The sequence below is a fragment of the Loxodonta africana genome, chromosome 11 (assembly GCF_030014295.1).
Source record: "Loxodonta africana isolate mLoxAfr1 chromosome 11, mLoxAfr1.hap2, whole genome shotgun sequence".
Classification (NCBI taxonomy): Eukaryota; Metazoa; Chordata; class Mammalia; order Proboscidea; family Elephantidae; genus Loxodonta; species Loxodonta africana.
Window position 1 is genome coordinate 48638221 of NC_087352.1, and position 243793 is coordinate 48882013.

Sequence of the window (243793 nt, forward strand, 5' to 3'; positions counted from 1 at the left end):
ATTACACCACCAGGGTTTCCATTTACATGCACAGTGCCCTGTAAAACAGAAGTGAGGACTAAGTACAGAATAATACTAACTGTGTAGTTCTGTACTTACTTACTCTGGCTCCCCAGAGTCGAAAATTCCTCTTGTCTCTCCTGTCCTTTTCTCAGAACTTGAGCCAAACCATAAATGTACTTCTGAGGAGTGCTTTACAGAGTTCCCTGTGGTACTCTGGATGAGAGAGGCATGCTCAGAAACATCTTCCACACTGGACTCTAAGTCCCCAGTGTCTTAATACCCACCGCATTGTGTCCATCTGGGAGAGACGCAGTGGGCTTAAGGAGGCAGAAAACAGTGAAGAGAAGTCTGGATTTCAGGACTTGACTCCAATCATGGACATACTGTGCATTTTTTAGCTTGAAGAGCTGAGAACCCTGAATTTATCATCAATAATTGCTTCTCTGGTCCAAGGTTGGTATCTCCTGTAGTGGGTATCTCCTAATATGGGTTTCTCCCTGTAGATGCAGATATGTGTGTATTGCTTGGAGCCCTGATGGCACAGGGGTTAGGAGCTTGGTTGCTAACCAAAAAGGTCGGCAGCTTTGTTTTCTCCACTAAACCCAGACTGCTCAGGACACAGGTGATCTTTATCTCCCTAAAGCAACGAAGACAGGGCTCAGCCGAAAGAGATCACGTATATGATGAACTCAACTCAGGCCGGTACATAGTAAGACTTCAATAGTAGCAGCTCTTTATTTATGTAACTAATAACAATGACTAGAGAAAACATGCTTTTTTAAGTGCCTTGGGATTTTATAAGGATTCAATACAAGACATGAGAATTTCTTCCGTGCAATTTTTTTATTTGTGTGGGAGTTCAAAGAGTTCCCTCCTAATGCCAACTCGTGAATCCTCCCAAAGTCCGATGAAAGTGGCTGTCTAGAAAGGGAACATTGGCGAGCCATTAGTCCAAGTAATACGGCATTGGAGTTATGACAAGGTACAAGCAGTTCTCTGAAGCGTCCCCAAAAGCTGGGAGCAATAAAACCATGTTGTGAACAACGTGGTATCGCACTGTAAATTCTAGGTAAAGGGAGACTCCTGATTGGTCCCAAGGTGGGGGAGGAATAAAGCTCTGTGGCCTGAAAAAGAATTCTGGATTAGTCTGGGAGGAGGGCAACGGGGAGGAGTTGGAGGGCTTGAGTCTTGCTGGCTCCTCCTTCCCAACATTTGAATACAGGTGAAATCAGGGTAAGACGAGTATGGAGAGAGCCTCAGGGGGGAGGAAGTGTGAGGGTGGTGTTGAGTGCTGTCCAGTTGATTTTGAATTACAGTGACCCTAAAAAGAATTGTGTCGTTGTTGGGTGCCATTGGGTTGTGACAGAGTAGAACTGCCCCATAGGGTTTCCAAGGCTGTAATCTAGATTTTTATCCAATTGAGATGCAAATAATTTCCTTCTGGTAGAAAAGATAACCTCAAAAATTATGGTTTCTTGCCTTAGGGCATTAAAACCTATTGCTGTTGAGTCGATTTCAACTCAAAGTGACCCTATAGGAGAGCAGAACTGCCCCCATAGGATTTCCAAGGCTGTAATCTTTAGGTCACGGGAGAAAGATGTAGCAATCTGCTTCCATAAAGATTTACAGCCTTGGAAACCCTATGGGGCAGTTCTACTCTGTCCTATAGGGTCGCTATGAGTGTGAATCGACTCTGTGGCAGTGGATGGGTTAATCTTTATAGAAGGAGCTCTTGTGGCACAGTGGTTAAGTGCTTGGCTGTTAACTGAAAGGTCAGTGGTTCAAACCCACCAGCTGCTCCGTGGACGAAAGGTGTGGCAGTCTGCTTCCATAAAGATTACAGCCTTGGAAACCCTGTGAGGCAGTTCTACTCTGTCCTACAGGGTAGCTATAGTTTGGAATCAACTCAACGGCAAAAGATAATCTTTATGGAAGCAGACTGCCTTTTGGTTCGCAGCCAAGTGCTTAACCATTGCACCACTAGGAAGTCTGATAGAATGCTGAAATAGACCAGATGGGAGCTTCCAGGGTGAGGGCTGGTCCCTTGTGCCTGCTGTCAGTTGGGGAGAGGGTGAGGAGGGGGCATTAGGACTGAGCGCAGAGTTCTGGGCTTCAGGTCTTTCCAGTCATTACTGAGCTATTGTCCACCGCACTCCCCTTCCCCCCCAGCAGCCTGTGAAGCTGGGACTAACTAGGCTGGTTATCTCTTCTTCTCCTGAGTCAAAGTTCTAGACATTATTTGTTGTGGACATTTTTAAGTCTCCAGAAGAAAGGCTAAAATGAAGGTCAATTTTTTTTTTTTTTAAAGTAAGACTATCTACATGTATGACAATTAGGAGCAGAGCCTGAGGCAGGGATGGACTACCCAATAAACAAGGTGTGCACGGCTTATTTACTAATCTGTAGTGCTCAGTTTGATCTGTTTTTCACCTTGCTTACTGGTTAATCCACCCTTGCACGTAACCATGGTACAATGAGCACAACTAAGATGACTGTCGGTCCCCAGTGGGACATGTCACAGAAACCATGGAAAAGGGACGGAGCTTGGGTCAGCACTGAGGCCGTTACAGTGACATCACTCACTACCTCAGCTTCCTGCCGTCAGTCACCTGAGAGGCTCAGCGTTGCTCTGTGCCTCCACTTTGAAGCGGTTAGCTACATCTCTAGGAGGTTTTGGACAGGCAGAGGTTTAGGATAAGCCCGCTTTTCATCTTCAAAGCATTTTCTTTTTTATGGAGTTCTTTCAATCCCTCTGATTGTGTCATGGAGAAAAATCTGAATCAAGATTGTATCAGCTAGGAATTGGTTAGGCTGCAAACAACAACGACAACAAAAAACTTGACAAATGGTGGGTTCAACAGAGCAAATCCTCCACAATGTTGACATTTGGTGTCAGATAATTCTTTGTTGTAGGGGACTGTTTCATGATTATAGGATGCTTTGTGGCATTCTTGACCTCTATCCACTAGATTAATGGTTCTCAACTGGGAGTAATTTTGGCCCCCAGGGGACAGTTGGCAATATCTGGAGACATTTTTGGTTGCCACAATGGAAAGATTGGGTGAGGGAGTGGAGGGGCAGGAAGGTGAGGGTTACTGGCCCAGTTGCTGCTAAACGTCCCACAATACACAAGGCAGCCCCCACAACAAAGAATTATCAGGCCCATGGTGTTCAGAATGCCAATATGTCAATAGCATCAAGGTTGAGAACTCCTGGTCTAAAGAAATCCAATGGACTTGTAAGTTAGCTCAGCAGGATGAGACAAGACAATGACATCACCCAAACAGAGAACTCATATTCCTGTTCTCTCTGCAAGACCAAGCCCCATGCTGATGAGTACTGGGATGAGATATCTCATTGGGGGCACTTCCAGGCAAGGCACTGGAAGAGCTGCTGCCCAAGGAGGGGGTGTGATGCAGGCGAGCTGGCTCACACTTTCTGTTAAGGGTGGCTGAGGAGCATGGGAGAGAGTTAACAGATGCTTGCCCTACTAATTGAGAAAAGGGACTGGAGAAATTCTAAAAGGCACCGAATGCAGCTTTGTTTGGCTCTGTCAACATACTGAAAAACAAAACAGACACTGAAAGAGGCAGGTGCACGCACACCCATCCCAGTCAGCAGGCAGGGCTGTCCCCATGCTCAGCATTTTTATTATTTCAGATTTTTTTTTTAAAGTACCTGACATCTGTTGAAACACTTCTATCTCAAAGTACGTTCAAATATTATCTACTTGTAAATACAAATGAAACCTGGCCTCAATTACGAAAAATAACGAGCAGATAAAAAAGGGAAAAAGAAATGTGTGTGCGCATAAATGCCTCAGCTTGAATCAATCAACTCCTGGGCACTGAAGGCTGTGTTTTCGTTCCATCATAAGCACAGATCAGTGATGATAAATAAATAGATATGGGTTGTCACCAATCGGAGTGGCTGCTGGTTCCCTCCCCACACAGCTTCCCAAATGCCAATGCAGTAGGCACACTTTGAGGGGCTGGGGGAGGCAGACAATCAGGGAAGGTCAGATACAGAGCCAAAGGAATGAGAGGTTAATTAACATTGTGGGGGGCAGGGGAGGGGGCACAGCTGCCTGGTGCACCTGAAATAACATTATTTTCAAATCCTTTTCTTTCCTTCCTACCCACTAGCTTGAAATATAAGAAATATATATTTTTAAAGACCAAGTCCAGGAAAATAGAAAACCACTCCATATTTCATATTTTATTTTTTCAGAAGCAGATCACCAGGCCTTTCTTCCAAGGTGGTTCTGGGTGGGTTTGAACCTCGGACTTTTCCATTAGCGTCTGAGTGCTTACCCACTGTGCCACCAGGAAACCTTTGTGCCACCTAGGGACTCCAGTACATGTTACTGTTTAAATTTTTTTGTCATAATTACTGGTAACTTGCTATTTACATAACACACGGATGATATTCAAGTGGTTTTTGAATCATTTTTGGCCCTGGTTCTGGATGTAGGCAGGGGTCTTTATTTTATTTTCTTGTGTTTTAGGTGAAGGTTTACAGAGCAAATTTGTTTCTTGTTAAACAATTAATACACATTGTTTTATGACATTGGTTGCCAACCTCATGACATGTCAACGTGCTCCCCTTCTCCACCCTGGGTTCCCCATTTCCATTTGTCCAGCTTTCCCATCCCCTCCTGCCTTCTCGTTGTTGCCCCCTGGGCTGTTGTGCCCATTTAGTCTCGTATACATGGTTGCGCTACGTGTATTATTGTTTGTTTTATGGGCTTGTCTAACCTTTGGCTGAAGGGTGAACCTTGGGCATGGGACTTCATTACTGAGTTAAAAGGGTGTCCAGGGGCCATACTCCCCTGGTTTCTCCAGTCTCTGTAAGAGCAGTAACTTCGGTCTTTTTTCGTGAATTAGAATTTTGTTCTGCATTTTTCTCCATCTCTGGGACCCTCTGTGATCCCTGTGACAGCAGTTGGTGGTGGTAGCTGGGCACCATCTAGTTGTGCTGGGCTCAGTCTGGTGGAGGCTGCGGTAGTTGGGACTAATCTTTGCAGGGGTCCCTTTGGTGAGGTCACTGCCCACCCCCACATGGTCTGCTGGCGGCGTCTGTCTGGGGAAGGCGTGGGTGGAGTATGGCTGAGACTATAGGGTGCGAACCTCTGGGGCAGAGGTGTTCCGGAAAGTTCAGAAGCGCACAGTGCCTGAACAACCTCTCCTGCCCAGCTCGGTCAGCTCTTGACAATTGTCGCTGTCGCCAGCTCTTCCTTGAGCGTTTCTCACGACTCTGTCGTTCCGTGCACCTCTCCTCTTCCCCAGTCATTGCATTAAGCCCACGAGCGGGGCCAGGAGGAGCTGAGCGGGTGTAGAGCTCCTGGGCTGTAAAAACACCATCGCTTAAGTGCTTTCTTCTACCGCTGCCTCAGCGATTAGCAAATTGAAACCCTTACTCCGCAGGTCTAGAGCCGGGACAAACTCAAGCCTCCGCTGCCCCCTGCTGGCGGCACCGAGCCATAGCGCAGCCGGAGCTCGCCGTGGAGAAAGCCCGAGCCCTGGCAGGCCCAGAGCACGTAACTGCACTCCCCACCACCCCGCCGCAGACCCTCATGCAGGTTCCCAGCCGCCCCTTTCTGCCTTGGCCCCAGTGTGTCTCACGGGCCGATCCCGCCCTCTGCGGGGCCCGTCTGGCATATCTTGAGCCATTTCTAGGTCCAGGACTGTGCTCTCTCCCTTGGGGTAGGGGAGCTTCAGCTGCCCCGCTCTGGCTCCTGGGATGGGCTGTGGTTCCTGATATCCCTCCAGTAGGGACTGCTGGCTCCTCCTGGGTGCCATGTGTCTACCTGTCTTTTCTGCCATTGCTGCGGCCTCATTTCCTTTCCAGCAGAGTTCTGGCTACCTGCCCACCATCAGTCCCTCATCATTACAAGAGGCTGTGTAGAGCTCTCCTGCCATCCTTCCATTCCCACTGACCCTGCAAAGAGACCGATCTTTCCAGAACATTCGTCTGATTCTGTCACGCCGTTGCCGAACCTCCTTCAAAGCGATTACAAAACGCAGCGGGAAATACAAAGCCCTTAGCGATCTGGTTTCTGCTTTCCTTCCTGTGTTCAACACCATTTTCTTCTCTTACCATTTAAACAAGAGGCTGTGTAATCTCTGGAGCCAAACAGCTTGGATCCCTATAGGGGCTCTACTACTTGCTAGCTGTTTGACCTTGGGCAAGTTACTTTCTCTTGCCTCAATTTCCTCATCTGTAAAATGGGCATAATAGTAATAACACGCTTCATATGGTTGTTGTTAACATATATATAACACGTAGCTTTCTCTTGGGACCCACACTCTGGAGCCCAGCTGCCTTACTACAAGAAGCCGGCACCACAAAGAGAGACTGGGTACAGGCTTTCCAGCTGACAGACCCTGTGGGAGACTTGGCTGAAGCCAGAATCAACCAGACATGGGAGTGAGGAAGTCTTCATGAGGACTCCAGCCACAGTCACCAGAGAGCCAGGAGTGAGAACTGCCCACTCAGCCCCTAGAGCTCTGAGAGGCAGTAATAATGACTGTTGCTTTATGCCATGAAATGAAACTGGCTTGTTAGGAACTGAGAGGTAACTGGAACCACAGTGAACCAAGAAGACAAGTCCTGCTTCCATCAAGGTGAAGATGGTACAGAGTGATTTGGTGGAAGTGAAGGTGAGGAAAGGCTTCTCTGAGGAGGTGACACTGTTGCAGAGATCTGAACTGAACCAAAGCAAACAGCAAGCAACCAGTTGCTGTGGATACCATTCTGACTCACGGCGACCCCACGTGTGTCAGAGTAGAACTGTGCTCTGTAGGGTTTTCAGTGGCTGATCTTTCTAAAGTAGATTGCTAGGCCTTTCTTCCGAGGTGCCTCTGGGTGGACTCGAACCTCCAACCTTTCAGTTAGCAGCCCACCGCGTTAACCGAATGAAGCAAAAGGAGTAAAGGGGGCAGGGGGCGGGGGGCAGCGCACAGGCACAAGGAGTAGTAAATGCAAAACCCTGAGGTGGGAACAAGTTGGGCTTATTCACGGGACAGCAAACAAACCCATGAGTCCGGAGATCGTAGCCATCAAGAGGCAGTGGTTGGAAGTGAGAAGCTGTTAGTTGGTTTTAAGTAGGAAGCAGCTGATTTAAATCTGAAAAGGATCACCTGAATGTATTAGTAACAGTTAACTGAGTTTTTACTATATGTTGGCCCTGTGCTAAACTCCTTACTAGGTTACCTTAGTTAACACTCACGGTTATCCCTATAGCAGGTGGTACTGCTTACAGATGAGAAAACTGAGCTTTAAAGAGGTAAGTTGTAGAACTTCGGAAGACAGGCCTGGTGACTTGCTTCCAAAAGGTCTTGAAAACCCTATGGAACAGTTCTTCTCTGCACACATGGGGTCGCCATGAGTTGGAATCGATGGCAACTAGCAACAAGAGGCTGCAGAGCAGGTCTTTGAACCCAGGGAGAACGTGCCAGAGGCTGCCCTCCTCATCCCAAGCTGGTCCTATGCCACCTCTTGGTAGAAATGACTGTTCCTGTGGCTTCTGCTAGTCACAGTATATACTGATGGCCTTTACTTTTAAAAAGGCAGGGCTTGGAATCAGTCCTTTCATACCAAACCCAAACCAAACCCATTGCTGTTGAGTCGATTCCAACTCATAGAGACCCTACAGGACAGGGTAGAACCACCCCATAGAGTTTCCAAGTGAAGCCTGGTGGATTTCAACTGCTGACCTTTTGGTCAGCAGCCATAGCTCTTAACCACTACGCCACCAGGGTTTCCTCCTTTCATACATGTGGTAAAAAAGAAACATCAGCCATGAACTTACCTGTAGTCAATTTAAACCATGGCCCACGCTGACTTGGCTAAGCAATCAGCAATGTGGAATTGAGGCTCTGGTCCCTAGGTGGTGTTCTGGAACTGAGAAGAAACACAGGGGCCTGGGACAGCTGTTTTCTGACCTGGGCTTAAGGGACTGGGAAAGCTGGTCTGGGGACACTGAGGGAGAGCACCCTGGGTAACTTCTTGGCCCTTCCAGGGCTTGGCTGTAGCCTCTGCCCTTGGAATCCGAGACATTTTCTTGAGTCATCCTAATAAAAGCTCATTTTTGGTTAAGCTCACTGAGTAGGGCTGTGTTAGTGACATCTAAAGGATCTTACCTAGGGCTGTTCCTAGGCCCCTGAGTTTTTCACTATTAAGTCCTGACAACTCCCAACCCCAGAGGAACCTACAGAACCCCTCACTAGTCCTCATTTCTGGTGGCCTCTCCTCCGTCCCCCAGACACGCACACTGGCCAACTTTCAGCCCCCCGCTTCTTGAACCCTCATTTATGGAGGTGCCTTCTAGTTTCAGACTCCTTAACCTGTTGCCTTGAATTGAATGCAACTCATAGTGACCCCGTAAGAGTAGAACTGCCCAAGGCTGTAATCTTTCTGGAAGCAGACTACCACAGCTTTCTCCTGAGCAGCAGCTGGTGGGTTCAAACCAGCGACCTTTCAGTTAGCAGCCAAGCGCCTTACCCACTGTGTCACCAGGGCTCCTTTCAGACTCCTTAGTAAAGCCAAACTTTGTGTCTGATGCTGAAATATTTTTAATGCTGTAGAACTGGGAAAAAATGCATATTCATGCAAACATTCTCATGTTCTCGGTATATTTTTCTTTACTAATATTTCAATATATTAGAAATATTTTCAAGTAGGAAGCAAAAAAAAAATTTTTTTGGCCTGTATAAAATTCACAATGTCCAGATGGAGAAACAAGTTGAAATGCAGAAAAGTAAGGTGTAAATCCTGAGTATATGGCATCAGTTAACTGTGAAAAGCAATAGCGGTATATATAAGCAGCAGGAGAATTTTCAAGTAACAGGAAATGACTTAAAATTTAAGCTTTATGCTTAAAGAGAGATGAAGTTTTGATACATGCTACAACATGGGTGAACCCTGAAAATATTATGCTTAGTGAAGTCAGTCAGACACAAAAGTTCACATATTGTATGACCCCACTTACATGAAACATCTAGAAGAGGCAAATGCATAAAGACAAAAGTTTCTTAGTGGTTACCAAGGCTGGGGGAAGAAAGGAGTGGAGAGTGGTTGCTTCCAGGGCACTGAGCTCCTGTTTGGGGTGACGGTGGTCATGGCTGCACAACGTGGTGAATGTATTTAATGCCACTGAAATGTATACTTAAAAATGATAAAAAAAAAAACTTTTTTTGGGGGGGTTATATATACTTTACCATAATACAACTTAAAAATTCAAAAAAAGTTAATTACGATAAAAAATTCATTTCCTCACCCTCACTAGCTCCATTTCAAGTGCTCAACAGCCACGTGGGCTAGAGGCTATGGTGTTGGAGAGCTGCAATACAGGCCATTACCATAACCAAAGAAGTTTTACTGGATGGCACTGCTCTAGGTTAACCACAATTAAAAAAAACAAAACAAACCCATTGTAGCTGAGTTGATTCCAACTCATAGCAACCCTGCAGGACAGAGTAGAACTGCCCCATGGAGTTTCCAAGGAGCGCCTGGTGGATTTGAACTGCCGACCTTTTGGCTAGCAGCTGTAGCACTTAACCACTATGCCACCAGGGTTTCCAACCACAATTAAGCACATATATATTCTTCCCAAACTTTTCATGCCTATATAAGCACAGTAACAAACAAAAAGGATTATCAAACTGTGCTGCACTTGCCTTTTGTCATTTGCTACCACAGACAGCTTTCCATCACAGCAGCCCATATAGGCCATATACTTTCAAACACTTTTTATAGATCACACATACTTTGTTCTAACAGTAACACAGAACACAATTTTCCCTGAAGGTCCCTTACCGGTAAGCATCTAGATTATTTCCATCTTAACAATTTAAAATTATAAGAGGTAAGTGCTTTTTAAAATTTGTCCATTTGGTCTAAACAAAAGATTTCACTCATTTGTGCTCCCCATCAAAAATGTATCAGATGTGTTCTTCATAAAATATTTAAAATGCTAAACCAAAGATTGTTCCTGCCATGATTTATAGCTTCTATGAAACTTGGCATCAAGCAGACACACAAGAATGACATAGAAATGACTGGTGAACTTGTAATGAATGACTTTTTCTTTTAATACCAGTTCTTTAACACCTACTCAATCTCTATCGTCTGATTTTTTCCTTTTCAGGAGAATGTATAGCACTTAAGGAAAATAACAAAAAACTAACTTAGTTTAAGATTGTGGCCTACTTTTATGATATTCAGCTTCAAAAATGAGATCTAGAACTTTACCTTTAAATTCAGTTTGTTCTAAATTCCAGGTAAGAGCCCATTTTCTGGCCTCTTCTTACCTTTTTATTTGGGAGTGAAACTTTTCATACCTTCTCTAGTTTCCAAAAAGCATGTAAAAGAGCTAACTTCAAGACCAAAAATGCCTTGAGATCAGGCATGCAGCTGTGAACAGAGATCTCTGGAGAATGTATCCCAAGTTATTCTGTGGGAGTGGGAGACAGGTCTGCCAGTTGTCAGTTTCTCTTTTTTTTAATTAAAAAACAAACAAAAAACACATTTGAGATACAACTCACATACCATAAAAATTCACCCAAAGAATACAATTTGATGGCTTCTAGTACATTCTGTGTTGTGCAACTATTGCTACAATTTAATTTTAGAATATTTTCCTCATCCTAAAAAGATTATGAGTCTGTAGTTTTCTTTTCTTGTGCTGTCTTCTTTGGTTTTGGTATCAGGGTAATACTGACCTTACAGGATGAGCTGGGGAGTGTTCTGTTTTGGGGAAGACTTTGTGAAGGATTGGTTTAGTTCCTTCTTTAAATGCTTGGCAGACTTCAGAAGTAAAGGCATCCAGGCCTGGGGTTTTCTTTGTGGTACATTTTAAAATTACTAATTCAACTTCTTGTTATTGCCAGTTGCCTTTTTAATCTGCTTTTAAGGTAGAATCAAAGGCGATAGGAATATTGTCTCCTAAGGTCAGTAAAGTTCAAGAAGAAAAGAAATGCTACCAAGGAGGACACTTTTTCAGCGCTTGAAGATTCACGTAAGTAGCTACCAAAATCATCCAATTATACCTTGACTCTTAAGCTTTGCTGTCTCACTTTAACAGACAAGCATTTCACCTGTGGTTTCTACTTAGCAGGATGACCTTATGAACCAGAAATTTACATGTAAATCCCTTAAATGTCACTTGCAGCAAAGTCCTATAATTGCAAACTAAAATTTGTACATTCCTTGAGATAATATACAGATACACATATCAACCATACATATATATATATATTTTAAAATCTATCTACAAAAACAATGTTGTTGTCGGGTGCTGTTGAGTTGATTCCAACTCATAGTGAGAGCAGAACTGCCCCATGGGGTTTTCTTGGTGTAATCTTTACGGTAGCAGATCTCCAGGTTTTTCTCCCATGGAGCCACTGGATGGGTTCAGACAACCAACCTTTCAGTTAGCAGCCAAAGACTTCAACACTGTGCCACCAGGGCTCCTTACAATACCTGTCATCAAATCTGTCAGGGACGCAGTGTGTGTAGTGAACAAACACTGGAATGGAAATCTGGAGGCCTCAGTTCTGGTGCCAGCTCCAACTTAGACAAGGTACTTTAATTTGTTTCTTCCACTGATACAATTAGGTTAAGTCTGATACCCATCAAGGTTCACTCTGGTTCTAAAAATATGACGACTTATTCTACCAAACGTCATTCCCATTGCTCTTACTTCCAAGTGGTTATAATGAAAATATTTTTGGTATATAACATATAAACATACTCACACCCATAATTCATTCTTACAGAACAAATCAAACAATTCAAAAAAAATCTTAAAAGAGGAGGAAGTCTGTGGCTAAAAATACAATTCCAAGATCTCAAAGCGGGTGGTCCTGAGCTTGTTATGTGAAACCGTTGTTACTAATTTTCTTTCTCTTTGTATATTTGTTCCTCTTTCCTAATGCCCCAATTTATATGAGCTGTGTTGCATATGAGGCATCTGGTAACTATGCTAACTTTCAAAACAAGGAGGTCACTTTTCAGAAATTCTGAGCCTGTCAGAGAAACTGAATGGTATTTCATCAGTTGTCTCTACGGGGACGTTACTTCTACCAAAATGGGATGAATAATGGTGGGTATAACTTGAAACAAATGGGTCTGGAGTCCGGCTGCAATGACAACTATCTGATGGCAAAGCATGACTTGAACTGCCAGCATGTGAGTGGTAAACATCATGGAATGAATCTTGAGAAGAATGGTAGTGTCCGGCTGCCCCTGAGGTGGATGCAGGGTTCTGGTAAGGGCCATTCGACATCAGACAAGTTTGAAAGGATGTCTTCCTTCCTAAGCCTCGATGAATGTCTAATTTAGCAATGAGAGGCTTCCCAACATTCACTTCCTGCTTTTCCTCTACGGTCTCTTCCAATCCTGAATACTGGTATGATAAACATACTGTGAAGACCAGATGTTCCTGAAAAAACAAAGAAATGAGGTTTGTTATTTTTGCCAACAGTTAAAGTAATGTTGTTGTTGTTAGGTGCTGTCTAGTCAAGTTTGACTCGTATCGATGCCATGTGACAGAGCAGAACTGCCCCACAGGGTTTTCCATTTTCTAGGCTGCAGTCTTTAGGGAGGCAGATCGCCAAGTCTTCCTCCTGCAGAGCATTTAACTGTTGTTCCACCAGGGCTCCTTAGTGATAGTGTATCAACCTTAGAATATCACTCATCAAAAACAAAACAATATAACAACAACAAACCCACTCTCATCCCCTTTCCCAGTTTCCAAATCTTCAAGGCATCCTTTCTGCCTTCCCTAAGCTAAGAAAGGCCAGCTATAATTATCTTCCTTTTCCCTTATCCAATATTAATTTTTAGAGTTCAGCAGAATTCTAGTTTACTACTGAAAGTAGGCAAAATCATAGTGATGTTAAAATTCCTAATAAACAGCAAAAAGGTATTTTCCAAGCAGTGGGGCTTAGAAAACTTACGTTTCCCCATGTTTGGAGATGGGGAATTATCCTTTAAAGGAAAAAAAACAATGTGGGCTTTACCCTTAAGTAAAAAACTTAAGGGCCTTAAAAAATATGAAATAATCTGCAATCATAGGTAGAAAAATATAACTGAATCAGACAGTGGGCTAAATTTCTAAGCTCAGAAGAGAATTTAAGTAGATTAGCTATGAACAGGATGACTAGGTTTATGCTTGTTGTCCCCATGTAATTGTCAGTGGTGCCTCATTTCATTCCCTGAGTGTTCCTATTTGGCTGATAAATTATATCGTCACACAGCTATGAATAAATTAAAAATGCAAGCTTGGCATGGACATGTTTTATTAGAAAGCTCAACCACGTAGTTTCTCATTCGTAAGACAACTACAAATAAAAAAAGATTAAAATAATAAGTTCCAATTCTAATTTGATACATGTTTTATGGAAGTCACAGAACTAGGAAATGATTACTTGAAATGCTAAGACATTTAAAAACTGAATATGTTCTGTCCCTAACTTTTGAACAACATGGAGGATAACTACATCTACTCTCACACAAAGCCTCAGGCCACTATCAGGGATAGTATACAATATGAAGAGAGTCCCTCGTAAGACCTCATGTAGATTTCTCATCTCTCAAGTTAATCCCCAATAAAGCAGCACACTTACGACAAGGCTCACATGCCAAAGTGAGTTTTCGCTTTCAAAAAGTTTTCCATTAGTAATTGTAAGGAGGAAAGTAATCACCTTTAATTTCTGCAGTGAGCTGAGTCTGGTATAGAGGCAATGCTTGGGAAGATCCTTTGAGACTAAGTAGCTGCCAGTTTCTTCAGGAGTCCCCTTATTGGCATATTTTGGATCAATGTCTAGGTCCTATGAAAATCAGTGAAAGTTAATAAGGAAGCCAATCAAAGTCAACAATAGTCTATGGTACAAAACCTCTTAACAAGCATCACTCTCTAATGAATTTTGGCTTGAGTGGGTTAAATCCTTACCTAGGACTAAAGAAACAACGAAAATAACATCCTATAGTTATACTTTATTATGAATTTTCTTCTTATCTTGCAAGTATCCTGTTGATGTTTAATTACAAACAGATGTAATGGGAGCATACTATATCTTTTTTTTTTTAATTAACTTTTATTGAGCTTCAAGTGAACGTTTACAAATCAAGTCAGACTGTCACATATAAGTTTATATACACCTTACTCCGTACTCCCACCTGCTCTCCCCCTAATGAGTCAGCCCTTCCAGTCTCTCCTTTTGTGACAATTTTGCCAGCTTCTAACTCTCTATCCTCCCATCCCCCCTCCAGACAGGAGATGCTAACACAGTCTCAAGTGTCCACCTGATATAATTAGCTCACTCTTCATCAGCATCTCTCTCCTACCCACTGTCCAGTCCCTTTCATGTCTGATGAGTTGTCTTCGGGAATGGTTCCCATCCTGGGCCAACAGAAGGTTTGGGGACCATGACCGCCGGGATTCCTCTAGTCTCAGTCAGACCATTAAGTATGGTCTTTTTGTGAGAATTTGGGGTCTGCATCCCACTGATCTCCTGCTCCCTCAGGGGTTCTCTGTTGTGCTCCCTGTCAGGGCAGTCATCGATTGTGGCCGGGCACCAACTAGTTCTTCTGGTCTCAGGATGATGTAGGTCTCTGGTTCATGTGGCCCTTTCTGTCTCTTGGGCTCTTAGTTATCGTGTGACCTTGGTGTTCTTCATTCTCCTTTGCTCCAGGTGGGTTGAGACCAATTGATGCATCTTAGATGGCCGCTTGTTAGCATTTAAGACCCCAGATGCCACATTTCAAAGTGGGATGCAGAATGTTTTCATAATAGAATTATTTTGCCAATTGACCTAGAAGTCCCCTCAAACCATGGTCCCCAAACCCCTGCCCTTGCTCCGCTGACCTTTGAAGCATTTAGTCCATCCCGGAAACTTCTTTGGTTTTGGTCCAGTCCAGTTGAGCTGACCTTCCATGTATTGAGTATTGTCCTTCCCTTCACCTAAAGCAGTTCTTATCTACTAGTTAATCAGTAAAAAACCCTCTCCCACCCTCCCTCCCTCCCTCCCTACCTCGTAACCACAAAAGTATGTGTTCTTCTTAGTTTATACTATTTCTCAAGATCTTATAATAGTGGTCTTATACAATATTTGTCCTTTTGCCTCTGACTAATGTCACTCAGCATAATGCCTTCCAGGTTCCTCCATGTTATGAAATGTTTCACAGATTCGTCCCTGTTCTTTATCGATGTGTAGTATTCCATTGTGTGAATATACCACAATTTATTTACCCATTCATCCGTTGATGGACACCTTGGTTGCTTCCAGCTTTTTGCTATTGTAAACAGAGCTGCAATAAACATGGGTGTAGCATACTATATCTTTGAGGACTTCTAAATTTGGCACTAATGCACTTAAAAAGCAAAGTTACCTCTGAAAGGATAGTTTACTTTCAGAGTATTCCTGCTCAGGTTTCCTTTTAAGTAGAGAGTCCCATTAGTGTTTTACTCCTAAATTCTCTCCCTCTTTATTCATCACTTCCGGGAATGGGACAATGGATTTATAGATTAGAGCATTTAAGAAGAATAATGGACAAGGTAAAGTCAGACCTATCCTTTTTCTTCTTCCAGAGACAGCCCACTGGCAAAAGTTCTGCTCCTGCAGAGAGGCCCACAGGTTCCCCCTCTGCCCAACACACAGGGAGGCTGACCCACGCCCCGCTGCTGAGATTGGTGGACGAACCTACCTAATCCTGGGGTTCTGGGCCAGACTGTTTGCTCCAACACTAAGCAGTGTCTCCCATGAAGCTCTGACCAGTAATAAAAGTGATAATTGGGGTTTCAGTTTCTCTTATTCCTTCCTTATCTTTCAATTTGTTATACCTCTGCAGGGAAGAGGGCATTTTTGCCTTCTTGAGACCCATAGAAAATAAATATTATATTTAGATGCTTGGAAAGAATAGATCTAGATTTCTATTCTTCCAATATACTACTATAAGCCAATAAGATTAAAATTACTGTAATAACTTACATTGGAAAAATGGCTTTTAAAAGGGAATTAAAAAAAAATTTATTGTGCTTTAGGTGAAAGTTTACAAGCACAAATTCGTTTCTCATTCAAAAATTTATATACAAATTGTTTTGTGACATTGGCTGCAATCCCCGCAGTGCACCAGCACTCTCCATGGTCGATCCCAGACTCCCTGTGTTCATTTGTCCAGTATTCCTGTCCCTTCCTGCCTTCTCATCTTTGCTTTTGGGCAGGTGTTGTCCATTTGGTCTCGTATACTTGACTGAACTAAGAATAAGAAGCACGTTCCTCAGGCGTGTTACTGTTTTATAGCCCTGTCTCACTGCTGGCTGAAAGATGGACTTTGGGAGTGGCTTCAGTTCTGAGTTAGTAAGACTCACACTACTGTAATAACTTATACTGGAAACAATGGTTTTTTAAAGGAAATTATTCTTGACATCTGTAGAGTGTATTTCTTCACCTTTGATATCCTACTTAGGGTAAGAGAAATTAATGGCATCTTTCCTAAATTAACTTTACACATTTATAAATTTGACAAGCTTAAGGTATTTTTGGCAGTTCAATTTTAAATATCACAACTGTTGCGACTAAAATACAAATGTGTGTGTGTTTCTGCTATATTTACCATCAACTTTAATTTTTAAAAATTCAGTCACTAAAAAGTGAGACTATATTTTTGTATTTTAAACAAAAGAAAAAAGGAGAGACTTACAAGTGGGAAATCAGTAACGTAGGCATCACACATTATTATTTCAGGTGGTTTATGGACTATACTTGTATAGATTATCATGACATTGGAAAACTCAGCTGCAAATCCTAATTGAATCTGAACACCACATTGAAACTTAAGACACATACTTTCTGGAAGTTCTAAAAGAAAAGAATAAGAACAACTTAATTATTTAAAGAGCGCTTGGTAAGTTTTCTGATGATTGTTGTCGTTTGCCATTGAGTTGATCCCGACTCATAGCGACCCAACAGGACAGAGCAGAACTGCCCCATTGGGTTTCCTAGACTGTAATCTTTACAGACGCAGATCGCCAGGCCTTTTCTCCCATGGAGCCGCTGGTGGGTTTGAACCACCCACCTTTCAGTTAGCAGTCGAATGCTTAATCACTGCACCACCAGGGCTCATTTCTGATGACTAACAATAAACAAACATTCGTTACAGGACAGAATATGGTTAGAGCTTTTTTCCTTTGCTCAAAAACATAATACCCATGCACAATTGAAAAAAGAGGGGAATAAAAAGCCCAGTTAATTCAAGAAAAACATATCTTAGAGAACAAAGGCTATTATGAATAGAAAGGTATTTTATAGGAGTTAAATATAGTTAATTTTCATTTATCCAAAATAAGAAATTCACAGCATATACTTGGAACTCATAGAAAATCCAAAGTCTTTATTTTAGTAAAAAAATTTGAACTTACTTTTTTATAAATCACATGGAACTGTCGGAAGATAATAAGAGTTACAGATAAGGTCTTTACCTCATCTTCCTGGTCTGCTCACGCATCCCCCGCCTTGATAAGTGTCAGGGAGAGAATGCCCAGGAGTATTTCCTGGCCTATACTATTTGCTGAGCAGCACGCTTGTCTCCTGACAGGTGTCACGTCATTCAAACTCAAGAACCCTATGAAGTAGTGCTCTATTTTGTCCCCATTTTAGAGATAACGTTTATCAAGTAGTAGAGACAGGACCAGAACCCAGGCCTGTCTCATTTTCGATACAGCACACTCCAACAGGTCACAATCTAGGAGAGTCTAAGGGACTGCTTCCTGGACACACTGAAAATTAACCCATTTTAAAAACAGGAGAATTTAAAAATGATCATATTTTAATTTTACCAATGGTGAAAAAGATGGGTTCAGTAATTTAATACTCCCAATATAAAATAAACCACTGTAGTATCTTTAATTGAACCATTTGTTTAGTCTTGGGTTTATCTATTAGACCAACATATTTCCACTACAAAATTGGGAGGAAAGCTGTTTATACAGAAGAAAAAGTCTTTATGATTTAACATAAAGATATTATAGAAAAAAATTTCACAGAACACAGAATTTACCGTACCATGCGCCTTGGCCCACTGAAGATTCCTCACCAGCGACTCTGCGGAGTATGCTGTTCCCTGTACGGGATCAGTAAGTGCTCTCTTTTCAGATAAACTACTGCGAATCTCCAGAGCCTGCTTGCCTTTGGTGAGGTGACATTTACCCATATCTGAAAGAGAAGAAGTAGATATTTTTAAGGCTACCAACCCTTTAGTGGTTTAACTGTCTAGGCTAAGATCTCTCTACTAGTCGGGCTGTATCCTCCGTATCATTCATTCACTCAGTAAATATTTGCTGAGCACCTACTGTGTGCTGAGCACAGTTCTAGGTGCTGGGGATACAGCACTGGGCAAACAGAACTATGGGACCACCTCACTTCTAAAGGTCCTTTTCTAGCTTTTTACCTTCTAGGAGTCTATTAATGAATCTCTAATGTTTTAAACCTTAAAATTCACAAAGAACTAAAAGTATATTTCTCTACTGAAAGAGCCCACCACCATCACCCACTGCCGCTGAGTCTACTCTGACTCATAGTGACCCTATAAGGACAGGGCAGAACTGCCCCACAGGGTTTCCAAGGAGTGGCTGGTGGATTCAAACCGTTAACTTTTTGGTTAGCAGCCGTAGCTCACTGTAGCTCTTAACCGCTGCGCCACCAGGGCTCTACTGAAAAGAGTAGTCATGGTAATTTTAGGTCCACACTCTGTTTAGAAATACATTCAGTTACCACACAAATAACTACATATTTATGAAAAGAATTAAAATATTATATTGATTTTTTTACATTTCAAGTATCACGGAATTATAATTCAGAACTTGAATGTACTTTAGAGAATACCACTGAGTACTTTTCAAACTTATTTTGCAGTAGAATCTTTATCAAATGAAATGTAAGATCAATTTTTATATCACTATTAAAATGTTAAAATATATATTTAAGAGTAAATTTAAAAAATACACAAAAGTACAGAAAGCTATCATTGAAGCCTATGAAGCCAATTCTAAGATTAAAAAAAAAAAAGGAAATAAATGTGTTGATACCACCTGTACACACAGCTAATGTGCCATCACCATCACTACCGCCCCTAGCACTGGAGGTTGCTGTTATCCAATGTAGTGTATATATTCTCACATGTATTTTTACTTTTTACCCACGATTAAACCGGCTGTTGCTGAGTTGATTCCAACTCACAGTGACCCTATAGGACACAGGAGAACTGCCCCATGGGGTTTCCAAGGCTGTAAATCTTTACAAAAGCAGATTGCCACATGTTTCTCCTGAGGAGCAGCTGAGTGCCTAACCACTGCACCACCCATGTGGAGATATTCCTAAATAGTAGGTGCCAACGTTTTAGGTTTCAAACTTAACCATAACATTGTATGCATGGTTTTGTAATGCCCTACTTTCTTTGAACACCTTTTAGATCGACACACATCAACTTAAGTTTCTATGACTATATCAAATTCTTTTGTATGAATTACAATTTATAATCTTACTTCTCTATGACAAACACTATTGGCAGTGGATTTCCTTGTACATGTCATCTAATGAGAATTTTAGGTATTAGCTAATTTATTCTCCAAACTGGCTGTACCAATTTATACCAGTAGCAATGTTTGTATTTGTTCCTGTTTCCCTACTTTGAGGCTACCTTTTGCTGTTACCCAACTTTAGTAATTTTTGCTAGTCAGATGGGTGTGTTAATAATATCCTGTTATTAAAATTTATATAACCCTGATCAAGGCTGTCCTGATCAGTACAAAAATTCAAAATCTTGGGTTACAGATCACAGCCTTAGCCTTATAACAGCAACCAATTTATATTTTGTTTCATTTGCATACAGTTGAAATTGGTAAGGTAGCTTTTTCCAACCGCTTGGCTTATGATCTCAGAATACTGTTTAATGAACAGATGCAAAGAGAAAAAAGGAGGAGTAGGAAATTGTTTCAAAGCTGGATAAACTATAAACAATTTCTTACCAAATACTTTTGCTCTTAACTACAAAAAACAAAAAAAAGGTCAGATATAAAGCACCCCAATCTGAAAATAAGTGCTAAATTTAAATTGTATTATCATAATATTGTTCAAGTTTTAGTTATTTTGCACAATTAGGTGGCCATTACACATGATGGGAATGTGTCTGGCATTGAATTGAGTAAACTACAGGTATACTGTAGTATTCCTTGCCTGGGCAATTTCAATTAAGTGGACATGGAAGGTCTGAGAAAGACTAGTGAAGTGCAAAACCTTTCTAACAAGTTTATATACTGGGATGGTGTTCACGGCCATGACAACTTGATATATATCATACCTTGGTAAGCACGCTTTTTATTGAGTTTTAAAATAGTTGAAGTACATTTTAAAATATGAAATTAGAATAAAACATATTTAGAGCCTCTGAAGCACCTTCATAGGTCTCAGTTTGAAAATAACTGACAGAGTCTGAAGGTTTTAAATTTTTCTTAGGCAGCAGAACCTTTTCTTCAAATGTGAGCTTAAACAGAAGCCCAATATGCAAGACAGATAAAAGCACAGCTTCTCTGATGGAAGCAGGAGGGTGAGAGGAAGCCCAGAGCCATGGCTGTCTATGTCAAGTGGGAAAGTGGTTAAGGCAAGGGATCGAGCTCAGATAGCTACACTGAGAAAAACATGAAACTAAGCAAATGTCACGGATGGCTGTTGGTGAGATTCTCAGGCATCTTATACTCAAACTGCCATCTCTGCAACATCCATGAAACTCTATTTCCTAGTGGTGCTAGTTTGCAAAACTGTTGCCATCTTTGGATATGGCTCATAAAATGGCAATTCAAAAAACCCACTGCAACCTACTGATGTAATAAGTACTTACTCAGCACCTGACACGAGTACAGCATTATGCCAGGCAAGCAGTGAAGCAAATGGAAAGAAATGAAAGACATGGTTGTAGACCTCAAGGATCATGCCCTTAAATCATTTATTTAGAATTTTAAAACCACTGGCTGAGGCTTATCAAATGCGGGGGGTGGTAGAGGGGGGAGAGAACCCAGCTTTCTGTACCGGGGCCTCAAAATTTCTGTGGTTTTCTCTCTCTGATCCCAGGAAAGACTGCTCACTGGACACCTTTTTTAGCAAACAAGTATACTGGGCAGCATCAAGGCACTGGGCATAGAAAGGAAGACAAGAATGCTGAGGAGTACACTTTGTTTATTTCACAACTGTGCTGGGGTCAGCCCTGGAGTCTAAGCAATGCTGCACAGACGGCTTGCGGCCAAATCCACAGGGAAGGAAGGAAGCAATTAAGCAGCAGAAGTGTTGCTGACATGATATAAAAAATTGGTGTTATAAAATAAATACTAATTCCAAACCTGCAAAATAACAGTAGGGATAAAATAATTATAAAACAGGGCACCCAAAATAGTTTTCTTTCCTTCACTCTTTCTGAGAAGTTCTCTCTATTTTTTATTTTACCTTCTGCAACTTCATCCAGCAACACAGTAATTTTCTTGTCTTCTAATAACCTATCTTTTAAAAATTTCATGAATATTCCATTTGCCAATCCAGAATGCTGGATTTCAAAAGCTTCTGCTCCTTGACACCTAAAAAAAACAGCAAAAGAAATTGCTAAAAAAGCAAACAGTTGCCGCGTGACAAGAATGAGAGCTTCCATAAACACCGATGAGTCTCATTCACTCCTCTACCTCTGGCGCGACATCCCTAAAGAGAGAGCTAATCTTAAAGCAGGAACAAAACGCTCTGGTGCTTTACTGGTATGAAGGTATCAAGGCAGTAAAAGATAAGGTTGAGTACTTAAAATTTTTCTATCAAGAATGTCAAGGAGTTAAACTGATGTCTGTTGTTGTCAGTTGCCATCAAGTTGATTCTGACTCATGGCAACCCCATGTCTATGGTTATTTCTAGGCCTCGTAATCTACCATAAAAAGAAGTCCTCAAAGAATAAAGGAATCTTCAACAAAGCTTCTTACGTGGCATATCCAAACACAATATTGGCAGTGACTTTCAGTGCATCCAAGATCGGAATGGTATCATCATAGTCATTTCTGGTGGGGAAAAAAGGGGGGAGGAAAGGTACAAATATGAAAAATTAAATGAGAATTTTCAGAAGAGCAGAAATGATAGCATAATGAAAAACATAATTTAATATACTGTTCCAGTATATATAATTAAAACTTATAGTAAAAATTTTCTACTCAGTTAAACACTATTGAAACAGAAGACAGTCATATCTTTTCTCTATAGCTTTAAAACCAGAGTTGTATTTGAACGCTAGCATTGAATTATGATGGGTAAATGCTGAACAAGCAAGATATAGTAAACCTGAGAAGCCATTATGGAATAATTATTGGTTCTATTCCTCAGTAAAATGATGGCAGACAACTGGAATCCAAACCTTCCAATACCTGCTTTACCCCTAGCTTTCTATATCTGCAAGACCAGAACTGACTAGGGTGATCAAGGCCCCAACTCTGTGTTTGTTCTGTTAGCCCTACGAGGAATAACTGGAGTAATTATTACAGACATCTAAAGGCATTTTAAAGAGTTAAATCCTTTTCTAGTACGAGTAAATACCAATACCCTTTAGTTTTCTACTTTTGTCTACGGCAAAATGGAAAAAAGTTAAAATAATTACATATACAAAGAGAAAACATATTTTCCTTTAGTTTCCTTCCTAATCAGTTTTAATCTATAATCTAAAATTACAAACTCAAGTGGTTCTTAGTTATTTCACAGGTTTGCCTTAGGTTTAATTCTTAAAGGCTGACATTTAACTACCTGTAACACACTTTGTTCAATATGGATTAGAAATTTTACCTTTTCCTACACATATCTAACAAGAACACATTGAGTCCAGTTTCTTTTTCTTGCATCAATTTCAGTATATTTTGCACACAGAGGCAATTTTCAGATCTGTATGGATTTGGAGCATCAACAGGGACCATAAAGCTGTTCCCAAAGTTTTCATAACCATGTCCTGCATAATATAATAATCCTGAAAATAAAAAGGATATATATATATTAATTCTAAATTGTACTCTGAACATATATGTAAGCACACAATAAAAAATATGATTTTCAAGTTGATACAAGGACATTTAAGAAATATCCAATTGTAAATGCAGTCCATGTTAACTTAATTTGCATTTAAAATTATTTTGGCAACAGTCAATTTAAGTGCTGCATTTTAAACGAACATCAAGATGCTGTTCTGAAGTATATTTTAATTATAAAAGTTATACATTTGTAACCAACGGTATAATATGGAATGCAATTTTATCTCATGATATATAAGAAAGAAGGTGGCTAGGACTTCTTGGCAGACTCATTTGTTTCCTCCATGAAACTAGGAGTCCCTGTACTCCTGGAACAGAGAAGGAGCTCGGTTTTAATGGATGAACAAATAAACACAATTCAGATGAATAACAACTGCAATATCAAGTGTAACAAACTTCATATGCATTTCCACACAATATTAGTTGTTGTTGTTGTTAGGTGCTGTTAAGTTGATTCCGACTCATAGGGACCCTGTGTACAACAGAACGAAACACTGGCTGGTCCTGCGCCATCCTTACAGTTGTTGCTATGTTTGAGCCCATCGTTGCAGCTGCTGTGTCAGTCCATCTCATTGAGGGTCTTCCTCTTTTTTACTAACCTTCTACTTTACCAAGCATTATGTCCTTCTCCAGGGGCTGGTCACTCCTGATAACATTTCCAAAGTATGTGACACGAAGCCTCCCCATCCTCACTTCCAAGAAGCACTCTGGCTGTACTTCCTCCAAGACAGACTTGCATATTCAATATTCTTTGTCGTCAATGAAATTCAAAGGCATCAATTCTTCTTCAGTCTCCCTTACTCACTGTCCAGCTTTTGCATGCATATGAGGTGACTGAAAATACCACGGCTTGGGTCAGGCCCTCCTTAGTCCTCAAAGTGACATCCTTGCTTTTTAACATATTTAAGAGGTCTTCTGCGGAGATTTTGCCCAATGCAATATGTGTTTGATTTCTTGAATGCTGCTTCCGTGGGCACTGATTGTGAATCCACGTAAAGTGAAATCCTTGACAACTTCAATCTTTTCTCTGTATATCATGTAAACTCTTGAGCCTGGTAATTTTGGTCTCAATGTTCTGGATATAACGAGTTCTTCTATGGTACTCCAAGTTTAACAGTAAAAGGCATTTAGATAGAGAAAACAAAAGCTCATCTACTGCAGTTATATACTAAGCTCGTAGCAGAGAATGTGGCTTTGAGCACTAAAGAAAACTTACTTCACTTGGTCCCAGAAGGCAGGATGCATGCCTTCTGTTTCTCCTGAACTTTATTAAAGTGAGAAAAGTGGTTCTTTCATAACAGCATTTCAGGTGAAATGACAAAATGGACATGACCATTGTATTCAGTATGGGTTTATTCCAGACCTCAAATGTGCACTGAATATTATCATGCAGGCACTGAGGGAAATGAAAAAGAAATGGAAAATGAAGTTCCTGTCCTCTAGGTGCTTGTAAGTCAGTTGGAGATTGGGGCACGTTCCTTTTAAATAATGAAAGTTAGCACATAATTAAATGCCATACATTATGTTATCAGGGCAACCATGTAGGAACTGAGTGTAGAGCAGAGAGAAATGTCTGCCTTGGGGGAAGGGGCAGAATGTGTAAAGGCAGCGAGATCATGAGGTACATTATAGGTGGGAGAAGAGATGCAAACATAGGTTGGGCCTGAGAATGACACCAACAGCAAGGAGATGAGCCCGGAAAGGAATTACATTTTAGTTGTAAATGAAAGTAAGAGTGCACACAGCTAGGGTTATGTTTTGAAAATCATGACAAAAGGAGTGGATTTAATTCAGTAAACAGTGATGATCAAGAAAGTGAAAAGACAACCCACAGGTGGGATAAATATTTGCAGATCACATATTTGACAAGAACAACTTGTATCCAGGATATATTCCTAGGTATCTATTCCAGAGAACTGAAACACGTTCATACAAAAGCACGTACATGAATGTTCGTACGCAGCAGCATTATTCCCGATATCCCAAAAGTAGAAACCCTAAGTGGCCCTCTGCTGACGGATAAACAAAATGTGGTATATCCAAAGAATGGAATGATAATCAGCCATAAAAGGGAATGAAGGACTGAAGCTACATCATGCATGAACCTTGAAAACATTATGCTGAGTGAAAGACGCCAAACACAAAGGCCACATACTGTATGATTACATTTATATAAAATGTGCAGGACAGGCAAATCCAGAGACAGAAAGTAGACTGGTGGCTGCGAGGGGCTGAGGGATTTAGGGGGTGTGAGGAGGGACAGGGTTTCTTTTGGGGGTCAGAAAAATGTTTTGCAATTAGGTAGCAGGGACTGAGGCACCATTTTATAAATATACTAAAAAACCACTGAATTGTATACTTTAGAATTTATACTTGTCTATTAAGTATTTAAGGAGTCCTGGTGGTGCAGTGCTTAAGCTCTCGAACCCACCAGCCATTCAGAGGCAGAAAGATGTGGCTACATCTCTATGAGTTGGAACTGACTTGACGGCAACGGGTTTGGCTTTGGTTTGGTTTTATTGATAAGAAAATTGAATTTAAAAAGATTAAGTGATCTGCCTAAAATCACATAGCTGATAGGTGTTTTGACTCCCATAGATAGTGTTTTTTCCTATTATATTAGAAACTATAATTCTCTTGAGAGCATAGGTCATGTTCTTTACTCTCTGCACTGCCCTCAGCACCTAACCCATTGCCATCTAGTTGAATTCCGACTCATAGTGACGCATAGGACAGCAGAACTGCCCCACAGGGTTTCCAAGGCTGTAATTTTTATGGGAGCAGACTGCTACATCTTTCTCCTGTGGAGTAGCTGGTGGGTTGAAACTACTGACTTTTCTGTTAGCAGGGGAGCACTTAAGCACCATGCCACCAGGATCATTTGCTCTTAGCACCTAGCATACTCCTTTTTCTGGGCTGTGGAGGTAATAGGAACTCAGTAAGTATTTATTAAACTGCATTAAATTAAACAGTGCAAATCAATCAGGACACAGACCTCGAGCACCTTCTAGAAATGGACTGACTCTTAACAGAAACGGTGCCATTTCTATGACTGGTATTACTTAGAGACAACCAACTAGAAAGCCTGGGTGTTGCTCCCATCATATCCTTTGACACATCTGGCTCCAGCCAGACCTCACTTGGGAGAAGAATTCTGAAGGTAGGCGTAGTCTCCACTCATTCATAGAAAAGCTAAGTGTGGTTACATTGCTGCAATGCTGTAGGCCTAGCCCAGCAACTGTTGAAATTAAGGCACTTAAAACAAAACACCTTTACTCCCCAAAAAATGATTCATGAAAATTAAACATTTTGTATCAAAGTCTGCATCCAAATTCTACTGAGGGGTGTCTTCGTTACCTAGAGCTGCTAGAACAGAAATACCACAAATAAATGGCTTTAACAATCTATTCTCTCAGTTTAGGAGGCTAGAAGTCTGTCTTAGTCATTTAGTGCTGTTGTAATAGAAATATCACAAGTGGATGGCTTTAACAAAGAGAAATTTATTTCCTCAGTCTAGTAGGTTATAAGTCCAAATTCAGGGCACTGGCTCCAGGGGAAGGCTTTCTCTCTCTCTTGGCTCTGGAGGAAGGTCCTCGTCCTTAATCCTCCCCTGGTCAAGGAGCTTCTCGGGCATAGGGACCTCGTGTCCAAATTACGCACTCTGCTCCTGGTGCTGCTTTCTTGGTGGTATGAGGTCCCCAACTCTTTGTTTGCTTCCCTTTCATCTCTTGAGAGATAAAAGGTGATATAGACCACACCCCAGGGAAACTCCCTTTACCTTGGATCAGGGAGGTGACCTGAGTGAGGGTGGCGTTATATTCCCACCCTAGTCCTCTTAACATAAAATTACAATCACAAAGTGGAGGACAACCACACGATATTGGGAATCATGGCCTAACCAAGTTGATACGCACATTTTTTGAGGGACATAATCCAATCCATGACAAAGTCCAATTTCAGGAAGCCAGCTCCAGGGAAAGGCTTTTTCTCTCAGTTGGCTCTGGGAGAAAATCCTTCCCATCAATCTTCCCCTGGTCTAGGAGCTTCTCAATGCACGAATCCTGGGTCCAAAGGATGCGCTCCGCCCCTGGCTCTTCTTGCTTGGTGGTAACCAGGTCCCTCCCTCTCCTCTCTGCTTGATCTTCTTTTATATCTCAAAAGAGATTGACTCAAGATAAACCTAATCCTGTAGATAGTGTCCTGCCTCATTAACAAAACGGACAGCTCACTCTCAAACAGGATCCTAACCATAGGCATAGAGGCTAGAGTTTATAACACAAAGCATAATTACATCAGATCACAAAATGGAGGACAACCACACTATACCAGGAATCATGGCCTAGCCAAGTTGACACATATTTTGGGGGACACAATTCAATCCATGACAAGGCCGGTTAAGTATTTTTACATAAAATAAACCAAAAAAACCAAACCCAGTGCCATCGAGTCGATTCCAACTCACAGCGACCCTATTACATACAATAGACTATTCCAAATCACTGTATTTTAAAATTTTCGCTTCTAGTACTGCTTATGCATTCAATTAACTATCCCATTATTTAAGGATTGATGGACACATTAGATATCTTGATAAATGGTAAAGAATTTAATATACTTAGGAATATACCACCACTACCCCAAGACTTATATACCACTTGCTACGTGGTAGGCCCTATTCTAAGAAAACACTTTATGTATATTACCTCATTTAATCTTTATAAAAGAGCCCTGATGGCACAGTGGTTAAGTACTCGGCTGCTAACAGAAAGGTCGTTTCAAATCCACCAGCTGTTTCAAGGGAGAAAGATGTGGCAGTCTGCCTCTGTAAAGGTGACAGCCTTGGAAACCCTATGGGGCAGTTCTACTCTGTCCTATAGGGTCACTATGAGTCGGAATCGACTTAAGAGCAGTGGGTTAACCCTATGAAGTAGGTAATACTCCCATGCCCTTTTTATAGGTGTAAAAAGCGAGACACCTAGAGGTTTAATAGCTTACCCAAATTCACACCACTTATACATGACAGAACCAGAATTTAGACACAGGTTAGATTGACCACCATGCTGTATCATATTGTGTCTCTAATCTATGCTGGCTTTCAAGTTAACTTTACTCTCAGGAAATAAAAATGTCAATGTTTCACTGCACTATACTATAGCTTTAAAGAACCCTTTTTTTTTTTTTTCAAGTGAAACCTCAGGCAGAACTTCAGCACATAAAAACAGATGCAAGCTGGGTTTCTCTAACTGAAGCCTGAAGTGGAATGCTAAAAAAAAAAAAACACTGCCGTCGAGTCTAGTCCAAATCCTTCACCTAAAGGTATAGAAAAGCTTGAAATACTTTGGTAGACAGGAAACTACAATAACAACAGCTACAATATTTTAAGCACCTTTAATGTGCCAAATAGAGGACTAATGATTTTATCTCATTTATTCCTTAACGACCCCACTAAGTTATTTCTATCCATTTTACAGATACTTTTTGGCTTAGAAAAGTTTCACACAGCAGAGAAGCCAAGATTTGAACTGGAGCTAGCTTACTCTAAGGCCCACTGCTTGACCACTGGGTACACTGGACTGAAATACACCTCTAGAGTAAGGTTTTCACCATGTTCTGACCAGACTCCTTTAAGATTCTTCCCCACAAGAGCACAGCTAAGCTGCAGCCAGCGATGAATATAGAAAGGCATTTGGTGAGCAGGGTAAACAGCAGGCCAAATAACTCTCTCTTTTCTAGCTATCTATGTGAGATACCTAGAAATCCTTAGCCTTATTTATCTTCAAGGACGTGTAGTATAAGGCAGTTATTTCTGTTCTAGTTCTTGTTTTTTTATGTTTACATACATTTAAAGGCGAATTACATCATCTTCTGTTCTACTGTTAAGTTTTACTTCTTTTATAAACTCATGAATTGGAGTTGACGTGATGGCAATGGTTTTTATAAATTTGTGGACAATACAATACAAAAGGACATAAACGGAATCCCTATGTTTTCTCCATCCAAAGTTGTTCATGCTGAAAATTCCTATGACTCTGTTCCTCCTGTCCCCAAACCACCACCTCAGGTAAAGACATAGCCAGAATGTGCTTCTTTACAACATGCCCTAAAAGCTCAAGCCTCTACCACACTTAACGTAGATGTGTCTGATGTTTTGGATATTCACAGTACTTCAAAATATAATGCAGCCACCCTGTTAAGACATGAATCAGCAGGATTTTAAAAAAAGTTTCTAGCTTTCTTAAGCTGCCATTTACTGTACTATGCCTCTTCACTCTGTACTCTGAAATGATGTTTTATGTTGGGGTAGGGTTCTGCCCAAGCTGAACTCTTTTCTTGCCACAACTTTTTGATATTCCTAGTTCTCTACCTTGCAGGAGCGATTAACGTTTTGATTTAAATAGCCAAAACAAAGGACTTAAAGCCAAGGTGATAATGTCAATAAGAAATGAGATTAAGTAATCAAGCAATACAGAAATCTAAATTGGTCAGTATTTTTTCCTTCCACCTCATTACTTCTGGTGAAGTTTTGGAAGATTGTTCTTCTTTTATAAAATGTTCAAGCTATCTTATTAACATATAAAAAAACCAAATAACCGAACTCGTAGCAGCCGAGTGGATTTTGACTCATAGTGACCCTATTGGACAGGGTAAAACTGTCCCACAGAGTTTCCAAGGAGCGCCTGGTGGATTCGAACTGCCGACCTCTTGGTTAGCACCCATAGCTCGCCATAGCTCTTAACCACTGGGCTCCTCTTGCTAACACAGGCACTTTAAAATTTGAGGTAAATTATACAATATAAAAATAATCACCTGATTCTAGACCGAAAATATAAACCAATTATCAAGGCAGCACACTTGTAAAGAATATTTTTTCATATTTTCATAAGAAGAATGGATGGATTCACCCATAGTCCCTCTGTAATACTCATAAGCAAAATGATGTTATTACAACATCAGCATAATAGTTGAAACCCTAAATTTGAGGTGTTTATCTTGTTAATTTCATTTATGTTACAACTATAATCCGTATTATTTAGATAAGTCACTCATTTAAATAAAAGATTTAAAGAATTTTTCCTATCCCAAGTATAACAGTGTGTTAAAACTTCAAAAAAAAATTTTTTTTTCATTAAAAATTTCACTTTGAGAATCATTAGCTATTCTACCAAGCTGTGCTACCATATCTAATTGTAAATAAAAAGGCTAACTTTAGGGATGATTAAAATAATTGAAAAGATATAAAAGCCAAATTAACACTTTTTGTTTATCACTTGCATGCCTAACAATAGGCCTGGAAATGTCACTTTCCTGGCAAAAGAAAGAAACTGGCAGTCGAGTCTTATTGCAAAACTCATGGGCAGGACAACCCCTGTGAAATACGGCCTCAGTGGGCTCGACAGCTGGCCTTCCCACAGCTGAGGTAATGCCCGTGGAAACAAATAAATCACCAAATAAATTACTACTGACAGCATATCCTGTCTCTTAAAAGTCTTTACCATGTGTGTCATGTTCTTAACGTCTTCGAATCAAAGAATGGGAAAAGCCATTAAAAATTGAGTGTTACATCTTTTGTGGAGTTGGGTCTTTAACTACACCTGCATAGAATTTTAGTTTACAAAATGTTTTCATATGCCTCACGCACCAATACTTCTTTGTTAAATTTTAGTTCTCACTAAAGACCAGAAAATACCATGCAACAATGAAAAGAAACCAAACATGCACAATGTGCACAAAAACACACAGAATGTGCACTGAAAGGTCCCACACATGTCTGCATACGCCCACACGGCAGTGTTTTTCCATATGTGAGTGAACACACACTTCCTACTTGGTCAGGCTTCGCTGCATTCAGCACCCTGCAGCTCTTCTAGTCAATCAAAAAAAAACAAAATCGAACCAACAGCCCCAAAACAAGACAGGTAAGAATTCTAATAAGAATGACCTTGTTTTGATAAGACACGTGAAAGTAAAAACTTTATGCTCATTAGTTATTCATATGGAACTATGAAAGGAGATCAAATCTGTTTTCGATAAGAAAAATAAAACAATTCAATTCAATACAATGTTGCTTATGTCATCTTACCTTTATCTGATTTTCAACTCTTGTACAATTAAAAGAACCAAAAACCCACTGCTGTGAATCTATTCTGACGCAGGGACCCTACAGGACAGAGTAGAACTGCCCCACAGGGTTTCCAGGCTGTAATCTTCATAGAAGCAGACTGCCATATCTCTCTCCTGCAGAGCGGCTGGTGGGTTTGAACCACTGACCTTTAGGTTTGCAGATGAGCACTTTAACCACTGTGCCACAGGGCTCCTTAATTAAAAGAGCAGTGGTTAATTTTAAAAAATTTTAAAAAGGAGACTTGGACTATGCAACGGTTAGGTATTTAATAATACCGAGACGATTTGAGAGAGTATATATTAAAAAAGCAAAGATTCTCTCACCATATACTCCTCTGTCTAAAAGCAGCAGGAACTCATCCACGGCACTGCGCATCTCAGATTCAGTAAGATCCAGCAACGAGACGACTTTGAAATCTAGCTGTCTTAACAAGTTGGTCAATTCATACACATCCACCAAAGGAGCTTTAAGTTTGGGGTGCTCCCAGTAGTTCATATTTCCTATCAAAAGAGCAACCTTGTCCTTTGCTGTTTGAAAATAAATAAAAGAACATAAAGATTAAAATAAAGAAGTATCATTATAATACAAAGGTACAAAGTATGTTTTACCGATAATATTTTCTTACTACTCGGTTTCATTTTAGAACTATTTTTTAATGTAGCAGACCAATACACTGAGGAAACTCAAACAAATGAAATTAAACTTATTGATGCTTTTGAGAACCAGGCAAAGGATATCAGCTGTATATGAAGCAAAATGGCAGCTAATATTAAAGTAATACTTTTACTGAATTACAACGAAAAAATAGAATATTCAACTAGACTTTCAGAGCAAATTTAAACAAGAGATGTGTGAAGTTGGGTTCCCATCACATTAGGTTCTATTTCGCTGAGAATGGAAAAGGTTGAACACAAAGAAATGCCAAAAAGAGGGATGGGGACAGGAAGAACTCACATCAGAGCAAGTAAGGGAACATGCCAAAGATGAGAGAAGAGCAGGAACTTAACAAGTACTGCATTTTTTGTTCTTTGCAGTAGCCCAGTAGCTCTTTAAAAAAAAAAAAGTTTCCCATCTTGATGAGGTGCATCTACCTTAGGGATATGTGGAGACTTTCTGTATGGATGTCTTAGCAGTTCATTTTCTGACCTTAGTGCATTGAGACTTCAAACAAAGAACGTATGTTCTGAGACAGACAGGACAGACAGCATATCTATCTGTAAAGGGCAAAAACAGCCACACCTCCAGAGCTATGCCTTGAAAAGTACCAGCTCGTTTAATCAGGTGTATAGCCTGTTCAAAAAGAGTTATGGAAAGCTGGACGTAGCTTAATGTTTAAGAGGTCTTCAAAATTGCACCCTTGCTAGCCTGGGGTGGGGTCAAAGGTCAAAGACTTGAGACCACCCCACAATCATAACTATCTTTTTTTTCTTGAGTATCGGTGGTGGGCTCTGCGCAGAACAGGTCATGGTATAAACTGGTGATGAAGACACTGGGAAGTAGTGGAGATGGTGTAACCAGAGCACCTGGGAGCAGCAGCCCAGTGGCTGGAGAGCCACACTGGGTAGCAGTGCAGGCCACCTCCTCTGCCACAGGCCAGGGCATGGTGTCCCGCCCTGTCACAAAGTGCTGTTAAGTGGTTATGTATAAATTATTATGAATGCTACTCTTACCATGCTGAAATAGGCATAATCTCATTGTTGGCTTGGTGTCTACAATATGTAATATACGTAATTTGCGATGTTCTGAATTACTAAGATTATGAAATTTCACAAAAAAATCTCTGAATTTTTCAAATTGGCTTTGCACAGAATACTTAGGTCTAATGTTAAAAAAAACAAAAACAAAAAACTAGCATCAACTCAAAACTTGTGACTCTCAAAATGCCGGAAAACCCCTAAAGGTGAAAAGTCTTAATACTTTTGACATGGTATTCTATGTTCACAATTGCCTATTCTTATGGATATACACATTTTAGATAAAAATGAAATGACACGTAAGCCACATCCTTAGTCCAATAAAAGTCACTCCACGTCCTATATAAACGGTAATCTTTTCTTTTATCCAGAAGAAAAAGTCAATTATCAAGACCATTTAATATACTGGGAGCCCTGGGTTGGCTGCTAACCAAAAGGCTGGCAGTTCTAACCCACCCAGAGACTCTGTGGGAGAAAGGATTGGTGATCTGCTCCTGTAAATATTATAGCCTAGAAAACCCTATGGGGCAGTTTTGGTCTGTCACATGGGGTCTCTATGAGTCAGAATCAACTCCACGGCACCCAACAACAACATTTAATATGTAAGGAAATTTAGACATAAAGCTTCTACTATATTGCCTTTGGCTATTCTCAATGAAAAAAGTTGAGTATTCAGGACGAATTTCAACAGGTGGCAGTATATGTTTCTGCTCTTAAAGTAGTCCTCCAAAATAAATTACAAACTTAACGTCACTTGTATTTTGTTTTTCTTTCGTAAAGTTTCTTCTATAATAAATTAGATATGTACTTACACCAAAGAACCCACTATATCAAAGTTGGTAGCTGGCTAATCTACAGAAGGAAAATCTCAGTGCATGTTTTGGTTGAGTACATCAACTCTATCAGAGATCAGATCCAACCCTCACAGAGTGACCAATTCCGTTCAATCTGCTTGGTGCCAGAGGGGGGAGTAAGAACCTGCAGTGCCTCTGGCTCACACCACTGTAGCTCAAATGACAGCTCTGAAGCAAGAGCTCCCCAAAGGTACTCAAGTAGAAAAGTGCTTGCAAATCATAGTATACCCTCTCCCCCACCTTGGTGGAATACTATGATAATTTAATCCTAATATACAACCTATGCTAACCAAAAGGTTGGCAGTTCAAATTCACCAGGCACTCCTTGGAAACTCTATGGGGCAGTTCTACTCTGTCCTATAGGGTCGCTTTGAGTTGGAATCAACTTGACAGCAATGGGGGTGATACATCCTAGGCTAAATTTTATCAGCAGAAAACAATTATAAGTATGCAACAGAAAAAAATCACTGGGTGTGTTTGGGAAAAATAAGAGCAACATCAGCAACCCCCAAAATAACCTAGCTGTCGAACTAAGTGTCATGACAGGTTTCTGCTACTATCAATTCTTTTTCATTGGTTTTGATATCTATTTGGGAAAGAAAACTTGGTATATCCGTTTGCAGATTGCGTAGGTTTAACAATTTGAGAACCACATGACTTAAAATGTGGCAGTAGCTGCCTATAACTCTTTTAAAAAATTTTCCCCAATGATAATTTTTAATAGCTAGTTCCTAAGAAGTCTTAGAACATTTTCTTAAATTTAATGACAAAAAAAAACAAAAAAGGTGACGGATAATCTTACCTTGCTCAATCTACTTGTAACACAGTTCCTGGATAGGTAAACTGCGGAGGTTTTAGAATAGAGAAGCAGATGGCAGTGGTTGAAGGAAAAGATGACAAAGACCTATTCCAGGAAATCAGTTGAAGAAAGGGAAAGGAAAAGCCAGACTTTAGAGAAAGCAACAGTGAAAGTTGAATCTGGGGAGATAAGAGTGAGGAATCAAAGAAAACTTCAGAACTTGGCAACTATATAAGCAATTTATGATGGTTTTCAAGTGATAAATGGAATAAATTTTCTGTAGAAAAACATTTACTGTAAGAGCCACCCACAGCTTCTCCAACTCAAACCATTTATTGGAAAAAGGAAAAAAAATGCCACTTGATTAGGCAGTATAATAATGAAACCATTTCAGAAAGATAATTTAACTAAATGATCCCAGATATCCTCCAAGCTTAATGCAATGTATTGGTTACGTTGGTACAGTGTTAAATCATTAATTCCATGTCTAATTATTATAATAATGTTATTCATATTATCTGAAGTTATTATTCATAAGCACCTAGAAAAGGGGCCTCGCATTATAAGATGTACATATGTAATATGTATAATAGCACATATCATAGGGTTGGGCCCCTTTCTAGGTGCTATGTAAGTATTTGTTGGAATCCCTGGTGGTGTAAACAGTTGATGCACTTGGCTGCTAATTGAAACGTTGGAGGTTCAAGTCTACCTACAGGTGCCTCGGAAGAAAGGTGATCTACTTTCAAAAAACAAGCCACTGAAAACCCCATGGAGCACAGTTCTATTCTGACACACATGGCGTAGCCATGAGTCAGAATCAACTCCACTGCAAATGGAAAGAAAAAATCACTTATGGATTCCCTCAGCTCTGACTGAGAAAATGGAGCTATGGATCATGTAATTTAAAGTTTTACTCACCCAAGGGTTGGTCAGTGGTTTGGTCTCTATTATCTATAAAATGATAAAAATGTAAAAAAGATGTTATTATCCATGATACAAATATCTTCAGGGTTAAATATATATGGAAAATAACAAACAATAACATTGGTGGTGTAACTGAAACACAGAACATGGTTTCTAATAGCAAATTTGCAAACAATTTTAAGGTTTTCAGACACTTGACAAAAACATAAACATGGATGGAAGAGTTGGAATCAAGGCAGGGAAATTCCTTTGGAAACTGCTAACACAGCTTGGGGAAGTAACAGTCCTTGACATGCCAGGTAGAAATTACAGTCTGAAAATGGTGGTGGTGGTGGTAGAGGACCGCAGCAGCAGCATACCCAGTACCCCATAGCGGTTAATGTTTACTGAATGCCTGCCTGGAACTATTCTATGTGCTTTACATAGAACCGATGTAACTAATCCTCACTCTACCCTATGAGGTATGGGCTATTATTACCTCCATTTTACAGTGAGAGAGGTTAAGTCACTTGCCTAAAGGTATAAGTAGCAAATCTGGGTTCCAACTTAAAACCAAAAAAATCAAACCCATGCTTGTTGAGTCAATTCAGACTCACTGTGACCCTATTCCAGAGTCCATGTTTTTCACTACCTGCTATATATGAAATGAAATACCTTCTGCCCAGGAGCACCATCCAGGAAGAGATGCAGAGAAAGACCTCTGTCTCCTAGTATAGACAGGTGCCTTGTCTGCATTTTTAGTAATATAAATGCTACTGGAGCCTATTAAAAGCTTTCCTCACACATCATTTGTGTAAAACTCAAACTGTGGAGTATCTCTGGGGAGTAAGAAGATAATCAAAGAGGGAGCCATGAAAATTTTAGAAGCTTAATGGTGGCTGTAGGGAGCCCTGGTGGCACAATGGTTAATTAAGCACTAAGCTGCTAACTGAAAGGTCGGTGGTTCGAATCTACCAACAGCTCCACAAGAGACAAGACCTGGCGATCTGCTCCTGTAAGGATCACAGTCTAGGAGACCCTCTGGGGCAATTCTACTCCGTCCTACAGGGTACCTGTGAGTAGTTGTTTGCAAAAGTTTTTCTGAAATAGTGTTTCACAATGTTCACTGAAGAAAGACAAGAAATAACAGACACACTTTAGACAAGTTCTACATAAAGCACATAGAATAGTGCCAGGCAAGCATTCAGTAAACGTTAACCACTATGCTGCTGCTGCTGTCATCCACCACCCCCACCATTCTCAGGTTATAATTTTTACTTGGCATGTTAACCAGACCAAGAGGGACAATTAGTCACATTTCTAGGGTGGCTCCCACACTAGACAGTTTTGGGTGTTTGGGACAAGCCTCACTGAGGCATCACCTGAACCCTAGGTTGCTAGGAGAGGGTATACTGGTAATAGTGGCTTTCTGGTTTGTCTATTTTGCTTGTATGTAATTAGTACAGCCCAATCATCATTCACAATAATACATTTTTCTTAACAAAAATAATTGTGTGAAGCTAAGTGAACTAGCTGTGGTGCAAAAATAATGAGAAATGACATGCAGAGTAATAAAAGGCATCTCAGCAAACATTGCACAACACAACTACCTTAATCTACTCTGTAAAGTTTTATTTTTGGATACTGTTACAGGTTCCATCACTGTCTTTCAGAACGCCCGTGACTTAAACTGACATCCTCTCTTTATGTAGGCTGAGTACCCTCAAAATTGATAGGCCTTTTATCTCAGTTAAAGGCTCTTCCTTTAGCTTGTTTAGAAATTGCTGATTATAATCGGCTGAGAGACTTCTGAACACCCGCTCCAACTCCATCTGTCAGCCTCTTAGTGCTCACTGACCAACTAGCTGTCTGTATGGCACCAACTGTCCTCACTAACACACTTCACGTCTGATAAAGACACTCTGCCCGACAAGTTCAGATATGTTCGATGACTGAGCAACTGAGAACAAGGCTCCAAGGGTCGTGCCTGTTCAGAAATGTTATGTTGACACTCTTATCAAAGGCTGTCTTGTCTTTCAAATTAAAAAACTTGCAGTTTCCCCATTTTCTTTTTATGATATAGTCATACACGATGATAAAAAAATACATGATGTTTTATGTTGCCCAGTATCTCTTTCTACCCTTACAGCTTTATAATCTACAATATTTTTAGTCTTTTCACTTGCATAAAATTGCACATAATCTATGTAATAATTTTAACACTAAATTACGATAAAACAAAAAAAACTACTACTATTACTATAGCAAAAGAATATCTATAGTATTTTTTGCCATTCAATAACTTAAAAATCTCAAACTAATTTTTATGTTTGTATTACTCACCAGGATGCCCAGGATTATTTAATTCATCTAAAATGAAGTAAGAGAAAACAGATCAATCTAATAGCACAAAGAAGAATCATCATCCAAGAATTAGTTTGAACTATTAAGTCATGTTATCATGTTTTACCAGTTTAGGATTTTTCAAATGCTTTAAATGAGAGCCATGCAAATACTGAATAGGAAAGGATATGTTGTAGATGTTATTTAAGACTTCTAAGCTACTACTGTTTTCTTTAAATGACAAAAGGCTGAATAAACTCATCATTTGTTCAAAGTTTCAGATATTCTGGCCAATTATGGGACAAAAACAGTAAGTGAGCAGGCTTGTCTGCAGTCTACACTATAAAAAAAAATTATAAGCTTCTTCAAATTAGCTGTTGTTGTGTACCACTGATTCCAGCTCACAGCGACCCTACAGGACAGACTAGAACTGTCCCACAGGGTTTCCAAGGCTATAATCTTTATGGAATCAGACTGCCACATCTTTCTCCCATGGAGTCACTGGTGGGTTCGAATTGCCAACTGAGCACTTAACCACTGTTCCATCAGGGCTCCTTGAAACTAGTTAACTATCTCAAATAATCTTTATTTTAAATAAACTTTTAAGATTTACAGAATTACTAAAGACAGTACAGAGAGTTCCTACAAACCCCATACCTAGTCTCCCCTATTATTAACATCTAAAAAAAAGAAAAAAAAATTTTTTTTTTTTTAGTTAGTATGGTACACTGGTCACAATTAATGAACCAATACTGATACACTATTATTAAATAAAGTCCATACTTTATTCTGAATTCTTTAGTTTTTCCCTAATGTTGTTTTTCTGTCCCAGGACCCCACATTATATTTAGTCCTCCTGTTTTCTTAGGCTTTTCTTGGTTATCAAAGTTTCTCAGACTCTTCTTGTTTTGGCAATCTTGACAGTTTTGAGTAGTACGGGTCATGTACTCGATGGCAACGGGTAATGCGGTCATGTACTTGGTAGAATGTCTCTCAATTGAAATGTGTGTGATGTTTCTATCATGGCTTCAAATAATAATAATAATAATAATAATAATAAAAAAAACCCAATGCCATGGTGTTGATCCTGACTGACAGTGACCCTACAGGACAGAGCAGAACTACCCCATAGGGTTTCCATGGCTGTAAATCTTTACAGAAGCCAACTGCCACACCTTTTTCCCACCTGTCATGGTTAGATGGGGATAATGTGTTTTGGGGAGCCAGAATTGTGTACACCCCCCCATGGCATAGGTAGATTAATCTACAGCCCTGTAGCTTCAAAAAAACAATGGAGCTTACCAATTTTATATTAAGACAGAATATTTAATATTTGAAAAACACATGTTAAATCATAAAACTCCTCTCCTGAAACTTTTATAGAAACTACATTTGTGAGACATCTTATCGTAGCTAAAGCACAGATAAAATGATCTAAACAAATATCCATGACAGTATAGTCATTTTCTGCTTTTGCAAATTTTATGAAGTTAAAAATAAACATTAAGAGTAAATGGGAAATATACTACTATTTATAAAATGTTATGCAGGAACTTCAGTCTTACATGCAATATAAAATCAATTAAAGAATGGTATCAACCAGAGTACAGTGTTTATGTGCAATTTCTTAGCCCTTCAGTTTTACACAGTGCATTTATTGCCAGAGGTTGCTTCGTACATTTAGATTCTTGTCGCACTCTGCATTCCATTCTGGGGTATCCCCTCCTGGGGCCTCCTAAATGACTTTTAAGAATTTGCATATGGGTACTCACCATTACAGATATCATACAGCATATTTTCAGTACCCTAAAATTTCCCTGTGGTTCACCTATTCAACAACTTCCTCCCTTGATCAAATATCTTTAACAAAATATATAAAATGAAATAGAGAACATTATGTTCTATAGGTAAAAAAAGTTATCAACGTAGACCACTGTTCATACTATGTGACATACCACCAACTATAAACCATCTCTTAAATTTGTGGACTGTTTTAGAAAGTTGGATCTAATTTTTCCATCTAAAATTTTGGAGTAACTTCATAGTCTGCTTTTCACTTCAAGTGTTCTGAACAGATTTATTTGAAAATTACTGATCAGTAGTGTGTCTACCAAGTGAAGATTACACAGAGAGCCTTGCAGGCACAGAAGCACCTCAAGGTGGTTATTTACCCTGCCCTCATCCTGAAGCCAAACAGCAATGAAAGAGTTTATAGTTATTCTTAGAAGTCTTCAATGTTAGAGAGTTTTAAAAATCATGCAATTAAACAAAAGGAGTAAGAGAAGGAAGAGGAGTTTGGTTAGGGTTCCCTTATGTGTGGCTAAGATCACAGGCTTGAGAAACCCGGCCCCTCTTAATTGCTAGGGAATTCCTGTTCATAACAATGTATTAGGATCAAAACAGTAATCATAGCATTTCAAAGTGATACCATAGAGATATGAAGGGCAGGAAAACCAGGAAACACAAGACTTAACACTGTTTTCTTACTTTATCCAAATAGGTCCTAAGGTTATATAATAGTGTAAAGAGGCAGAGACTGAAAAAAATACTTTGCTATCCACAAACCTAATTTTGGAAAACAATGTGCTATGACACTAAGGAAAGGTAGTTTAGGTTTTAAAATCATTCATTATAGTTGAGGTACAATGCTTTGGTTGATTGAAACAAATGAGAAGTTTTATGTCGAAATGGAATTTCACTTCTCTTTACATATAAGGTAAAGGTGACAAGGTAGATTAATCTTGTTTGGAGTTTCAATAAAAATAATGGATCTTATTAATTTTATATTAAAACAGAATATTTAATATTTGATAAAAATACGTGCTGAATAATGAAACTCCTGCCCTGGCTTTTACGGAAACTATATTTGCATTTGAGGCATCATATCATGGCTAAAGGACAGATAAAATCATCTAAACAAATACACGTATGACAGTGTAGCCACGTATTTTTTATGCAAATTTTATGAAGATAAAAACTAACATGAAGGATAAATTGCAAATGGTCAGTATTCATGAGATATTACAGAGGAACTTTATTCTAACAAGCAATAGAAAATCAATTAGAAATGGTTATCTTAATAGTGTATCAGTTTAATAGTATCTGTGGCAATTTAAAAAACTTCAAAAATTATGTAGATACGATATCCTTCAATCGAGATCATTTCCCATAGCTAGTATTTTTTCCATCCCTGCAGTCAGTAAACTAGAGCGCTCCAGGGATCCCGAGATAACCAGCATGCAGGTATTTGGTTTTGAAACCAATGGATTACGCTACCTTCAGTGCACTCCACTGCCTCATCTGTTCGTCCTTGTTTCAGAGAAAACAAATTTGAATATATTGTAATTCAGTCTCAGGAAGGGGCAGCCGTTAAGCAAACAGAGAGACAAATACCACAGAAATATGGCAGCAAACTGACATATGCATCAACATCTCCTACCAGTATCAACATTACTATAAACTTATTACACTTAAATAGAACAAACGCCCACGTTATGCAGTTCATAACGGAGGCTGTTGATACATAATCAAATCTTCCTTTATATGTTGGTGATATTTGTTTTTAAAAAATGTTTTATTAAAAATCTTTTTCCACTAAATCAAGTATTTCTTTTAACAGCTAAAGCTTTAAAGAATAAATTTTTTGCCATAAATTTAAAAAATAAGTTATGAAACTGAAAAATAACTAAAATAATCTAATTAAAATAGCTATTCTTCCGGTTCTTTTTGTTCTTTGTATGTAAATCTAGATTAATTTACCATGCATTCTCTCAAATTTCTGTATAAACAATATAACCCCCGATACTTAACACATAAAAGCACAGCTAAATAGCGCTGCTTAAATGTTTCCCTTTACGTAGTTAATAATCTATTCCGTTTGTTGGAACACTGAGTACTGCTGCTTACCTACGATGATTTCTACCTTCCTGCTATCTTGTGTGTCTCGATCATTATACACACGACACCAGTAGGTTCCCTGATGTTCCAGGTCCACACACGGCACCTACATCAATATCAGAACATGTACACATTTCTTCTTCAACGTGAATTCAAATTGGCTTGGAAAAAAAGCTATTTTGTGTAAAACAAAGCATAAAATTTCATAAGGCTTTAGACAGTCTTAGATTATTTCCACTCATTAGGTTAAATATTAGTAAGCAAATGATATAATGACTCTTACTGCGGTGAGTATGGTGCGATACTATCCGACATTTTCAGTAGAAACCCTTAGATGGGAGCTGATATTGAGTTCTAGAACTTCAGCAAATGTAACAATCATTATTATATAACAAGGGCCTAGAAATAAAACTGAGAACATTAAAACCCCTCAAAGAATATTAGTTTCAATCCTCACCATAAATTTCAATTGTACCATTTATTTTACATATTAAAACAAGCAATACCCAGAAAATGAACTTCCTACCACGTAGAGCTTTTTCGTCTCCTGCATTAACAGGGAGTCGTTTCTGAACCACTGGTAGTGAGGAATAGGGCTTCCAACAGCAACGCACTGCAAGATCAGCGTCTTGCCTGGCCTCAGCCTTTGGGATGTTGGCTCAACACAGATTTGCAACTTGGATTCAGATACACCGTCCCCACTTCCTTAAGTGAAAAGAAAAATATGATTGCAAAAATAAAATCTCTAGGTAAAAAGTAAGAACAATTTCTCCCTTGAATTAGGAAAAAAAAGACCTGTTCTCAAGTACACCTTTCGTTTTTTACAATCTATTATATCATCTTCCAAACTGTGTTCCAGGAGACAGTAGTACTCCCAGAGATGTTCTGGATAAAAGGATTCTGTAGACAAACAGGTTTAGAAAATTCTGGGTTACACAAGGGTGAACAGACTTCTTTAGTGAGGAACTTCTCAGAGCTTTCCAAGTGTTAATGTATGGTGTGAATTTAAGAGAGGAAAACAGTCCAAGTGTTTCCCGAACAAATTTAGCCACAGAATCTTTTTTGTAGGGGCAAACAACATATTAACATCTTGAGTAATATTCACCTTCAACACAAAACAGCTCTATGCTCTCTTCTTTGATTTAACTTGGCTTACTGAAATAAACAGTTTCATTGTCAGCACTGAATAAATATGGATGGGTTCTCTCTCACATTTCTTCTCAAGGCAGATATCAGAATTCATTTATTAAATGCTCCTTTATTACTCTGATAGTTTCTTGAGGGAGCAGGGCATGATAATTTTATGCATTCCTGAGTTTCCAGCATGAAATTCGGTGTCTAACACATTCAAGTGGTCAGTAAATATTTGTGGGATGAATGATAGAAAAATATTACTAGAGCTAGTGCTTGGAGTTATTAAAATTAAAAACAACTAAGACGGAAATGTCCTAAATGTCCATCAAAAGAAGACCTATTAAATAAATGGTGGTATGACGATACAAGGGATTTCCACATAGCTGTTATGAAGAATTGTTTAGATTTAGATGCACTGTCATAGAAAGGTGCTCACAATTCAGGGTTACGCAGAAGCAGCTGAAAACGTGTACAATATGATTCCATTTATAAACACATTAAAGTTCATTACATGTATAGATGTAGTCTGAGAAGAGAGAAATCACTCTTGATTAATCATGGTTAATTTTGAAGACGGTGTCCCACCCTCCTCCTGGATGCCTGGTTGGGCTTCAGTATCACAGCTCCTCCCACCCCTACACAACAGCTGCCTTGCTTGGCCTCCCTAAAAACTTTAGAGCTGAATGAGAAAGAGAAAGCAGGCTGAACATTTCCCACACTTCTAAAGACAGAGTGTGAGCTGCCATTCCGGTGTCCAACCATTCCAGTTTATCTGGGACTGATAGGCTTCCAGGGACGCAGGACATCCACTGCTGCCACGGGGAATGTCTGAGGTAAACTGGATGGCTGGCAGGAGCCCCAGCCACAAAGAAATGTTGCATACACCAGCTCATCAATTCCCTCCTAAGGCCCTCACTCGGTGCTCGTGAAGAAGGTCAGGGTGAGGGGAGGAGAGCTGAAAAAGACCACCCTATGAGGTATAGGTGCACAGGGCCTGTTGAAAGCTAAGGGTAGGACGAAAGGACTGAGAGAAACCCCTCTGAGGCACACTGGGACCTCAGTGAAGACAATGCCATGGTCTTTCAAGGATGGCTGGGGGCAGGGCAGCTGGGCAGGAGATCCGCTGAGACAGAGAAAAACCAAGGGCGGGGGTGGAGAACAAAGACAAGTTCTCAGCAACCCAAAAAGGTGACAGCTGCGCCATAAGGTAGAGTGAGATCTGCTACATTTTCAAACGTGGCACTAGCACCATAAAACACAGAGATCTCTGCAGTCTCCCTGGCACTCAAGTCTCAGGTCTTCCAAGAGGAAGGGGTTCTCATCCTGCCTTCAAGTTAATCACTGGTAAACTGAACAAAACTAAAGCTCAGCTCTAGCTCAACTGCAAATCAGACTGACTCAAACCCCTACTCTAGTAACCTGACAGAAGAGGAGAACACGCTCATTCCTGGGCATAAATGTATTTACTTCAGTCTCTATTCTTCCTTTATACACGATGTTTGTCATCAATAAAAAATGACAAGACTTGTGAAGAAGCAAGAAAATGTGACCCATCATCAAGAGAGGAAATACTTAACAAGAATAAGAAATGGTCTACAGACTTACTGGCCTGACAGAGACTGGAGAAACCCTGCGAGTATGGTCTCTGGACTCCCTTATAGCTCAGTAATGAATTCACTCCTAAGGTTCACCCTTCAGCCAAAGATTAGACAGGCCTATAAAACAAAACAAGACTAAATGGGCACACTAGCCCAGGAGCAAGGATTAGAAGGCAGGAGAGGACAGGAAAGCTGGTAACGGGGAACCCAAGGTTGAGAAGGGAGGGTGTTGACATGGCATGGGGTTGGCAACCAACGTCACAAAACAATATGCGTATTGTTAACGAGAAACTAATTTGCTCTGTAAACCTTCATCTAAAGTGCAACTAAAAAGTACAAGAGATGGTCTAGATGAACTGATGCAAAGACACAGAACTGTGATAAGGCAAGACATTTGAGAAAAGGAAAATTAATAAGGAGAAACTAAGCTTGAGTGCAGATTGGGTGTGTGTGAGGGAAGGACAAGGGGCCATGGAAGAAGGTAAATTTGAAGCCACCTGCAGGGACCAGACTGAGAAGTGTTCTATGTCATCTTAAGGCATCTGCGTATGTACATACATGTTCAAGGAGAAAGAGAATAAAAACAAACGGGACAAATTTGGTGACAGTATATAAGGTACAGGATATATGTGAGCTCTTTGTACTATTTTTGAAAATTCTGACACAGTAAAAACTGTAAATAAAGCAATTTCCATCTCAACATTCAACTTAGTTTACCACTTACTTTGAGAGTTTTCTGTAATTTCTGTGACATCACAGACTTCCAGCTGTGACCACTGGCTGAATTCAAAGGTGCAATTATTATTAACTCGACAGACATAAAAGCCTGAATCTTTGACATGTACTGTATTAAAAACAAGTTCGGGAGCATTTCCGTATGGAATCTGTGAAAGAATAAGAGATTAAAAATGAATGATGCATCAAAATATTTTATAAAATGTGCTGTGCAAAAATCTATGGTTTCAGTCCGGAGTTTTGGAAAGTCTGCCTTTTCTTCCCCCCAAGCTCTAAAATATTTGTTAGTTAAAAAACAGCAACATTTTCAGTTATTTAGAACCAAAATCTTAAAAAAACATAGTCTTTTATAAACCTTTTAACCAGAGTTAAGCTGCCACCCAAACATCCCCTGAAGGCTCACTAAAAGTATCTGTTCTGTCACTGAAAACAGTTAAGTCATTCATATTTAAAGGATCTACAATGGAAGAGTTTTATCAGTTAAGTAACCACACAACAAGACAAACACCATGCTAAAGTGGAGAGAACAGAGAAAACTAGAGCTGGCTATTAATACCAACTCTGATCAAATCAGCTGTGAGTACACAGACGAGTTATTTCACTTGACACTCCATTTTCTCATCTGCCAAATTCTGTTAAGGATGGACTCCTTAACAAAACAACAAAGAACTTCTTTTAAGGCCTGGGTGTAGAGTTCGGAAAGCACATGCATGACGGGAGGGTATGGCCAGCTCAGGGCCTCACTGGCTTTTCTCCTGGGCTTCTGCCACCACATAAGGCTTCTTCCACCATTGCCCGCCCTTCACCTTAGCAGCTCCAGCCAACTCTGGCTTACTGCAAAAGGGCTTACTCATGTGCCTCTCCAAACCCCAAGCAATTGAACGCAACCCACTACCCTCTAGGAATCTGCACCACAGCAAGAACATTTTGCTGCAGATCTGACAACGGGGCTGATAGGCCGCACTCAGCACTACCTGGCAACCCTACTGTGTCATTCTACTTTGCTTTTCTCTTAGTTTATCAATGTATACGTTCTCTCACCTGAAACCTCCTGCAATCCTTCTTTTAGGCAAAGATTTCAGATAGAAACTCTCTCCTCTTCCTGCTACCAGATCACAAACTTGCCCATGTATGTACCTATTTATAACTGCCCTCTTCTCCCTCTGGTTAAAATGGAAGATATGTCTTCCTACCAAAGGCCACTTGGACTCTCGATCCCATCCCCTCTGACCTTGCTGCATCACTTAAATACACTCTAGTATCCCTTACCTTCAAAAAAAGCCTAGCAATCTACCTCCAAAAAATTAGCCATTGAAAACCCTATGGAGCACAGTTCTGTGATATACATGGGTTGCTATTAGTTGAAAATGGCTCGATGAGAAAAAAAAAATTTAACCTTCTACCTTAAACAAACAAAAACACCAAACCAACCTTTGACCCCACACTACCTCTCAGCAGCACTGAAAAAGCTGGCCACTCACTCCTTCCTTCTTAGGCTTTTGTACCATTCTCTCTTGGTTTTCTTCCAATCTCTCTGGCAGATTCTTCTCAGTCTCTTCACTGGCTCCTCCTCTACTACACAAACTCTCAGTGTTAAGTCTCTAAACCGGTTGGCTGGGATTTCACTTAGATGTCTAGTAGGCATTTCACAAGTATCATGTTTAAAACTAAACTCTTGATTTTTCTCCCTAAATCTATTCCTCTTCCATCTTCAACACTCCAGTACATAACATCACCACAGCCCTAGCTGCTCAAGTAAGAAACTCAGAGGTCACCTTTGATCCCTCTTCCTTTTTCCTCATGCTCAACATATAATCTCTCTCTAAAATAAATACTGAATTATCCAATGGGCTCCGTCACCACAGACACAGCCTAGTCCACATGACCATTATTTTCAGTTTGGTATGACATTAGATAACCTTTCTTTCCTCTTACTTTCCTTTAAGTAGCAAGTCTGTGCCTTAAAAACGTATATCATGTTACTCAACCTGCTCAAAACTTTTCGTGGCTTCTCACTTAGAAAAAAATTCAAACTCCTTTAAGTAGCTTACAAAGCCCTACCTCATCTGACTCCTGGTTTCTTCTCCAACCTCCACCTACAAATCTCTCCCTCGCTCAAAGATTCTACCCACGTCAGACCTCTGAGGCTCTATGCTTGCCTAGAATTCCCTTCTGGAGCTCTTGGCAAGGCAGATTCCTTTTCAATCTTAAGCTCTTAGTAAAATGTTGCCTCTTGAGGGAAGTATTCTCTGACTCTCCTATCTAAAACACTCCCCCTTCTCCTCACTTACTCTCATGTCACTCTGTTTATTTTCTTCAAAGCTCTTAACTCACAGAAATGATCTTATTTGCTTCCTGACTCCCATGAGAGTGTAAGCTCAGGCAGGGCAGGGGCCTCGTGAGTCACTGCTTCATCATCATGGCGCTAGAACATGGCCTGGCACAAAACAGGTGCTCAACAAATACTTGTTAAATGATTAGGTCCTAAAATAGACCTATGAGCAAAAAAGTGGTTTGACAAAACTCATTTTGTTAAGAGTTTTAAAATTCTTTACAGCTCTTCAAATCTAACATGTATTAACACACCACATCCCCTACATTTCTACCTTCTCAAATCAGGATGTATTTTACAAATGATGAACACAGATCTTCCCATTATTTCTCCATCATAAAACATTTATTTAAATGAATGTAATTTTGAAACTGGGTAAATATGGTAAACATAACTCTCCCTTCTAACTCTTGAGGGCTCAGGCATTTGATGCAGCACACAAAACATTCTGTATTTAATTCTCACAACAACCCACAAAGATAGGAATTCACATGGCTAATAACAACAGGGTTCCAAAAGGCCTCCCTAGCACCAAAACCCACAGGCAATCTTTCTACTACATTCCACTGCTGCTCGCTCTATCATACCTGTGTGTGAGAGAAGAAAACAAGTAGTTGAATAAAACCACAAATGTCTTTGAATGAAGGTCATCCTATTAAGGGAATAATCGTGATCTAAGAATGGCCCTTTTACTTAGTTTTAGATTTGTAAATATAGACTTAGGACCAAGTTTGGGAGAAAGTGAAATTGTTGTGAATAAGACTGAAAAGAATGTGCAATTTTAAGGCACAATCTAGGAGGGAAGGGGATGAGGAATAGAAGCCCAGAAAGTAGACACATGAAACGGGGCAATCTGACCAGCGAGAAATCCCCAGTGGCAGATGGCTCAAAGAACTTCTTTTTTCTTTTATTTTGTTGGTTGGAAATATACACAGCAGAACATACACCAATTCAACAATTTCAACATGTAAAATTCAGTGACACTGATTATATTCTTTGAGTTGTACAACTACTCTCATCCTCCTTTTCTGAGTTGTTGCTCCCCCATTAAAATAAACTCACTGCCCACTAAGGTTCCTATCTAATCTTTTGAGTTGCTGTTTTCAATTTGATCCCATATAGATAGATCTTAAAAGAGCACAATGCTCAAGGAGACATTCTTTACTTATTAAGCTCAACTACTGTTTGGTTTTAAGAAGACTTCGGGGAGTATTTCTGGCTTAAGGTTTAAAGATTATCTCAGGGCAATAGTTTCAGGGATTCATCCAGCCTCCATGGCTCCAGAAAGTCTGAATTTGAAATTCTGTTCTACACTTTCCCCCTTTTGATCAGGATTCTTCTATAGAATCTAAAGAACTTTAAAAAAAAGAGAATTCTAAGATGTCATCTAAAATGATTCATGGTAGGAATACAGTCCTTCCACAAGAGGAATAAATGCCCAGTTCTGTCAACCAGAATTATACTTCAGAATCTACAACAATGGCCTGTATCTTCTGATATGATAGTTATATGGAATACTTAAAATAATATTGTGTTAGCTCTCCACGTGGCCCTGAACATCTTTTGTTGGAACTTAATCTGTTGCAAAATTTTTTTATAGATATATTAGAATGTACAAGCGCTGTTTCATATTTACTAATAATATTGCTCCAAGTAATCCCTAATTTCCACAATTTTTAGAGTTGAGAATTGATCTCATTATTGTGTACAATGTTTGGTAAAACAATTTTGGGATTATCAACATACTCATTATTGAATATTTAACAGTAACAATTTAACAAAGTCTAACAGATCTTTTAACGATGTTCCTAAAAAAACATATCGATGACAACAATGCTCGTTAATTTTCTATCATTTGTTCTTCTTATTACAAAGGAATTAAAAGACATTAAAAAAATTTACCTCTTTATTCATTTTGAACCATTGATATTGTACAAAAGGATGGCCAGTTGCCCGGCAACACAATTTCACAAACTGTCCAGCCAAGACTGCCTTTGATTCTGGGTTTACAATGATCTTTATTCCTTAAAAGAAAAAAAAAGTTAGAAGTCAGAGAGGAGTTTTCTTTGTTTGTTATTTGTGAAACAAAACAAACAAAACTAAAAAACCACCAAAACCAAATATTTTGGAAATAATCTCCATGATCATCTTTGTTATGAGCCACGCATTCACATCCCCTTTCCCATCAGATTGTGAGCTCCTGGTTTTGCAAAACCAAGGGAAAAGAAATTCACCTTCAGAAGACACTGATCTACTGAATTTCCCCATGATTGGGGGAGAAATTTTTTTGCCATATTTCTTCAATTCTTAGAAACCTTTTTTCCATATTCTAAACCCATTACCACTGAGTTGATTCTGACTCATAGCGACCCTACAGGACACTGTAGAACTGTCTCATTGGGTTTCTAAGGCTGTAATCTTTACAGAAGCAGACTGTCACATCTTTCTGCCAGAGTTGCTGGTGGGTTCAAATTGTTGACCTTTTGGTTAGCAGCCAAGCATTTAACCACTTCACCACCAGGGCTCTTTTTCCACATTCTAACACCTCTGAAATTAGGATGCACTTTATTATAGGTGGCAACCAGGCAGCAGTCTTATTGTACGTAGTTCTCACTGCCATCTGTGTGAACACTGGCACTTCAACTGAGTTAGGTGTGCTGTTAATAATACAAGTGCTGAGTTTAAATGCCATTTAAAATGTCTTCAAAAAATTATATTATGATTTAGTACTAGAATGAAAATTATTCTGTAAGCAGAAAGGAACATAAATAGAACAGTAGGTTATACATTAGATACTTGGATGCAAAAATTTCTCACTTGAGAAACGATTACCAGCATCAAAACTCGGAGAACTTTTGACAGCAGCTTAGAAGAAAATCCTGGGGGTACTAATGGAGCACAGTCCCACCTCCCTCTTCTTTCTCAGATCACTTGCTCTGGGGAAGTCTCTGCCACGTCATGAGGGTACTCAGGTAACCCCAAAATGAGGCCCAAATGGGGAGGGAAGAAACTGAGGCCTCCTGCCAAGTCAGTGAGGAAATGAGGTCTCTTATAAACAGCCTATGAGTGAGCCATTTGAGAAGAGGATCTTCCACCCCCAGTCAAACCTTCAGATGACTACAGGCCCAGCTGACAGCTGATAGCCATATAATGAGACCCTGAGCCAAAACCACCCTACCCCAGGAATCCCATGAGATAATAAATGGTTGCTGTTTTAAGCTGCCAGTTTTGAGTAATTTGTTACGCAATAATAGATAACTGGGAAAAAAAAGAACCCAAAGTTAGGAAAATTTTATATTTGCCAAGGTTGTAATATATAAAATTGGGTTTGTTCCCTAAACTTTCAGAAAGTTAGTTGAGAAAAGATCATTAAAACTTAATTTCCTATACCCACTTTTGTCTTCTTTCCCTATCTATCCTGAATGTGATCACCTAACAGTCTCTTTTTTCCTCTACATCCAGGAATCCAAAGGATCAAAACAAGATTATTTAGGCTAACTAGCTGCAATCTTAATACATCAGAGGTACTCAACTTTCCAAGTAAGGTAGAAAGGTATCTAGAAAGATATCAAAGCCAAAATTCAAAATGAGTAAATATTTATTGCAAGCCTATCACATTCAGGGATCTGGAAAAACTCTGGAAAATATTTAGTAAATACAACAGAGTCCTTCAAAAAATAATTTAAAATTCCTGCCAAGGGAGAGCTTTCATACTCATTATTACTTAGTTTGATGCCAAGTTAGCACAGGATGGATGAAGTATAGAACTTTTCTGAATTCTGCTACAAGGTTGGTAGGAAAGTACATGTTGAAAGTCCAGAATGAGATGTACACTCTTGCTTAAGCCAGTCACCTCCCAAGACTGTATTTTACTGCCCTATATTTACTACTCATCTGCCAGGAGAGTCTAGCACTACAACTTCGAGACACAAAGATTCTGATTTTCAAAGTTCAGGCATAATAAGAGAAAAAAATAGCAGTAGCAACGACAGAAGGGAACAAGTATAAATCTAAGCAATATAGGCATTATGGCTAAATTGGCTGTAAAATTTGGATGTCTAATAAGCACCTCAAATTTAACATGTTCCAAACCCCTCTTGATACAAAGTCCACTCCTCTGCCAGTTCCCATGCTCCCCTTCATTTCAGAGAAGATAAGCCAGTCTTTCAGCCTATTACCCAAGCAGTTACTCAGGACAAAAACTTAGCAGTCATCCTGGGATCCTTCCTTCTTGCTCTCTCTCTCCATATGTAATTGACCTGCAAGTCCTGTCAAATAAGCTCCTCTACTTATCATTTTCAACACCATGATCTTAATCCAAGCCAACATCAACTCTGGACTGAACTACTGTTACAGCCTACCATATGGTTTCCCTGCTTCCAATCAGCAGTCCATATGGCTTTTCAAAAACATAAATGAATTCGTATCACTCCCTGGCTAGAAGTACCTAGTGGCCTCCCATTGTACCTACCAGGGTCTACAATGTCCTACAGGAACTGCCCTCCCCTCCCTCTGCAACCTCATCCTGACCATTCTCCTCCTGTTCACCAGGCTCCAGCCAGACCCCTTTCACAAACCAAGCTATTTTCTCCCTTTCCTTTTACTCTTCTGCTGGAATTCTTCTCCTAGATTATTTCATGACATGCTCTTTCTCATCATTTAGGTCTCTACTAAATGTCTGTACTGGAGCCCTGGTGGCGCAATGGTTGTAAGCTCAGCTGCTAACCAAAAGGTTGGCAGTTCGAATCTACCAGCCGCTCCTTGGGAACCCTGTGGGGGCAGTTCTACTCCGTTCTAAAGGGTCAGTATGAGTTGGAATTGACTTGACGGCAATGTGTTTCTTTTTTTTTAATGTCTCTACTACAACGTTACCACTTCCTTTGGCAAACATAGCTAAATTACATACTCTTCCACTGATTATACTAACGCCATTTTTTGTCTTTCATAGCACTCTTCATTATTTGAAATCCTTATTTTTTACTGTTTGTCTTACTTACTAAAATAGAAACTCCAAGAGAGCAAGGACCTTGTTTGTCTTAGTTACCAGTTTGTCCAATGCTGACAACAGTGCCTGGCATATGGTGACACAGTGGGTGTTCAACATGTATTTGTTGAATGAATGCATACAATAATAATAACCATTACTATAGTGGAAACCCTGGAAGCGTAGTGGTTAAGAGCTACATCTGCTAACCAAAAGGTCAGTAGTTCAAATCCAGCAGATGCTCCTTGGTAACTCTTTGGGGCAGTTCTACTCTGTCCTATAGGATCGCTATGAGTTGGAATCGACTTGACGGCAACGGATTTGGTTGTATTCCTATAGCTGCAATTTACTAATGGCTTTATATGCCAAGGAGATCTGATGGCACAGTGGTTAAATGCTCAGCTGCTAACCAAAAGGTTGGCAGTTGGAACCCTTCAGCTGCTCTGTGTAAGAAAGATGTGGCAGTCTGCTTCCATAAAGATTATAACCTTGGAAACCCTATGGGGCAGTTCTACTCTGTCCTGTAGGGTCGCTATGAGTTGGAATTGACTCAATGGCAAGAGGCTTGGGTCTACATGTACCAGGCATTTTTATCTATAATCTTCAAAACAGTCATATGAGGTAGGTGTTAATTAGATCATTTTACAATGCAAAAGATAAAGTTAAGTAATTTACCCAAATTACCTTGGTTAAACTACTTAGCCACTTTGAGATTCATTTCTTTTCTCTATGTAGAAATGGCAAAAGCAGGATGCAAACCTAGGTTTTCCTGACTTTAAAACTCTTGCTATGGTGATGATTCTTAATGTATCTCCCATGCTAAGCCCATCTTCTGTCCCGGTTAGCCTCTCTTACTGAAGGGAGTGTGTTAGGCACCATGACAATGCTCACAAATTTACTATGGCAAATATTCTCTGGTATTATACAAAGAAGGAGCCCTGGTGGCGCAGTGGTTAAGTGCTTGGCCGGTAACTGAAAGGTTGGCAATTCGAACTCACCAGTGGCTCCGCAGGAGAAAAGGCCTGACAATCTGCTCCCGTAAATATTATAGCCTAGGAAATCCTATGGGGCAGTTCCACTTTGTCATATAGGGTTGCTATGAGTCAGAGTTGACTTAACAGGACACAACAATAGCAACAACATTTATACAAAGAGATGAGAATGATGGAAATTAAAAGGCTTTCTCTCTAAAGAGTCTTTCAAATGAATGAATGGCTTTAGTGGATGGGGACTGCCTTAATCATCTAGTGCTGCTATAACAGCAACACCACAAGTAGATGGCTTTAACAAAGAGAAATTTATTCTCTCACAGTCTAGTAGGCTAGAAGTCCAAATTCAAGCCGTCAATTCCAGGGGAAGGTTTTTCCCCTCTCTGTCGGCCCTGGAGGAAGGTCCTTGTCATCTATCTTCCCCTGGTCGAGGAGCTTCTCAGCACAGGAGCCCCGAGCCCAAAGGATGCGCTATGCTCCTGGTCCTTCTTTCTTGGTGGTATGAAGTCCTTGTCTCTGCTTGCTTTTCTCTTTTATATTTCAAAAGAGGCTGATTTAAGACACAACCTAATCTTGTAGATTGAGCCCTGCCTCATTAATATAACTGCCGCTAATCCCACCTCATTAACATCATAGAGGTAGGATTTACAACATAGGAGAATCACATCAGATGACAAAATGGTGGACAATCACACAATAGTAGGAATCATGGACTAGCCAAGTTGACACATTTTTTGAGGGGACACAATTCAATTCATAACAGGGACCATACAGCCAGGACATTCTAAAAAGTATTCTTCCTTTATGTGGGAAACAAGACTAAACGCTTTTTAAGTCTCTCCTGTATGGATAACTTTAATACTCTTCAACAACCCATTGCCGTCGAGCCGATTCTGACTCATAGCGATCCTACAGGACAGAGCAGAGCTGCCCCACAGAGTTTCCAAGGATCGCCTGGTGGATTTGAACTGCTGACCTTTGGTTAGCAGGTTTAGCTCTTAACCACCACGCCACCAGGGTTTCCAGTCTTCAACAAACAAATATATGTTTATTACTTCTTGCTTCAAAGATTGAGAATTGAGAGGCAAAATGTGATTCGGAAACTGCTCTTGGTGAGTAGTAGAAAAAAGTCACACAGTCTCCCGTGTTTTAACCACATACATTTCCTTCCTCCCACATGGTGTTTTGTGACGGGGAACCATGGTCAACCCTTAACCACCCTCATCCAGTGCCCACTAGTCAGAAGGGTTGAACAAACGTAAAGAAAGAAGATGGCATCGTGCTGTGTAGACCATACCAATGCATAGAAAGGAAAGTTCTATTTTAAAGAGTGAATGCACAGCTTCCTGGCAAACAAGCTTATTTTCAGATAACATCTGCAGAGAAGTTAGAGAGGTTACTCGATTTCCTGTAAGCCTGGGAGAATCTGACTAGGTACAATGGAAATGAGGATTGCGCTTTCAACACACACATACGTAGATAAGCAGATATGTGATGTTAAATAATAAAGTTAAAAACCCTGCTGGAATTACAAAACAGATAAGGTTGATTCTTAACTTGACAAAAAGATTCATCCAGGTTTCCTTAAAGTGAGTCTGTCACAATGCACTTAGACATTGATGGTATTTATAAACAGCTTTTTAAGGAACTGCATACATTAAAATGCATCTACTTTCACAAGTCATGAATCAAAACATTTTTTTCATCAGCTTCCACCTAAAGCTCTTCCTCAAAGTTATTCTGGAATTTTCTAAGTATCACTCACAAGTACCTACGCACCCCACAGCATCACAGAATACAATTCCTCTTCCTCCATTACACAATCAAAGTGCGTCCATGTATGTTCCTCTTATGAGCCAATTTACACTTGCATCTACTATGGCTAAATCTAGCCTCCCACATCACATCCTTTATTCTTCTGCATTGCTCAACTCCCCTGAATACTGTAGGCCTGAAACACATTCTTTCAGACCTCGCTCACCACTCCCTTCTTCTTCCTTAAACTCATTTCCCATCCATACTCATCTTGGCTCTTTTCACTTGTTTATATTTTCTTTTTCTGGCATAATTGCCAAGTTCCTGATATTAACAAAACAAGAAAAGTGACTTATAAGTAAAATGCAGTATTTGAGTACTTTTTAATTTGTAAGAAGAATAAGGAAAAAATAGTTCATGGGTCAAAGAGGCAACTGAGGTAATATTCCATAACCAAGTTTATCAAGCAATCTAGAACTTTTCAAGCACTATGGAAATGTCATTGAATTCAGGGATGGGGCCATTACGTTCTAATCCTACCTTTGTCGATAACTGACTTTGGCCAAATGACAACTTTTGGAAATCTCATTTTCCACATAAATGTTTGCTGTTAAGATTTAAAGTGTTCATAATAATACCGTTCTGTCCCTTCACAGAACTGTGAGGATAAAACGTGAAGTAAAAAACAGCATTCACAGGAAGCTCAGGGGGTGGTGAGTTTATGTTAATGGGGGAGGAACAACTAGAAAAGCAGGGTGAGAATGGTTGCACAACTCGAGGAATGTAATCAATGTCACTAAATTGTACATGTAGAAACTGTTGAATTGGTGTATGTTCTACTGTGTACATTTTCAACAACAAAACAAAATTTAGGAAAAAAAAGAATAATATTCAACCAATTTTTGCTCTTGTCTTAGAGATAATAAAGAATAAAACTGGTACCAGATACATAACTAGTATGCTATGACAAGTAGAAAAAAAAGTGATGTGAAATGAAAGAGGAGGATGGGAAAAGGAAAAGTTGTCACTGAAGAGAAACAACCCACGACTATGCTACAGTCACCTGGTTATGTACCAGCAATGTAGTAGTTTTAAATGAAGGCTGAAATAAAACAGTAACACTGCAAAACCTGAGCTGGGAGAACCTTAGGATTCAAGCAATGAAACCCTCACAAAACCAAAAAACCAAACCCAGTACCGTCGAGTTGAGTCCGACTCATAGTGACCATATAGAACAGAGTAGAACTGCCCCACAGAGTTTCCAAGGAGCGCCTGGTGGATTTGAACTGCCAGTCCTTTGGTTAGGAGCCATAGCACTTAACCACTATGCAACCAGGGTTTCCGAAACCCTCACACAAAACGTTCTCTCTAAACACTCTCAATTGCCTAGTTGCTGCTTAAGCAATTCCAGGTAAAAGGCACTGCTCCCTCAGGCAACCGTTTCATGGTCTAAATAACTCTAACTGACAGGGGAAATCGATCCTATAACTGCACTCAAAACGTTTTCACTTAAAAGCAAAACAAATACATAAAAACATCTTGAACTGGATATCTAAGTTTACCTACACTGCTGAGGATACTGATGACAATACTGGCTGTTTTGGGATCAGGGTCTTTGAAGCTTCAATAAAAGAATAAAGGCCTAAAAATCATTATGGAGCTCAGGTTCAGAACAATTTCAGCACATTCATCTACCTGCTCTCCCCTTCGATTCCCGCAGAGTTGATCAAAAGAATAAAAATAGGGAAACAATTTATCAGTGCTGGAGAGAGAGTGGGAACGGACACATTCACACTTAAGGACTATGAGGTTTCTCTAAAATACAGTTCAGGAGAGACCAGACTGAGGGGCAAAATGACCAGCCTGTGGTCTGTGGTTAGAGAGAAAGCAGAAGAGGGTAAATATCAACCCTACGATGTTCCTTCAGAAAGCGAAGGTGCCACAGCCCATGGAAAACAAAAATTTGGGGGTTAGTTGACACGGCTTAGATATCACACTATATAAAGTGAGGGACCACTGAACTTGGCTCCCAAAGAAGGGGGCTGTTGCACTTAAGAGCCGGGGGAACACTACCCCAGCTACCTCTGGGTTCCAAAAACAAAAAAACAAAGTCATCAGTTTCTTAAAAAACAGAGAAACTCTCTACAGAGAAACTCCGTATTACACAGCTATCTTTGGCTGCCATTCCACAAACAACTGGAACAGAACACAGCAAAGTAAAACTCTAATACACCTAGCTTTCCCTTCTCCCTGCATTTAGGCCTGCTCGGCCTGCTCAGAGACTCACAGAATCTTTGGCAGAACTCATCTGAATCACCCACACTAGACTTCTCACTCCAAAAATAACCAGAGAAAGATCACCAGACTTCCTGTGGAATAAGAACTAATGTCTTCCTATGAAATTGTGTGACCACAAAAAAACTGAAAAAATATTCAAACGTTTATATTTTGTATTTTTACCAAGATTGAAGAATATGCTGGAAAAAAAAACTTATGAGGAAGGATAAAATTACTTATTTATGATTACACTGGAGATGATCACTTACATGTTTGTCTTCCCTACTAGACTATGAACTTCAAACAGGCAGGAACTATTGTTTTAAAAAAAAAAAAATAGTCATCTTTAAATTTGAATCACTGTACCTAGCACAATGCCTGCAATAAGAAACGTATTGGAATACAGAAAATGTTTCTTAATGAATGAACAACATCCCAAATTGATTCCCATACAGCTTACATTCATAACATGTCTTAATTATAATGGCTTTATTTTCAATATTGTAATACAGTGAAATCTGTGAGAGCTGGAACTTGACAGGACTGTCTTGTTTTTCTAGGTCTCGCAAGTTTTGCACCTTCAACAGGTGGAGTCTTACCACTTTTCTATTTCTATTACTGGAAAAAAGCCTGGTGGCACACCGGTTAAGCACTTGTCTGCAAACCAAAAGGTCGGCAGTTCGAACCCACAAGCCACTCCCTGGGAAAAAGATCTGGTAGTCTGCTTCTGTAAAGATTTACAGCCTTGGAAACCCTATGGGGCAGTTCTACCCTGTCGTACGGGGTCACTACAAGTTGGAATTGACTTGATGGCAACGGGTTTGGTTTTCTATTAGTGGAAAATATTTGACTTTTCCTTCTCCAACACATTTCTGCCTTACACAGGCTCCAGCTTTTGCAGGAACCCCACTCCTGGTACCAATTTCTGTCTTAGTCTAGTGCGGTTGTAACGGAAATAACACAAGGGGGTGGCCTTAACAAAGAGAAATTTATTTTCTCACAGTCTAGTAGGCTAGAAGTCCAAATTCAGGGCATCAGCTCCACAGGAAGATGGATGACAAGGACCTTCCTCCAGAGCCAACACAGAGAGAAAGCCTTCCCCCGACAGAATTTGGTACTAAGAAAGTGGGGTGCTGTTCTAACAGATACCTAAAATGTGGAAGCGGTTTTGAAACTGTGAACGGATAGAAGACTCAGAAGGAAGTGAGGAGAGCTATTAACACCAGAGAAGGCACAGGTGGTGAGAAACAGCAGCAGAGGACCAGTAGCAGTGAACTGGCAGCAGCAGAACCTGAAGACCAGTGCCACACCGCGCTGCAGCCAACCCACGAAATGAGAGAGCTGAGTGCCTGTGCACAGGAGGCATCTTGGTGGAGTGGGGTGCCTCCAGGCACTTATTGGTGGAGCTATGGCCTTTGGTGATTCTAAGGGTGGAGTTGCCATTCAGACTAGGAGAATGGTATGCCTAAGGCCAAAGGAGCAGAGTTGCCCCAGGGCCAAGGGGCCTCCACTCAGAATCCAGTGAGCATGGCCAATACCTAGAGTTTAGAAGGCAGAGCCATTGTGTAAATGGTCTCAGAGAACAGAGGATTATTTGCAAAGCCTTCAGGGCTAATGTCACCTGCTGACTTGCTTGGTGCCTGTTATTCCTTCTTTCCCTCCAATTTCTCCCATTTCTAATGGAAATATCTAGTTTGTGCCTGCCTGTCCTATCGTTGTACTTTTTTTTTTGTACTTTAGATGAAGGTTTACAGAACAAACTAGCTACTCACCAAACAGCTAGTACACACATTGTTCTCTGACATTGGTTAACAACCCCATGACATGTCAACACTCTCCCCTCAACGCAGGCATCCCTATCACCAGCCTTCCTGTAACCTCCTGCCTTCCAGTCATTCATTACTCAGCTGAAAGGGTGTCCAGGGACCATACTCTCAGGGCTTCTCCAGTCTCTGTCAGGCCAGCAAGTCTGGTTTTTCTGAGTTAGAATTTTGTTCTACATTTTTCTCCAGCTCTGTCCGGGACCCTCTATTGTGATCCCTGTCAGAGCAGTCAGTGGTGGTAGCCAGGCACCATTTAGTTTTACTGGACTCAGTCTGGTGGAGGCCATGGTAGATGTGGTCCATTAGTCCTTTGGACTAATCTTTTCCTTGAATCTTTAGATTCTTCATTCTTCCTTGCTCCCAAAGGGGTGAGATCAGTGGAGTATCCTACATGGCTGCTCAGGCTTTTAAGACCCCAGACACTACTCACCAAAGTAGAATGTAGAACGTATTCTTTATAAACTATATTATGCCAACTGAGCTAGATATTCTCTGACACCATGGACCCCACAGCCCTCAGCCCAGCAATTTGGTCCCTCAGGGAGTTTGGATGTGTCTATGGAGCTACTAGGACCTTGCCTTGTACAGGTTGTGCTGGCTTCCCCAGTATTGTGTACTGTCTTACCCTTCACCAAAGTTTCCACTTATCTGTTGTCTATTTTTTTATCCTTGCTTTTCTTATTTTTTAAAAATTTTTACTGTGCTTTAAAGTGAAAGTTTACAAATCAAGTCAGTCTCTCATACAAAAATTTATATACATCTTGCTATATATTCCTAGTTGCTCTCTCCTTAATGAGACAGCATACTCCTTCCCTCCACTCGCTATTTTTGCATCCATTCAGCCAGCTTCTGACTTCCTCTGCCCTCTCATCGCCCATCCAGACAGGAGCTGCCCACATAGTCTCATGCGTCTACTTGATCCAAGAAGTTCACTCTTCCCCACTATCATTTTCTATCCCATAGTCCAGTCCAATCCCTTTCTGAAGAGTCGGCTTTGGGAATGGTTCTTGTCTTGGGCTAACAGAAGGTCTAGGGACCATGACCTCTGGGGTCCTTCTAGTCTTAGTCAGGCCATCAAGTCTGGTCTTTCTATGAGAATTTGAGGTCTGCATCCTACTGCTGTCCTGCTCCCTCAGGGGTTCTCTGTTGTGTTCCCCATCAGGGCAGTCATCGGTTGTAGCCAGGCACCATCTAGTTCTTCTTGTCTCAGGCTGATGTAATCTCTGGTTATGTGGCCCTTTCTGTCTCTTGGGCTCATAGTTACCTTGTGTCTTTGGTGTTCTTTACTCTCCTTTGCTCCAGGTGGGTTGAGACCAATTGATGCATCTTAGATGGCCATTTGCCAGCGTTTAAGACCCCAGATGTCACTCTCCAAAGTGAGATGCTGAATGTTTTCTTAATAGATTTTATTATGCCAATTCACTTAGGTGTCCCCTAAAACCATGGTCTCCAAACCCCTGGCCCTGCTACACTGGCCTTTGAAGCGTTGTATATTCAGGAAACTGCTTTTGGTTTAGTCCAGTTATGCTGAACTCTCCTGTATTGTGTGTTGTTTTTCCCCTCACCTAAAATAGTTCTTATCTACTATCTAATTACTGTTATCTACTATCTAATTAGTGTTGTCTATTAAGTGTTTTTCCATCCTCACGCCTCCCCTCCCCTGTAACCATCAAAGATTGTTTCTTCTTATATGTAAACATTTTCATGAGTTTTTACATTAGTGGTCTCATACAATATTTGTCCTTTTGTGACTGACTTATTTCACTCAGCATAATGCCCTCCAGATTCATCCATGTTATGAGATGCTTCACAGATTTACTGTTGTTCTTTATCATTGCAGAATACCCCATTGTATGTACCACAGTTGGTTATCCATTCATCTGTTGATGGGTTCTAGGTTGTTTCCATCTTTTTGCTATTGTGAACAATGCTGCAATGAACATGGGTGTGCATATGTCTATTCATGTGACGACTCTTACTATCACCGTACTTTGGAAGCTGGTAACTTATATTCTAGATTTCACAGAAGAAGAGGAATTTTTAGATTTTGCACTTTGAGCTGATTTAAGACTTTTGCTATGATATGATGGGGTGACTTGTTTTACATGTGGCAAGGACATGAATTTTGGGGGGCCAAAGGGTGAAATGTCATGGACTGAACTGTGTCTCCCCAAAATATGTGTCAACTTGGTTAGGCCATGATTCCCAGTATTGTGTGGTTGTCCTCCATTTTGTGACTGTACTTTTATGTTAAAGAGGATTAGGATGGGATTGTAATACCCTTGCTAAAGTCACAGCCTTGATCCAATTTAAAGGAATTTCCCTGGAGTGTGGCCTGCACCACCTTTTATCTTACAAGAGATAAAAAAGAAAGGGAAACAAGCAGAGAGTGGGGACCTCATACCACCAAGAAAGCATTGCTAAGAGCAGAGTGCGTCCTTTGGCCCTGGGGTTCCTGCGTGGAGACACTCCTAATCCAAGGGAAGACTGATGACAAGGACCTTCCTCCAGAGCCAAAAGGGAAAAAGCCTTCCCCTGGAGCTGACACGTTGAATTTGGACTTCTAGCTTACTAGACTGTGAGAGAATAAATTTCTTTGTTAAAGCCATCCACATGTGGTATCTGTTATAGCAGCATTAGATGACTAAGACACACAGGTTCTAGCTTTCACAGGTTGTACTATATTAAAATTCTGTCATATAATTCTTATATTTCTTTATTCCAATATTCTCAAATATATTAAGTTTTAGATCATCCATATAAGATACAGGAGCCCTGGTGGCACAGTGGTGAAAGGGTTCAGCTGCTAACCGAAAGGTTGGCAGTTTGAACTCACCAGTCACTCCTTGGAAGAAAGACATGGCAGTCTGCTTCCGTAGAGATTTACAGCCTTGGAAACCCTACGGCATAGCTCTACTCTGCCATATAGGGTCATCATGAGTCAAAATCAACTTGATGGCACTGGGTTTGATTTTTTTTTTTAAATGTAAGATGTAGATAGAAAGCTAAGAGTGAATTATTTACTTTTTCCTAAAATTACTGAGCTTTTGTCAGATTTCAAAATATTTCCTCTTAAATCAATAATTAACTTTCAAGTAACAACCGATTCCGATTCCTATGAACACTATATGGCTAACAGAATACAGAAACTTCTTTCCTTTTCCTATTCTCTTTCAAATGTGAACAAGCCCCAGGAAATAACTTTGAAAAACCTGGAGGTCAAATTTCAGAACAATCCGCACAGGGGAGCATTGTGAATAAATACAAAGAGCAGAAATGGACTTTTTATGGGCTAGAATATGGAGAGAATATTTCTCACAACCGCTGCTCGTGGCTATGAAAATTTGCATAAAGCTTTTAAAAGGCAACTTGGCAACGTATATCAAGAACCGTAAAATCTTTCATGGGACATCCCAGTTAAATGGCCTAATGTCATGTTTACTGCTTCTGTTCTACTTTCTAGTTCATTGCATAGTGCCTGGGGTCTTAAAAGCTTGCGAGCAGCCATCCATGGCACAACATTTGGTCTCTATTCACCTGGAGCAACAGAGAAAGGAGGACAGTCAGGAACAGAAGGAAGAAATAGCATGTGTGGCCAATTGCCTCCATGAACAACTGCCTCCTTTGCCACGAGACCAGAAGAACTGGATGGTGCCTGGCTACCATTAGTGAACATTTTGATCAAAGATTTTATAGAAGAATCCTGATCAAATGGGGGAAAATACAGAACAGAACTTCAAAGTCTCATGGAATCCAGACATTCTGGAGCCACTGAGGCTGGATCAATGTTGCCCTGAGATAATTTTAAATCTTAAGCCTTAATCCAAAAATATTCCCTAAAAGTCTTAAAACCAAACAATAATTTAGCTTAATTAGTAGTAAAGAATGTCTCCCTTCAGTGTCATGCTCTTTTAAGAATTATTTATATAGAATCAAACTGACAACAGCAACTCAAAAGATCAGACAGGAAATTTAGGGAGAGTTTATGTTAATGGGGGAGGAACAATTCAAAAAAGGAGGATGAGAATGGTCGCACAACCTGAAGGATGTAACCAATGTTGCCGAATTGTATAGTAGAGATCGTTGAATTGGTGTATGATCTGCAGTGTATATTCAACAGCAAAAAAATAAATCTTAAAAAGGAAAAATGGACTCTTGAAAGGAAGAATTATTATTGTTGGGTGTTGTCAAGTCAATTTAGACTCATAGCGATGCCATGTAACAGTACAACTGACCCATAGGGTTTTCTTGGTTGTAATCTTTACAGGAGCAGATCACTAGGTCTTTCTCCTAGCTGCTAGGTGGGTTTGAACCGCCAACCTTTTGGTTAGGCGAGTGCTTAACCACTGTGCCACCACGGCACCCAAAGGCAGGTTACTGATGTTTATTAGTGTGGCACTTTATTAAACTGCTGGCTTGTCAAAAATCAAAAGATATTGTTTAAAAATTTCAGGAAGACTGTTAACTTTTTTGTTTTCACCCTGACATTTTCCAAAAATTTTCCTACAAGATAGCCCACATTCAAGATTTTTCTGATAATTTCCTTATGACTTCATTTGATTGATAACTCTATTCCCTGTACTTCCTATACACTGGCAGTCATGCTTAAAAGCTTGACTAGATATGTAAGTCAAATACCTGGGGAAAATGAGGCTCTACACACTTAAAAAATACTTAGCACAATTTGCCCAGCCAAATGAGCTATTTTCCTCTAATTCTGTCTCCACGAACTCCTAGAGAATATACTGAAGTGATGAACATACCTGGGGGGCTGAGAAGCTGGAGAACTTCAGTGTGCTCCATGGCCTGCAGGAAGTCACTCAGTTCTGTGACTGTACAACCCTTTTCACCCATTAGCTTCAGTAAACACAGGCTTGGGCTCCCTTCTGGCTCCAATACCTTAAGAGAACACTGCTCCAAGTCCAGGCAACTGCAAACAACAGATTGAATTTAAATCAACAATTTTATTCAATGCAATGTGCTGGCTGTACGTCTGGCACAAATATAAGTACTACAGGGATACACATAAAACTCTAATTGTTGAATGGTGTAAATCTAGTTACATCATGAATGCTACTGCCCTCTCCTCCTCCTCCTGTCATTATAGGGGACTCCTCTTTATAGACAGATAAATAGATAGGCTGATGGATACCTCTGATCACTCTACACTACATTCCTCCAAGCCCCATAGGTAACCTCTTGCATTAATATCTTGTGTATCTTTACAGTGCTTTTTTTTTTTAAGAGAACAATCCTATGTTTAGAAAAAATAATAGATAGGCGTATATAAAAATATGAAAAAATATGAAAATGGACATTAAGAATAGGCAGCATGGAAGCGACCTACATATATAAGAACATATTCACGGGGAAAGAAGAAGCCCCCAGCCAACTTCCCCTGCATTAAAAGTGAGCATAGTACACCCCAGAGAAGTGAAGAGACTTGCTTGCCATCCCTCAGCCCGAAGTTCTGCAAGTGGGACTCCAAACTCATTTTCTTAGAGGGGTTCTTTCAGCTGCCACTTACAGTGTTTCCTAATGAAAATATATGTTCTTTTCCCCCTTTACTTCACAGAAAAAGGACTATCTACATGCACTGTTTTTCACCTTGCTTTTTTCACTGAACAATGTATCTCAGAGATATTTCCCTAAGACAAAAGGCTTGCTCAGCCTCCTTTTCTTCCTATAGCTATATAATATTCGATAGCATGGCTATGCCAAACATTTATTCCCATCTCCTGCTGATGGGACACTCAGGTTGTTTTCATTTACTGCTCTTATAAATTGCTGCAATGGATAACCTTGAACATGTCATTTTGTATATGTGCAAGTTTATCTATAAAATTCTTTACGTGGGACTGCTAGTTCAGAGTGCATACAACTGTAATTCCGATAGGTCTCTCTGAAGGGCTGTACCATTCTGGACCCTCATCAGCTATGCATGACAGCCCGTGTTTTCCCATAGCCTTACAAACAGAATGTGTTGACACACTCTTGGATTTTTACCCATCAGATAAGGGGAATATGGTATCTCTAGGTAGTTTTAACTTGTATTTCTCTAAAAATGAATGAGGGTAATTATCTCTTCTTTTCATAAGTTTAAGAACCATTTGTTTTTCTATAAATCAAACCAAAAAAACCAAACCTGTTGCCATTGAGTCGACTCCAACTCATAGAGACTCTATAGGACAGAGCAGAACTGCCCCGTAAGGTTCCCAAGGAGTGCCTGGTGGATTCGAACTGCTGACCTTTTGGTTAGCAGCTGTAGCTCTTAACCACTACATCACCCAGCTTATTCATATTTTTTGCCCATTCCTCTATTAGATCTTTTGCTATATCTTATTGAGCTCCATGAGTTCTTTATATATTAGGTAAATTTAGACCCTTGTCTGACGTGAATTACAAACATATTTTCCCAGTTCACCCTCCTTTTCTTTCAACTTGCTGAGCTGGAATTTACTTGATGCCAATGGGTTATGGTGAGTGGCATGTGTGTACATTTTTTTTGTCCTGAAGATTTTAATTTTTATGCAATTTCTCAATCTTCTTTTATAGCTTAGAAAGGTCTTCTCAAGGCTTATAAAGGAAAATCTGTATTTTTTTCTAGAACAGTCTCTTCTTCTTTTTTAAACATGAAAACCTTTGATCTATACGGAGCTTATTCTGATAGACTGAGGCAGGCAGAGGCTGGCTAGATATTTACAATCCTGGTTCTTCCTCCTGGGCACATAGGAAGACTACATTTTCCACCCTCCGTTGGGGCTAGAAGTAACTCGTTCTGGGCACTAGAATGGGAGTGAATGGAAGTAACACACACTTTTTGCGAGGTCCTGGCTTGCAAGAACCATGGTCCAAGGTGAAGGAGCTTGAGATGGCAGAACCACATAATGAATGAAAGAAGCTAGGATTCCTGGGCTCCAGACTTCCTACATACAACTATAATGTGAGCCAAGAAATAATTTTTCATTGTGTTAAGGCATTCAGAGGAGAGGGGAGCCTTACTTGTTCCAGCAGCTAGCATCAACTACTCCAGTAAATATATAGTGTGACGTATGGATTACTTTATCTTTTGCCAGACGGCTACCCACTTATTTCAACAGTATTTATTAAAAGCTTCATTTTTATTCCAATTAGAGAAGCAAGTTTTCTCATATACTAAACTCTTACATGTATTTAGATTAGATTTCTTTCTAAACTTTGTATTCTGTTCCACTGGTTTGTCTATTCATGTGCCAGTACCACACTGTCTTAATTATTAAGGCTTTAAAATGGTTTAATACATCTAAGGACTAGTCTCCCCTTATTACCACTTGTTTTTGAGTTTTCCTGGCCATTCTTGCTCATTTATATTTATATATGCTCTTTAGAATAATCTTAGAGTTTGAAAGGAAGGGAGGGAGGAAGGAAGGAGTGAAGTGAGGGAGGAGGGGGAATAAAACCGCCCTGCTGGTATGTTTTGTGGGGACTGTGCTAATAATAAAAGTTAATTTGGGGTGAACCAACATCTTTTTAATACTGAAGTCTTCCTATGGCATGTCTATATTTGTTCAATTTACTTTTGCGCCTTTCAAGTGTGTTTAGAATATTCCTCATATACATTTATGGATTTCTTGTTAAATTCATTCCCGGTTACTTTATCTTCTTTGATGCTACTGAAAATGAGTTTTGCCCATTAAACTGGTTTTTGTTTGTGCATATAAAAGCTACTGGTTTCTAAATATTAATGTTCTAATTATAAAATTATAATCACACCTTGTTGGAGTCTCTTAGTATTTGGGGAGGTTTTACAGCTGATTTTCTTGAGTAGTCCAGGCATGCAATTATATCATCTAAAATAACGAAACCTTACCTCCTCCAAGTTTTTAAATGTGTTGGTTAATACAGTACGATGTTAACAGTGATAGTAATAGCGGGCATATTTGCCTTGCTCCTAACTTTAGTGAGAATAAGGCAGCAATTTCTATTTATTTTATTCTCTGCTGTATTGCCGGTGCCTGAGGGCATTCATAAACAGGAGGCACAGACAAAGATTATGCTGGAATAATGAATCAATATAATTATCATTGAGAACAAACCTTTACCAGACATAAGAAGAAAAACTAACTTCCATGAAACAATTATTCCAAGTTGGAAAACACTGCTGTATTCAATGTCATTCAACTTTGGTAATTCAAGTAACCAACAGAGCCTACTTTGTGCCAGGTACTGTCCCAAGCCCTGAGGATCCAGCAATGCACCAGAGATTCACGGGGGCTGTAATTCTTACAGATTTCAACGTACTCCCCTACAAGACATACCAAGCTCTCTACTGAAGACCCAGAACACAAAGCTGCTCTGATATTCTCTTTGCTTCTGCAGCTGCCGTTTCTTTCTCTTCCATCTATATCTCCCAATTTTTCAGATCACTCCCATTAGCTAGCAACCTTGCTCTACTACCTATTTAAAAAAAAAAAAAAATTCCTCCCTCCGTCCACATCTCCCTTCAGTCACAGGTAATCTTTTGAAAGAGATGTCTATCTTTGCTGTCTTCAGTGGTCAACCCCTTCATGTTGGAATGTCATAGGAGTCTATTCTGGCCCCCTTTTTCTATACTCTTTGCAGGTAACTTCACACCCAAACCCACAGCTTTAAAATACCACCTGTATCGTGTAAACAATTAACACACTTGGGTGTTAACTGAAAGGACGGAGGTTCGAGTCCATACAGAGGTGCCTCAGAAGAAAGGCCTGGTGATCTACTTACAAAAAAATCCGCCATTGAAAACTCCTTGGAGCACAGTTCTACTAACACACTGGGGTCAACATGAGTCGAGCTGACTGGATAGCAACTGATATACACTAACTAGATATACGAACATGGCCTCCAAAACTACATCTACATGCTTACCTGGCAACTTATTTGTCTAACAGATAACTCAAACTTAACAAACTAAAAAACTCTTTCAGTTTCTCCTGTCTAAACCTGCTTCTCCCCATCTTCCCTATCTCAATAAACCGTATCACCACCCACTCAGTTGCTCAAGCTAAACCCCCAAAATATCCTTGATTTATTGCTTTTCTTCATTATTCACTCCAAATCCATCAAGTCCTGCCAACTGTACATCAAAATGTATCCTGGATCTGACCATATTTCCCCATCTCCATGACTATCTATCCACCATGATTCCTCCCCAATCTATCTAGTATGAGGGCATTCTAACTAATCTTCCAGCCCCCACTTCTGTGTGCTGTCTACAAGCCATTCTCCAGATTCTTGCACACGTTTCCCAGGCCTAGAAGGAATCCTTTCGTTTGAAAAATATTTATTAAAGTTATAATGTGCCAAGGTACTGTTCTACGTACTGGGGATACAGCAATGCACAAAACAGCAAGTGTAAGACCCTACTGTGCTCAAGGAAAAGCAAGGAAGCAAGTGTGACACGAGAGGGAGGGGATGATAATAAGACTAAGGGATCTAAGAATTAAATGGAGGCTAAATGTGTTTTCACTCTGAGACAGAAATGCAATTCGAGGGTTTTAAACAGAGGAGGGACAAGATCCAACTCAATGTTTTAGAAGAATCATTCTGACTGCTATATTGAGAACAGACTCAGGGGTGGGAGGGGAGGCTAAAAGAGAAGGGAGATGAATAATCCAGGTGAGAGACAATGGTGGTTTGGACTAGTATGGTAGCAATGGAGGTATATAATAACATACCTATTTTATATATATTATAATGTATGAGTCTTTGAGTGGTACAGTTAACATGCTTGGCTGCTAAACGAAAGGCTGGAGGTTTGAGTTTCTCCAGAGGTGCCTTGGAAGAAAGGCCTGGTGATTTACTTCCAAAAAAACCAGCCATTGAAAACCCTATGGAGCACAGTTCTCTGACATACAAGGGGTTACCACGAGTGGGAGTCGACTCGACAGTGGCTGTTTTTTATAATAAATATTCTAGGTGTATATTGAAGGTACAGCAGATAAGATTCACCGACAAAATGCATGTGGCGTATAAAAGAGTTAGGGATAACTTTGAAGTTTTGCCCTAAGCACCTGGAAGGATGCAGTTGCTATTTGCCAAGATGCAGAAGACTGCAGGAGAGACAGAGAAGACACAGACAGACAGACAGATAAGTGTTTCTGGGGGAAGACATGTTCAGTTTAAGATGCCAATCAGTCATTCAAGAGGAGACAGCAAATGGGCATCTGCATACATGAATCTGGGAGTTCAGGCAGAGTTCTGGGCTAGAGGTATAAATGGTCGTAATCAGCCTAAATACATGGGAAGCCATGAAACTGAAGGATGACACGAAGAAGATTAGGTGAAAGACCTGTACAGAGAGACACAATGACTTTGCCCAAGGCATGCCAACATTCAGAGACTGAAGACACGGGGAGGAGACCTTTTCTTAAAGCTTTTTAAATGTTCTCATTCCTATAGCATGTTATAAGATGCTCAAGGGTGGGATTTCTGCAGCTAAGAGCACCTTCCAAACAGCAGGTATGCAGTGGCAGATTGTTTTTCTGTAGGGCTCAGATGTACCCTGCCACTATGGAATTTACACAGGCTGAGCAAGACACCGAAAACCAGTGCCTGCCTATCTCCACACTGATAGGAAAGGGTATTCAATAGTAGACCAGTCTGGTACAGAATTAGGTCTGGGCACATATTAAGGGCAGATGGTACACATCAATAACCATCTGAAAATATTTAAAATTATTCCTAATGCCTGATGAGTGGTTCTAAAAGGACTCTATTTTCTTATGGTTTTTTCCTTCTTTTTAAAATTAAATTCTTTTCTGGTTTGAGGAAAGATGTAAAGAGTCTGGAAAAAAGTGGAAGAGAGAGAAGAAAAAAGAAACCTTTGGAGATTTTTGGCCTGTGAATCTAGGACCACTGATGGAAACAATTTATATCCTCATGGGACTTTTTATCCATTTGGGCTGGATTTACACAGGACAATCCCTACGTCTGATACTAGAGAAAAGTACCATTAGCATCCTCTGCTATCATAGCTGCCCTTCTCCCAATGCTAACTTTTTATCTAAGTTTAATTCTTTCTGCTCACTCTAGGCCTCAGACTACGTGGATCTTCTCTGACCCCAAAAGGTATATGAACTAAATGATCCCAAACTCTCCAAACTTCAGACCCCCAAAGTTTACACATTTGGAAATTTACGAACCTAGAAAAATACCATTTTGGATTTTCTTTGCTCGCTGAAAAGCTCAATGATGTTTTCCCTAGAGCAGAAAAAATGCTGCCTGCTCAAATTTTGCAAGTTTACCACTTCTTGTTTCTCTCATCTTTACATGCAAATAATCCTAAATCATCATTTCTCTTTGCCTTAACCTCATTTTCTCGGAAAACTGTGTTGTTGTGAGGATTAACGTAAATGATGCATGGAAACAGTACATTGTCTGGTATAAGCTAAGTGCTCAATAAATGACAAAAAAAAATTACTGCTGTTATTATTACACATCTTTACTATATAACATTTAACATGTTATTTGTGAATGTCCTAGAATAATGTCCATTATCAGTTAAGCCCTTGTGACTAGGAGCTAAATAGATGTCATCTTTTTATCTTCTCAAACTTCTGGCAAATAATAGGCAAGTAAGTGTAACTTTGAATGAATGATTCCCCCTCTCAATTCAACAAATATTTATTAAGACAGGTTCTATGCAGGTCATGGAAGCTCCATAAACATATCCAAACTCCCCGAGGGACCAAATTACTGGGCTGAGGGCTGGGGGCCATGGTCTCAGGGAACACTTAGCTCAACTGGCATAACACAGTTTCGAAAGAAAATGTTCTATATCCTACTTTGGTGAGTAGCATCTGGGTCTTAAAAGCTTGTAATACTCCACTAGTCTCACCCCATCTGGAGCAAGAGAGAATGAAGAAAACTAAAGACACAAGGGAAAGATTAGTCCAAAGGACTAATGGACCACAAATACTACAGCCTCCACTAGACTGTGTCCAGCACAACTAGATGGTGCTCAGCTACCACCATTGACGGCTTGGACAGACATCACAATAGAGGGTCCGGGACAGAGCTGGAGAAAAATGTAGAACAAAATTCTAACTCATTAAAAAAAAAAAAAAAAAGACAAGACCAGACTTACTGGTCTGACAGAGACTGGAGAAACCCCAAGAGTATGGCCCTCCAGACTCCCTTTTAACTCTGTACTGAAGTCACTCCTGAGGTTCACCTTTCAGCCAAAGATGAGACAGGCCCAAAAAACAAATGAGACTAAATGGGCATATCAGCCCAGGGGGAAGGAGGAGAAGGCAGAAGGGGACAGGAAAACTGGTAATGGAGAACCCAACGCTGAGAAGGGGAGAGTGTTAACGTGTCGTGGGGTTGGCAACCGATGTCACAAAACAATATGTGTATTAATTGTTTAATGAGAAAGTAATTTGCTCTGTAAACCTTCATCTAAAGTACAATAAAAAAAAAAGGTTCTATGAATAACTAAAAGAATATTAAAAGATGGTGCCTGCTCTCAAGGAGTTTACAAAGATATGTACAAATTATAGTACAAGATAACATTTAGTCATATGAGAATTTTAAAAAACTGGTAAGGAGTTAAAAGATAGACCAAAATCAGAATAATGTATATAGTAGTAGTTCTCAAAGCATGGTCTGAGAATGCTTATTGGGGTTCTTGAGACCCTTCCAGGGGGTGTGCAAGGCCAAAATGACTTTTCATAGTAATACTAAGACATTATTTACCTTTTTCATTCATTCTTTCAGGAGAGACCTGTGATACTGCAACAAACTCAATGCAAAAGCGGACAGAAAGAATCCAGCTGTCTGCGATTAAGCCAAGACATTAGTGAGCATTTCAAAATGTAAAATAAATCCACTCCTCTAATTTTTTTGGTTCGTTTTACAAAAGTCTGTGTTGTCACAAAAAACGTTATTTCTGTTAAGATGTAGGGTTATTATGATTGTTAAACAAACATTTTTAAATGTCTTAGTTTTAATTTTTAATATGGTAAACGTCAATATACATTATATGTAATACATAACCCACATAAACAAAAACCCTTTGGCAAATCTCAATAATCCTTAAGAGAGTAAAGGCGTCCCGACGCCAAAAAGTTCAAGAATCCCTAGTACAGTGGTTCCAAACCGGGTAACAAGGAAAACAGCTTTACTTATAATGTTCACGGAGAAGACAAGAAGAGAACTCCGTTTCAGTCTTTCCCACCATTCTTCTCTACCTACATAAAACCCATGGATTCTTGTGCTTCAAATCCTCTGCTTTCATTACCTCTCTAGCTGCACGTCTCCGTCTCCCTCCCAACCTTCCTTAGGTCTTCTAGGTGCGCGTCAATATCCCCTTCTTTTGTATCTTAAGTCGTCTGGAATTGCCAACTGCCATATCATAACTAGCTTTCCTTCTCTGTATCCTCTTATTGGCCCTCCACGTCCCTCTTTCAGATCAAGGGAGGGCAGGAAAAGGGTGGGAAACATCTCCATTCCACAGCCTCCAAACTCTCGCATTCCCAGGACCTTCCTAGGTCCAGGAGGCTCTCTCTAAACGATGACTTAAGCCCTCCCCACATCCTTCCTCACCAGCGGTCCCCCAACTTGGTTGGTCCCCGACGGGTTTCCAGCCCCGGGCACAGCAGTGTCACTGCTTCCACTTTGCAGTCTCAAGTCGATCGCCCCAGGACCCCTCCGCGCCCACGTGACGCCGACCCCGCCCTGTTACCTCCCCTCCCCCACAGCGCCCCCAGCCCACGCCGCCTCACCTGAGCCGGAGGCGCCCCCGACTCCCCGCCACCTCAGCCAGCCTCCTCCAGCCCCGGCCTTCCGGCGCCCGGTCCAAGGTCTCGCTGAGTCTCCGCAGCAGCGGCTCCCGTAGGCGGTTGAGGGTCGCGCTGGCCGGAGGGGGTGGCGGCGGCCCTGCGGGCGCGGTCAGGGGCGGGTGCGAGGCCGAGGGTGGCGGGGCCTGCAGCGGCTCCCCCCAGAGCGACATGTCCCGCGCCGGCGACTCTGCGCCGGCCGGGCCGCGGGCCTCGGCTTCAGCGCACCTTCTGCTTTCCCCGTCGCTCGCCCCGCAGTCGCGGAGGCACGGGCGGAAGGACAAATGGGGCGGCAACACAGTGCTGGTAGGAGGAAGCTCAGCTCCCCTCTCTGCTAAGACAGGTTTGTCTGTCTGGGCGCCCGGCCGGCCGGCCGCGCTGAGCGCGCCGAGGGGCGGGACCTAGGGAGGGGGCGGGGCTAGGGAGGGCGGGCCCCAAGGGGGCGGGGCCCAGGGAGGGCGGGGCCTGGGCGGGGCCGGAGCCCTCGGACCGGGAAGCTCTGTTCTCCGCCCCATTGAGACCGGTTCGCAGGGTATCCCGCGGTCCGACCCCGCTGGGCGCGCCTAGGGGCGGGGCCTGGGCCGGGCCTTGGGGGCGGGGCCGGACCACCTCTGCGCGTGCGTGCGGCCGACACCTTCCACCGCCTACCGCGTAGTCTCGGGCTTCATGGTGGCGCGCGCTTCAAATCTGGGAGGTGGCGTCCTCGTTATACAGGAAGGGTCGGGTAATTGCAGCTGGAGGAGGAAGCGGTGGAGGATCTACGCCTCGGCGGCTCCACTGTGGCGAGGAAGCGTGCGGTGTCGGGGCTTCCCGAGACGGTGGGAGGAAGATTGCTTCACGCCGAGAAGTCATTCACCGAAGAGGGGAGCACGCGGTTCCCCATCGCCGGCCCCGCAGCTGCTCCAGGGTCGCTCGCAGTTGACCCCGTGACTTGCGTGTGCCCAGCGACTCCCCCATTGCTCGCATCGGGCAACCTCAGCGTAGGCTTCCTCGTAGAACTGGATGTGGTATCGCATTGCTAAGGGGAAGTAGTGGTAGAAATCCAAACGTTTACATCAGAGTTGGCCGAAATCAGTGCGTGGACTTTTTTTTTTTTTCGTAAAACAGGGTAGTGATGGATTTGAACCTGATCAGATCCTGAAAACGATTGTTATCAGCACGAGATCGTTTGGTTTTCCCGACGTCAGATTACCACCTGCAGCCTTCAGAATCAAAGCAGGCAACGAACGTATATGGTTCCTCTTCCTGGAGTGACCCAGAATAGAATACATGGAGTAATAAACAGGGACTACATTTGAACTCTCTTCTAGTCTTAACAATATTCATTATCCTACTGAAAACCAGGGAAGTTTGGGACAAAAGCATGCAAATGACTTAAGAAGTGTGACCAGCCAGGCACCTCCCAAACACAAAGCTTCCTGGCTCAGCTTCTGGTGCCACTAACCTTTTCATCACCCTAGGAATCAGGGTTTCTCTGTAGCAAAAACTTGGACCCAAATTTTCACTTCCTGTTGGCCAGGTATTTGTTCCATATGGCCTCCACTGCATTGTCGGACAACATGCAGTCTCTTGACAAGTTCAGAATACAGTATAATGGCTATGAGCCTGACCTTTGGATCCAAAAAGATGTGCTGGGTTCTAGTTTTATGACCTTCAGTAAGTTGCTTAAGTGCCTGCCTCATTTACTAAGTGCCTGGCACATAGTAAAACCAAAAAAAAAAAAAAAAATGCCTGTTGCCATCAAGTCAATTCCAACTCATAGTGACCCTATATCAAAACCAAACCCAGTGCCATGGAGTCAGTTCCAACTCATAGCGACGCTACAGGACAGAGTAGAACTGCCCTGTAGAGTTTCCACGGAGCGCCTGCCGACCTATTGGTTAGCAGCCGTAGCACTTAACCACTACACCACCAAGGTTTCCTAGTGACCCTATAGGACAGAGTAAAACTGCCCCATAGGGTTTCCAAGGAGCACCTGGTGCATTTGAACTGCCAATCTTTTGGTTAGCAGCCATAGCTCTTAACCACTACATCACCAACCAGGGTTTCTTGGCACGTAGTAGGTACTCAATTTTTTTTTAGCAATTATATTTACATTACAAATACAAAGGCTTGTTTCATACTCAGCTTGATTTGGCAAACCTTTCCCAATAACTTCTAGTACCCTCCTGTTTTGCCCTCAGTCATTCAACAAATATTTTCTGGTAGCCTGCACGTGCCACTTACGGAAGTCAAATCTTCTAGTCATTATTGGAATGCTACCTTTTAATATTTAGATTCAACAAACTTTTTTTTTTTTAAGTCTACTATGTGCAAGATGGAGCCCTGGGGGCACCAGTGGTTAAGCGTTCTGCCTCTAACAAAAAGGTCGGCAGTTTGAATCCACCAGCTACTCCTTAGAAACCCTATGGGGCAGTTCTACTCTGTCCTGTAGGGTCGCTATGAGTTGGAATCAACGCGTCAGCAGCAGGTTTGGTTTTGGTTTATATGCGAGATATGTGATCAGGAGGGACCAGTCCCTGGAGAAGGACATCATGCTCAGTAAAGTAGAGGGTCACCGAAAAAGATGAAGACCCTCAATGAGACGGATTGACATAGCAGCTGCAACAATGGGTTCAAGCATAACCACGATCATGAGGATGGTGCAGGACCCGGCAGTGTTGCGTTGTACATAAGGTCTCCATGAGCCGGAGCTAACTCAACGGTGCCTACCAACAAGAATGGCAACCCTTGTGAGATGTTGCTGATGCAGCGTCTCATGTGCGTATGGGTTGAAATGGGTACGTGTAAGGGGAAACCTGTAAGACCTGGAACTCAGTGGGACTGGCTTGTTTTTTCAGGTCTCAAAAACATCACACCTTTGACAGAGTGTAGTCATACCACTTTTCTATCGCTCCTTTTAGTGGAAAATATTTGAGTTTTCCTTCTCTGGCAGGTTTCTGCCTTACACAGGTTCTGGCTTTCACAGGTTTTAGTGTATTACTTTGAAAATATCCTTCCTAATTTGATAAGGTACTTCCTTGCTACTTCACCCTTTCTCTTGCTGCTCTTAGCTGCCCATCCATGCGACTCCATGTGTGTCAGAGTATGACTGTGCTGCAGAGGGTTGTCAAGGCTGTGGCCTTTCAGAAACATCGCCAGGCCTTTCTTCTGAGGCACCTCTGGGTGGACTTGATCCTCTAACCTTTTGCTCAGCAGCCAAGCACGTTAACTCTTTGCAAGTACTCTCAAAATTGCCACATGAATTCTGGGAACAAATCTCTCTTGGAACAACATAATAAGCAGTAATTCAGCTTCCTTTTCAATCTCGACCATTATATAAAGGTAGGAGGAGAATCGAGGGTGGAGATGTGGCTTTTAAGTGCTACTCAAAAGTTTATGCATGTCTATGGATAATATTCTCAGGAATTTTTCCTCATTCATGGAAAGTGACGTTAGACTTTGAGAATCCAGACAATTTGTAGGAACTTCATGCATTGTTCCATTCTTTGAAAATCCATTGATGTAATCTTCCAAACTCTTACAGATCTGGAAACTGACTCATAGATTATTTTTGTTTTTTACGCAATTCGACTATGGACGGTACGCAAATGGAAAATGCCAAAACATCATATTATTTCATTATCTGGTCAGGATTTAAAAGACTCAGCGCAGGAGAAATGCTGCAGGTCCTTAGATTTGTGCACAATGGATTGAAAGGAGTTATGTGACCTAAATGGCATCATTGTCTCCCGTCTCTTATGCCATGCCCAATGTGACCTCTCTGACTCAGCCAGATACAAGGCTCTCCACATCCACTGCAACCCACCTCGCTGCTATGTCCCAAAGGATTAGGGGGATTTTGATTTCAACCTTGGAACAACCGAGTGTAACATGAGTATTCCACACCCTTCCTTCATGATGATACAGGCCTAAGTACTTGATTACATTACAAAGACTACATTTACTTGTTTAAATTCATTCATTCATTTAACAATATTTATTGGGTGCCTACCTTGTGCCAGGCTCTGTGCCAAATACTCTTAAAGGATAAGTATTTTAAAAGGTAAAATTGTAATTATCAATGAATATATAATGGACACGCGTCAAAGATTTTATTTAGCCCTTTAATTAAAGAAGGTGTCAGACAAGTGTTACAACCAGTTCAAAGGAGAATCCAAAGACCAGATAAATATATAAGTCCATCAAGGATGCTGAAATGAATCTGCTTAATAGATGCAGGGAAACCCTAGTGGTGTAGTGGTTAAGAGCTACAGCTGCTAACCAAAAGGTCAGCAGTTTGAATCTACCACATGCTCCTTGGAAACACTATGGGGCAGTTCTACGCTGTCCTATATGGTTGCTATGAGTCGGAATGGACTCGACTGCAATGGGTCTTTTTTTTTTAAAAGATGCAAAACTGGCTTCTCCCACAGTGGAGGAGGGAAGTCAATCAGACTTTTACTAAACACAAGTTATTTATTTATAAACAAGACTTATTTACATTACTCTCAGTTTCCTACCAGTTAACTTCTGTCTCTTCACAGTTGTACATAGCCTAGTCAAAGACAATGAAAGGTGAAGATAACCCAGTTGTATGAGCCAGTTAGAATACCCACTGCATTTCAGGCTTCCTTAATTTTTTCTTACAGTGCTGAGGGTACCAAACCTGTTCCCGTCAGTTGGTTCCGACTCATAGTGGCCCTATAGGACAGAGTAGCATTGCCCTATAGAGTTTCCGAGGAGTGGCTGATGGATTCAAACTGCTGACCTTTTGGTTAGCAGCTGAGCCCTTAACCACTGTGCCACCAGGGCTCTGCTGAGGGTACAGTGTTGACTAAATTCAATCTCTTGGAAAGGAAAGGGAGTGGCGAGTACTCTGTTGGAGGCAAGAAAGGAGGGATGTGAAATACAGAGGAGAGCCTGTCCTTCCATGTGGGGAGGGGAGGAATGGCAGGGAAAAATGAGGAGATGGTTTAGAAAACAGGGTAGAAGGAATACCATGTGTAAAGATAAAGTCATATGTAAAGCCATAAAATATCACAGCAAGGCTGGAGAACTGCAGTTGGTTCAGCAGAGTTGGGGAAACATGTAAGAGAGGGACAGAGACCAAGACTGAAAAGGAAGTGAAGACTAGATTGTGTGATGCCCAAGGAGTGAGCTTTTGTGCTGTAGTTCTGTGCCTTTTGCAGGGTAGTATGTGCCCCACTGATGTTATACAAGATGATTTTAAGTGGCCCATATTTTAATTTAAGTAGTTATGTATTAATATATTTTAGAAAAATATCTGCCAATCAAAGTTGTCATTTCGCTAACAGGATTGATTGGGACAATGCTACATTTTTTATTTAAGTAAAAAATGTGATTTTGTTTAAAAAACTATATTACATATCCAATGTACAGGTAGGTATGTGGATATGTCAAAATCCCTAAACTGGTTAAGTGTTTGAAGTGTAAGAAACCCTGGTGTAGGTGATGGGAAGTAACTGAGATATTTTAAACAGATTTTCAAAAACTGACTTGGGCAGCAACGTAGGGAGGGGCAAAACTGGAGGTTCAGGAAGTGTTGCAGTAGTACAGGTTAGAAATGAAGACATTAGCGAAGAGCCATGATATAAGGCTTAGAGAGGAAGAACACATTCAGGAGATGTTTGGGATTACGTTTTACTACTCCATAATAGTGCCAGGTTGCATGAATCACTATGCTTTAAAGAGTCTTGTTCAAACATTCAATGTATCATTCATAAGTTGTACTCAGCAAGAAATGAAACAAGCCTTTCTAGTGCATGGAGTATTGTGCGAAGTACAGAAGACAGGGCAAAAAGTTTTAGAAGATTTAGCCCTGTTGTTGAATGAGTAAACCTGAAAGGTGGAGATGATAAATGATTCCTAAGAGAAGAATTGTAAAAATATATATCATTAGCAGGTTCTCTGTGATACACCATTAAATAAAATGGGATATAAATAACAGCATTCAGAATAAGTAGACCTCTTCCGAAAAGGCTTCCTATGGACGTGAGTTTAGAGCTGGATCTTAAAGGATAGGACAGATGTTACAAGTGGGAGAAATGAGAAGGGTTAACATCCAACAAGCTGAACTATACAAAGAAGAATGAGGTATTAGGATTGGAGGAAGACTCATTAACAACCTCTGATATGCAGATGACAATATCCTTGTTTGCTGAAAGTGAAGAGGACTTGAAGCACTTACTCATGAAGATCAAAGACGATAGCCTTCAATATGAATTATGTCTCAACATAAAGAAAACAAATCTTCACAACTGGACCAATAAGCAACATCATGATAAACGAAGAAAATATTGAAGTTGTCAAGGATTTCATTTTACTTGGATTCACAATCATTGCCCGTGAAAGCAGCAGTCAGGAGCTCAACAATGTATTGCACTGGGCAAATCTGCTGCAAAAGATCTCTTTCAAGTGTTAAAAAGCAGAGATGTCACTTTGAGGACTAAGGTGCACCTGACCCAACCCGTGATTTTCAATTGCCTCATATGCATGTGAAAGCTGGACAATGTATATGGAAAGCCAAAGAAGATGCCTTTGAATTATGGTGTTGGTGAAGAATACTGAATATACCATGGATTGCCAGAAGAACAAACAAATCTGTCTTGGAAGTACAGCCAGGATGCTCCTTAAAGGCAAGGATAGTGAGACTTTGTCTCGCTTACTTTGTACATGTTATGAGGAGGGACCAGTCCCTGGAGAAGGACGTCATGCTTGGTAAAGTAGAGGGTCAGTGAAAAAGAGGAAGACTCTCAGCGAGATGGATTGACACAGTGGATGCAACAGTAGGCTCAAACATAGTAACAATTGTGAGGATGGCACAGGACTGAGGATGGCACAGTACCAGGCAGTGTTTTGTTCTGTTGTGCATGGGGTAGTTATGAATAGGAACCAACTTTATGACACCTAACAACAACAAGACATTCTCAGAGTGTTTTAATACATTAAAGTATGCTGTTGACTTTGCCGGTATATAGCATTTCTCCAAACTTACTTGCACACCTAGCCTATTTCTGCTAAGTATGTCCAGCACTAGTGCTCTGCATGTTATCCTTTAGAATATAGTACCTGTGGTGGTTAACGTTGTGTGTAAACTTGGTTGAGCCATGATTCTCAGTAGTTTGGCAGTCATATGATGTTGTGATCACTTTCATGATGAGATTTGATATATGAGATCACCTCCATGATAGGGTCTGCTGTGAGTAGCCAATCAGTTCCAAGGGAGTTTCCTTGGGTGTGTGGCCTGCAATGAATATAAGTGGACATTCTGGCAAGGCTTGTGGGCTTTTGCTCATTCTGGATCCTGCAGCCGGCTCCTGTTTGTCTGACCTCCAGTTCTTGGGTCTTGAGCTAGCAGCTCACCTGTGGTCTTGCCTGCTTTGGGATTCATCTATCTTCGAAGCCTGTGAGCAAGAGCCCTGCTGTCTGACCAGCCAATCTTGGGTGTGCCAGCCCTTGCAGCTACATGATTCAGGAGAAGCGTATATCCTGACCCACGGACTTTGGACGTTCCAGCCTGTACAACCACGTGAGTCATTTCCTTGATATAAATCTATATATTCATTTTTTTTTTTATATATTCATATGCGTTTACTGGCTTTGCTTCTCTAGAGAACCCAGCTTAAGACTGAACCAAAACCAAACCCTTTGCAGTTGAATCAATTCCGACTCATAATGACCCTATAGGACAGAGTAGAACTGCCTCATAGAGTTTCCAAGGAGCACCTGGGGGATTCGAACTGTTGACCTATGCCACCAGGGTTTCCCAGCCTAAGACAGTGCCATAGAAATTTACCCAGTAGATTGCAAAACTAGCAGCTGCCTCCGTTTCTCCTCCCAGGCCAATCACTTGACCAGGCAACACTGATACTCCTCTGCACCCCTCATCCCTCCCGAGTGACCCCCACTGACACCCCAAACCACCCTCATTTCTCATCGCGTCCAGAAGTGATCGTTAAACTCAGGAGGAAATGAAACAAACGTTTCGAGAGTGTGGAGCATTATACATACAAAGTGCAGAAGTGAGGACAAAGGTGTTAGAAGATTTAGTCCTGTTGTTGAATGAGTAAACTTGAAAGATGAAACAGACAGATTATTCCTAAGAGAAGATCTAGGCAGTTTTTAAAATGGTAAAGTGACAAGAAAAAAGGAAGTTTGATACAGTATTTGAGACGACATTATAATGGCACACCCTGTGGTCTTCACTGTTCTGTAAACTAGTTCCCAATCTTTTCTTTTAAATGCTGTCAGATGGAAGACATTCAAGCATCCTATGGTTCTCTCCGAGGTCTCTTCTAATTTCCAACACTTGCCCATTTTATTCCTTCGATGAAGGATTTTAGAGTCCAATAACCATTTTCCTCCATCTGCTTTGTAAACCCTGCACTTAGGTAGTTTTGTATGTCTTTAGAATACGGTGTCTACTGAAATTTTCATTTTAACATCCTGTTATATTTATCTTGACATTTTCTCAAGCTCATTGATATCCATAACTTTGTAGATTTTAAATCTCACACACCTCTAACACCATTTATAACAATGACTCTTGGAAAGTAATCCTCCCCTGGCAGCCTTTTCCCTTTATTCCTACCCTTTATTTCCTGTCATTAAGCCAGCGCCTGAATCTTCTTTAATCTCATGATGACTGTTTAGAAATTTGTGTGTGTATACTTTTGCTAAAGGATTTTACCAGCATAAATAATTTACACCTACTTATTTGTACCATGGAAACCCTGGTGGTGTAGTGGTTAAGTGCTGCGGCTGCTAACTGAAGGGTCGGCAGTTCACATCCGCCAGGCACTCCTTGGAAACTCTGTGGGGCAGTTCTACTCTGTCTTATAGGGTCACTATGAGTCGGAATTGACTCGACGGCACTGGGTTTGGTTTTTTGGTGGGTTTACTTGTACCATGTTAATCAATTACAGTTTCCATTTTCTGGAATCTGTATTATTCTTCACTCTATGGGTTGTTTGTTCATGCAATTAGATGTTCCTACACTTTATGACAGATTCCACTAGATGCGGATATAACACTATTGTTCCAGGGTGTCCTCTAGAACAAATTTGTTTTGCATGGAAGTGGTATTGGCAGCTTGACAACTTTCAAGCTCACTGGTCATTGGTAACATTAGTCAGACTGAGGAGTTACTCTGTTTCACCGCCAGCTGCCTTCAGAGCTTTTCAACGGATACTGCCTGTTATGAATTGAATTGTGTCCTGCCAAAAGTTGAAGCCCTAACCCCTGTACCTGTAAATATGACCCTGTTTGGAAATAGAGGTTTTATTTTGGTATGTTAATACGACCATACCAGAGCGGGGTAGGTTCTAAATCTAATCCCCTTCCAAGTGATGTCTTATAAAACAACAACAACAACAAAAAAAAAACACGACGTGGAGAGACATACACACAGGAGGAAGAGACCATGTGAGGAACTGTATACAAACCAAGAAATGTTAAGGAACGCCCAGGGCTACCCAGAAGGAGAGACCCTTCCCTAAAGCAAATGTCCAGAGTTGGACTTCAAACCTACAGAAATGTAAAACAATAAATTTCTGGTCTCTAAAGCTATCCGTTCTCTGGTGTTTTTTTATAGTAGCACTAGTTTTTTTTTTTTTGTAGACTAAGAAACTGCCTGATTCTGGTAACTTAATATTCAGGTGTTTTGTCAATTGAGTTAAAAAAAAAAATAGCTTTATTGAGTTATAATTCACATAATGTACAGTTCACTCATTTAAAGTGTAATATTCAATGGTTTGGGAACCCTGGTAGCATAGTGGGTAAGAGCTACAGCTGCTAACCAATAGGTCGGCAGTTCAAATCCACCAGGCGCTCCTTGGAAACCATGTGGGGCAGTTCTACTCTACCCTATAGGGTCGCTAAGAGTCGAAATCGACTCGACGGCAGCGGGTTTGGTTTTTTTATTCAATGGTTTAATACAGTCACAGATATTTTGTGCCATCACCACAGTCCATTTTAGATTATTTTTATTACCTTAAAAAGAAATCCTAACTCCTTTAACTATCACCCCTTATTCCCTCATTCCCACTCTACCCCCGGCCCTAAGCAACTGCTGATCTACTTTCTGTCTCTGTAGATTTGCCTGTTCTGGATGCCTTCTATCAGTGGAATCATACATTATGAAATTTTTTGTGTCTGACTTATTTCACTTAGCGTGGTGTTTTCAAGGTTCATCCATGTTGTAGCACGCATCAGGATTTCATTCCTTTCTATGGCTGAGCAATATTCCATTGCATGCATATACCAGATTTTATCTGTTTATGAGCTGAAGGACATTTGGGTTGTGTCCACTTTTTAGCTGTCTTAAAGAGGGCTGCTATAAACATTTGTGTACATGTTTTTGTGTGGACATACGTTTTCATTTCTCTTGAGCATATTCCTAGGAGTGGAGTTGCTGGTAATTCTGTGTTTAGCCATCAACTGAGGTTTCAACAGCTTCTATTTAATGAAATGCATAAGACCTATTTGCTTCAAAAGACATTTGGGAGCAAGACTTTTCCTAGAATATGAAGTAAAGAGTAAGGCAAAGAAAGCTTAAATGCTCCAACCTGTCCATTCCTGGGTGCACATTTGCCCTGTGATTATCTGGTACAGAATGAGATAACATGGACTCTTAAGTTTTGACTGCAAACTTTTAGTTTCACCCTGTTATATTTCCTCCCTTTGTGGTTAGCTACTTGGGAGGGGATTTCCGGAGATGCAGGCTTTACAAATTGTTTCCCAAAATATTTTGTATTGTTTTCAGTGAGCGAGTGTATTGCCTACTCTCTAATACCTAGGTCTCAGAGAGCTAATATGACTTGTAAACATAATCACATGATTACAATTTGTCTCAGTGGTAAGGGGAGGTGCCTCTACCAAGACCCATTTTTTCACAAGAACGGGAAACTTTTGAAGTATCATATTTTTTCCTTTACTAACCACAGGTTGGCTTTCCAGGCCCAAAATGTGATGTGATAGAATGTCTTAGAATATACCGTTGCCATTTAGAACCATAAAATTGGGGCTCATGAGTACATCCCACAGCCTGTCAAATGATCTAGAAGTTGGTTTGGTATTCCTGACACAGGGCGTTGAGGGGGAGGCAATTCGTCTTGGGGCATCTTGTCTGAACTTATGGTATCTCTTTATAGAAGTGCTCCAGGCCTTTTTCCAAGTGGACCTTGATTTCCAGGATAACTCCATCTTAGTTTCTTAGTGCTGCTGTAACAGAAATACCACAAATGGATGGCTTTAAAGAACAAAAAGTTATTTTCTTACATTTTAGGAGGCTACATGTCTGAATTCAGGGCACTGGCTGTAGGGGAAGGTTTTCTCTCTGTCACCTCCGGGGAACGACCCTTTTCTCTGCTTCTGTAGCTTCGGCATTCCTTGGTTCCTTTGCTATTGGCAAGCTTCAGGTGGCATCTATCTTCCCCTGTTTGTGCTTGCTTCTCTCTGTGTCTCTGCTGCTTCTTATAACTTAGAAGTGATTAGGTTTAGGACACACCCTACACTGACACGGCCTCATTAACATAGCAAAGAAAACCCTATTTCCAAATAGGATTACATCTGCATCTATAGGAGTTAGGATTCTAACACATATTTGGGGGGATACACTTCAATTCATAACAAACTCCAGGGCTAACCCTGCCTCCTTGGACTGGTGCAGACTGGAGCCTTTATAGGACTGGTCCGAATTCTAGTGCTCCTCTGAGGAAGGCTAGAACACTATCTACCTCTTCCTAGTCTACCACGTCGTACATCACGTTCATCTCCAAGGCCTTTGAATGTTTACTCATACAGATTACTCGATCCTGTTTTCCCACCATCTCCACTGCTGCCATCCTGGGCTAAGTTACCCTTGCCCTCTTGTGAACTCTTACAATTGTATTTCTTGCCCATCTCCCTACATCCACTCTTATTCTTCGCACCGTAGCTAGAATTATCTGGGGGGAACCAGACAAGATGATTCATTTAGCATGGAAAAGTACACAGGTAACCACCAGGATGCTTTTAAAAAACAAGAGGAGTGAGAAGCACCGGGCATATCCAATATTAAAATAGATTACATTGTTGTTAGGTGCCATCGAGTTGGTTCTGACTCAGTGACCCTATGTACAACAGAACAAAACACTGCCTGGTCCTGCACTATCCTCACAATCCTTGCTATGTTTGAGCCCATTGTTACAGCCACTGTGTCAACCCATCTCATTGAGGGTCTTCCTCTTTTTCGCTGACCCTCTACCTTCCTAAGTATGATGTCCTTCTCCAGGGACTGGTCCCTCCTCATAAGATGTCCAAAGTATGTGAGATGAAATCTCGTCATCCTTGCTTCCAAGGAGCATTCTGGCTATATTTCCAAGACAGACTTGTTCATTCTTCTGGCAGTCCATGGTATATTCAGTATTCTTTGCCAACACCACAATTCAAAGGCATCAGTTCTTCTTCAGTCTTCCTTACTCATATGGAGCTTTCATATGCTTATGAGACAATTGAAAATAGTTTGTAAAAGCCCTAAATGCTAAAATGGTTTCACATCAGCACATGGATAGGTAGACCAATAGAATAAAACGCAAAAATCATAAGAGAGACCCAAAATAGATGGAATTAAATTACAACAAATGTGGCATTTTGAATCAACGGAGAAAATTTGATTTTGAATGATTGGGTGTTGAGACAACTGGAAAAAATGTTTCCTGAACTCATGTATCACACCAAAATAAGTTCCAAGTGTATCAAAGATTTAAATACTATAAAAAACGAAGATATAAGGAGAGAATTCAGAAGCATGTCCTTATATTCAGAGTAGAAAGGGCTTTCTGAAAATGAAAAATCTCAGAAGCCTTAAAATAAAAGATTAATAAATTTAACTATATAAAATTAAGATTTTACTAATGGAAAATACCACACATAAAGTAAAAATGCAAACAACCAACTGGTAAATATATTAAGAACAAAGGTCCTTAACATATACTTTTACATATAATAAAGAAAAGACCAGTCATTGACAGAAAGATGGGCAGAGAACATGAACACAATTCACAGAAAACAAGAATTCAAATGGCTTTTGAATATATGAAAAGATGCTTGACCTTTTTAAATAAGAAAAATGTAATAATACTATTTCTACCTATCAAATTGGCACAAAATTCTGATACTACGTTCTAATTGGCAAGGGTGTTTCAAATCTGGTATCTCATATATTGTTGGGAGGAATGTAAATTTGTATAACTCTTTGCAGGACAATTTAACAATATCTGTCAAAATGAAAAATGTACTAAATGTTTGATCTAGCAGTTTCATCTCCAGGAATTTATACGAAAAGTATGAAAGATTTGTATGGAGAGATACCACAAGAACATTATAAACCAAAAAACAAAACCAAAAACAACAAAACGCTTGTTGCTGTTGAGTCAACTCAGACTCATAGTGACCCTATTGGACAGAGAAGAACTGCCCTATAGGGTTTCCAAGGAGCACCTAGTGGATTTGAACTGCTGACCTTTTGGTTAGCAGCCATAGCACAAAAGGCTTCCAGAGAGGAATTGGTCATAGAAAAAATAAAAAATATGACAACTAAGATAAAATAAATTTCCCATCAGCAGTCGATGTTTGATATAGTACATATATTCTTGTATAGATGGTTAAAAGATCTAACTGGGGCAAAAGCTATTGTGTGCTGGGTTCTAAGGTTGAAGAGAGATATACTTAAGATTTCTTGTGGGACGGACGTTAATTTTTCCACAAGTTCCCCTCCTTTAGTTCATTCTCCATGAGAGACTTGCCCATAACCCCACGCTTACCTGTTTTCTGATGAAGCATATATCACACCTGCTCCTGGGACTAGCCCTATAATTGGCAGGACCCAGTGCAGAATAAAAATTCAAGGCCCCTTGTTCCAAAATTATTACAAATTTCAAGACAGCAACAACAGAGCATTAAACCAAGCATGGGGCCCTTCTAAGCTTTACCATGTGGGGAAAAGTTAAAATGGGGAAATCCATACTGCCTGCAGGTTTGAAGACACTGTTAGCTGTAAAAGGGGCTAGCCAAACAATGGTAGCAAAGTATTGGGGTGCAAGGGATGATTCCATCGGTAATATAAATGATTCTCTGATCATTGGGAATGAATCTCTTTTAATAGTGCCTTTTTCAGAATGTAGGTGAATTATTCTCCACTCCCGCCCCACCAGATCTTTGCCTTCCTCTGAATCTGTAATATGGGTAAAATGAGACAGCCGAATAAGGTAATTGTGAAGGGTCTTTGCAGTCCTAGTTCTTTTAGAAAAAGGGAGATCCTCTACTCTCTTTAGAGTTGAAATGGAATGAAAACAAAAAAATCCAAGATGAATCTAGGATGTGGCTAGGCAGATGTATCTAGATAAGGCATAATAACATAAACCCCTATTAACCAACCAATTCTGACTCATGGTGACCACATGTGTATCACAGTAAAACTGCTCTCTAGGGTTTTCAATGGCTGGTTTTTCTGAAGTAGATTGCCAGTCCATTGCTGGTGGTCACATCGCTGGTGGGTGGGGGGTGTTTGACAAAAAACAATGGACTCATAAATTAAGACTCATAAATGAGTCTGGAAAAATGCTTATGCAGACCACAGAAATGTTAGCTGGCGGTTATAGCATTACTCTCCAGTGCAGTCACATTTGCAGGTCTGGATGAGAGATTTTTGCTCTGGAATAGAATCTCTTTCTGTTTTCAGGAAGACAGGTTTGGACAGCTGCCAAGAAAGAGAGCTGTGGACTATAAAGAGTAGAAGGGCCATATTCTTCAGAGTATAATCATGAACCCTCCACGGGTGCAGCAAAGACGGGAGTTTTCTGGGCTGGCAAAACAGCCCAGAACTCAGCCATGTGAATCTTTTGCACCAAGAAAGGGGTCTATTACTTAACAATTTGACCAAAGATTCTTTGGAAGAGTCCTGATCAAAAGCAGAGAAAATACAGCAAAGAATATTATATTCTGATGGAATCCAGACTTTCTGGAGCCATTGAGGCTGGATGAACCCCTGAAATTGTTGCCCAGAGATTATCTTTAAACTTTAAACCTTAAACCAAAAATATCCCATGAAGTCTTCTTAAAACCAAAGTTTAGTTTAAGCAAAGAATGTCTGCCTTGAACATTGTGCTTTTTTAACGTCCGTCTTCTATATGGTCAATCCCTGAGTTATGAACATCAGACTAACAAACAACCTGTAGTTATAAACCAGCCCCTGTAAAGCCTATTACGTTAAAAATTTGAGGTACATACAATGGTTCATAATAAAAATGGGTGCTACTTTGCGATGCAGATCAAAACATTATTATTATTACTGCATTACTATGTTAAAGATGTTTTAGTATATCCGGAAGCATTTCTTTAATGTTTTTTATGTATAGAAAGGTACACTATATATTATACACTAAGACAAACATTTGACTGACGTTAGATATGAACCATACCTAAGTGTTCCAACTTACATACAAATTCAACTTAAAGACAGATTTAGGAAGAGAATTTGTTCGTAATCTGGGGACTGCCTGCGTGAGATCCACTGACAGCAGCAACTTTAAAGATTAGATAACAGATTTAGGGGGCAGTGAGTGTATGTTAATGGGGGAGGAACAAATCAGAAAAGGAGGGTGAGAATGGTTGCACAACTCGAAGAATGTAATCAATGTCACTGAATTGTACATGTAGAAACTGTTGAATTGGTGTATATTCTGCAGTGTATATTCTCAACAACAACAAAAATAAAATTATCTTTTAGAAAAGAAAGAAAGAAAAGGATCTAATTGCGTGAAGTTTGGACAGGACTTTGGAGTGTAAGAAAGGGAGACAGGGCAAGTGGGTGTAGACTGTGCTTCAGAGAGCTTTGAGCTGGAGCTGTGAGTTGTGAAATTTTGCTCTAGGCTAGGAACTGCGCTTTTACTCATTCATCAAACAGGTAGAATTGATGGATCTCTTCATTGGTCGTGTAACTATAAAAGTAAATGGTAGGAATAGCAAACATAATTTTTGCTAACGATTCCGGTTTAAAACATTAGAACGTAAAGAGAACTTGAAATACTTGCTGATGAAGATAGAATAGTATAGTCTTCGGTCAACGTAAAGAAGACAAAAATCCTCACAACTGGACCAATAAGCAATATCATGATAAATGAAGAAAAGATTGAAGGTGTCAAGGATTTCATTTCTCCTGGATCCACAATCAATGCCCATGAAAGCAGCAGTTAAGAAATCAAATGATGCAGTGAATTGGGCAAAGATGTCACTTTGAGGACTAAGGTGCACCTGGCCCAAGCCATGATATTTTCAGTAGCCTCATATGCATGTGAGAGCTGGACAATGACTAAAGAAGACCAAAGAAGGATTGATGCCTTTGAATTATGGTGTTGGTGAAGAATATTGAATATACTAGGGACTGCCAGAAGAACAAACGAGCCTGTCTTGGAAGAAGTACAGGCAGCATGCTCCTTAGAAGCGAAGATGGTGAGACTTTGTCTCATGTACTTTGGACATGTGATCAGGAGGGATCAGTCCCTAGAGAAGGACATCATGCCTGGTAGAGGTCAACGAAAAAGAGGAAGATCCTCAAGGAGATGGATTGACACGATGGCTGCAACAGTGGGTTCAAACATAGCAACAATTGTGATGATGGCACAGGACTGGCAGTGTTTCGTTCCGTCGTACATAGGGTTGCTATAAATTGGAACTGACCTGACAGCACCTAACAACAACAGCAAGCTTAATTATGCCCTGTTATTAATGCAGAATCACGGCACTAAATTTTTCATCGCTCCAAACAGTAGGTAACGCGTGGTGAAAAAGCTCAGGGCCTGTGTTGCCTGGTCTTTGCAGAGCTCCTTGGAGCACACTGGTTTCCCTGCCGCCTTTACATCTGCCGGAGGCCAGGCTCCTATGCTGTTTTGTTACATAAGGGAGCAGCATAAGAACACAGTCAAGTGAGCAACTGTTACACAACGTGGCTGGTGATAATTCTTCTCTTAGTCTTTTGGTGCTCTGGGTATCTGTCACAAGGGATATCATGTTCAGGAGGATTTATCTACTAGGTATCTGCTTCTCAGACTACTGGGAATTGAAATCAGAAGTAATCATTCAAAGTCATGGGGTTACCAAGTAGGTCCTATGCTTTTTAATGTGATTCAAGAATAAAGGTCAGAAAATTCCCTACTGTTGGGCAACATAGGAGTCCCTGAGAGCCCTGGTGGTGCAGTGGCTAAGCATTGGGCTGCTAACTGAAAGATTGGTGGTTTGAACCGGCCAACTGCTCCATGGAAGAAAGATATGGCAGTCTACTTCTATTAGGATTACAGCCTTGGAAACCTATATGGCAGTTTTTTTTTTTTTTTTTTTTGGAGTGGTACAAATAGTTAAACACTCAACTAGTAATTGAAAGGTTGGAGGTTTGAGTCCACCCAGAGGCACCTTGGAAGAAAAGTCTGGCGATGTGCTTCCAAAAAGGTCACAACCTTGAAAATCTGATGGTGCAGTTCTATTCTACTCTCACGCACCCGGAGCCCCCATAAATCAGAATCAACTCAGCAGCAACTGGTGTGGTTTTTTTGGTTTTTGGACAAGACAGGCAAGGGATCCATTAACTGTTTTATTGTATTTTTCTTTTTTTAAAAGACCTTTGTTGAGGTATAATGTACATAAAATAAATTATGCCCATTGTTAGTGTACAAGTCAGTGATTTTTAGTAAATTGATAGAGCTGTGCAACCATTTCCTCAATCCAGTTCTAGAACATTTCTATCATCCCCCAAAGTTCCTCACGCCCATTTGCCGTCAATCTCTGCTCCTGTGTCCAGCCTTAGGAAACCACTGATCTGCTTTCTGTCTCTGTAAATTCACCTGGACATTTTGTGTAATTGTTAATAATTAGTTAGATATGTTCTCTTTTGCATCTGGCTTCTTTTACTCATCATACTTTTTTTGAGGTTTATCCAAGTTTTAGCATGTGCCAGTTCTTTTTTATTGCTGAGTAGTATTCTGTCGTATGGATGTACCATCATTTTTTAATCTACTCACTGGTTGACAGACCATGAATTGTTTCCAGTTTTTGGCACACATGTTTTTGTTTAGACATGTGTTTTCATTTCTCGTAGGTAAAGCCACGACAGTGGACTCAGCCATGCCAGTCATCATGAAGATGGCACAGGACTGGGCAGCATCTCATTCTGCTACACGTAAGGCAGCCATGTGTTGGAGCTGACACGATGGCAACTGAGAACAAGGACCACAAAGAGTCCTCGGAGGGGAACTGCTGGGTCATATGGTTAAGTTTTTGCTTAACATTTTAAGAAGTTGCCTGGATGTTTTCCAAATGGCTGTATCATTTTATATTTCCACCAGCAGTGTTTGAAAGTTCCTGTTTCTTCACACCCCTGTGGACACTTGGTATTTTTGATCTTTTTTTATTATAGCCATTTTAGTGGGTGTGTAATGGTATCTTATTGAGGTTTTAATTTTCACTTCATTAATGATTAATGATGTTGAGCCATTTATGTATCTCCTCAAGTGAAATGTCTAATTCTAATCCTTTTCCTGTTTTTAAATTGAGCTATTGTTTTAAAAGTTCTTTATATATTCTGGATACAATCCCCGTATCAGAGATATAATCTGAAGATGTTTTCTTCCAGTCTGTGGTGTGGAATAATGTTTTCTGAAACATAAAAGGTCTTAATTATGATGGAATTTAACTTCCCAATTTTTACTTTTATGGACCATGCTTTTTGTGTCAGATGTAAGTACTAACCCAAGGCAGGAGATTTTCCCATGTGTTTTCTTCTGGAAATATTTTATAGCTGTGTTGTTGTTGTTCGATGCCGTCGAGTTGGTTCTGACTCATAGCAACCATATGTACAATAGAACGAAACACTGCCTGGTCCTGCGCCATCCTCACAATAATTGTTATGCCTGAGCCCACTGTTGCAGCCACTATGTCAATTCATCTCATTGAGGGTCATCTTTTTCACTGACCCTCTACTTTATCAAGCATGATGTCCTTTTCCAGGGACTAATACTGCCTGACAACATGTCCTAAGTATGTGAGACGTAGTCTTGCCATCCTTGCTTCTAAGGAGCATTCTGGTTGTACTTCTTCCAAGACAGATTTGTTCATTCTTTTGGCAGTCTCTGGTATACTTAATATTCTTCACCAGTACCACAATTCAAAGGTGTCAATTCTTTGGTCCTCCTTATTCATCAACCAGCTTTCACATACATATGAGGCGATTAGAAACACCAAGTCTTGGGTCACCTGCATCTTAGCCTTCAAGGTGACATCTTTGGTTTTTAACACTTTAAAGAGGTCTTTTGCAGCAGATTTGCCCAATGCAATGCATCATTTGATTTCTTGACTACTGCTTCCATGAGTGTTGATTGTGGATCCAAGGAAAATGAAATCCTTGATAACTTCAATCTTTTCTCCATTTATCATGATGTTGCTTATTGGTCCAGTTGTGAGGATTTTTGTATTATGTTGAGGTATAATCCATACTGAAGGCTGTGGTCTTTGATCTTCATCAGTAAGTGCTTCAAGTCCTCTTCACTTTCAGCAAGCCAGGTTGTGTCACCTGCATAACACAAATTGTCAATGAGTCTTCATCCAATCCTGATGCCCTGTTCTTCTTTATATAGTCCAGTTTCTCAGATTATTTGCTCAGCATACAGAGTAAATACAGATTAGATAGGTATGGTGAAAGGATATTACAAAAAAACCCAAATCCACTGCCCTCAAGTTGATTCTGACTCATAGTGACCCTGTAGGACAGAGTAGAACTGCCCCATAGAGTTTCCAAGGAGCGCCTGGCGGATTCAAACTGCTGACATTTTGGTTAGCAGCTGTAGCACTTAACCACTATGCCACCAGGGTTTCCATATATATATATATATAAAATTTACATTTAGGTCTATGATCCAAAGGGATACTGTGTGGTTTAGAATCAGGAACGATGTGCATCAGGGTTGTATCCTTTCGCCATACTTATTCAGTCTGTATAATAATGTAAGATAAGGGTCTAAGTTTAGTTTTTTTTTTTAAAACATACGGATATTCAATTAGCCCAGCATCATTTATTGAAAAGACAATCCTTTCCTTCACTGAATTTTCTTTTTACCTGAAAAGTCAATTGACATAAATGTAAGGGTTTATTTCTGGGCTCTCAATTCTGAATATCTCTATGATTATACATCTATAAGATAGTGTGCTAATACCACACTGTTTAGATTACTGTGGGTTTATACTAAATTTTAAAATCAGGTAGTGTAAGTCCTCTGACTTTGTTCTTCATTTTCAAAATTACTTTCAATATTCTAGTTTCACTGCATTTCTACATAAATTTTAGGGTCGGTTTACCAATTTCTACAAAAAACCTGCTGAGATTTAGATAGGGATTATGTTGAATTTATGCATCAGTTTGGGGAGAATTACTACCTTGACAATACTGAGTCTCCCAAACCATGAGCATGGAATATCTCTCCATTTATTTAGACCTTTGCAACATTTTGTAGTTTTCAGATTACAACTCTTCTTTCATTAACTTTATGTCTAAGTATTTTATTCTTATTAATGCTATTGTGAATGGAATTGTTTTCTAAATTTCATTTTTGGATTATTGTTGTTAATATACAGAAATGCAATTGATTTTTGTATATTGATCATATATTCTTTTACCTTGCTAACTTTATTAGTTCAGGTTTTTTTTTTTTTTTTTTTCTTTTCTGTCAATTATTTGGGATTTACTACATTCAGGATCATACCATCTATAAATAAAGACAACTTTACTTCTTTGTTTTCAATCTGGACGCCTTTAAGTTTTTTTCACTTAGAGCGCTGACCAGAACCTCCCGTACAGTGTTGAACAGACATGGCAAGAGCAGAATCCTTGCGTTGTTCTTGATCTAAGGGAGAGAATAATTGCATCTTTCATCATTAAATAGAATGTTAGCCATGGGTTTTTTTGGTAGATGTCCTTTATCGTGTTGGGGAAATTCCCTTCTATTCTTAGTTTGCTTGGAGTTTTTATTTTGAATAGATGTAGGATTTTGTCAATTTTTTTTTTTTTTTTGCATCTACTGAAATGATCATGTCTTTTATAGCATTAATAGTATATTATGTTAATTGGCTTTTGGATGTTAAACCATCCTTGCATGCTGGGGTAAATCCAAGTTGGTAATGGTGTATAATTCTTTTTATATGTTGATGGATTCAGTTTGCTAATATTTTATTAAGAATTTTTGCATTCATGCTCATGAAAGATCTTGGTATTTAGTTTTATTTCCTTGTGATGTCTCTGTTTGGCTTTGGTATCAGAATAACACTGGGGACCTCAGAGACTTCTATTTTCTATTAACTGCTTTTTTCCTACAAATAAGTAGACTTTCCTGTTTCTTTGCATGTTCCATAATTTTTTTGTTGAAAGTTTGATATTTTAGCTAATATATTATGGTAACTCTGGATTCTGATTTCTCCTGCTCCCCCCCCGCCCCGAAAGTTGTTGTTGCTTTTGGTTTGTCTGGGCTAAATCTGTGAAATCTCTTTCCCTAAAGTATATGCACATGGATATCTCTGTTCAGTTTTTTTATGTTGTTTTTTATTTTTAATGTTGGCTTCCTAGTGGTCACCGCTGTGTCTGTATAACTTAGTGGTCAGCTAATAACTGGGCAGAGGTTGTATGCAAACATCTTGAGCCAGTAAAGCTTCCATCCTCTGGCAATGAATCTGTGTGTCGGTAGGGGAATGCGTTCAAGTTCAGGCAGTTTTCAAGTCTGCCCTGATGTTTACTTTCTGCTGGGCCCTTTCATAAGAGTCCTTGGGTGGTGCAAATGGTTAATGTTCTTGGCTGCTAACTGAAGGACTGAAGGCTCGAGTACAACTAGAGGTGCCTTGGAAGAAAGGCCTGGCATTCTACTTCTGAAAAATCAGCCATCAAAAACCCTATGGGGTCACCATGAGTCAGAATTGTTCTTATAATTATTAAAAAAGTCTTAAAAAGGAAACTTTTATAACATGTATATTATATATAACATATTACAAATAATTAAAAAAAATAAATTGGTGTATGTTGTTTAACTAATTAATTTTAATTAGTATTTGTGAAATGGGGCCTATGGCTCAACATACAGATTTATGAATATTGGAATTTTGCTTCTGTTTTGAAAGCTGTAATACTTTTTGTAGTTGTTTTTAAACAGAAACTGAACCACCGAGATAACCGGTGACAGAATTTTATCTTGGAAGCTTGGATTTTTTTTTTTTCAGGTACTTCCAAAAATACCAAGCCAAACCCATTGCTGTCGAATTGATTCCGACTCACAGTGACCCTATGCAAGTAGAACAGCCCCATAGGGCTTCTAAGGCTGTAATCTTTATGGAAGCAGACTGCCATATCTTTCTCCCAACGAGCTGCTGGTGGGTTCGAACTGCCAACCTTTCAGTTGGCAGCCAAGCACCTGACCGCTGTACCACCAGGGATCCTTTTCAGATACTTAGGCTCTCATGTCTAGTTAGAAAGTGAGCAATTGAACTTTAATCTGGTTTTGATATTTGTGGTTTTAGGTAGCTGAAATACAGCACCTCAGGAACATAATGGATTAGATATTTCTATAAGGTGTCCTGTGAACCCAAGTGTCGTTTACAATTTTGATACTCTGGGAGAAAAAAAAAAATTTTTTTTTTCACTTGGGAGAAAATGAATTCCAAATTCCAAACAACGTTCATATGTTTGGAAAAATCCCTCTGGGATATATCAATTTGCATACAACTGTTTTTTTTATTGTATTTTGCAAGTATTTTTTTTACTTCGTATTCTTATAAAGAATTTTATAGAAATCAGTTACTAGAATGCAAAACACCGTGAGAGAACAGAGACTTATTTACATTCATATTTCATTCTCCTCTGTACTTGAGGGGGAAAATGCCCATTTACTCACCCTACCTGTGTGGCTGGTGTCCATTTTAAATATGGTGAACTGAATGAAGATTGCAAATGCATGACTTAGGTTATGTCCACTAAGCCAGGTACCACGCATAGTACAAAAAAATATAAGAGCCCCTTACTTTGGATACTGTTGTCTCTGACTCATGGGGGCCCTATGTGGTCAGAGTAGGACTGTGCATCATAAAGTTTTCAATGGCTGATATTTCAGAGGTAAATTGGCATGCCTTTCTTCTAGGGCAGCGCTGGGTGGACTTGAACTTCCAACCTTTCAGTGAGCAGCTGAGTGTGTTAACAGTTTGCACCACCAGGGACTCCTGACCTTGGACAGGGATGAATTGTTGTGAGAGGGAGAGGAAGTGTTCAGGGAACCTTCCCCAGACAGTGATAGCTCACTGCAGCTGGAGTGACCTGCCTACTTCTAGCTTGACCTGAGGACCCTGGCGGAACTTCTCATCTGACATGTGGTTGGTACTAAGCCTCGGCCAAGAATGTGCTCTGCTGTGATGGCATTACCACATTCATGCCATGCTTCATGAACATTCAAGGACCTTCTGTGTCAGGAGGTGTAAAATAAGTGGATAAACCCCTTACGTACCAGTGCAGGCCCTAGTGACGGGACTAAGTAGCAGCTTAAGAACATAGTGAATTTGCTTTAAGTGTTGCAGGTTAGTTAGGAACTGACTGGATCCCACTCCCTGGCGAGCCCATAGTGGCTGGTGAACCGAGCAGTACCCATTCATTTGTGAAGCCAAGAAAATTATAGTTGGAATTTTGGAAAAGCCAAAAGGCCTTTCAGAGAAGCAATTAAAAAATATCTGATACAAAAATGCATTTCAAACTCTCCTCCTTAGGATAAAGCTTATTTCTACCCAAAATGAAGTTTTTTTCCCATTCTTCTACAGCTTCAGAAAAATAGAGATTAATCAAATATATTTTCTTATATTTCCATAGTACTTTACTTGGAATGATGTTAAACATTTTTATGTTTTTACTTTTAATCACAAACATGCATTTGTTGATGCCATTGTTGTTGAGGTGGTGGTGGCTTACTGTTGAGTCAGTTCCAACTCATAGCGACCCTGTAGGACACAGTAGAACTGTCTTATAGGGTTTCCTAGGCTGTAAGTCTTTATGACAGCAGAGTGCTAGATCTTTTCTTTATGGAGCAGCTGGTGGGTTTGAACTACCAACCTTTTGGTTAGCGGCTGAATGCTTAGTCATTGTGCCACCAGGGCTCCGTAACCAAAAAAAAAAAAACCAAACCCACTGCCATCGAGTCGATTCCAACTCATAGCAGTTCCTTAGAGGGGCACAAATGTATACCCTCCTTTTTCTCTCCAACATCTTACTCCCTTCATCCTTCCCTTTGAATAATCATAAAAAATTCAAAACAGTGTCCTGGTCTAATTGAGTTTAATTCCAGGGTCTCTATTTCTGATTTTCTTCCATCCCTGCTCCCCCAAACCTAAGATTTAAACAGAAATTCTATGGCTGCATACTGATGAGATGAATAATAAAACAAATGCAGTAAATCCATCATTTAAAAAACCAAAAACTCTAGCAGCCCTAATTAAAAAAAAAAAAAATTTTTTTTTTTTTTTTTTTACAGGGCATAAATTCAATACAAACCGTAACTTACAATGCACAAACACCAAAAGATAAACTAGATAACTGGAGCTCCTAAAATTAAACACTTATGCTCATCAAAAGACTTCACCAAAAGAGAGTAAAAAGAGGACCTACACACTGGGAAAAATTTTTTGGCTGCGACATATCTGACAAAGGTCTGATCTCTAAAATCTATAGATACTTCAACACCTCAATAACAAAAAGATAAATAATATATTGAAAAAATGAGCAAAGGATATGAACAGACACTTCACCAAAGAAGAAGTTCAGGTGGCTAACAGACACATGAGGAAATGTTTGTGATCCCTAACCACTAGAGAAATCCAAATCAAAACTACAATGAGATACCATCTCACCCCAAAATTCCTGGCATGAATCAAAAAAAAAAAAAAACAGAAAATAATAAATGTTGGAGAGGTTGTGGGGGAGTTTGGAACTCTTTTGCACTGCTGATGAGAATGCAAACTGGTACAATCACTATGGAAAATGATATGGTGCTTCCTTAAAAAGCTAAAAATAGAAATACCATATGATCCAGTAGCCCCACTCCTAGGAATATATCTTAGAGAAATAAGAGCCATCACATGAGTGTTCATTGCAGCATTGTTCACAATAGCAAAAAGATGGAAACAACCTAGATGCCCATCAACAGATGAGTGGATAAACAAACTATGATACACACACACAATGGAATACCAAGCAACAATGAAGAACAACGATGAATCTGTGAAACATCTTACAACATGGATGAATCTGGAGGGCATTATGCTGAGTGAAATAAGTCAATCACAAAAGGATAAATACTGTATGAGACCACTGTTACAAAAACTCTAGAAAAGATTTACATGTTTAAAAAAAAATCTTTGATGGTTATGAGGGAGGGGAGAGATGGTAGACAAGTATTAACGTCGGTGAAAGGAAAGACAACAGACAATGTAGGGGAAGTCAGCACAACTTGACCAAGGCAAAGCATAGAAGTTTCCTAGACACATCCAAACACCTTGGGGGACCAAGTTAGTGGGGCTGAGGGCTGGGGACCACAGTTTTGGGGGACATCTAGGTCAATTGGCATAACATCATTCATAAAGAAAATGTTCTATATCCAACTCTGGTGAGTAGCATCTGGGGTCTTAAAAGCTTGCTAGCGGCCACCTAAAATACATCTATTGGTCCCATCACTTTCAGAGCAAAGGAGAGTGAAGAACACTAAAAATGCAAGGAAAATATCAGTCCAAAGGACTAATAGATCACATGAACCACAGCCTCCATCAGCCTGAGCCCAGAAGAACTATATGGTGCCGGGTACCACCACCAACTGCTTTGACAGGGATTACAATAGAGGGTTTTAGACAGAGGGAGAGAAAAAAGTAGAACAAAATTCAAATTCACAAAAAAAGACCAGACTTACTGGTCTGACAGAGACTGGAGGAACCCCCAAAACTATGGCTTCTGGACACCCTCCTAACTCAGAAGTGAAGCTACTCCCCAAGTCCACCTTTCAGCCAAGGATTAAAAAAAGACAGGCCTATAAAACAAACAATAATACACATGAGGAATGTGCTTTTTAGTTCTATCAAGTATATGAGGCCAAAGGGCAACACCTACTAAAGCAAAGACCTAGAAGGCAGGAAGGGACAGGAAACCTGGACAAACAGACACAGGGAACCCAGGGTGTAAAGGGAAAGGGGGAGAGTGCTGACACTTTGCAGGGATTGCAACGAATGTCGCAAAACAATCTGTGTATAAATTTTTGAATGAGAAACTAATTTGTGCTGTAAACTTTCACCTGAAACACAATTAAAATAAATAAAAACCAAAAACTCTCTGCTCCTTAGATTTTAAAATTTTACTAGGAGGAGAATGCTAGGAATTGGGGGAACTGGTCTTTCAGATTGTATGTGAGAAACAAAATTAAGTTCCACAATGAGTTTCAACTTTTCCCTTTAAGGACGCCCAGGCACACCTTTTGTAACACATCACATTTACATATTGTGTCGGACATTTGTTCACTTTTGGCTTTATCTGCTCCTGCTGTGTATGACAGTATTTGTTTATTCCTTCTCATCACACCTTTCTCCTCTCTTCACTCCCAACTAACTGAAAGTTGTTCTGTCCTCTGACCTGGATAAGGGCCTTATACTTTAAACAAAACCCGTTGATACCCACAGTAACAAAGACTTGGTAGTTTCTGCATTCTGTAGCATTTCGCAGATGCGTTCCCAAAGAGATAGTCATTGTTTTAGAGCCTCTTGCCTTTCAAAAATTTTCTTCTCATGTGAAGATAAAAGTGAAAGACGGAGCAAATCAACCCTATACTTTTGTTATATTTAATCATTATAGATAGTCATTTTTTTCTTGTGTAAAATTTCAGTCCACCAAGGTATCATGATGTAGACACTGTGCTGTGTCAAAACAACTTGCTTTTGAGGATTATAGTAGAAAGTGGATATTTACAGTTAGGTCCCTTTCAAAGTCACCCACTTTGAGGTGCTAATTTTAGCAGTCTCTGGGGAGTCTTAAGAGGTTTCTTTCTAAGCTGGGGGCTATCTATATTAAAATACTTCTGTAGCCAGGCACAGTAGTTACAGAATGATAGTTCTGGCTTCTCTGTGTTCTTTCTTGGATTTAGACAAAATTCAATGAACAAAATACCCACATTACAAAATCTACTTTGCCAACAAGAACGATCTTTGACCATTTGAAGCCACAGAGCCCATGGTATTTATTCTGTGGATTTCTTCAGGCCTCCCTCCCTTTTCTTCTTTCTTACTACTGTAGTGAAAATAGGACGTGTGCGTGTGAGTGTGTGTGTGTGGTGTATAAGAGAAACAAAGAGTGGAGAGAGAGAGTGTATGTGTGTGAGAGAGAGTGGACAGTGTATGTGTGCGTGTGAGTGAGAGAGTGGACAGTGTGTGTATGTGTGTGTGTTTGTGTAGTGTATAAAAGAAAGACAGCATGGAGAGAGAGAGGACTGTGTTGGGGGTGGGGAGGGAGGTTGACTGCCGCGAGGGGGGAGGAAGGGATCCTGCCTCGCTGTGGCTTCTGCTTTTCTCAGAGAACTTCCGAGGACAACTATCATACCAGTTCAAAATGAACAACATATGACTCTTATTTTCACCTCCCCTTCACACCCTCCATGGGTTTCCTACGTATATTTCAAATGTCTGATCCCCTAGCTATGAGAACTGGTTGTCTTACTCCTGCCTTAATCACTTCATTAAGCAGCCAGGTTTTACTTTTCTGAGAGGTGAGCAGCTGAACCTGAGGTCCTGCATGGGCTCTGCAGAGAGTTCCCGATCAGTGCTCGGTCAGTGACAGCCAGCCGTCTGGGTTTCATCAGCTCGCTGGGGCTGCATTTCACCAGGCCCCTGTGCCAGGGCCTCCCCAGCGTCAACAACAAGCGTCACACCTACTGCAGAAACAGCCCTCAAGTTTCATCACAGTGATGCTAAAAAATATTCTCCAGCTTCAGCAATGACCTAGTTCATTCAAGGGCAGGGGAAAAATGTTCTTCTTCCAGAACTTCCCCGGGCACAGAATTTTCCCTCTTAGGAAGGTCGGAGCTTTTCTGGAAACAGACCCAACTCTGCTTTGCCCTGTTCGTGGAAAAGACCCCGAGCCCTGTAACAACTCTGAATCTCTGTCCCAGGACTGAACCCCCAGTTAATGCCTCGCACACAGCCCTGGAAGCCCACACCGTGTCCGCCCTCCTATAACGGCTCTCAGACAAGGTACTGAAAAGTAAGTATGGAGACTTCGGTTTTTACATAAGGAATGGCTGTGCTTTAACTGTATAGCTGTTGACATTTTCTGCAATAGGGAACAGAGCAGATTGCTTCCTTATGACACGGAACAAGAGGAAACAATAGGGGCTATATGGGATATTCGGGTACCTAATATTTTTAAGTGGCCAAATTCTCATGGCCTTTTAGATGAAGTTCGTTCTGACCCTTTTTGAAAATTATTTATGTTTCCTTTTAATGTTTCTTTATTTTGTTGGACAATAATTAAAATAGTTTCTTTTCACAGCATGGCTGTCTCAACAATTAGAAAGAATATATCTGTAGGATGACTCCAAGAAGTGGTTTGCAAAGGCTGGTCTACCTTTGTTAAGTAACGTGGAAAACGGAGGTAACTCAGACCCCAGATACTTTTCCCTGAAATATTTGAGTATTTTAGTCAAAAGTGATTCCTTTTACTTGGCTTATCTGAGTGATGATTTAAAATCTCCACTTGCTGTGTAGACATCAGGATATCTTGTCTGACAATATAGGTGATGCAAGTTGCTGAAAAGCTATCAGACATTTCGTAATGGCTGATGCAAACATTGATCGAGTCGTTACACAGATTTTAAAAAAAAAATTGAAGGCAAAAAGAAAAAATAATCCATTGATAAAATGGCGCCACCGTCAAGTTCTGCTTTCATGAAATCTAAACTTTAAAACCACTGATTAAAGGTGTAAGTTACAGATATCTGGCAATCGTTTAAAAGTAGATGAAAGAGCAGCATTTAGAGCTGCTTCTGCTCTAATTATTTCCTTTCTATACCCTTTACCTCAAGTAAAGCTAGCTTTCATTTTTGGAGATGAATTAGCCAGGAATGACAATTCAGTCTTACTGCTCCAAACATGTGTGAGACATTTTATAACAGCAGACCAGCTAAGGTAAATTGAACAAACATTTAGGCTGTGATGTTTCTGAATTGAAACTCAGGATGTTGTGAGCAAACTTCCGAACTGACATATTGACACATCCTATATTAAAAGGCCCTGGAGGCTAATAAATATGTTCAGATACTTGAAATCAAGATTTAAAACAAACTAAATGTATTGGAGCTCCCAAATTCCATTGCTCTTTTGAGTTTTTATAAAACATTCGCTCACAATTTGGAGAAGATTTTTAGGTAGGATAGAATTCCTCTTTTTTATCACCTGAAGCATTTTTGTTTTTTTTTCTCCTCCCAACTTAATCAGTTTTTAATAGTGCTGTGCATGCTTACATGTTGATATCAGCCTATGTAAGGAGGATGCAGGAGCCCTGGGGATGCAGTGGTTAAAGCGCTCAGCTGCTAAACAAAAAGGTTAGCAGTTTGAACCCACCCGCCTCTCTGTGGGAGAAAGATAAACACAGTCTGCTTCCATAAAGATTTACAGCCTTGGAACCCTATGGGGCAGTTCTACTCTGTCTTATAGGATTGATATGAATCGGAATAGACTCCACCGAGGTGGGTTTGGTTTTGGTTTTTAAGGAGGGTGCGGAATCCCTGGGTGGTGCACACAGTTAACAAGCTTGGCTGCTAATGGAAGGGTTGGAGGTTTGAGTCCACCCAGCAGCACCGTAGAAGAAAGGCTTGGTGCTCTAATTCTGAGAAATCAGCCATCGAAAACTCTATGTAGCAGAGTTCTGCTCTGATACACATGAGGTTGCCATGAGTTGCAATCTGCTTGACATCAGCTGGTTAAGGAGGGTGCTGGTGAATTTCCTAATCTGGGCGGATGTGACAGGAAATAGGATGGTGTGCAGAAAAAGACACAGGCTTTTAATTCTGATCCGGAATCAACTCCTGACACGCTTTTCAACCTGTTTGAACCCTGGTTTTATCTGTAAAATGAAGATAAAAGTATCCACTTTGACAGGCTTGATGAAGGAATTAGAAGAGTAAATATACCAAAAGTATTCATCACATAGTAATTTCTCAGCAAAAGTTAGTTTGTCCCCTTGGCTAATTAAAAACCTGCTCTCTCCTTTTTTCGCTAACGCTTCAGAATGCTTTCATAATACAAACTGTACGAAGTAATAAAAACTATCCATTATTGACATCAGTGCAGTGATTAAACAAAAACAGCACAGAAAGTTAGTTTTTTTTTTTTTCTGTTGTGTCTTAGATAAAAGTTTACAGAGCAAATGAGTTTCTCATTAAACAATTAACACAGAAATTATTTTGTGACATTGGTTGCCAACTCCACGATGTGTCAACACTCTCTCACCTTCTTCACCCCGGGTTCCCAGTTTTCCTGCTTTCTCATCTTTGCTTTTGGACTGGTATGCCCATGTAGTCTTCTATACATAATTGAACTATGAAGCATGTTCCTCACATGCGTTGTTGTTTGCCTTATAGACCTGTCTCATCTTTGGCTAAAGGGTGAACCTCAGGAGGGACTTCGGTACTGAGTTAAAAGGGTGTCCAGAAGCCATACTCTTGGGGTTTTTCCAGCCTCTGCCAGACTAGCAAGTCTGACAGAAAGTTAGATTTTTTGAGGAAAATTCTGTACTTAGAAAACAGTGTGTTTGAGAATAAAACTTTAAAAAAAAGTATTATATAGTGAAACGTGCAAAAGCCAGAACCTGTGTAAGGCGGAAACGTGTCAGAGAAGGAAAGCTCAAATACTTTCCACAAAACAACTGGTAGAAAAGTGGAAAGACTGCACTCTGTCAAAAGTGGAAAACCTCCAAGACCCAGAAAAATAAGGCAATCCTGTTGAGTTCTGGCTTTCACAGGTTTCACTATATTTTAGAATGTATCCACGATAAATAAGGAAAATATTTTTGCCTAAAAATAGTTGATGGTGTGCTTGTTATATAAAAAGAGCCATAAGAGGTTTATCAAACTCATCTGAGAATGCTTTTTAAAAAAATTGTGGTAAATACATACGGAACAAAACATTTGACATTTCGACAGTCGTTACATATACATTGTACATGTACAGTGTACTTTGTGTTCATCATGTTGTCTAACCATCACACTTATCTGTTCCCAAATTATACCATTGCCCTTAACAGAAGTTCAGTATGCTCTAAGCATTGAGTCCTCCTTTCCTCCTCCCTACTGCCTGCCCCTGATAACCACTAATAGACCTTGGTCTGTAGTCACAAAAGGACAAATATTGTATGATCCCACTTACATGAAATATCTAGAATAGGCAAGGGTATAGAATATGTATTTGAATACATATCAATACCATATTTAAATGAATTTTCATGAATCCATAGGAATGGAAGGTAAGGGTATAGCTATACCTACAAGATAATGTCTGCGATTATTACGAAAACTAAGGCACAGGCCTAGGTTTTCTTCAAAGATTATAGTTGAGCTTTGCATTGATTCTCTTTTGGCTTAAATACAGACATTGTAGAGTGAAGGGGTAGGAATGGCAGCAAGAACTCTGAAATCAACTAGCTATTGGTGGCGCTGAGCAGACTTAGGAGCTGGGCATGCCATCTCAGGAGTGGTGTCATTCCTAATCCAGGAGTCACACTGTGGGCTGGAATGGGAGGCCAGTGATGGAGGGTCACAATTAACAGAGTGCTCCCTTGTTCTGAGTGAAGGCAAGTTAGGCACCGGAGGGGGCAAATGAGAATCACCAGCAGGGCTCATGGGACACCTCCAAAGAATCTTACCAGACACCTTTCTTATTGTCTCTCGTTGTCTGTACTGAGATATTCCACAGCTTTGCCCAGGCACATCAAAGTAGCTTGACAAATTCTTTGAGTTACTGGTAGTTTCACATTCTAGAAGCAACCTGGAGCCCTGTTATGTTGGCCTTAATTCTGCCAAAAGGAAAATGCAGAAATGTAAAGAAACCTGGGAGAAAGTGACTGAGCCATCTTCCGGTTGGCAAAAGTGAAGGAATAGACAACCACCCTACCTGAAAGAAAGAACATTTTAAAACGCTTAGTGCTGTCCTTGGGGTTTCTGCAGATTCACACCCACATGGCAGGGCCTGAATGGAGAAACTGCCTGGGAGGCTGTGGACACCAGGTTGACAAGACTTTCCGTTCTGGATTTACGACATTATACCACTTCAGGGCTGACCCTTCCATGCTGCTACCGCATATCTGCCACCTCACAGCTCACACGCACTACTAATCCCTTGATCTTCACCCTACTCTTAGGTGACCAGGCCATTTTCTCTTCCATCACTAGTTTAAGACCTTCCTCTCATCCAGAGTTTCAGATTCTGAAGGTCCCAAGAATGTGCATTTCTTGCAAGTTCTCAAGTGATGCTGATGGTGCTGGTTGGGGATCCCACTCTGAGAACCACTGCTCTAGCCATTTATTCTGCCTGCAGTTCCTGAAGGAAACTATTTGTTCTTTTCAATCACTAAACATGCCTACTCAGAGATCGAAGGCCCAGCCACAAGCTGAGAGTGGAGTGGTGAATACCAAAGATAAGCCAGACCATATCCTGCAGGCGAACAGCTTACAGTCTACATTTGTGTAGAAGATACACAGAGAGTGGGGAGGGTACACTGAGGTGAGCCGTCCATCACTTAGGAGGGGCTGTCTTTTTCCAGCTGAGGATATCAGAGGAGGTTTCAAGGATAAGCTAGCATTTGAGCTGGGATTTGAAATCGGAGGTGTTTGAACATACAGAAATGGAAGGTGGCCCTTCGGTGTAGAGGAAACAAATGAACAAAACAAAAACATGGAGAACAGAAAGAAATAGGGTATTTATGGAAATCAGAAATGAGTTTGGTTGCCAAACAAGAGTTTAGCCTAACTAGTAAAGATTGTTGAGCATTGTGCTCTTTTTTTAAAAGAGCTGTCTCTATGGAATAAAATTGACAGCAACAACTGGAGAGGTTAAAGAAGAAACTTAGGGGGCAGTGAGTTCATATTAATGGTGGAGGAATAACTTGGAAAAGGAAGGTGAGAATGATTGCACAACTGAAGAATGGAATCAATGTCACTGAGCTGTACATGTGGACATTGTTGAATTGGCGTATGTTTTGCTTTGTACATTTTCGACGACAGTATCAAACACAATAAAATAAATCATTAAGAAACAAAGAAATGGGTTTCATTGGGCTAGGCTTTCCACCGTTCTGCCTTGCTCTTTCTTGCGGAAGCATTCTTTGATTAAGCCGTCTGATCGTTAAGGCTTTTATATCTGTCTGTAACTGCGTAAAGGCATGAATGACATAGGAATCTGGAATGGAGAGTCAGTAGTGGGAATTTCAGGGGTCATTGGCTGGGGAAGAGAGGATGTGAGCGCTGTTGGGGTGCTTTCCAGAAGTATCAAAAAATGCAACCCCAACTACCTTAAATGATAACGGGGATTTACAAGCAGTCTAGTCTGGCCCCTGACTCTATTTCTCGCGTTTCTTGAACTCTGCTCTTCTCTGTTTTGGTTTCACCCTCAGACAAGCTTTCACACAGTTTCAAGATGGCTACCAGCCTCTCCTAGGGCCGCTTGCTTTCTTTTTCACGTTCAGGAGAGAGTAAAAGACCTATCTTTGCGCTGAACGCCTTTTGGGAATGCGATGTGCTGATTGGCTTAGATCTTGGTTAGTGAACCAGTCACTGAGCTCAGAGTACGGGTCAGTTTAGACCAATCAGAGCCCACGAAGGAGTACAGGTTGTGGTCAACCAAAGCCGAGTCTCAGGCTGCTGCTGCAAGATGAGTGAGGGGTCGGGTGGAGTTGCGGAGGAGGGCCAAGCGTAACGATCATTGTAGGAGATTTTAGATATTTTGGAGAAAGGCTTTTAAAGTCATACCGTCTCTTCCCTTAGTCATAAGGTTAGCCATAGGAAGCGTTCATACTTTAAATATTTAGTATGAGCCTGCTTTAAAGTTAAACCCATATCAGTTAGAATATTCTCTCAGAGAATAGTCCTGCTTCTGAATGGCATAAACCCTTGAACACAGTATAATCCCTCAAGGCTCTTTTCATTAAATGGGGTGTTCCTTGTCCCTAAAGTACACTTTATTTACGAAAAAAGATTTAAAAATTCTTCAGAAAATAAGGCAAATTGAGGCCATATACAAGAAATTTTCTGCTAGGCTGACTGGGTTGAAGGATGAAGGAAAAAGTGGAGCAGAGGTACGACTGACACTCTCTCCTGGACCTCTTCCCAGGTCCCCACAACTGACTTTCACAATAAATCCAGGCTCAATTAATGACACCCAGAGTCGGTTTTATTCTTGGTGATTATAGGGCAGGGAATGAGACAGAAGAGAACCTAAGATTTTCCAGGTCCTCCCCTACACTGGAAACCCTGGTGGTGTAGCGGTTAAGAGCTATGGCTGCTAACCAAAAGGCTGGCAGTTTTTGAATCCACCAGGTGTTCCTTGGAAACCACATGGGACAGTTTGACTCTGTCATACAAGGTCACTATGAGTCGGAATCAACTCGACAGGTTTGGGTTTTTTCGCCCCCGCCCCTCCATACTGGTTGATGGCTGAAACTCCACAGGGTTTCACCTCTTAGACTCATATTTTAAAAACATTCTCCAAAGGGGGATAATGGGGGCAGTAGTGGTTCAGTGGCAGAATTCTTGCCCTCCTTATGGGAGCCCCAGGTTTGATTCACCCCTCCAATGCGCAGTGGAGGTTTGTGTGTTGCTATGATGCTGAACAAGTTTCATTGGAGCTTCTAGACTAAGAGGACTAGGAAGAAAGGTCTGACGACCTATTCCAGAAAATCAGTCAATAAAAACCCTATTTCTGAAAATCAGTTAATAAAAACCCTATAGATAGCAACGGTCCAATCTGCAACCAATGATGCCAATGGAGCAGGATTGGGCAGCACGTCATTCTGTTGAAGGACAAGAGCAGGAGGAGCCAGAGGGAGATTTTCTTTGCCACACAAAGTTCTTAGCCAGACCCTGATGAAACATTTTTAGACTGGACACGACAGTCAGCCTATGAAATTCAAGTTCAAACCAAAGTGATTTTAATGAGCTCATGGAAGTTCGTTTCATTGCACTATCGTCAACTCTGTATACATTTACAGCATCATAAATGTTCTTCTCTTCTTTGTCCTTACCCTGAGAGAGGACAAGGATAAGATAGGCAGGGGAAAGCACCTTTCAACAGAAAAACTGGAAAATCAGAATCAAGAAACCTGGGCTTTGCCACTAACAAGATGTGCCACCTTGGAAAAGTTACTTAGCCTCTCTGTTTTTCAGGTGGTTTCTCGAATATAAAGTCAGGGAGGAAACTAAACTCTCTGTCAGGTTTCAAGAAGACTTGAGCTGTTTTTTTAGTCCTCCATTAAAGAATTGGAAACCGCCACATATTTTAAATGTCAGAGGAGAGGAGGATACCAATGGGAGGAAGACTGTATTACATCTGAAAAAAAAAAATCAAAACAAATCCAGAACAGCAGCAAGTAAGCTCAGCATTCCCCATATTATGTGCTGGGTGCGCGCTGTCTGGCACATAGAGCTGCTCGCTGCTAATATTTAAAAATAAAATTTTATTTGTTTATTAGGTTGTTGTTGTTATTAGTTGCCATCAAGTCGGCTTCGACTTATGGTGGCCTTTTGTGTAACAGAACAAAACGCTGCCCAGTCCTGCACCATCTTCATGATTGTTTATTAGGTATCATGTATAAATCCAAAATACTCAGAGGATATGCAGAGACAGTCACGGTCCTCGACTGGTATCCCATCCTTAGCCCAGACACTTAGGTCTCCTCTCTGGGGGCAACCAGGTTACCGGGTTCTTGTGTATTTTCAGAGCATTCTATGTATAAATAAGTGTACGGGAAGCATACTTCTTTTTGTGTGTGTTGTAAAAGTGATACCATACTCTGAACCCTCTTTTATGCCTTGCTTATTTCACTTAACGATATATCTTGGAGATTATTCCATATCAGTGCATACATAGCTGCCTGATTCTTTCCCATGACCAGTGCTGTTAAAAAAAAAAAAAAATCTATTGTATGGATATACTGTAACCATCTTCCTATTGTGGACATTTAGGTTGTTCCAACCTTTTGGAGCCCCGGTGGCACAGTAGATAAGAGCTCGGCTGCTAATCAAAAAGGTCAACAGTTCAATTTCACCAGCCACTCCTTGGAAACCCTATGAGTCAGAATCGACTCGATGGCAATGGGTTTCCAAACTTTTGCTATCATAATCAGTGCTTCAATGAATACAGTTGGTGCTTGTCTTAATTATCTAGTGCTGCTATAGCAAAAATACTGTAAATGGATGGCCTTAACAAACAGAAATTTATTCTCACAGTTTAGGAGGCTAGAAGTCCAAATTCAGAGTGCCAGATCTAGGGGAAGGCTTTCTGTCTCTGTTGGCTCTGGAGGAAGGTCCTTGTCTCTTCAGCTTCTGCTTCCTGCTTCCTTGGAGATCTCCAAAAGTTTTGTTTTCTGCCTTATCCCATCTCCCCTCTGCTAGCTTGTTTAATCTCTTTTATATCTCAAAAGAGATTGACTCAAGGTACCTCCCATTAACGTAACAAAGAAAATCCATTCCCAAATGGGATTATAACCTCAGGCATAGAGGTTAGGATTTACAGCACGTATTTTGGGGGGACATAATTCAATCCATGACAGTGATCATTAAGTATTTATCTCCTTCTTGCTCCTATTTTTTTTTTAAATTAAGTTGATTGAGGCATATTTTGCATATCATATATTTCACCTTTTCCAAGTGTTTAATTCAGTGATTTTTTTTGAAGTAAATTTTCTAAGTTGTGCAACCATCACCACAGATCAGTTTTAGAACATTTTCATCACGCTCATGCACATTTATGGTTATTACATGTCCCTCCCCCATGCTCCTTGGCCTGGCAACAACTAGTCTACTTTCAGTTTCTATAGCTTTGCCTCTTTTGCGTATTTCATACAAATAAAGTCATAAAATATGTGGTCTCTTGTGTTTAGCTTCTTTTACGGAAGATATTTTTGAGTTTCATCCATATCGTCCCATGTATCTGTAGTTTGTTTTTTTTTATTGCTCGGTAGTATTCCATTGAATGGCTATACCACATTTTGTTTGCCATTCAACAGTGGATGGATATTTAGGTTGTTTCCAATTTATGGCTATTATGAATAATGCTACTGGGAACGTTGGTGTATAATTCTTTGTGTTGATATATGTTTTCATTCTCTTGGGTAGAACCTAGGGGTGAACTGCTGGGTCACATAGTAGAATTTAAGTTTAACTTCTTAAGAAACTGCCAAACTCTTTTCTAGAATGTCTGTACCATTTTACACTCCCAGCAACAACGATTCTTGGCATCTTTCCACATTCTCACCAATATTTGGCTGTCTTTTTTACTGGAGCCATTCTAGTGGGTGTGAAATGCTATCTCACTGTGGTTTTAATTTGCATTTCCCTCATGACTAATGACACTGAGCATCTTTTCATGTGCTTATTTTCTTACCTCTGTGTTGCACATGCAACCCTAACCATACTCAAGGAAGAGCACATTGTTCGGTCTCGACAAACCGGAACTCATTTCCCAGCTCTGCCCTTTGCAGGCCATGGGGAATTAGTCTTGTTATATTAACCCTCTGAAGTTACTTAAGCTTCCAAGTCATTAAGAACAGCAACACGGTAGCTTTGCTGTGAGGACCAAATGTGAGAGGTATATGAAGTGCCCAGATAGTGCCCACATAGTAGGCACTCATTACCTGTTAGTTGACACCCAGCATGCCCTCCTTCCCCATTTCCAGAACCCATCTTGGGGGAGGGTTGCTTTCCCCTCACTAACATGGGGTTGGGGATTAAGTGATAGTGGGTGTGGTGTCCAAATCCACAGCAACTCAGATGATAAATTCCAGAACGCACTTGACGTTGAATTAGACTGGCTAATCAGAACTAATCCCTCCTATCCCCAGTGATGAAGCACTCTGCTGGCTTTCCTGGCAGCTCCAGAAGAGCGGACACCCATTATCTGCATGTGGGCCACCAGTGCTCCCTAGACCCTTCAAACTGATGGCAGGCTTCCTGCTGACAGCAGTCAGCCACAGGGTATCTGTGGGACAAAAAAAAACGGATTAGCCAAAATAAAACTTGGCATCATTAGAGGGCTTTCAGGGTTCAAAGAATTCTTCTATAGCCTCTTACTTGTTCTGCACTGACTTAAGAGAAAGATATTATTTTTGTAATTTTGCTGAAGTTAAACCCAAAGCCACTAATAGCAGCTAACACTTATGTAAGGCTTTCTATACTACTGAGAATTGCTTTATACATACTGACTCACTTAATTTCCTAACAACCAAGTGAAGTAGGAACTACTATTATCGTAGTTTTACAGATGAGGAAACTGAGGCAGAGAATGATAAGCTAGTAAGTGGCAGAGCTAAGATTCAAACCCGGGCAGCATGGTGCAGGAATTCATGCCCTTCTTCACCACACCATTCTGAGACTCTGTTAAAGGCCCTGCCCATTTTTTAGTATCTAGTAAAATGTAATTTGTGAATACTCTTCCATCCAGCAAATCCATTTTTTGGCATCTAGTCTAGAGAACCACTATGTACTCAAGAAGGCACATACCAAGAAGTCCTTTGAAACACATTTGTAAATCTAAAAAACTCCACCCAACCTATACATCATCAATATAAGAACAGATAAATTAACTGTGGTACTGCCATACTATGTCCCTGGGTGGCACAAATGATTAAGCACTTGGCTACTAACTGAAAGATTGGTGATTTGAATATACCCACAGGCACCTAGGAAGAAAGGCCTGGTGATCTACTTCCAAAAGATCACAGCTATTGAAAACCCTGTGGAGAACAGTTCTACTCTGACACACACGCGAGGTTGCCATGAGTCAGAATCAACTTGACAACAACTGGTTTGGCCACACTATGGAATACTAATATGTAACAGTTTTTAAAAAATGGATTGGATTGATTGTGTAAGATTGCTAAAACTGATTATTAAGTAGGAAACCCTGGTGGCGTAGTGGTTAAGTTCTATGGCTGCTAACCAAGAGGTCGGCAGTTCGAATCCACCAGGTGCTCCTTGGAAACCGTATGGGGCAGTTCTACTGTCCTATAGGGTTGCGATGAGTCGGAATCAACTCGACGGCAACAGGTTTATTAAGTAAAAGAAACCAATCTCATAACAAGTATATATAATTTATACCATACATACAACAAAATTACATGTATTTTAGAGGTCTATATATGTAAATGAATAGGAGAATGTCTGGAAAGATACCAAATCCTTCCTCTGGGGAAAGTACTGAGATTGAGGGATGGTACTTCCAAGAGACCTTGCCCCTTCTGTGGATTCTTAAGGATGTGCATGTATCCATTTAGAATGTGTATCATTAAAAGCAAATACAAAATTGAAAAACAAAGAAACTTGTCCTAGATCACACAGCTAAACAGAAGGCAAATCTGCATTCTTTCTAGTTAACACATTGTCTCTCCAAGGGTGTCTGAGAAGCCCTCCATTTGCATGGTGCCCTCACTAATACCAATAATTCAATATTGATTAGTCATCTCTAGTAAAGAAGAATAAACCTGTCGTCAAAGGTTCTCACCTTTAGAGGAAGCCATGAAACATGAACCACGTCCTGACCGAACTGTCCTTTCCCTTTCCTGAGTATAGTCAGTACCCCGTGGCTGTGAAATGTGGTAAACGAACTACATGAGTCAAATACTGCACCTTTCTCAGTATTTTAACATGTGAGACAGCACTGTCAGGAAGCAGTCACCTGGGGAGGAGTCACAGATGACACATAAGGCCCTTAACATTTAGCCCAATTCTTGGAAGCTTCATTTGTTTTTTCTTCCTCCTCCATCAACAGCAGCGGACGCCAAGAACGGGCATGGGAGGAGCCATGCCTTGTAAATTACTGTTACAGGTGAATATTATACCAGAATTAAAAAAAAATTTTTTTTAATTTTTTCGTTGTTGAGAATATACACAACAAAACATACACCAATTCAACAGTTTCTACATGTACAATTCAGTGACATTGATTACATTCTTCGAGTTGTGCAACCATTCTCACCCTCCTTTTTTGACTTGTTCCTCCACCATTAACATAACTCACAGCCCCTTAAGGTTCCTATCTAATCTTTGGAGTTCCTGTTGTCATTTTAATTCCGTATAGATTTTAAAACAGCATAATGCTCAAGGCAGACATTTTTTTTTACTTACTAAGTTATTGTTTGGTTTTAAGAAGATATCATGGGATATTTTTGGTTCAATGTTTAAAGATTATCTCAGGGCAATAGCTTCAGGGGTTCATCTACCCCCCATGGTTCCTGGATATATGGAGTCCATGAAAATTGCAAAGTCTATTCAGCATTTTTCCCCTTTTGATCAGGATTCTTCTATGGAGTCTTTGATCAAAATGTTCAGTAATGGTAGCTGGGCACCATCCAGTTCTTTTGGTCTCATAGCAAAGGAGGCAGTTGTTCATGGGGGCAATTAGCCACACATTTCATATCCTCTGCCTATTCCTGATTCTTCTTCTTTCTCTGTTGTTCCAGGCTAATAGAGACCAATTCTTGTGCCTTGAATGGCTGCTTCAAGCTTTTAAGACCTATACCAGGAGAACTTCTTAGACATAAACTGGAACATCACTTAAAAAAAATCATTGTGGTAACCCACAGCAGAAAAGGAAATTGTCTGCTAAACCAGGTGATGTCTTTCGTTAAAGTGTTACCAGTTATGTAAGAGATTCAACTAGGCAATTTAGACATGTTATTCTAATCCTTAGAACAAATAAGCTTTATTATCCCCTTTAACAGATGAGGAAACAGGTTCAATACCTTACCCAGGTAAATGCAGAGCTAACTGTAGATTCATCCTTGGCAGGTGACAAAACCTAGGTTTGTTCCACAACCTATGATGCCTTCTGTTCAGGAGAGGGTTTTCCAGCCACAGAAGCTTCTTTCCTGGTCTTCACCTACTTATTTGGGTAACTCTTCTAAGAATGTAGAGAGTCAGTGTAGTCATCCCTCTTTCCCCAAAATTTCTCTTAAGAAGTGTTGCAGATTGGCACTAAAAAGGAATGAATTACTGATATATGCCACAACACAGAAGAACCTTGAAAACAGTATGCTAAGTGGAAGCAGCCAGTCACAAAAGGACTACATATTGTTTGATTCCACTTATGTGAAATGTCCAGAATAGGCAAATCCATAGAGACCGAAAGTAGATTAGTGATTGCCTAGGGATTAGTGAAGGATTCTATGGGGAAAATATTAAATGACGCAGGAACATCAAAAGAAGATGGAAGGAATACACAGAGTCATTATACCAAAAAGAATTAGTTGATGTTCAACCATTTCAAGAGATGGCATATGATCAGGAACTGATAGTACTGAAGGAAGAAGTCCAAGCTGCTCTGAAGGCATTGGTGAAAAACAAGGCTCCAGGAATTGATGGAATATCAATTGAGATGTTTCAACAAACAGATGCAGCGCTGGAGGTGGTCACTCGTCTATGCCAAGAAATACGGAAGACAGCTTCCTGGCCAACTGACTGGAAGAGATCCATATTTATGCCTATTCCCAAGAAAGGTAATCCAACCGAATGTGGAAATTATAGAACAATATCATTAATATCACACACAAGCAAAATTTTGCTGAAGATCATTCAAAAACAGGTGCAGCAGTATATCGACAGGGAACTGCCAGAAATTCAGGCCGGTTTCAGAAGAGGACGTGGAACCAGGGATATCATTGCTGATGTCAGATGGATCCTGGCTGAAAGCAGAGAATACTAGAAGGATGTTTACCTGTGTTTTATTGACTATGCAAAGGCATTTGACTGTGTGGATCATAACAAATTATGGATAACATTGAGAAGAATGGGAATTCCAGAGCACTTAATTGTGCTCATGAGGAACCTTTACATAGATCAAGAGGCAGTTGTTCGGACAGAACAAGGGGATACTGATTGGTTTAAAGCCAGGAAAGGTGTGCATCAGGGTTGTTTTCTTTCACCATACCTATTCAATCTATATGCTGAGCAAATAATATGAGAAGCTGGACTATATGAAGAAGAATGGGGCATCAGGACTGGAGGAAGATTCATTAACAACCTGCATTATGCAGATGACACAACCTTGCTTGCTGAAAGTGAAGAGGACTTGAAATACTTACTGATGAAGATCAAAGACCACAACCTTCAGTGTGGATTGCACCTCAACATAAAGAAAACAAAAATCCTCACAACTGGACCAATGAGCAACATCATGATAAACGGAGAAAAGATTGAAGTTGTCAAGAATTTCATTTTATTTGGATCCACAATCAACAGCCATGGAAGCAGCAGTCAAGAAATCAAAAGACACATTGCATTGGGTAAATCTGCTGCAAAGGACCTCTTCAAAGTGTTGAAGAGCAAAGATGTCACCCTGAAGACTAAAGTGCGCCTGACCCAAGCCATGGTGTTTTCAATTGCATCATATCCATGTGAAAGCGGGACAATGAGTAAGGAAGACCGAAGAATTGATGCCTTTGTATTGTGGGTTGGCGAAGAATATTGAATATACCATGGACTGCCAAAAGAATGAACAAATTTGTCCTAGAAGAAGTACAACCAGAATGCTCCTTAGAAGCAAGGATGGTGAGACTGTGTCTTACATACTTCGGACATGTTGTCAGGAGGGATCAGTCCCTGGAGAAGGACATCATGCTTGGCAGAGTACAGGGTCGGCGGAAAAGAGGAGGACCTTCAACGAGGTGGATTGACACAGTGGCTGCAACAATGAGCTCAAGCATAACAATGATTGTAAGGATGGCTCAGAACCGGACAGTGTTTCGTTCTGTCGTGCACAGGGTCGCTATGAGTCGGAACCGACTCAACGGCACCTAGCAGCAACAACAGGATTAAGGAGGGTGGAGAGAGAGGGAGGGGTGGAAATTGGGGGTGAAAGCATTACCCCTTTGGGGTAGTGAGAATATTCTAAAGTTGATTGTGGTGATGGTTGCACAACTCTATGAATACACTAAAAGTCATTGAAATGTATACCTTAAATGGGTATCTTATATCAATAAAGCTGTTTAAAGAAAAAAAGGAAGTGTTGCAGAGACACTGGCATTACTACTGGTCAACAAGCCAGATGAGCTGATATTTCCAACTTGAAGCCACACTTTTTTTCTTTTTTTCAATATATTTTTTTAAATTGTACTTTTTTTTTTATTAAAAAAAAATTGTACTTTAGATGATGGTTTACAGAACAAACTAGTTTCTCATTAAAGTTAGTACACATATTGTTTTATGACATTGGTTAAACACCCCACGACATGTCAATACTTTCCATTCTTAATCCTGGGGTTCCCTATTACCAGCTTTCCTGTCCCCTCTTGCCTTCTAGTCCTTATCCTGGGCTGTTGTGGCCCTTTAGTCTTCGCTTTGTTTTATGGGCCTGTCTAATCTTTGGCTGAAGGGTGAACTTCAGGAGTGACTTCATTACTGAACTAAAAGAGTCTCTGGGGGCCATACTCTCAGGGTTTCTTCAATCTCTGTAAGGCCAGTAAATCTGGTCTTTTTTTTTGAGTTGAAGTTTTGTTCTGCATTTTTCTCCAGCTCTGTTCAGGACCATCTATTGTGATCCCTATCAGAGCAGTCAGTGGTGGTAGCTGGGCACCATCTAGCTATACTGGACTCAGTCTGGTGGAGGCTGTGGTAGATGTGGTCCATTAGTCCTTTGGACTAATCTTTCCTTTGTATGCTTAGTTTCCTTCATTATTCCTTGCTCTTGAAGGGGTGAGGTCAGTGGAGTATCCTGGATGGTCACTCACAGACTTTTAAGGCCCCAGATGCTACTCATCAAAGTAACATGTAGAACATTTTCTTCATGAACTATGTTATGCCAGTTGAGCCAGATGTTTCTCAAGACCATGGACCCCACAGCCCTCAGCCCAGCAATTCAGTCCCTCAGGGAGTTTGGATGAGTCTATGGAGCTTCCATGACCTTGTCTTGTACAAGTTGTGCTGGCTTCCCCACTACTGTGTACTGTCTTACCCTTCACCGAAGTTATCACTTATCTATAGTCTTTCAAGTGTTTTTCTATCTCCACCCCTCCCTTCCCTAGTAAAAAAAAAATTGCTTCTTTTTTTGTGTAAACCTTTTCATGAGTTTTTATAGTAGTGGTCTCATACAATATTTGTCCTTTGTGATTGGCTTGTTTCACTCAGCGTAATACCCTCCCAGATTCATCCATGTTATGAGATGCTTCACAGACCCATCATTGTTCTTTATCGTTGCATAATACTCCATTGTGTTTACATACCATAGTTGATTTATCCATTCATCTGTTGATGGGCATCTAGCTTGTTTCTATCTTTTTGCTATTGTGAACAGTGCTGCAGCATACATAGGTGTGCATATGTCTATTTGTGGAATCACAGCTTTATGTTTGCCGACCCTTGTTTCCTATTTTTCAGTCAATCAAGAGCAGTTGATCATCATCGGTGTGTAATTTGCACTGCTAGTTATGAAATACTACTAAAAATTGTACATGGTATATAGATTTTCCTCTTTCAACCTTCTGCTTGCATTTAGCCCTGAAAGTATTTGTTCAATAATTCTGAGAAATATCATCTTTTTAAAAAAATTTCAAATGAAATCCAAACTCTAGCTTTCATCACCAGCTTGAACCTCCAGAATGGTGTGAGTAATGCACTGGGGTTAACAGAAAAACTTCTTTCCATACATGTTTTTCAAGGGTAACCCCACGCTTCTTCAGCAATGAAAGGACAACATATCACCACTCATTTTTCTTGGTTCTCTGTGTACTGTTGGATCAACATTCATTCTTTTTTTTTTTTTTTTATTGTGCTTTAAGTGAAACTTTACAAATCAAGTCAGCCCCTCATACAAAAATTTATATACACCTTGCTATGTATTCCTAGTTGCTCTCTCCCTAATGAGACAGCACACTCATTCTCTCCACCCTCTATTTCCGTCTCCATTCAGCCAGTTTCTGTCCCCCTCTGCCTTCTCATCTCCCCTCCAGACAGGAGCTGCCCACATAGTCTCATGTGTCTACTTGATCTGAGAAGCTCACTCCTCACCAATAACATTTCCTATCTGATAGTCCAGTCCAATCCCTGTCTGAAGAGTTGGCTTTGGGAATGGCTCTTGTTTTGGGCTAACAGAAGGCCTGGGGACTATGACCTCAGGGGTTCTTCTAGTCTCAGTCAGACCTTTAAGTCTGGTCTTTTTATGAGAATTTGAGGTCTGCATCCCACTGCTGTCCTGCTCCCTCAGGGGTTTGCTGTTGTGTTCCCTGTCAGGGCAGTCATCGGTTGTAGCCCGGCACCATCTAGTTCTTCTGGTCTCAGGCTGATGTAGCTCTGGTTATGTGGTGCTTTCTGTCCCTTGGGCTCATAATTACCTTGTGTGTTTGGTGTTCTTCATTCTCCTTTGCTCCAGGTGAATCTAGACCAATTGATGCATCTTAAATGGCCACTTGTTAGAGTTTAAGACCCCGGACGCCACTCTCCAAGGTGGGATACAGAATGTTTTCTTATAGATTTTATTATGCCAATTGACCTAGATGTCCCCTGAAACCATGGTCTCCAAACCCTTATCCCTGCTACGCTGGCCTTTGAAGCATTCGGTTTATTCAGGAAACGTCTTTGCTTTTGGTTTAGTCCAGTTGTGCTGACCTCTCCTGTATTGTGTGTTGTCTTTCCCTTCACCTAAAATAGTTCTTGTCTACTACCTAATTAGTGAATACCCCTCTCCCTCCCTCCCTCCCCACTCTCGTACCCATCAAAAAACGTTTTCTTCTCTGTTTAAACTATTGCTTGAGTTCTTGTAATAGTGGTCTCGTACAATATTTCTCCTTTTGCAACTGACTCATTTCACCCAGCATAATGCCTTCCAGATTCCTCCATGTTATGAAATGTTTCACGGATTCATCTTTGTTCTTTATTGATGTGTAGTATTCTATCATGTGAATATACCATAATTTATTTATCCATTCATCCATTGATGGGTACCTTGGTTGCTTCCACCTTTTTGCTATTGTAACAGTGCTGCAGTCAACATGGGTGTGCATATATCTGTTCGTGCAAAGGCTCTTATTTCTCTAGGATATATTCCAAGGAGTGGGATTGCTGGATCGTATGGTAGTTCTATTTCTAGCTTTTTAAGGAAGCACCAAATTGATTTCCAAAGTGGTTGTACCATTTTACATTGCAACCAGCAATGTATAAGTGTTCCAGTCTCTCCACAACCTCTCCAACATTTATTATTTTGTGTTTTTTGAATTAATGCCAGCCTCATTGGAGTGAGATGGAATCTCATTTTAGTTTTGATTTGCATTTCTTTAATAGCTGATGATCGTGAGCATTTCCTCATGTATCTGTTAGCTACCTAAATGTCATCTTTAGTGAAGTGCTTGTTTATATCCTTTGCCCATTTTTTAATTGGGTTATTTGTCTTTTTGTTGAGCTTTTGCAGTATCACGTAGATTTTAGAGATCAGATGCTAATTTGAAATGTCATAGCTAAAACTTTTTCCCAGTCTGTAGGTAATCTTTTTACTCTTTTGGTGAAGCCTTTGGATGAGCATAGGTGTTTGATTTTTAGGAGCCCCCAGTTATGTATTTTCTCGTCTGGCGTTTGTGCATTGTTAGTAATGTTTCGTATACTGTTTATGCCATGTATTAGGGCTCCTAGCATTGTTCCTATTTTTTCTTTCATGATCTTTATCGTTTTAGATTTTATATTTAGGTCTTTGATACATTTTCAGTTAGTTTTTGCGACTGGAGTGAGGTATGGGTCTTCTTTCATTTTTTTGCAGACGGATATCCAGTTATGCCAGTACCATTTGTTAAAGAGACTGTCTTTTCCCCACTTAACTGACTTTAGGCCTTTGTGAAAAATCAGCTGCTGACATGTGGAAGGATTTATGTCTGAATTCTCAATTTTGTTCCATTGGTCTATGTATCTGTTATCGTACCAGTACCAGGCTGTTTTGACTACTGTGGTGGTATAATAGGTTCTAAAATCAGGTAGTATGAGGCTTCCCACTTTGTTCTTCTTTTTCAGTAATGCTTTACTTATCTGGGACCCCTTTCCCTTTCATATGACGTTGGTGATTTGTTTCTCCATCTCATTAAAAAAATGTTGTTGAAATTTGGATCATAATTGCATTGTGTCTATAGATCGCTTTTGGTAGAATAGACATTTTTACAATGTTAAGTCTTCCTATTCATGAGCAAGGCATGGTTTTCCACTTATGTATCAACATTCACTCTTGCCTTTTTGTTTATTCATATAATATTCAACAACACTCACCAAGTTTTCTTTAAAAATTTTTGTGCTTTTGCTAAATGGATATCATAGAATTTATCCTTTTTAATTTTTTTCAACCTAGTTGGGAGCAACTTTTCTAGTACACATTACTATAACTTCTAATAAATAATATTTGCCAAATCTGGCCTTTTTAGACCCATTGGAGCCCTCCAATTACTCAATTACCAAATGTACTTGTAACATAATTTGTAATATAATCTGCCATGTTGCATGTGAAATCTCTTCCTATTCTGTGCAAGAAACTTACCATCATCACTGAGAGGGTTTTCTGATAGTCTTAAATAAATATAATACGTATTAACCAGATATGCCATGTGGCCCAGTCTCTGTACAATCGCATTAAAAAAAAATAGCCCTATAACCAAAAGTAATTGGAAATGCAATTCAATTTTTTATTAAACAATGTAAAAAAGATCCAGTTCACAATCACAAAGCAAAATTTCTTAAAATCTTCTTTCCAATCTCTCTTGCGCAGTCTTCTACACATATCACAGGCCCCTTCGAGCTCTTCAAACTTCTTTCTTAAAGCTTCCCTCCCAGCCTGTGTGTTCTGCCTCATGTCCAAGTAGTTTTCTTCCTTTTTGATGCTAACATGTAACTTCTTCAATTTTACAGCTCTTTCCACCCATTTCGTGGCTTAGTTTCACCTCAAGCCTAAGCACGAAGTTGCTTCCTGCACATAGTCTTCCTCAGGAAGGGGAGGCAATGCATTCTCCTGAATTAATATTTTTTAAACTGATATTCAGAGAGGTTGGGTGTTTCATGCAGGGGCAGTTTGGGAATAATTTTTTGTTTGTTAGTTTCTTCAAGGACTCACCATAGTCTAAACAGAACATCTTGAGATTAAGGAAACTGAGTGAGAATAACAGAGGCCTGAGAAGAAAGGAGTAGGAGGCATTTGTGAGCAGAATGTTTCAAGGGTTGTGTCTACCAAGCAGACTAGCCTCATGGAAGTGGAACCCGTGGCCAAGACCCATGCTCAGAAGGGCCTCACACTTGGTTTAATGCTCTGTTGCCGCCATCTTGCAATTGTTAATAATACATGAACAAGGAGCCCCTCATTTCTGTTTTGAACTGGGCCCTGCAAAAGCAGCTGGTCTGCTACTGAGGCAAAGGCTTTCAAACATGGTCTGCCTCCCACCCTAGTTCTCTCTCCTTCTACTCACTCCTACTCACCAGAAGGTCTTTAGGGGTTGCTGAAACCTTGATCTGTTATTTGAGAAATTGATTCTGGCAACCTCTTTCTCAGGGTATTGGAAACAACGTGATAAAGTAGGAGAAAAGACAGGGGAGTTAAGTCAGTCGTTAAGAAGCTGCTACTGACTCCCTTAAGGTGCCTTGGGAGAAAGGCCCGATGATCTGCTTCTGAAAGGTCACAGCCTTCGGAACCCTATGAAGCACAGTCCTCCTCTGCACATGTGGGGTTACCATGAATCAGAATCTGTAGTACGAATGTGGCCTTTTAGATCCAGCTTCTCCCACCAAGAGCTTGGCTCAGGCTTCTGTTTTAGGACCCTCCATACCTGTTTCTGTCAAGTCCATTCTGACTCATAGTGACCATCTAGGACAAAGTAGTACTGCTCCATAGGGTTTCCAATGAGCAGCTGGTGGAATCAGACTGCTGACCTTTAGATTAGCAGCCATAGTTCTTAACCACTGTGCCACCAGGGCTCCTTAGGAACCTCAGCATCCCTGAATTCACTATTCGCAGTTTCTAACCCCCTCCCCAGGTCATGCCCACTGTATCCTGCTGAGATGTGCTTCTTTCCTTTTATTGAGCCCCATGGTGTGCAGAAGCAGTGAGATACCACTGTTTGCATAGAGCTAAATGCAAATTTCCGTTTCACGAGCACAATTAAGTGTTCTTGGAATTCCCATTCTTTGCTGCAGTGTTATCCATAATTTGTTATGATCCACATAGTCGAATGCCTTTGCATAGTCAATGAAACACAGGTAAACATCTTTCTGGCATTCTTTGCTTTCAGCCAAAATTCATCTGACATCAGCAATGATATCCCCTGTTCCACATCCTCCTCTGAATCCAGCTTGAATTTCTGGCAGTTCCTTTGGAATGGATACAAATATGGATCTCTCCCAGGCAGAGTTTCGTATTTGTGCCCATTCCAAAGGAATTGCTGAATGCTAAATGCAATTTCTAAGCTTGTGGCTCCACAAAGGAGTAGACTGGCCGAGTGGTGCTGGAAGCATGTATGCACGGAAGACTGAGGAGAGTCCCCTGCACCCAGACAGACCTGGTTCCTAGGGCTGCCGCACATCTGTGCATGTTGTGCACTGCACAGCTCCAGGAACCATAAAAGGCGGTCCCACGACAGCAGCCACCTGAGCTGTGATCCTGAGCAAGTTGCACCTTTCTGAGCTTCAGGTTCTTCATCTATAAGATACAGGAGGTATTGATAACCATCCTATAGGTAGTTTAAAAGAGAGTAAATGAAATAATATACCTAGTGACCAATGGGGTATTTAATGTGGACTCCTAGTAGCTCAGTGGTTAAGAGCTTGGCTGCTAACCAAGAGGCTGCAGTTCGAATCTACCAGCTGCTTCGTGGAAACCCTATGGGGCAACTGTACGTTGTCCTATAGGGTCTCTGTGAGTCGGAATTGACTCGACAGCAGTGGGTTTGGTTTGGTTTGTATCAATGACTAAGTGCTGGGCTCAAAAATGCTAGCCCAGTCTCTGCTCTCCCCTGGCCACCTGGCTGGTGCTCAGAAGGAGCAGTGCTTTCCCAATTTTAAAATCTCTCCCACCTAGAAATTCATGTGGATTTAATAAACTCCTCTCTTCAGAGGCAAAAATGCAAATGCACCTTTTTGAGAACAATATGAGATTTAGACTAAGGAGAGAAAAAGGTGGCAGAAGGTGGCATCAGCCTTACACTCACCCAAGTCCTCCTGCCCAACGTTGGCTCTGGCTGCACTGGGAACTGTCTAGGACTGGTAAGTCTCAACCAGGGCTGTCCCCAAAGGGACATTTGGCAATGTCTGGAGACATTCTTGATTGTCACGACTGGCAGGGTGCTGCTTGCGTCTAGTGGACAGAGGCCAAGTATGCTGTTAATCATCGTACAATGCACAGGGCAGCCTCCACAACGAAGTATCTAGCCCAAATGTCAGTAGTTGAGGTTGAGAAGCCATGGGCTAAGACTTTCCACCTGCCCTCTGCTCTGAGTGTCAATGCCTAAGCCTTTTGTAAACCAACAGAATAGCTCCATACTCCTTCTCTTCCTAAAAAGAAGCCAAACCAGTAGTCACCAAGTCAACTCTGACTCACGGAGACCCCATGTGTGCAGAGTAGAACCGTGCACCATAGGATTTTCAAGGCTGTGACCTTTCAGAAGCAGATCATTAGGTCTTCCTTTCAAGGCACCTCCAGGTGAGTCTGAACCACCAACGTTTTAGTTAGTATTCTAGTGCTTAACCATTTGCAACATCGAGGGACTCCTCCTTCTCTCCCTAAGGGTCACTAATGGAGGTGCATGGCTTCTTGAATTCCTAGGAAGGCCAGAGAAATCCCAGAACAAATGGTGATACTAGGAATTTCTATTTTTCAGATTCACGTGGGCATGAAAGGATGACAGACGTAGGAGTGCCCCCAAGGCGCACACTTTGTTTCTTATCTACATTGTTTTCTCAGAAGGTTCCAGAGAAGTCAGACATCAAGCTTCGCTGCATCATATCTGGTAACCATCCCTGACTCATCAGACTCTGAATCTCCCTGCAGACCATGCCTTTGGCTCACATGGGCCTCGTTTAAATGCCATTTGGGAAAATTACCTGGGATGTTTGCTCTGAGTAATTGATTGAGCAATTAAATTTTCTTTTTTTTCTGAAAGATTTCAAGTAACTTCCTGGATGTATTTTAGTGATCTTTCTCACTTCATGCTGTAGCTCTTGTTTAGGCAACTCTCACTCCGATTATTTTTTCAGATAATCCACTCTTATTTTCCTGTAAGACATGGAATGACACCAATAACTTCACTTCAGATAATCCCTTGAACTCTTCCTCCGCTGCTCTTTTGTTGAGATCCCCAAACTGGCTAAATTAGTCTCTCCACTGCTTGCCTTCTTCAGGCATGTCAATAAGCAGTGAAATGGTTAAAATTGAGGCAAAAGGGGCTTACCCAAAACCCAGTGCCTAGTGGAGGAAAAACAGGGGACTAGAATTCCCCTTGGACTGGAGAATGGGTGGCTAAATAAGTCAGAGTTGATCAAGTGTTGGTATCTCCAATGGTAAAAAAGGATTTACTATTAAAAGGAAATAAAAACAAAATAATTGGATTATGTCTCTACCATCAAAAAACAAGAAAGCACTGGTGGTCTTTCCTGAAAGCTGAGGGGAAGCTCTTCTCTCCTGGATCCGTTTTCCTAATACAGGGAGAAGAGCCATCTCCTGAAACGTCTGCACCTCCTTAGCAGAAAGTCATCACGAAATCTCGTCTTCAGTCTAGCTGCTCCAGGGCAGAACCGTACACCCAGCCACTCCAAGCCCAGAGGCAAGCCTCCTTTATTTCTTCTTTTTTTGGTCATCCTCACCACAAAGATTTTTTTTTTAACCATGAAGATTTTTTTTACAGCAAAAGGATACAAAGCTAAATAAGCAAAGGGAGAAGGTAACCAGTTGCCATCAAGTTGATTTCCACTCATGGGGAGTCCTTGGGTGGTGCAAATAGTTAACGTGCTCAGCTGCTATCTGAAAGGTTGAAAGTTCTTGTCCACACAGAGACACCTCAGAAGAAAGGTCTGGCAATCTACTGTCAAAAAGTCAGCCAAGAGACGTCTCTAAGTGGACTCACACAGGATGCATTTAATTGAGTCAGCCAAGAGTTGTAACAACACGTGGGAAATGCTGCCTACCAGAGACACTCATTATAGAGTCACTGCCCAGGGTTTTTATTGGGGGCTAGTCACCTGGGTACCCTCTCTCCAGCACATACCAAAATTTCAGACTCCCAGATGGAAAGCAGGTGTTCAGCATAAACCATATTGTTTGTACAGTGTAGGTGCAGTGAGACAGTCTTATAATTTAGGGCATGGTGGGAACTTCCCTGAAATCTAAGTTGTCAGAAGCCAGCCGAGGGCCCACGTTGCAAGCAGACCTGCTGTGTTAACTCTGTAGTTCACAGTATCAAGTTTACATGGACACTGTAGTCTTCCAGCCTCCTTTCTTTCTCCCTGCTTGTCTATAGTCTTTCCAAAAGAGGGAGAACGCAGTTAACCCTGAGCATTTAGAGTATGTGCCCATGTTTTTCCAGGAAGCCCCAGTGTTTGGATATACCCTAACTTTGGCTACTGGCTCCAGCCACATTAGCCGGATACTCCTGACGTGTTCAGAAGGTGCCTCTCGATACATGATCTGCAGGTAGATTCAGAAAGCAAGGGTGGGATGTTCGGGTGAGGTTTCCTGCAAGTGGAGGGAGAAAAGAGAAACGCCCACAAGGTACAAGATACCACTTCCCGACGCTAGTCTCTTTTCTGGTCAATTATTCAGATCTATACTGCACTGAGGGGAAAAAATAGTCAGCCTTTAAGAAACCGGGGAAATCAACCAGCCCCGTGAGTCTGAATGAAAAACTAGAGTCCAAGAGATGAGAATGTGTTCCCCAGGCTCAGCTCACGCATATTATGTGTACTTTTCCAAAAAACCACATACACAAAAAAGGAGCAATTAAATGCCTCCTAAGAAGGACTCTATGCGGCCCTGATGGTTCAGTGGTGGAATTCTCGCCTCCCGTGCAGGAGACCTAGATTCCACTCGCAGCCAATCCAGCTCATGCTCGACCACCACCTGTCTGTCAGTGGAGACTTGCATGTTGCTGTGATGCTGAACAGGTTGCAGCAGAACTTCTAGACTCACACAGACTAGGAAAAAAGGCCTGTTGATCTCCTTCTGACGATAAGCCAGTGAACACGCTATGGATCCCAGCGGTCTCATCTGCAGCAGATCTTGGGGATGGTGCAGGACTGAGCAGTTTTTTTCCACTGTGCGTGGAGTCACCATGAGTCAGGGACCAACCTGACGGTAGCCAACAACAAGAACGAGAAGGAATCTAACAAAAACTGACTGAAAAGAGACACCACGCTGATAAGAACGGGGAAAAATGTGTTATGACCAGCAATCTCCTTGAAGGTTTTCAGGGAAACCCATTTTTGATGGTTTAGTCATTTGTCTGAGAGAAGCTTAGCCACACAGCTGTGGAGAAGGACATGTTCTTGCCTGCAGGTGTGTCTGCTCCTGGCTCCGGCGACCAACTGCTGCGTGCCTACCTGAAGGAGGAAGTAGGAACACCCAGTGTTGCCAAAAAGCACATTCCTGGCATCGGCACAGAAGTAGCTTAGCCAGGAGGCCAAAGATTAAATGAGACATGGAGCAGGGGAGAGGGCCCCTGAGTGTTGGCAGACCCTGCCCCCAGTACGGGTCTCACTGATTTTACCTGATTACCTCTTGACCTCTTTTAGCTTTTCCCTTCTAGAGTTCTTATCTTAGTGGGCTCTGAGGTTGCTTGCCAGAAAATCATGCAACAAAGACAGAAGCCCACAAACATTCCCGGGATGGATTCAGCATGGTGTATTATCTCTAAGGACTGGGCTTTCCTTCTTGTATATGTGTTACGTTTCCGTAGATTCTCAGTGACATGGAGGCTAGTGAGAAGGCTCTTTGGAACTTGCCGTAAACCTTCCTGCCCTGTAACAAAGGGAAAAAAAGTCCCAAGGGGAGGATGGAATTCCTGGGGTTTTATCAGATCAGCTCATTAGCATTACATCCAGTTAATGATCACCAGGGAAGGAGGAACCCTTTGTGAGGGAGAGAGCGTAGGTCTGTGATGCCATCAGTCGCACATGCACAGTACCAGCCTGGACACCAGCATCCCAAACACTGTTGTGCTCAGGAAGAAAATATCATTCGCTAATCCACTTTGTTCTTTTCTCTTCTGTACCATAGCGTATGCTGTCTTTTGAGCACTGCTATATTATAATTTTAAAAGAGATAAAATGACACACATACATATGTGAAGTGAACATTTCAAAGATTTTATTCAACTCATTAGTTAAGAAGGGAACCAGAAAGTATTGAGGCCTGGTCAAAGAACATTACCCAACCAATTAGAGGAGCTAAAAATTTAGAGGCAACTTGATAAAGGAATGTTAGGATAAGATTGCTTGGTTAGGTGGAGCACTGGTCAATGTCCTATAAGGCAATAAACCATAACTTATGGGGTTACCTTTTTCTGCCAGAAGGAAATTGTTTGCATCTCAATTGGATAAAATCTACAAGTTAACATGTAACTTCACTAAGTCCAGGAATTTTAATCAATAGTAATAATTGAACGAAACAAAGTATATTCCTCTAGGTAATTCTTGGACGGGCTTCTACCCATATATGACATTGAAAGGATATACCATCCACATTTTTGTCTTATTTCCAAGTTTTGCATAATTTTTATTGACAGTTCTGTGAGACATTTTTCCTCCTTGTATCTTTCACTCCCAACCAGCATAGCACCATCTTAGGCACATAACTTGCTCAATAAATGCTTATTGAACAATGCATTTATATTAGTGAGAAGAAGCTTTTCAGTTTCAACTGGCATAAACTCCATCATGTTCATCCGTGTTGCTCATTACCCATTCTTGTTTTTAGATTTGTGGTTTTCTTTTTCTAAAAGACACTTAAAGTATTAAGAATATTCTTGTTTCTGTATTGTTAGGTCAGCCCAAGCCAGACGTAACTTGGTATAAGAATGGTCAAGCCATTGGTGAGTGCGGCATTGCTTCCAGTTATGAGTTCTTTGAGAATCAGTATGTTCATGTGTTACATCTCTACTGGTAAGTAGCCATGTCTCTGTGGACTGCTCATTAACATCCTTACATTCTGTCATGTGTTGGTCATAAGGAGCCCCGGTGGAGCAATGGTTAAACGCTCAGTTGCTAACCGAAAAGTTGTTGGTTCAAACCCAGCAGCAGCTCCACAGGAGAAAAGACCTGGTGATCTGCTCCCATAAAGATTACATCCTAGGAAACCCTATGTAGCAGTTCTACTCCATCATATAGGGTTGATATGAGTCAGAATTGACTCGACAGCACACAACAACAACAATATGAACTAAGGCCAAAGGATGACTCACGTTTGCTTTTAGAGTAATAATTTAAGATGCTATTGGCAGGCATCAGCCAACATATCCAGCAAGGATAATTTGCTCAGCTCTGCCCAGTAACCAATTACGCTTCCCTAATTCGCCACCACTGATGGTGTTACAACTTCATCTAGAATTTTATTCAAGGTGACCCACCCATTTTCATTCATTAAATGAGCTTGCTCTTTCTGGAAAGTTAAGAAAGCATGCTAGAGCTGCCATCCAAGGCACAACAATTGGTCTCTATTCTCCTGGAACAACAGGGGAAAAAGGAGAGTCAGAAGTAGGAGGAGGATATGGAACGTGTGGTGAATTGCCTCTGTGAACAACTGCCTCCTTTGGCATGAGATCAGAATTGAATGGTGCCGAACTACCACTACTAAACACTTTGATCAAAGATTCCGTAGAAGAATCCTGATCAAAAGGGGGAAGATGTAGAACAGAATTTCAAATTTTCATGGGCTCCATACTTCCTGGAGCCATGGGCAGTAGATGAACCCCTGAAACTATTGTCCTGAGATAATCCTTAAACATTAAACTGAAAATATCCCCTGTAGTCTTCTTAAAACCAAAATAGTTTAGCTTGGCTACTAAAAAATGTCTGATTTGAGCTTTATGCTCTTTTAAGAACTATCTATATGGGATCAAAATGACAACAGCAACTTGAAGGATTAGATAGGAACCTTAAGCGGCAGTGAATTTATGTTAATGGAGGAGGAACAACTCAGAAAATGAGGGTGAGAATGGTTATAGAACTGAAAGAATGTAATCAATGACACTAAAATGTACATGTAGAAACTGTTGAATTAGTGTATGTTTTGTGGTATATATTCTTAACAACAATAAAAATAAATAAAATTATATATAAAAAAATAAAGCATGCTGGGGTTATCCAATCTTTTATGTGTAAGATAGAGGAGGAAGGAGAAGTGACTATGATCCCATAGCAAACTGGTGATGGGGTTAAGGCTAGAAGCTGTATCTTCTGTCTTTATTTTAGGAAGTAGCATGGACCAGTACTAAAACCCAAATCCAAACCCATTGCTGTCAAGCCAATTCAGACTCATGGCAACCCATGCAGTGGTTTAGTTCTTTTTCGTTCTCTAAGAACTATTTGTTCAGAAGAAATCAGGAAGCTTTATACATAAAACAGAGAAGATGAGGACTGCCCTGGTTGAAATGGGGTGGGAAGTCTGGGCTGTTGGCCCCCAGTGCTATTGGGCTGGTGGTGGTGCTCTGTAGGGGCGCTCTGAAGAACCTTGGGTTTCTGCAAAGCATGAAATGAAAATGACCAGTAACAAGAGGATAAGCTGATAGCCTAGCTCTGAGAATAAAAAAGTAAGACTTGGGTTTGAATTCCAGCTCTTTCATCTTCTGCTGTGTGACCTTAGACAGTTGTTTAAACCTCTCTGAGACTCAATTTCTTCCCCTGTAAAATAAAAGGATGGCTGAGATTATTAAATGATTTATTGCTCATAAAAGGCTTGTTGTGTAGTAGTTGTTCGCCAAACACTAGCTTTCTTATCTCCCCATCCACCCTTTTGTTTCAAAATAAGATCAGAGATAATTCTACCATGGTTGAAACGCTTGATTCAACTGTCTTACAACACGTCTCGCCTGACATTTAAGACGTTCATTTATTCATCTATTCCATAATTCTTTAAATGATGTTCATAAATCAGATACTATATGCCAATCATTTTGCCTAATCTAGGGCTACGGGTGAACAACACAGGCCTTATTCACACCCTCATAAAACTTAGAATCCAGCATGGAAGATAGGCAGCAAACAAATGAAGCCATTCGTCTCCCCCTACTCCAGTATACCTGTGACACAGCCAAACTGGCATTTGCTGCCCCTCTACCATGGCTTGAACTTTCCTGCCTCTTCATTCCAATCTTGCTAAGGCCTCCTGCTCCTCCCTCTTCACCCCATTCAACTTAGAATCTATCCTTAAAGTCCGCAGGCAATTCTAGATACCCATGGGTCTATCTAGCCCCAAACATTATCTTCTCCTTTGAGAGGATAGCACTGGCCTCTGTTTGGGAGCTTATTTATTGTTTAGGATTGATGGATAGTTCAGTAGACTCAACAACAGGAACCTTCTCTGTTTCACACTAATGCCTCCCCTAGAGCCTGGCACAGTGTCTGCAACATAAATATTTGTTAAAGGGATGGATGGGTAGAGGGCTATATTTTTCATTTGTTTGTTTGGATCAGGGTTGATAAGCCTTTCCGATAAAGGGCCTGGGAATAAATATTTTAGGCTTCGTAGGCCAGATGGTCTCTGCCACAACTATTCAATTCTGCTGTTGTAGTGCAAAAGCACCCATAGACAATAAGCAAATAAATAAGTGTGAATTGTGGTCCAGTAAAACTTCATTTATAAAAACAAGTAGGGGACCAGATTTGGCCTGTGGCTGACCCTTGACCTAGGCTGTAAGATCCTTGAGGATCTACATACTGTATATCTTTGTATGTTCCCACCCTTGACTTTCTCCGTCTGAGCACTCAATACATATTTCTTGAGTAATTTTAGTCTCACGCTAAACCAAAATATTATACTCCCTTTTCAGCCAGAAGATAAGGTTAATGTGTTTTTTTTTTAACTGATGGAATGCTATTTAAGAATTGAGATTTGCTATTAATGCTCTTTGTTGTTTATACAGGACTAAGAAAGTAGGCAAAAACTGTTTATGTGGTGTCATGGAACAGGGGCATAAGGCCGTAATGAAGCCCAGGGGCAGGTGGCCAGGTTAGAATGAGAAGGACCCAACAAGAGAGGAGACTGGAAGGAAGCTGACCACTATGGGTGGGGCAGGGAGTCACCCATTCTCTGCCCTGAGGTCCAGCAGAGTAGTAATTTACCATAAAAATTAAGGATTTAATGTGACAGAATCCACTCTTAAAGCCAAGCCTGCCATTTTGAAAAGTAGTCCATCTGCCGAGGAGAAGTGATTTTGTCCTAATGCAAAGAATGATGGTAAGGCCGTATAATAATAGATGTGATGGCATTTTGCTGCTTAGGAGTAAAGATTCTGGATGCAGTGGCTGCAGCAATGGGCTCAAGCATAACAACGATTGTGAGGATGGCACAGGACCGGGCAGAGTTTTGTTCTGTTGTCCGTAGGGTCGCTATGAGTCGGAGCCAACTCGATGGCACCTAACAACAACAATGATCTTTGAAAATTCTGACTTTTTACTCCAGCCACTGTGATCTGTAGCCACACGTTAGCATCAGTAGGTGGGCTTTTGAGAACCACTAATGTTTGGGTTTCAGCCTTGACTGATGAAATCAGAATTCCAATACGATCCCAATATGTTGCCTTAAGATGAAAAATGCTTTACGTCCTAAACACCCATTTGTAACGTTGTTTAATTTATAAAACCAGAACAGTTGCTGTTGAATCAGTTCTGACTCATGGTGACCCCGTATATGTCACGGTAGAACTGCGCTCCGTGGCGTTTTCAGTGGCTGATTTTTTTGGAAGTAGATCACCGGGGCTTGCTTTTCAGGAGTCTCTGGGTGGACTTGAACCTGAATCCTTTCAGTTAGCAGTTGAGTGCATTAACTGTTTGCACCACACAATTTAACTTATACCAGTATGTTAAATACCAGTTAGGAAAATGAATGGTATGGTGTGCAAATGCCTTTCAAAGATTAAAAGTTATTTTTATAATACTGCTTGCATTTTTTCTTGCCAACCTGAAAACAGGTTGTCTAAATTTAAATCCCAGACCTGCCTTTTACAAGCTGTATCATTTTGGGCAAGCTACTTAACCTCTGTGCGCCTCAGTTTCCTAGGGCAGTAGAATAATAAAATGAGGATGAAAATAGCACCTGCTTAATAGGATTGGTGTGGGGATTAAATTGACACATGCAATGATTTTAGAATACTCAATAAATAATAGCTATTTTGTGTTTTAAACATGCTCCCCATGCTGAATTATAATTTTGGAACTGATTGAAATAGGGCAATTAGGAGAGAAGAAAGGCAGCTTAGTTTGGCACCATTCCTCCCCCTCTGCTATATGCCTCTTGGAGGGTGAAATATAATTAATGTGCTTGATTAAGGAATCATTGGGTAGAAATAAAGATGACTGAATCTTACTATGTCTTGGCTAAGACAGAAAATGCTATCATCCAAAGTGAGAAATGTGAACTTTGTGTTACTGAGAGCTTAAGTAGGTGCAATAAGTCTTAAGGATGACTGACAGAACTTTTTGGCACCTGAGAGGTCTCTGTTTCCAGCACTGGGCTGAGGCAGCTCCTGCAGCATTCTTCCTGAATTAATTCAGTGGGCGTGCACCATGGCCCTTCCTCACACCATGCTTGGAGTGCCACCTAAATGAGTTCCGAGGGTCTGACGAGAAACTTTCATTTTGTCCCAGGGGTAATAGGTCTGCTGCCAAAAATCCACTGTCCGTCACCACATTACAGTTGTGAATTTGTAGGTGAGTGTCTCAGGGGAGTGAATGATCACAGTATCCAGGCCATGGGCTACTCAGCTTTTCCCATGTGCTCACTCATCTTTTTTTGGGACATGGGTGGCTACTCCCACTATAGTGCTGACTTTTCAGGGCAAATCACCGCTAATATGGGACAGGTGACAGATTTATCCAAGAGCCCCTCCTAACACCTTGAGACAGCCAGGAAAACATACCCTGATCACTGCAAATTAGGCGAATGTCTCTAAAAATGTCACTGTTAACACTTTCTGAGAACTTAGAGCAGACCAGTGATAGGGAAGTTCTTGGGCCAACTGAAGTCCAGTTCTGCTTTATAATCACGGAATCATGGTCAGACACTTTGAAGGACTGAAAAGATGGGGAGTCTCAATGATGGGGAAATCACAGTATTTTCATTTGGAGATCACTTGACCAACACCCTTTTTAAGGTAAACATCATAAGGAAGTTACTTGACAAAGGCATTCAGTCAGCTAGTGAGGGGCCAGAGCTGGAACCTTCTGAGTCCAGCTCTGTAGATAGAGAGGCAGGCCTAAGAACAAGGTTTGGTTTAGGGACATGTCTTTGTCCTACCAGCCCAGACTTCATAGCCATATTCTGCCAACTTGGTGGCTCAGCTGAAGGCATCCCATGAAAGTTCCCTCCACCTTTGCCCCATCATGCCCAGACATCTCTCCTACCCCTGCCCCACCTCTTCTGCCTCCCCTTGCTCTGTCTTAGAGTTGTACATGAACTGCCATTTGCTTTGTACCCTGGCCTCTTCTCTGCCTGCCTCTGACTCCATCACCCTTGACCTCCTGGCTTGTCCTTTTCCAGAACATAGGCTTGTCCTTTTCCAGTTGCCTTCTTTCTGAACCCTACAATATTGGGCCAGTCCCAGTGCCTTTTGCCCCTCAGCTTGAGTCTTGCTCGCAGATCCTGAGTGTCACTCACAGATCTTGAGTCCTGCTCTGGATTCCCCCAGAAAAACACCCCTGCAGAGCACACATGAGCCCCAAAAGTTGACTTGGCCTGTCAGAGGACCTTGGATATGGGGTGTTTTGTCTGACCCTGCCCCAAATATGGGAGATCCTCAAATCAGGTATGAAGGGTGCCTTGGCCATGTGCAAGGACAGGCTAGGACCAGGCCAGGGAGGGTAGGCAGGAGCTCATTGGTTAACAGTTAGAGATTTGCAGCCCTTTATGATGTGGATGGTTTTGAAGACCATCTCCACGGTCAGACTGCTCAGGTTCAAATCTTGGCCCTACCTCTTATTTGGGCAGATTGCTTAACCCCGTCTGCCTCAGTTTCTGTTTCTGTAAAATAGTAATAATAATAGTATCTATCTTGCACGTTTGAGTGAAGATTAAACGAGATAATGGACCTAAGGTTTTTAGAACAGAGCCTAAAACCAAAGCCATTCTGACTCACGGTAACCCTATGGGACAGGGTAGAACTGCCCCATAGGGCTTCCAAGGAACACCTGGTGGATTTGAACTACTGATCTTTTGGCGATGAATTCTTGAATGAGAATATGAGAGCAGGTTTGAGAGTTGGTGTAGTGTGACTGCTGCTTACGTAGGAGCTAAGAAGCCAGGCTCAGGACAAGAGCTGGGCTCCACCTGGGCAGGCAGGACAGATACAGAGAAGGTATAAGGAGCTGGGGGCAACTGCTTAGTTCAAATCTTGAAGCATTAACTCAGTTCTGAGTCATTGCAGAACTCAAAAATGTGAATCAGGCCTAGTAAGTATGCTTCTACCCCAGGACATTTGCTCTTGCTGTCCACCCTACCTGAAATGCTCTCTTCTCAGATTGCCCATGGCTAGTTCTTTCACCTCCTTCAGGTCTCTGATAAAAACAACCTGATCATTGAGATCTCTGATCAGCCATCTAAAATCACGTTGTCCCTCCTGAAACTATTGCCCTGAGATGATCTTTAAACCTTAAACCAAAAATATCTCCTGAAGTCTTCTTTAAGCCAAACGACAGTTTAGCTTAATTAATGAAGAATGTCTTCCTTGAGCATGTGCTCTGTTAAAGAACTGTCTGTATGGGATAAAACTGACAACTTCAAAGGTTAGATAGGAAGCTGGGGGGTGGGGGGCAGTGAGTTTTAGGGGAGAACAATTCGGAAAAGGAGGGTGAGAATGGTTGCACAACTGGAAGAATGTAATCAATGTCACTGAATTGTACGTGTAGAAACTGTTGAATTAGTTTATGTTTTGCTATGTGTATTTTCTACAACCTCAACAACAAAATAGCACTGCCTTCCTAGCACTCCCTACTTCCCTTTATTTTTCTCATAACACGTGACATAATGTATGTATATGTATCTGTATGTGTATGGATAAATAGATATACTTTTTAAAAACATGTTTGTGGAGGTATACACACAAAGTATGACATACAGTAAACTGTACATATTTAAAGTGTTCTATTTGGTAAGTTTTGACATACGTATACACCCATGAAACCATCTCCACAATAAGACAGTGAACATATCTATCCCCCTCAAAAGCCTCCTCCTGCTCCTTTACAATCCCTCCTTCCTCCCCTCCCTGCCTGTCCATCCTCTAGCAACAACGGACCTGTTTTGTGTCACTATAGACTAGTTTGTACAAGGGCTTGTACCATTAGTTCGTATCATAATGAACCAGTTCAAACCCCTGCTGAGAATTTTCATTTCCACTCCAGATATACTGAATATGAATCTACAGGTTTAACAAGATCCCCAGGTGATTCTTATGTATAATAAATTTTGAGAACCACTGCTCTATTAGTGGTTCTCAGAATTGGCCCCTAACCAACAACACTAGCGTCACGTGGGAACTTGTTAGAAATGCAAACTCTCAGCAGAACTCAAAGGAACTGGTTTGTACTTTCTAGAATTTTATATAAATGAGATCATTGAGTATGTATTCTTTTATCTGGCTTCTTTCACTCAGCATAATTACCTTGAGTTTCATCCATGCTGTCATATGTATCAATAGTTACATTCCTTTTTGCTGTTGAGTAGTGTTCCAAGAAGTTTTCCATGAGACTAGTATTCCATAAGAAGGACATCATGCTTGGTAGAGAGTCAGCAATAAAGAGGAAGATCCACAACAAGATGGACTGACACAGTGGCTGCAACAATAGGCTCAAACATAGCAACAAATGTGAGGATGGTGCAGGACAAGGCAACATTTCGTTCTGTTGTACATAGGGTCATAATGAGTTGGAACTGACTTGAGAGCACCTAACAACAGCAACAACAGTGTTCCATTGTTTGGATCTACCACAATTTGTTCATTCATTTACCTGTTGATGGATGCTTGAGTGGTTTCTGGTCATAATGTATATTTATTTGTATCTTTGTTTATTGTGAGCCTCCCCCACCTAGAATGTAAGTTCCATGAGGGCAGACACTTGTCCCATCTGTTCCCTGCTGTGTTTCCAGCGCCTAGCACAGTGCTTGTCCCTTGTAGACATTCCTTGCCAGTCTTCTCCCCTCACAGGCTGCTCCTTGAAGTCATGGTGCTGGACTCCTTTCCGGCTCTTTGCCCGCCATTCTTTACTGCTTCTGCTCACCCTGTGGGCACCAGGAGATGGAAGAGAGAGGCAGAGATGTAATAAGGGATGCTGTCGAGATGATAAAGAGGGACACAGCTGACACCAGAGCTCTGAAGCTGAAGGTAGAACACCAGGCAAAGAGGAGCAATTACACTGTGATGGCCTTCTTCCCTGGCCATAGGGTTCCAAGCCTGCATTTAAGAGAGGACTTTTTGAGTCTGTTTTGGCTCATGCCCACTGCCTATGCCCCACAATTATATATACCAAAAAAACCCAGTGCCGTCGAGTCAGTTCTGACACATAGCGATTGTATAGGACAGGGTAGAACTGCCCCATAGAGTTTCCAAGGAGCACCTGGCAGATTCAAACTGCCGACCCTTTGGTTAGCAGCTGTAGCACTTAACCACTACAATTATATATGAGTACATACATATATATATTTTATAATTGTATATATTTTAAAAAGCAAAACTAGCTCCAACGCCCACAAAGTTGTATGCGAGGGCAGCTAGCCAGGCATTCCCTCAGGAACTCAGCTTCAGTTGAGCACCAAGGCAAGCGACAGCTGGTATTTTTATGAGAATTTAATAAAGGGACTTTCACTCTTCATAGAAACGTTGGAGACATAGAGGTGGAGGCAACCCCAAGACCTTGACACTCAGAATCCGATTTCAGACCAGTAGTATTAGAATCCCTTGGGAGCTCGTTAGAATGGCAGAATCCCAGCACCCATCCCAGATCCCTTGAATCTGATTCTGTATTTTAATGAGATCCCAGGTGATTTGCATGCACGTTAATGAGAAACGCTTCTCTAAGAACTAGCCTACTCCTGGCTATACTTTACACCTGGGGAACTCTTAAGAAATACTGAAGCTCAGGTCCCACCCCTAAGAAATTCTGATTTAATTGGTCAAATCCAATTGATCCAGTACAATTCTTTTACTTCATAGACAACCCAAAGCCCAGAGAGACAAGGCCACCTGTCGAAGGCAACAGGACCAGTTAGGAAAAAAGGTAGTGTGCTGTCAAGTCGATTTTAACTCATGGCGGCCCCATTTGTGTCAGAGTAGAATTGGGCTCCTAAGCTTTTCAATGGCTGATTTGTCATTGGCTGCCTCTGGATGGACCTGAACCTTCAACCTTTGGGTTAGCAGCCAAGAGTGTTAACCATTTACACCACCCAGGGACTCCTAAGGTAGGATTTTGTTGTAGTTATTGTGTGCTGTAGAGTCGATTCTGACTCATAGCCACCCTATATGACAGAGTAGAACTGCCCCATAGAGTTTCCAAGGCTATAATCTTTATGGGAGCAGATGGCCAGATTTTTTCTCCCATGGAGCCACTGGATGGTTAGAACTGTTCTCCTTTTGGTTAGCAGCTGAACATTTAACCATTGCACCACCAGGCCTCCTCAAGGTGGGATTCAAATCCAAGAATTCTGCTTCCCAGGGCCCCTAGGTGCTATTATATCATACACTGCCTCTCATTTGAACGGTGCTGGTTGTGAAAATGAAATGTGCTAAAATGTATGTCTGAATATAACTAAAAAAGAAGTGATCTTGAGGAGTTCCTTCAAAAGTAGTGATTAACTGAGAGTCTACTATGTGCCAGGGGCTTTTCAAGATCCTGGGAAACCAGGAGTAAACACGGTAAAGCCCCTGAGATGGCATGGCAGGGACCTGAAGCCCAAGAGTGGAAGAGTGATTGACTGTTACCTGAAGGAAGAATGTTCTCGTTAGAAGGAAAAGCAAGGGCAGAACCTGGAGATGGGAGTGTACAAGTTCACTGTGGCTGGAGAAGAGTGACCAAAGGGAGTTATAGGAGCTGAATCTGAGAGATGAGGGAGACTGCAAGATTATATAGGGTCTTGTAGGCCATGATACATAATTATGACTTTGGATTTTACTTTGAGTGATGGAGACACCCAAGAGAGTTTCTAAACAGAGAAATGATATTTTCTGACTTGGTTACTAAAGGAATGCTGAGTGTTGCAGTAAAATAGCAGTGTTGAGGGTGTACCATCTATAGGGGGTTCGGGTACCACTGGGGAGACATGCAAGCAGCAATTGCAGTCATTCTGGCAAGAGAGGATGGTGGCTTGATCCAGGATGGTCCTGGAGAAGGTGGCAAGAAGTGGCCAGATGCTGAATATACTTAGCTAGACTGCTGGATTAGATATGGGATGGGAGGAAAGAGTGGGCTCCAAGATGACCAACTGGAAGAATGGAGTTGCAATATTTTGATATGAGGAAGTCATAAGGACAAGCAGAGTCCCTGGGTGGTGCACATGATTAATGTGCTTGGCTACTAAGGGAAAGGCTAGAGGTTCGAGTATACCCAGAGATGCCTTGGGAGAAGAGCCTGGTGATCTACTTCTGAAAAATCAGCCATTGAAAACCCTGTGAAACTCAACAAAAATACAGAAGATCTAAATAACACAATCAGCCAACTTGACCTCATAGGCATATACAGAACACTCCACCCAACAGCAGCATAGTACACATTCTTTTCCAATGCACATGGATCATTCTCCAGAATAGACCATATATTTTAGGCCACAAAGCAAGTCTCAATAAATTCAAAAACATTGAAATAATACAAATAATACATTGTGATCTCTGATTACAATGCTGTAAAATTAGAAATCAATAACAAGAAGAACAAGGAAAAAATCAAACTGAGTAACACCTTGCTGAAAAACCACTGGGTAATAGAAGAAATCTAAAACAAATAAACAAACAAAAAAAACCATAGAATCAAACGAGAATGAAAACACAACATACGAAAACTTCTGAGACACAGCAAAAGTGATTCTGAGAGATCAATTTACAGCAATAAACACATACATCAGAAAAGAAAAAAGGACAAAAATCAATACCTTAGTCCAGCAACTCAAACAAATAGAAATAAAGCAGCAAAAGAAGTCCACAGCCACCAGAAGTAAGGAAATAAATAATAAAGATTAGAGCAGAAATAAATGAAATAGAAAACAGAAAAACAACAGAAAGAGTCAACAAAACTAGAAGCTGTTTCTTTTGAAAGGATCAGCAAAATTGACAAACCACTGGTCAAATTGACAAAGGAAAAGAAGGAGAAAATGCAAATAACCCCCATAAGAAATGAGATGGATGACATTACAAGAGAACCAACTGAGATAAAAAAGGATCATAACAGAATATTATGAAAAACTGTACTCCAACAAATTTGAAAACCTAGAAGAAATGGACAAATTTCTAGAAACATGCTACTTAAACTAACACAAACTGAGGCAGAAAATTTGAATAGACCCAAAACAAAAGAAGAAATTGAAGAGGTCATTAAAAAATACCACAAACAACAAAAAACCCTAGCCCAGTTGGCCTCATTGGAGAATTCTACCAAACATTTAGAGAAGAGGTGACATCAATTCTACTCAAACTATTTCAGGGCATAGAAAAGGAAGGAATACTCCTGAATCCATTCTATGAAGCCAGCATAACTCTGATACCAAAGCCAGGCAAAGATACCACTAACAAAGGAAATTACAGACCAATATCGTTGATGAATATAGATGCAAAAGTTCTAAAAAAAAAAAAAAAAAAATTCTAGCCAACAGAATTCAACAGCATATCCAAAAAAAAAAAAAATTATGACCAAGTGGGATTCATACCAAGTATGCAAGAATGGTTCAACATTAGAAAATCTATCAATGTAATTCACCACATAAATAAAGCAAAGAAAAAGAATCCATGATCATCTCAAGCAATACAGAAAAGCCATTTGATAAAATCCAACTCCCATCCCTGATAAAAACTCTCAGCAAAATAGGAAGAGAAGGAAAATTCCTCCACATAATGAAGGGCATATATACAAAACCAACAGCCAACATTATTCAATGGGGAGAGACTGAAAGCATTCCCCTTGAGAATGGGAACCAGACGAGGATGCTGTTTATCACCACTCTTATTCAATATTGTACTGAAAGTCCTAGCTAGAGCAATAGCCAAGAAAAGGAAATAAAGGGCATCCAAACTGGTAAGGAAGAAGTAAAACTCTATCTATTCACAAATGATATGATCCTATACATAGAAAATCCCAGGGTCCAAAGAAAGCTGCTGGAACTGATAAAAGGATTCGGCAAAGTGGTAGTATACAAGATCAACATACAAAAATCAGTTGGATTCCTCTACATTAACAAGGATAGCACTGAAAAGGAAATCAGGAAAACAATACCATTTATAATAGCCCCCCAAAAGATAAAATACTCAGGGATAAATCTAACTAGGGACATAAAAGACTTATACAAAGAAAACTACAAAACACTACTGCAAGAAACTAAAAGAGACCTAAAAACCTGTTGCTCTCAAGTTAATTCCAACTCATAGCAACCCTATAGGACAGAGTAAAACTGCCCATAGGATTTCCAAGGAGCAGCTGGTGGATTTGAACTGCCGACCTTTTGGTTAGCAGCCTTAGCTCTTAACTGTGCAACCGGGCTCTACATAAATGGAAAAACATACCATGCTCATGGAGAGGAAAACTTAACATTGTGAAAATGTCAATACTACCCAAAGCGATCAATAGATATAGTGCAATCCTAATCCAAATTCCAGCAACATTCTTAATGAGATGGAAAAACTAATCACCAATTTTATATAGAAAGGAAAGAGGCCCTGGGTAAGTAAAGCATCATTGAAGAAGAACAAAGTAGGAGGCCTCATACTCCTTGATCTCAGAAACTATTTTACAGCCACCATGGTCAAAATGGCCTGTTAGTGTATGTAAATCCATCCACCTATGGACAGCTAATCTCCAACAAAGGGTCGAAATCCATTAAATGGGGAAGAGATAGTCTCTTTAACAAATGGTGCCAGCAAAACTGGATATCCATTTGCAGAAAATAAAACAGGATCCATTCCTCACACTGTACACAAAAACTAACCCAAAATGGGATCAAAGACCTAAGGTTATAGATAATCAATACAGTTCATTGAAGAAAACATAGGGACAGGCCCAGGGGGTCCTAATTTTTGACATAAATAGACTATCAAACAACTAAAAATGCACAAACAGCAGAAGATAAACTAGACAACGGTTGTTAGGTGCTGTCGAGTCAGTTCTTACTCATAGTGACCCTATAAGACAGAGGAGAACTTCCGCATGGGGTTTCCAAGGAACAGCTGGTGGATTTGAACTGCTGACCTTTTGGTTATTAGCTGAGCTCCTAACCACTGTACCACTAGGGCTCCTAGCTAGATAACTAGGACCTCCTAAAAATTAAACACCTATGCTCATCAAAAGACTTCACCAAAAGAGTAAAAAGAGAATCTACAGTCTAGGAAAAAAAATTTGACAATGACATACCTGACAAGGGTCTAACCTCTAAAATACATAGAAAACTTCAACAACAAAAAGACAATCCAATTAAAAAATGGGCAAAGGACATGGACACTTTATCAAAGGAGACATTCAGGCAGCTAACAAACACATGAAAAGATGCTCTTGATTACTAGTCATTAGATGCAAATCAAAACTACAATGAAATACCATTTTACTCTGGCAAGAATGGCACTGATCAAAAAAACAGAGAACAATAAATGCTGGAGAGGGTGTGGGGAGATTGGAACTTTTATACACTGCTAGTAGGAATGTAAATTGGTACAACCATTAAGGAAAACGGTTTGAAACTCCCTTAAAAAGCTAGAAATGGAAATACCATAAGATCCGGCAATTCCATTCCTAGGTATATATCATAGAGGAGTAAGAGTTGTGACATGAATAGACATATGCACACCCTTATTCACTCCAGCATTATTCACAATAGCACAAAGATGGAAACAACCTAAGTATCCATCAATGGATGAACAGATAAACTGGCATATACATACAGTGGAATGCTATGCAACAATAAAGAACAATGATGAATCCATGAAACATCTCACAACTTGGATGAACCTGGAGGACATTATGCTGAGTGAAGTAAGTCATTCACAAAAGAACAAACATTGTATGAGACCACTGTTACAAAAAGGCAAGATTACACACAGAAAGATTCTTTGATGATTATGAAGGATGGAAGAGGGTGGGAAAGGGAAACACTAACTACAGAGTAAAAAAAAAAAAAATCAGAGTAGATACATGTTAAATCTGGTGAAGGGAAAGACAATACACAATATGGGGGAAGTCAGGACAATGTGACCAAGGCAAAGGAAGACTCTGAGAGGTATACACAAGAATAAAGGGCAACTACGTTAAATACTGTGAAAAATGTTCAATATACCACGGACTGGTAGAAGAATGAACAGATCTATCTTGGAAGAAGTACAGCCGGAATGCTCCTTAGAAGCGAAGATGGCGAGACTTTGTTTCACATATTTTGGACATGTTATCAGCAGGGTCCAGTGCCCAGAGAAGGACATCATGTTTGGTAAAGTAGAGGGTCAGCGAAAAAGAGGAAAACCCTCAATACGATGGATTGACAGAGTGGCTGCAATGATGGTCTCAGACATATCAACTATTGAGAGGATGGTGTGGGACTGGACAGTGTTTCTTTCTGTTGTATATGGGGTTGCTATTAGTTGTAACCAACTTGATGACACCTAACAACAACAGTAAATACTATAACATTTACAATTCTGCAACAACAGTAATAACAAATAATCTGTGAGTGGATACATAGGTAGATATGTATGCTAAATAGGTGTGGGAGGACATACAGGACTATACCTGCATGCATATACGAGTATGGTTGTAGGTATTTCTACATACATATCGGTAAAGTCTGCATGTGTATTCATATATATAATAGAGCACATGGGGGCATAGTCATGGAAACTTCTTAGGCATAACCAAATATCTCACAGACTTGAAGGCTAAGGACCATAGTCTCAGGGGACATCTGGGTCAATTGGTAGCTCATAAAGATAATGTTCAACATCCTAGTTTGATGAGTAGCATATGGGGTATTAAAAGCTTGCGAATGGCCATCTAAGATACAACTATCAGTCTTTTCTAGTCTGGAGCAAAGGGTAGGGAAAAAAAGGAAAGACTCAAGGGAGCAATTAGTCCAAAGGACTAATGGACCACATGAATCACAGCTTCTTCTGACCTGAGACCAGAAGAACTAGATAGTGCCCATCTACCACCGCCAATTGCTCTAACCAGGGACACAATAGAAGGTCTCAGCTAGAATGGGAGAAAAATGTAGAACAAAACTCAGATTCATAAAAAAGACCAGGCTTACTGGTCTGATAAGACCTCGGAGGGACTCCTGGGCCAGCTGCCCTAAGGCAACCTGTTAACATGGAACTGAAGCCACTGCCGGAGCCCACGTTTCAGCAACATGGTAGATTGGCTGATAAAATAAACAAAAACATCCGTGAAGAATATGCTGCTTAGAACTACCAGCTAGATGAGACTAAAAGGGCAGCATTTTCCCAAAAGCAAAGATGAGAAGACAGGGAGGGACAGGGAAACCGGAAGAATGGAACAGGGAGCCCAGAGTGGAAATGGGGAGAGTGCTGGCACTTTCAGGGGATTGCAACCAATGTCACAGAACAATTTGTGTATGAATTATTGAATGGAAAACTAATTTGCTATGTAAACATTCACCTAAAGGACAATAAATTTTTTTTTTAAAGAAAGCCATATGGAGTACCGTTCTACTCTGACATACATGGCGTCGCCTCCACGGCAACTGGTTTTTAACAGGGAAAAGCAGGAATGGATAAGAAAATCAAGAGTTTGGTTTTGGATGTTCTGGATGTTTGACGAGTTAGCAGTTTTAGGCCTTGCGTGTTCTTAGCTAACTTGCTTTTGTAAAAGAACTCCGGATCCTCTTGGTCAGTGACAGGGAGAGACATGACCCCCCTGCTGTGGTTTGTCTAGTGGCGCATTGTTCTCAGTCCTGCCCTGAAAAGGCCGTATCTTTCATAGAACTGATGTGCAATTTAAGATTTTTTTTATTGTCGCAATATCTTTTGAGATTTCTAGAGTCATTCTGGGGCATTCTGCTAGCTTGCTGGCCCATTGGGTGATGGGGGTGAGGTTGTTTCCAGCCACACTTGAATTTTCTTTCGATAAGAATCATTAGCAGTCTGTTGATTAAGCCTAATGGTAATCATGCACAGGATTTTTTTCCCCTTTCAGAAGTCAGTTTGCTCATTTCCTGTTCAAAGACTCTCTGGTCTGTCTGCTTTGCTCCCAGAGGCTCGGAAAGCTGTCAGAAGCTCAGTGCATTAACGCCAAACCGGAGCAATCATGCCAAACAGGAAATGGCTTCCCAGGAATCAGAGGGAACAGATCACTCCTCTACCACCAACTTTACCCACTCCCCACCCCACTAGCTATGGCACAAAAGCTCACGTTTATTTAGCTCAGCACTTCTGAGCTTGGTTATCCCTTAGAATCACCCAGGAATCTTAGAAAGTACCAAGGCTAAGGTCTTACCCCAGAGATTCTGATATAATGATTTTTTGGCAGGGCCTTGGGATTGTTATTTTTTAAAAGTACTCCAAAGGCTTCTAATGTTCAGCCAGGACTGAGAACAGTTGATTCAGTGCTTACTGTGGGCCAAACCCTGCTTTAAGCACTTTACCCAAGTTAACCCACTTAATCCTCATAGCTGAATCCCTGAGTGGAGCAAACAGTTAAGTACTTGGCTACTAACTGGAAAGTTGGCTGTTTGAACACATGCAGAGGCACCTCTGAAGAAAGACCTGGCAATCTGCTTCTGAATGGTGACAGCCATGAAAACCCCAGGAAGAACAGTCCTTCTTTAAAATACATGGGGTCACCATGAGTCGGAATCGATGGCAACTGTTTTTTTTTAACTGGTTTTAATCCTCATAGGGAGAAGCCCTGATGGTGCAGTGTTAAGTGCTCGGCTGCTAATGAAAAGGTCAGTGGTTTGAACCCACCAGCTGCGCCTCAGGAGAAAGATGTGGCAGTCTGCTTCCATAAAGATTGCAGTCTTGGAAACCCTAGGGGCAGTTCTATTCTGTCCTATAGGGTCACTATGAGTTGGAATTGACTTAATGGCAATGGGTTCGGTTTGTTGGTTTTAATCCTCATAGCAAAATGATGCTGTAGGTACAGTTATTTTTAGGAATGGTTTAGTAGCTTGTCCAACCTAACCACTGTGTTGCATTGACTTTGCAATTTGCCTCTCCAATCTGCCCAGAATTGCACATGGCTAAAGAAGAAAGAAGAAAAGTAAAATTTCCCCTAGACTGAGCTCCCACATGGTGCTTCTGAGCAGGACTCTGCCTTCCGCTCCTCAGAAGGTCCTTCCAACCCACCACTGGTCCTGTCACCAGGACCCTCTCCCACTCCAGGTCTACCTCTGCCACTCCCCATGCCAGCTGATTTCTTTACTGTCCCTTACACAAGACCTGTTCCGCCCAGTTCTGGTACATTTGCCCAGAATGCCCTCTCTATCCCCCACCCAGCCAAAGTTTAATCCTTCCAAGCTGAGCTCAAATTCGATGCTGCTGGCCCCGTGCCTTGAAGCTCTGGGAGCCCTGACCTCTCCCCTTCTAACCACCAGAAGCACTCACTGCCTCAGCGTGCCTGGTGGATTTGAACTGCTGATCTTTTGGTTAGCAGCCATAACACTTAACCACTACGCCACCAGGGTTTCCAAAAACCAAACCCTTTGCCGTTGAGTCGATGCCAATTCATAGCAACCCAATAGGACAGAGTGAAACTGCCCCATAGGGAGGGATCCCTCCCTGCTTTTATCTGCTTCCTGGCAAATTGGAGCTTGAGGGCCGAACTCCTCAGTCTGGGATGGAAGACCTTCCCTAACCTGGGCCCAGCCCACCGCTTGGGAGTATGCCCCTACGCCTGATTTGCCTGGGTCAGTTTTAGTTTCCCTGGCATGGCCCCAGCATCTGCCTGTTATCCTGGTGTATGCTTCCATAGCGTCCCTTTTCACTCTCTCAAGTGTCCATTTAATCAGTAAATAATGTAGGCACCCTACCTTCCAGCCTACCACTCCTCTAGGTTCCAATTAAAAAAGAGACGGTTTATTGTTTCCTGTGGGTGCCTGGAGTTTCCTGCCCCCACTCACCTTTGTGCTACCCTTTCTGCCTGGAATGTTCTGCCCCACCCCTTCCCCAACCTGGCTACTTACTACTTTTTCTGCCAAAATCCTACTATGTATTTCCTTGGCCTGATTCAACTTCTAAGTTCCCCATGAGCTTATTATCTTGCACCCCCGTCTGAATCCCTATAATTGGTGTGATTGTAAGGATACTTAGCATGTACTGTCCTGTAGCTATTTGTATAGACACCTCTTCTCCCTTACTGGATGGGAAAGGGTCTAGGAATTTAGTATCTTTATCTCATACACAATGGCTTTATCTCATACACAAGTGCCTTATATACCATGAACAATTCTTATAATTTTTTTATTATTGTAGTACATATATACGTAACAAAACATTTTACAGTGTTCACATATACAGATCAGTGACATTAATTATGTTCATCATGTTGTTCAACCATCACCCTTATCTGTTCCCAAATTATATCGTCACCCTTAACAGAAGCTCAGTGTCCCCTACTTCTGTAATTTTTTTTAGCTGTGTAACTTCTTCTCTGGGCTTCAGTTCCAACATCAGTAAGATAAATTATCTCTGTATCAGTCAGCATTTAACCAGGAACTGGAAACCCATTTCCAAGTGTTTAGTGCATGGTGACACAGGTGATTGGGGACTTGAGGAGCCAAACATTGGAGAGTGAAATAACCCAGAGACTGAAATCAGCAGGAAGCCACTAGCACTCAGACTGCAGGACTACCAGTTCAGGGTCACCATGGGGCAGAAGCTGGCACCTTGGTGGTCTGCTCTATGGGACCTGGAGCTACAGGGTTGTAGCCACTACTGGAAATGCCACCTGAGCTGGCTTCTCCTTTCTGCCCACCCTCCGATCTCCTACCTCCTGTGGCCAAATACAACAGGAAGCTAGTGGTCATGGGAGCCAGGGAGATACAGCCTTAATGGGTCAGGCCTAGTGATCTAGAGCAGAACAAGGTGCATGCAGAGTGAGTCCGAGGCAGACAGAGCCAGGAATAGCACAGCTCTGAGTTACTTTCAGCTCTTCTGATGTGTATTTCAATAAATCCTTCTTGGATAAATAACAGAATAAATAAGGAATCTCCTCATTAGTTCTGAAATGTGTGATGGTTAATTTTACATGTCAATTTGTCTAGGTGTGGGTTCCCAGTTGTTTGGCCAAATATTAGTCTAGTTGCTGTCATGGATTAGTTACATGTGATTAGATCAGATGACCTTGGGTAGAGCAGATTGCCTTCTATAATGTAACTTACATGTAATATAATATAATGTAATGTGATGTGACTAATATAATGTAATCACTTTCCATAATAATCTAATGTCATGTAATCAGTCAGTTGAGGCCATAGCAATGCAGGTTGGATCATAAACCTAATCACTTCTGAGTTATAAAAACAGCAGAATGGCCACAGAGACACACACATAGGGGAAGACAAAGGACACGTGAAGGTTGTCTACAAGCAGAGCAACACCAGGGGTTCCCAGCAGTCATCAGAACTAGGAGAGAGACCCCTGGAAGAAATTCACATGGCTGAGACCCTGGTTTGGACTTTTAGCCTCCAGAACTGTGAGAAAATAAACCTGTTCTTTAAAGCCACCCACTTGTGGTATTTCTATTAGTCAGCACCAAGTAACTAAGATAAAATATATCCAGCTGCTTGTAGAAAATATGCTCCAGAAATTCAGTGTGTTTCTAACGCTGTAATTCTTCCATCTCTATGACAAACATGCCTTTGGGGCTTGGAAAAACCCAGAACCTTCTCTTAGTTATTCTGAATAATTCTGTTAATAAAATTATTGATAGCTGCGGTTAGGCAGGTAATAAAATATAGACACTTAGCTTAAGGCAACATTATGACCTTAACTTGGTACGTGGGAAGGACGCACTGTCATCGAGTAAGTATTTATTGAGCTGAGCGCTCTTCCTCCTCCCTATTGCTCAGGTAGGCAGTGCTCAGAAAATTCCTACCCATGCAAGGGGAAATTTCAGCGTTCCCCCTCCCCCGACGCATTCCTGGCGACCAAGGTAAAGAAGACACTGCTGACGTTTTGTTCCCAGGTTGTGTTTTCTTCTACTGGAAGGTAGAATACATCAAAGGGTCTGTGCAGGACAGGGCTTGTACAATACCTACAATCCAGAGAGGATTCTAACTCTGGCCAGTAGTTTCAGCTCTTCTTCAACTAGCCCTGTCTTCAGGCCACCCGGTCCATGATCAGACTGCACAATTGGAGTGTCAGCAATTTCAGAGAGAAAAGCAGCAGCAAGGGCTGGGATAATCCACTTTTCAGTCCACGTTGGAATAACTGATTTTATTTGTGATAGAGGAATCACCCACCTTAATAGTCATTATGTTGATGTGTGAAATAATGAAGTGGAAACACATTTCTAATTTTTTATCGTGCTTTAGGTGAAAATTTATAGCTCAAGTTAATTTCTCATACAAAAATTTATACACATATTGTTTTGTGACATTAGTTGTAGTTCCCATAACACGACAACGCAATTCCCCTTTTCACCCCAGGTTCCCTGTGTCCATTCAGCCAGTTCCTGTCCCTTGCTGCCTTCTCATCCTGCCTCCAGACAGGAGGCCCCTGTTTGGTCTCGTGAGTCTGATTGAACTAAGAAGCACACTTCTCACGTGTATTATTCTTTGTTTTATAATACTATCTAATCTTTGTCTAAAGACTGGGCTTTGGGAATGGTTTCAGCTCTGGGTTAACAGAGTGGCTGGGGGCCATAGTTTTGGGGGTTCCTCCAGTCTCTGTCAGAGCATTAAGTCTTGTCTTTTTACGAAAACACAACACTTTTAAGATATTGTAATGATGATTACTTGGTAACATAGCGATAAAGAGGGAGACCCTCAATGAGACAGATTGACACAGTGACTGCAACAATGGGCTCAAACATAGCAACGATTGTGAGGATGGTGCATGACCGGGCGACATGTCGTTCTGTTATACATAAGGTTGCTGACTCGACGACACCTAACAACAACAGCAACGATGGTCTAAATGTTGGGATTTAAAAGTATATCTGTTTTGATAGGCATATTGTGTTGGCAGCTAGAAAAAGAAAACTATTCCTGCATACGTCTTCTTTTTGCAATTGTTGAGCATTGCATTCCTTAACTCTTTGTCTTCATTTTCTTATTTGACAGGGATTCTAGTTCTGTGGGGAAACCCTGGTAGCGTAGTGGTTAAGTGCTACAGCTAGTAACCAAAAAGTCAGCAGTTCGAATCCACCAGGTGCTTCTTGGAAACTCTACAGGGCAGTTCTACTCTGTCTTATAGGGTTGCTGTGAGTTGGAATTGACTCAATGGCAGCGGATTTGGTTTTTTTGGGCCAGTTCTGTGGACACTTGCCCCACCCTGCACAGGCCACTGGTGCCCCGCGCTCAGACTCCCCCACTGTGCTCTTAGGTCTCACTCACATTCTCAACCCTTGTTCCCAAAGCAAAAACCACCTAAGTTAGCTGGATCCTGAAGAACTCCTGTCCCTGGGTGGTGCAAATGGTTAAAACACTCGGCTGCTAACCGAAAGGCTGGAGCTTCCAGTCCAACCATAAAAAAAAAAAAAAAAAACCAAGCCCAGTGCCATTGAGTCAATTCCAACTCATAACGACCCTATAGGACAGAGGAGAACTGCCTCATAGAGTTTCCAAGGAGCGCCTGGCAGATTTGAACTGCCAACCCTTTGGTTAGCAGCCGTAGCACTTAACCATTACGCCACCAGGGTTTCCAGTCCAGCCATAATACGTACCTTAAAAGAAAGGCCTGGAGGCCTACTTCCAAAAAACCAGCCATTGAAGACCTTATGCAGCGCAGCTCTACTCTGCGGTAGCCATGAGTCAGCCTCAGCTCAACAGGCAACTGGTGGCTGGTTTGGAGGAACTCCCAGGATTAGCTGCTCTAGAATTGGTGAAACCAGACTCTCCCCCACCCAGAATTAAATCATGTAGGCCCATGTATTGAGAATCAAGTCAGAATCCCTGGGGTGTGACCAGAAATAGGCCTTCTTTCCCATTACAGATTAGAAAACTGAGGCCTGAAGAGATGAAGTCATCCACCTAAGAGGACACCTAAGTGATCAAACTGAACAAAATGGTTAGCCCTCCATGTGGATTTCACCTCCCAGAGTCCAACAGAACTTTTCTGCCATGTTTTTTTTTCTGCTGTGAGAGAATGCTAAGAGCATTTTAAAGCTTCCTTTGGTAAGGAGCTTAAATCATTGATTCTCAAAACGTGGTCCATGTAACCCTGACGGTCCCCAAAACCGTTTCAGACAACTAGTACAGTTGGGAACCCCTGCCCTGATTTACGCTAAGGCACCAAGAGTTTCCTTTGCTTTTTTACCATCAGTGTTCGTGTCAACACAATGAAAAAAGGCAAACAATGGTTGAGGATTTTTATTATAACAATTTTGACCAAAACAATGTATCATATCACTTTAAATGCAGAAGCAGATACAAAAATCCAGCTGACTTCTAAGCCAGATATTCAGGAGATATGAAAAAATGTAAAATAATGCCACTTTTTTCATGAAAAAAATTTTTGGAAAAATATAGCTGTTTCATAAAAATATTATCTATGCTAACATGTAATAAGTCAATTTTTTGTTTACAAAAGAATTAATGTTTTCAATTTTTGTTTTAATTTTTAATATGGTTAATTCTGATATAACCCATATAAGCAAAAATTCTTTGGCATCCTCAATTATTTTTCAGATTATAAAGGAATCCCTAAGATACAACTATTGGTCTCTATTCATCTGGTGCAAAAGAGAAAGGAAACCCAAGAATCGGAGAAGATACCAGACTATAGTTCTCCGTGAATCACTGCCTCCTCTACCTTGAGACCAGAACTAGATGGTGCCTGGCAACTACTACCGAATGTTATGGTCAGGGAAAAAATAGATTCTGATAGAAAGGGAGAAGAATGTGGAACAGAAGTTCAAATTCCTAAAGAATCCAGACTTATTGGGCTCAGTGAGACTGGAGGAATCCCCAAGACTACTGTCCTGAAATACTCTTTAAACCTTGAAATGAAACTATCCCCTGAAGTCACCTTTAACTAAATAGCATGCTAGCTCACAAAGTAAAGAATGTCACCCCGAGTACTGTACTCTTTTAAAAAAAATTATCTAACAACAGTTACTCCAAAGCACAGAAGAAAAGTTTGGGGCAGTAAGACTAAGTTAACGGAAGTGAAACAACTAGAACAGAAACTATGAGAATGTTGACACAACGTGAAGAACGTAACCAACGTCACTGAACATTATGTGTAGAAACTGTTGAATGGGAGCGTGTTTTGCTGTGTGTATTTTCACCAAAAATACAATATTTTAAACAAAAAAGAGTATAAAGGGGTCCTGAGACCCAAATGTTCAAGACCCTCCAGTTTAGACCAATCTTGGGAATTTAAACTCAGGAGAAGCCCCATCCACTTAAGGTTGCATGTACCTCTTTTCCTTTAAGATGGAAATTATTATTGTAGAAAGAACCAAGAGAATTTGAGCAAGACTTTCACAGCAGGGTGGAGGGATACGACTGCTTCCCTCAGCCAAAAGAAAAGATATTCAAGGAGGGAACACAATTAATTGTTCCCGGAGTTTCTTCCTGGATGGTTCTGCATTCCTGTCAGATCTCTGTGGGGCACACAGTTCCCTCTGCCAGGAGCTCTCAGAGATTCTAAACCTTAGCCCCACTTACACCATTTGAATCACTGTCATTGCAGTTTCTCCTCTGAAACCCCTTGTCCTTCCAGCTTGTACAACTTAGCCCAGAATTGATGTACATGGTTCTCTGAAAAATTCCTAATATTTCCCTCAGTAGATTTTTAGTCATTTTAGAGCTGAACACAATGTCTCCTTCATCCCGTTGACCCCTCCTCAGCTCCTGAGTTCATATCTGGCACCAGTATGTATTCAGTACAAATTTGGCAATTGACCAGTCAAGATGAAGGCATGGGATGGAAACGCTTTATCTGTAATTATCAACACTGTGATTAGCAACTTTGCAATTATAATGAGGTTACCAACCAACCAACCAACCAACAAACAAGCAAACAAACACCAATCTCATTGTTGAGTCCCTTCCAACTCATAGGACCCTACAGGATAGAGTAAAACTGCCCTTCAAGGTTTCCCAGGCTGTAAATCTTTAAGGAAGCCGACTGCCACATCTTCCTCCAGGAGTGTATCTAGTGAGTGCTAACGTTTAGGTTAGCAGCTGAGTGCTTTAACCACTGAGCCACCAGGGACCTTCATGAGGTTACGTAAGATGTTGTCGTTGTTAGGTGCCATCAAACTGGTTCCGACTCACAGTGACTGTGTACAAAAGAATGAAACACTGCCCAGTCCTGCACAATCCTCACAATGTTGCTATGTTTGAGCCCATTGTTGCAGCCACCGTGCCAATCCATCTTGTTGAGAGTCTTCTTCTTTTTCACTGACCCTCTACTAAGCGTAATGTCCTTCTCCAGGGAATGGACATGATAACACTTCCAAGGAGCATGAGATGAAGTCTCGCCATCCTTGCTTCTAAGGACAATCCTGGCTATATTTCTTCCAAAACAGATTTGTTCATTCTTCTGGCAGTCCGTGGTATATTCTATATTCTTTACCAACACCGTAATTCAAATGGATCAGTTCTTCTTCGGTCTTCCTTATTCATTGTCCAGCTTTCGCATGCATATGAGGCAACTAAAAATACCATGGCTTGGGGGGTCAGGCCCACCTTAGTCCTCAAAGTGACATCTTTGCTTTTTAACACTTGAAAGAGGTCTTTTGCAACAGATTTGCCGAGTGAAATGTGTCATTTGATTTCTTGACTGCTGCTTCCGTGGGCATTGATTGTGGATCCAAGTAAAATGAAATCCTTGACAACTTCAATCTTTTATCTGTTTATAACGATGTTGCTTATTGGTCCAGTTGGGAGGATTTTTGTTTATATTGAGATGTAATCCACACTGAAGCCTAAAGTCTTTGATCTTCACCAGTAAGTGCTTCTAGGCCTCTTCACTTTCAGCAAGCAAAGTTTTGTCATCTGCATATTGCAGGTCGTTTGTTAATGAGTCTTCCTCCAATCCTAATGCCCCATTCTTCTCCATACAGTCAAGCTTCTCTGATTATTTGCTCAGCATACAGATTGAATAAGTATTATTCACCTTTCCTGAATTTAAACCATGCAGTATCCCTTTGTTCTATTCCAATGACTGCCTCTTGATCTACATTCAAGTTCTGCCTGAGCACAATTAAGTGTTCTGGAATTCTCATTCTTCATAATGTTATCCATAATTTGTTATGATCCACATAGTCAATAAAACACAGGTAAACATCTTTCTGGCATTCTCTGCTTTCAGCCAAGATCTATCTGACATCAGCAATGATAGCCCTCGTTCCACGTCCTCTTCTGAATTCGGCTTGAATTTCTGTCAGTTCCCTGTCAATATACTGCTACAACCTTTTTTGAATTATCTTCAGCAAAATTTTGTGTGTGATATTAATGATGTTGTTCCGTAATTTTGCATTCTGTTGGATTACCTTTGGAATGGGCACAAATATGGATCTCTTCCAGTCAGTTGGCCAGGTAGCTGTCTTCCAAATTTCTTGGCATAGAGGCGTGAGCGTTTCCAGTGTTGCATTCATTTGTTGAAATATCTCAACTGGTATTCTGTTAATTCCTGGAGACTTGTTTTTTGCCAATGCCTTCAGTGTAGCTTGGACTTTTTCCTTCAGTACCATAGGTTCTTGATCATATGCTATCTCCTGAAATGGTTGAACATCAACCAATTCTTTTTGGTACAGTGACTCTGTGTACTCCTTCCATCTTCTTTTGATGCTTCCTGTGTCATTCAATATTTTGCTCATTATGTTAGTGATCTCTTGCTGCTATAATAGAAATACCACAGTGGATGGCTTTAACAAAGATAAATTTACTCTCTCACAGTCTAGGAGGCCAGAAGTTCAAATTCAGGGCGTCAGCTCCAGGGAATGGCTTTCTTTCTCTGTCAGCTCTGGAGGGAAGTTCTTATCATCAATCTTCTCCTGGTCCAGGAGCTTCTTAACTTTGGGACCCTGGGTGCAAAGGACGCACTGTGCTCAGGGTGCTTTTTTCTTGGTGGCATAAGTTCCCATTTCTCTGCTTGCTTCTCTCTTTTATATCTCAAAAGAGATCGACTCAAGACAGAACCTCATCTTGTAGACTGAGGCCTGCCCTATTAACATAACTGCCTCTAATCCTGCCTCATTGACATCATAGAGGTAGGATTTACAACCAAAACCAAAAACCAAACCCAGTGCCGTCGAGTTGATTCTGACTCGTAGTGATTTACAACACATAGAAAAATCGCATTAGACGACAAAATGGTGGACAATCACACAATACTGGGAATCATGGCCTAGCCAAGTTAACATACATTTTGGAGGGACACAATTCAATCCATAATACTCATAGAATCCTTCAATATTGCAGTGAAAGGCTTGAATTTTTTCTTCAGTTCTTTCACCTTGAGAAACACTGAGTGTGTTCTTCCCTTTTGGTTTCCTAACTCCGGGTCTTTGCACATTTCATTATAATACTCTGTCTTCTCAAGCCACCCTTTGAAATCATCTGTTCAGCTCTTCTACTTAATTTCTTCCTGTCACTTCAGCTAATCTATGTTCAAGAGCAAGTTTCAGAGTCTCTTCTGACATCCATTTTGGTCTTATATTCTTTTCTGTCTTTTTAATGACCTTTTGGTTTCTCCCTATATGATGTCCTTGATGTCATCCCACAACTCATCTAGTTTTCAATCGTTAGTGTTCAAGGCATCAAATCTCGAGATGCACTCAAAATTCGGGTGGGATATACTCAAGACTGTACTTTGGCTCTTGTGGGCTTGTTTTAATTTTCTTCAGCTTCACCTTGAACTTGTATATGAACAATTGATGGTCTGTGCTGCAGTTGGCCCATGGCCTTGTTCTGACTGATGACATTGAGCTTCTCCATCGTGTCTTTCCATAGATGTAGTCAATGTGATTCATGTGTATCCTTCTGGCAAGGTCCAAGTGTATGGTAGCCATTTATGTTGTTGAAAAAAAGTATTTCCAATGAATAGTCACTGGTGGTCTTGCAAAATTGTATTGTTTGATCTCTGGAGTTGTTTCTATCACCAAAGCCATATTTTCCAACTACTGATCCTTCTTCTTTGCTTCCAACTTTCTCATTCCAATCACCAGTAATTACTAATGTATCTTGATTGCACGATTGATCAATTTCAGACTGTAGAAGCTGGTAAAAAAAAAAAAAAACCTTCAGTTTCTTTGTCTTTGGCATCAGTTGTTGGCATATAAATCTGAATAATAGTTTTATTAACTGGTCTTCCTTCTAGGCGTGTGGATATTATACCATCACTGACAGTGTTGTACTTCAGGATAGATCCTGAAGTGTCCTTTTTAACAATGAATATGGTGCTGTTCCTCTTCAGTTGTCATTCCTGGCATAGTAGACCATATGAATGTCTGATTCAAAACGGCCAATACCAGTCCATTTCAGCTCATTAATGCCTAGGATATCTATCTTTAAGTGTTCCATTTCATTTTTAATAACTTGAATTTTCCTTGATTCATATTTTATACATTTGATGTTCCAGTTTGTAATGGATGTTTGCAGCTGTTTCTTCTCATTTTGAGTTATGCCACATCAGCAAATGAAGGTATTGAAAGCTTGACTCCATCCACGTCATTAAGGTTGATTCTACTTTGAGGAGGCAGCTCTTCCCCAGTTGCATTTTGAGCACCTTCCAACCTGAGGGGTTCATCTTTCGGCACTGTATCAGATAATGTGCCGCTGCTATTCGGAAAGTTTTCACTGGCCAATTTTTTCAGAAGTAGATCATTAGGTTCTCCTTCCAGTCTGTCTTAGTCTGGAAGCTTGGCTGAAACCTGCCCACCCAGGGTGACCCTGCTGGTATTTGAAATACCAGTGGCATAGCTTCCAACATCACAGCAACACACAAGCTACCACAGTACGACAAACTGACAGATGAGTGAGATAAATGAGTACAAATTATGAAGCAGATGTAACAAGTTATTATTGGGATGCAGAGCCTGGAAAGGGGTGCTAGTGGAGAAAAGCACTTCGGGCTTCACATTCCATGTGTCTCCGTTTTTTCTACCTGCTGTCAATTCCTTTCTCTGAAAAGTCTGTTTTCTAATAGCTGACGCAGAGCCAGGCTTTAGCTCTGGTTTCTATCCCAGCCACTTATTAGCTTTGTCATTTTGAGGAAATCACTTAATTCCTGTGAGCCTCGGTTTTACATACTGCACATTGTTTAACATAGGCGGCATTCGATAAACATTGGGTATCTTATCTGATTTCCTCCCCCTCTTTAGGATGCTTAGAGATGATTACCAAGGATGTGTTAACCACAGATCATAACTCTCTCAAAGGTGTTTATTAGTGAGAAGTTCATTATACTTAATCCAGTTCCTTTTCCTCTTTAAGGAGCCCTGGTGGTGCAGCGGTTAAGTGCGTGGCTGCTACTGAAAGGCCAGAGGTTTGAACCCACAAGCCGCTCTGCAGAAGAAGGATGTGGCGGTCTGCTTCCTAAAGATTTACAGCTGTGGAAACCCTATGGGGCAGTTCTACCCTGTCCTATAGGGTCACTGAGTGGGAATTAACTTGATGGTAGTGGGTTTGGGTTGGTTTTGGGTTTTTGTGGGTTTGGGTTGGTTTTTTTCCCCTTTAGTGTACTTAGGATAAATTGTAAATCTGTGTCAACTAAAACACATGTTCCTTAAAATCACACATTACTAAATCAGGACAATCTCTCAGCTGTTTATTGAGTCCTTAAGAAGTATGCTTAACCTAATTATTTTCTCTATATTTTTCTAAAATTCTCTCTGCTTTCCTTGCTTAATTCTTCAAATTCGGCTCTGTTTCCCTCCTTTACTGCTTTCTTACCTGGTTCTTTATGCCTCTTAGCCTTATTTTCTTCTCTTCCTTTTTTTTCTTTCCACACAAGCCATGGGACCATCAGGGTAGATGGTTTCTTGGAAGAGGGCTTGTGGCTTAGGTAGGTCAGGAAATCAGAATCGACTCAATGGCAACGGGTTTTGAGATTTTCTGATAGCCCTTGGTGCTGTTTACATTCCCTGGAGTCCCTGGTTGGTGCAAACGTTTAACTCTCTGGTCTGGACTGGAGGTCTGTGTTCACCCAGAGGCATCTGCGAAGCAAGACCTAGAATAGCCTGAAAAATCAGCCATTAAAAACCCTATGGAGCACAGTTCTACCCTGACACACATAGGATTGCCATAAATCAGAATTGACTTGACAGCAACTGGTTAAGCTCTTGAAGGAGGCCAAATCTCCAAGAATTAATTTAAAAAGGAGCGTGAAGAGAATAACTTGGTGTCTTAGTTATCTAGTGCTGCTTTAACAGAAATACCACAAGTGGGTGGCTTTAACAAACATAAATTAATTTTCTCATAGTTTAGGAAGCTGGAAGTCCAAATTCAGGGGCTGGCTCTAGGGGAGGTTGGCTGTAGAGGAACACCCTTGTTCCTTGGTGATCTTCATGACTTGGCATCTGCCTTCCTCCATCTCTGTTTTTACATTTCAAAAGAGATTGACTTAAGACACACCCTACACTGATATTGCCTCATTAACATAACAAAGAAAAGCCATTACCAAATGGGATTATAACCACAGGTATAAAAACTCGGAAACAACCCCAAGGGTTTCCAAGGTGGGTTCAAACTGCCAGGTTTTTTGGTTAGCATCTGTAGCACTTAACCACTGTGTCACCGGGGCTTCAACCACAGGTATAGGGACATGATTCACTCCATAACACTTGGGCAATGGGAAACTCAAACAAGCCACTTTTCTCTTCATTCTTTCTCCAGCTGAAAAGACTCAGTTTTAACTGAGCCTAATTAATGATTCCTCGTTAGTATAGTAGTGAGCATCCTTGCCTGTCAAGGATAAGGGGGTTCAGTTCCTGACAGGGAGGCCAGGGCATGTTTAGAAACCCTGGTGGCATAGTGGTTAAGAGCTGCGGCTGCTAACCAAAAGGTCAGCAGTTAGAATCCACCAGGTGCTCCTTGGAAACTCTATGAGGCAGTTCTACTCTGTCCTTTAAGGTCACTATGAGTCGGAATCAACCCTACGGCAACAGATTTGTTTGTTTTTAAATTAATGATGTCGCCAGGGGTGAGCCAAGGACAATTTTTATCAGACTCTTTTTGGGGTCTTTTAAAGCAGTTCCCGGGCCCTTCACCTAGGAATTCTGATTCAGGAATTTTACATAGATTTCTCAGATGATTCTTGTGGGTACATCTTGAGAACCACTAGGGCAGAGGTAACTTGGGTCTTAGTACTTCCACATTCTTGTAGAACACATTATGGCATAAAGTCTCTGTTTTGCAAAGCGCCGTCACATTGAGTTTTGTTTTTCTTTTGAACTTCAGAAGAACCTTGTGAAAAAGACAGGAGCAGGTACTGTTTCCCCAGAAAGTTACCCTAAGCTTCAGTTTTCCTGTGCTGTTGGCCAAGGCAAAGCCAAACAAAGACCAGCTGTGGGTCCAACCCAAACCAAACCCGCTGCTGTCAAGTCGATTCCTACTCATAGTGACCCTATAGGACAAGGTAGAACTGCCCCATAGAGTTTCCAAGGAGCGCCTGATGGATTTGAACTAGCTGACCTTCTGGTTAGCAGCTGCCACACTTAACTACTATGCCACCAGGGTTTCCAGCTGTGGGTCAGGCTTAGCCAAACTCACTATCCTGGAGTGGCTTCTACTTGGGAATTAGGTTACCAACTGACAAGAAACTAGAAATAAACTGACTTATTGAAAATGAGGCCCAATTATTGAGGGTTTATGAGCACCTATTGATCGGACCCCTGATTGCACAGTGGTTAAGAGCTCAGCTGCAAACCCAAAGGTCAGCAATTTGAATCCACCAGCTGCTCCTTGGAAACCCTACGGGGCAGTCCTGCTTTGTCCTGGAGGGTCACTATGAGTCAGAATCAACAAGGGTTTGGTGTTTGGTTTGAGTTATGAGTGGCTATTGGCTTGAGGGGGCAGAGGGACCCTCCAATGAGGAGGAGAAAGGATAAAGGAGACTGTGTGGCATAGCTGTGCATCTAACTCTGCTACTTTCTGGGTTAGATATTTGTGCAGAGTTTACACAGATCAGTCAAGAAAGATCTAATCATCACCTCTAAGTCCAAGATAGACTCAGTTTCTGCCTTATGAAAATGGCTGCTGATTTCTGAGCTGGATAATGCGTAGACTGCGATTAGCAATATTGTAGTTATAATGAGGTTACAGGAGATAAATGTATGCAAATTACAAAGCAAATCGTAACAAGTTATTATTGGGATACAGAGCCTGGAGAAGGGTCCGAGTGGGGAAAAACACATAGGACTTCACATTCCATGTGGCTCTGAGCCATAAAATGAGGTGCTACAAGGAGCACTGTCTCTCCTGGAGCAGAGAGAGCAGGGCTTGGCCCAGTCCAGGACTCTGTTGCCTCTTCCACTGGACAGAAGCCACGTTAGTCAGAATAACATGTGAACACGGGTTCCCAGCCTGTGGGGCTCATGGGGCTACATTTAAACCCTATGTTGTTGTTGTTGTTAGGTGCCGCCGCATCAGTTCCAACTCACAGCAATCCTATGTACAACAGAACGAAACACTGCCCTATCCTGCGCCATCCTCACAATTGTTGTCATGCTTGAGTCCATTGTTGCAGCCACTGTGTCAATCCATCTTGTTGAGGGTCTTCCTCTTTTTCGCTGACCCTCTACTCTACCAAGCATGATGTCCTTCTCCAGAAACTTGTCTATAAAATCATGATAAATTAAAGAGGAAGCAGTCCTTTCTTCATATACATAATCGTGGTATGGTATTATCTTTACAGCCTCCAGGCAAGAACCGTGCCTTCTTAGCATGGCCTTAGAGGTATTGCTTATGCTCTTTCCTCCCACCTCATGTGGGAGAATCCTTCAGTTTTTTGTATACCATGTCTCACTCCAGAAAATAATGCTTTTTCAAATCCCATGACATAAAAATGACTAAAAAGGAGAAAAGAAGAAACTAGAATATATATTTTTTTTTTTTTCCATTCATCTAAGTGATTTTCAGTATTTTCAATTTGGGGTAAGATTGTGAAATGCTTTTAGGGAAAAGATGGATGGTTCCAGAATGCTGCACCAGGGGCAGCTGCAGCCTAGGGCCGGTTGCCTCTGACTGCAAGCCCTTTTCCAGGTGACCACAACTCTCCTTGAGCATGCAGAAAAAAAAATATGCTCATTTTCTCTGTGTATCATGATGTGGAAAATGTTGGCATGCACTACCAAAATGTGACAAACTTACCTGTATTTTGTCTTCATCCTAGCTGTACCAAAAATGATGCTGCCATTTACCAAATCTCTGCTAAAAACTGCTTTGAAATGATCTGCTGTTCTGCTTACATTGAAGTTGAGGGCTCACCAGGGAACCCACACCTCCCTCCTAACCAGAAAGATGACGTGAACACAGATTGGAAACATGAAACAGAGACATATGAGGCAGAAAGCACAAAAAACATCAATGAGAAGGAACCTCCTTCCAAGGAAGATGAAAGGATCTCCCTGGGCACTCCCATGTCAGCTGATTCCTCCCCCACCAAATTCAGCTGTTCAGGCTCACTCCAATTATTGGCCAATGATGACGTTCATATTTTCAGTTCTGAAAAACCTTTGGATGTTAAAGAAACAAGGCAAACTCAAGAGGCTTATGATCCAAATAACACAGAGGAAATTGCAGAAGGGTTTCTTCTTCCTAATTCAAGTAATACTCCCGAAAAACAAGATGTATATCGCCACAGAACAACGTCTTCCAAAGTATCCCGGCCCATGGATGGTGCCCTAAACAATGATGACCCTAATGGTGAAGTCTTAAACTCTAGTCGTCAACATCCCAAAGTTCAGAAATACATTAGCTTCAGCCAACCGGTCTCTGAGGCAACCGCGTCCATTCACCCAGGTAGCAGTGCCCCAGTCAACAGGCGACTCTGCTCACAGGTTTCCAGTGAAGACTCTGAAAGTGACTATGAACTTTGTCCAGAGGTAACCCTAACCTACACCGAGGAGCTTTCAGATGATGACCTGGAGTATCTGGAATGTTCCGATGTTATGACGGATTACTCTAATGCAGTTTGGCAAAGGTACCTGCAGGGGACTGACTATGTTTTTTTATTAGAAAGCGATGACGAAGAGATGGAATTCAGTGAGTGTTGCCTGGGTGGGTGTGGACATTTCTTCAGTAAAATGGGCTGTTCATCTCAGGTGTCAGATAACACTGGGCCTATGGATGCCACCCCTGGCTTCTGTGGTTATCCCTCACAACCCCAAGAAGTGGAGGTAAGGAGCAATGGAGACTCCACGCACAGCCCCTCATCCCTGCAACCAGGGATGACTCTTACTTTGGGGCCTCACCAGGATGGGACATTGATGGTGACAGAGCAGGGGAGATATAAACTACCCCCTGCTTCTGGGGCTGCTGAAAATGTTTATACAGGAGTTCAAGGAGAAACCAGAGACAGCCACCAAGCAAGAGAGGAAGTCACCGGTGACAATCTGCTAAACATGGATAAAGCACCAAGGGAGATGAAGCCTGGTGAGTTAGAAAAGTCAGGGATACACCAGTGTTTGGGGACTGCAGCTGAGAAAAGAGTTGAGGAAAAGGACTTATTGAGCACGAGGGGCTCACAGAAACCTGCCAGGGTGAGGCAACCAGGAATTAAGGGAAAACCCAAGAAGCTGAACACCCACCTGAAAGAAAGTGCAACGGAAGGCACCCTTAGTCTCCTGTATCCTAGAAAACCTGCTAAGCACCCACTGGCCCAGAGTGATAAAAGGGAGAGTTCTCACACCAGAGCAGAAGCTACTGCTTTTAATCTCCGGTTCCATGCAGAATGTGCCATTTCAACCCAAGCAGAGCAAGAAGCAAAAAACCTTCAAACACCAACAGACTCGCTCCCCAGGGAAGGCGGAGATACAAACTTCAAGAGAGAAGAGAGGCAGTTTAATCATCTAGCTGAAGCAAGCCAGGTTCCAGACCAGAGTGAACCTCCTCAGGTAAGACGCCCCTTTTTACCCTCCACTTCGTGTTCACAGTTGCCGTACCATAATGTAAATCAAGAATACATCTCCCAATACCATTAAGGGCCCTTGTGAATGACAGCTGCTTCTGCGAGGACGGAAATCTGGTTTTGAAAAAAGGCCCAGATAAACCCTAAGCCATCCTAATTATAGCAAAAGACTGATAGAAATAAGAGGCACTAATGGGCATCTGGACAGCTGGAAAAAGAAATCTGATATTTTGTCTACTGCATGTGTTTTCCTGGGCAATGTCACTATTCAGAAAGTTTCACAAGCAAATGTTTGGGAGATAGTCTTTAAAGAAGGGGAAAAAGAAAGTATCCTTTTTAGTCATTTTTCTGGGGCATGTTAAAAATGCAAATCTCTGCTTTTAATCAGAATTCAGAGCACAAATGGAAGATTTCCCCATGTCTGAAAGGTTTGTAGAATTCACTTAGCGATGCCAGAAACAGTAGATAAAGATTTTGTTGTGCTAGTGGGATGTTTCTGATTGGATGTTCGATTTCGTTTTTTCTTAGACCAAAAAATATATGAGGTTAAACAAATAACAGCAAATAGCTTTGTTTTCCCCTATTACTGATTTGGAGGTCTACTCTAAAGTGATGGAATTAAATTCATGGGAATAATGAATGTAGAAAGGATGCAGTGCTTGATGCATGACTTTATTAGGTTTTAAAGGGTTTTTTTCCAAATGGGGTTTGGATTGGTGCTATTCTATGGCCGAGATTTGATCTTTGTAAAAAATACTTTACAATTTATTTACTAATTATTTTTACAATATCTTATTGCACCCTCCCCCCAATTTTATAGTAGAAACTTAATATAGTTTCTTTCGGAATTGACTTGATGGCATTGGGTTTATTGGTTTGGATAGAGAAGAGTAGACATACTCAGAAGGAGCCCTGGTGGCACAATGGTTAAGCACTCGGCTGCTAACTGAAAGGTTAGCGGTTTGAACTCACCAGCCACTCCACAGGAGAAAAGACCTGGTGAGCTGCTCCCATAAAGATTTCCACCTAGAAAACCTTATGTGGCAGCTCTGTTCTCTCCTACAGGGTTGTTGTGAGTTGGAATCGACTTGACGGCATGCGATAACAACAATAGATTTACTCAAAAGAAAATACAATATTCATAAATGCATTCAAAGTTATTGAACTCTCTCAGTGAAAAAATAAAAATGGAATACATTGATTCTAAATGTAATAAAAACTCCAGTCATAAAACAGCCAATCCAAAAAATTCCAGACCTGAGGTAGCTTTTTATTAAGCAAACTATTCTGTTCCGTTGACCAAATTAGCCACATAAAAGCCACACTTAAACTTTACTTTTTGCAGGGTAGGCAGCTTTATTCTATTTAGTTCTATAACACGTGCCACTTAGAAGCTCATGCAGATATTACCACAGATTCATGCCCAAGATAAGTTTAAGGAGGTAGTTTGGCCAAATCCTAAGAACAAAATTAATTTACAGTGTTAATTTTCACGTCAATAAATATAGCATTTTCTTTTCAAAAAACGCTTTCCCTTGCCCAGCTAAGTTCTGTTTGTGGTTATTTGTCCACTCTGAGTATGTTTCATTGGGCGAAGTCTTGTATTATTACAGCGGGGGGATAAAGTGGCCAAAAAGGAGTATGTGGAGGGGAAGGGGGATATCGACAGGGTCTTTTTTTTTTTAATTGTACTTAAGATGAAGGTTTACAGAACAAACTAGTTTCTCATTAAAGAGTTAGTTCACATATTGTTTTATGACATTGGTTAACAACCCACAACATGTCGACACTCTCCCTTCTCAACCTTGGGTTCCCTACTGCCAGCTTTCCTGTTCCCTCCTGCCTTCTAGTCCTTGCCCCTGGGTTGGTGTGCCCATTTAGTCTCGTTTTGTTTTATGGGCCTGCCCAATCTTTGGCTGAAGGGTAAACCTCAGGAGTGACTTCAGTACTGAGCTGAAAGGGTGTCCAGGGACCATACTCTCAAGGTTTCTGTAGTGTCCAACAGGATCACTTCTAGGGCCTCCATGGTAGGAGGCAATTCATAGCTCCCACACTGCTAAAAATTGAGAGGCGCTGAAGGAAAGACTCCCTACCTTTGTCATTCTCAGTTTGTGCTTTTAACTGAATTCTGAGATTGAGACCCTGGGGACCAGCAGGCTCACTTGTTTACTGGGAATGCAGCTAAATGAATGGGCCACTTCTGGAGACCAAGGTTATTTGTCTTGTGCACCTTCTCGTATATGCTGATGTCCTTACAGAATTCTTTTGCTTGCACCCTCCCACACACACATTCGTGAATACATACCCACTCTACCAGCTATCCGTTCAGAGTCCGACTTGTGCTTTGTGGTGTGATTAAGGAATTTATTTCAGAAACCATGAACTTGACTGTTTAGGAATCAAATCAAAGAGCTTGCATTCTGCAGAGAGTAGGACCAGCTCTCACTGTGCAGTGCTTGGTAGCAGAGCTGACCTTCCGGGAACTCAAGGAGCAACCAGAAACTTGATAGGAAGCTGTACATCCAAGAGCAGTTCTATGCAGCATGAAGTCAGAAATAAGATCTTCTTTATCTGGGGCATTTATTTTCCTTTGACAAATGCAGGGAAATTTTGTTACAGGGACTAGCGTATTTGGGAGTACAACTTTTTACCCTTGCAAAAAGTCACTCTCTAACTGGAGGTGATGTCTGTATTTCTCCTGCACATACAAAATTGGGCCAGATTTACAGCGAATGGCCAAACGTCATTGTAAATGTGACAGAGAAGCACTGGGGGTCATTGGAAACCAAATGAAACTCTTTATGATCGTGTTAAAAAAAAAAAAAAAACAAGATTGGTGGATCTGTCTATAATTAAGTCAAAAGGCATTTTAAGTATTTATTCTCATTTGGGGCTTGTGGGAACCTAAAACTTGAAATAGTTAAAAATCCTGGGTTTAGGGTAATATGAATAAATATGCCTGATTCACTTACCTTTAGGTGTCTTTTTATAGAAGCATTGACCAGCAGCTTATCTTTTAGTGTTTTATCCTCATCCACACACTGCTTTTAGCATCTAAGTCTGTGTTACGAGAACCAGGCTATGTTGTAGAATATCTCCTGCCTAAATGTATGTCTCCAGTTGCGTTTACTTTCTGTCTCCCATTTCTCTTTTACCATGCAAGTCCATCTTGTGATGATTTGTCTTGAAATAGTACTTACTCAGGCTAGGAATTAGAAACCCCCCCAATTTCTTGACATTTATGGAAAATTGCAAAATTAATCCCAGTTTGGGAGTGGGAAACAGGGTAATCCAGGCTAACTTGAATCATCTTCAAGAGTCACATTGCTAACCCTTCACATTGGTATTGGTCTTGCTCTCCCAATCCAACTCAGAGGCAAAGGCCTGACAATCTGTCCATCTTAAGTTTCTCTGCAGCCACACGGGAGTAAGCTCATCCCCAGTCTGAAATCAGAGTGCTGTGTCTGTCCTGGTGGAGAGCTGCCCAGTTTCATCCCAGAGAGATTTGCATTTCTGTTTGGGGTCGTGGGATCTCAAGTGTGCTACAGTATGGAAATGTATTCTTAGGTTCTGATAGTTAATCTTCCTGATCAGGAATCAGCACTAAGCATGGAAGGTGAACTCTGTGACAGCAGGAAATTTGGTCATGTAGTGCCTGGCACATAGTAAGTGCTCAATCATACAATAAGTAGCCATAGAGTCCTAGATTAAATTCCAGTACAGGTAGTTAGATATGATTCTCATGATCACTGGTCTCAACCACTTTATGATTTGTATTTTTTTGTTGTTGTGGTGGAATACATTTAACATGTGCAATTTCAGTCCTTTTTACATGTATAACTCAGTGACATTACATAATTGCGTTCACCCGCGTTGTGCAACCATCGCCACTATCTGTTTCCAAATTTTTCACCACTGTAAACGGAAACTCAGTGCCCCTTAAGCAATAACCCCTCATTTCCCCTCCCACTCACCTCTGGTAACCACTAATAAATTTTACCTCTATACATTTGCCTATTCTAGATATTTCATGTGAGTGGGATCATGTAAGATTTGTTTTTTGTGTCTGACTTTTTTCACTCAAGGTTCATCCATGTCATATGATGTATCAGCGTTTCATTTCTCTTTAGGGATGAATAATATTCCACTGTGTGGATATACCCCATTTTGTTAATTGACAATATCCTTTCCTCTGTTGATGGACACTTGGGTTGTTTCCACCTTTTTGGATATTTATGGTCTTTATATTCCTGAACATATTCTTTAATTTCCTTCTCAAAAAAATGATGCTACCAACTCTCTACTAATAGGACATAGCTTCCCAAAAGATTGGCTGTTCGAGTCTACCTGAGGCACCTTGGAAGAAAACCCTGGTGATCTACTTACAAAGATCACAGCCACTGAAAACCCCATGGAGTGCAGTTCTACTCTGACACACGTGGGATCATCATGAGTTGGAATAGACTTGACGGCAACTGGTTTTCCCTTTGCTCTGTTGCTCCTGAGGACGGATTGGATTGTATTAAACACCAGAAAACCCTGGTGATCTTCTTCCAAAGATCACACCCACTGAAAACCCTATGGGATACAGTTCTACTCTGACACGTATGGGGTCATCATGAGTTGGGAAAGACTCAACAGCAACTGGTTTTCCCTTTGCTCTGTTGGCCCTGAGGACGGATTGGATTGTGCTAAACAATCATACCTTATACTTGGGTTCTCTTATGAATGTTGGAAGTTCACATACAACCTTGGCTTTATCAGCCCTCGTGGATTGCTAATTAGATCCAGGAAGATCTTACTGCATTAGTCCAGCACTAAGACCTTCTACAATACTGCTTCTGTCTACCTCTGAAACGCAAAGCAGGAGTACACCCCAGCTTCCTTATCCAGGAAAAGGAAGCAGGTGTGCGCATTGTTTCCCAGACATGGTGGATTTTCCATCTTCTTGTCTGGAGTGCTCTCCCTGCCTTGTTTCCCCCTCAGCCCTCCTGGTCCTTCAGGGCCCAGGTCCTGCAGGTTCCTTCAAATTGACTTTCTCTGGAGCACTTTCCTCATTCCTAACTATGATTTCTCCTTTCAGAGAACCCCGTTGCATTCTTGGCCACATTCTTTGTAGAGTGTAGTGGGCTCCAGATCAGAGTTTGCGTCCTTGCCTACCACTTTCTAACTCTGTTACCCTGGGAAAAATTACTTAAAGTCTCCCAGCCTCAGTTTTCTCATCCGTAAAACAGGAACCATCATCATCATTATTCTGACCTCACAGAGTATTGTGAGGATTAAATAAAATCTTGCATGTAAAATGCTCAGCACTTTGTCCATTATGCAGTTAACATTTAATAATTGATATTTAACAGTTGACTCCATGGCAACTAGTCTTACTGTCAATGTATGAGTGATCCAGTTTCTCTGCATCCTCTCCAGCATTAGGTGGTAGTAGTATTTTTTGTTGTATTCATTCTGCTAGGTATGTAGTGATAGCTTATTGTGGCTAAGCACAAGGTATACAGGTGCTTGACATCTGCATGGTCATCTAGCAATGGGCAGGGCACATAGTAGGTCTCTAATATTTCTTTTTTTGGTGTGGAAAAATATAAGCAGACAATCCAAACCTTCTTGCAGTACAATTTCTTATCTGTGACAGAGCAATCTGAGATCTTGAATTCCTTTGCATGATAAAATTGCTAGCTGCTGTCAAGTTGATGCTGACTCATGGCAACCTTATGTACAACAGAACAAAATGTTCGCTGGTCCTGTGTAATTGCCAGCATGTTCGAGTCCATCATTATGGCCACCGTGCCAATCCATCTCACCAAAGGTCTTCCCCACCCTTCTTGGGCCTCTACTTCATCAAATACGATGTCCTCCTCCATCGATTGGTCCCTCCTGATGACATGTTCAAAGCAGGTGAGTTGGACAATGTTCTGTTGTGATCCATAAGCTTTTCACTGGCTAATTTTTGGGAGTAGATCACCAAATTCTTCTTCCTAGTGTGTCTTAATTTAGATACTCCACCAAAACCTGTTTACCTGGGTGACCCTACTGGTGTTTGAAATACTGGTGGCATAGTTTCTAGCATCATAACAACACCCAAACCGCCACAGTATGATAGATGGGTGGTAGCATGATAAAATATGTCCCCCCAAATGATAACTATTAAACAATGACTCCAGAAGCCTGATAAGCCAGACTTCTGTGGATGATGATGATGATGGGAAGGCCAGAGGTTTATAGTTGCTCATCTCTCAGCATGTGGCAGTCAAACCTCTTGTCAGCAGCACTCCACGGCTGACCCAGGGAGCAACACAAACATTTGTTTTTAATTGCAAAGCCTTCTGTGCCATTTCTGCCAAATACCAGTACCATCCTGGACCTGTAAGATCATCTAACATCTGGCTCACTGCAGTAATTGTCTGCAGGCCTCGTTAAATAATCAATGGAAACTCTTTAGTACCCATAGCCTTGCTTTTTACTCTGTGGTCAGCTGGCCAGCTCTTTAGAAATGCAGAATACCAAACCCTGTCCCAGCACTACTGAATCAGAATCTGCATTTTTACCAGATTCCTAGGAGATTCCTACACACATTATATTCAAGAGGTCCTGCTCTACAGAATACAAGACCTGGCTCGGTTTAGAAAAAAAACCAGAAGTCGTGGACCTCCACCCTGGCAATACCTGGAATTACTTGAGGAGCTTTTAAAAAATTCTGATGCCTGAGCCCCACCCTCAGAGATTCTTTTGTCATCTGTCTGGTGTGGCTTGGGGATTGGGAGTTTTAAAAGCTCCCCAGGTGATCACCAAACCTCCAACACTGAGAACCCTAGCTGTGCTTCAGAGCTGCAGTTGATGTTTTCTAAAAATCCAGGTACCCAAGTCTGCCTGCAGAGGTCCTGATTGCAGGAGTTTTAGGCCCTGATCTTTTCCATTGCCTCACAGGCATGTGAAAGCTGGATAATGAAAAAGGAAGACAGAAGAACCAGCACATTCAAATTGTAGTGTTGACGAAGAATATACTGACTATTCTTAGAAGCAAGGATGGTGAGACTTCACCTTGCTTACTTTGAATACGTCATCAGGAGAGACCAATGGCTAGAAGACCAAGGGCAGCATGTTTGGTAAAATAGAGTCAGTGAAAACGAGGGAAACCCTCAATGAGCTGGATTGACACAATAGCCACAATAGTCTCTAACATACCAACAATCACGAAGATGGCACAGGACCAGGCAACGTTTCGTCCTATTATACGTAAGGTTGCCACGAGTCTGAGCTGACTTGACTAACAACAAAAGGCAGGGCTCAGGCATGTGCGACCTTACAAAAGCTCCACAGGACCACAGGTAACTCTGAGGCACAGCCTTGGCTGAGAACCACTGGCCAAGAGCTCACAGCAAGTGGGAGTGCTGGGTCATCCTAGACGTTTCAAGTTGCACTCCCACTGAGCAGAGCTGCAGAGAGCTAATTATTCACCTCCTGGAAGTGGTTTCTTGGGGATTCTGGAGCCCCATGTCCCTGATCTCCCACAATTTTAACTGAGAACCGACACCGGGTTATTCCATACTGCCTTTCAAACAATGTTAATGGGTACGCTCCACACACGATTCTGCTATAATGCAATGTATACATTGCTGAAACACCTCACATTCTGCAAAATCACACATTAACATATTGGGGCTCATAGAGAAAATACCATTTCTGGCAGAGCACTTATTAAACAGGCAACTTTATTTTATTTTATTATTTTTTAAGTGTGCATTCAGTGGCGTTCACTGTATTCACAGTTGTGCATTCATTACCAAAATTGATTTTAGAACATTTTCATTACCCCCAAAAGAAATCTTGTACCCCTTAGCTGTTACCCTACCTCAATCCTTTACCCCTCTCCCCCAAGTCCTAACCACCCCATTGACTAAAACCCGTTGCCGTCTAGTCAATTCCGACCTGTAGCAACCATATAGGACAGAGTAGAACTGTGCCATAGGCTTTCCAAGGAGCACCTGGTGGATTCGGACCACTGCGCCACCAGGGCTTCTAGTCCTAACTAGTTGCTGTCAAGTCTATTCTGTCTCATGGTAACCCGCTGTGTTTCAGAGTAGGAGTACACTCCACAGGGTTTTAAACCGGCGATTTTAAAACCAGAGACTAACAAAAATACACCCAGGGACTCACCTGGATTGCCCAAGGAGGTGGCTCAGGTTGGCTGGTGGCTGTCATGGGTGATATGAAAAATGGACAAAAGAATAGCGTGGGAATGCCAGCAACCCTTTACTTAGAGCAGCACTGGAGGGTGCTGTGAAGACAGAGGTGGGTTTCTGAGCTGGTGGGACTCTCTTCACGTGGGCCTGGGAGGCCATGTAACCTGCCCTGAGCCACACAAGCCTGGGAGCTTCTGGTCCTCTGGAGGCAGGCATTCATATTAAATTTTCTTAAAATATGGCTTGAAAGGGTCTTGCTCCCTACCAATGCAAACACTGAGGTAAAAGCTTTTCTCTCTCCTGCTGAATTTATTGCAGCCCTTCAGGTTCCCTTTGCCTAGGAAAAATCTCGTATGAACCAACGCAGCAGCATAGGGATTCCACTGGTCATCCTTCCCTATTGATTAATCCTTACAGAACCATGTCTTCTGGCAGAAGAGATGGCACTGGGGCCCTGAATGTTTCCTTCTACTTAGGGGGTCCCTGTCTGTTCTAAATCCTCAGCGAGGTGTTGCTGTTTCTCAAAGCCAGGCCTGGAATTACCTGCATTGGAATCACCTGGTGAGGTGCTTGTTAAAAATGCAGATCTGGGGTGGGAGGGAGGGGGAAAGAGGGACTGACTGCTTAGAGGGCACTGAGTTTCTGGGAAGGGTGAGGGAAAAGTTTGAAAAAGGCATATAATAAAATTTACTACGATTAAAAAAAAGTGCAGATCTCTTAAGTTTTACCCAGACTTGCTGAATCTGCACTTTTAATAAGCTCTCTGGGTGATTCTCATGGGCGCTAAAGTCTGGAAGGAAAAAAAAAAACAGTTGCCGTGGAGTCCATTCATGTGTGTCAGGGAAGAACTGGGTTCCACGGGGTATTCAATGGGTGATTTTTGGGAAGTAGATTGCCAGGTCTTTCTTCCAAGGTGACTCTGGTTGGACTGAAATTGCTAACTTTTTGGTTAGCCTCCAAGCACGTTAACCATTTGTACCACCCAGGGACTAAAGTCTGGAAACCATGGGCCTAATTAGATACCTAGAGTGAATCCTACAGCCTGAAGTATTTCCGTAAGGAATCACAGAATTTTGGAAACAAGAGGAATTTTTTTTTCTTTTTAATTTTCATTGTGCTTTAGGTGAAAGTTAACAAATCAAGTCAGTCTCTCATACAAAAATTTATATACACCTTGCTATATTTTTTTTATATACTCCTAGCTGCTCTCCCCCTAATGAGACAGCACACTCTTTCCTTCCACTCTCTATTTTCGTGAACATTCAGCCAGCTTCTGACTCCCTCTGCCCTCTCATCTCTCCCCTCCAAACAGGAGCTGCCCACATAGTCTCATGTGTCTACGGAAACAAGAGGAATTTTAGGGATTGCCAAGGGTAATCCCTTTATCCTAAGAAGGAAAAAAACAAAACAAAGCAAAACCCTCATGATTTGGAATTTTCTTTGTTTTCTGGTTGGCTGGCTATAAATGTAGCTCGTTCTTCACCTGTCCAGGCAGCTGAAATAAACACAGCTCCTGATTTATTGTAACTAATCCAAAACAGGTGTGCCATTTGCAGCTGAGTTTTATTTTGAGGAGTAATCCAGTGATAGGAATTTGGGTGGCAGCAGCGAGGCTGGTGAGAGGAGGGTCACTTGTCTGCTAGAGTGGGTTTTAGTCCCTGAAACAAATCTTTTGTCATTGACTTGGTTTGGAGCTTTATGCCAGAAACCTGCCTTATTTGTCTTTTTTGCAATGACTGAAAATGAACTTGCATCTCAGAAACAGGATGGACTAAAAAAAAAAAAATTGGACTAACCAGCCATCTATCAAGACAAATTATAAAAGTGTGGTAATTAAGACAGTGTGGTTGTAGCCCCATTTGTACCCAATTTATACCAGGGCTTACTTAGCCTATTCACTGGGAGAATCTAACTTCTTTTGGGTGATGATGTTATTGTGTTTTTTGTGTGACATTTATATGACTCTTTAGTAAGGCGTTTTTCTGAAAAGGATTTTTTAAAAAACAAAACAAAACTAAGCAATAAGTCACAAATAGTATCCTTTGGTTCTATAGTTAGCAGGCCTGAAGGTGCAATTGTCTAGAGACACACTTTTAGATCATCATCTCAGTTTCCATAGCTCCTATATTAGTTTCCTAAGGCTGCCGCAACAAATTTGGTGGCGCAGTGGTTAAGAGCTTGGCTGCTAACCGAAAGTTAGACAGTTTGAATCCACCAGCTGCTCCTTGGAAACTCTATGAGGCAGTTCTACTCTAGCCTATAGGGTCGCTATGAGTCGGAATCCACTCGACAGCAATGGGTTTGGTATGTAGTTTAAAAGATCTGACATTTATTCTCCCACAATTCTAGAGGCTAGGCGTCTGAATTCAGGGAATCAGTAGGTCATGCTCCCTCTGAAGGCTCTAGGGGAAGATCCTTCCTTGTCTCTCCCAGCTTCTGATAGCCCCAGGTGTTCCTTGGCTCATGGCAGTGTGTCTCCCATCCCTGCATGTCTCTTCACACGATCGTCTTCTCTCTGTGCCCACCCCACTCCAGCATGACTTCATGTGAACTAATCACATCTGCATAGGCCCTATATCCAAATAAGTTCATATTCACAGATATAGGGGTTAGACATCAACATATCTTTTGAGGGGGGACACAATTCAACCCATAATGCCTGGTCAGAAGTTTGCACCGATTTTAGGGAGAAACAGGAGTTGTCATCATTGCAGAAATAATAATAATCACTATTTATTGTTTGTATGTTCCAAGTACTATTTTAATGCCTTACATTTAGCGTGTCCTTTAATCCAATTTTGGAAGCCCTGCTGGTGAAGTGGTTGAGAGCTTAGCTGCTGGCCAAAAGGTCAGGTGTTCAAATCCACCAGCGGCTCCTTGGACACCCTATGGGGCAGTTCTGCCCTGTTCTGTAGGGTGGCTATGTGTCAGAAACGACTCTATGGCAACGGGATTGGCCTACAACATACAGATTATTTATGAAATGATCTCATTGTCCTAGAGGCAGACACTGAAGATGCCCTGCCCCACAGCTCCTTAGTCCACCTGAGTTTACTTGCAGCTGCAGGTGAAGGCAGGTTCCAGCACCTGACAGCTCCCTACCCCTTGAGCTCCTGTCTTGCTTCAGCTCTGCCAGAAGCCATGAGAAATCACAACCTGGGATGTTGCTTGGCCACACACTGCAGTGTACCAGGAAACTGGGAAAATCCTCACCCAGTGGGGGCAGGAGTTGGAGCTCATTAACCGTTTGAACCACCCAGGGACTCTGTTTTAGTCTGGAAGCTCTGCTGAAACCTGTTCAGGATCGTAGCAACATGTAAGCCTCTGCTGACAGGCAGGCATGGCTGCTCATGAGGTACATTGACTGGGAATTGAACCTGGGTCTCCCGCATGGAAGTCAAAAATTCTACCACTAAATCACCATTGCTCTCAAATTTACGTGTAAATTAATTAAAATAAAATAAAAACTCAGTTCCCCAGTCACACTAGCCACATGGGCTAATGGCTACATTATTAGACTGTCCTTCTAAGTTATTTCTGTTCTATGATTTTTAAACAGCACATGGCCCCAGTCCTCGCCATGGTTTTCTCTTCTCTTCCCTGGCTGACCCAGCAACAAACTGTCATTCCTATCTTTAACCCTCTGGTGACCCAATTACTTTCTGCTCTGAATTTTTTGTTGATACTGTATATTTTCATTAATAGAACCATGCTGAATCATCGAGTGTGTCTGAATTTTTAGTAGATATCATAGATTTTTTTTTCTTTGCCCCCTCCCACAAGCCTACCCTCAGTGTTTAGTGGCACATATGAAGTATCATTAATTATATCCCAGAGTCCAAACCAGGGTCTATTCATACATATGAGTAACGAATAAAAATTTTCAGAATTTTTATTTTTCCTGCTAAAAATTCAGACGCCTCATACAATACCCTGTAAAAACAGTAATTTTTGACACACACCGGATTCCTCAGTTTCAAACAGTCATAATGAACCCTGCCTTGCGGCAGCATGCACTGTCAGGGGTACAGCAGCTTCCCAGTGAACCCCAGAGGCTGAAAAATTTCATGGTCACTGTATGTCCCGTCGGGCACGAAAGGGTTAAGAGAAAGGGGTGTTTCCTCTCTGCCATATATCTGTAGCCCTGGATGCCTGGTCTGCAACTAGTGGCCAAGGGCAGCATATGTCACCACGTTGCCTCTCAGCTTCTCAGGTCCACGCAGGCCTTATTTCCAGTGACAGGCTCTTGGGCACTCCAGCACCAGGTTCTAGTTGGCATCTGGCAGCCCTGCTGGCCTGTGAGGCAGGCTCCATGGTGTCTCTTGTGACACTTTAAAAACAACATGCCACCCCTGCCCCCAAGCCCTTGATCAGGTTACTGACAAACTACAGGACAAAAGAGGACATGGTCCAGTTGTCTTTGAGGCATAGGTTATTGGCCTTGGGAAATCAGATATGGCATAGGAAGCTGGGATAACAATGGCTTTTCACCTAAAAGTGTATTTGTCATGAGTCTTCATCATGAGAAGTATCTTAGGAGGGTTCTCTAGAGAAGCAAAACCAGTGAAGTATGTGTGTATATAGATAGATAGGTATAGACAGAGAGAGAGAGATTTATCTCAAGGAAATGGCTCATACGGTTATAAAAAAAAAAAAAAAGGTTATAGAGGCTGGCAAATCCTAAGTCCATGGGTTAGGTGTCAGGCTGGAGACTTCTCCTGACTCACAATGAACCCAAGATAGCAGAACAGACTGCAGGCTGCTGGCTCTAGTCCGAAGAACTGGAGGTCAGATGATGACAAGCCAAATGCAGGATCCAGAGCAGAGCAAAAGCCAGCAAGCTTTGCCAGAAAGTCTGTATATGTTGGATACAGGCCTCACCCCCAAGGAAACTCCTTTTCAACTGATTGGCAGCTCATAACAGATCGCATTATAGAGGTGATTACATCATATTAGATCTCATCATGGAGATGATTAAATCATTACGTAACTGCCAAACTACATCGTAACTGCCAAACCACTGAGATTCATGGCCCAGCCAACCTGACACATAAACTTAACCATCATAAGACATCTACGGGCTCATGTCTGAAAGTAACTACTTCCCAGCTCCCCTGAGGCAGTGATTCCAGGGCCATCCCTCAAGGTTTCCTGGGATCATATAGACTGTGGTTGTTAGCTGCCATTGAGTTGGCCATGGATCACCAAGTCTTTCTTCCTAGTCCTGGAAGCGCCACTGAAACCTGTTCAGCATCATAGCAATACACAAGCCTCCACTGACAGACAGTGGTGGCTATACATGAGATGCATTGGCCAAGAATTGACCCTGGGTCTCCTCCCGGAAGGCAAGAATTCTACCAGTGAACCACCCCTGCCCCCTGGAGTAGGAGTCCTTGGGTTAATGAGCTTGGCTGCTGACCAAAAGGTGGCAAATTGACATCCACCCAGAGACACCTCAGAGGAATCAAAGGCCTGGAGATCTACTTGTGAAAAATCAGCCATTGATAACCCCTTGGCACACAGTTCTACTCTGACACACAGGGGGGTCCCATGAGTGGGAGTTGATTTAATGGCAACTGGTTTTTAATACAGGATTAAAAACCAAAAAACATTGCCATCGAGTGGATTCCGACTCATAGCGACCCTATAGAACAGAGCAGAACTGCCCATAGGGTTTCCAAGGAGCGGCTGGTGGATTCAAACTGCTGACCTTTTGGTTAGCAGCTCAGCGCTTAACCACTGCGCCACCAGGGCTCCCAGAACTTCTCAAACTTTAACGTGTGTGCAGCTCACCTGGGATCTTGTGAAAATGCAGATTCTGATCTTGCAGGTTTGAGGTGCGGCCTGGCATCCTGCATTTCTAACAAGCTCCCAGGGGATGCTGCGACCACACTTTGAGTAACAGGGGTGTAGGGCTTTTCCCAGAAGGTATTCAATATGCCCCACTCTCCCCTTCCATCCTCCTCTACCCTACGCCTTACCCAATAGCTAATAATAGCTACCATGAATTGAGTGTAAATATGCACCAGGATCTGTGCTAAGCACTTTACTTGGATCAGCTCACTTAATTATCACAACAGCCCAATGAGATTAGTCCTGTTATTATCCAGGCCCCGGCTCAGTAGGTGGTGAAACCTCACTTTGAACTGAGTCTGCCTGACTCCAGCCCCTTGGCCCTAACTACTACATGAAGTAGCTCCTTTAATTCCATTTTAGGTCTGAGTTCCTGAACTCTCTTTAGAACTAAAATAAACTCATTGATAACTGCGGTTCCCTCTGGTGAAAGGAACTGAGTGGCTAGTAGCAGAGTAGGAGGGAGACTTATTTGTCACAGTGTGTCCTTTTATTACTATGTACCCTGTGAATTTTATACCATGTGTGTATTACTTATTCAAATACATAATAAAAAAAAAGAAAATGGATAGCTAAGGAAAAAAAAAAAAGCCAATAGTCCTTCATACTAAAAAAAAAACTGTTGCTGTCAAGTCGATTCTGACTCATAGTGACCCTATAGGACAGGGTAGAACTGCCCCATAGGGTTTTCAAGGAACAGCTGGTAGATTCAAATTCTGGACCTTTTGGTTAGCAACTGAGCTCTTAACCACTGAGCCACCAGGGCTCCATAGTTAGAACCATATACCAATAGCTGGGCCAGTGTCAGACCAGTTTTCAGGGCAAGGTGATCAGATGGTCTCCTCCAGATTGTGCGTTGGGCATCACTGCTGAGTAAGTTCTTTAGGCTCCAGCCCTGCCCTCCCATCCTTTGGAAATGTACAGGACAAGACTGGCCTGCAACTTCCTATCAGATGATCAGCATTTACCAACTGGTTGGTGGGGACTTTTCCAGTAACAATTCAATGAGTAGATAATATTGATACCAATGGTGCTGTTTAAAGTCCTATGGGAGAATTCCTTCCCTTCCGACAACTTGGCATGGGTCTGAATTCCACAGTGCTTATCTTTGCTCTTTTGTGACATTACATGTTAACCAAGACGAGGAAATACTGATATTAAGGTTACAAAAAAATGATTGGACTTAGTCACTGTGAGTGTCCAGGTGTGATTCAAACCTCAGTGCTACCTCACTCACCTGAGCTAATTGCTGAGCTAATGACAATGTGAATTTTAACATATGTTCTAAAGGAATGCAGATAGATTACTTCCAAGTCTACATAGTGAGTTAATAGAGTTGCTAAGGAGAGCGTACAAGTAAAGGCTCTGACCTAACCAGTTTTACTGAGAAAATAAGCCTCCCAGTAAAAAAAAAAAAAAATTTTTTTTTACTATGTAATTAGCCATAATTAGGTGCCCATATTAGAATATCAGGTGGCTCAGTGGGACATATTAGGGGAAGGAAAGGTCCAGTTTAGCAGGAACATGGTGTGTGTAGGAGATAAGATTAGGAAGGTTGGGACCAGAGCATGGGAGGGCCTATCACTGGCCTGAGGAGTGGCAAGAAACTGAGCCAAATTCCAGGCAAATAACAAATGTTCCTGCTATGTTTAAAATATTCCTGGATACCTCCACCCAGCCCCCAAAGAAATCACTAGTCCAAATTTCTTAATTTGCTTCACACAGGTATAATAACTGCATGGTCCTTACCCTATCCCTCTGACCACTCTTCATAGCATTAAACAGAGGGAATACGGTCACGGGTGCATAAAAGAAGGATAGCTGGAATATATCTCATCTAACACTCAGGTGGGTAACAAATGTGGTTGTCGTTAGGTGCCATTGAATCGGTTCCGACTCATAGCGACCCTGTGTACAACAGAAGGAAACACTGCCCGGTCCTGCGCCATCCTCACAATCATTGCGATGTTTGAGTGTATTATTGCAGCCACTGTGTCAATCCATCTTGTTGAGGGTCTCTTCTTTTTCACTGACCCTCCAGTTTACCAAGCATGATGTCCTTCTCCAGGGACTGATCCCTCCTGATAACATGTCCAAAGTATGTATGTAAGACAAAGTCTTGCCATCCTCACTTCTAAGGAGCATTCTGGCTGTGCTTCTTCTGAGACAGATTTGTTCTTTGTTCTGGCAGTCTATGGTATATTCACTATTCTTCACCAGTACCATAATTCGAAGGCATCAATTCTTCTTCGGTCTTCTTATTCATTGTCCAGCTTTCGCATGCATATTAGGCAATTTAAAATACCACGGCTTGGGATAGGCGCACCTTAGTCCTCAAAGTGTCGTCTTTGCTTTTTAACACTTTAAAGAAGTCTTTTGCAGCAGATTTGCCCAATGCAATATGTCATTTGATTTTTTAGCTGTTGCTGGCATGGACATGGATTGTGGATCCAGGTAAACTGATACCTTTGACAACTAGTCTGTAACTCTGCTATTCTGAGCTATAAACCAAAAAAAAAAGACAAAAAACAAAAACCCCAAGCCCATTGCTGCCGAGTCAATTCTGACTCATAGCAACCCTGTAGGACAGAGTAGAACTGCCCCAGAGTGTTTCCAAGGAGCACCTGTTGGATTCGAACTACTGACCTTTTAGTTAGCAGAGGTAGCTCTTAACCACTACACCACCAGGGTTTCCATTCTGAGCCATATATTTTGCAAATTGCAGAGATCCTTCCTTGAGTCTTTGGTGGTCCTCATCATCTGCTCCCCCGCATTGTGGCTAGATGACCGCACTCTGTCCTTGTGCTGTTGGTCCACTGAGCTCGTTGCTGAGGACACCATGGCCCATGTGGCCTCAGGTCTGATGGCTCTCTGCCTTTTCTCTGCCACCAGGGCCTGGTGTTTCATCTTGCAGGGGCTCATGATCCTGTCTACCTAGACATGCCTTACAGCCTTGTCCTCCCTGGGCTCTTGCTGCCTCCCCGCCTGGCAGTGTTCTGGAAGCTGGGAACGGAGACACCTTCTGCTTTGTCTTTCCTCTCCTTCATTCCCAGGCTGTGGATCTCTCACTCTTCAGGGGAAGTCAGCCTCACTTCAGATCTCTGGTCAAAATATTCCTGTTTTTTCCCAGTTGGAATTGACTGAATGGCAACAGGTTTGGTTTTGGTTTTGAACTATGTATCAGGCCCCTTTCTATGTGCCAGGGATGCAATAGGGAGCAAAGCATAGTCTTAGCTCTCAGGGAGCTTACGTTCTAGTGGGGACAATGACAATAAACAAAAAACTGTACTGGAACATCAGCTAGTGATGAGTGCTATACAGATGGAAAAATCAGGATAGTGATGGCGATGCTGCTTTTGGAAAGGTATCAGGCCTCTCTGAATCTTCTAACAGTTCTGAAAATCCTCTAAATTCCTTGAAGATCTCAGGTATTTTGTTGCCCAAGAGCCTGAGAGACTGGAATGCGACTGGTTCTCTTTTCTATTCATCCACATCCCTCCCTGAGGCAGTGCAACCTCACCAACTGCTTGAATGGGGAGAGAGCAACAAGGGAATGTAAGGAGAAAAGTCTCCTTATATGTGGTGTAGTCTCCAACACAAGGTAATGGAAAGGGGAGTGAGATACAGTCACAGCTATTTTAGGGTCTCATTGTACCTCCTCTAAAGCCCCTGATTCCCTCAGCTCAGATATCTGTGTGGATTTGGCATCACTGCTAAGGTGGTGTAGGTTCTTTGGACTTCAGCATGTAATAGCTCTTATTCTCAATAGGACTCACCGCGATTTCAGTGAGCTGGCACAAAGACTGAAGGAGTGCACAAGAGTTAAGCTGCTGAATATGCTAATTATATGTGTGAACCTGGCCTTCATACTCATTACTGTGCTGTGCCTTTCAGAAGATCAGGAAACTCAGAACATTGTCAGATACTAAGGGATTTGAATTTAGAGGAAGCCCAAGGAAAAAAGCAGCAGGAATGTCACTGTTACGGGTTGGATTGTGTCCCCTGAAAGATATGTTAGAGTCCTAATTCCCAGTACCTGTGAATGTGACCTTATTTCAAAATAGGGCTGTTGCAGATTTAATTAGTTAAAGTAACATTAGGTCATACCAGAGTAGACCCTAATCCAGTATGACTGGTGTGCTTATAAAAGACAAGAGACACAGATACCGAGATGCAGAGAGTAGTTGCCATGTGAAGACGGAGACAAAGATTGGAGTGGTGCTGCTACTAGCCAAGGAATGCGTGGCGCTACCAGAAGCTGAGAGAGGCAAGAGAGGATCTTCCCTTAGAATCTTCAGCCACAGCATGGCCCTGCCAACACCCAAAGTTTGGATTTCTAGTCTCCAGAACTGTGAGACAATAAACTTCTGTTCTTATAAGCCACATAATTTATAGCACTTTGTTACAGCAGTCACAGGAAGCTAATATAGACCCCAAGCCCAAGGGAATTGTATTTATCCCTCAGACTGCTCCCTGCATCCCGGTTTCTCAGTTATCTTTATCAAGAGGGCAAGGCAGGAAAGACTGGGCCAGGGATGAAATACAGGTCAGCTTGGAGTCAGCTTCTTCTGGGGCTCCTCAGGTGCCATCTTCCCCCCTATATTTTTAATATCTTCTCTACAAAAAGGCTCAGATCACCTCGAACCTCAGCTTTTCTGTGGTGCTTCAAAGTGCCCATCCTCTTGATGTGCTATAAGCAAGGCTCACACCCAACACTGACCTGAAAAACATGAATGTTGAGCTGGTTTTGTAACCATGAGGGATGTACTTGTTTAGTTAACCTCTGGTCAGATCCCTCGAGTCTCTGCACCTCATGTGGGTGTAGAGACAACAGGGAAAGGGCGGGCAGAGAAGACTCTTGGTCCATGGCTGATCTGAAGACCCTACCGAGGCAGCAGAGACATTGATCATGGATTTCATAGGGGACCCCAGGCAGGGTCCTCAAAGAGAAGTGGAGGCTGGGGACACTTGTCAGGCTGCCGCAGGGAAAGTCCCATGGTAGATGAATGCAGAAGCAGCCCCAGGTTGGTGTCCACTGAGGGACTTTGCAGTCTGCCTCATGGTTAGGGATGGAGGAACAGAGTTTAGGACGCAGCCTGTGGTGACAGGAGAGAGTAGAATGTACCTCAAGGCTTACCACGCTACACACCAGCCGTGGTACCCAGTGATGTGCCACAGGCCCCTGCCTTCGGAGAGACAGGAGCTGCTGACTTTCTACTGTTAGGATTTTTGAGCTGACTCTCTACCTCCTGGCAGCCCTAGGCAGACCAGCTTTGCCTTTCCCACCGTATCTACGTGGTAGAATTAGTACATAAAGAACTAAGTTCTTCCATGGCTCAGTTTATAGCCTCCAAGAAGATGACATCTGAGCCAACCTGTGCTTATCAAACATCTATTTCAAGTATCAAGTACTATTGCAAGCAGGTGTCTCAATCCCTCAAAAAGTTTATAGTTAAATTCTCAGAGCTGGAAACCAAGAGTAGACCTTGATGCACTCCTACACCTCAAACCCTAGCCCTACTCAGCCCCCAAATCCTGTCAATTCTCTATCTAAAAGTTGCCTGAATTGGAATCTTCCTTTCCATCTTTCCAGCCACCGCTGAAGCCCAGGCTTCTTCATCTTACCTGGACCATTGCAATGGGTTTCTTTCTAGACCCTTTAGGCCAGTGTCTCTCTCTTCTAAGACACTGTCCACATGCTACTGAAATGCTCTTCTTAAAACATAAATCTGGGACTGTTTTTCCCTTGTTTGAAATAGCAGCTAGAATGCCATCCCCTATCAACCTTTATACCTGGAGCCCTGGTGGTGCAGTGGTTAAGTGCTTGGCTGTTAACCGAAAAGTCGGTGGTTTGAACCCCTGCTTCCATAAAGATTACAGCCTTGGAAATCCTGTGGGGCAGCTTTACTCTGTCCTATAGGGTTGCTATGAGTTGGAATTGACTTGATGGCAAGGGTTTTTTTTTTTGACGGGGGGGGGGGTTTAGGTCAACATTTGTTAGGCCCTCTTGCCTGTGGGAGTGAATTCAAATGCTCCACGCAACATTCAGAGTTTGTCAAGGCAGATGGTAGCCTTCTTTCCATTTTGTCTACATGCTCCCACACTTTCCCCTCCATGCACCCCACATTCCAGCCTGCCTCGGTGTCTTCATTCATGAGGTTTTCTTGACCACTGGCACTTTTCTGTCCTTGTAGACTAAGGACTTGCCCATCTCCTTACACCAGAATTAAACTCCAAGAAGACACTTTGACGAGTGATCTTCTTTCCCCAGGAGCTAGGATAGAGCTTGGCACATAAAGATGTTTCAACCAATACTTACTGAATAAAGGAATGAAGGAATTAATGAATTCACATGTTAGGCAGCAAATAAGCCAATTTGGTATCTTCCTCTGGTATACTTGCCCCTTCTTCTCTGCCTGAAAGAAAACTAATTTCACACATACGTTTGTTTCTCTCTATCCTAGCATTTACTGTATATGTATGTACTCGGGTTCGATTCCCAGTCAATGCACCTCACGTGCAGCCACCACCCATCTGTCAGCGGAGGCTGGCATATTGCTATGATGCTGCACAGGACTAAGACGGACTAGAAAGAAAGGCCTGGCGATCTACTTCCAAAAATCGGCCAATGAAAACCCTATGGATTTCAGTGTTTTGATCTACAACCTATCATGGGGATGGCAGAGGACTGACAGTGTTTCATTCCACTGTGCTTGGGGTCACCAGGAGTCAGGGGCCAGTGTGATGGTAGCTAACAATAGCAACGTAGTATGTACTTATCTGGCCAGAATGCTACTCTACGAGCTATGTGAGAACAGACACTGGGTCTGATTCCTCTTTGAATGCCCAGAACAAGCACAGGGCCTGACAGTATGATTTGTCGAGCCAAATTAAATCTAGCTGAAGAGGCGAGACAGAAACATGAAACATCAAGTTCCCCCACCCCCTCTACTTTACTGCCTGTACCGCCTTTACAGAGCTGAGGGGGGAAGATAAAATTGCAAATTCGGTAACTTCCCTTTTCTGCTGATACTTAAAAAATTATCTTTCTGAGTCAGCACAGGTATTTTGATACTGCCTTGAGATTTTGGGCATTTTCTCTAAATGATGGTTTAAAAACAAGTGCTTGCACATTTACCATCAAACTGATGGGGTTGAGTAGGAAAATAACCATCATGAGAACTGCTTACCCTTCATCTTTTACATTTCTAGCTCAGGATCTAAATCCAGCCACAAACCTAGGAACCCCGCAGGCACCACCTCTCCATAAGCAGTTGGGAGGACATCCAGCTCAGGCATGGACTAGCCCTGATGAGAACATTCTGAAGGGGCTGATACCAGTTACAGGGGTCTGGAGGGCTGGGGGAGTCCCTGGGTGGTATAAACGGTTAACACACTCGGCTGCTAACGGAAAGGTTGGCAGTTCAAGTCCACCCAGAGGCACCTTGTAAGAAAGGCCTGGTGATCTACTTCTGAAAAATCAGTCATTAAAAACCCTATGGCACACAGTTCTACTCTGACGCACGTGGGGTCGCCATGAGTTGAAATTGATATGACAGCAACTGGTCGGTTGGTAGAAGAAAGGCTGGGCTCCAGGAAGCTGGGCAGTGACCAAGGTAGAGATTCTTGGTTGCAGTGAATTCCACTCTTAGGACAGACTTTGCTTACCGCGGAAGCAGACATAACCTCCTGAACCCAGCCAGCCTCTCGATAATTGCCCGGCTACCAGAATATCATTTTAAATCATTCTCTTCTCAACTCCACACCAGTCAGTGACAAAGCTTCAGTGCTAAGTGTCAGTGGACATCTGGGGACTGTGGGGAGGAAGGGCCAGTAGGACAAGCTGGGGAAAGTATAGGCTGCTCTAGTGGGTTGACTGGTGTCCCTCTCCCAAATTCATTTCGACCCAGGACCCCAGCATGTGACCTTGTTTGGAAATAGGGTCTTTGCAGATGTAGTTAAGATAAAGACAGAATGGATTAGAGTGGGCCCTAAGCCCTATGACCGGTATATTTATAAGAAGAGAAGAGGACACACAGACACACACAGAGAGAAGGATGCCACGTGAAGATGAAGGCAGAAATTGGAGTGATGCATCTACAAGCCCAGGATTGCCAGGTTGCAGGAGAAACTGGAAGAGGCAGGGAAAGATTTTTCCTGAAAGCCTTTGGAGGAAGCATGGCCCCGTGGGCAACTTGATTTCAAACTTCTAGTCTCCAAAACTGTATGAGAATATATGTGTTGTTATAAGCCACTTAATTTGTGACAATTTATTACAGCAGCCCTCAGAAACTAATACAGTTACCAATGGTGTGGATAGGGAATTGCTAGGAAAAAAAAAAAAAAAAGTGGTTTTTCATTTCTGCATACAGGACCTCCTTTTCCAAAGCAGATCAGGACCCCAGGGTAGCCTCGAGGGGGAGGTAGGTGGTGATTAGGATTTTACTGTGGGGAAACAAAGAGATAAAAAGAAATAGGTTTTTTTTTTTTTAAGCAGGACAATAATCTTAAAGCCAGGCTTTGCTTAGAGAGGGGTTTTATAAGTTGCTTTCTTTTTATTTGATCAGATAGTTTTATCTCTACCCATTCAGAAAGAGGAGTGTTCGAGAGGGTGGGCAATGCAACCCAACCTTCTTGCCCTTCAGTTGCACATTGTAATTTTACAACTATGTGCTTATGTTGAATTGGACATCCCCAATCCCATAACCACCTTCTGTTCATGGTGCCCAATATATACATACGTACTCATTGCCACTGAGTCAATTCTAACTCATGGCAACCCCACATGTTATAGAGTAGAACTTCTCCGTAGGGTTTTTTTTGGCTGTAATCTTTATGGAAGCTGTTCACCAGGCCTTTCTTCCATGGTATCGCTGGGTGGATTTGAACTGCCGACCTTTAGGTTAGTAGACAGTGCCCAGCTATAATTGGTACAATTATGCTGCTGTCTTCTGGGTAGTTTTATATTTCACACCTCAATTGTTCATCGCTAAAACAAAAGATGCTTCTTTCTCCCTCTCCCTGCAAAAGAGAACAAATGGCTTTAGTTCAGATCCAAAGAAGACCAGGGCAAACCAAGTTAATGATGGAGAAGTGTTTTAGTCAACTGCTGTCATAAGCTGCCATAGAGTCAGCCCCCAACTCATGTTAATCCCATGAACAATGGGATTTGACCATTGTATAGTCATAGGATTTTCACTGGCCAATTTTTGGGGAGTAGATCTCTAGGCCTTTTTTCTTAGTTGGTCTTAGTCTGGAAGCTCTGTGGGAACCTGTTCAGCATCATAGCAACATACAAGCCTCCACCGACAGACGGGTGGTGGCTGTGCTTGAGGCACATTGCCTGGGAATCGAACTGGCGTCTCCTGCATAGACCGTGAGAATTCTACCACTGAACCACCACTGCCCCCATGTTTTAGCCAGTAGAACCTACAAGTTAGCCAGAGAGCAAGTCTCTGCAGCAGTTTTTCAGGTAGGAGAGCACTGTCTCAAAGAGAACTTGACAGAGAAAGAGAAGAGAACCAGACACTGAAGAGGCAAAGACTTCCTACGTATATTGGCAAGGGGGCATTGGACCAAGCACAGACTGGATGGAGGCTGACTCATTTGACAAACTATTTTTGAACATGTACTGTGTGTCTTACACCATGATAGACACCAAGTCGAAAAAGACTAACTCTGTTCTCCCTCTCGTGGATCTTTCTTTCCCAGGAAGTTTTGTTTCTCCTGCTGAAGGAAGCTGTCTCTAAATCTAATCAGGTAACTATTATTACCTGCTGGGTAATTGTACCCTCATACAATTCTGGCTGAGGGGATATTTTTCGCTGGCCCAGAAGACAAACCTGAGAATGTATAGCTCTCCTGATTACTTACTAGAGGAGAGAGGTGAGATCTCAGGGGATCTTTAAGCTCCAAGCCTCTCGGGCTGACATATTTTTTCCTTAGTCTTTGGTAATGACCCTCTGAGGCAGGATACCTTCCTAATATTTATGTTTATATTGAGATTTTCCAGGTACCAAATACCATCATTGCTGTATGCTTTGAAGCCCACGCCGAACAGGCAAAGGACTGGTATAGTAACCGTGACAAGTATTTCCTGTTTCTAAAGTTTACAAGAACTTGCTTTGTACAATTTATTATTGTTGGTGCAGTACAGTAATTGCTACAAACTTGGTTTTGATTTTGCTCACAGCATGAAGAGGAACTGCGAAGAGAGAGACTGATTTGAAAATGCTCTCCTAGAACCTAAGGTTTAATTTTTTCCCCTTGTTATCCGGTTTGAGACCTGCATCTACGTTTCAGTTTGTGGGGAGTAAACAATACCAGGTTACCTACCCCCAGACTCATGAGTTACATCATAGATTCATCTTGAGGGTCTGTGAGCCCTTAGGAGGGGATTCATGGGCTCAAGGGGTCTGTAACCAAACCAAAACCGAACCCACTGCCGTTGAGTTGATTTCAACTCATAGCAACCCTATAGGACAGAGTAGAACTATCTCATAGGGTTTCCAAGGAGCAGCTGGTGGATTTGAACTGCCCCCCTTTTGGTTAGCAGTCGAGCTCTAAACCACCATGCCACCAGGGCTCCAAGGGGGTCTGTATCCCCTGAAATTATACCCAAATTGCGTGACTGAAATGAGATTTTCCAGAAAGAAGAATCCATAATTTTCCTTAGATCTTCAAAGCAGGTTGTATACCCCAAAAGTTAGTAAACTTGAGGGGAACATGGCCACTGGTCTTCTGTAGCTGTGATGATTTTCATTGGCTTGGACCAGGTCTGTGAACCTATAGAACTCTACAGGATCCGCTTCATGGCCCCTGTGCTGACAACAGTACAGTCTATCAAAAAGATGAAGAAAGACTTACTAGGGTAGGGTAGGGAGAACTCAAGAGCTTAGGGACTGTCTTGGATTGAACTATGTGCCCCCAAAATATGTGTCTACTTGGTTAGGCCATGATTCCCAGTACTGCGTAGTTGTCCTCCATTTTATGATTTTCCTGTGTTGTATAAATCATAACCTTTGCCTGTGGTTAAAGGGGATTAGGGTGGGACATAACACCCTTGCTCAGGTCACATCCCTGCTCCAAAGTAAAGGGAGTTCCCCTGGGGTATGGCCTATACCACCTTTTATCTTACAAGACATAAAAGGAAAGGGAAGCAAGCAGAGAATTGGGGACCTCATACCACCAAGAAAGCAGTGCCAGGAGCAGAGCGCATCCTTTGGACCCAGGGTTCCTGTGCAGGGAAGCTCCTAGTCCAGGGTAAGATTGATGACAAGGAGCTTCTTCCAGAGCCGACAGAGAGAGAAAGCCTTCCCCTGGAGCTGATGCCCTGAGTTTGAACTTGTAGCCTACTAGATTGTGAGAAAATAAATTTCTCTTTGTTAAATCCATCCACATGTGGCATTCCTGTTATAGGAGCACTAGATGACTAAGACAAGGAGGCAGGAGAAGAGGCGGAATCCAGAGAGCTTGTGCTTCAGGATGGTTTGCTGTGCAGCCCATGGTTTCTCCCCTGCCTCTGGGCTCATTCTTGGTTTAGTCTATGTATGATGACGTGTTTGTGTTTTCTTCCCTAAGGGTTTGATCTGGAAGCCTTAGAAGTCAAAGAAAACCTGGTTCCAGCTAGAAGATGAGATGTGAGCCCCATTTCCATGTCTGTGTTGTTTCCATGATAGCAGGTCATAGAATACCAAAACTGTCCACAAACTGGGTGGCTTCACACAACAGGAATGTATTCTTTCACGGTTTTGGATGCTACAAGTCCAAAAATCAAGGTGCTGGCAGAGCCATTCTCCCTCTGAAGGTTCTAGGGAAGAATCCTTTCTTGGTTCTTCCTAGCTTGGTGGTTGCCAGTGATCCTTGGCTTGTAGCTGCATCACTCCAACCTCTCCCTCAGTCCTCACATGGCATTCCTTCTGAGCCCGTGTGCCCAGGTCTCCTTTCTTTTATAAAGGCATCAGTCACTAGATTTAGGCCTCACTCTAATTCTGTATGACTGCATCCTAACTAATCACATTTGCAAAGAACCTATTTCCAAATGAGGTCACATTCCAAGGTGCTGGATGAACATGAAGTTTTGGGGGGTACTATTCAACCAGTGGAGTCCTGGTGGCACAGTTGTTAAAAGCTAGGCTGCTAACCAAAATGTCGGCAGTTTGAATCTACAGGCGCTCCTTGGAAACCCTATGGGGCAGTTCTTCTCTGTCCTATAGGGTCACCATGAATTGGAATTGACTCGACAACAATAGGCTTGGCTTGGCTTATTCAACCAATACAGAGACCTAGAGATCCTCTCTAACCCTCTCATTTTACTGGGGATAAAACAGATTCAGAGTGGTTCAATGACTTCTCCAAAGACACCCTCCTGGAAGGTAGAAAACTAGGAGGAAAGACCTGCAATCTATTTCCAAAAAATTAGCCAACATAAACCCTGTGGATCATAACAATCTGGTCTGCAGCTGATCAGGAAAGGAGATGAGCCATGGGAATCTAGTTCTCTCCCAATTTGCAATCAAATTGATATTTTACAAACTGTGACGTCCCCAAGAAATCAGGACAGGATTGGAACACCAGCTGGCTGAAGATTTCTTTTCTCCCAGCAGGTAATGGAATGAAGAAGTGCAAGACAAATGACAGGGGTGTTCAGGATCAGGTTTTCAGGTTGGGCATTTCAAATGAGTATCAAGCAAGGCACAGACCTCTACTTTATTATGTGTTCTTTTCACATCCCAAGACTTAAGTGAAGCTTCTTGCTGGACAGCCGGGCAGCTCCTAAAAATAAACTCAAGTTCTTGAAATATTCTAGTTTGCCTTTAAGCTTTCTTTGGCTGGGGTCAAGGCTATCTATTTTCGGTTTTACCCCCCTAGGTGGTATGGATTTGATCTATCAAATGACGAATGGTGAGGTTCCTGTGGTGAGAGCTCAGCAGATATTTAGGAAAGGTTAGCCATGGATGAGGCAACAGCAGCCCTGTATGACTGGGAAATGGGGAAGGTCCTATTTGAAGATGGCTGGAACCACAGGAGAAAATTGATGATGTGTAGACAACTATTGAAGGTCACAGCACTATCTGTACCAAGTCCAAATAAGGATGAAAGAACATTAAAAAAAGAGACAGGAGTTAGAGAAAGAAAATTATCTCATGGTAGGACATTTGTGGTACAGGTAGGACAGTTCCAGCTGAAGCAAGGGAACTAAATGGCTTGACTTTCCTGGCCTGTGTACTTGTATTTGGCCTTTGGAAACTCTCCTTTGATTTTATGTCTTCTCACATTTCTCCATACCCTCCCCCACTCCAAGTTCACCTTGCCTCGGGCCCTTTTGATCCTTTGGCATTTTGACCATCCCCTCAAATTCCCTTCCCAGGAGTCACACCCCTTGCCCTCTGTGACATTGTGCTTCAAGTTAATTTCTATCCAGACACTGCCCAGAGCCTCCACAAGGCTCCAGGGTAGGCCTTACCTGCCTTTTCGTTCATCCCTCAGCAATATATTTTTCTCTTGTTATCAGTTAGGAATGCTTTTAGCTGCCGTTAACAGAATAACCAGCTAATAGCGACCTAGAACATTAGGACACTTTCTCACTTACCCAGAAGTCTGGGGGTGGAAGGTCTCAGTGTTGTTCTAGTGGTTCAGTGATGCCGGCAAGCTTCCAAGTTCTTTCTGTGTTTCTGCTTTACCAGCCAGTGTGTTGACTTCTCATTCTCATGCTTGGAGCCTCATGACTAGAAATGATGTTGTAGCACCAAGGATCACATTACATTAAAAGAAGAAGAAAGAGGATATAGAAGGTATCTGCCATAATAAAAGCTCCTTAGTGGAATCCCTCTTATATCTCATTAGGTAGGACTGACCCCTTGGCCCCATCTAGCTGCACAGGAGGCTGGGAGAGTATCTGATTTCCCAGTCTCCTTAGTTGGATGCTACAAGAGAAGAGGGGATTGAGAATGCTGTTGAGTTAGTCAACTAACATTGTCAACCACATTTGTTCACTTTTTTTTTTTTTTTAATGAGTAGAGGAGGTCTATGAGACAGTCTCTGAAATGCTAAGAATGATCTAAGAATTGACACAGATGAAGTAAGAATGCAGCTTCTGGCTCTTGCACTTCAGGAAACTTCGGTGGTGACCTTCCTTTCTCTGTCCTGCAGCAGCACTGCTAGGTTCCATCCATTTGGGCCATCAGCATAACTTGTCAAGAATTGTCATTTATCTTTCCCACGTACACTTTGTCTCTTCAACTGGATTATAAGCCATTTGAGAAGAGGGATCTCATACCACCTTCTATTGTTAGTGACACAAATTCATCTCACACACTTTGCTGGCATCCAGGAGACTCCCATTAATGATGAGGGGTATAACCCTGAACACCATGGAGTGGCCAAAGAGACAACAAATCTTTCCACCAGATTCATGGCAGACACACTTAGGAGGGAGAAGTTTGGAGAGGCCAACAAATGAAAGCAATGTGTTTGCTGGATCAGAGGCATGCTGGAAAGGGGGTGGGGTGGGAAAACACTGAGCAAACGGAGTATAAAATTTCAAGCCTAATGCTGCTTTCTAAAAGGGATTGGGAAGTGTTACTACGTTTGATTTACCCTTTCTCTTCTTTGTATTCATTCACGTGTTTATTATTCATTCAGGAAAATTAATTGAGCCCTTACTCCGGGCTAGGATCTGGAAATTCAGAAATGAGTAACACGGAGCCATCCTTTGACTTTGGAGGGAAGCAGACAAATAAGCAAATGGTCATGTTACGGTGTAATAAGGACCACTGTAGTGTTATTGGAGTTCCTGGGTGGCATAACCAGTTAAATACTCAACGGCTAACTGAAGGTTGGCGGATCAAACCCACCCAGAAGCACCTTGGAAGGAAGTCCTGGCAATCTCTTCTGAAAGGTCACAGCCATGAAAGCCCTGTGGAGCGTGGTTCTACTCCATGCACATGAGGGATCAACGGCAACTGGTATAGTGTCATACCCAAAGGGTCTCAGGAGTGCAGAAGTCCTGGGTTTAAATTAACGGGAGTTTCCAGCCTTTGGTGGGGTTTGTAATAACTTCTCTTACTAGAAAAGCTGGATTGGAAAGGGCTTTTTAGCCAGACAGACAGCTTTAAATCCTCGTTCTGCCGCTACCGTGGGAGACCCCAGCGAGCTCTCCATGAGACAACATCATTTGTCTCATGCATCAGTTCTCAATTTTTCACCTCTCAGCTCTGAATGCACCCTTCAATGGCTGCTGTGTGATAGTGGGATTCCTTTTAGCATTTCTCCTTTAAAGTAAGCAGGATGCTAAACTTTCTCAGTAGAGGGTGCTGGAGGACATTGTAGGAGGAAGAGGATTCCTGCAATTTCCAGTGTCATTGGGGGCTGGTGTTACAGGTGTGTAGAGCCTGCCCAGCTACAGAGACCTGAGCGCAGACCCTCTGTGACCTTACAGCCTTTGTCTACCAGTTCCAGTTGCCATCAGGTTGATTCTGACTCATGGTGACCCCACATGTATCAAAGTAGAACTGTTCTCCACAGGGTTTTCAATGGTTGATTTTTCAGAAGTAGGTTGTCAGGCTTTTCTTCCAAGGTGCCTCTGGATGGGCTTGAACCTCTGACCTTTTGATTAGCAGCTAAGCATGTAACTGTTTGCACCACTTGGGGGCTCCAGCCTTGGCCAAGTGGTAACCTTTCTAAAGTCTTCTGTCTTTGAAAACCAGACCCCTGCATGACCCACTTGCTCTGAAGGCCTCCTGCCTATACTGAGGCCCAGACTCCCTTAGGAAGCCCTCCTATGGCCTGTCCACAGCTTGGTGCACACAGGGCAGTCATTCCTTCTGCAAGCCCTGCACTCCCACCCTATGTCACCCACATGCTCGGAAGTTCTCTGCTTCTGCCAGGGCCTGCACATCCATGCCACTGGCTGCTGATCGCCTGCACTCTGGAAGGTGGCCTATTGCTTGCTAGCAACTCCAGACCAGCCCTGGCCTGGCTAAACCAGGCTACCTGGTGGCCTAGCCATCCACCTTCTCCAATGAGCTCTGAACCTCTTCCCTGTTTGTCCCTTCCTTGGCACTCATTCTCAGCCACGGCTTATGAGAGTCTCCTTAGATCTGTCAAAAATAAGCAACTCAGAACACCACTAACAGATTGCTATGCATTTTTCACAGACAACTTTAAAGTTGGGTAGCTCATCATTACTGAGTAAATCAGTACTCCGATTGATTAAGATTTTATTTTCATCGGGAACTTTGAACAAAAATTTTTTGATTGGTTGATGATTATGTCAGAATACTAAGGTCTTATAAGAGAACAGTATTTGCTCAAACACTGTTGCGTTGCTATTAGGTGCTGTCAAGTCAGTTCTGTTTCATAGCGACCCTGTGTACAACAGAACAAAACACTATCTGGTCCTGCACCATCCTCACAATTATTGCTATGTTTGAGCCCATTGTTGTAGCCACTGTGTCAATCCATCTCCTTGAAGGTCTTCCTTTTTTTTGCTGACCCCCTACTTTACCATGCAAGATGTCCTTCTCCAGGTACTGGTCCCTCCTGATAACAAAGTACATGAGATGAAGCCTCACCATCCTTGCTTCTAAGGAGCATTCTGGCTGTACTTTTTCCAAAAGAGATTTGTTCATTCTTTTGGCAGTCCATGGTATATTCAATATTCAATACTCAAACATTATCAAAGCTTAAATAAGTTACTAAGAATTACAAGATCAGTGAGCCATGCTTGTAAGACCTTTGGAGTCTTAGAAAAAAGACGTGTTTATTAATCATTGACTGTTTTCCAAAAGAATAAGTTTCAAGTGTTTCAGTGAGCCTGACCACCTGAGTACGATTATGTGCAACAAAAACCCAAACCTGTTGCCGTCAAGTCGATTCTGACTCATAGCAACCCTATAGGACAGAGTAGAACTGCCCCATAGAGTAGAGCGGCTCATGGATTTGAACTGCTGACCTTTTGGTTAGCAGCCATAGCTCTCAACCACTGTGCCAGCAGGGCTCCGCAACAAGACAGGCTTCTAAATTGTAGTTCAAGATACAGCTATAGGCACTAGAAATTGTATATACACACACACACGGGGAAACCGTGGTGGCATAGTGGTTAAGAGCTATGGCTGCTAACAAAAAGGTTGACAGTTCAAATCCACCAGGTGCTCCCTGGAAACCCTGTGCAGCAGTTCTACTCTGTCCTATAGGATCACTATGAGTTGGAATCGACTTGACAGCAATGGGTTTGGTTTTATATATATATATATGTGTGTGTGTGTATATATATATACACACGATGGAAACTCTGGTGGCATAGTGGTTAAGTGGTACGGCTGCTAACCAAGAGGTGGGCAGTTCGAATCCACCAGGTGCTCCTTGGAAACTCTACCGGGCAGTTCTAATCTGTCCTATAGGGTCGCTATGAGTCGGAACTGACTTGATGGCAGTGGGCAGTGGGTATATATATGATTATACAGCACACGGGTTTCTAACATTTATTAAGATGACCTTTAGTGTCATGGGCAAGAGAACTGTGTCTTCACGAAGAAAACTTGTAATTTTGTTTCACAGATCTCATAGTGAATCTTCTATCACAGTTAATAATCCTTTATGTTAAACCTCCCTGGTTTAACTTACCGTGGGGTTGCTATCTCCTGACTGGACCCAGACCATTCTACCTCATCAGTAAAGATGAGGCAAAAACATCACTATTTCAGATTTATTTTATGGATCAAATGAGAAAGCCCATAGCTCTTCAGGACTGCTCACTTTTCTCTTTGCCTGAGCTACTAGTGTCTTTACAGTGAACCAGGGGACTAATATGTCATAGAGTGTCTCCTGGGTGCTGGGCAGTCTGCCAGGCACTTGACATGATGATCCTGACTTGCATGTGGTTAGCCCTGGAGGAGGAGACAGAGGTTCAGAGAGGCCAAAGAGGTTACCTGGGGTCAGGTATGCAATATCAGATTAAGCTATGAACTTAGGTCTTTAGTTCTCCAAGTCCACACACCAAGGTGACCTTCTGCCTAGAGCCCCATGCCCTCCTCCTTTCTACCAGAAAAAGAGCAATTTCCCTACGCAACAAAACTCCTGAGTCTCACCACTCACCTGTTGTGACAGTAGAGAAGCAGTGTAAGAATCATTTGTTGGAGTTTTTTCACAAGAAATCTACTCTTAGAAGGTCTGACTCATGTAAAAGATGTGAGTCTGTGGTTTCTCTGTGTGAGCTGACCTCTAAATAAGGCTCGTGTGCAGCCTGTCCTTGAAAGGGATGTTTTAGGCCTTGAATTGTATGTACTGGGTTGTTAAACAATCCTTTTAGAAAATTCCATTGGCTAAAGTCAAACTTACGGAATTTCACATCAGCAGTGGACCAGTCATGGTTTGTTGCTTGAACATAACTTCCCAAAAGGCAGCAATCTGTTACGTTCACTGATGGGGTTTCATAAATGCTTAAAACAGTACCTGGTATGTAGTAGATTTTCAATAAATGTTTGCCGAGTGGGTGAATTTACACAGCCAAGGATTCACCATATTTGTTTTCATATGAGGCATCACTGAGTTTTTTTAAAGTAGGATAAAAAACAAAAACAAACCAAGAGCAGAAAGGAGTGAATATAACTTAATGAGAATATGACTATTTTGTAAGTGAAGGTATGATACCACAGCTATGATGATATAGCCCAGTTGCCAAACTCACCCTAATCAAAACTTACTTGTCCTGTGGTCCATCTTCTCCACAAATTATTCCTTTTCAGGTCCGGCCTATTTATTACTCTGTTGATGTGGTAGTGATCAGTAATGGAATGTGTTATGGATTAAACTGTACCCCCCACCACCAAAAAAAAAAAAAAATGTTGGAATCCTAACCCCTGTACCTGTGGATGTAATCTAGTTCTGAAACAGGGGTTTTTGTTATGTTAATTAGATCATACCCAAGTAGGGTGGGCTCTAAATCTAGTCACTTCGGAGTTATAAAAAGAACAGATTACAGACAGAGGTAAACCCACGGGGGAAGTCAGAGGCCATGTGAGAATCATCTACAAGCCAAGGAATCAAGAACACCTAGGAAGGTATCAACACAGCCAAAACCCTGACTTGGACCTTCAGTCTCCAGAACTGTGAGAAAATTAATTTCTGTTCTGCAAAGTCACCTACTTGTGGTATCTCTGTTACAGCAGCACTAAGAAACTAAGACAGGCGGGTAAGAATAAACATACTCTCCCAGTCAGTAACATGGTGACTTTTTAACTGGAGCCCTTTGGAAAAAATTGCCTAGTGCCAGGCAGAGAATTCCACACATGCAGGCTATCCCATAAATGTCTGTTGGCACTGTGAGAATGTGCTGATGGCAGAACCTTAAAATAAAGGGCTGACTGACGCAGGTAGTGGAGATTCAGGCAGTGTAGGAAAGCCTGAGAGGGAGGGAGCAGTGTTTTTGATTGGGCAGCCTCTATACACACCCCAAATCAGGACCAAGAAGCTACCCATGCTTTCTGTGCTTAATAGTTTGGTATATTTTTCACATGTCGTTGTCAGGTCCCATCAAGTCGATTTCGACTCCTAGAGACCCCACGTGACAGAGTAGAACTGCTTCAACGGGGTTGCTAGTCTGTAGTCTTTACGGAAGCAGATCACTAGGTCTTTCTCCCGCAGAGCTTCTGGATGGGTTCGAACCTCCAACCTTTCAGTTAGCAGCCAAGTGTTCAACTGTTGTGCCACCAGGGCTCTAGTTCCTTATAAAAAACCTGACCCACAATGGCAAGTGAAGAGAACAATTTGTACATGTGTTATAAATGTTCAGGCATAGAGATGAAGCCGTACATACACACCAAACGCCTCAGCACTGTTATAACAAAAACAAAAAAAAACTTGTTTGTTTCCCAGAAATTATCTTTCTCGTTTCCCCCTTTCCATTTTAATGTGATGAGAAAGAGAAGGCGTATAGAAAGAGAGCAAATAAATTTTTTCCTTTTTAGAAACACTAGATGTGTAACAGCAGCACCCCTGCTTGTGGTTAAACGTCTGATTTAAAATGGGGTTGCCCCTTACCCAGGTGTAAATCTATCCACCTACAGTCACCTGATCTTCGACAAAGGCCCAAAGTCCACCAAATGGGAAAGAGACAGTCTTTTTAACAAACGGTGCTGGCAAAACTGGATGTCCATCTGCAAAAATGAAACGGTCCCTATACCTCACACCATACATAAAATGGGGTTGGCCCAAAGTGGGGAGCAGATGAAAGGCCAACCATTTCAGGTATAGAGGCTTAATGAGTGAAGCTGGGAACAGCTGTCTCAGCTGGCACATAGTTCATTCAGTTATTCATTCTTTCAACAGCTATTTGTAGAGCACCTGTTGTTGTTGGTTGCCCTCAAGTCGACCTTATGCATAACAGAAGGAAATGTTGCCTGGTCCTGTGCCATCTTCAGGATGGTTGGTATGTGTGGGCCCATTGTTGTGGCTATCGTGTAGTACCTTCCAACATAGAAGGCTCATCTTTCAGCTCTCTCTTGGACAGTGTTGTGTTGTGATCCATAAGTCTTTCACTGGCTAATTTTGGGAAGTAAATTGCCAGGGCTTTCTTCTTAGTCTGTCTTAGTTTGGAAGCTCTGCTGAAACCTGTTCACCATGGATGACCTTGCTTGGTCTTTGAAACATCAGTGGGTTAGCGTCCAGCATCACAGCAACGTGCGAGCCACCACAGTATGACACACTGACAAGACAGGTGGTAGACAGAGCACCTACTGTGTGCTAATTGCTCTAAAAGGCATTGAATACAACATAGAATGAGAGCTCCATGTAGCCAGCATTTCATCCATTTCGTATTCCTATTACCTGCAATACTCTAGTACCTTGGAGGCATTCAAAAGATGTCGGTTGAATTGATGAATGGTCCCAGGCCTCATGGAGTTTATCACAGGAAATTATACTCTTTCCGTTTGTCCAGTTAGCTTTTTTCTTTTTTGTTGATATGTTTTAATCATTAATTCTTTTCATGCTCAAACTTTGGGCAGTGAGAGACCTTTCAGCTAGTTCCTGTGATTTTTTTTTCCCTCTAGCTTTGTTGTGGTAAAATATATACAACGAAAGCTTGCCATTTTAACCATTTTAAGTGTACAATTCAATGACATTAATGACATTCACTGTGTGCTGCAACCATCATCACTGTTCATCTCCAAAAAGTCTCCCATGGCCCCCAGTGGAAACTCAGCAGCCCTCAAGCAACAACTCCCCATTTCTCCCTTCCCCCAGCCCCTGGCAACCACCAATACTCATCTCTGTGCATTTGCCTGTTCTAGATATGTCATATATGTGAGCTCACACAATATTTGTCCTTTTGCGTCTGACTTATTCCACCCAGCAGAATGTTCTCAAGGTTCGTCCATGCTGTGTTGGGTGTCAGAACTGCATCTCTCTTTAGGGCTCAATAACAGTCCATTGTGTGTACAGACTGCATGTTGTTTATGAATTCATCTGTTGATGGACACTTGGGTTGTTTCCCCTTTTGGCTGTTGTGAATAGTGCTGCAATGGGCATTGGTGTTTGAGTCCCTGCTTTCCAGTCTTTGGGGGTGTATACTTAGGTCAGTTAGCACTTTTGTGCCAGTAAAAACTGAGTTAAGGGAACATCAGAGGTAGCTTTCAAAAGAAAATGAGGGGGTCACATGCAGTCTTGGGGGAGTGTGGAAAGGGATGTCGTTAAGCTCTTGTCTTGTTTCCCACTGGCTGTGTGTACAGGGATTGATCGCAAGGTAGTAAGATGATCCTCACATGTGCTTTGTGGAAGTCAGTGACAGGACTAGGGTTGCTCTGTGTACATGAGTGTTTCAGTTCTGTCTTGTACACTAGGAGGGCAGGCTCCATCTCCTCCTCACTCTGAGCCCAGCCACCTGTTCCCTGCACGTCTGAACGGGGATGCTCCAAAGTAGGAGTCCTGGGGGCAAAGGTTCTGCTGCTTTCAAAAATTACAACAAGTCCCTTCTCCTTGGCTGGACGTAATCTTATTTTGTTTTAAAATAATCAATGAGCTAAAAGCTTCCAGAGATAAGAGCCAGTTAAAGAGTTTACTGCTTCCTTGAACAATAACCAACATCACACAGCACTCAAATAATACCAGGATGGGCTCCATTCTCAGAATGTGGCATTTCTTTTCCAGCTTCCCTCACTCTTTTCCTCCTTCCCGCCCTTCTTTTCTGTCACTCTTCTCCCCCTCTTTCCCTCTCTGTCCTTCCCTCTCTCCTCTCTTTTCTTACTGTTTGTCGCAACTGCTAGGCAGTGCCGATGGCCAATCCTAACGCTGTTGCTTCATTAGAGGTGAGTTCAAAGGCCAGGCTTCTCTGGTCTTTAGTAACATCCTGAAACAGCAAGGTGTCATACTTTTGGGACAAAGTAAGACACTGCTACTTTGCAAACACTGCATATTTCATTTGTTATAATCATGTGGCAGTGATCTTTCTAAATAGGTGCACACAACTTTTATGGCTTACTTGATCATAATAGCTAACATTTCATTTGTAATTTCTACCTTTTTTTCTGAGAGAGAGGAAAAAAAAAAAATAATGAAATAAACTATGATCGCCAGGAGGCTTTTTGCTTATAAGGGGGAATTTGACCAAGGGCCCCGGAACACACAGTTGACTAAATTTGCAGTTCTCCAGGAAGTCTTTAAGACCTAAAATGCATTTGGGGATTAAAGTTTGGATTCTGATCATTCCTGTTCCTCTTTTCCATTATTACTGTCACTGAGGGTTAACACTCCTCCAGCGATTGCAGTTATGGCCCACTATGGGCTCTCCTAGGAACAGTTCTCTCAATATCACTTTCCATCTTCCTAGGTGCAAATTCAGGAGAGAGCTGAGGAGAAAGTCTCTCACAGCCAGATGCCTGCAGGGGAGGAGTCCCCACCCACTGGGACCACAACGAGCTCCCTCCCCAACTTTAGAGGGATCCACAAGGAAAATGCGTCATTGGCCCAGTACCTAGAGGTAGAAAGCTGTACTCGAAGACCACAGCATGAAGAACAAGGCAAGGACAGAGCAGACAACACACCTGGCGGCCCCTGGGGAGACCTGGAACATGTGCTGAGCATCTCAGAAGCCAGTAGTGAATACACGTCCCTGCGTAAGGACACCATGCATGTCCCCTGGCATGGCCACACTGACCTCAGTGAGCCCAAGGCTCCCTCTGTCGCTTCCCCTGAGCCTATAAACACCATCCTTGCCCTGGAAAATGTGTATGTTGGGCCAAGCAGCCGAGAAGCCACGTGTGGCATGGAGAGTTTTAAAGCAGGTGGCCAAGGACCATGTCGTGATACCATGGATTCTTCCGTTGGCACACCAGTTGATAAACATGTGCCTGAAGAAATTTGCTCCATGAACTTAGAGCTGGTGGATGGTCAAATCAAAGCATGTGACTTCTGTTCTACTGATGACAAGATGCTGGAAGTCCTTTTTAATACACAAAGTTCTGAGCCCCCACAATCCACATTCGAAAATGGCAAGGATAGAAATTCAGCCGTGCCACCTCTTTTTATCAGCACATTCACCTGGAACATTTCACAAGAGGCCCGTGAAGGGGCCACAGGAGGCAAGGTAGCAGAGGTGGAGAATTCCACCTCCACATTGGCCTGCATGAGAAGGACTGACCAGGAGAGGCCAAGCCCCAGCCACTCAGGAGGGCTTCTTTCTTCTAAGAACAACTCTTTTTTGCAATTCAAAGGAGGTGGGGAGAGCCCCAGTACCTGTGCCAAAGACACCATAGACACAACAATCAGTCATAGTTCGGTTGTGACTTTTCCTCAGGAGAAGCCAACAACATTAACTGCTAAAACTGAGAATCTTCAGGCTACCAGGGAGAGTGAAGATACATCAGCTATTACCATTGCCATCAAAGTCCACCCAGCCAAATACCTTCCTGCTTCAAATGCTGAAGACAACCACACAGATGTCACTGAGGAGAGCTCTCCTCAGGCACCAGATGAAAATGTGTTACAATTTCCTTCCAGTGTACCTTCCAGTCATATTTTAAATAGTTCCACAGCTGAACTTATAAAGGAGCTGCCTTGCATGGCACCCAGTGCACCAGGAACCCATGTCCACCAACTCTCAGAGGGAAAGGGATTCTGTAGTGATTCCCCTCTTCAGCTTGGTAACCAAGACAAGAGCCAGACAGTGGACAGAGCAGCCCACAAAAGCCTTGTAGAGAATTTCCAAGAAAAAGGTAGTGAAACAAAGCAGAGGCTCTACCCAGAGAGCCTGCCCTACCAGGATTCTCTTTCTGAAAATGATTTACAAGAAAATTTGCCCAACACATCTGCTACACAAGAGGAAATAAGCTCGGCGCCCTTGGACCACTCACCAGGAAACTCCAGGGAGGAAAGAGCGCAGAACTCAGGCCTGGGGATGATTATCTCTGTGGTGGCTGAAGCTACTATGGAAGAAGACAGTCAGGAACAGAGCAAAGTTCTGCCTATCTCTAAAGATCTGGAGAAGTCTAAAGAGATTGGACCAGGATCTGGGGCACCAGGCAACAAGCTGAAGATTATAACTCTAGAATCTTCTGTTTCAGAAATCTGGCCACAAAGACAACTGACAGAATCTGAGTGCAAGGAATCAGAAGCCATTCCCATGGTCTGGGCTATGTCTGAAGTTCTAAAGGCAGATGCTTTGGTGTGTGAATTGGACTCCCCTGAAATAGTAGCACCAGCTAGCAGTCCTCGGTGTGAAGCTGACTCAGCCTCTGCTAATAACAGAGAAATCCATGGATGTCAAGAATCAGCCAGCAGTGATGATGGAAGGAGCCTTTCTTCCCAGTATTTGAGCCAACTCAGACTCCTGGAGTCATCTGTGGACCCTGTAGATGAAAAAGAGTCATGTACCATGAATATACTCTCAGAGGCTTCCAAACCTGGAGGGAAGGAAACTATTAACAATATGAGTCAAAACCAGAAGGTAAACCAACTCAGGGTGGATCACCCTGCCTTCTTTAAACAGTTGCTGACCTGCCCTCAAATCCTAGAGTCCTCTGTAGATCCCACTGATGAAACAGATGTGCTGGAGTGGGCCAGGGCTGACCAACCAAAGCTGCCTGAATCCACACCAGGGCTCATCAAAGAGGAGAATCAATTAAATGATGAAAACTTGGGCCAGAAAGTAGAAGCCCAACCTGCCATTTGGCAAGTTCCATATCCCGAGGCAAGTGGGGAAACCATTCCAGGTAAAAGGAGCATAAACCAAAACCAAGAAGATAGTGAGAGAGTGGAGGCTGAACAAAGTAAATACCACAAAGCAAAAGTGGAAGTCCAACCTGCCACTTTGCAAGTCCCATATCCTGACAAAGGTGGGGAAATAATTCCAAGTGAAGGCAGCATTCACCAAGTACAAGAAGGCAGCGAGAGAAGCTTTGGGGAGGCTGCACAGAGCAAACCCGGCAGAGCAGAAGTAACTTCCCCCACTTTACCTCTTTCTAACTGTCTTGTAATGACTCATGTGTCTGTTGGAGTTGACGCTAACTCCACAGGCCAAATTCATGACGTCACCGAAAATTGCGTAGCTGAGCCCAGAAACCATCAAAATGTATCTTCTGATTCAAAGGAAACGGGAAGACATATTGAGGATGAGTGTGCTAAACATTTATCTTCTCCTAGTGGTCTTACTCCGTTACCTTTTACTTCATCTCCTGAAGGGAGCTGCACAAACTTCTCAATAAGCAACAGATCCAAGGAACCTAAAATAGAGAAGCCTCAAATTGGGGAAACCAAACCCCCAAACTCACCTGGCTCGCCAGCCATGACTTGGGCCTTACTTTCAGAGGACACTCCTCAGTTCCTGCAGGACCCCTGTCAAAAGGGCTGCACCCTGGGCAGCGTGAAAAAACCCAGGGAGGAGGAGACGCCCAGCCACATGGCGACCAAACCTGGCAAATTTCCAGGGACCTGGCCAGTGGTAACTGGATGCGAGGAGGCCAAGAAGAAGCAAGAAACCTCTGGAAGTGGACAGATAGCTGAGGGAGTAAAGAAGAAAATTCTGTCCAGGGTAGCAGCCCTGAGACTGAAATTGGAAGAGAAAGAAAATGTCAGAAAGACCTCGTGCTTTCATAAAAAGATTCCTAAACCCGAAGTATCAGTATCATGCACAGATGAAAAGAAAGACCAAAAAAAGCTACCTTGCAAAAGAGAAGGAAAAGGTGAGGCTCTGTTGCTTTCTATACTGGTTCGTTTGGGTTTGGTACGGCTGGATGGCCAAGTTTCTCTTTCCTCCTGATTTCTTTGCAGTTCTGTGGGGCGTCCACCAGGTGGGCATTGATACTGTGGTTACAGCCAAGTGGCTTGAACACATAGGTCAGAGGTTCTCAAACTTGAGTGGACATCAGAATCACCTGGAGGGCTTGTTAAACTACAGATTGCTGGGTCCCACCAATATAGGTTCTGGTAGTACAGTGGTTAAGAGCTTAGCTGCTAACCAAAAGGTCAGCAGTTTGAACCCCCCAGCTGCTTCTTAGAAACCCTTTGGGGCAGTTCTGCTTTGTCCTGTACTGTGGCTATGAGTCAGAATCGACTCAATGGCAACGGGTTTGATTTATTTTTGCGTGAGTCAAAATCGACCAGACAGCAATGGGTATGGGTTGAAAACCCAGAGGTCTGATTCAGTGGGTCTCAGGGTAGGGCTCAAGAAATTGCATCTCTAACAAGTTTCTAGGTGAGGTTGATGTTTCTGATCTGGGGATCACACTTTGAGAACCACTGTTAGAGGCCGTAGGTATGTTTAGGTCCCTGGGTGGCATAAACGATTTGAGCTTGACTACTAACATAAAGGTTAGCAATTCGAACCCATCCAGCAGTGCAATGGAAGAAAGGCCTGGCATCTGCTTCCATAAAGATTATGGCCAAGATAACCCTACAGGGCAGTTCTACTCTATAACACACAGCGTCATCATGAGTTGGAATTGACTCAGCAGTTTGGGTTTGGTTTGATAAACAGCAAAAAGAAGACCCAAACCCATTGCCATTTAGTCAGTAGTCAATCCCAACTCATTGACCCCGTATGTGGTAGGTATTTTAATTGAGGGAGCATAATTAAGATGCCTTTCTGTTTGGTTATCCTTTTTTGTTTCTTAATTTTAAAACAAGATAAACAGAAGCACTAATCAGTGTAGCTAATTCGTATAATTAAATAGACCACACTAAGAGAGATTTAAAGAAACAAACATTTAGGTACAATTGGGATTCTTTAATCTTTAAATTTTATTTAAAATGGCTCAATTTTAACCTTGATTTTTTTCTTCCAAATTTGAATATAAAAATTTTTTTCCAACTTACCCTCTTCATTTTCTGAGTCTAACATCCTCTGGGATCTCCTTGTTTCTGGTTTCAGACCTCTTGTTGTGTGCTGTCGAGTCAGTTCCAACTCCTAGCAGTCCCATGTACAACAGAACGAAACACTGCCCAGTCCTGTCCCAACCTCACAGTCATTGCTATGTTTGAGCCCATTTTTGCAGCCACCGTGCCAGTCCATCTCATCGAGGGTCTTCCTCTCTTTGGGTGACCCTCTACTTTACCAAGCATGATACCCTTCTCTAGGAACTGGTCCCTCCTGATAACATATCCAAAGTATGCAAGACGCAGTCTCGCCATCCTTGCTTCTGAGGAGCATTCTGGTTGTACTTCTCCCAGGACAGATTTGTTCATTCTTTCGGCAGTCCATGATATATTCAATATTCTTCACCATAATTTAAAGGCATCAGTTCTTTAGTCTTCCTTATTCATTGTCCAGCTTTTGCATGCATGTGAGATGATTGAAAATACCATGGCTTGGGTCAGGTGCACCTTAGTCCTCAAAGTCCTTACTTTTTTGTTTTTCAGACCACTAGAGCCTCCAAAACCCTTATAATTGTTTCTGCTTTGCCCATGGAATCATTTCAGCCTTCAATTCCTTTCCATAACCCGATGCTGAAGAAATCCATGAAAAATTTTAGCCTCTTATTATATCAGAGCTCATCTTTGCCTTCCCGTGAAACTTGGTAGAAGTTGGAAGAGAAAATATTACAGTGAGGTGACGTAGTCTGTGTGCGCTGGAGTGGGCTGAATGCCGCGGTCCTCTTTAGTTCAACGGGAAAAGGTTCTCCCTTAGCCAGGGTCCTCAGCCTTAGAGGTGGGTGGTTGTTATTCCCAACCCACACCAAATGGGCCCTTCACCCTTGTTGCACCCAGGGTTAAAAACAAACCTGCCTTCTGAAGAGTTTGGAGGTATCCAATGGCGTTGTTAGTTCATATGCTTTTAAACATATTTAAAGAGAATGAAGCGATATTTTAAAAGACCCTCAGCAGTGGTTTCAGCCCAGGGGGAAACAATCTACTTGGAATTTCTGCACACGATCATTCAGGTTACCTGTGGGCAAAGTGACAATCCAGGCAGCTAGGTGCTGTTGGAGAGTTTGATTTTTGTTACAGCACAGCCTCCCCAAGCACCTAAGGACTGCACAGACAGAAAATACGGCATTCTGGGAGGATGTGGGGCTAACGAAGCAGGTACAAGTCAGGGTGGTGGGCCCCATCTGGGAGGGCCCTGCCAGAGGCAAAGGGGGAAGAGCGTCAAAGACTCTTCCAGCCCAATATGGTAGTAAAGGACTGTTAATGATAATGTTAACCCATGACACGGAGTCCATTAATAGGCAAAGATGATGAGCTGGGGATATAGGCAGGTGTGTTGGCCTGTGTGGAAGAAGCCGTAGCTGAGCACAACATGCATTCAGAACCAGATTCCAAAACCAAAACCAGACCCAGTGCCGTCGAGTCAGTTCCAACACATAGCGACCCTATAGGATACAGTAGAACTGCCCCACAGAGTTTCCAAGGAGCGCCTGGCGGATTCGAAGTGGCGACTCTTAGGGTTAGCAGCTGAAGCACTTAACCACTACTCCACCAGGGTTTCCAGAACCAGATTACTTGGGTTCAAATCTAGTCTCTCCCAGTAACTGGGTAGCCTTGGATAGCCTTACTGGGTAGCCTTGGGTAGCCTTACTTAGCCTCTGGGTGCCTCTTTTCCTCACCTGTAAAATGGGAGTACAGTTCTGCTACCTCCAAGGTATAAAAATGCAAAGCAATTTGAATGATGCCTGGCCCAGGGGCAAACCCTCAGAGTTGTTACCTACTGTTTTATTATTATCATTCAATGAAAAACAAGGAAATTTCTAGGCTAATATTATGCACATGAAATAAATTAAGAATTTAGGTCAGACGCAAGATCATTGTATCTGGGTTGATACTTACCTAGTATTAGAAGAACGAGCGGTTCCTATATCCCAGCCTCTCCTCTCTGAAGAACCCAGAGCCTCAACTGGAAGGCAGAAGCCCTCGGAGAGGAAGCAGGCAGAGGACGTCCACCTGAGTGACTCTCCCCAGTCGGCCCCTAAATGGGCATCCAAGGCTAGGTTTGCTGCCACGTGGGCTGTCCTTACCCTATCGTCTTTTCCTTTCGCAGCCCCTGGGTGCCGCCCCTCCCCTTTCTTGTGTGGGGATTTTCTTTGCAAGGAAAGATAGGAAGACAGGTGCCTGGAACGTCGGCACCCACTTTTTAAAGATTACAGCTCCCCGTCCTAACTACAAGCCAGCTCCAGGGATTTCTACCTGACTTGGCAAATAATGGCTTGACCAGTGTTTTCATTACTTTATGAAGGTCATCCCTTTTTATATGGTGCCTCCAATTAGTTGTGGTAATTAATGCAGTCAGTGAGTATTTAATAAGGATCTGCTGTGCGCACTAATCTTTATACATCAACACAGACGATCACAAGAAACAGGAAACATGATTCTCTTCCGGCATTTAACGTTTGGGCTGCGGCATTCAAAGGCCCTGCCCTTCCTTTTCACTCCTGGCCTTCCCACTATTCATCATAGGTTTCTATCTATGGACCGTTTCCTTTCAGAATCTACTCCACCAGCAAGCAATCAAAAGTTTGTGTGTGTGTGTGTGTGTTTTTTTTTTCCATTGTAAGTCACAGCAATTTCATTGTTAAAAAAAAAAAACAGTGTTGCCAGCAGGGAGACAACCAGGCTGAGAAGTTTCTGGTTCCTTCTGGTGCTTTTGGTTTTTGTAAGATCCAGGGCACCTTGAGTCCTCATCACTGCTTCTGGCCAGTAATAAGCTTCAGAGCCTTTGGGTGACGCCTTGACTGTGTGTACCTGCAGCCTGGTCCCCACCCTGCCACCTCCAAAGGAACACAGATTTTACACCCTCCCACTAGCGACCTGGTGGGGTAGGGGTGTGTGTGTGAGTCTTGAGTAATTCTGAGAAGAATAAAACAAGCATTGAGCAACTTTTTTTTTGTCTTTGACACTCCAAGCTTAGCAAAACTGAAGCTTTTTCTTCACAGGGGACTTCTCTATCCTTTTCCTTCACCCCTTGGGCAGAATACACATAAAAGATAAGCCTAGCTGCACTCCCAAGCCTGGTTCTAGCTCATTCCACTACTTTTCTGTCTCTGTCTCACACAAACAGGGATCCTTTGCAAAGCTTTGGGGCCTTCAGCTTGGGCCTCTTGTACGAACCAGGTTTATATCTCCCAAAGACCATCATGCACTTCTGCTGCCCTTTTTATGCCCTTTCCTTCATCTATTTTCAGTTCTTACAGTGGGTTATGGATGGGGTGGCAGCCTTAGGAACATTTGGAAAAAAAATAAACCCACTGCCACCGAGTCAATTCCAACTCATAGCGACCATATAGGATAGAGTAGAACCACCCCACAGGGTTTCCAAGGAGTGGCTGGTAGATTCTAACTGTTGACCTTTTGGTTAGCAGCTGAACGCTTACTCACTAGGCCACCAGGGCTCCATAGGACATTTAGGTATCCCCCAAATCACCCAGGAGGATGACCACAGTGTAGTGTTGGAAGGGCCTTTGAGGAAATGTGGCCCAGATGAGGAGGCAGGCTTGGGTAAGACTCTGGACCAAGGGTTTGAGACTGCACCTGAACACCTAGTTCAGCTCGGGCAGGAGCTAGTAGGTCCAACTGCGCACTTCAACCAAAACCAAAACCCAGTGCTGTCAAGTTGATTCAGACTCATAGCGACCCTAGAGGACAGAGTAGAACTGCCCCCATAGAGTTTCCAAGGAGCACCTGGCGGATTCGAACTGCTGACCCTTTGGTTAGCAGTTGTAGCACATAACCACTATGCCACCAGGGTTTCCTAGTATATTTTATCTCTCAGTTATGCACTTGGCTCCCATAATATTGTTAAAATTTAAAATGTAGGTATGGGCCTCAGCTACTCTCTGGTTGAAGGATTTGTTACCCAAATAGCTCATTTATCACTTCCTGAGCAGAGAATAAGCTTTTAAATATGCATTTTGTTATCCAAGTATCTGTTGACTCCCAGCAGGGATGGGAAGCACATTTAATGCATCAGATATCTCATCATAGCGGAATTTGAGGCAACAGAGCAAAAAAGCATCCATACTGATGCCTTTTGGCTTGGCCGTGGATTATATGTGATGTTTCTTGATGTGTTACAAAAGCTGCGGAGTTACGGATTTTGGTTTCTGATAGACTGACACCGTCTCCAGTAACCTCTAACTAACCAGTTACGATGGACTCGACTCCAACTCAAGGCAGGTCTGTGTATCAGAGTAGAACTGTGCTCCGTAGTGTTTTCAATGGCTCATTTTTTGGAAGTAGACGACCTTCTTGAGGCTCTCTGGGTGGACTCAAACCTCCAACCGTTTTGTGAGCAGCTGAGCACTTTAACTGCTTGCACCACCCGGGGATGTTACGGCCTACCAAATTATTCTGATCACCTGGCTAGGTCTTCTATCCCAGAGGGAAAGCTTACGGTACACCTTCTGGGTGGCAATTCTTGTCTTTTCTAATGTCTATGCTGCCACCCAGTGGCTGCCCTCACTAATTACACATTTGCCCGTCTTACCAAGCTCTCGTTGCTGGTAAAAGAGGTGATGTTCAAGGGTCCCAGCCCAGCCCCTGCGGAATCGTTTCCTTTTTGCTCTATTTCATTCTCTCTTTTGCTAGTGAGATTGATATCAGACACCATTCCAGTCCACTAGAATATCTTCAGCAAAGACAACTGTAATCAGGGGGAAAGAGACACTCTTCAGCGAATAACCTATTGTTGAGTTGCTTTTACATCTTGGGGGGCTTAGCCATAATTATCTTGATAATGCAGATTTGATTCTATTCCTTAGCCCTCCCCTCTGAGTTTTACCTGAATCATCTTTATTTGGCCCAGGTCATCTGGACTAGGCATCTACACTCTCTACTTAATAATAATAAAAAATCTCGCAAATGTTATTTCACTTTGTGCATTACAGACATCATCCAAAGAATTTTAAGTAAGAAAAAGCGAGTTTTCAATTAGATTGACCTGTTCATTTTCCTGCTTTTTAGATCAGCCACATCTCCCATCAGACAGTTTCCTCACCCATAAGTTGGGGGTAATAATTATGATCCCCTTCTCTTGGGATTAGAAACCCTGGTGACGTAGTGGTTAAGTGCTACAGCTGTTAACCAAGAGGTTGGCAGTTCAAATCTGCCAGGCGCTCCTTGGGAACTCTATGGGGCAGTTCTACTCTGTCCTCTAGGGTCTCTATGAGTCGGAATCGACTCAATGGCAGTGGGTTTGGTCGGTTTTGGTTCTCTTGGGATTGTTGGAGAATAAGGGTTCTGGGGAAGGTGAGATAAAATAGGAAAGCCTTTTGCCCACTGTAACACTCTTTGCAGCTGTAATAATAATACTGATCTGGAAATCTCTTGTTTCTAGGTCCAGTATTACTGAAAAAGATCCAAGCCGAGATGTTCCCCGACCATTCTGGAAATGTAAAATTAAGCTGCCAGTTTGGAGAAATTCACGAAGATTCTACTGTCTGGTGGTCAAAAGATTCAAAGCCAATAGTCCAAGTGCAGAGAAGGTGTGATACTGCCACCGGTTACTTTTCACAGTTGTTACTTGTTTATGTCACAACATAGTTCTCAATCATAAGAAGTGAAAAGGAAAATTGAAGTGGAGATTCCTCACTTGAAGTATCCAAGGACAATAAGTAATGGAAGAAAGCTGTCTAGACAGGGAAAAATGGTGGTGGATCCTTGCCCTAGCTCTGCTACCAATGAGCTTTGTGGCCTTAGGAAATCACAGAACCTTTAGTTATGTTTTTAAAATAAGGGGAACACGTCAAATGACCTTCTAGTCTGAAGTTCTGTGGTCCCAAGGTCAAAGAGCTTTCTTCTGTACATCTGTGGATTTTTCTAGTGTGTGTGTTTTCTGTTTCATAAATTCCCCTTAACCAAAGATCAAAGCTAAGAAGTTGAATCCAAAGGAAAAAGCAAGCCATAAAATTACAGAAAAGTTACAGCTATTGAGGGTGGTGAGCAGCCATCTCTAAGATAGGAAAACAGTTTATTTCTGAGACCCTAGGATATTAGAAAGGAACCCTGGTGGCGCAATGGTTAAGCGCTCTGCTGCTAATTGAAAGGTTGGCGGTTTGAACTCACCAGCAGCTCTGTGAGAGAAAAGACCTGGCCATCTGTTCCCGTAGTATCACAGCCTAGGAAGCCCTATGGGGCAGTTTTACTCTGTCCTATAGGGGCACTGTGAGTCGGAACCTATTTGATGGTGCACAACAACAACAGGATATTAGAGGTGAGGAGAAGAGGGGAGAGAAGAGAGTGAGACTCATCTCCAAGAACACCCTGTGTTGAACCAACCTGGTTAATGGCTTCCTGAAGCACCTTCCCGCCTGGCAATAAATGCTTGTTCAAGTGAACTGATGAAATCAAGCTTCATCAGACACACCTGCAGAAGTATGTCTCCTGCTAGAAACAGATCACCTTGGTTCACTGGAAGCCAGCATAACTCAGGCAGCCCTTAGAAGTCTCTTTCTGCTGAAGGAAGTCCCAGTTCAGTTCCTGACTCATGGGAGGTGTTCCAACTCCTTACTCTTGTCACAAAGTAGGCTGAAAATGTGAGAAAATTTGCAAATTTTCTGTTTAATTAAATGTCTATTTAGAACAGATGTCCAAAAATTATTTCCCAAATGCAATTATGAATGACTTGAACTATTATTTCATTGGTATAATGTCAGTCCAGAAAATCTAACTAGATTTTGAGTGATATAGTAAAATGTTAAAAATGTTGTCATTACCCTCCTTGTCTTCCATATGGCTTAGGAAGAATTACAAAAAAAAAAAAACCCAAACCCACTGCCATCAAGTCAATTCTGACTCCTAGCGACTCTATAGGACAGAGTAGAACTGTCCAGAGAGGTTCCCTAGAGCTTTATTAAAAAGAAAATGCTAGTTATTCATTTTAAGTACTTTCTGAAGCCGTCAGCCAGGAACAATTAAACACGATGCAGCCTTGCTCCAAGCTCAGAACTGGCACTTGAATCTTTCAGGTTCCTTTTCCAGTTGTGCATTTATAAAGCCTGGCCTCCCTTTGGAAACCCTGGTGGCGTAGTGCTTAAGTGCCACCACTGCTAACCAAAAGGTCCGGAGTTCAAATCCACCAGTCGCTCCTTGGAAACTCTATGGGGCAGTTCTACTCTGTCCTATAGGGTCACTATGAGTCAGAATGGACTCGACAGTTAACAGGTTTGGTTTTTGTTTTTTTTAACCTCCCTCTAGGGAACATATGTTATTAGTAAGCATGCTATTTACTAATGAGTGGCCGAGGCCTTTAAATTCTTCGTGATATTTGCTTCGTTTCTCCTTGGGACACCGTTTGTCTTATATGTGTCCATTTGCCTCCTCTCTGCTAACACTTGAGAATATTTGGGAGTCATAACTCCTTTGTATGTTGAATCATTTGTATTATTTCGGGTGGGGTTTAGCTAATTTCTCTCGACCCTTCTTCCAGTTCAATGTTTCCTTTCACCTGTCCCTCCACAAAACCCCTCACTGTCTTGCCAAGGCATTCTTTTCAAAAAGTTAAAATCTCTCAAACAAATAAATACGAGCATGCTGCAAAGATCTTCATCTCAATTAATGAGGGAACCAGTAAGATGGCAACACTGTTCACAGGAACATTTGAGGAATGGGGATTTCTACGGTCAATCAGACAAAGGAATCCTAAATAAATTTGCGAATAGGTTCAAAACTGGCTAACAGGTTTAATAGGTATTAAACCTTAGGGCTACCTTTTTTACTGGACAGACAGAAGCTTGTAAGTTCACATGTAACTTCACAATGAGTGGGTTCCATTTAGGTAGTAAATAGCAAAATTGAACACCAGAGTGTTCTTTTATAACTAAATAATTTGGGGGGAAGCCTGTTAAACAGTGACATACAAAGGACATGTGTTCTTCATCTTGCCTTTGTCCCCAAGTTTGGGATACTTTTCTTCAACAGGCTAAAGTTTGGAAATCACATGTCAGAATGCTTTCTAGTGGCAGGGGCAAGGCTACTATCCTCTGAGAAAGCCAAGAAGAAGAGAGGTCGCTTGCTCTGAGTGTTTGTGTGAAGTGGTAGGTCTTGGCTCCATGAGGATCTCAAGCTGGCACCCTCTATCTAGTCTTACCTTGGCCATCATTGGCTTCTTGGAACCCACTCTCCACTCTGGGCAGGGAGGTGTTTACAGTGGCCTGGGCTTTTGAAAGGGCAGTTGTCTACGTGGAGTAGATTGGCGGAAAACTGAGCAAAGTCTTGGAGCACAGGTCACATCATTCCTGCTGGACAACCAGTGAGTGATGAGCTGGCTGCTGTTGAAGCAGCTTCTCACTGGATGGCCACGGGAAGGACAACTCAGGGACTTCTCAACCCAGAGTGGATGGTGTGTTGCAGGGCTACCCACACCACCGGGCTCCCTGGGGCTGGTGAAGGATGAGGGGATCTTCCAGAGTACCTTCTCCCTGGAGCCATTTTGGTTCTGGGCAGTGTTACTCTGCCCATACTCCTGGCAGAGCCTCCCTCTGCATTTGTCTCCAGAGCTGAGCTCCACTCCTGTCCAACCCTTTGTGCGTTTGGCCATTGCTTTCATAAAACAAAAGCAGTTCACCCTTGGGAGGGTAACAGGAGGAGAAACTAAGCTTCTCCCTGTTGATTCACAAAGTTGCAAGACCACTTCTTTTCACTTTCACAGTTTATGTTGGTGTTTTCTTTTGTCCACCTCTTCCCAGATTGGGGACCCTCACGGCCAATGACTTTGTGTCTTAAAGCAAGTTAATCATTGAATCCCCCAGTACTGGACACATAGCAGATGCTCAACCAATATTGAACTGAACTGTTTGTGGTTTAGAGAGGTAGTATTCTTTCATGGAGAAGGCTCACTATTATATACCATATGGTGATATAAAATAAAATAATGCATGTATTATAATTATTATGACCATCTTGTTCTTTAGCCAGCTCATTGGCTGAAAGCATTAGGGCAGAGAAACATCATTTTTTTCTTTTAAGTATATTAGAAAAACACAGCTTTAAAATGCTAAAGCTTATCAGTGCTAATGTCCCCATTACAGCGCAGGCGACCACTCCACTGTTTCCTTGGCCATTGTTCAAGCCAGTCAGAAGGACCAGGGCTTCTATTACTGCTGCATCAAGAACAGTTATGGAAAAGTGACTGCTGAATTTAACCTCACAGCTGAAGGTAAACCCTAGCTTTTCCGTTTCAAATGAATGCCAGCTGGCCTCTCCCAGTTCAGAGTGTACATTTGTCCTGAAGCCACTCTCTTCTTTGTCTTCTTCTAGTTCTCAAACAGCTGTCAAGTCACCAGGACATTAAAGGTAAGCCGCACTGGCCTGTCACAGAAAACGGGCTCACCCTAAGGCATGAACTAGCACCTGGAGTAGAGGACAGAGGCAGTGTTCCTATGGACTCTAATAACTAAGGGAAACCCTGGTGGCACAGTGGTTAAGAGCTACAGCTGCTAACCAAAAAGTCGGCAGTTTGAATCCAACGGGCTCTCCTTGGAAACCCTATGGGTTAGCTCCACTGTGTCCTATAGAGTTGCTATGAGTCGTAGGAGACCAAAACTCATTGCTGTTGAGTCCATTCCGATTCTTAGTGACCCTATAGCACAGGGCAGAACTGCCCCCATAGGGTTTCCAAGGAGTAGCTGGTGGATTCGAACTGCTGACCTTTTGGTTAGCAGCCAAGCTCTTAACCACTGTGCCACCAGGGCTTCTAAGTAGGAGAGAACTCAGCAGTAACTAGAAAAAGGAATGACCATTCACGAGCCATTTCAGTCTGCTTGTCAGGTCCACACTTCATATTATAATTTCATTATACTCTGAATATGCAGAGGTGTATTCTTTGTGGAAGAGATTAGACTGCAGCAGTGTAGGTGTTGTGAACAGGTGGAGGGGAGTTTGGGGGAAGACTTCTTCCTTTAAGAGTGAGCATTGAGGATATATTATAGTGGTTGTCGTTTGGCCCTTCTCCTTGGGTGTTTTTAGCCATTAGCCTTTCCACAGCGTGTTTTCTTTCTTCAGCTGACTTTTTAGTTTGACTAACTGATCAGATGCCCAAAGAGAGCCAGGTGTCTGGGAGAATCGCTCCATTCATTTGCATCTTAAGGGAAAAGAAAAATGGGTGCTTGTGCTTTCCTTTGGCACATGTGCCCACCTGGCATGGTGACAGCCCAGCAGCAGCCCCTGATCCCTCAGGCTGCCACTGCACTGGGCCCCCCAGTGAATATAGCTTGGTGGAGTTTGTGTATTCTCTCGTAGGAGAAATTACCTGCTGCGCGCGTGCACGCGCACACACACACATCTCCACACATGCCTACCTCCATTCACACAACCACCTCCACTCAGAGGTATGCTGGAAAAGATTTAACAACCTGCTAGTGGGTAGGGAGGGTCTGATTTGTAGAGTTTTCCGATTCCCATAGTGTAAATACTCTCACACGGCCGATTTTAAACATGACATCACGGAACATGGAGTTGGGAAGAGATGCCCATAATCAGTCCTCAGGAGCTGAAGCAGCTGACGTCAGCCCACCACTGCAGCCCCACCTGTTACCACCACTTTTAGCTCGGGGTAGGACCCCTGGTCAGCATCCTTGGGTGGTGCTAGTGGTTAATGTCGTGGGCCACTAACCAAAAGGCTGGAGGCTTGAGTCCACCCAAAGTCACCCTGAAAAAAAGGCCTGGAATCTACTTCTGAAAAGTCAGCCATTGAACACTCTCTGGAGCACAGATCTACTCTGACACACATGGGGTTGTCATGAGTTGGAAATGACTCAAAGGCAACTGGTTTGGTTAAGGACCCTTGGTGAGTTTTAGAAGTTGTTGTTGTTGTTAGGTGCCGTCGAGTCGGTTCCGACTCATGGCGACCCCATGCACAACAGAATGAAACACTGCCCGGTCCTGCACCATCCTTAGTCCACCTCATTGAGGGTCTTCCTCTTCTCCGCTGACCCTGTATTCTGCCAAGCATGATGTCCTTCTCCAGGGACTCATCCCTCCTGACAACGTGTCCAGAGTATGTAAGACGCAGTCTTGCCATCCTTGCTTACAAGGAGCATTCAGTTTTAGAAGAGAGATACATAAAACTCTGATAATTGAATTGGCTTAGCATATTAAATATTTACCTCATGTGCTGATTTTTAAAGCAAACGAAACACCTGAAAAGGTGGGGAAAGCTTGTGAAAACACGACAAGAAAGGTATTCCAGATGGAGTAACGTCCAGTACATGAAAGACAAGGAACTTGGATCTCGGCTCAGAAACGGTCTAGCAAATATTGTGATATTTATTTAAAATAATAATTATAAACCCATTCAGATGCTAAATACCTGTCCTTAGTGTGCAGTATATTTGTGGCATAATTTTAAATCCTCCCCCGTTTCTGCCTTCATTGCCCCAAAAGTCAGAGTATACAATAGAATCCCCTTCGCGCACTTCGGGAAACAGGACGACTTTTGGAAGGAGAAGGGTTCTCTGTTTCCTTGGCTTCTTACCACTGACTGGCCTCCACATCCAGGCATTTGCTATTGCTTTAGGTTTGCATAAGCTCATTTCCCAGGGTTTCACCATCAGGAATGAGACCTAATGGCGATAAGCCCCCAGTGGAGATGGTGCTGCTGGTGTAGCCCTGTGACTTTAACCTTAGGGTTTGATCTGAATCCTCATGATGTCGCCTCCCAGCTGCTGACCCCGCTGTGCCTGGGGCTTTCCAGTTTCAATGACTCACCAGGCTGGGAACGCCATACCTGGCCTCTCCCTCCCTTTGCACCTTCAGAAGAAACTTAAAATTACTTCTTTATTACCTCTTTTATTTGGAGGAGTCTCTCTCTCGCCTTCCCTCTCTGTCTCCCTTTCTCTCCCTTTCTCCTTCCTTTTCCCTCTCTCTCACTAAGCATTTTATGAATTTAATTCTCTATAGGAGGAACTGGGTTTTTTTTTTTTTATAGGAGGAACAAATAACATTTTACAAGTCGGTCTCTAATTTAAAAACTAATAAAACTAAGCTCATGGGAAAGCCCCAAATGAATGATAGGCCAAATAAAACACAAGCTAGCCCAACTTAACAACATTATTACACATTATGAATATATTTGGGGTGGTGCTCTTCTTCACCTCTAAGCGGTCTTTGCCATAAGTGGCTGCAGGTACTCACACAATCCCTCTGTGTACCTCTTTTCAGGCTGTGGGTTTCACAACTCTGGGTGTAGTGAAGAACCTTAGTGAAGTGTCATAAGACACCAAAGCTCATATGCATATCTCTGTTGGATCCTTTCCAGTGAATCTGCCCGTTCTTTCTCATGGAGCTGCTTGTCAAGGGTATGTTAGGCAGCTTGGAGTTCAAGTCATAGCAATGACTGGATCCTGTCAAGTTTCAAAGCAAAGTTCACCTCCTTCACAATTCTAGACTCCAGCAGCCACATTCCTCTCTTTCCTGGACTCAGCCATTGAAAACCCTCTGGGGCACAGTTCTACTCTGACACACATGGGTCTCCATGAGTCAGAATGGACTCCACAACAACTGGTTTTAGGATCTACATGTCAACCTTGTCATTGTTCCTTTGTAGGGATATTAATCAGCCAAGGAGAAGGATTAGAGGATATTCTATCTCACTAAAGCTGTGCTATGTTTTAGGATGTGAAGAGATTGAATTCAGCCAGCTCATCTTCAAAGAAGACTTCCTCAGTGACAGCTACTTTGGGGGCAGCCTGCGGGGTCAGATTGCCACGGAGGAGCTGCACTTTGGGGAAGGGGTTCACCGCAAGGCCTTCCGCAGCACGGTGATGCAGGGCCTCACGCCTGTGTTCAAGCCCGGCCATGCCTGCGTACTCAAGGTCCACAACGCCATCGCCTACGGGACCAGAAACAACGATGAGCTAATCCAGCGGAACTACAGACTCGCTGCCCAGGTAGGTCCACCTGCCCAAAATGTGTCACTTCAGGTTTTGAGAGTGACCTATGGTAACATGAGGTGAAAATCAGACTCAGAGTTGCTGGGAGTATGGTTATAAGAGGTTCATGGAGTGAGGATCCACTGGGGTAATTCCACCCACTGGAGTAAGGTGGGAATCACCTCTCGGTCTTCAGGAGTAATTTCTTGGCCTCATGCCAGCCAGTAGTCTGGAGATACGTCGCCTCTGACCAGGTCCTTGGGTCATTTCTATTCCTCAGAAGCCCCATGAGCTCCTCAGGAGTTGGAGCCTACTTTTACACAGGATGGTATAGAAAGTGGAGGTTCTAAGCTAAGTTGGACACCAGGACTCACACTCTAAGGTGTTTCTGGAGTGTTTTTTTGGTTTGTTTTGTTTTGGGGGGAACGTGTGTTCAGAAGGGTTAGCATTTGACCAGTTTAATGCCAGCCTATAAGGTAGTCAGGGATATTGATCCAAGTCTCTAGCTAAATTCCCATGCTTCTACCTATGTTACTGAGTCACAGAACTCATGAGAAATGGGAGGAGAGCAAGAACTATACTCTTCTTCTACCTCGATCCATGTATTTTCCTCTTGACACCAGCACTGGCCAAGCTGTGACTATGTGCCTCTCCTTTTTAGCCCATAAAATAAATAGGTTAGACTTAGATGAATCTCTTGGGTACCGTCAACCATAAACCATCCACAATTCTCTCAGACGTGATAATTTCATGTGAGACTTTGTGTGCATGACAGCAGCCCCTCTTCTCCTATATAGGATTTTCCCAGTTGTATTCCTTTCTCCTCCAAATGCACCTCTCTTTTTTCTTTCCTTTCACTTACATACCACATGGCTCAGTCATCAAAAATCCCCCAGCATCTAGACAGCTACTCTGAAAGTCCCCACAGACTAGGAAGCAGAATCCAGCTTGCTTTTCCTGTGCCAAAAAACCCTTGTCAAAGGTTTTATTGTTTACTACTCAAATTACACCTTTGAAGAGGAATCTTAGTTGAGGAAACCCAGTGGGCCACCATCTCTGAGCTTTCCCCGACGTCTTGTCAAGGGGTCAGTCACCTTAGCTCATAAGTGAACTTCAACTATGCTGCTTCTAGAATTTTATGGTTCACAGACACCTGACCATGGAGACCACTTGACCTTTGCCTGGGACAGTTTCTTCGGGCTTCAGAGCTTCTCTGCAAGTGGCCAACTCTATATTGCAATAATTTTTGCTTCTATGATCCCAACCAGGGAGTGGGTTTGGGAATCCATAGGCATGACCTATATTGGGAAATCTCCCAATTAGCCTTACCAGGCAACTGTATGTCTGAATTTCTTCTAATAACTTAGATTTCCCATGTATTTGGTGGTACAGGAATGCTACGTTCAAAATACTGCCAGATACTATGCCAAGATCTATGCTGCTGAAGCACAACCTTTGGAAGGCTTTGGAGAAGTACCTGAGTAAGTGTGCTTACCTGTCTGATATTGCTAACCCTAACTTGTTGGAGATTTGGAGGGATGAAAACGTGAAAAGGACCAGTAGGACAAGCGTTTCATTTGGTCTCTCTGTAAGCAGCAAAAGGGCACACATGGCTGCTATCCTCTTCATGTTGGGTCTTCAGAGGCTTGCAGAGAGGTACTCGATAAATATTCTTTGAATAAATGTATATATGTATGTCTGTATAGATGAATATGGATGGCTTAATTCATTCAATAACTGTACCTACCATATTCATGCAAAAGCTGGACAATGAAAAAGGAAGACTGAAGAAGAATGGGCACATTTGAATTACGGTATTGGCAAAGAATATTGAATATACCCTGGACTGTTGAAAGAATGAAGAAATCTGTCTTGAAGGAAGTATAGCCAGCATGCTTCTTAGATGCGAGGATGGCAAGACTTTGTCTCACTTACTTTGATCATGTCATCAGGAGGGACCAATCCCTAGAGAAGGATATCCTGCTTGGTAAAGTAGAGGGTCAGCAAAAAAGAGGAAGACCCTCAATGAGATGGATTGACACAGTGACTGCAACAATGGGCTGAAATATACCTACTATTATGATGATGCACAGGACCAGGCAGTGTTTTGTTCTGTTATTTGTGGGTTCACTATGACTTGGAGCCAACTCGACGACACCTAGCAACAACAACCATGTTAAACAGAAAGGAATTTCTGGTATCGTGGATATTATATTGCCTACATAATCAGCAAATATAAAAGAACAAGAGGTTTCAGGAAATGATTAGTAATATCCTCTGATAAAAAAAAAGATGTGATGATACGTCAGGGTCTTCCCTGACACATTGAGTGATCAGGAAAGGCCTTCCTGAGGAGATAAGATTTAATGAAAGATTAAAATGACGAGAAGGAGCCAGCTCTGTAAAGATCTGAGGAGAGAGTGTTCCGGGCCAAGAGCTTTGCTAGTTCAAAGGCCCAGGGTGGTACAGAGCTTGGCATATTCAAGATGCCAAAGGAAGAAAGTGTGCCTGGATCCCAGTAAGGGGGAGAGGGGTAGGAGGTGAAGTCAGAGAGGTAATTAATAACTATTAATGATGCAGGGAGTACAGAAGGAAGAGAAAGTTGAAGATGAATCCAAGGTTTCTAACTTAGGAGCCTGGGTAGACGATGCTGCCACTTCAAGATACTGAACTCAGGGAGAAGATTCATATAGGTGGGTGGCAAAGTGAATCATGAGTTTTGCATATGCCACGCTTGAGGTTTATGGCGTCTGTGGTCCACCAAACTATAGTAGAACTATTGGTCGTATAAGCCTGGTCGTTAAAGAAGAGAATGAAACCGAAGAGCTGGATTTGTTGGTCTGCAGCAGATAGATAGCGGCTACAGCTGTGAAATGGTAGAATCATCGAAGTAGAGAGTATGTAGAACAAGAAGAGAAGAGGACCAGGGGTGGAACTTCAATAAACAGGAGCATTCAGGAGTCAGAGTAAGTTTTCAGAGGAGTAAACAAAAAACAACCCATTGTCGTCAAGTTGATTCTGATTCATAGCAACCCTATACGACAGAGCAGAACTACCCCGTAGTGTTTCTAAGGAGCAGCTGCTGGATTTGAACTGATGACATTTTGGTTAGCAGCCTGAATTCTTAACCACTGCACCACCAGGGCTCCATTTCAGAGTAAGTATTGCTAGCAGTGGTACAACAGCCAGTAGAGGGCACTATCCCCAAAGCCAACGGAAGAGAGTGGTTCAAAAGGGAAGCCGGGTCAACCACGTCAGCTGCTGCAGAAGGATCCCTGGAGTAATTAGAGGCCATCAGAATGGGTGCCCTTCACAAGTGGGGTTTTGTCAGATGAGGGTAATGGGTCAAGGAGGGAATTGGAATTGAGGACAAGGACACAAATGGAGGCTACCTTTTCAATGAGTAAAAAAAAAACAAGAGAAATAGGAACAAAATCTGGAGGGGGCCAGAGAAGCTCCACCCAAGGAAGCTGGGGGTGGTGATTTTTGAGGATGGGGAGATGTGAGCATGTTTGTAGCCTTGGGGAACAAGAGGGGAAATAGAGTTCAAAAGTTATTGATGAAGAGAAGACAAGTCTTGAGACCATTATGGCCTATGAAGCAAGGGTTGGCAAAATTTTTCTGTAAAGGGTCAGAAGGTAAATATTTTAGGCTTTGGGGGCAAAGAGGCAAAATCGAGGCTATTAAATAGATACTTCCATAACAAGAGTGAAAACCAACTTCCACAATTTTTTATTGACAAAATTTGAAACATAATAGTAATTGAGCACAATTTTTGTAATACAGGTATATTAATCAGAAGAAGGGACTTTTTCTAAAATTATTTGGGGTTCGGAGTTAGTATCCTCTATGATCAGATTCATTGCAAATGCTCACCTGTAAAAATTATTCTTGGCTGTGGGCTGTATGAAAACAGGCATGGGGCTGGATTTGACCTGTAAGCAATGTTTTGCCGACCCCTACTGTAAAACTTCACATAGTTCTCCCACCTGTAGTAGTGGGTGGGACAGATTTATGCGGATCTTTGCCCACGGTTCATTTTATCACTTAGCAAGGCCTCCTCTGACCTCCCTGTATAAAATAGTAGTCCCTTCCCCATCCCTGCACTGCCCATCGCCTTTCCACTGCTGTGGTTTCACATAGCATTTAACAGTGTCTGCTATTCTCAACACTTACTGGTTTATTTTCTGTTGACTTCATTTAAATGTCAGATTCATGAGGTCAGAACTGCTGTTTTGTGTATATATATATATATATATATATATATATATATATATATATTTTGGAGTTTTCTGTAACAGTGTCTAGAATTGTCTGAAACATAGAAGACAATAAATATTTGTTGACTGAACGGAAAGAAGGAATGAAAAGGTGGATGGGTGGATGAATAAATGCATGGATGGTTGGATGCATGGATGGATGAATGGATGAGTGGATAGGTGGGTGGATGCATGGATGGATGCATATTAGGTGGACAGATGGATGGGTGGATGATTGGACTATAGTCATCTGACCAGTGGGTCATTGGGATATGACTATAATGCAGATGTTCATGAATGATTAAACCACATTCCAAGGAGAAGTTCCTAGCCAACTCTAGAAAAAAGAAAAGAAAGACATCCTCTTATTCACTGAATAATCATTGGGGAGAATTTTAGGCTAAATCTAATGGAACCCAGGGATTGATTCTGCAGCTCCCTGCTGCTCCAGGTGAGAGTAGAATGCACCAGGAGTCTTTTTTCCCAGCTGAGGACTTGATGTGTCCATGTTCTCTCCCCGACCAGGATCATTCCTATTTTTCTTATCCATCGGCCTGAGAACAACATCCCTTATGCAACAGTGGAGGAAGAGCTGATTGGGGAGTTTGTGAAGTATTCCATCCGGGATGGGAAGGAAATAAACTTCTTGAGAAGAGAGTCGGAGGCTGGTCAGAAATGCTGCACCTTCCAGCACTGGGTATACCAGAAAACAAGTGGCTGCCTCCTGGTCACGGACATGCAGGGTGAGGAGGGTAGCTTGACCTGGGCCTAGGTGGTTCTTGGGGATGGGGAGACGAGGCGGGAGAGACCTGCTGGGGCAACTCCATGATGCCTGTAAGCATTGTCACCAGCAGAAGGTGTTATTAACATCTTGTCAGGAACAAGATTTGACAAAGGGTCCTGAAATGACCAACCCAGTGGAGTCATAAAGTACATTCTAGTAATGCCTTCCCATTACAATGGGTAATCAAAGGTTGGCTTTATTGTTATCTCCTGAGTAGGTGCAAACTCAAAAGTATATATGAAAGTCCATTGAAGGGGCTTCATTGCCACACGTATATTTACAAACAAATGTGGTCTGAGCAGACAGCTACCTGTTCTAATTAGACTCTGGCTCTGCCATTGCTGATATGCCCTCCATCTTTTCCTCTTCACAGTTCATTTTGCATTAAATATCTTTTTTTTCACTGAAAACCAATACCTTGAAGTATATGCAAATCTAGTTTCACTTCCAGGTGCAAGTCAACAACTGCAGTGGGACAGTCCATCTCTCTGTAATGTGTGCGTTCAGTGTAAGGTGGTGGCTCACTGTCTCGTGGGAGTGCTTCTTTACTCTTCGTGCTGTGAAAACACTTTTTATTGTCGTTGTGGCACAAGACAGCACATCCATTCTATAAGCAATCTCCACCTTTTATAATTGTACAGAGGAACTGAGATTAGGGTTGAAAAACAAAGACCTCAAACTCAACCATCAACCTCTCAGACTGTTCTTAAAAGTTGTCACCTTCCTGGTGGCATTTGGTTCTTTCCAGAATGATGCCAGTCCTGCAGGCTTGTGGGATAAAAGCAGAGCCTGCGAATAGTCCCTGGGGACTGCACACTAGTGAGTCCACCAGGGGTTTTTTAAGAAGCTGTCACCCAAAAGAGCCAAGAACTCAAATTCTAGAGAATGAACTCCTAAAGCTGCTGACCTTCCTTCCATCAGAAACAACCTGTAGATCACTGTTCTCCTGAGCTCAGTTTAATGGCTGCCCACTAGAATTCAAATTATTATCCTATAGAGGCCTTTAATAATGTCGGTTGAATTGCTGGCAAAATTACTGAACTGAAAGAGACGTTTCATTTTTAAAATTATAGTCTATTTTTTTAAACTACTGGTGACATCTGGTAATTGTGAGAAGCAAGGAAAAGCAATCCCCCAACTTCGAGGACTTCTTGCCAAGTGACTTTTTAAACTCAGACTTACATGAAGCTTAGAAAATAGAGCTGTGATTTTTAAATACAGCTTGCCGTGAAACAAGATGTCCAAAGAGGAATTTTGCAATTTGGTGTCTTTTTTTTTTTTTTTTAAAGCACAGATCCTGTAATAAAAGCTATGTGAAGCATTTCTACATATGTTCTCATTGTTAAAAGCTTTGAAAGAATGAGATGAATTAGTTACCAACTGTGAAAGAGGCTTTTAAAATGCTCACTGGCGCACCCAAAGTGCCGTGTCTAATTTAGCTGGCAGGTGCACGGCCAGAAAGCAGAGCTCCCTGCATCTGTCTGACTAACCAGACTGAATAGCAACAGGTCCATAGTCTCGCCAGGCTGCAGGCAGATGCCGCTGAAGCCGAGCATTAACCCTTCAGCTTGCCTGTCCTGGGCCTCAGAAAACAGCTCTCATGGAACCATAGAGAACCATGGGACTAGGGTACCATCAAGGAGCCCTGGTGGTGCAATGATTAAGCAATCGGCTGCCAACCAAAAGATCGGTGGTTTGAACCCACCAGCCACTCTGTGGGAGAAAAGGCCTGATGATCTGCTCCCATAAAGGTTACAGCTTAGGAAACTGAAGGGGGCAGTTCTACTCTGTCATATAGGGTTGCTATGAGTCGCAATAGACATGATGCCACACAGCAACAAAAACAGGGTACCATCAGATCTGACCCATGGGGATTGGTGTGGGGGGCGGGTAGGGGTGCTTGTTCCTTCTTTACAGCTCAGACGGGCTCCTATGTTGCCAGGCTCCTTGGTGGGCAGGGTCACCTGCTGAAGGCGGGGAATACCAGCGATCACAGCCTGCCCCATGGAAAGCAAGAGTCAGGGACAAGAGAGGAGGCTACAACCAGGGCTGGTGTCCTGCAGATCCAGACAGACTCGTGGGGTAGCCCTGTGAACTGGTGTCCTGTGATAAAAGGTCCAGCACTGGACTGCATGGCAAGGCTGAAGCAGAGGTCCACCGAGTTGGTGCAAGTGCCCATAGCCGCTATCCTAGAGAAACAGGAACAGAATTCGTACCTGGGAAGGGCAAAGAGATTCTGGAAAGGCCTAGAGGCCATGGACACTCTGGGCATCAGGGAGGTGCTATTACCTTTGCCAGTCCTGCTTAAGGGTGTGGGGCAGGGACTGGGTAGGGTGATGCTGCAGGAGGTGATGGCAACTCTTGCCCCTCCTTACCCTGGAAGACAGTAGCATTTTCCATTCTCTTTGCGCCTCAGTTCCTGAGCCACTATCTGAACTGCTCCTGATGGGAAGGCAGAAGCATACAGGCGCCTGTCTGCTTGGGATTCTTCCAGGGCTGCCCAGGGATCTTTGCTGAACCCAAGTGGGAGGCTGAGTTAGCTGTTTGTTCATTTTGGTTTTTGTAGCCACTGCCAGTATGGCTTAATGGATAGGGGTTAGGATGTGTCAAACAGTCAGACCATGGGTTCCAAATGTTAACATCCCTATGCCACTGGTTAAAAGTCTGTGTGTGACTCAGGAGTATTTCCCTGGGCCCAGCCCAACCCGCAACACCTTCAGTCCTGGATCTGAAAACTGTATGGCAACGGGAAATAATATAACTGAGGTTTGGCTTTGAATTGAAAAAAGGTCTTCTGGGACATTCTCACTGTTGACACTGGCCACCATAGCCCACAACTATTCCTCCTTCCACTGTGTAAGGGTTTCTTTGTTCAAGGAGGAATGTGGACCAGCCATAAGCCCAAATCAGAGCATTTATGGGGAGAAAGCTGACAGGGAAGTGACAGGCCTCCAGTTGAGTCACGAAGGGGTGGGCATCTCTCCTCAGTCAGAGGGCTCTGGACCACACAGGCCCACAGCTCATTCCTCAGAGCTGAGAGAGCTAGGGAGGCGGGTGTGGGCAGGCCCCACTGCTCACAGGAGGCATGGCTCCCTGAGCTGCTACCTCCGAGGGCCTGCCTTCCCCATTACCATCCCATAAAGCTGGGTGCTCAGCCAAAAGGCTACCGTCCTCCACAGAAGGAGTCCTCTTGTGGTGGGAGGGGTAGAATTGCATGTTTCCACAGGAAGGGAGGTGAAGATGGATCAGTCACCACCCACCCCCGTTACTAAACTGCCAATCCTTTCTGAGGCGCCCTGGGTAACACACACCGTGCCTTTGCTCTCTTCCTATAGGTGTGGGAATGAAGTTAACAGACGTCGGCATAGCAACATTGGCTAAAGGGTAAGTAGGAACAAAATTGAGCATGTATCATTTAACACTGGGCTTCAGACACCTTCTGGGCAAGTGCTGTCGAGGCAGATGTGGACAAAGCAGGTCCCTTGTCCTTGTCCTGTGGGTGACACATGTTCTTAGGATGAACTCAGTTCACTTCTCTCACTTACATCACATATTTATGGGCTTCGTCCTCTCAGGGGAACACATTTGTTTCCTAACTTTGGAACCAACAAGAACTCTGCAAACAAATTTTAAGATTAATTAATAATAGGACTGCCATGGGGCAGGGGGGAGGAGGGGAAATGCCAGCATTATTGGGATTTCTGTCAACTGTGAATATTCCATTTTTCTACCTTTACTAACATTTAAAAGCTTCCTGATGAAAAGCATCTTAAGAATATTTTCTTTTGCAATTGAGTGCAATGAAATCAATTTACACATTTTTAATATATTTTTCCCCAAAAGTACCTTAGGTGGCTTATAGACTCCCATGATGTTGATTACAGTAGCAAGTGGCTATTGAGCTGTTGTTTGTTACCTTGGTTGTTGATGATGGTTATGCTTTCCCAGTTTAGAGCAGGATGTTTTGTGCAGAGTGGTACATGGCCCGATGGTGCTATGCTAGAATTTTGGGGGGGTATCTTTTTCTGTTGTTGTTGTCGTCCTGTATATATTTGTGTTAAATATAAAAACTGCCATTGGGTCGATTCGAACTCATAGCAACCCTATAGGACAGAGTAGAACTGCCCCATAGGGCTTCCAAGGCTGTAATCTTTATAGAAGCAGACCGCCACATCTTTCTCCCTTGGAGCAGCTGGTAGGTTTGAAACACCAACCTTTGGTTTAGCAGCCGAGCTTAACTATACGTGTGACAAAACATTTGCCATTACAACATCTTTTATATTTACAACTTAGTGACATTAATTACATTCATCATGTTGTTCAGCCATCACCATTAATCGTTTCCAAATTTTTCCATCACTCTTCATGGAAGCTCGTGCCCTACTGGACTATCTTTCTAACAACCTATGCCCTTTCATGCGTGACTAACACTGTGGGGAAAGCAGGTTATTTGTGGTTCTTGGTGAAAATAAAGTTCTGTGTTGGAGCTACGCCCACCTTGGCCCACTATGGATGTCCCCAAGTACTAAGTGTATTTGTAAGTAACAGGAAAGAGGGTACATGACTTTTGGAAGGGATAGCTGACTCTCCTGTGGCTGGGAACTGTTCACCTACGTGAGCGTCTATTTCAGGCCATCTGCATCAGCTGTGCTTTAACGAATGTACTACTTTTCAGCTTTAAGGAAGGATGGAGGAAAGGAAAAGCAAACAAACAAAAAACCCATTGCCATTGAGATGATTCCGACTCATAGCCACCCTATAGGACAGAGTAGAACTGCCCCATAGGGTTTCCAAGGCTGTAATCTTTACAGAAGCAGACTGCCACATCTTTCTCCCATGGAGAGGCTGGTAGGTCCAAACTGCCAATGTTCTGATTAGCAGCCGAGCACTTAACCACTGTGCCACCAAGGCTCCTTAGAGGAAAGGAGAGGGATTTGAAAAAGTGGAAAGGGGACAACTCTTGATTTTCATCTCCTGATCATAAATTTGATGCTTAAAGTTCTCCCTGGCTGCCTAAAGTTTCTGATTTGATTTTAGAACCAAGGTGCAGCTTGGGTACTTCCCCCTGACGTGGTTCCTTGTGAAAAACTGCTGGGTGGTAATACAGTTCTGTGTTGGAACAATTTCTGTGTTCCTCTCCCAGTGTTGACCAGGGTCATATACTTCAGGAAATTGAGTGATGGCCTTTGGCTTGGGCAGACAGCACATCAGGAAGGGTCTGATGTAGTGGGGAGGACAGGATCTTTAGACCTGGCCCTGCTGCCGACTTCTGCTTCTCCTGTTGGTCCCTTGCTTCTTGGCATCATAGGAACTTGTCTGGCCTACCTGATGAGAGGGTGACTGTGCATCCCATCTGCCTGGGACAGAACTGTTTTATCCCTGATGCCCAAGCATCCATCTAGTTTAGCATTTGTCTTGGACAAGTGTGTGGAAAAAAAAATCAAATTCCATCTGTCTCTCACCAAACTGTAAGGATCAATCAAATCAATTCAATTCCATTGCAATTCTGTTCTGACACCAGCTGCACACACAGCACTCTGACCCTAACCACCCAGAGCTGGGTCAGACCTCACAAGGTAAAATGCACAGTCCTCCAGACTCCTGAGTTGGCCCAAGACCTCCACGACATCTTCACTTCCGACCTGCTGGCTACAAACTTGGGGGCTCCCTTTACCTGCTCAGGATACCGGCTCCAAGCTCAGGACTCCCCAGGCCCCTTCACTTCTGACCTACTGGCTCCCACTACTTGCTTGGTTTCGAGAATGACTCATAGAAATCACAGACAGTGCTGTATTTATAATTACAGTTTTGTTATACAAAGAAGGTACAAATGAAGGGACGCATAGGGTGAGGTCTGGGAGGTTTCTGAATGTCTAGCTACCCTTCCACATACATGGATGTCTACTACCAACCAGGAAGCCCCTGGAGCTTCTGTGTCCAGAGATTGTGCTGAGGCCTCATTACGTAGAAATGATTGACTGAATCACTTCCTGCTACCTCCCCAGGTCAGCTGATATCATGCCATGGTGGTCTTGCTGGCCTGGCCAGTGGTACCTGAGTTGCCTCATTAGCACAGACCCTCAGGTGTGGTATGGAATCCTCATCAAAGGCAACTAATCACTGGGGAATTTCCAGGGTTTTTGAGCTTATCTCTCAGGAACCAAAGACAAAGACTAAATTCTTTGGGTAAAGTTAATTTTAAACTCCACAACAAGTGTCCTCATTTAGAAGATAATTTATATGGCATCCCTATGTATGAAGGCCTCTGGACCCCTGAAGGATTTCCTGAGTGGAGCCTTCCTTACCAGACTCCTGTGTTCTCTGCAGAACATTGCCAGTTCAGATATCAGCCAGACCTGGTTTGAGTCTTTGTTTCTCTGTCTTACCAGCTGTGTGACTGTGAGCACATGAATTTAGGATCAAAGCCACTGATCTAGAGAACGGAGAGGCAAGGGGTGGTCATGAGGATCCCTGTTAATCTGTATCTAGCCCCCGAAGCCTGCTATGAGTTCAATAAATATTGGTTTCCTTTCCCTGCTCATGCCTCAGTCTAATGCCAGAGTGGCCAAATTTTATACCTTTATTTAGAACAACTTTCTACCAAATCATAACAGAAACCTGCTCGAGAAGTTTCAAAAACTAAGACAGGCTTACGAGTGTGATTATTTAAGACATCTTTTAAAAGTATGTCTACAGCTTCCAGGAGCCCAGACCAAGTGAGAGCTTCAAATACCACATTTTTTCCCCTGATTTAAAAAGAAATCCAATCCCTTGGTTTTGTTCTCAGCTTTAATGTGACTTATCTGGCCTGGGACAGCTGCCCAAGACCCATTAGAAGAGTTGATGGCAGGAGCCCAGTGTGAAATGTGAAATGCTGTCTGTAAAGTGTAACTTGTTTACTGCCTGCTTACCCAAAGAGAGGTTGGGGCGAAGGGAATTCTGAAGTGTTTGAGAGCTTTTGAAGGGATATTAGATCATCTTGATCATTTTTCTTCTCCCAAATTCTCTTTAAACTTTTTCTCTCAAGCCACAAAAGTTTTCTGAAAAGAAATGTTTCTTAGAATCCCAACATGGACGACTGATTAAAGAGAGCCTTTCTCTGACGGGAGAGAATTGCCAGTTGCCTTCGAGTCGATTTCGACTCATGGCAACCCCACGTGTGTCAGAGTAGAACTGTGCTCCACAGGCTTTTTGGTGACTGATGTTTCAGAAGCCAATCACCAGTCCTTTCCTCCAAGGCATCTCTGTGTGGATTTGACCCTCCAAACTTTAGGCTAGCGACCAAGCACATTAACCATTATTATTGCCCAGGGACTTCAATAATGATAACAGCGACTCTGTGCTATTTAAAACAGAAGTAAAAAACCCTCCCGATTTGAGGGTCCACCCTTTTTTGGCCAGCAGTGATCAGGATCTTTTAGGGGAAAAGGAGTCATTGTGTCATTTAAAGAAAATGTTCCCCCATGTCTCAGTCCTGGCCATATTTTTGGCTGCTGACACCCCCATAAATGCAACCTGCCTTGATCATTTGCTTAATAAAGTCCAAGGGTGTGATACGATTTTGAGGGTAGGCAGTTATTTATAATCTCATAAAAGAAAAATAGGCAACAGTCATGACTTATTTTAATTCAATTTTACCTGCTAGCTGACCCTTACGAAAGAAGAATATCATATTTCTCCGAGGAGCTAGCAATATGAATATGTCTGGAAACCTGTGGGTGATACCTTAATACCCTTAATCCCTTGGCATTGTTGAATACAATAATGTCAAGTTACAGAGCATGGCAAATAGAATTGTTCTGATAACCAATAACTCATTTTCTAGGTAGACCAAGATGCTAACTCGACCATTTAACACCAAGAAAAATACTTAGTTCTTTAACTGGAGATTTGGAAATTTAACCAAACCGAACCAGCTTTAACCACCGTGTGCAGGTGGCCGGTTCTACCTGTGTTCAACCCAGTCCTGGGCCAGCAGCTGTTTCTGGGGAGACGGCGAGATTGTAGTCTCGCCACCAGAGGGCACCAGAGTCGATACTTTTGTTAAAAAAAAAAAAATTTTTTTTTTTTTTTTTAACTTTTGTTACACCACATAAAATAGCTGCCAAAAAAGCCCCACTTCCTGTTGTTGGATTGAAGTAAAACAAAGACAGACTGAGCGTATTTTCTCCCAGTTAGTAAGCACTGGACCAAAAGAGGATGGCTATGAATAGCCACAAAAGGACACCCTCAGAAGAAAGAATGATTCGTGGCACAGGTCAGGTGTCTCTGACGTGGAAACCAAATTCAAGAGACCCTGGACAGAGTCGTGACCGACTTGTCCCCAGTGGAGGGGAAAATGTGAGGGGATGAGGGGCCAATTATCAAGGCCGACGGGTGACGTGGACAGTTGTCTTGAGGACGCAGGCTCCATGGGCGTCTGCATGACCGGCTCTGGTCCTCAGAGCCATGAAAAGAGAAGAAAATAGACTCCCACTTCCGGCTAAGCTGAGTTTCAGAAACAAGGCTCTGCCCCACACACCAAGTGCAGCCCACTACAGAGCCCTTGTGTGCCCAGGGCAGACGGGGACACCTGCTTCCGGGGTGCTTAGCCAGGTCACTATGACCATACCTGGAGAGGAAAGGCCGGAACAAACTTACAGATGGAAGGAAGTGGATTCTAATGGTCAAGAAGCACAGCCCCAGAACAGGGGTGTGTGAATGTGTGTGCATGCATATATGCACGTGTGTGAGCATATGCATGTGCACACGTGTGTGAATGTGTACATGTGTGTGGATGCATGTGCGTGTGTGTCTGGGTGTGTGTATGTGAGTGTGTGCTTGAGTGTGTATATGTGTACATCTCTGTGTGAGTATGCATTGTGACTCTAGGCAGACTATTCAAAGCAATGCATGAATTTGGCAGGAGGGGAGGAGACAAAGGGATCTCAGAACAGAATTTCCTGACATATTTTAAATGCGTCTTGTGACAGAGCTCCTGTCACACACAACATGTAGAATGCCAAGATTCAAAGTACCAGCCTCACAGGCCTAAGGAGGTGGGAAAGGCCCTTTTACTCGCAAAATATCTACTTTCCTGCACTGCCACATTGCCTACAGTTCCTATCCTTGTCACCTAGGGTTTTCAATGGCTGATTTTTGGAAGTGGATCATGAGGCCTTGCTTCTGAGGTGCCTCTGGGTGGCCTTGAACCTCCAGCCTTTCGATTAGCAGCCAAGTGTTTTAACCATTTGCACCACCCAGGGACTCCCAGCCTGTCAATAAAACCCATTGTTGTCGAGTTGATTCCGACTCATAGCGACCCTATAGGACAGAGTAGAACTGCCCCATACAGTTTCCAAGGAGCGCTTGGTGGATTTGCACTGCTGACCTTTTGGTTAGCAGCCGTAGCTCTTAACCACTATGCTACTAGGGTTTCCAGCTTTGTCTGTAGAAGACAAGAAAAGGTCTAGAAAATAGCTAGAAAAAGCAGGAGGTGTGTGTATGTGTCTGTCTGTTTGTCTGTCTAAAGGGAGCTAGCGTGCTGTTTGAAGGCAAAGGGAAGGAGCCTGCAGAGAGGCAAAGAAACAGGGACTAGCTGTGGAATGACGTTCCATAGGTTGTCAGAGGTTGTCACGTAAGGAAGGCCCTGTAATCAGAGCTTCCCAATACTGAATGCATGAGCTTGCCCTACTCTGCCCTCAACCCACCCCAAACAATGGACCAGATGCTCTTGTGAATGGTAAGATGTGAGTCTCTTCTCCAGCCTTAACTGCCTGCCCCATGTCCCACAGGGCCTCTCCGTCTGCTGGTAAAATGAGGCTGGTTCTTTGAGCATCAGAATACCAAGGCTTAGAACAATGGATGAATAGTGGACTGCCTGTTTGATGGGAATCTTATCTCCCACATCTCCTCTTCCACTTGTGGCTTTCCATGAAGAAGCTACAGAAAGAGGGGTGTGAAGGTAGAGAGGAGCTGGGCTCCCAGGACATAGTCAGGTCCTCAGGGGTTGTCAAAAAGGGCAGGTCCTGGTGGGCTGCCAGAAGCCATGCTCCTGTGGCAAAACTGATCTTTTTCATCACAGATGGTGGGAACCATTCTTCAAGGCTCAGGGCTGCCCGGCACTCTACACCAGGCCTAGAGGTAGTACTTTATGGGGTTGCTGGTGAATGTTCTGGGAGGCTGTGGTGTGAACTAGTTGCTTTTCTCCACAGAGATTAGATGCTGTCTCAATGTCAAGCCTCAAGGCAGTACCAAGACAGACACCTGGGACGTGTTTCCAATGTGCCTACATAGGGCGGCTGTGCGTTTGTGATATTCTGTTTGTCTGAGAAGCTCAGGGATTCAGATATTAGGAGTGGACTTCCCCTAGTAGAAGAGTGGGATAAGCTTTCCCTCATATCTGACAAACAGGCCCAGGTGGCCTAGTGTCCCCCAGGGAGTGCTCAGGGATGGGAACACAGACAAGCTAACCTCTTAATCTCTCCCTTGGTGTCCTGCAAGAGAAGATACTAGTTAACATCAGGTCGATTCATGTGGTTCTTTCCCTTTGTTCTATTGATGTGATTTATTACATTGATTGATTTTCTAATGTTGAACCATCCCTGCATTCTCGGAATAAATCCTGCTTGGTCATGGCGTATGACTCTTAATATGCTGTTGGATTCTGTTTGCTAGTATTTTGTTGAGGATTTTCACATCTATATTCACAAGAGATATTGGCCTGTAGTTTCCTTTTTTTGTGGTGCCTTTGTCTGGTTTGAGTATCAGGGTTCTTTTCACTTCATAGAATGAGTTATCTATCTTTTGGACGAGTTTAAACATTATTGGCGTCACGTCTTCTCTAAATGTTTGGTAGAATTCCCCCTGAAGCCATCTGGTCCAGGAATGTTTTTTGTTGGGAGGTTTTTGATCATTGATTCAAATCTCTTCGCTTGTTATGGGACTGTTGAGACTTTCTATTTCCCCTTGAGTCAGTTTGGGTAGGTTGTGTGCTTCTAAGAATTTCCCCCATTTCATCTGTTATCCAGTTTGTTGCCATACCGTCATTCATAATATTCTGTTGTAATTCTCTTTATTTCTATCAGGTCAGTTGTAATGTCACCAATGGGCCATTTTTCAATGATTAAATATATGGAAAACAAAACATTTGTCATTTGAACGATCTTCACATGTACAGTTCAGTGACATTAAATTTGTTCATCCTGTTGTTCAGCCATCACCATTAACCATTCCCGAATTTTTCCATCACCCTTGACAGAAGCTCAGTGTCCCCTAAGTGCTGTGTCTTCCTTTCCGCCTCCCTCCCTGCTGCCCCTGGTAACCGCAAATAAACTTTGATCTCTATACACTTGCCTGGTTTAGATATTTCATACAAGTGACATCACACGATATTTGACCTTTTTATTGTAAAAATATAGATAGCGAAACATTGTATATTTGTCCTTTTGACTGGCTCATTTCACTCAGCAGTGTCAATAGGTCTTTGCCCTCATTTAAGCTCACAGTTTTTGTTTTTTTCCTTTAATTAATCATTGTGTCAACCATTTGGCCATAAGAGATTTTCTGTGCACCACGGTTCCCCCTTTCAAATTTTTCTTTTAAAACTGGTGAAGCACCCTGTTTAAAATGTTATGTTTCCTTCCACCCAAACTCCCAGGTACAAAGGATTTAAAGGGAACTGCTCCATGACCTTCATCGACCAGTTTAAAGCACTGCATCAGTGTAACAAGTATTGTAAAATGCTGGGGCTGAAGTCCCTTCAAAACAACAACCAGAAACAGAAGAAGCCAAGTGTCGCTGGGAAAAGCAAAGTTCACCCAAACTCCACAACAGTGAAGAAAGCAGCACCCGGGACCCTAGCAGAAAAGAAGACCTAACAGCTCTTACTAACGAGCAGTCACCAGCTAACAGCACACACGTCTCGTGAGTGAAACTGCAAACATCCAGAGAGACTCCATGATCCACAGTGGGTGGTGTGACGATCCTTATTCCCAGTCAACTGTGCTCCAGGATGCTTCTAAACCCGTCACCTACTATCTCCGCTGAAATGATTTCACTACAGGATTTGCCAATAGACTTATTGAAAGACTGAATCAATTAGCAGACTCAAAGACAGTCCGCTCTTTGTATACACTCTTAGCATTTCCACTAGCCTGACGTTATGTGTATATTTGTGTATTTGCACATGGTAGTGTTGTCAAGGACTTGGCGCTGAGCAGGACCTGTCCACAGCCAAAACCCTTCCCCACCCCCATTCCTAACCCCGGGACTTCTAGATGACATGCAGCTGCAATGTAAACGGAACATGTAAATTCCTTCACCCGGTCGAGTTGTGCTAATGTCAATTATGGTATTGTTGCTGGAGATGGTTTCCAAAAATTAAGGCCCCTTACCATCCAGTATGAGTCGGAATCGACTCGACGGCACTGGGTGGACCATCCAGTTATCATTTTTTTGTTTAATTAAATTCATATTTAAACAAAAAGTATAAGACGCATATGTCATCATGACACTTTTATCTCTAGAATTTGTGTCCATATTTTAAGTTCCCTTAGGATTTAGAGTTTAGCTTCTGAAAGGTCTTAGCCTTGAAAACTCTATGGAGCAGTTCTATTCTGTACACGGGGGGTTGCCACGAGTCGGAATTAACTCCAACAACAACAATTTCCTAATGGAGTCCCTGGGTGATGCAAACAGTTAATGAGCTCAGCTGCTAACCACAAGGCTGGAGGTTCAAGTCCACCCAGAGGTGCTTCAGAAGGAAGGCCTGTCGATCTACTTGGAAAAATTAGTTATCGAAAATCCTATGGATTGCAGTTCTACTCTGACACACATGGGCTCATCATGAGTCAGAATGGACTTGATGGCACCTGGTAATTTCCTCATAAGTTTACGGGAGCACAAAATATTTAATTCTGTGTTTTTCCCCACACCCCCATTCTTTACATCACTTTCTACTTTGCTCCCTAAGCCCAGGACTGAGCTATATTTGATTACACCAGAGGATGTGTTCAAATCTTGCCTGGGAGACCACCTCACAGGGGAGCCAGCTCCTCTGCCCTCGCCCTGCCCCACCGATCCTCACACACAGAGTCGCCTTCCCTAGCACAGGCCAAGCCCAGCTGCAGAGAAGACGGGCAGCAGTTCACATGGGGCAAGAGAAAATGGGATAAAGACAGCTCAGGGATGGAGACAGCATCCGAACTGTGTGAGGATATCTATTAACTCATCAGCATTTTGTTTTTTAAGACTGATTTCAATGACTCCCTGACCGTATCCAGAGGAATTGTGAGGCCATCTGTGAGCAGCATGATCAATGCATCTCAAACTTGAGTGTGCACATAAATCACCTGGTTGTGGTTGTTATCGTGTGCTGTCAAGTCAGTTCTGACTCATAGTGACCCTGTATGACAAAGTAGGACTGCCCCATAGGGTTTCCTAGGCTGCAATCTTTACAGGAAGGAGCCTTGGTGGTGCAATCATTAAGCGCTCAGCTGAAGGATGGCGAAAGGTTGGCGGTTTGAACCCACCCAAGGCTCTGTGGAAGAAAAGACCTGGCAATCTGCTCCTGTAAAGATTTCAACCTAGGATAAAAAAATACCCGATAAAAAAAAATAAAAATAGAAAACTCGTCATGTGAGTTGATTCTGAGTCATAGCAACCCTATAGGACAGAATAGAACTACCCCATAGAGTTTCCAGGGGGCGCCTGATGGATTCAAACTGGTTAGCAGCTGTAGCACTTAACCACTATGCCACCAGGGTTTCCAAGAATACCCAGTGGACGGTTCTGTTCTGTTCTGTTCTATAGGGTCCAGGTGGATGGTACACAACATCAACAAATAGCCAGGTCCTTTCTCCCATGGAACCACCGGGTAGGTTGAAACTGCTGTAGCAGCCGAGCACTTAATCATTGCACCATCAGGGCTTCTGGTGATCACCTGGGGATCTTGTGAATATTCAGGTTCTGATGCAGGAGGTTAGGGGCAGGGCCTGAGATTCTACATTTCTGACAAGCTTCCTGGGGATGCCCAGGCTGCTGACCAGAGACCACACTTGAGAGGCCAGTCTAGACCACGGATAGGAGGGTCCTGAAATGTTGAGGGGAGTGAGTAGGCCTCCTAGAGGTCAAATAACATCGCTGGAGGAAGAATCTAGCTACTTCTCGATTGTAATACGTGAAGCAGTGCATTGAGTCCTGCAGCTGCCTGGCAACAGGAAGGAAATGCCTTGTCAGTGAGGCACTCATACAAGCAACACTGACAACCCAAGGATGGTTGGGATGGGCTCCCATAAGAGACTCCTGTATTCTCCTACTTTAAAATACTAATCTCTTCAGGCCCACAGTTTTGATTTTTTTTTTTTAGAAAGGGAACAGAGGCAGGATTTTTGTTTTAAAAAGGGATTTGGAGGTGAAAATACTCCAGCTAGTTGCATTTCATCTTTTTCAGAAAATCTGCCATCTCTTGCCTTGCTTCTGAAGCGATCCCCTTGGCTTATAGATTTTAAAATGTTCATTTTTCTACAAGGCAGCCTGTAGCCTGTGTTCCTGACAGAGATCCTACAGATAGATGTATTTAGCAGCAGAGTTCTAGAAAGTTCCACAACAGCAAAGGCACAGGGCACATTTTGATTGGAATTCGCCTTTATGTATAACAGAGTGAGTGTGACCAGAGCCCTCTAGACAGACCTGGGTGCTTTCTTTAGTAATAACTTGTAATTAAGAAAAAAAAAAATCAACACAAGTGTTTGAAAAATTTAAATATATAGAGAGGTATAAAATAAAAAGTCCAAGTCATCCTGCGACCCTCTACTTCTAAATAGTTTTGAGTCTTGACTTAGAGAGACAGTGGAGGGAATGGATTTTCTGTTCTCAGATTTTATGTTTTTCTGTCAGCCCATGGGGTACCTCGTTTTGGAGTTATCCCTTCCTCGTTTTACAGATGCCTGGATTTTTTTTTGTTCTCATTTTTTTTTCACTCAAAGTGCCCTTATTGTTTATTCTAATCAGATTTCATCTGTTTTAAAACATTTGGAGAACCAAGGACAGAAGGGACACTGGCAGTGGGACTTGTCCCAGCCAGGCCTCTAAGGGGTGGCCTTGTGTGGGGCTATTTTGCCGTCCGCCCAGCCACTCAGCCCTGCCTGTTGGGAGGTAAACGGTTTTTTTCCTGATGCGGCCAAGTAACAGGCATGTGCAATGGGCTCTCTTACACCAAAGAGCTTGTTCTGGGGTCTTGTTACCATTATTTTAGCTCAGTTTGCAGCATGGCCAGTTTCCATTGATTTTCTCACTTGTCTCCATAACTGTACAACTTTGTTTTTGTTGTTGTGGTGGTGGTGTGCTGTTAAATCGATTCCAACTCATAGAGACCTCATGTGACAGAGCGGAAAACTGCCCCATAGGGTTTTCTTGGCTGTCATCTTTATAGGAGCAGATTGCTAGGTCTTTCTCCCATGGAGCCACTGGGTTGATTCATACAGCCAACCTTTCGGTTAGCAGCTGAGCACTTAACTGTTGTGCCACCAGAGTTCAATAACATTGATACAAAAAAAAAAAAAAACATTGCCATCGAGTCAATTCCAACTCATAGCGACCTTATAGGACAGAGTAGAACTGCCCCACAGGGTTTCCAAGGAGAAGCTGGTAGATTTGAACTACTGACCTTTTGGTTAGCAGCCAAACTCTTAACCACTATGCCACCAGGGCTCCATAATGTTGATAATAGGCCTAAAAACACAATGAAATCCCAGCCTAGACACTGAGCTAGGAGCCAGGACAGCCTTGTGGGTGCAGCTGGGGATTTTGTGCCTCCATGATGCCTGCAGTGTGTAAGTGCCTCGGTTTCATGCTTTCATAGAGGGCTCCAAGATGGAGCTCTGAGACTGCAGATGACACGAACACATGGGCCTGTGTTTCTAATTGCACTATCACTAATGAGAATGGCAGGGAAACCATGCCTTCTTGCCAGTGGGCATCATGTTCTGGAGAGGTCTGATTTGGGATGCGTGGATGGTGAGCTTGTGTTATATTTCATGTTATCTTTATTATACCAGTGCCTCCCCAGGCGCGCTTCTGACAAGGTCCATAATAGCAAACGGTTCTTATGAAAAAGAATGCCAAAAGAAGTAACAATTATTTTCTAATTAGAAAATGCTCTCTTTTCTAAAAATACACACTGCTTTGTGTGTGTGCTGGGCATGTGCTCCACTGGCTGTGATGGGAGGAGCCTGTCAACCCCCTGGCTCAGGCTTGTTGTCTTTTCGTTCATTCTGCTCTGCTGGACCATGTGTACTCAAGTGAACAGACTGAATTTCTCTCCCAGTTAAATCTGCATATGCCACTGGGGCTTGAATAGTTTAAAAAAATTAGAGAGATACAGAAACCTCTTCTGCCTCCCAGCACAGGGTAGATTTTCCAACTCATTGCTGGAGCAGCTCTGAAATACTTTGAGAACCTGCTTGTTCTAAAACTACTTTATAAAAGCTGAAAGGCAAGATAGAAGCCAATTCCACGTGTATGACCATGTGGTCATGTGTTCATTTTATGATGAAATGAACGAGTGTATACAAGTACTAATTGTACTCATAGGTCAAGAGGTTTTTTTTTTTTTTTTAATTCTATTTTTCCCAAGAGACCAAAATGGTCCCAGATAGAAATCATGTGTGTGTGTAAGAGGCTTTTTTCAGAATTATTTGTTCTTTTTTGTGTGTGCTTTAAGTGAAAGTTTACAAGTCAGTCTCTCATACAAAAATTTGTATACACCTTGCTAGGTACTCCTAGTTGCTCTCCCCCTAATGAGACAGCACACTCCTTCTCTCCACGCTGTATTCCCTGTGTCCATTCAGCCAGCTCCTGTCCCCCTCTGCCTTCTCATCTCCGCTCCAGACAGGAGCTGCCCACATAGTCTCATGTGTCTATTTGAGCCAAGAAACTCACTCCTCACCAGTATCTTTTTCTATCTTATAGTCTAGTCCAATCCCTGTCTGAAGAGTTGGCTTTGGGAATGGTTCTTGTTTTGGACTAACAGGTCTGGGGACCATGACCTCCGGGGTCCTTCTTATCTCAGCCAGACCATTAAGTCTGGTCTTTTTATGAGAATTTGAGGTCTGCATCCCACTGCTCTCCTGCTCCCTCAGGAGTTCTCTGTTGTGTTCCCTGTCAGGGCAGTCATCGATTGTAGCCAGGCACCATCTAGTTCTTCTGGTCTCGGGCTGATATAGTCTCTGATTTATGTGGCCCTTTCTGTCTTTTGGGCTCATGATTGTGTCTTTGGTGTCCTTCATTCTCCTTTGCTCCAGGTGGGTTGAGACCAATTGGTGGTCGCTCGCTAGCCTTTAAGACCCCAGACACCACTCACCAAAGAAAATCAATATGATCTTGATCAGAGATGATCAAGAAGAGCCAGTCTGTCAGCTTCCATTTTAGGGCCCAGAAATATCAGAACCCATTCTATTGAGATATCTCCCCCTTCACCTTCCTCTCTGTCCCTCTACATCTAACGAATGACAAGATGGTGGCTTGTTATTGTGAAACATTGCCCATAATACTTTCTTTGGTGTCCCAGTCTTGTACCACGTAGTAAAGTATGTTCAGATTAGAAGCCCGGGTCAGAGGCAAGAAAAGTGGTGTGTGACCAGCCCCCTTCAATGCCTCCTCCTTCCTGGTCATATAGTGGGAAACGTGGCCCACAGAAATGTTTCCCTTTCTCTTGTAGTCCACCCACACCTCCAGCCTTCACCATTCCCAAAGAAAGAGCCACATTTGGTGCCTCAGTTCCCTTTCCTATAATTTTAGAGAATTCTCTGTTGTTGATGTTAGGTGCCGTTGAATCAATTCGGATTGTAGCGACCCCACATGACGGAGTAGAGTTGTACCATAGGGTTTTCTAGGCTGTGATCTTTATGGGAACAGATCACCACGTCTTTCTTCCACTGATTGGAGCCACTGGGTGCGTTCAAACTGCCAACCTTTCAGTTAGCAGCTGAGCACTTAACTGTTATGCCACCAGAGCTCCTTAAAGAACTCTCTATCCTTCCTGAAAGCTGGAAAGGTGTGCATTGTCATCTGTAACCACAACTGTCCCCAAATGCCAAGGCCCAGCTCCCTCTTCCTGTCCCAACCTCCCACAGTGTGACCTCAACATCCTAACTGAAAAAACTGTCCTCTGTCCTCTCTGAGCTGACCACCAGTTTAAAATCGAGTCACCACCTTGCAGCTCTCATCCCCTCCCTGCTAGATTTCCCCCTTAGCTTCTTGTTGTTGGTTGCTGTTCACTGGGGTCTACTGCCTCTTTCCTCGCTGGCCTCAATGCCTCAGCATATTTATTCCCCCTGCACTGCGGAAAAGGCAGAGAGAGGTCACGAGTTGGGTCACTCGTTATTCAACATTGAATTTTCCAGAGTGCTTAGGTTGTGTTTCATCAATTAACACTCATCGGTTCTATTTTTACCCTTTTATATGGATTGCATAGCAACTCAATAGAATGACCACAGTTCATCCTCAGAGAACTAACAGCAAACCCCATGCTTTTATATAATGTATGTAGATATAAATATGTGCATATATTTATATCATCTGTAGACATACATCCAGTGAACAATCTTAAACACATAGCATGAGAGTGGGTGAGCCAAAGGTCAGTTGCTGTTCTCTCCCGCAGGCATCTTTGGGGTCTGTGGGCAGGTGAACTCCGCCACTGCCCGGAGCCTGGGCTTTGCCTTTCCCACCCGTCTGCAGCTCTGGGAGTCCTTTTCCCCTTTCTGAGGAAGGCAGCTATTGACATAGGCAATTGAAAGGGAGGGTCTGTCCACACTTGGGAAGGGGCTCACTAGTTTCAAACATGGGTAGGTGTTGGGACATGCTGTCCAGAACACTCCAGGGGCCAGAGCAGACAGCTGTCATGGAAATGCCACCACACAGTGATGGTGTGAAAGGCTAAAGTAACTCCCAAAGTTGCAACACATGCTCCACAGAGAACAGCTCAGCCTCCAGGGGGCGCCCTCCATAGGGTCCCCCAGGCCCTGTCCTCCCAGCATCCCAAGCCCCCAGGGCTCTCTGCTGCTCCCAACCCCAGTCCAGGTTAACATCTCTACTCCACTCCCTGGGTAGGAAGAGAAAGCTTCTTACTCAAGTCGTAGTCACATCAAATCTGTACCTTGGTTCTGAAAAGCCTGTTGGGGAAAAAATTTAAAACGGCACTTTGTTTTATGCCTTTTCTTTTTCATTCTGACTACAACAATCCCATTTCTCCTTGAGGATGTATTAGATCTCTATGTCTCGACTACCAGAACAGTCCATGTGAGGAAGCGAGAAAAAAGAAAAGCTGTACAGGTAATTTCATCCCTTCATGCCTCTGCTCCTGCAATGCCATCTTCCAGGAATGCCTTGCCTTCCATTTCCTTCGAGCTCATATCTGTCACCTCCTCCAGGAAGCTGTCCAGATTTTGGGCTGTTTTTATTCTCTCCAGAAGACCTGAACCCAACTCTTTCTCCGTGTCTGGGTATCCCCAGTGGACACATGGCTAAAAAAATTAATTCCATTTTTTTAATGCATAAAAATAAATAATGGCCAACAGACACAATAGTTGGACCAATCAGAGGAGGGACCATAGAGACTAAAAAACAAAAACAAAAACTTGTTGCCACTGAGTTGATTCCAACTCACAGCAACCCTATAGGAGGACAGAGTAGAAGTACCCTACAGGGTTTCCTAGGTTGTAATCTTTACAGAAGCAGATTGCCACATCTTTCTCCTGCAGAGTGGCTGGTGAATTTGAACTGCCAACCTTTTGGTTAGCAGCCAAGCACTTAACCACTGAGCAACCAGGGCTCCTTTCACAGAGACTCAATGGAAGGCAAATGTCCCTGCACTGCCAGGCATCCAGCAGGGCTTGTCTTACAGACAGGAAGTGAATATTTCCTCATTACTGCTTCCCTTAAATTAAGGTATTGTGCTTACATGGAAATGTTGATATTCTCTCTCTCCTCTGTTACCAGAGGCTTCCAGTGTGATTGCTCGTAGTTTTTGACCATGAAAGCACAGAGTGGGAGCATGGTAGGTTACCTAAAAGCCCTTTTAAATCTAGGATGTGCTATGAAGTGAGTACCGAGGCCACAGCATGGAATATCTTTCACCTGGATCCAGCCATACCTGAATCCTACCCACACCTCAGACAATTCAATTAGGTTAGACAATAATTCCTTTTTTGCTAAAGCTAATTGGGGTTGGGTTTCCATTCCTAACAACAACAAAAAATTGCCCTTGCCACAACAGACCCCTGGTTTCTCTCCTGGTTCTACTACTGATTCACAGATTCATTATATAAACTTGAAAAAATGCCTAAAGCCTTTAGACTTCAAATCCCTTCCCAGAAACTCTGGTGACTTATGTAATTATTTTCTTCCTAATCTTGACCAAGTAAGAAGAGTGCAGACACAGCAGTTTCTCACAAATGAATGTTGTATTGTCCTCTGGGAAAATTCTTCCCTAGTTCTGGGCCCAATATAATTTTGTAGCACAAATCCCATAAGTCATATAGCCATACATATCAGAAGCTCTTTGTGAAAAGCACTGGTAGCTGCCTACCCAATACCCATTCTCCTTAGTCAATATCCATTCTCACTGTCTTCTTTAGTAACAGAATCCAATTTTGTTCATAGTGGTAAGACCCTTAGCTCCTTTGCATCTATGAATAGTCATATATCACAGTTCTGACCAATGAAATCTAAGCAGAATTCTCTGAGTGGGGCTTCCATGAGAGTTCTTTAAAGGTGATTGGCTTATCCTGATAGAAAAGGAGAAAAATGTAGAACAGAACTTCAAATTCTTAAAGAATCCAGACTTACTGGACCTGTTGAGCTGGAGGAGTCCCCAAGATTGTTGCCCTGAGTTACTCTTCAAACCTTGAATTGAAATTATCCTCTAAAGTTACCTTTAAATTAAGTCATAGTTTAGCTCAAAAGGTAAAGATTGTCACCCTCACGTATTGAGTTCTTCTAAAAATATATCTATATGAGACCAAATGGAAAGCAGCTATTTTAAAGCATAGATGGAAACCTTGGAGGGCAGAGTGTTTAAGTCCTTGGAAATGAAGCAACTGGAACGGAAACACGAGAATGTTGACATGATGTGAGGAATGTAACCAATGTTACCCATCATTATGTCTAGAAAGTCTTGAATGGAGGTGGGTTTTGCTGTGTGTATTTTCCCCCAAAATAAAATATTAATTAAAAGTGGGGGGGATTGACTCATAGGGCAGCTACCCTCTTTGCCCTTTATCCTTCAAGTTTTTTTTCTCCTGAAACATGAACATGATAGCTGGAGCTCTAGTGACCACATTGTGACCATGAGGACATGATAGAGTGGACATC

The 243793-nt window shown here is 42.1% G+C and overlaps 2 protein-coding genes across 8 annotated transcripts; one reads left to right on the forward strand and one right to left on the reverse strand.

The window, feature by feature from the left end:
* Window positions 1–11559: 11559 nt before the first annotated feature.
* Window positions 11560–73504, reverse strand: MALT1 (MALT1 paracaspase). 3 transcript variants are annotated; one of them, XM_010586710.3, is made up of 18 exons: window positions 73089–73130; window positions 72061–72141; window positions 64107–64273; window positions 49418–49539; window positions 45173–45332; window positions 42243–42421; window positions 41726–41822; window positions 41096–41128; window positions 37820–37846; window positions 35492–35524; window positions 31547–31750; window positions 22863–23040; window positions 22016–22090; window positions 21501–21628; window positions 18072–18221; window positions 16711–16868; window positions 13713–13838; window positions 11560–12448 (listed from the first exon to the last, which is right to left on the reverse strand). In XM_010586710.3, exons 3-18 carry the CDS (start codon window positions 64195–64197, stop codon window positions 12011–12013), a joined length of 2199 nt encoding a protein of 732 aa, XP_010585012.1. In that variant the 5' UTR covers window positions 64198–64273; window positions 72061–72141; window positions 73089–73130; the 3' UTR covers window positions 11560–12010. The 3 variants fall into 3 exon arrangements, with proteins under 3 accessions (XP_010585012.1, XP_003406329.1, XP_023399519.1); XM_003406281.4 differs by lacking the exon at window positions 72061–72141 and having other exon boundaries at window positions 73089–73504; XM_023543751.2 differs by lacking the exons at window positions 41096–41128; window positions 72061–72141 and having other exon boundaries at window positions 73089–73502.
* A 26734-nt stretch (window positions 73505–100238) lies between these two features.
* Window positions 100239–238897, forward strand: ALPK2 (alpha kinase 2). 5 transcript variants are annotated; one of them, XM_064294462.1, is made up of 14 exons: window positions 100239–101478; window positions 101767–114091; window positions 124303–124431; window positions 128458–128575; window positions 161326–163048; window positions 199933–203281; window positions 209866–210013; window positions 213557–213684; window positions 213786–213821; window positions 217140–217414; window positions 218789–218877; window positions 222181–222398; window positions 225775–225823; window positions 234078–235618. In XM_064294462.1, the coding sequence occupies exons 3-14, from the start codon at window positions 124323–124325 to the stop codon at window positions 234295–234297; spliced, it is 6462 nt and encodes a 2153-aa protein (XP_064150532.1). In that variant the 5' UTR covers window positions 100239–101478; window positions 101767–114091; window positions 124303–124322; the 3' UTR covers window positions 234298–235618. The 5 variants fall into 5 exon arrangements, 4 of the variants coding, with proteins under 4 accessions (XP_064150532.1, XP_003406755.2, XP_064150533.1 ...); XM_003406707.3 differs by lacking the exon at window positions 101767–114091; XM_064294463.1 differs by lacking the exon at window positions 101767–114091 and having other exon boundaries at window positions 100239–101468.
* Window positions 238898–243793: the final 4896 nt, after the last annotated feature.

Bases quoted from the DNA above. Each gene is read 5' to 3' on its own strand.
- MALT1 (XM_003406281.4), bottom strand. From the start codon at position 73,315: ATGTCGCTCTGGGGGGAGCCGCTGCAGGCCCCGCCACCCTCGGCCTCG. The intron at 35,525-37,819 runs GTGAGTAATACA...ATCATTTTATAG, and splicing joins AAATAATCCTGGGCATCCTG to ATAATAGAGACCAAACCACT. The intron at 31,751-35,491 runs GTGAGTAAAACT...ATTTTCAAACAG, and splicing joins AACCACTGACCAACCCTTGG to CAAAGGACAAGGTTGCTCTT.
- ALPK2 (XM_064294462.1), top strand. From the start codon at position 124,323: ATGACAGACGTAGGAGTGCCCCCAAGGCGCACACTTTGTTTCTTATCT. The intron at 128,576-161,325 runs GTAAGTAGCCAT...TCTTCATCCTAG, and splicing joins CATGTGTTACATCTCTACTG to CTGTACCAAAAATGATGCTG. The intron at 163,049-199,932 runs GTAAGACGCCCC...CCATCTTCCTAG, and splicing joins ACCAGAGTGAACCTCCTCAG to GTGCAAATTCAGGAGAGAGC.